Source organism: Neophocaena asiaeorientalis, unplaced genomic scaffold (genome assembly GCF_003031525.2).
Source record: "Neophocaena asiaeorientalis asiaeorientalis breed wild unplaced genomic scaffold, Neophocaena_asiaeorientalis_V1.1 scaffold134, whole genome shotgun sequence".
Lineage (NCBI taxonomy): Eukaryota > Metazoa > Chordata > Mammalia > Artiodactyla > Phocoenidae > Neophocaena > Neophocaena asiaeorientalis.
In genome coordinates, this window is record NW_020185339.1 from 19142397 (window position 1) to 19430754 (window position 288358).

General features: G+C 36.0%; 1 protein-coding gene and 1 pseudogene across 6 annotated transcripts; both read right to left on the reverse strand.

Moving 5' to 3' along the window:
* Positions 1 to 11321: 11321 nt before the first annotated feature.
* Positions 11322 to 135280, reverse strand: USP15 (ubiquitin specific peptidase 15). 6 transcript variants are annotated; one of them, XM_024736465.1, is made up of 22 exons: positions 134869 to 135280; positions 114958 to 115085; positions 105377 to 105507; positions 91927 to 92053; positions 85567 to 85712; positions 80480 to 80541; positions 65353 to 65439; positions 56620 to 56764; positions 34432 to 34605; positions 32740 to 32898; positions 32436 to 32660; positions 24503 to 24586; positions 24318 to 24412; positions 24029 to 24220; positions 23005 to 23120; positions 22550 to 22822; positions 22101 to 22171; positions 21639 to 21754; positions 20849 to 20998; positions 18735 to 18838; positions 15377 to 15465; positions 11322 to 11767 (listed from the first exon to the last, which is right to left on the reverse strand). In XM_024736465.1, the coding sequence occupies exons 1-22, from the start codon at positions 134955 to 134957 to the stop codon at positions 11585 to 11587; spliced, it is 2946 nt and encodes a 981-aa protein (XP_024592233.1). In that variant the 5' UTR covers positions 134958 to 135280; the 3' UTR covers positions 11322 to 11584. The 6 variants fall into 6 exon arrangements, with proteins under 6 accessions (XP_024592233.1, XP_024592234.1, XP_024592235.1 ...); XM_024736466.1 differs by lacking the exon at positions 65353 to 65439; XM_024736467.1 differs by lacking the exons at positions 105377 to 105507; positions 114958 to 115085; positions 134869 to 135280 and adding an exon at positions 92744 to 93114.
* Positions 135281 to 158218: 22938 nt separating this feature from the next.
* LOC112394443 (uncharacterized) lies at positions 158219 to 158314 on the reverse strand (annotated as a pseudogene).
* Positions 158315 to 288358: the final 130044 nt, after the last annotated feature.

The following is a 288358-nucleotide window of genomic DNA, read 5'->3' on the forward strand; positions in this document are numbered from 1 at the left end:
TTTTATCTGTTTTACTGGCTTTTAGTTATGCCTCTTGTTCTTTTTCTTTTTTTTTGTGTGGTTGCTCTAGGGTTTATAGTATACTTTTTTTTTTTTAAGATTTTTTTGATGTGGACCATTTTTATAGTCTTTTTTGAATTTTTTACAATATTGCTTGTTTTATGTTTTGGTTTTTTGGCCACAAGGCATGTGGGATCTTAGCTCCCTGACCAGAGATTGAACCCACACCCCCTGCATTGGAAGGCGAAGCCTTAACCACTGGACCACCAGGGAAGTCCCTATAGTACACATTCTTAATATATCATGATCTTTTGCAATCATATTATATGAATTCACATATAAAAACTTGATAACAGTATAATTTCACATAAACCATTCTCCTTTGTCTGATGTCATATATTTTATTCACACGTTACAAATCCCACAGTACATTTTCATTCATTTTGTTTTGAACAACCATTTGATTTTTATCTAAGAAAGAAAAAATTTTCTATTTATCTACATACTCTACGCACCATTTCCATAGGTTTTATTCCTTCCTGTAGATCTGAAATTTCCATCTGGAAATTCTTTGAGCATTTCCATAAACACTTCTGTATTATGGGTTACTGACGGACAAATTATTTTTAATCTGAAAATGTTTAATTTGCCTTCATTTTAGAAGGATATTTTCTTGTGTATTAATTCTAAGTCTGACAGGTTTCCCTCCTCCTTCCCCCACCTTAGCACCTCAGAGACGCCATTCCATTTTCTCCTGGCCTTTGTTGTTTCTAATGAAATGTCAGCTGTCACATTATTTGCTAGTAATGTGACTTTTTCCCCCCATGGCTGCTTTTGAGAATTAATTTTTATCTTGGATTTTTATTAATTTGACTATTTAAGGGTATGGATGTGGTCTTCTTTTCTTCTTATCCTGCTTGGGGTATGCTGGCTTAAGTTGATATTTTCAGTCAAATTTGGGAAAACTTCAGCCATCTGTTTTCAATTATTTTTTTCTACTTCATTCTTCTCCTGTTTGGTTCTCTCTCACAAGTCTTTGTGTCTCTGTTAATTTAGGGGAAAAAAAATCTCTATGCCTTATTTTGGATAATTTCTAGACTTATTTTTAAGTTGTGTTCTGCATTAATCCCATCCAATTAATAGATTTTTGATTTCAGTTATTATATTTAGTTTTAATATTAACATTTGGTTATTTCTTATAGTTTTCATATGTATTTCCTGAAATTCCCTATTTCTTACTCATTCCATCTTTTCCTGTGGATTCTTTAATGTATTTATTATAGTCATTTTAAAGTCTTTGTTTACCAATTCTAACATCTGGGTTATCTTTGGATCTGTTTCCCTTTACTGTGGGTTTACACTTCCTGTTTCTTTATATTTCTAGGAATTGTGAATGATACATGTTATTTTCTATTTTACGACATATGGAGGCAATGTACGATATCAATGCCTCATCAAGGCAACTGAAATGAACATTTTAATGAATATCCTTGGAATGTATTTCTCATTTTTTTAATGATATACTAATTTTCATTGAATTATTTGGATCCTGACCTTTTTTCTCCAAGAACTTGGTTTTACTATATTTGAAATTACATGAAGAAAACAACAACAACGTGACAGTTGTGGAAATACATCCACAAAATATTTACTATAGAATAACATCCCTGATCCTTGAAGTTAACAGTCTAGTTACAGGGAGTGTAGTCTATTACAGTTTTCCTATGGGTTTCCTATGGGCAGATTTACAGAGTCCAAGAAAATATACCTTAGGCAAAGACAGAGAAGACAAAACAGTAACCTTGATTTTAGGGGTGAATCCCAACATTACATTTTGAAAAACCAAACCAAAACTGCAGAATACGTGCAAACATCAGAGTCTGAACAGATAAGCCATGCCCTTGGAAATCCAATGTAGCTGTGGAAACAGACAACAGTAACAGAAGGATGACTAGGTAAAAATTCAAGTTTACCAGCTAAATACCAGCTAAATGTAAGGGTAGAAACAAATAGGCCTTAAAAACTTGAAGTAAATAGAAGTGTCCCAGAATCTGGAAAGAGTATGTGTGGGTCCAGTGACAGGAGAGGGAGATATAGCTAGCATCTAAGACAAGGAGCTGTCTTCTCTCTGCCCTGGTTTTAGGTTGTCTCACATTTTGAGGGCAGGCTGTTAGGATTCACTGAACTCTGAAGCTAAATTCTGTATTTGCTAATAACTGTAGTATGAAAGTTGTTTCCAGAGTTACACCAATTTCGCTAGCACCAAAGAAAACACCTGGTCTTAACACCACTCATTGTGAGCCTCACACATATTAAAATTACACAAACAGGGCTTCCCTGGTGGCGCAGTTGTTGAGAGTCCGCCTGCCAATGCAGGGGACACAGGTTCGTGCCCCGGTTCTGGGAAGATCCCACATGCCACGGAGCAGCTGGGCCCGTGAGCCATAGCCGCTGAGCCTGCGTGTCCAGAGCCTGTGCTCCGCAACGGGAGAGGCCACAGCAGTGAGAGGCCCGCAGATAGAAAAATAAAAATAAAAATAAAATTACACAAATACTTCTGTACTATACTACTTATTTCTAGAGTATGTATCAATTAGATGGTTTGCCATGTGTTTCAAAAAGCAGATTTTGAACAAGCTAAGTAATTTAATTTTCCTTCTGGGTCTATCATTGGGGGTTTAAAAATCTTGTTAATGGATTGTGTACAAGTAATTCCGGTTGGGCTATTTTATTTTTACACAATCACAATTGGTGTCATTATATAGTTCATCTTTTGTGTGCCGTTTTTAAGAAAAGTGGGAAGATCCAGGATGTTCCCAGTCTACCTAGTTGTTTAAAGGGAATTTTGAGGGATCTGTCCAAGAAAATATTTTCTTTAGAGCTTAAACCACCCACGAAAGGAAAAAAAACACAGAAAATCTCTCCTTCCCAATCAAACTTGACTATCTTCTCTTTCCTTAACATTTGGCTCCTTTTGTTTTCAAAATTAATTTACCCTGTTGGGAAACTGAGTCTTACCCTTGGCCATCAACAAGACTCTTTTTTTGCCTCAAAAGTGAGGTTTTTTTTTTTCCCCCCACATTACTTCTTGTTTAATTTAATTTTTATTTCTTATCGGAGTAAAATTGAAAAATGATGTCTTTTTAAAATGGGAATTCAAGTCTGAAAACTATGGACTGTTTCACTTCCCAAATTAGTAATCTGTACACCTATCTTTGTATATTCCAACCAAATATTATATAGTATTTTTACTATTTCAATGTGCTTGAGGGTGATTTAGGGACTTCTATTTTGGGACAGCAGTAACAACTCATCCAGGCTTATTAATACTATACAAATTGTGGGCTCTCATGGGGATGGGGTCTCAAGGCAGTATTTGTTTAAAAATAGTATCACTATACAGGTTGCTTGCAAGCAATCAGTAGGTAAACTCTCATTAGTATTTAATAACTCTGAGACCCTTCTCAGAAGATGCATGAAGACAAACTTGGTAACTACATTGTTGGTCAATGCAGAGGCATAAAGGATCTAGAGCTAACTTTTTTTTTTTTTTTGCGGTACGTGGGCCTCTCACTGTTGTGGCCTCTCCCATTGCGGAGCACAGGCTCTGGATGCGCAGGCTCAGCGGCCATGGCTCACGGGCCCAGCCGCTCCGCGGCATGTGGGATCTTCCCGGACCGGGGCACGAACCCGTGTCCCCTGCATCGGCAGGCGGACTCTCAACCACTGCGCCACCAGGGAAGCCCTAGATCTAACTTTTGATAGTTGTTAATTCTCCTGGAAAACCTTGGACTCAAGAAAAATGGACAATATTAAGGGAAAGTAGACTTCAGGATGTTGTATATGTGATACTAGATAAGGAGGCTATGAGCCTAGTCACAGAATGGTTACTTTGCCATGGAAACCAGACAAAAACTGGGTTGGAAGACAGATTTCTTTGCAATAAAAATGTCTTTAGAAAATATAAATGAAATGTTGCTATTCTTTACAGTTAATCTTGAATATTCTAAGTTCCATAAATAATACTGAATTTATTATTCTTAATAATGCTGAATTTAGAATGTTACTGTATTTTAAACATATCTATTTTTAATGCACATTCATAAGGTAAATTTACTTTGAAAGCCTTAAAAATACTTACTCAGTAATACATCAAGGATAAAACAAAGTCGCAGTAATACAGTGATGCTTCAGATATTGAGGCAAATCCTTCATTTAATAATTATCACATTAGGAACCCATACTATACCCAACACCATCTTAGCCTCTATGAACAAGACTCTTCCAACAGATTAATTCAGTCTATTGGGGGATGAGAGATACGCATAGCCCAAGGTGACAACTGATGTGTCAGGAAGAGCAAGTCATTGTATGTTGGGATCGGTCCTGAAGAAAGTGTGTAGGAGTTTGCCTGGTAGGAGATAAGGCAGACCATTAAACAGAATAGTATGTGGGAAAGCCCAGAGTTGTCAAATTGTATATGTTTGAGGGAAGGTGAGGAGTTGGATAAGGGCTAACTCTCAATCTTTTCCCTCAAGGTGGTGCTTGAACAGGCAATCTGGATGGAATAATCGTTACCCTATTCTTTGTTCTCTTGCTGAAGAAAGCTTATTGGAACTTGAGTGTGAATGATATTGAATAATGATAATTAGTCTCATTTGTAAAGAGAGAACAATCATTCCCACACTTGGATGTACCTGTTAGTAATAATACCTGCTGCGTTCTTCATAATGATCAGGACACAATTTATACCTCACAATTATTCTAAAAGGTAGGGTAATACTCAGTGCCAGGAGTGGATGGCTTAGGTAGATGGGGAGTTTGGTTTCCTCACAAATATCTATTAATAGCCCTCCACAACAAATAAACTGTACATTCCAAGAAAAACCATGTGCTTGCTGAGCAAACATGCAGTTTTAAGAGTCTCACACTTCTTTCTACTCGGACTGTTCACCCCAAGCCCTCCTAGATGGAAATTCTGGAGCTGCTCTAGTTTGCAAATTGGGAGTCAGAGAGGTAACAAGACTTACAGAAAAGTGGTAGGCCCAGAACTCAGGTGGTTAAAGTTCTAAGCCTATGTTCTGAACCACTCTTTTATTCATGGAGGGTTTGGAGGAGGACTTTAAGCTAAAGAGAGGAATAGAATCTGACTTTTACTAATTATATCCCAACAATAAAAGTCGTAACCTCTGAAGTTTGGATTTTACTTTACTCAAATGATTTTAGATACTGATAAATAAAATTGGGGGAAAAAGACAACATAATCCATGATTGCTGAAGGCAGAGAAAAGGGTTTTAAGTGTAAAATGTTTAGTTATGCTCATAAATAGCTTTAAAAAACCAAATCTGTTAGTATGTAACTGGATTCTAGTATCCGTGATGAAATTTTAATTTTCAAGCTTACCATCACATTAAGACTTCTGCTCCAAGTCTTTTAGAGGAGCTAGGAGAACATCTTAAAAAAAAAAATGAAAAAACAAATATTAATTTGATCCATCCTACTGGTTATTCTTCTGCTAAAAATATATTCTTAACAATAACTTTAAAAGCTGAATTTGAGGCTTCAATTGAAGAAGTCTTTCATCAGCAATGATAGAGCACTCTAGTTGTCCATAATAGGAAATATGCGTTATTTTGCAAAACCTCAAAGTTTATACCTCTATATCCATTAACTCTTAATCCTCACAAGAAACTGGTATTTTATGGTTGAGAAAACTAAAATTCAGAAGCCAGTGACTTAAGAGCTAGCTGTGGTAAAATGGTTTTAAATACAGAATGTTTCCTACCCTATCTCACTGTCTCCCAACAAACATCTTACCCAAGTATTTGTGATTACTTATGTTTACTGTTTGAATTTGCAATATTACAACTCACACAACAGATACATGGCACAAAATTGAAATTGTTTTATAAATCGAGTTTTATCTTACTAAAGTCACTCAATATGAGTCCTACAGGAATAAAAAAATGTACTATCAATAATTTCTCCATATTTAGTTTATTTTTTGGTTTCCTTAAGTAAGGGCAATTCTAAAATAATTCATATATGCTTGGAGGTTGCTCTGTCTTAAGTAGTTTTCAGGACACTGATAATTCACTACAGGAGTTAGGGAGCTCAGGGGATGAACAATGATCTGGACGTCTGGAACTTCTTTGGGAAATGACTTAAAATGTCATGATGTGATTAATTCTGACGAACTCAAGAGAATTTTAAAATTGCCCACTTCATATAATCAAAAGATTGTTTTCAGTATAGAGAAAATGAAATACTTTCACTACTTATAGGGAGAACTCAAGGTCAGAAGAAAAGCAGGCCAGATGAAAGAGTGAAGGCACACATGTTAAGGCCAGACTAAGAAGAACACTTTAATACGTGAGTCTAAACTATTCAAAACCTAGCATACCTAAGAATCAATGAATAGAGGAGGAATAAGGAGTTACAATGCCTGTTAACCTACAATATTCTTTCATAAAGTTTAAAAGAAAAACAAAATAAGTGTTAATGAGAAACCTTGGTTTGAGATATTACAAAGTTTAAGAATCCTGAAAGATTTTAACTAAGAATTAAAAAGCAAGGCAATACTTAAGGTTTAAAACAGTTTGGGAAATGTAAAGAATTTGTCATTACTGAGAAAAATGTAAGAATACACATTATGGGAAAAGACTGTTGGGATGTTTCCGTATTTATTGTTTTACTTGTATGTATGTAGATTTAACTCCTAGCAACGGATTTGAAGGTCACAGCAAATAAAACTATTTTTTTTGTTTCATCAAACTATATAGAACAAACTACAAGTTCCTGATAGGAGGGAAAACTCTGAGCAAAATGAGCACCAACTTCAACCATGATTTTCTACAGTAGAACATAGTTAATTACCAAAACAATTTAAACATTTAAAATATTTGATTTTGTGCATACTGAAAATGTGCAGTCTTATTTTTACAGCATTTCCATTTAAAAGAACAATTTCCAAAGAGATAGCTGTATTTTTAGCTGCTTTGTATAAGATTTAATAGGCATTTCTAGAAAAAAAATGACATCAAAACCCATTTGACTGATTTTTCTCTCTGTCCTTTGAGACTCTAGTCCACAATATTATGTCAACTCTTGATTTTCTCTGAATGGTTTTCCACTTTCTGGATTCTCTTAATAACCCAGAGTCTCTTCCCTTTCACTATCCTGGCAATTTCCAGGCTTCCAAAGATAGAGCTGATTATAATTAGACCATGGTATGATGTAGTGTATGTTTCCCAATGCATATATTTGCCAAAAATAATTTTTGTACTGTCTGTTTTATATTATCCATTTAAAAATTCTTTACCCCATCATTAGTGCAAATAAGGCTTGATCAATATTTGAATTTTTACTATGTACGTTTTACATGTATATTTTATCTTCCTGATTCTGATATTTAAAAACCTATTCTATGCTGATTAAAAATTTGAATATACCTAATCCAGTTTTAAATGAAAGTGTTATCTGAGCTATTTTGAAATTCTTTTGCTTTAATATATGGTAAATATGAATTAAACACATGAAAAATTATATAGAATTGAAATGCCCAACCTAGAATAATGCTTCTAAGAAAAATTATACATGTTTCTCATGAAAAAACTCTGATAATGAAACAATAGACTATATAGTTCTACAACTTAATATATGTCCGCAAGAATATAAATACACTCTCCTTCCCCCTTTTTCTAACCTCTGGCACTTAAAAAAAAGTATTTGTGAGTTATCAACATAGTTACCTTTTCAAGAGAAGCTGTTTCAAATAAAAATTTAAAAAATTACTTTATTGTAGAGCAAAGAATATGACCAAAGATTTCCACTATTCTTCTTTGGCTTCAGAAATAAAATTTATTTTCCTTTCCTTCTCACTCCTCTGAGATTTTAAAGACTTTTGGTTCCTTCCTCTTGTATACAAGAATTCTCCACATTTCTACCTTACAAACTAAACTGGATAGAATGTGCTCATCTATACTGCACAAGCAAAGATCAGAAGCATAGCTACAAGTAGGGAGGATGGGAAGCAGGCAGTAAAGAAATGTATTGTCTGTAAAGTACTTAAAGATAATAAAACAGACTAAAAGTTGGCTTACTTTTTGTTATCACCATGTACCAGTGATAGTGTCAGAGACAGTACATTCTTCTCTGGGGTGAAAGGTTCCTACTGGCATGCTCCCCACCCCCGCATCCCCCCACCTCCATTTCATAAGCCACTGAAGGAGACTCTACTCATTTGATCTCATAGTCTCCTGGCTTATTTCTCATAAGATGTCCTCACCTCAATGAAGTTAGTTGATGAACAAGCACTGTCTTTATACTGTAGCAATGGCTTTGACACTTACCTAATTTTCTTCATACCCAAACCACTGTTTTGTGTGGCTTTATATCTAGCTGCCAGAAAAGCAAGGACAAATATAGGACTAAAAGAACACAGATTATAAGAGAAAGCAGGATATTTAAATAAAACATTAGGCTGCAGCTTTTTCATATAGATTAATTAAAACTAAATCATAGGTGAAGAAAATGAAGTCCTGAAAATCAGGGTTGCATTTGGGGAAATGTAAAGAAGGGCACAGTTGAGTTAGATGAACAAGGAAAAAAATGCCACATTTAAAATTTAATTAAAATTGTAATAAATGTATGTAAGTTGAATGAAGTTAGTTTTAAAAGGGAATGGTTAGTCAGTGTTCCAGCTGGTATTTTTCTTATTCAGTACTCAGATATTCACCTGAAGTTACTTTTGGGAGCAAAGTTATTAGACTTCAAGATGACTTTGTATTCAGACTGAAAAAGTCAGTAATGAGTATACCACATAGCTTACAAAGCACCTTCCCATAAAATGCATTATCTTGTTTGAGCTCCAAACAATCCTGTGAGTAAGACATTATAACTAGTGGGAAGTAGCACGTGTACCTGAGGATAGAATATTGGCCACCACATAGCAATTGTGTGAACTTGGGAATATTGGTTGCTTTGTACCTTGGTTTCTCCGTATGAGAAATGGGGATGATGAATGTTCCTACCTCGTAGCTACTGTGGAATTATATGAGGTAATATATGTAACACTTTAATATAGTACCTGGTCCATGAAAATGCTCAATAAATGCTCCTATTATTATTATTATTTTACTGGTGAAGAAACAGACCAGGAGAGATTAAATTCAAAGTCATGTGATTACTGAGTAGCAAAGCTAGAAGCAGAATTCTAGACTGGATATATTCCTACTACCCTGTACTATCTATGAATATCTACTTTTAATTAGAGTATGGATTAGCCTTTGCACTATTTTTACAGTTTTCTTTTTTGCAGATGAAGATGCCATTTGAGTTTGACAAATTCAATGGTATTATTAACATCATTTTCTTTTCTTTCAGTGGGAATATAAGTTAATCACAGGAAAAAGGAATGGTCTCTATGGACAACTAGGATAGAGAGTACAATCTAGAGCTAGAAAAAATTTTGTCTTTTCTTTAAACCTCAGAAAAACAGAAATAAAGTTTGCTAGTTGGTAGGTAGCAGAAAGACTGCAAACTCTGTGAGCACAGGGATATTTGTTTACTGCTAAATCTCAAGACTCTAGATTAGTAGGTATACAAACACACATTTGCTCAATGACTAAATATTTAAACTGAAAACGTCAACTTTAAAACATGTCCTTAACAGTAGGATTTACTTAGCTATGACATGCTTTCCTTTCTATTTTTAACTGTATAACTAAAAAGTCTATGGTCACCTACCATAAAATAGAGGATTTTTATTAAAAGATTCAGAGTAAGAAATAAAACACTAAATAAGGCCTTGAATAGCTTTATTGAAATCTGTATAAATAAACATGCACATTTCAAATGTAAACGCAAGTGAACTCAAGTGCAGACAAAATTTTAACCTCTGTCATGCAGGAGGTTAGTTTACATTAAAAAAAAAAAAAAAAAAGAAAGAAAAAAAGAAAAGAAAAGAAAAGAAGAGAAAAAAGGAAAAACCCAAAGCAGCTTTAAAAATACCAGGATGAAAAACCAGCTTTAATATCACGGTATAAAGCAAAGCCATGATCAACATACCTCATTTATCCTGGTCAAATGCATTTCTCTTTCACTTTTAAATGCTAACATAAATAAATAATTTACCAAAATGTGCACTCACAGAGTGAACTTTTATTTACAATACACAATTTATAATCTATTGTATTTGATTAGTTCAAGTGAAGAACATTATACTTTTTGCTTTAATAACAGTGGGACACAAAGCAATTTCTCAGGTAGTCGATATGTGAAATGTGCCCCAGCATTTATTTTCTATTAAAGGCAGTATTGTATGCCAACTGACAATACATTCTTTCAACTAGATCAAAGGGAAAAAGCAGCAAATGAAAAATGTTTCAAATGTTCACACATATTTTTGGCATCCTGGATCCTTGAATGTGGTGAACTAAAATAAAATTCAAGGTTTGTATACTTTATATACTGTACAGGTTCTGACTCTGGAACATGCAAATGCCAATTCTCTTGTAACAAGTTACCTTCTGAGAAAAGCTGTAAGGCTATGGTGAATTCCATCAGGAACACACAAAGAAAGTTAACAGACCTACCTGTAAAGCCAATTGTCCATTAGTGATTTAAAGGCCAGTATATGAAAAAAAAATTCTCATCTAAGCTTGATGTAATTATTACTATGGATACAGAATACTATTAAGTTTATCCTTATATTACAATACTTGGGAGAGCTGAAAGTTGCCAAATTACCAAAAAATGGGGTAGAGAAAAACAGACAGCCAAAATTTTAATTTTGGACCAACACCAGATTAAAGATGATCATTTTAAAGCAAGTCAAAAAGAATTTGAATATCTAGGGATAGATCCCAATAGCAGTAAAAAATACTTACATTTAACTGAAAAGTGACTTTCGATGAAGTGTGAAATCTAGAACCTGTTTCCACAGTAGTAATAAGATGAACATAACATTCCGGATTTTTTATGATACTACAAAAGGAAATAACTTTTTCAAGATTATTTCTTGTATCATGATTTGGTTTTATAACAGGCCCACATTGACTACCAGGTAAAGATTTGAAAATTTGGTTTTCCAAGAATACTACTGCAGTATTTATGCCACATGGATACCGCAGCTAAATATCATAGTAGTATATGTGGCAGCTTAATGCACATGAATTAATTATCCAAAAACTAAGTTCAGCCAGTTTTCTTGCAGTATTATTTGAGCAAAATAAATGACCAACATCCACAAATTTAACGTTTGTCATCAATTAACTCACATCCAAAAAATTAAAGAAAACATAATTCATCAAAACAGCAGCAAACTTAAAAGGGATTTATTTGTGATTTCCTATATATATTTAGCTTGTAAATACAAGACTGTAAATGTATTAAGAGACAATTTCTGTTAAAGTTTTCATTGTGTTTCACTTCAAGTACTGCACAAGTTAAAATCTGATAAAGGATTTACATTCAGTTATCTGAAACTCCCCATCTCAGACTTTTGTTTAATGTGGTGGGTAAATTCATCATTTTGATACCACCAGCAGGAAAGTCTCTCTTTTATGGCTTCTAGGACTTTCATTAGTTAGTGTGCATACAGTTTTCATTTTCTATATCATTGTCATTATCATTGCTATCTTCATCACTTTCTAATGGGATGCCTGTGGCAGCTGAAGCACCTTTAGTTTCTCGGTCAAGAGGAAAAAAGCCAGTTCCACTGAAAGTGTCTTGCCTCTGGTAGAAGAGTACATATGCTGCTTTGGACTGTTAAAACAAACAAAAAAAAGAATGTTAAAATGGTTGTGATTCTTAAAGGTAACATTAAATACAGCATGAATTTTTAGCTGGTAACCAATTTTGGTGACAGGACATAAATCAAGAAAACCACACATGGTCAAATGGGGGTTACTAAAACTGAGTAAATATAAGATGACTTCTATATATAAAGGAAAAATGGTCACTGGATTTAACATTTTTTATTCTCTTCTAAGTTAGCTGGATAGATAAATAAATCCAACCGTATCACAGATTAACCTAGTTACTCTAAAATGAAATAGAATTCTATGCTTTCTTCCCTCCTGTCTCTAAGAAAAAGGTAAGCTTCTTTCTAATAGTAATAACTTCATTCTGTATTTGCTCTAGATTCTAACTTTTCTTACCATCTTATGAATATTGCTCCATCAATCATCACTGTGTATCTTTAATGAGTCCTTATCTACTGGACTTTTGGGCATAAAAAATACTTAAGTCTTTTCCCATCATAAATCCCTCTCCATTCTACCTCTTCTTCTAGCTGCCATATACCTCTTCCTCTTCCTCACAGCCAGGCTGGAGACAGAAAATCTAATATTCATCATTCACTCTCACGTACACTCCTCAATTCAATGTGACTGCCACAACCATTCTAATGAAATGGCTTTCACTAGGCTCAAAAACCTCCTATTAACAAATTAAATGGATGCCTTTTTTAGCTAATCTTTCTGTAGCATTTAATGCTTTATTACTCCTCTTTCCTGCATTAAAGCATTTTTGGCTTCTGTTACACCACTTTTCCTTAGATCTTCCATCTCTACAGTTTCTTCTACTTTTCTGTGGGCTCTTTAAATGCTGACCTTCAAAAAAAATCATGTTCTGTCCTCAGCCTACTGCTCTTTCTCAATCTGTATCTTCCCATAGGTGACTCATTCGAAACTATGGTTTTAACTGCTACCTAAGACAGACAATTCAGATTTATAACTGAAGCCAGTTCTCACCCCTGAGTTAACTCACCCTAGTTCTATTAGTCCCATTTCCTAATGGAAATTTCCACATAGCTATTATACATGTATCTCAAACTTCACAGCAAATTTTCTTCCTACGTTTACTACCTTAGTGAATGTTGAAGAGTCATCTTCATCTTCTCCCTCTCTACATCTTTATATCTAATCTTAATCAAGTTCTATTATTTCTATCCATTAAGTAGCTCACAAATCCATTCTCCCTTTGTCTATATACTTACTACCACTACTTTAAATTTAGAAGCTCTTGTTGCTTAACTTACATGACAGCCTCCTTTCCTCTGGAGACAATAATGAACTTTCTGCTTCTTTACTCAGTGCCCTCCAACCTGTCTTCTAAAATGTTTGTAAGACATGTTAAGATGCAAATTTAATAATGTTCTTCTATTACTTAACAACCATCCAATACTTCTTACAAACTTTAAGAAAAGGTCTAGGGTTTCCCCGGTGGCGCAGTGGTTGAGAGTCCGCCTGCCGCTGCAGGGGACACGGGTTCGTGCCCCGGTCCGGGAAGATCCCACATGCCGCGGAGCGGCTGGGCCCGTGAGCCATGGCCGCTGAGCCTGTGCGTCCGGAGCCTGTGCTCCGCAATGGGAGAGGCCACAACAGTGAGAGGCCCGCGTACCGCAAAAAAAAAAAAAAAGTCTAAACAACGAAAAATGTCATCTTTCTTGATCTGAGTGCTAGGTTTAGCCCCAGTCTAATTTCTGCTCCATATCCCCAACAAGAGTCTTTCCTTTCGGTAACACCAAATTATTTGCTGTTCCCCTAAATGCTATATTCTGTCATGCCTCCTTGCTTTTGTAGGTACTGTTCTTTCTGCCTAGAATACCTTTGCATCAAACACCACTTTCTCTATGCAAACTTCCTGCACTGGCCCTGTCTCCTTAAACCCCAAATCAGTTGAGACAGATGCCTCCAACCTATACAGCCAAGATACTTAATAGTAATTATCATATACAATTGTCAATTCATTTCTCATCACCTTTAGATTGTAAGCCTCTTGAAATCACAGATAGCTGTCTTTTAACCTTGTTTAGAATAGAGCGCTATATATAGAAGGTACTCAAGTACCTGTTGACTAAATGAAGAATTGTCATTGTTAAAATGTAAGGTAACATCAAATTCACTTACTGTATATAAACAAGATATATTATTTATTTGAAAGCAAGATTAGGGCAGTGTTGTCAAATAGACTTTGAAGGACAATGTTGGCAACTTCAGGATGTTTTGGTTGGTAGATTAAAAAGGAGAACAGAATTGAAAAGTGAGGGATATGATATGAGATTAGAAGTCTAAATATAAACTGAAAATGTAGTTAACTTAGGCATATACACATTTTAAAAAATATTAAAATATTAAGAGTTCAAAAGTCTTTTTGTTCTTTGTTACAGCTGTAGGGAGATAAGCAACGGTACATAATTTAATATATAAATATATATAAATTATATACACATATATAGATAAAAATATGAAACATCTACAGAGAAACAATTCAAAATAATTTCATATCTGTTCATCCAATGACCAATTAAAACTATGCCAGTAATTGGGCTCAGAAGTTTATTAATTTATTAAATTGAACAATTTTAGTTGAAGACCTTTAAAGCATTATAAACTAAAAAAGTAAAAAACTAGTCTCTGCCCTCAGGGAATATATAATTTGAATCATGAAATAAAGTAAAGCAGTCAGTGCTCCCCCAACATCACCAGAAAACCTCTGTATAGGAAATATCATCACATAAGCAAATATCTTAATTCTCATACTTTGTAATACTGTCATCAATAAGTAAAATATACAGAAAGGCAAAATTTATAGAATAATAAATTCCTATCAAGCAATTCTTAGTTTTCTTCTTAGAACATACCAGTCGTCTGTTCATCAATCCATATCTGACAATAAAAATGTGCTCTGATGGGAAACAAAACAAATGCCAATATTTTGGCTCCAGCTGTGGCTGATAAACTGATGCACGTGTGACTAGATGTTAACTTCCTAATTTTTCTACTATTCAGAAAACATCAAAGTAACAAATACACAGCATTAATTTTTTAAAAATCTGTAATTTGTTTTATATAACTATATCATTTAGAGTTTGAATATGTAATTGTCAGAAAGGATAAGACTTTAAAAATCTGAGGTATGGTAAGGCCCTTAAAGATTTGGTTTTTTTTCTACTTTAGCATTCTGACTTTAAGCAGTCAATGTCTAGAATGTCTGAGCCTATTATTCAGGGGAAAATGTAATATTTTCATTAGAACTCTCCAGTTTTCATGTTGAAAACCAGAAAAATTTTCATGTTTCAACTTATGCTTCTGTTAGTGGGCAAATTTAGTAGACAGATTTCCACTTAGAGGACAATTTTACGTCTCTCACCTATTAGAATTGCTAGAATACAGACTATAGTGTTTCATGGGCCCCTTTTAAAACAGTACCTGCGCCACCAGGGAAGCCCTTAGAGGACAATTTTACGTTTCTTTAAAGCAGAGCAAGTCTCTCACCTATTAGAATTGCTAGAATACAGACTATAGTGTTTCATGGGCCCCTTTTAAAACAGTAGATTCCTTGATTTTCAGGAATAAAAGACACACTTACCACAATCTGGTCTTCAGATGCAGTTGAGACACTACTGTCATCAAAGTAGTACCATTTTCCATCATCTTTATTTTTTGCGAAAGCAGTATCTAATGAAAAAATATAATCACTTCTGTGACTTAAATGAGCTGTGGGTTTCCTGGGGGGGAACCCTCAAAACTTTAAAACCATCTAATATAGGGAATACCTATTAAAATTACATGATAATCATCTATATAAGGCCTGTCTATCATGTATTTAACTGATTCCAATGATTAAAGGTTTTTAGAATAATTTCCTACAAACTAGAAACCTACGATACTTTCATATAAGTTGAAATATGTGACTTTTTTCATCCCAGGGACAAACAGGACAGATTTATTATTTTTTAATTCACAGAATAACAATACTAATGACAATAACTTGTGATTAACATTTATGTAGTGCTTCTGGTGTATCAGGCACAGTGCTATGCACTTTACATGTATTATCTCAAAATAAGGTACTATCATTACTATTCTTCTGATTTTAGAGATGGGGAAAGGGAGGCATCAAGAGAAGTTTAATTTGTCCAACAGTATAGCGGTTAGGTAGCAGAGTCAGGATTTAAACTCAGGCCTGTTTCTGATTCCAAAGTTTGAATTTTCAACCAAAATTTAAATTTTCTATGACTAATATTTTTCCAACAATATTATCTCATTGATTTGTAGAGGTTTTTACACCAGAATCTTTTCCAGTCTTTAACAAAAGTACAGAGCAAAGGAAAGGTAAAAAACGATCAATTGATTTGCACAAATTTTTAAAGATCTACTTTATCTTTAAGTTAAAAAAAAATGCCCACTGCTCCCATCCATACTTTGTATAAACTATACAGTAACTGAGGAAACAAAGTTGCAAAATGTACTCAAAACAATTATTTGCTGTCATAGTTTCTAAAAAGTGACTCTATAAGCTTTGTCTTCTAAATAGTTCTACCCCTCTTAAACAAAATTATTGTTCTTTTGGGTGGAGCCCAATATGGGTTATAAATTTGTCAATCTGAAATCAAGACCACCACACTTCCAAATTTAAAGAAACATATTTTCAGACCAATAAGTCTGAAAATAAAAAGATAAGATTTAACAATAATATAGATTTATAAGAGACAAATCTAACAAAAAGGCACACAGAGTTTGCAAACGAAATCATGGTATCAAAAGAAAGCTAAATTAATATTTGTAATTCTGAGAAAAAGACAAAACGAAAAATGAATATCAAATTCTGGTAAAAGGAACAATAGAGAAAGAAGAGCTACCCATTTTAAACATAAATGCAAAAGAATTAATAAAACTGTTAGAAGAAACAGATAAATCAACACTTCAGTAGGAGTCCTGACAAATTCCTCTCAGAAAAAGAATGAACATCAAAAATAACCAGAGATAGTAATGATTTGAATATAACTGATCAGATTAACTGCAACGGAAATATAGAACTCTATGTTTAAATGGGGAATACGTATGCTTTTCAAGTACACAAACATTTAAGGAACAGACCATATATTAAGCCCCATGGAAGCCTTAATAAACTCCTAGGATTAATATAATATAGATAATGTCCCTAAATGCTATGAAATAAAATTAAAATTAAGAAACAAAGGAGAGCTTTATAAAACCATATATTTGAAAAAGCATATGATGAGATAATCTTGGGATAATCAGAAAATTATAAAGGAAACTAAAGACATATATAGAATTGAAAGACAATGAATACTACATTTCAATATTTATGGAATAGTGATAAAGGAATATTTAAAGGGAAATCTACAGCTTTAATTATAGCCTTCAATAGAGGGGAACAAAAGGAAAACAAAAAGTTAATAAGCATTCAACACAAGAAGCTGGAAAAAGAGAAACAGAGCAAACCCAAATTAACAAGAAGAAAAATATACCAAAGGGAAGAGAAGAAATCAATGATAGAATACATACATGTATAACAATAAGAAAAATGTAATAAAATAGAAAGCTAATTCTTTGACAAGACAGAAAAGAACAAAAAAGGGACAAAAATACAGCACAAGGGCTTCCCTGGTGGCACAGTGGTTGAGAGTCCGCCTGCCGATGCAGGGGACACGGGTTCGTGCACCGGTCCGGGAAGATCCCACATGCCGCGGAGCGGCAGGGCCCATGACTCATGGCCGCTGAGCCTGTGCATCCGGAGCCTGTGCTCCGCAATGGGAGAGGCCACAACAGTGAGAGGCCCGCGTAACGCAAAAAAAAAAAAAAATACAGCACAAGAGTATTACAAACAGCTTCTCTCAAATATACTGGAAAACATACATTTTTAGAAAAATGGAGAATGCCAAAATGTACACATTTTAGAAAAAGAAAACTGAATATACTTCAGTAAGCATGACATAAATAGAAAAATTTATGACTGTAAAGCCCAGATAGTTTTACAGGTGAATTCTACTAGACTTCCATGAATAGTTAATTCCTATATAATACTAGCTGCCCCAGGAAATAGAAAAAGAGTAAAGTATCCCAGCCTGTTTCATTAGGCTAGACTGTAATCTTGATTCCAAAGTAAGAACAATATAAAAAAATTGCAGTATCATTTCATTTATGAATTAAATTTTAACAATCCTAAATAAAATCAGCTAACCAAATCCAACTGGGTATACTAAAAAATACTTCAAGACTAGAATTTATCCCAGAATGCAATGCTGGTTCAACAGAAAAACCTATCAATTGGAGAGCACGGACTGGTATAACCGTCCTGGAGAGCCATCTCACAGTACTTTACTCTATAACCCAGCAATCTGACATCTGGGTATGTAGCTCAATGAAATTCTCATGTAGCAGATCATAATGATGTTTATTGCTCTTGTGGTGGTAGAAAGTTAAAGATAATCTGGATGTCCACTATGAAGCGAATAGAGAAATAAAATATGGTAGATATATAAATCATGAGTGGTTAGAAGCAATGAATTAAATTGACACAAAGTAATATGGAGAAGTCTTAAGTGTCAAGAGAGAAAAGTAAGATCCACAGCAGAGTAACAATCATGTAAATTAACAATGATGCACAATTCAGGAGAGCTCATACATCAAACAAGTTAGAAACGGGAGGGGAAGGAGAATGGGGAAGGACAGGAGCTCTGAATGACCAGTGATTTCCTGTGCTTTGAACTATGGAGCATGATTTACTCAATCCTCTACTCTTGATGTTAAAAAAAAAGGTTCAAAAGCTGATTCATTCATTAATCAATATCTATTGAATGACTACTATATGTAAGACACATCTCACATTTTCCCTTTAAGAAGTAATAAATACCTTAAGGAAAAAAGTCTGGAGTTATCAAACACCACGATTTTAGTGAAAAGGTAAACTATCAACTTACAGTGTCCTCCTCCCATCCCTCCATAGTGGTTGGAAACAGCAATCAAATTATAGCGGCAAGGACCTGCATTTGGATTAATTAGGAATTCCGACATATCCAAATCACTGTTTAAAAAAGAGATCAAGTTAGTTTTACGTTTTTCCCTAAATGTAATGAATTCTACTCTCCTTTGTCAGTGTTGTTTGACTCTCATTTAAGTGTATTCCCATCTATCTATCTATCTATCTCACTAAAGAAATTACTAAGAGCCAAATAACTTTATAAAACAAATTATATACATACCCTTGAGATTTGAATGTTTTGGCAAAAATTTTCTTAGGGATTGAGAATTTAAAAATTCTCCAAAGACTGTTGTTATTCAGATTAATGTTTTCATGCTAATACATTTCTCTCTTAGTATATGAGGAAATACAGACATCACCATTTACCATTTGGGTTCTTTTATTTTTTAAAGTTGTTTTCAGAAATGATTTATTTAAGGAAGAATAAAGGGACAGTGAAAAACAACTTTTTAAGAAATTTTATCATAATTTAAATATAAGTATATATTTAAATATTACCCCAATATCTATTCTATATTTTTCAGGTTTTGATGACCTCTGTAACCTAAATGGGTAACATTCTCTGCAATACAACGAACTGTTTATATAATCTAGCATGCATGAAACTGGAATATGACCATTTTATAGCTTATCATTATTTCTGGTTATTCTTCTTGTATTTACATAATTAAAAAGCAATTATGATTCTAAATTTCAAATACAGCTCTAAAAGGTCCTAGCTTATCATTACTTTTGTTTCATCTTGTACTCACATTTTCAAAATGCTGTATTCTTGAAAACTTTGATGGCTCATAATTTTGTTTTGTTAAAGAGAAAATTAGCATTTTTTTTCTATAATTGCAAAACGTTTTCAATTTTAAATTTATGAACACCAATTAGAATAAGCAATCCAAAGAATGTTTTCAATATTACATCGCCTATTTCCTTCTAATCACCTCTGCATGCACACACACCTGCCTTCAGTATTTGTTTACTTACTAACTGTGTTAAGTAAATTTGGTGCACAAATATCATGAAATATGAAAGAATACTACCAATTTTTTTTAGCGAAATGGGAGAGTAGCATGTTCTTGTCACAAGATAGCATGTGATAAAGTCCTGGACTCCATGAATGAAGATACACTATTCCCTTTTTGTCCTTCTGAATTCTCAATTATGTTTAGTGAAGGCTTAAAAGAAAAACAAAAAAGGCTACCAAGATGCTGTCTCCAGACTTCTTTACACATTTTTACAAATAGGATGTCATACTCTGGACGCTGCAATAAGAATACTGAAGGATGACAATAGGGATGACTTACTACACTACTGCATCATCCTCCTTCTAAGCAATTCCGTTATTCTGTTTTCACATTAGTCTTTTTAAAAAAGCATTTAGAAATAATTGAGGATTAATGATGAAATAAGTCCTGGGAAAAAGAAAATCACTAAGATCCCATGAAGTATCTTAGATTTATAAACAGGGCCAGTGAACTCATAAGATAATGTAACATAGAAAGAGTCTTACTCTGTTTTTTTAAAAAATATATTTTCTCTTTGATCTTTGAAAGACCTCTTAAGAAGGAATAAAAATTGTTACCGATCCACACAAATTGTCAGAAGTACCCCAAAATACACTCAAAAACTGAGATTGGATGCTAAAAAAACAAATGAGCAAATAAAACAGAAACAGACTCACAGATACAGAGAACAAACTGGTGGTTGCCAGAGGGAAGAAGGTGGGGGGATGGGTGAAAAAGGTGAAGGGGATGGGTGAAAAAGGTGAAGGGGATTAAGAGGTACAAACTACCAGTTATAAAATAAGTCAAAGAGACTTAGTATATAGCACAGAAAATATAGTCAGTAGTATTATAATAATTTTGTATGCTGTGTAAGGTATAAAAACATCAAATCACTATGCTGTACACATGAAACCAATATAATATTTAAAGTCAACTATATGTAAAAGTAAATAGACAAAAAAAACCAAACACCTAAAATTTGTGTGCAAAGTTACCTAATGTCTAAAAAAAAGCTAGAGGTGCCCAATGTTTATGAAGCACAATCAGAACTTACTTGATAGGAAAATCAACTAAGGTATCCAACTTGTCTCTCATGTATCGACTGTAAGAAAATCGCTTGAGATGTACCACAAGTACTGGAGGCAGGGACCATAAATCTAATTTCTTTGTGGCTTGCTGATGTTCTTTACAATTTGGACAATACCTAAAAATAAAGAGAAATATTTAAAGCTTGTTAGAGCTAATGTTAGAGGTAATATTAGGTAATGCCTAATATATAACAGATAGGAACTTCTATTATTATTTTTATCATCAATACATTTTCCAAATAGATTTAACTATTAAAAATGAATTGTAAATAAGTATTCAAAGAAATAATGAGGGCTAGATTATTTACATTAGAGTATGCTAAAAAGACATGGATGTATTATAAAACTGTGCTGAGATACAGGCATTAGAAACATCTCAAAACTTCTGGACTCTAATGGAATTAGTAATACCACAAAACATATTGTGATTTTCCTAAAAAAGCTTCTCTTGAAATAGCTGCACAGCTAAAAGTTCTTGGGAAAATGTAACTAAAATTACTTATTCACAGTAAAATGGCTATTATGGAAAATATAGTAACAAAATTAAAGCTTAACATTACAATAATATTTTTAAAGGCATTTTCATCCCTCTTAATACATTATTAGCAGATAAAGAAATGCTTACTGTTAAAAAATCAAAGGGAATTTAAATATCACTTTTTCAGTTTGATGTACCACATACCTCAGTATAAATCCTTAAAAAATAATTAGACTGACAAAGGATTAATCTCCAAAATTTACAAGCAGCTCATATACCAGGGATCTTCAGCACCCAGCTTTTCTTTTGTTGTAAAAAGCTCAATGCAATCTTTTAATTTCACAAAGGGTTTTTTAGGAGGTTTGTATTCCACACTTTCATGTTTTTCAAAATCCTAAAGAGAAGTATTTCTTGAGTTAAGAAAACAAATGAAACAAAACTCATTTTAGTGATACCATATTACTATGAATAGTAATGAAAAACTCCTAAATGTTCTCAAAAAAATCAAAGCATATTTCAGCTGAGATTTACACTACACTTCTAATAATTCCTGTGTACACACCTATATGGACAACCAGGAAGTTTAAACAGAAAGCAGTTTCAAAACCAACAAGCCTTTTCTCTTTTAGCACATAACCAATGTTTTACTGCAAAATAAACATAGTTGGTAGAAGCAAAAGAGTGTAACAAAACAGTGTGATCAACAGGGAAAGATAAAGAAGGAATGATTGATGACTTACCTCAGCAGCATTTTCATCAAAATATCTTTTTTTCAAATCAGGATCCCAATCCAAAGCAAGAAAAGATCTTTCTAAGGTGGAAAACATATTTTTTCTTTAAGATTTAATATGCCTTAATGTTAAAAACTAATATATTTTAATGTTAAGATATATACCAGAATAAACAAATAGCCGTCTCTTCTACTTGCACTAGGTGATCAGGGTAAATAGCCGTTTCCAAGCCATTAAGATACTTTAGAGCTAAAAAAAACTTAAGCATAAGTCCAACCTTCATTTAATAAACACCGACATGTGTTTTAGTATACTTCGAAATGAAGGCTTTTCATTTTAAAATGTAGATAGATACATAAATGTTATTTTTCATGATAGTGTTGAATTTCATGGTTTCACCTAAAAAAAGTAACATGTGCTCAAGTTTAGTGTTTAAGCCATTTTCCACAAATACTTACCATCTAGCCTAAGCTGCCTATCATCAAATCTTATATGCCTGGTATCATCTTTGATGTAGTTGATATCAGTATTGCCTAAGTTGTTGAACTGGAATGTAAACAATCGTTTTTTGTGTCCCATGAGTTGACCTTTGCAAGTTTCCTCAGTACATAATCCATTTTCAGAATCATTATCTCCTCCAACTGAATCTTCAGACTGACTGTTTTCATTCTCAGAGGGAAGTTCCTGATCCTGGCTGGATTCATCATCTGGCTCATCTGTTTCCATTTCACCTAAAATTAGATATTAGAAATCTTTAAATAAACCCAATGTTACATTTAAAACTTATTAATACTAACACTATTTTTCCCAGGCTTGCAAATATTGTTTAGTTCCTTAATCCCCATCCTCTTAATTTTTCTCTGCAGCAATAACCCAAGTGAAAAGTTTTTACAATTTAATAGGGAAGTCTTACTTGGTGAGCCTTCTTCATGTATGCCATTTGGGCCATTCCCATTAATATTTTGGTCCTTACAGCAGTGTAGGGATCCTTCGGTTTCTTCAGAGTCAGTAGATATTTTGACATATCGGCTTAAATAAAATCAGAAATCAAACAAGTTCAGTTCTATAAAGGCAAAAACTTAAAAAAAAGTTTTTCATTCTTTCAATAAAACAAAACCTCTAAATACAATTAACAGTGGTCATTAGTGGATTCAATGATAAATTCAAACTCAAGATATGATACTGTAATCATTTGTGTTTGGCTGTCTTTATAAAAATAAGTTAATTTGTTACTTCTAGGGTTTTAACATCTTTTTTTATATGTTAAAAGTTTGTGGCAAATAATTTCTTGACATAAAATTATTTTATAAAGATCCTCATTTAGATGATATATATATATTATTGCTAAGACCACTTATAGTTTATAATGTCATCTTTATGTATGGTTTATGGGACTACAATATTAAAATAGGTATGCAAGAAAGAAAACTAAATATGTTAGCTATAAAGGATAAAAGAAAGGGAGCAAATGGCATTCTTGATTACGTTATAATTCAAATCAAGGTTTTAGGAAAACAAAAAGGTGTTGCCTTGCAAAAGGATCAACCATGAAAGTTTATCCTTTTAAATAAAAATATTTATTAGTATGAGTTCTTGTTATCAGTACGAGCACGGTGTATAAAGAAATGAAGCACATGACATTTGTTATGATTTCAGAGTGCAAACATGATAAATTCCTATTTTCTTCCAACTGTAAACTTTTGGTGTAAAACAACTAAAAGAATTTATGCTTCCTGGGTTTAAAATTACCTCAGTAATGTGGTTTACATGATCAAGAAACTGGATTAGACTATAATGTGATTTCTTACATTGCTACCCATCTAAACAAAGCTGAAATAATACAGACAACTAATTATATTCTGATAGTACCTTGCATGTTTACTTTTATTAGCTATTTAGTATTTTTTTTTGTTAATGTAGACCTGTTTGGCACTTACCACATTCTCACAAGCAGAAGATTATAGAGTTTATCTTCAGTGTTGTTTCGTGGTACAGCCATAAGAAAAGGCTGACCAAAAAGTGAAGAACCAGTATGGTGGGTGTAACTTGAGTGTCTAAATTTTTCTCTCAGGCAAACAGGAATAATCACATGCTCTGTATCTTCTGTTCTATTGATGTTAATCTCAAACCTACAAGGATAAAATTGACTATAAACTCTGAAAATTTTATGATATTTCTTTTCAATTTTTTCTCAAGTAATATTTGCAAAATAGATTTCATACTTACACATAAATATCATCCCGTTCCATGATACTACTAAGGTTTTCATCCATTGCAAATATTCTGTGAAATCTATGATTGTATATATCAGTAACTATCATCTAAAAGGAAATAAATTTCTATTAAGCTGGTTTTACAACAGTGAAAAACTAAACTCCAACTTACATACTTTAAACCCAGAAACATCCTACCTTATCTGCAGGTACTCCTGACAAAGCAGACAACGCTGTACAAAGATCAAGTATGTTTCCAATTTTGGGGACAACCACTTTGTACTAAAAAACAAAAAGAAAATAATACATTTATTACTTTGGAAAATATTCACTAGGTGAGATGGACCTTTTGGTTGCTTCCTCACATTCACGGTGGCATCTGGCTCACCGTGTCTTGTCTCCAAACTTGGCATCATCCCGGGTGACAAAGTCCACATGGATGGTTTATCTTATTGTTCCCTGACTCCTCAATTCAAAGACCTACACTTGCTTCAACTGTAGTTCACTTCTTGGACCTTGCCATCTCCTGCACCACTTCTGACATCTTAATTTATTTATTTATTTATTTATTTATTTATTTATTTATTTATTTATTTTTTTAAACATCTTTATTGGGGTATAATTGCTTTACAATGGTGTGTTAGTTTCTGCTTTATAACAAAGTGAATCAGCTATACATATACATATGATCCCATATGTCTTCCCTCTTGCGTCTCCCTCCCTCCCACTCTCCCCATCCCACCCCTCCAGGCTGTCACAAAGCACCGAGCTAATATCCCTGTGCCTTGCGGCTGCTTCCCCCCAGCTATCTACCTTACTACGTTTGTTAGTGTGTATATGTCCATGACTCTCTCTCGCCCTGTCAAAACTCACCCTTCCCCCTCCCCATATCCTCAAGTCCATTCTCCAGTAGGTCTGCGTCTTTATTCCTATCTTACCCCTAGGTTCTTCATGACATTTTTTTCCCTTAAATTCCATATATATGTGTTAGCATACGGTATTTGTCTTTTTCTTTCTGACTTCTTCTGACATCTTAGACTCTTAACTGTTTAATCACTATTTACTTTTCCTGGAAACTCATTCTTTCCTATTCTTGGCTTGCACTGAGATATCTAGTCCTCCTAATTCTCAATTTTCTCCTAGTTCATCCGTTCCCTACTATGTCCATGCCCTTCCACCCCCATGATTCATCCCTTCAACCACTCATTGCAAAAACTTTAATTACTTTGTTATTCAGTTTTATTCTTGCTGTACTTTCTCAGAGTTGTTTAGAATGCTGGAGTAAACTGCTCAGCTTCAGAGACTGGTGTACTACAGACTCACAGTGCTCAATCTCAGCTGATCCTTCAACATCAGCCAGAAATTCTTCTGTGTAGCCTTTATTCGCTTATTCTCTTATTTTTCTCAATAACTATTTAAAATCTTCACCATTTCTTAGGCTTTTAATTTTACCACTTCTCCCCTCACTATCAGCAGAATACCTATTTCACTGAGCAAAATATAGGCTACTGGATAGGAAAATCTCCAACTTACTGTTCCCCTTACAAACTTGAGTCTAAAAGGTCCTTTTCTCTGTCTCTTTTGACACAAGGAAAGAGAATCAGGTGTTACTCTTCCCCATTCAAGGCTAACACTGGCATCTATCCTTTTCTGCCTCCTCTAGAACAGGGGTCCCCAACCCCCAGGCCGCAGAGCAGTACTGTTCCTCAGCCTGTTAGGAACCGGGCTGCACAGCAGGAGGTGAGCGAGCGAAGCTTCTTCTGCCGCTCCCCATCGCTCCCCATCACTCCCCATCACTCACATTACTGCCTGAGCCATCCCCCACCCCATCCCACCCTTGCCTCTGTTCCGTGGAAAACCTGTCTTCCATGAAACCGGTCCCTGGTGCTAAAAAGGCTGGGGACCGCTGCTCTAGAACATAAACCCAGCAATTATCCTTTATTTCATTTTATCTTGACTTATAAAAGCACTGAACTGTATACAAGTCTCAAAAAACAAAACAGTCTCTCACTGTTTTCTAATAATTTTCCACTAATTATCTCCCTTTCTCCTCTGCTTTATAAGTAACCTTGTAAAGTAATGTCTACACTGACTATCGTAACTTCTTTATCTCTCATTCACTTATTTATCCACTCCTGGCTTTTGCCTTCACCTCTTTATTTAACCTGTTACCAAGGCTGTCAATACTATCATTTAACTAAATCTTTACCAGTCCTTACTTTATTGAACTCTCTGCAGCATTACTGCTGACCACTGCCTCCTTCAAAATTTTCCTCTCCCTATGACACTACACTTCTTATTCTTTAATGTCCTGGTCACACCTTCTTTTGAGTAAAGAACTATCCTCTAGCATTAGCCTTCAGAGTTTTATCCTCAGCCTTCTTGATTCTATACGCTTTCCTTAGACTAGGTGACAATGTATCCCAGTTTGCTTTGGCGAGTCCTAGGTTAGCCTGATGTCCTGGTATAATTATTAATATGGCCCTTTTTTTTAAAAAAACAGTTCTGATTTAGATGATCATTTGGGTGATCTCATCCTTCTAAGACATTCACTACCATCTTCATAGAGCTCACCACCCAATTTATATCTCAAGCACAGACCTCTCTCCTCTAGTCTACATACATAAAGTCAAGGCTTATTGATATCTCTCCTAAATTTTCCTCATGAATCTCAACTTGTCCAATACTAAACACAGATTTAGGTCATGTTAGGCCAACATATCCAATACTAAAATAGGTTTCTTCTTAAACCTTTCTTCCTATATCTCCCATTAAAACAAATAGTACCATTCTCTCTCAGTTTTCCAATTCAATAAACTTGAATACTCTTAATACATTTTCAACTCCTATATTCAACTGGTTCTTCTATCTGACTGCCATCCTGACACTTAGCTTAAGAGTTCAAGCCCTTGTCCTCTGTCATCTCCTCACTGCAAAAACCTCCTACCTGGTCTTAGTACATCTGATCTAAGCCCGTCCAATCCAATCTCTGCACTAGCCAGAATGTTCTTTCTGAAATACAAATCTGACCACACAATCTCTTTATACTTAATACACTTTAATGGCTCCTTTAGTCTTTTAGGATGAAGTCCAAACTTGCTCTGAAAGCATCAAGGTTCTTTGTGACCTAGCTTCTGCTTACCATATTATCTACTTGTAGTTTCCAGAAGTGGGCCACATTCTCTTTTGCCTTCAGCCCTTTGTACGTGTCACTCTCTTGTTCTATATAATACTTTATTCCCAACTTTCATGTGATTAATTTTAAAACCTAATCACCCTTCAGGATTCAGCAAAGGCATCATCACCACTTTGGGTAGGTTATTCCTTCTGTATATCCCTACAGCACCCTGTCAGAGCACTTTTCACACTGTATGAAAAGCTTCTTGAGAACAATGACTAGGAACACCCTTGTACTTCCAGCATCTTGCACAGTATGTGAGTCCAATACATAACACATGTTCAACACAATTACAAATAAACGTCCATGACTCAAATCACCTTCAGTGATGGGAAAACTCATCAAGTGGGCCAACCTAGCTAATTCCCTTTTCCTCTAGAGCTGGTTAAAGCACAGTGTTAATGAGGTGATCGTTTTGTATTTGAGTTGTTACTGTCTCCAAGAGGAAAAAAAAATCACAATTCCTCTGTGCTGATCACGGCTCTAACCTCCACAAATTTACGTTTCTGGTCACCAAGTGAGAAAAGAGGTAAATTAGTGAAATTCACATTGCTGGAAAAATAATTTAAAACCCAAATTACAGAAGACCATTCAACACATACTTTCCAGGTTAATGTGTAATTTGATTTCAATTTGCTTCTACATAATAGATGTTATATTATTGGCATGGGAAAGTACTATCTTTAACAAATGAGTATAGAGAAATAGAGTACATTTATTTTATGTTGCAATAAATTTTTACTCATTTTTTTATACTCCTCTCTTATTCCATTATACTCACTGGCATATATTTGTAAAGTTACAAACTAGAGAGGTTAAGGATATAGTTTAGTATTGCTATACCTTCTCTCCATTCAAAAGAATGTTAAAAATCCTATACTTCTAAACAAGTGAATAGGTGAGTATCTAAAGGATGTGATTTTAGACATGTGAACATATATGCCCCTGGCCAAAAATAAAAGCAGGTATTTATTAACCTTGCTCATGGATAAGGGCAAGTGCCATGTCTCTCTTGTTATCTAAAATATTCTCAGCACTGCTGGATGAAATACTGACATGAAGATACCAGGTTCAATCAGTTCATGAAGCAAATGGATAAATAGCAAAAGAAATGGGTGAAATTTGCATAACTGAGTACATGACTAGTCTCTACCAACTTTAATTATTTTGGATGAAAGTACTATATTTTTATGAATACTTCATATTCTGTGCCCTGTTGACAGTAAACCCAAACACTTCCACTAAATGAATGGTACGATGACAATTTTGTTCAAAGCATACCTTTCATAAAGATTTCATGAACACTGCTCTGGACTGAATTCTGTCATCTCAAAATTCCTATGTGAAGCCCTGACAACCAATGTGATGGTATTTGGAGATGGAACCTTTGAGAGACTTAGATAAGATCATGAAGGTGGGGGCCTCATGATGTGATTAGCATCCTTGTAAGAAGAGACACCAGAAAGCTTGTGCTCCCAGTCTCTCTCCCTGCACTGTGAGGACACAGCAGAGGAGGCGGCCATCTGTAAGTGAGGAAGAGTCTGCACTAGAAACCACCAGGCTGGCTCTCTTGTCTTAGACTTCTAGCCTCCAGAACTGTGGGGAGATAAATTTCTGTTGCTTAAGTCCTTCAGTCTATGGTATTTTGTTATGACAGCCCGAGCAGACTAATACGACTAACAGGCTCTAACAAACTGCACTTCTGGCTGGAACCCTAAACTAAGATCTTTAGTAAAGAATCTTCTAAAGTTGGAACTATGTCTGTTTTGTTTACCAGAGCTTTACAGTCAGTAGGTGCCCATTTGAATGAATAAAATTTTTGAACACTTCTAAGTCATGAGGGTTGGGAATACAAAGATATACGAAGTCCTTTTCTTCAAAGAATTCATGGTCTGGGGACAAAAGTTAAAGTAAACCAAAGGTCATAATAAAATTTGGTAAGTGCTATAATAGAAATTAGGGTAACAGAAGGAAGAAAAGGAACGAAATATTTTATTAGGGTGGGTCAAGCATCAGAAAACGATTAACTGATTAATAAAAGGAGAAAATATAGTGTTTTGCTCCATAAAATATAAAATAATCCAATTATAACACTAGGCAATGGAATCAGGCAGACAACTGATATTAAGGTCTAGCACAGGGCTCTTGCATAGACTAAGTGTTATTTGATAACCCAAACTGTTAAAAGATTAGAACATTATTGAAACAAGTATTTTTAGCCTAACTAAATTTCCACTTCTTTTCCAGGTTCTTAAGATGCCTAAAAATTACAGGTATTTGAATATACCATTATCGAAACCATTTCCTCTAAGATCAGGAATAAGGCAAGGTTGCCCACTCTGGCCACTATTATTCAACATAGTTTTGGAAGTTTTAGCCAGAGCAAACAAACAAAGACAAAGAAATAAAAGGAATCCAAATTGGAAAAGAAGAAGTAAAACTGTCACTATTTGAAGATGACATGAGACTATACATAGAGTCCTAAAGATGCTCCCAGAAAACTCCTAGCGCTAATCAGTGAATTTGGTAAAGTAGCAGGATACAAAATTAATGCACAGAAATCTCTTGCATTCCTATACACTAATAATGAAAAATCTGAAAGAGAAATTAAGGAAACACTCCCATTTATCACTGCAACAAAAAGAATAAAATACCTAGGAATAAACCTGTCTAAGGAGGCAAAAGACCTATATGCAGAAGACTATACGACACTGATGAAAGAAATTAAAGATGATACAAACAGATGGAGAGATATACCATGTTCTTGGATGGGAAGAATCAACATGGTGAAAATGACTCTACTATCTAAAGCAATCTAAAGATTCAATGCAATCCCTAACAAACTACCAAGGGCATTTTTCACAGAACTAGAACAAAAAATTTCACAATTTGTATGGAAACACAAAAGACCCTGAATAGCCAAAAGCAATCTTGAGAAAGAAAAACGGAGCTGGAGGAATCAGGCTCCCTGACTTCAGACTATTTTACAAAGCTACAGTAATCAAGACAGTATGGTTCTGGCACAAAAACAGCAATACAGATCAATGGAACAGGATAGAAAGCCCAGAGATAAACCCCCACCCACATATGGTCACCTCATCTTTGATAAAGGAGGCAAGAGTATACAATGGAGAAAAGACAGCCTCTTCAATAAGTGGTGCTGGGAAAACTGGACAGCTACATGTAAAAGAATGAAATTAGAACACTCCCTACTACCATACCCAAAAATAAACTCAAAATGGATTAAAGACCTAAATATAAGCTCAGACACTATAAAACTCTTGGAGGAAAACACAGGCAGAACACTCTATGACATAAATCACAGCAAGATCCTTTTGACCCTCCTCCTAGAGAAATGGAAATAAAAACAAAAATAAACAAATGGGACCTAATGAAACTTTAAAGCTTTTGCATAGCAAAGGAAATCATAAACAAGACGAAAAGACAATCCTCAGAATGGGAGAAAATATTTGCAAATGAAGCAACTGACAAAGGATTAATCTCCAAAATATACAAGCAGCTCAGGCAGCTCAATACCAAAAAACCAAACAACCCAATCCAAAAATGGACAGAAGATCTAAATAGACATTTCTCCAAAGAAGATATACAGATTGCCAACAAACACATGAAAGGATGCTCAACATCACTAATCATTAGAGAAATGCAAATCAAAACTACAGTGAGGTATCACCTCACACCAGTCAGAATGGCCATCATCAAAAAATCTACAAACAATAAATGCCTCACAGGGTGTGGAGAAAAGGGAACTCTCTCGCACTCTTGGTGGGAATGTAAATTGATACAGCCACTATGGAGAACAGTATGGAGGTTCCTTAAAAAACTAAAAATAGAACTACAGTACAACCCAGCAATCCCACTACTGGGCATATACCCTGAGAAAACCAAAATTCAAAAAGAGTCATGTACCACAACATTCACTGCAGCACTATTTACAATAGCCAGGACATGGAAGCAACTGATGGAAGTGTCCATCGACAGGTGAATGGATAAAGAAGATGTGGTGCATATATACAATGGAATATTACTCAGCCATAAAAAGAGACGAAATTGGGTTATTTGTAGGGAGGTGGATGGTCCTAGAGTCTGTCATACAGAGCGAAGTAAGTCAGAAAGTCAGAAAGAGAAAAACAAATTCGGTATGCTAACACATATATATGGAATCAAAAAAAAAAAAAAAGGCAGGGGCAGGACAGGAATAAAGATGCAGATGTACAGAATGGACTTGAGGACACAGGGAGGGCAAAGGGTAAGCTGGGATGAAGTGAGTAGCACTGACATATATACACTACCAAATTTAAAATAGATAGCTAGTGGGAAGCAGCTGCATCGCACAGGGAGATCAGCTTGGTGCTTTGTGACCACCTAGAGGGGTGGGATAGGCAGGGTGGGAATGAGACGCAAGACGGAGGGGATATGGGGATATATGTATACATATAACTGATTCACTTTGTTATACAGCAGAAACTAACACAACATTGTGAAGCAATTATACTCCAATAAAGATGTTAAAAAAATAAATATACCATTATCTTATCATTATATGAATCAAAATGTATAGCAAGTATTAGTTTCTCTTCCAACAGCCAGTAGGAAAAATATTACAATGAACATTAAAGAAAGTTCAAGTTGGAAAACTGGGAAATTACTATGTTATTAATCTTTGTAAGCTAATATTCATACCAATATTGTAAAATCAAACCACCTCTCATTTTTCTTTGATAAGAAAAAGTCTTTGAGAATTTTGTTTTCACATGACAAATAATGGTACTTTACACATCCCTCACCCTTTCAAGATTCTGAAAAGTTGTACTAATTAGTGTATAAAAATCTCTTATGCAAAACAGCTTATTATCGAATTGTACTTGAGGCATAAGGACTCAACATTAATCTTTTATAAAAATAACAAATGCAAAGAAATTAATCACTTCCTACCTGCATAGGTTTCGTAAGTGGATCCATTCTAACTAAATAAACTTCCAAGGTACGTTCCTTTTTCATGGGCAATGGAAGTGTCAAGTAACAAAAAGGATCAAATGTTACTGAAATCTTAGCACATTCAGGACAAACTAAAGTTGATTTAAAAAGGCCATGAAATATATCTACTATGATAGAATCATTTCTTTTTAAATGGTTTTCCCAGGCTTCTTCAGCAACTACCTGTAAGGAAAACAGACACATATTACAAAGAGATACCACATTATTATAACAATGGTGACAATAATATGGTTAAATTTACCTTATCTGGTCTTCCATCAGCATCTTTTAACTGTATATATGGTTTTTTCCTAATTCTATTCAAATCCTCATGTAGTCCATCTAATAGGAAAGCTAATAGTTCTTGACAGTCTTGTTGCTGGTATCCAGAGAACTGAGGTGCAAAACGTCCTACCTGTGTCTGTAAGAGAAGCAAAACTATAAAATCAGTTCTAGGGACAAGATTGATTTAAAAAATATATAGTCAATTTTCATTATTCACAGATTCCATATTTGTGAATTCACCTACTTCCTAAAATTTATGTGTAACACTCAAATCAACTTGTGGCACTTTTGCAGTCATATGCAGATATGATAATTACATATGGATAAATACACGTAAAGAATTACATATCTAAAAATATTTTAATAATGATAACTAATCTGTAAAATAGAAAAGAAATAGGAGAGAACATTGAGAAAATATGGTATAGTTTTGTACGAAGGATTGGGAAACACTAAAGACTTAAAATTCAGTAACATTTCTGGGTCACTTGAAAAAAGTACAATGCAAAAAAAAAAAAAGTACAATGCTCTCATTTAATTTCTGTGTGTAAAGAGAGGATAAATCTCATAGAGATAAAAAGAATATTCATGTTCATATATAATTTTCCTAGTCTTTGCAGTGCTAAGTATTTTTTTGATGAAACTGAAAAGAAATGCAAAAGAAAAAAGTCAGATATCAAGGACCTATTTACACATAATTGCGAACATCTTGTAAAATGAAACTAATTGGAATCATGGATAAGGGTTGAGAAATGACTTGTCTGAACTAGGTTGTCCTAAGTTTGGAAAGTTAAGGAAGATAAATGCAGGACTTCTTTTGATTTGTCTTTTATCTTTTAAGAACTAGTACATAGTTAATAAAATGTGGCCCAGTCCATGTTCTATATGAACATCATTTAAGTTGTATAAAAAACGGTTGAGGGCTTCCCTGATGGCGCAGTGGTTGAGAGTCCGCCTGCCGATGCAGAAAAAAAAAAACGGTTGAAAACTGCTTATTTTCTTCAAACGTTTAAAATTTCTCATAAATCTCACCCATATAATTAACTAGGAAAACTTCAACAATATAAAGCTAAATTTCAGTTCAATTCTTATTTGAATGACAAACTAAATTACTTGAGATTTTGATTCTAAGAATTAACTACTTCACAAATAAGAAAAAACATAGAAGTTTAAGAATTATATTGAAAATATATTTAATTAATATTTAGTGCTCACTTTGCAGACCAGTTTCATTTCAATAATTTTTCAAACCAATAATGACTCGCAAAATAGAGTTCTTAGAGTTTAATGACATGCCCAAATTTAGTCTTTACATTTGTATAAAATATTTATGTAGGTTTCTTAGAGATGTGCTGTATTCTAAAACAATCTGCAAATGCTCACTGCTGTCTGTAGTCATTTTGAACCATACCAGTGTTTCTCAAACTTTATTTCATTATTTCCTTTACCAACCTCCAGAACTCTTTTTGGACAGTTTAAATTAATCATCTATTATGTGCCCCACCCTGAAAATTTAATACCATATATGCCGTGTATGTATTTATGTACTGAGTCCCTTTGGAGGGCCACAAACCATTGTAATAGCTATGATTTTTTACCCCTTTCCCAAAGATTTTTGTCCTCTTGGGTGTGATATAGGCCTTGTTGAAAATGTATTTACCATACTAACCTTAAAGGCTCTTGGTGTGACGTAGCTAAATTTTCCAGACCACATTTGCTTGATCAATTCAGCGTAAGATTTAGCTATTTCACCTCTCATTCCTAAGGGATTGTCAAAATTCAGTTCTTCTTGATACTTATCATTCAGGAAATATTCAGTAAGTGGAGGTGTATTGCTCAAACACTGCAAAGAATAAAACATATTTTCAAGTAAAAGAAACCACACGTTAAACATGTTAAAATGTAGAGAGAAACAAAGTGATAATATACAGCAAAAACTTTACATGATGGCCTCTTGCACTAATAAGTAACTGATCAAATAAGCACTCAAATGATGTACTCAACTATTCATTTCCCAAATTTCAAGTCAATTACTTATAGTAAATGAAAATGCTAATATTTGTTGCTGTAAAATCTGCATTAATTTTAACCACAGCAAACTACTGGTTAACTGGGAGAGAAGCTCAGAATTTTCTTTCCTTCATTTACTTGACTGGTAGAAATTATGGATTGTCTAATCGTCCCAGGCATCTGCAAATTAGCCTGAGTAGGTAAAAACTGAGAAAGAGGGCAAGCAAGAAATGAACTTTAAAGAGGTATTTACTGCTTCCATTGTCAGTTCCTTATCATGAAAGTGCAGCCTTCTAAACTTTCCTTTTGGATCAACCATTTTTAGAAGGGAGAGTACAGATCAGCTGAACCTCAGAAAACAAACTTTTATGTGAACTCTGGCTGTGTTCTTACTTCTTCTAACTCTTCTTTAATAACAAAACAATCCAACTTTCCTTTACGGCAAGATTAAAATTATGAATAAATTAATTCTCCAGCTCTGTTCCATTTTGAATTAAATAATTTAGGATTTAAAATAAAATAGACGGCGGAGGTAGTTTTTCCACAATATTTTATCTCAAGATGAAATAATTTTTTAAGTTGATAATACCATAAAATGTGACTTCATTTTGAACCGAATATTACTTTATCAAGTAGATGTCTAGAGCCATTAATTAGAACATGTAATGACTGACACAGACATACGGTCATATAGGTTAACTTTTTTTTGGCTGCAGGAAGGTATTTGTCTTGGAGTAAAGTGACAAAGTGCCTTAAGTGAAGCTAGTTGCTTGCACATAGAGTAGTAGAAACCTGTTCTTATAACAGTTCAGACTTATATTAATGGAAATAAAAGTTTTTCAAAGCTTGCTTACCACTCATATGGAATAAGTTAAATAGTTTTGGTAACTATGAAAGGTTCAGCCTGCTGAGTTCATGCTGATAACTTGGATGCTATAAACTATGACTATATGTCATATACTGTTTGGCTAAAACTCCAGAATGAAGCATATTCAATTCTTAAAAATAGATTACGGCGTTATATTTTGTGGTTTCAATTATAAATCAATTTATGTGTACTCATGTAACTATGATATCTATTTTGGAATTTTCTAATAAAAATAATACTGTCCAAACTGGTAGTCTGGCCCCTACCTCAAGGTAAAAGGGAGAACCCTTTATAATATCATGGAACTTGTTATTGTATTATTCTTAGGCAATGAAAATAATATCAACAGTTAAAAAATGTTTGAGGTGGGCTATACAGCCTGTAAAGTTATTTACATGTCTTTTTCAACAGTAAAATATTTTATGTGAACAAGAGGTAAGCTACAGTGTAGGAAGTAATTAGGGAAGGGACTTTTTTTCTACCTTTCCTCTTAATTCCTTTTATATCTCAAACTTTCATAATCTTACAGGTCTTCTGAGTTTCATTTTCTCTTTTCTTTTTGTAATATATGTCATTTAAATTATAAACCCAGCACTGGAGGTAGGGCCAGGCAACCTAGAATACACCATGACTACATAGGGCATAAATGCCATCACTTAGCAGTATCATCTCATTTAGTACAAAAAGGACCAACACTAAATAGTCGCTGAGGCAAACTGGAGGTCAGACAGCATTTACAACAATTATTAATTAGTTTTCAAATCCTTATATTTGATCAGCTCAGGGTTATACTAAGAATATAATATTCTACTACTGCGTGTGACAATTATATAAAGAACCTAATGCTTTACCGTTTAAACACTTCAAAAAATCAAGTTGTGCAAACATGAATAATTCTTGAGCTTTGTTTTTACCTAATTATTCATGTTTATCCTTATCTTGTAAAGAGCTTCCAACTATAATTGAAAATCTTTTTAGCTTTCCATAGCATCCAGAGTGATCTTTCTAAAATTTGTCACTAAAATTTATGACTTAATTATGTCACTTCCTTGCTACAAATCCTTTAATAGCAATTTCAGATTAAAATTTCAAATCTTTAGAAGGGTCTGTCTTTTGCCCATCTATTTAGCCTCATCCCTTGTCAATAAAATACCTTTAAAAAAACAAAAAACAAAAAAACTTCCATCCCAGCCTTATTTGATTACTTGTGGTTCTTTGACCTCCATGCATTCTCTCACTTTTTAAGTTCTCATTACTCTACCTATATGAAATATACCTTCTTTGCCTTACTAACTTCTACTAAACCATTCAGGTACCCTGTCTGGGAAGGATTCCCAGGTTCCCTTATAGCGTTTCCTCCTGTATGTTTCCTTATTGCTTAGTGCTTACTTTTATTACAGCATTTATTTTATAATATAGTGTAACTTTAATTTTTAGGTTGTCTGTCTTGCCAAATAGACTGAGACTTCCACGAGAGCAGGAATCATGATATCCTTTAAATTCATGTCTCTAGCACTGAGCACAATGTCCCTTGGCATTTAGCATGTATACAATAAATGCATGCTTAGTTAAAATGTTTTTTGCCTATATTTACTAATGTGTTTATCCTCCATCTCTTCTTCTTCTTTTGTTTTAACTCTTTTCTTTCAATGTTTGGCACAGAGTATTCAAATTTTGTTGAATGAAATATCACAAAGTAAGGCAAAAATATTTTTGCTTGTAATGAATAATTTCAAAAGTTTCTTCAAGCACTTCTACCTGAATACTAAATCCAAAAAAGACAGCACCTATTAAAAACTCCCTGGTCCCCTTTTGTTTGACTTTCATTTAACCTACCATCTGCTTTGTAGTGGGCCTCTACTTGGATTTTTAAAAAGTCAATGACACAGAGACCAGTGCTTATTTTCATAGTGACTCATGCCAGTTTGAAGCTGATTATAATTCACTGATAACAAACTAAACAACAAAGCACAAATAGCCTTAGTAAGTAACTGCCTGTATTTCCTGTCAAGATATCATAACCAATATATTTTGAGACAAACTTTATATTTAAATGTAAACTATTAAATCCTAAATGGTCCCCCAAAGCATCTTATTTGCTGAACATAATGTTTTAAGGAACTCACAACCTTAATTTTTATAAAAATTTTCTGAAACACAAATACAGAAATTCAATAGCCAGTTTAACTGTTCTACTACATAGATCATAATAGTTTAAAAACTAAACTGATGTTAGACTTTTTTTCCTCATCTTGAAAATACCATAATTTTCTCCTTCACCTTGAATGTAATGTTATTATAGGAGTCACTATATTCTTGAAATAATATGAAAACCAGTTAAACATTAAAAGTTCTCTTTTGGTATAAATTTCAAGGAACTATTGTAATAGAGCTCAAACAACTAAAATATTTCCTCCAGGTGACATCAGTATTCAATGCCATCATTCTGGGAGAAGAAAGAAGCCCATTTCTTAAATTTGGTCATAATACAGCTTGATTTTTAATTTATGCAACTCATTATTCAGTCTTTTAACATGAGGCTATCTTAGAAACATGAACATCTTCGACAATTACAAGAAAATTGGATACCTGGACTGGCTGCCATTAAATACAATGTTTTAAAGAATAAAGATAACTTTCATTAGTTCAATAATAAAAACTATAACCAGAGTTCTGAAGCATTTCTCTCAAAGATTCTTCTATTATAAAAACATCACTTTCCTATCTGATTGGGACTGTTCCAGAACAATTCCTTTCTTAAGGCATATATATATATTAGAAGTCCTACATATGTAGACATAGGAAATGTCCTTTTTAACTCATGATACTTTACTCCAGTAATGTAATATGGACTAGAAATCATACAACATATGTTGTGCCTATGTGGATATATCTCTTATTCTCAATGTTTCCTGAACTGCAAAAAAAAAAAAAAAAAAAAAACCCTCATCCTTAACATACATGGTTATTCTTAGCAAAAACTGAGAATAAACCCCCCCCCCACAAAACCTGAGAATATATATGAATGTATGATAAAAACAAAAAGGATTATATAAACAATATTAGTATGTCATTTTTACAGCTACTTATGAGTTTTGTGACATTCTAATAGTCACAGGCCATTTTGAGCTTCACCTGTTAATTCATTTGATTTCAACTGCCTGACACTAACAAATGCCAACACTTTCATAGTTTAAGAACTACCTCTTACAAGTCATCACCAAAAAAATGAGGTCCATATATGAAGTAATGTGACTGATCATAAAACACGTATCTCAAGCCACATTTTGTTTGTATTATAATTGTGTCTAGAGTTGGTCCCAATATTGGGTAGAATTCTATCAAATACCATGTTAAAAATAAAGCAATAATCAGACTGAAGAAAAAGATTCTGTACTAGTAGTTTCAATTCTTGATGCAAGAGAGAAAAAGTAAAAAAGCTACATTAATCAACAGGCAAATGCACTCGTTAACTAGGCAAATTATTTATTTAAATGTTTTTTATGATCCCTAGGCAAGTTAATAGTGTGCAAAACTGACAAGAGCATTTGAAGGTCTAAGGATTAAAAAACTAAATTTCACATTTAGTATATGGTAATATGAAATACTAAAATTTCATATTTAGTGTATGGTAGACTTTTGGCATTCATTAATTTAGCCTTTGTGATACAGCATCTTCACAGCTGGCTAACTGGAAGGTTGAGGATATAAGCTAGCATGAAAAGATATTGATCCATGAGGAATGATGAGAATGGCGTATTATGTGCAAGCCAATTGTTTTGTGAGCAAATGTATCTGTTCCTCAAAATGGCTTTGTAGTTCTCTACTTGTGCTCACATATGCATTTAAAATGGAAACTGCAAGTAAGAGTATTCTTGAATGTGAATTTGAATAAGGGGTCTTAAGAGATATTCCTTAGTTTAACCTATTAAGACTGAGCCTTAGCATGTACTCCTCCCCTTCTTAGAACATTCTTCCCCTGTAAGAAATTCCTATTTATTCTTTAAAACTCATCTCAACATCTCAGCACCTCAAGGAAGAACTAACATTCCTTCTTCTGGACTAATGCTGTACCTTGAACTCACTTAGACTGTCCTTATCTTGAGAGCAGAGTCCATGTCTTATTCACCTTTGTAACTTAGCATCTAGCACAATGCCTGGCACATACCGTAATAAAGGTGTGATAAATGAATAAAAACTTATACAGTAAATCAGTCCTTAGAGACTGAGAACAGTGGGAAAACACTTGACTAAGATCTGAATTTGCACCCTGTTATATAACTATAACCTATTTAAAGTTCTACAAATTCAAAAATAAAGTCCAAATAATGCCTAAAGAGGCTTTCTTAATGAAGGAAAAATAACTATTGTGAATACTCCAAAAAATAACTGTCAAGATAAATCCATATAAGTAAAAGATATGTGAAAGAAAAATATTTGGTAATATATTTTCATGAAGACTCTTTTTCCCAAATCAACCTGGAACTAGACACCACAATTCTTAAAAAAATTCTAAATAATCAAGTATCTCATCCAGTGGACATTCTACATGGCTCAATGTATACAGACCTTTAATCACTGTCACCATGAAGAACTTTTTTAAAAAGAATGCATATACCATTGGACTATTTTATAAAGTATTAATTATCTATGAAAAACTCTCTGGTTATAAATTTCTGCCCTTAACCCAACATCTTAAAATTGGAGTATTATGTGAAGTATGATTCTCTCTCATTTCAGGAAAGACTACAATGTTTTGTACATAACTTTTCCTTACATACACATGCAAAAATCCTATTCCTCTTACATTACTTTCAAAAAGTTCTTCCATTAAATATGTTCTGATCAGTAAGACTGATGTTTCTCGAGTTCTTTGAAAGAGTGACTCATGTAAGAGTCTCAATTTTGTATTTCACTATAAACTTCTATATATTTTTTAAAAATTGATGAATTGAAATAAAGTTCTATATAACCAAATCTCAAGTCTATAATCAACATATTTTAGGAAATGAATAATTAATAGCCATCCCAATAACTTGTAATGAATCTGGAATTTCCCCAGTACCTGGAAAATAGTCAAAGTAATCCCCTTCAAAAAGAGAAAGTTGTCTTTTGTAATGCTGAATATGAACCACTCCCTTTCTGTTCAGGTGCTCCAGAAGCCCAATTTTCAAGTGATCATGTATGCTCACTATTTTAGTAAACCGGTAACTAGAACAGGAAAGAAAACAAACTTAATTTTTGATTACCTAAAGCCTTTGAGTTGTGTAACTCATTCTGTAACTGATCAAAATGTAACGCCACTCACAACTCTTAAAGTAGCTACACTTTCAAACTGACCAATACTAAAAACCCAATCTAAAATGAGGAAACCATTTTATTTTCTTATGATTTAAAAAATAAAACCTAAAGTAATCCATGGTTAAAGTAATCTTAGAATTCCCCCAAATATCTTATTTTGGATTTTAAGATTAGATGGATAAAGAATTTTCGAATTTGTCATGTTATTTTTCAATTCGTCATGACAAGAGTATAAACGTTCTAAAAAGGTACTGTATAACTCCAAAGCATTTTATTAAAACTGGGATACTGGCTCAAGTTCTGTAAAAAAGTAGTGGATAAGACAGAAAACTATGACGTAGACTTTTACAATGAAGAACTACAAATATAAGCCTGGCCCCTCACCACGGAGGTTTGGAAAATGAGATATTTTTAAGACACTTCATGTTTTATTTTTTTTTTCCTAGGAAAGGCAAATCTCATTATATTTGAGATCAATTCTGAAGTTTCTCCATATATTTTAGGAAAACAAATACAACTATAGCTCTATTTTGCTTTACATTTCCATTCTCTCTTCAAGTTTTCTTTAAAGGACAAATTTGTGTAAGTAAAATATAAGTGGATATAACTTTCTTTTTATTTATTTAGTTTTAAAAACTTTAAGTATGTTTTCTTCCCTCTCCCACCTAGTTAGTGAAGAGAGAACTGCCATACACTTGACTTAAAATATTGAAATTTTACATAAAGTAGTTCTAAAGGCAGTATTTTTGAATTGGACAAAGATGTTCTAACATTTTCATGTTTATCATTAATCTGGTCACTATGCTTTGCACATGAATAAAATTAAACTTCATTTAAAGTCCCTGCTGTCACCCTTTCTTCAAATTCTATCTAATCTCTCTTCACACGCTACTTGAATTTAATTAAGAATTATTATGAAAGCTTGGGAAGTATGAGAACTAATGGGAAACCTTTTGGCTAGCAAAGAAATGTCAATGCCTATCCCCTCCTCATCTACGGGATTGAGGAAGGAAAATTTTGTCAAAAGGACTACCCTGTTACTTGCAGTAAGTCCTATAACTAGAGGTGTCACGCTTAAGAAAACATGATTATATAAAGACCAGTGATTTTTTCATATTAAAAGCTAAAAGTAGAAACTGGATAGAAGATCCACTTGCAATAGAGAGAAACTTGAAAGTTTCTGGGATAATGATTAGATCAACAATTGATGCTAAGGTAAGCTTAGGTAGTTGTATGATGCTTTAAAACTACTAGATTGTAATAGCAATTGTTTAATTTTTTTTTTTAAGTAACAGGCTATTTATTGAATGATTTTTATGTTTAGATATTCAGTTTATGGGAAGCATGCTTAAGCTAAATGGTTCTAATAACATTAATAAATATTAGCATAAGTTATATTTATTTTAAAGAACTAAAGCTTATTAGTTCAATTTTAATGTTTAGTAGCTTATTACCTATTAATTACCCTATTAATAATTTAAAACTGGCTCACAATGAAATGAATGCCAATACTTTAAGCAAGCAAGATAGTGAAAGGTTTTAAGAAAAAACAAGTGTTTTAAAGTTTTGTTCAGTCCCCTGAACATAATACTCAGTAAAGAAACATTTTTGAATAAATTAGTATTAAGAATTATGTGATTTGTTCATCTTTTAGTTATCCTGCTAAGGCATAAAGAAAGGGACAGCAGAATTTTTTTAGAAAGTTTAACTGACTTACTACATTCTTTGAAAGAACTACCAAGTCATATACTTCTCTGCATCATTTCATTACACTAGGCCCATAACTGACAATATTAATACTTAAGCTGAGTTGAAACAGAAATTTAAGGACTATGTGATAACATAACTATGAAGGTTTCTAATTATTTTCATAATAAAAGAGAACTTTAAATTTATTTGATTAATCACTCAACAAATATTAAGAACAGAAGACCATTATGTTAAGAGACTAGAAATACAGAAATACTGTTCTAAAATGTTTTCATGATGTGCACTGTGAAATCGTTCAAGAAACAATTTGCAGAGTAGTAGGGTATGTTCTGCCAAGCTGTGATTAACATGGCAGCCCAATTCAAGTACTATCAGACTGGCTACATCGGCAGAACATAAGCTGTAGTGTTTATTAGACTTTATATAAATTGGTAGGTCTTTGCAAGAAGTAAATATATATATTAAAAGCTACAATTCTTTTAAAAATTATTGTGCTCTTTGACATTTAGACAGCTCCAGAAATATCATTAATCTGGTACAGGTCAAGTATTAAATATTTCAGGTAAATTTTCCTAATGCAGTGCTTCTCAAATCATCTATGTGGAAGGACTAGTATCTTTTTAAATTTTCAAACTGTCACAGACTGATACTTCTATAAAGTTTTTTAGAAAATAAAAATGAACCACTAGAAAAATGAAGTAAGAAATAACATACAGAAAAGAAAGACCCATTTTAAAATTATTAGATTTAATAGATATGAAACTAACCTAACTGCTATAAAAGTTCTGGATCACTCACTTATGCTTAAGTTCTATAGTTATTTTATTGTTGACCAGCACTGTCTCATCCAAACACTGTGAGAAACACTGTTCTAATGTAGTTACTATTATGTGGCATTATACCAAACATTGGGGATATAAAAGAAAACCAAAGATAGCCTCTAATTTCATGATTCTTACTGTGTAGTAGGTATTTGTCCAGAAGAGATAGAGGAAAAGGGGTGTGTGTGTGTTTGTATGTGTGTGTGCATGCATGCATGTGTGTGTGTGCAAGGCAACTAGGGAAGAGGTAACATTATATATAAAGAGACTTGAAACTTAATGAATTCCAAGAACTTTTAGTTTTGGTTAAAGAGCTAGGTAGGGTCTGGTTTGGATTTTATCCTTTAGGTGATAGGAAATGAGGTTTTTTTAAAAATAATTAATTAATTAATTTTTGTCTGTGTTGGGTCTTCGTTGCTGTGTGGGCTTTCCCCAGTGGGGGTGAGGGGGCTCCAGGCGAGCAGGCTTCAGTAGTTGTGGCACGCAGGCTCTAGAGTGCAGGCTCAGTAGTTGTGGTGCATGGGCTTAGCTGCTCTGCGGCATGTGGGATCTTTCTGGACCAGGGCTCGAACCCGTGTCCCCTGTATTGGCAGGCGGATTCTTAACCACTGTACCACCAGGGAAGTCCTGGAAATGAGTTTTAAGCAAGGAGGTATTTGCTTTTAAAAACTGACTCTGGGAGGAGTGTACTAAATGGATGAGAAGAGGATAAATGATGGAACAAAGAGATGAGTTAGATGAATTTTTCAAAAGTTCACTTAAAAGATGCTCAAGTGTTAAAATACTGTACTGACAGGAAAGGAAAAGATAGATACAAGTGACACTTAAGAGGTAGTAGAATGAATAGAACTTGTGGTAAGTCTCAGGTTTTGACTTGGGTTAATTAATGGTTGCACCTATAAGGGAGTGTAATAAATAAAAGCATCGGGTTTCTAGGAAATATGTTTAGTCATACACATGCTGAGTTTGAGTTATCTTTAATATTGTTTAGGCAGAAATGTCCATCTAATAGTTATATTTTGGAGGAAAACTCAGGAGGGAGAAGTATGGTGGAGACAGATCTGGGATTTGTCACTTTTAAGCAGATGTCAACTTCTCAAAGGTAAAGGGGCTACAAAGAGCCTAGGAAACGGAGTCAAGAATGACCTTACCAAAACCAATTTCTGTGGGGTGGTATGATGGTCACAGTGATGATATAACAGCAGTTGATACTTGCACGTTGTTTGTTATGTGCCAAGCACTTAAGCATGTTATCTCCATTTAACAGATAAACTAAAAAGTTTCTTATCCAAGGTCACACAACTTACAAGTAACAGAACTAGGATTTGAATCCAAGCAGTCAAGTTGCAAAATCTAAGCTTTAACTACTGTGCTAAGCTGCAGACATGAGGGCTATTGAATGGGACATGAGAAAGTAGGGAAGACAGACCACGCTTTTCAAGGTCAAGGGTACTACTCCTCACTCCATCTCCCTCCCACCCCATTAAAAAAAAGAGTTGACCATGCATATACGAGGAAAGGAAGACAGTGAAGAGGTGAGGTTAAAGATATAGAACAAAGAAGAGACAATTAATGGAACAAGTCTCAGGGAAGGTAAGAGAGGTCTCAGGAAGATGGTGGCATAATTATGATGATATAGATACTTTTGGTATGGTATTCAATAAATGTAAGAGGAATCATAAAGTATATTATACCTTGCTATTAAGAATTTCCTTATGAACAGTTAGTAATATTTTGGTCAAGAACTTGTTTTTAATTTCTTTTAAAAACAGTTACTGAAAGCTTTCTCTTGGGCAAGGTACATAATGCTTAGAAAAGCCGTGGGCAATTACTGAAGAATTACACAAAATACCTTAATGATATACCAAAACTATTTAAAAATATATGTATTCATTCATATATGCATAATAAATATGTACGTGTGTATGTATATTGGCGTGTGTGTGTCAGTCAATGATTGAGTTTATATTCAAAACAAAACCTCTCTAAATAGGACTTCCCTGGTGGCACAGTGGTTAAGAATCTGCCTGCCAATGCAGGGGACATGGGTTCGAGCCCTAATCTGGGGAGATCCCACATGCTGTGGAGCAACTAAGCCTGTGCGCCACAAGTACTGAGTCCCTGTGCTGCAACTACAGAAGCCTAAGCACCTACAGACCACGCTCCGCAACAACAGAAGCCATGGCAATGAGAAGCCTGCACATCTCAACGAAGAGTAGCCCCCACCTCGCCACAACTAGAGAAGGCCTGCACACAGCAATGAAGACCTAAAGCAGCCAAAAATAAATAAATTTATATATTAAAAAATCTACATGAAGACATATTTTTAATTATACATGGGACTTGATTATAAAGCAAAGAGTGATTTTTCCAGCAAACACTTCAAATTCATATGAACATCATTTTTGACTTAATTACTTTAGGAGACTATATGTTTGTTTCATTGATATTGTCACTGCTCAAAATATTTAGGTACTTCTCTTTTTAGAGTTGGCAGACGTATGAAAAAGCATTGCTGTCTAGCACCCAGGAGGTGTCAGTATGTGTTTATTGAGTGTATGAACAATGTGGTTTTTACTGTGGTAAAATATGATTTTTTAAAAATATTTTTATTGGAATATAATTGCTTTACAATGGTGTGTTGGTTTTTGCTTTATAACAAAGTGAATCAGCAACACACATATACATATCTCCACATCTCTTCCCTCTTGTCTCCCTCCCTCCCACCCTCCCAATCCCACCCATGTACGTGAGCACTAAGCTGATCTCCCTGTGCTGTGCAGCTGCTTCCCACTAGCTATCGGTTTTACATTTGGTAGCGTATATAGGACCAACCACCTCACTACAAACAACTCAATTTCGTTTCTTTTTATGGCTGCGAAATATTCCATTGTATACATGTGCCACATCTTCTTTATCCATTCATCTGTTGATGGACACTTAGGTTGCTTCCATGTCCTGGTTATTGTAAATAGAGCTGCAATGAACACTGTGGTACATGACTCTTTTTGAATTATGGTTTTCTCAGGGTATATGCCATACTTCTTTTCCGATTTGGATTCCTTTTCTTTCTTTTTCTTCTCTGATGGCTGTGGTTAAAACTTCCAAAACAATGTTGAATCATAGTGGTGAGAGTGGGCAACCTTGTCTTGTTCCTGATCTTAGTGGAAATGGTTTCAGTTTTTCACCATTGAGGGCAATGTTGGCTGTGGGTTTGTCATATATGGCCTTTATTATGTTGAGGTAAGTTCCCTCCATGCCTATTTTCTGGAGGGTTTTTATCATAAATGGGTGTTTAATTTTGTTGAAAGCTTTCTGTGCATCTATTGAGATGGTCATATGGTTTTTCTCCTTCAATTTGTTAATATGGTGTATCACATTGATTGATTTGCGTATACTGAAGAATCCTTGCATTCCTGGGATAAACCCCACTTGATCAAGGTGTATGATCGTTTTAATGTGCTGTTGGATTCTGCTTGCTAGTATTTTGTTGAGGATTTTTGCATCTATGTTCATAGTGATATTAGCCTGTAGTTTTCTTTCTTTGTGACATCTTTGTCTGGTTTTGGTATCAGGTGATGGTGGCTTCGTAGAATGAGTTTGGGAGTGTTTCTCCCTCTGATGTAGGGATTTTTTTGGTGGAAAAATGTGGTAACAAGCATGAGCTATAATGTTATAGTTGTACCTCTGGTAAGTCACTGCTATTTTTATGACCAGATGAACCAAACATAATTCATAATGAATAATATAGTCAATCAAATGAAATCAAGACCCAACTCAAATGTCACCTCCTTGGTGAAGCCTCACTTATTTCCCAATGGCTCTCTTTTCTTTGCTTTCAAAACATTTGGCTGATCATGCTTTCTATCATGTCACATATTACATCTTATTTATTTATATGGCTATCTCATTCACCACAGCATGACATTCAAGAGGATAGGCACAGTCTTGTTCAACTCTGTACCACCAGTGTCTAGAACAACACTTGGCACGGAGTAGGTCTCAGTGGATGTTTACTGGATTAGCTAAATAAGAAAATTAGTCTAGTTGCTCTTAATTCCTTTGACCTTTTCTCTCTACAGCCCTAGATGAACCCAATCATTTTACTGTATGAACCCATCTATTTTATGCACCATGTAGCTAAACATTAAGGTCTCAAACAATGAGATCTCAACATTGCTGAGCAATCTTATTCTTTCTTTCTTAGCTTATGATCTGGTCTCGTACTTTTAGGATAATGGAAGTCATTACAAAATCTAGAAACTACTTGCGTCCATAATCCATTTCTTTTTTTCCTGTTGCAACAGTAGTGTCTTTCCGCCTTTCAAATGTTAGATTCAAATGTTATATTCAAATGTTATATTGTAAGGCTTAGTCCTGGGATCTCTTTTTCACAGATGGCCTCACTTCACAGATGCAATCATTTCCCTTATTTTAAATACCATCTACAGTCATATTTTTATTTCTAACCTAGGCCTCTGGTCTATATTCCATACTAGAATATCCAACTGCCTATGATATATCCACTTGGATGTTTCATTGGTATGACAAACTGAACATGACTAAAATTAACTCATAATCTTCTCCTTACCCCAAACCTACTTCTCCTGTGTCTCTCCTCCCACTGTTACCATTATGTTCTCATTATGATGTACAAGCCAAAAACCAGACACACACTTGTGATTTCCTTCACTTTTCATTAATTTGAATGCCTTCTACAATACATGCCAGACACTCTTTGAGGTAATGGGGCTATAGCAGTGACTAAAACAAAACTCCTGTGCTCATGGAGCATGAGTTGGGAGTAGAGGGAGGCAAACAGATAAACAAAAAAACTCAAATATATATATACAGCATATATCAGGTGGTCATGGAATGGGAGAGGGCAGTTACCATCGTATACAGTGAGTGGGGAAGGATCTGACTGATTAATAGAGACCTAAAGGAAGTGAGAAAGAAAGGATATAAACATTTGGAGAAAGAACATTCCAAGTATAGGAGATTATAAGTTCAGAGACCCCAAGGCAGGAACATTCGTGCAATATGTGAGGGGGGCTACTGAGGATGGAGCAGAGTGAGCATGGAGGAAAGTGGTAGAAAATAAGACAGAAGCCAGATCATACACAGCCTTATATGCCTTATATCCTCTTTTAAGAACTCTAGCTTCTGTTGAGTGAAATAAGAAGGCATTTAGTGATATGGACAAAGGGTGACAGGTGCCTTAAGTTTAAAAACATCGCTCTGGCTGTTCTTGTGAGGACAGACCATAGGAGTTAAGGGTATAAGCAGAGAAATCAACTAGAAGATAAATGCAATAAACCAGATGAGATGATAGCAGCCTGGAACCTTCAATGCCTTTTCATACATTACAATCCATATTCCCCCTACATGATCTGGCTTTTGCCTATTTCTCTGAACTCATTTTATCCCACCTCCATTTAAATATTATCTCACAGGTTACTCATCTTTGGTTCCTCAAACTTGCCCACCTTAGGGGCTCTGCACATGCTGTTGCTCCATCTGACTTCAACTCTCACCTGCCCAACTAACACCTATTCTTTGGTCATAGCTAAAAGGTTACTTCTGGGGAACATGGTATCCAATATAAATTAGGTGCTCTCCCAGCTCTTGTTATACTCAGAGCACTCTCCATGATTTTTTCTTTTCATGATGCTTAAAATATTCACAATTTATTTAACGTTTATCTCCCCTACTAGACTACGATCCATGGAAATAGTACTGGTTTTGTTCACCATGGTATAGTTATTGCCTATCAGAGTGAAAGGCACTTAGTGGGCCCTTGATGAATATTTGCTGAGTAAATGAATGGATGACTGCACAAGTATATTTTTGGAAAAAAAATATCTAGTTTGATCACCTATAATATTCTGCAGATAATGCTCTGAATAACATCAGGTTTTTGAAAAATCAACTTTGTCATCAAAGGAAGAGAAATATCCATCAGTGAAATTCAGAAGAATGAAAGCAATTCCAAAAGGAGTTCTTAAACTATTTCGAACACACCATCAAATGAGTAATTGTGTAAATAACCTCCCAGGGAAACTGTTTGAATCGTGCAAACAGTTATGGGAACACCTTATGGGAACATCTTGTATTATGGGGGCCATATATTTGGCATAAACATAAAAACATTTTTAATGGTTGCACAACAATGTGAATGTACTTAATACCACTGAAGTTAAAAATAGTTAAAATGGTAAATGTTATGTTATGTATATGTGACAATAAAATGAAACATTTTAAAAGCATTTCTTACAAGCTGACTAGTATAATAATGAAAGATACATTATCTCAGGATATCTGAATAACAGCCCAGTTCTAACTCATTTATTAACTTGTCTTAGTGAATGACAAGTCACTTAAACTTTCCTTGCCTCAATTTCCTCATCAGTGAAATAAGGATAACAGATGCCCTAACCCAGGGGTCTCTGTGAAGAGGAAATTAAGAAAGTGACAATGCTAGGAAAAACAACCTTTACTATGCAAAGAAGGATACTGTTACTATCAGATACTGCAAGTTCATTACTGGGCTATTAATATTTTAACATGAATTTATGAGAATTAGTAATTTATTTTAAATATTATTATTAATTAAGCAATGGTTTTCAGTAACCAACTCACTGACACTCTCGCAGTATAGTATAGTATAGCTTACAAATTACTGTAAAGAGGTGATTGGTAACACTTAGCAATTGGTTTCCATATATACACTACTAAAAAAAAACTACTGAACTAAGCATCCGTTATTGGCAAAGTGAAAACACTAATGAAGTTGATCATTGGTAACATGCATCACCACAAACTATTTTTACTCACAAACTAATATAGAAAGACGATCTTAAGTGTGATATTAGAAGCAAAACATCTAACAGACGAGGGTCTTTCAGTAATTAAAACAGCATAGCCGCAATTGACCAGAATTTAAATGTATACGTTAGAACAGGCAAAAGACAACAAACAAGGCTTTAAGAGAAATTTAGCATGTCTTTCTCCTTTGAAAGGCTCTATCAGTCCAATATCTTATATTTTCTAGTGACACTATTCAATAATACCAATTTATAAGATTTAGAACATAACCCTGATATACTTAAGAATATTCCAATCATAATGTGTTGAATGATATGCATACCTTTATTAAAGGAAGAAAATGTATTTTAGGAAAGATTTTGACATCAAGAAAATGAACTGTTTTTGATTTTTAGGTAACAGAAGTAAATCTGGAACCGCTTTTTCTTTTGTTTTGTTTTGTTAGAGGGGGCAAATTTGTAGTTACCATTATATATTAAAGATTAACATTTCTTATGTTTTCAATTACAGATACTTTGAGTAGTTATTCAAATCAATACAAGATACTTCAGTGTGATTATATTAAAAACTGCTGCCATAAATGTTAGCACTGTAAGTAATTCTACCTAGTGAATATAATGTAAAACAATTCTGTATTAAAATCAGATGTAATTATTTACAACTCCTTGAAATAAGCCTTTCCCCTGTAACCTGTACTCCTGTCATTTCCTATTATAGAATTAGGGACTGACAAAACATTAGAAAGTTTTTATTAACAGAAATAGAAGCATTAATCCTAGAGAAATTTGTATATTAATTTGGAAGAATGTGAAGAACAGACAAGTAAGACTGTTGGTTAAGAAAGGCATATATTTTCATGACTAGAAATCATTTTAGCCAAGTTACACAGGTACAAGGCATTCTTTCAGAGATACCGTTTCTGCTCCAGTTATGAAAACTAAATACTTACAGAACTTTGCTATATATACTCTTTCCACAAATAAGCTGCCTGAGAATTCAGGTTCTCTTTTCCCAGCCCCTTTTCTTTTTCTAAAGGGAAGGGATACTTCTCCCTTTCCCTGCAAACAAGGGAGAAGTAGAAACATTGGTATCTGTGATGGGAAAGTGAATGGTTCTAATACAAGTAAGGCTGTTTCCATTTCTTTACCTTTATCAAATTGGAAAGATCTGACTGAGTTGTCATTTGATAATTAAACATATTCTTGGTGCTAGTTTGCCATGTAATTTTTGGCACAGGGTATGGAAGAAACTCAAATAATGGAGTTTAATTGCTTGGATAGATAAAAGTCTGCCCTAGGAATATTATTTGAACTTTTAATCAGCCACATTCTCAGTTTATCGGAAGTCATTTTCTTTAAAATCCTAAACTGTTTTTTAAAATCCTTATGTCTCAGGGGTTAGGTGTTTCTTTTTGTGATTGAAACTATGTTCATTTATTCAGCTGTAAGTTTGGTTAATTTGAATAAAATTACAAAGCTTCATGTTAAAGTGTGTTTCCAAGAATTTGTTCCAATAAATGCAAAATAAGAGTCTCAGGTAAGTGTAGAAAAGCATTACACTTAGTCACATTCAAAGCTATGAAGTACTAGAACACAGAAATAATAGCTTTAGTAATGACTTTTTTACTGTTTTACATTATAATGAGAATCTAGTTTCCTAAAAGAATATTATTTCTGTGTAGTATCACTCATTCTCTTTAATTAAGTCTTATAAAAAAAAACTTTCTATATTCTTCTGAATTTACAGAAAGATTTTTTTCCCTAACCCAACAGATCACAGGAAGAAGCTGACCTTAAAAATGCCTGGAATTTCAACTGACTTTGCATTGTGTGACAGGGATAATGAACAGGTTCTTGATTACTATCAGTTTTTTCAGTGAATTCCTAGAGTCTATTTAAGGAGACCTATTACTTCCAAGTAAAGAGTTTGAAAACAACTATCTCATGCCATGCAGCTTTCCAGTGAAAAAGACCATATATCACTCCCCTGCTTCAAATCCATCTGAAGAGTTGCCAGTCATGAGCCTCCTAGGCCTTGACAATGAAAAAGACAAGGGTTGGAGTGCTCCTGAAATCTACTCAACTAATGCTAATTAAAATTACCTCCAATAATGCAAATTTCAAAAACTAGACATTCTCTCAATGGAGTAATATATTTAGGGCCCTAGAAAACTACTTTGTTAACTTATTTGTACCACTGGGACACGGTGGTATATGCCTGTAATCATAACTGCTCAGAAGGCTGAGGCCAGAGATAACCTGAACTCAAGAATTTTAAATTTCCTGCAGATTGCTTATTCATCAACAGTTCTATGTTGTTATATCCCTTGCCTATCAGTATGCCTAGGAGAGCTAAATTAACACAGCTCAGAAATGGATAATACTGATTTATAATGATAAATACCACTATTGTAATACTACTAAGCAAAAAAAAATTTAAAGTACATTCAAGTCTTTCTTCATTCACTAGGTCCCGACAAAGTGGAATAAGACTTGTAGGAAAGGAGAACAAATAAATACAGGGACTATGGATGGTAGAATTTTCCCAAAGTCATTCTGCTTGACTCCTTCAATTTAAAAAGATAAAATAATATCACAATCTAATACCTATTCGTTTACAATATGCCAGTCACTATCCTAAGAGCTTTATATTCATCAACTCACTTAATCCCCACAAAACTCCTAAGATATGGGTACTATTATTTTCCTCACCTGAGGAGAAAAATGAGTTATAGAAACAACTTATACAGGGCAGCACAGGTGATCAGTAGTAGAGACGTTTTCAATCCAGATAGTGTAACTCCATAGTCTGTGCTTCTAACTTTTATTGCTAATTTCTAATGTGTTGTTTTCTTTTCTCTAGCCAGAATATGGTTTTTAAACTGTTCCTCAGAGTCCTGGGATCCCATGAGAATGCTTCTGGGGCCACTAAACAGAAGAAAGCAGATGGGACTCCGGGCACTTCACCCAACCAAAGCAACTTCACTACATCTGTTTAAATATTGAGGATACAATTAAACTTTTCAAAGTAATAATTAAAAAAAAATTTTCATGCTAAAAGTAAAACATGTGAAAAATCACAATATCAAGACTATACTCTTCATAAGTCAGGATCTATGTCTAAAAGTATCTCACATGTTTGCCATTCAGTAAATATTAACTTGATAAATTGAAACTGTATGGCAGTACTGTGCTCATTAGAAAAATTTAATACTCAGTTGTACCATTAAATCAGAGAAAATCTTGAATATCAATATAATTAAATTGAATAATAACAATAATGATATTAAATTACACTCAGATTGGTGCTTCTTAAGTTTTTAATCACAAGCTATCAAACAATTTCATCATCTTAAGGCTACTGATGGGTTAAGCATAACCCATTCTCACAAAGAAAAAATAGGTATGTTTTCACATCCATATTGTTAACAATATATCAATAATTACACTGCCTGATGTACTAAAGACCACTCATATTTTTAGAATTATTGAATTAATAAAAGGAATTATAGTAAAATACAAATTATCAGATTTTTAAAAATAATATTTTCTGAAGTTGATGAATTATCTTCAGTTTACAGAAGTCACAGAAGTCACTTGAAAAAAAAGCATAACTGAGGAAACAGTATCTAAAAACATTATTTTAAAAAATCTACTCTATTAACTATCTTTTACCCTTTTCATCTGTGGACGTAAGAACTTACATGGTGTTCATGAAAAAGAATAACATAGGCTACTGCCACCATTTTATAGTCCCTCCTATGGTGAATTTTCAACTTGAGAGCTGACATCTAAAGCAATTAAAAATCACAGATGCTTTCAGAAAATAAAACTGAAGTACTAGCTTTTCTAATTCTGGATTTGGATTAAAAGTCAAAAGCAGCAAAAATTAAAACTAATTTTTTCTCTTCTCCAACTTGATTGGAGAGTTTTATTTTAGAAAAAGTACAGTTTCCAACAAGATACAGACATAAAATAATATCCACTGCTTAAAATACTTTGCTAAAATTTTCATGAAAATTTTTTCTTACTTTATGATATTATCAGAAAATTACAAACTATCACCCTAACAAGCCTCACCCTCATGGCTATATCTCAGTTGAAATGAAACATGTAAAGGTGAAATATATTAAGAGAGACGGTCAGCATTAGACATACCTATTGTAATAAAATTGCTTTGAACAGAAGCAAAAACTAATAAATGAAGTTTTTTATACCTTAAACATACACAAAAAAGTTCAACAAATGCCAAATCTAGCTCAACATAGCTGATTAGAAGATTTCATTTTAATACTTGTTTTTGAGAAATTGAGTTAATCATAAGGAGACAACACTAAATAGACTATAACAAAGGCACAGGAAACTAGAATGTAATATTGCCCTAGAAGGAATTTAGTTTGAATGTAAGCTAGAGACTACCATGAATGATTAGCAAGAACACTAACTCTTGTTCTAATAGACTCAAATTTTTTATGCTTATGCTATTAAAACTTTTTGAAAATCCTAGTCTTAATCCTTATGAAAAAGCACCAAGACTGGTTTTCCATACTACAATGTTAAAAAACAAAACAAAACCCAAAAGACCTCAAGAATATCAAGCCTCCAGAACCAAAGTAATTTTGGTAGTGCAAGGATAAGCAGTTGTATAACAATTAATATGATTGGTGATATGAGAAAGGGTTTTCTGATACTGATGTAACCACCGATTATATAAAACATTTTTCAGAGGTGGTGCTGAAGATGATTTTTCAATGATTAGGCAGGGTAGTCCAACAGATATACAAACAAAATTACAATATGTCTGCCCTGTTCCTACTCTGAAAGCTCAGCACCCATGCACTTTACTTTGTTATCTAAATAACTGCCAGGATATCAGTATGTTTTGGCTTGCTCTTCTCAGATGAGTTCCCTTTCTCCTCTTCCGGAAAATAAAATATTTCAAAATTTAATTGTCTAACTAGTGCTAGGATCCTAGAAAAAATTTTTGGATAAAGTAATTCACATTAAAGTATAAGCAATATTACTCATCAAAGAAAGTTTATAAAGGAATAGTTTATTAACCTACACAGTATCTGCTTCAGCAGATAGGCTATTTCCTGAGTGGCTCAACTCTAAACCAAGATATCAGGAATTAATCAATTATACATCCCAGTGCATGTCTAAGAAAAGTTGCCAACTCCTGGTCAAGAGTTATGACAGTTAAATTTCTAGTTTTTCAAGAATGCTATAAAGACAATGGTTCATTTAGGAAACAACTGGATTAATGACTATGTACAAAGGACTTATTTTGAATTTTGGATGATAAAGAGTCCTATACTTTTCTCAGATAGTCAAGATTTGCAATAATGTCCTTATCAATCCATATCTGTATTTAATTTATATCTTTGGAGGGTACCTCCTGGGCACAGGAGATTCAGTATTAAAATATAGAGAACAGAATACTGCAGATTTAAAAATAGAAATTCAGAATTGCACACACACAAAAAAAAAGGAAAGAAAGAAAAAAAAAGACTTCCAAAAGAAGGTTAAAATTCAAATATCAAAATAGTATACCATTATTTTGGGCTTTTTGAAATACAGAATTTTATTTGTAAAAGGGGAATAAAATAACCAGCTCTAATTTTATGCACAGTAACAGTGATATTAAAGTATACATGGATCTTGTTACTTCACAATCAATCAAAGACATAAATATTTCACAAGTAAAACTGGAAGAAGGTACAGACAGAGCAGGAAGAAAAGGGAAGCTCTATGGAGAGACAAAGGGAAAAAAAGGGCAGTGATCTGTTATATCCCCAAATTGAAAGAGTATTAAGGGAAAGTGATTTGTTAAAAATATGTATACAAAAGGTTCATAAAAATTTCTGATTTTTACAAATCTTAATTTCACATTAAGGTAAAAAAAGATTTAAAATTAATTTTATTTAGAGTTAGAACACTGGTGACCATAAAATAATTATTCTCTGAAATTCCCACCGATGTCTAAAGAAAGCAAGAGACTTCATATAAAGGAGAGATCTCACTAGCTTTATTTTCTTCTCAGAGAGCCTAGGTTTTCTGTTTGGAATTATATTTTTTGTATGAACTTATATTTAATCTTCTACTATATGATAATCAATCACATGCCACCTAACCGAGAATCATGATAAGATATTCTTAGAATGAATGATTCAAATGTGTATGCTTAAATCTTCCATGAAAACACAAACTCTCCAAACACATATAATACTCTATTCTGACAAGTAAAACCCAACTCTATTCCTCTTATATTATTGATTACCATAAAACATATGAGTTTCACTTTGTTTGGAAAGACCTACCTGAATAGCTGAGTTCATGAAACACGTATTTCCCAAGTTACTTAGGCCACAGAGGCCGGGCTGTTCATTGTTTCTTCCAGGTTCTGAATAATCATAGTTCTTATAAGCAGTATATGATGGGAGACAATAATTTGAGTTTTTCACACTGGAAGAAAACAAAAAATCTTTTTCATAATGCAGCCAGTTATCATCATATAGTTATAATGAACAGAGTACTTTAAACCTATTTGAGATACGTGGTCAGTCATTAATTTTTTTATAAAGCACTTAACTCAGGTACTTTTAACACGGACCTAAATCAAAATAACCCCCTTAATTAATATACTCCTCATTCAATCAAGAAAATCACGGCATCATATACCACACCAACCAATACAAACCACATTATGTCTTTCTACCCTTGATTAACTGGAGCAGCTTCACAGCTTGCTCCATTCTTCATTGCTCCATCAAATGTAAAACATTCAGATTTTAAACACCACCCGCAGCAATAAATCATCTCACTGATGTCCCTTTTACATTCTGCTACTGTAATAGAGTGAGAACAGTAGAAGCAGGAAGAGTTGTGCTTTAGTTACAGGTGAGAGCAGAGATTTCCAGGGCCTTTGTGACATCACTGTTCTGATGCATTGAAGATTCTATTTATAGTATTCTACGCTAGACCAGCAAAATCTGGTATTCAAATGCAGAAAACAGCCTGGGGTGATCAGCAATGCAAAAATGAAATGATTCGAAGCGAGTACACACTTCAGTATTATTATTATTATGGAAAGAATCTTCTAGTTTGTCAGATTAATGCAGTTTATTTAACTAGGTAAATACAACCTCAGGATAATTTGTACTATGAGTATAATAAATATTAATCTTAAAAAAAACCCTACATAATATTCAACCTTAGAGAATCAGGGTAATTTTACAAAGAACTAAGAGAAGTCAATAAGTTAGATCCCTCTTTCTTTTTACATGTAATTTGTTTGTGGAAAAGGATAGATTCTTCCTTAATTTTTAATAGGTTATCTTGTAAGATATTTATGATGGATGCTTTGGATATAATTCAAAAGCATACTTTCAATCATTATTTTTTTATTCACTAGAACAAACCTGAACAAGAATCAAGGTTATTTGCTAAAAGCAAATAATGATGTAAATAAATGAATACACTGTTACAAATAAACATGGTAAATCAGTAACTCTGACAATCTCAATTGGCTATAATTTATCCCTGGTATTATTTTTTTTTAAGTTTTTACTTATAATTTCAAATACTTCCTACTGTAGCTTCTATACTCTCACTTTATAACAGTTAAAATGAACTGTACTACTGCTTGTTCTAACAAAGCCTTTAGTAAACATACACACCCTAACAAACCAACAGGTAAAACACACAAAACCATATCAACCAAAATTTACACACACAATGCTATCCCACTAATATTTTTGTATTTTTAAGAAAACATCCCCCTTCATCACAAATAAAAGATCAACTCTCAGACTGAAAAACCAAGCTATCCCAAAGTTAAACAAAAAGAGCAGGCTCCAAAGAAGTGCAACCTTGAGCAATTCATAGACTTGTAGCTATTTACTTGTTTTAAACTTAAAGAAAAAAAAAAAAAAAAGGGTTCAAGCATCTTTTGGATTTTGCAGATCACTAGCCTTATAACTCATATTTTATTTTATATTACCAGTAACAAAGTTCAAGGCACCTATCAACAATTCCATATATAGTCACTCAGTGACTGGATTCTTGAATCTAACTTTGAGGACATGTAACAAGAAACTGAATCCTGGTTTTCCTTTTACCCCTTTAAGAAGTGCTTAGGAGGCTTCCCTGGTGGCGCAGTGGTTGAGAGTCTGCCTGCCAATGCAAGGACACGGGTTAGAGCCCTGGTCTGGGAGGATCCCACATGCCACGGAGCAACTGGGCCCGTGAGCCACAACTACTGAGCCTGCGCGTCTGGAGCCTGTGTTCTGCAACAAGAGAGGCCGCGATAGAGAGAGGCCCGCGCATCGTGATGAAGAGTGGCCCCCGCTTACCGCAACTAGAGAAAGCCCTCGCACAGAAACGAAGACCCAACACAGCCAAAAATAAATAATAATTAAAAAAAAAAAGTTAAAAAAAAAGAAGTGCTTAAAATCAAGGTCTCCTATATATTACAAAAATGCAAGGCCTACACATTTTCAACATGTTAAAAAAACCCCATATATATCAGCTGTAAAATTATAATAAAACTTAAGTCAGAGTACAGAGGGAAAGTATGCCCAAATATATGCTCATGCATACACCCACACCCACACCAACACCCATGCAAGTGATCCAAATCCTTAAAGGGTATCTACATTTTAGTTTAAGTGACAGGGTAAGTATAAACCTTGGCCAAAGAGTAAGATGGCAGTCTACATGCTCAATGATAATAAAGAAAACTAACAAATTAAAATATTTTAATACTATCTTCATTGGTCACTTATAATCCACATCTTATGTGTTCTTTAAATCAAATAAAGTCTGTCGTGGAAAATATCAAAACCAACGGCTCTTTAAACACTTCGACAAAGTACATGTAAACATAAACCCGAAAGACAGCCTCTGTATCTTTCATGACTACTGCTGCTATTTTTTTTTCTAAAGGTTGTAAGCTAGTCCTTATCCCATAAGGTTATGTTACTTTGCAAAAACAAATAAATTTGCCAGTAATCTTAATGGGAATTTTAATGCTATGCTAGATTAATTCATTTTAAATGAATATACATTTTAAAATATAACATTTTTTAGTAAAATCGAGCCCTTATCTTTCTATAAATATTTGAAACTGACTTTTTAAAATTTAATTTTATGTATTTTTATACAGCACGTTATTAGTTATCTATTTTATACATATTACTGTATATATGTCAATCCCAATCTCCCAATTCATCCCACCCTCCTCTCCACTTTCCCCACTTGTTGTCCATACATTTGTTCTCTACTTCTGTGTCTCTATTTCTGCCTTGCAAACTGGTTCACCTGTACCCTTTTTTTGATTCCACACATATGCGTTAATATACGATACTTGCTTTTTTCTTTCTGACTTACTTCGCTCTGTATGACAGTCTCTAGGTCCATCCACATCCCTACAAATGACCCAATTTCGTTCCTTTTTATGGCTGAGTAATACTCCATTGTATAGAGGTACCACATCTTCTTTATCCACTCATCGGTCGATGGGCATTTAGGTTGCTTTCATGACCTGGCTATTGTAAATAGTGCTGCAGTGAACACTGGGGTGCACGTGTCTTTTTGAATTATGGTTTTCTCTGGGTACATGGCCAGTAGTGGGATTGCTGGGTCATATGGTAATTCTATTTTTAGTTTTTTAAAGAACCTCCACACTGTTCTCCATAGTGGCTGGATCAATTTACATTCCCAACAGTGCAAGAGGGTTCCCTTTTCTCCACACCTTCTCCAGCACTTATTGTTTGTAGATTTTCTGATGATGCCCATTCTAACTGGTGTGAGGTGATACCTCATTGTAGTTTTGATTTGCATTTCTCTAATAATTAGTGATGTTGAGCAGCTTTTCATGTGCCTCTTGGCCATGTGAATGCCTTCTTTGGAGAGATGTCTATTTAGGTCTTCTGCCCATTTTTTTGATTGGATTGTTTGTTTTTTGATATTGAGCTGCATGAACTGTTGTATATTTTGGAGCTTAATCCTTTGTTCTTTGATTTGCTTGCAAATATTTTCTCCCATCCTGAGGGTTGTCTTTTCATCTTGCTTATAGTTCCCTTTGCTGTGCAAAAAGCTTTTAAGTTTCATTAGATCCCATTTGTTTATTTTTGTTTTTATTTCCATTACTCTAGGAGGTGGGTCAAAAAAGATCTTGCTGTGATTTATGTCAAAGAGTGTTCCTCTTATGTTTTTCTCTAAGAGTTTTATAGTGTCTGAGCTTACATTTAGGTCTTTAATCCATTTTGAGTTTATTTTTGTGTATGGTATTAGGGAGGTTCTAATTTCATTCTTTTACATGTAGCTGTCCAGTTTTCCCAGCACCACTTATTGAAGAGGTTGTCTTTTCTCCATTGTATATTCTTGCCTCCTTTATCAAAGATAAGGTGACCATATGTGCATGGGTTTATCTCTGGGCTTTCTATCCTGTTCCACTGATCAATATTTCTGTTTCTGTGCCAGTACCATATTGTCTTGATTACTGTAGCTTTGTAGTATAGTCTGAAGTCAGGGAGTCTGATTCCTCCAGCTCTGTTTTTTTTCCCTCAGGATTGCTTTGGCTATTCGAGGTCTTTTGTGTCTCCATACAAATTTTAAGATATTTTGTTCTAGTTCTGTAAAAAATGCCATTGGTAGTTTGATAGGGATTGCAATGAATCTGTAGATTGCTGTGGGTAGTATAGTGATTTTCACAACATTGACTCTTCTAAGCCAAGAACATGGTATATCTCTCCATATGTTTGTGTCATCTTTGATTTCTTTCAGCAGTGTCTTATAGCTTTCTGAGTACAGGTCTTTTACCTCCATAGGTAGGTTTATTCCTAGGTATTTTATTCTTTTTGTTGCAGTCGTGAATGGGAGTGTTTCCTTAATTTTTCTTTCTGATCTTTCGTTGTTAGCGTATAGGAATGCAAGATTTCTGTGCATTAATTCTGTATCCTGCAACTTTACCAAATTCACTGATTAACTCTAGTAGTTTTCTACAGTAGTTTTCTAGTTTTCTGGTGGCATCTTTAGGATTCTCTATGTATAGTATCATGTCATCTGCAAACAGTGACAGTTTTACCTCTTCTTTTCCAATATGGATTCCTTTTATTTCTTTTTCTTCTCTGATTGCCATGGCTAGGACTTTCAAAACTATGTTGAATAACAGTGGCGAGAGTGGACATCCTTGTCTTCTTCCTGACCTTAGAGGAAATGCTTTTAGTTTTTCACCATTGAGAATGATGTTGGCTGTGGGTTTGTCATATATAGCCTTTATTTTGTTGAGGCAGGTTCCCTCTATGCCCACTTTCTGGAGAGTTTTTATCATAAATGGGTGTTGAATTTTGTCAAAAGCTTTTTCTGCATCTATTGACATGAACATATGGTTTTTATTCTTCAATTTGTTAATATGGTGTATCACATTGATTGATTTGTGTATATTGAAGAATCCTTGCATCCCTGGGATAAATCCCACTTGATCTTGGTGTATACTTTTAATGTGTTTTTGGATTCTGTTTGCTAGTATTTTATTGAGGATTTTTGCATCTATATTCATCAGTAATATTGGTCTGTAATTTTCTTTTTTTGTAGCATCTCTGTCTGGTTTTAGTATCAGGGTGATGGTGGCTGAAACTGACTTTTCAATTAGCATTTACATTTAACATTATAAACACTATAAATTTATAATTTAATCCTCATAACTGTAATTATGCTCACTTTGCAGTTAATGAAATGATACTTTCAGCAACTAACTTGTCAAAAGCCAGATGGCTAGTCTCTGGCAGTCTCCAAAATCCAGTTCCTTTTCATCGCTTAATCTCTTACAGGGAGTCATTTCCATTTCAAATAAAAGAGCTTTAAATGAATTAACAGAAAAATAGAATGTGCCCCGATGTGGAATGCCAAGAGTTGAGACAATAAATACATTAAAGAGGTTTTTTCAGAGGAAGTATTATAGTAAAGCCAATGCAGCAAGACAGAAGAAAAATGCGGGGAGTGAAAAGATTTTGGTACATATTAAAAATGTACTTAAATTATAATTGAGGCAAGAATTAATATTGTACGGATTAACAAGTAAAACTACTACACAGGGTGAATGAACAATATTCTGGCATCTGATTCTTCATAATATTAGTCTTTAATAAAAACTTAAACTTTATTAAACTTCAGTGAAATAATTCCAAGTACACTTTGTTATTACTTTTATAACAAATATTCTTATTTCTGGAAATGAAAACTTTATATCTTAATAACGTATCAGTTTAAGTCTTGAATTTGTAAATAAATGCCATATAAACGTTGTGTCACAACTACTGATTTTAATATGCAGTTTACACTTGGAGTATTATCTCCACATATATGAAGTTTCATAAACGTATTTAATCTTAAAAGGTCATTACCCATTTTACATACTTTTAAAGAAACTATGCTATTTCCATCTGAAGTCTTAAGCAGCTACTTATTTCCAGAAGTCGAAAAGAAAGTCAAGAAATAAATTTTATGTGAAATAATTGTTATGATAACATTAATTCAAGTTTTTTAAAGTAAAAAAGAACTCTTCATTTTGTAAATGTTTAAATTTTGTTCCTTACTAAGAAAGGTTAAGTTTTACTTTTAAGTAAGGTGGTACCAGTAGCTGTTTGCTATTAAAATTTCCTAATATGAAAGGACTATTTTAGTGTCTAAAATAGACAAATATAAATAGCTAACAATATAACCTAGTCATAGGAGTAGAATCATTAATTAATCATGTTCTAAACTTTTAAGACAACACTCCAATTCCTCTCTTAATATTTTCTGCAGTCAGAGGTTTTGAGATCAGATTGTACTGTCATATTTTTACTGTGAGAGGGAAATAAGACAAAAACAGAAGCACCAGATCACATATACTAATATGGCAACTCTGGTCAAAATACAGCCTATGGTCAATACAGTCTATATACAATGCTAAAAAATCTCTCCAAAGAATAACTAACTATAAATACATGTTATACCTGGAACCAAATTCTTTTATAGTAAATGTGGGAGCCATCTGCAATTAGTAGAAACACAGATAATATTTTATCTCATATGAGAAAATGACTTTTAATGAATTACATTAAAAGATACCATGTAAAATACAAACCAGATTATAGGAGGATATTTCCCTTTACTCTTTTGCCTGTGGATATACGTTTTTAAATAGAAGAGAACACACTACACTGCAATTTTGGATATCCAGTGTCTTCAATATTTCACCATTATACTACAGTGCATGTATCTTGTTACTACTGAAGTAAGAAATTAGTGTTTTAAATCTTCTTGATATATATAGCAAACTCTTTTCTACGTAAGTTGGACTAATACTCCAACCACTCAAACAGAATCCTTACAATAACAGATACCATCACTTAACTTTTCCCAATGAGACTGAGGTGGGGGAAAGTGGATGGAGTTGCTTATGTTTTTAATTTACATATCTCTAGTTAGTAGTGAACTTGAACATTTAAAATGTTTGTTTTAATTCTCTTATTTTCATTGCCCAGCTGCATCATTTACCTACTTTTCAAGTTGTCTTAAAAAATTTCTCACTGATTTTTATGAGCTTGATATACTAAGAATATCTGCCCTTCCTTTGTCATTTGTAGCAAGAATATTTTCCATTTATTTGCTGTTTAATATGCCTGACAATTAAAATTTTAATTTAATTTAAAGTTTTAAAGAGAAATAGCAATCCAATTTTTCCAATAGCATTTACTGGATAATCTGCCCATTCTCCATTAGTCTAGGATACTTTCTGATCACATTACATTCTTTTATATATAAAGGTCTGTTTCTGGGCTCTCTTTTCTATTCCACTGATCTGGAGGTATATTCTTGGGTCAGTACTATGCTGTTTGAATTATTGTATCTTTATAACAGGTTGTGATATTTAGTAGGATTAATCCTTTCTCATTGTTTTTCCTTTCCAAAGTTATTTTGGCTATTATATATTTATAATCCAAATGTATGTTAAAATTAGAATCATTTTGTCAAGCCCCACCTCTCCATATGAATTTTAAGGGAACATTAATTAAACCTATAAATTCAATTAATGGTGCTTTTTAAAAGATTATTTCACGAATAGCTTCAGTCCTTTTGAATTTACCCTTTGGAATAATCAGATGCCATTTATGAACTGGACAAGTAGTGTAAATATTTAACTACATAAATCCTGTAAACCTAATACATAAACTACAATGTATATCTCCAAGAAGTAAAAGGAAAATAATCATCTCTGGATTAAAATTCTTGAATGGACTAATAATAAATAATTATTATTTATTTAATTTAATTAAATAAATTTATTTATTTAATTTAAATATTTAAAAATAAATAAATGAAAAATAATTGAATGGACTAATTATAAATAGAGTTTTCTTTTTATCCTTTTATATAAAAAAACCATGCCAATTTTCAAGGTAATACATCCATGTCAGACGTTATAGTGAATCCCAAGTGACTTTGAATCCTTTTTCTTATAGCAATATGGCACACATTTTCATGTAATTTTTGTAAATCTTAAGATTCTGAATACTATTCCTGATGGAGTAAGGGAATTGTTTCTCCAAATTTTTTCAGAAAAAGTAATTGCCTTTTTGATAAACATAAAAATTTGTATGTTTTCCAGTTGAGAATCACTGATAAACACTTTTAAAAAACACTATGTGTTGTCTGTGATTACATGTCTAGTTCTAAAATGACATCTGAAATTTATACTGTTCCTAAAAATTTGAATTCTAACAGACTTGTATATATATTTCAATAATTAGTATTTAGAATATGAAATTCTGAAAGTGCTTTATTTCTCTTTTAGTAAATTATTGTAGTATATATATTAAATCAAGAAGTTTATACCTCTGCTTGCTTTCTTGTGAAGTTACTCCTTGAAGAACTGACCAGTGATTTAAAAGAAAATCAATTTTAATGCATTAAGACTTTTATCCTAAATTTTAGATACAAGAGATTTTTTGCAACCACAATAGGGCGATCAATTAAACAAAGAGTTTTTAAGATTCAGTGCTTACTTTCTGTTGTTGATGTTGTTATAATTATTTGATAGAGATGAAGGAGAGATCTTTGGTAAAGTTGAAAAATTGGATGCACCTGGGGACCTTTAAAAATATGAAAATGTTAAATTAGATAAAAAATGCTGAATTTTGAAATTAATTATGAAATAAAGAAAAGAACTACAGATGACAATGTATGTAGTAAATGAATGCTGGAAAACAGATTTATGAGCAAAATCACCATATACCCTTTGGTTTTTAATTTCCAATGTATTTGTTCATATAAAAAGTAATAGTATATAAGGGAACTATTTTCAAAGGAAATTTATCAAATTAAATATAAAACTTGATATTATTCTGATAAATCTACTAATGCAATACACCCAGTTCTGAGTTCAGGTAACCATTATTAATATTTTACAATCAATAATTTCCTTAAATCAATGGAATTAAAATATTAATTTTTAAAGGAAGCATGTAAAAGAAATCCACTCTGTGTCTCAGTAGGTACTATGGCATTCCAATTATATACAACACAGACACAGATATCATAGATTTTACCAATTTTTAAAACTGTAAGGCAAGAGGGATGAAATAGCAAAGAGAATTCCAAACATAATCCTGAGAAGTAATTTTTGGCCAAGGTTATCCCTGCAAAAACTGAACAGATATAAATCTCACTATCTATTACACACCTCACTAATTCAGAATGTTTTTGGAGAAATCTAAATTACTAATGGCTTTTAATCAACAAATATGCTTTATAGGCATGATTTATAGTAAACAAATCCATTATATAGGAATGATTATTTTAAAGTAGTACTTAAAAGTCTCTAAAAGATTTAATTTCCCTTGTAATTTTGTATACAATTTTAATTTACTAGGCAACATCTAGGCCACGGGCTGTAAGAGGCTAATACTTTCAGTCCAGTATCTCAGTCATCATAAATTCTAAATTAGTGAGGCCCAAAGTGATTACTGTTTAAAAATTATTTTATTTCGTCTACTCAGGTGCTAATGAACAGCAAAATGGTCATTGGGCAGGAAAGTGTAACCTACAAAATTTGCTTTTAGGTAATTTGGATTTTGCTAAATTAAGTGGTGGGTAATAAAATTTCTTACATATAAAATTTTATTTAACTTTTGAAGTTTTATATATTATGAAATATTGGTAAAATTTTTTTCTTCATTTTAAAGGAGAGTTTTTTTGTTATTGTTGATGCAAGTTATATACAAGTAGATTACATTAAGTGGGACTTCTATTTAGCTGCCTTTCTGACAGAAGACCCTTACAAGATTTTATTTAACTGTACTACCCTCAAATCCAAAAATACAAGCAACCAAGTTTTAATATAAAACAATGTCAAAAACAAATTTAAAAGGTAATTTTAATATACTAATATTTTAAGGTACTAATTTTAAGATATTAATAGAATTAATATTAATATAGAAGTATTCTGGCATTTTCTGCCTTCACATTAAGAATGCTAACTTAGGAAAACAATCTAAAAACACCAAGACTGACTTATAATCAATGAAGGAGGTTAATTTTTCAAAATGTATCCATCTGACTACTATTTAATTCAATTCACTACAACTTTTCAGGTATACAGATAGAAACTGAAACATTCCCTTGAATTTTACTTATAGTAAAAATTATGAAAATAAAGATTATTTTATTTATAATATGTATTATATTTATTACATATTATATACGGCTGAGGCATATATATATATTTTTTCCCTTTTTCTGCCCATCTGTGGCCTTTTTACTATTCATTAGCAACTCTATCCCAGAACAATATTAGAATTTTCTATGAAATTCATTAAAAACACTCAAACATTTATTAAATGATTACATTATGCCTTGCCCTTGTTAAGTACTAGGAGTACAAAGAGAGAGAGAGTTCCTGATCTAAAATAGCTCATACTCTAATAGGGGAAAATGATACAAGCAAAATAACTATAAAACAGTATAAGTCCTAAAACAAATTTTAAAATTATAACAAAAAGGGCTTCCCTGGTGGCGCAGTGGTTGAGAGTCCACCTGCCTAATGCAGGGGCCACGGGTTCGTGCCCCGGTCTGGGAAGATCCCACATGCCGTGGAGCGGCTAGGCCCATGAGCCATGGCCGCTGAGCCTGCGCGTCCGGAGCCTGTGCTCCGCAACGGGAGAGGCCACAACAGTGAGAGGCCTGCGTACCGCACAAAAAAAAAAAAAAAAAAAAAATCAAATTTTGGGGAAAATAACATGAAGTGATTTTAAAACGATGTGCACAGTTGGAGGGGTAGTTGGAAACTGGAAAGTGAGAGTACTCCAGGTGGAAAGAATAGCATGTGAAAATGTGTGGGACTACAGAAAGCATGATGTGTTTAGGGAATTACCAATGAATTGGCTGAAAGAGTAGGGTGTAGTGATAGGCAGAGGTTATTAAGGTAAGTATCATAATGAAGAACCTTTTTATGTTCTCTGAAGGAATGTGGATTTTATCCAATTGTGCTGTGGCATGTTGAAAGATTTTAAGAGTATCAACATAATCAGATTTGTATTCTAAAAAGGTAACTCTTGAGGAAGAGAAAGAGACTGAAGATTGGAAGAGCATTTAGGAGACTATAAAAACAACAAAGGTGAGAAGTAATAAAGGCTGGGACTAGGACAGTGGAGTGGGCAAGGGCAACATGTCTTGGAGGCTTAGGAAGCAGTTCTCAAAGTACAGTCCATGGACACTGAGGGGGAAACAAGATCCTTTCAGGGTAGCTGTCCATGATCAAAACTATTTTCATAAAAACACAGACGTGTTATTTATTATCTGACCTCCTTCACTATAAAAAAACAATGGCAGGTAAAACTGCATAGTGCCGAGGAGGTAGCCGTGAAAAACTGTGGTATCATAGATTCAAAATAAGAGAATTTCTTTAGGAGATAGTTATCAAAAAGAAGTATTAAAGAGAGGTCAAATAAACTAGGTTTAAAAAAAGTTAAATAAGGACTTCGTTAAATTCTGAATATTTGGTAAGGAATGGTAAGCACTGCCTTTTTAAAGAAGTTGGCTATTAGAAGAAAAACTAAGTGGTATTCAGAGGAAGCTGATGGTCTTGTTTTAAAAGATGGGAGAGATCTGTTTATATCTATAGGTTAGCAAGGAAGATGATACTGGAAAAGAAACAAAAGCACGAACTAATGTTAACTGAGTGTCTACTATACATGTGGCAGTATGCTAGGCATTTATATGTATAGGAGAGAGGAGATAACGAAGGAAAAACGAGGTCTAGGAAACATTGAGATAAATACTATTGGTAGAGAGATTGTTCTTAAAGAGCATGGAGATCAGAGAGAGCAGGATGGATGTGGTGATCCACAGCTAAATAAAAGTATGATAACACTTTTTACCTCCTGTTACAGACATTATGGTTAATAGTTAGATCACTTATCTATTGTGATTCCAACTTCTGACCGAGATTACACATAGCCCAACCTAGCTAACATTTGTGGAGTTAGTGCAGGGGTTGACTAGTCAATCTGTGGATTATAACCTGAGTTCTTTAACTCTCTTTCTTTGATATAACTTGGAAATTACACTGTTTATTAGCAACTTCGCACTAGTAGCTTTCTGAAGAGACGAGTGAAGAAAATGCTTAGAATATTATACATAAACTAGATATTAAGCCATTTATCTAGTGTTAAATTAATTTTGGCTAGTTTGGGCTAAGTGTAACATAAGGCAGTGAATCGTCTCTTAACAAGACAGAAGGTAAAACGTGAGTTTAGCTGAAATGATTTCATGAAGAGAGAAAATTAAACTTCATCCCTGACAACTGAATGCAGTATTTTAATTTCCCTATTCCCAACGTTTCAACTAAAAGCCTGCAATTCAAGGCTAAGCTGAACTTCTTACTTGAACAGGAAAATACAGCTTATTCTTTGTAAGTTACCTACATAGTCAACATACATGGAAATCTAATACCATACTGAGCAATCAAAATATAGAGAAATTAAGTCTGAAGGCTGACATAGCAAAAATAGTTATTTAAAACTTTTTATAGTTATTTTCAAACCTGATATAAAACAACCCGAATTTGTAAATTTTGACATTATAAAACAAAAACTATCTTATTAAGAAAAACAAGACCAACCTTAAACTTTCCCCATTTCTAACAATCATCCTAGGGTAAGTTCTTAGAGAAAAAGAGAAATTTAAATCTCTTGAAAAATTAAGCACTTTTACTCTTGTGAGATACAGATTAGTTCAGTTCAACAAGCATTTGCTACATGTCTCCTCTGTGTCAGGCAGGGTGTTAAATACTTAAACAAAAGACAATTTAAGGAAATTTATATATAAAGTGTTTCTCATAACCTGATTTTTGTTCCTCGTTTTGACTGCTCTATATGGTATTTGACAAAACATTCCACTTAAAAAAAATAAAATTACAGTTACTCTTCTTTAGCCATTATCAATCTCAACACCAAAACTGCAACCCATTTTTATTTTTGCTGTTATTACAGATATCTCCAAACATACACAAGTCCTCATGTACCCAATATCAGTCATTCAGCTTCAAAAATTATTAACATTCTACCACTCTTGGTTTATTTATAATCTCCTTGGCCTCCACATTCCTTCATGTTTTTGCTGGACAATTTTAAAGCAAATCCCAGACATTTATAATTTCACCTGTAAACACTACAGTATGCATCCCCAGCAGGTAAGAAATCTTTTTTGATACTACTGTCCGTCCCAATCTAATAGTCAGTTCATGTTCACATTTTTTCCCCAGTTGTCTCAAAAACTGGGTAGTTTGAATCAGGATCCAAAATAAGTTCATACATATGCAAATTAATTTTAGTAACTTCAAAAGCCCTTACTGCTCCCTACCAGCTAAGTTCTCCGGTTTCATCTTACTATGACAATTGTTTATTTTCCATTTGTCCTGACTTTTGTATCTATTCATATAGTTAACTTTGACTTACATGTGTTACTGTAAATTGCCCAAATCTTTTTTAGAACCAGGGGAGAAAGGAAGAAATAAAATAACCAATAATTATTTGTGAGTACCTCTGAATCAAGCATCTATATGAGAACTGAATACTTAAGTTACATTCATTTATGCATGAAATATACTATGTAAATGTCTTAATTTCAATTAAATTTGGATATGGCTTTTAAATATTGAAGCTAACACTAACTAAGAAGCTTGACTGTGACCATGCTATCTTTGGTAAAACTTGGAGACACAGTACTAGGTTATACATTATCTTACCACAACAGAGAGTAGGTAACAGTGTTTACATGAAGGAAAGATTTATTTAATCAATGTGCATTTTCAGCATTTCAAAGGAAAATCTGCATACACACTCAAGATCTTAATGAATATTAAATTGAGGAACCTCAAAGTACAGAGTTATGTGAAGTGTGTGTTTATGTACAAGCACAAGCTTTTCCAAAAAAGATTTGGAGTTTGGACCACCAAAATAAAATAACCAGAAAAAACCAGTTTATCGGTAAATAACAGTACACAAGAACTTTATTCTACCATTATGCTGCCTTCATCGTTAGGTGACAAACACCCAGGAAAGGAGGTGTATATTTAAATAACAAACAGATCTACATACAGTTTCCTTTTCTCTCCAGGAATCCTGCCTTTCGAACCAACTACACCTTAGTTATCTTTCTTCTTTCAGTACATTACATGATGAATGATCTATACCAGGTGTTCCACTTTCTGACTAGGTATTCATCCCCTCTTTTCCTACTATTTGTCATTCTCATCGTGCTGACATCATTTGTCAAATACACCGAATCTCTTCTGTCTCCCCCCAATTTCTGCATCGTTTACCACTGCTTACCATTCCCTTTCTTCTAGAAGCTCTTTTTTCCTTTGGCCTCTATGACAAAACAGAATCCAAGTTTTCCTTAATCTACACGATTACCTATTTGATCTTTGTTTTATATCATTACTTAGGGATACCCTTTAAGGTTTAGTGTACAGTTCTTTACATTTTTAATTAGATAATTCACATATGCCTAATATTTCTCACTTCTAGGAATATAACTCCATACCTGCAGTTCTCATTACTCTCCAAGCTTTGGCTCCCTATATTTAACTTCATCCTAGGCAGTTCTGTTTTGGCTGTTCCATTACCTCAAACTTTATAGAGTCTTAGAAAAAAGTCATTCTATGTCTTTTTCTTTAAAAAAAAATTTTTTTTTGGAGTATAGTTGATTTACAATGTCGTGTTCTATGTCTTTTTCTTAATGAGACCAATAATAATAAGATAAAATGAGATGAAGCATGAAAGAAAATTTATAGACTCAAAATGTCTTTAAAAATGACAAGAAATTGCAGGTTTTAGAATGTTACCCTAGATTTATGGCTCACAGGTTGCATTTCAAATTGAAGACATGTTATTAACTTAAAATATATGAATATGCATGAAGGACAAGAAATGAAAAACTGGCTCTTGAGCCATCCTCTCGACCGCTACATCCAAAATCACTCAATCCCCCATTTCCAGTATTTGAACAAGGTGAAAATTGGTAACAAATTTGTATACTTTCATAGAAACTTTAAGAATGCACTTTCTGTGAACTATAATAACCTCTGTTCTTTTAGTACCAAAATAAAACTGTCATAACCAAATCTAATCTTTTAAATAAGCAGAGACTATCATGCTTATAAATACTTAAAAAGTCTCTGTACAGTTTATTGTTAAAATGAAAACACTTTACCTGACAAGAGCTTCCTAATATGAATTTTCAATCTAATAGGTCTATCCACCATTTCTGAATCCATTTATACAGTTAACTGTGCAATTACTATATATGCAAATTGGGCTTAATAACTCTTTAAAAAATTCTAAAGTATATGCTAAGTTTTTCTACCTGTATTTAAACAGGTACAATAGCAAAACAGCTGGTGTAAAAAAAACAAAAACAATACTGCAGAGTCACCTAGATGTTTATTATTTATCCTAACTGAAAAATAGTATGCAATGGTTTTATTTATAAAGTGCTTCCTCTCTCCAAGAAGAGCACTCAGGGACAGAGTGCTGTAAAAATACTAATATGCCACTAGATTAAGTTTACACTTAGTGCTTCAATCACTAATTTGGAATTCTGTTAATCAGAACACCACAGACGGCAGGGGGACAACATATGAGTTAAGAACTGACTTAGTTTTCTATTTGATTTTTTTTTAGCCTCTCATGCCTTACCTTGTTGATTTTGGATTCTTCTCTGAATATTTTCTAGCCCATAAAAACTGCCTCTTCAGTTATCAATGACGCTTATCTTCCTCCACCAGATTTTTACTCACATGTCTTGTCAATATTTTTGAGCAATTAATGAAAACGTCTGAATTAAAACAACTTCTCATGTTACCCTCACAAGAATTTTTACTTATTTCAGGAAAAGAGCAAAATTTGGACCTTTTTATTTCCATAATGTTAGTAATCTCAAAGTCATTCTTTGAGATAGTTATACCTAAATGAAACCATACAGAAAAAAATTAATAGTACAATTTAGTCAATTAATGAAGTTGTACTGCTTCTAACTGAGGAATAAGGTGTTAACATTAAAAAATTTTTCTGGAAAGTAAGGGATAATCTATTGATTAGGTTTCTCCTCTCTTCAGGAACACCCAGGATTCTACAATTATTCTACTTTAAAATAATTTAAAAAAACAATACAGGATGTGGGCTTCCCTGGTGGCACAGTGGTTAAGAGTCCTCCTGTCGATGCAGGGGACACGGGTTCGTGCCCCGGTCCGGGAAGATCCCATATGCCGCGGAGCGGCTGGGCCCGTGTGCCACGGCCGCTGAGCCTGTGCGTCCGGAGCCTATGCTCCGCAACAGGAGAGGCCACAACACTGAGAGGTCCGCGTAACGCAAAAAAAACCAAACACACACAAAAAAACAAGACATAACTAGCCACACATCTCCAACTGAATAATCAGACTATCCACCCAATGCCAACATCTTTGGAAAATAGTCAAATTTAACAGAATAGAAAAAAAGTTAGAGTGGTTTAAGCTTTTCTAAGGTATCATTAGAAAATATCACGTTTTTGAGAGGCTTTAAGAAATGAGATGCTTAAGAACTAGATTAGAAATGCACGTTCTTGGGCTTCCCTGGTGGCGCAGTGGTTAAGAGTCCACCAGCCGATGCAGAGGACACGGGTTCGTGCCCCGGTCCGGGAAGATCCCACATGCCGTGGAGCGGCTGGGCCCGTGAGCCATGGCCGCTGAGCCTGCGCGTCCGGAGCCTGTGCTCCGCAACGGGAGAGGCCACAACAGTGAGAGGCCCACGTACCGCAAAAAAAAAAAAAAAAAGAAATGCACGTTCTGATTAACAGAATAGAAAAATAGAGTGGTTTAAGCTTTTCTAAGGTATCACTAGAAAATATCACGTTTTTGAGAGGTTTTAAGAAATCAGATGCTTAAGAACTAGATTAGAAATGCACGTTCTGAAAAAAACTAAGCATTTTAATATTTTTAAAATACAGCATGAATATAAAGATGAAAAATTCAAGTTATAAATTGATAACTAGCAGAAAAATCCAGATGGAAAACTTTTGAAAATTTTTTAGGTAGGTTCTTAGGTTTCTAATATAGATTTTGGGTTGTCTTAGGGTATATACATTTTTATAAATAGGACTACATGTTTTGTTTTGTTTTTGCGGTGTTGTGGAGCACAGGCTCCGGACGCGCAAGCTCAGCGGCCACGGCTCACGGGCCCAGCTGCTCCACGGCATGTGGGATCTTCCCAGACCGGGGCACGAACCCGTGTCCCCTGCATCGGCAGGCGGTCTCTCAACCACTGTGCCACCAGGGAAGCCGAATAGGACTACATGTTTTAAACAAAATTATATTTTACGCCTGACATTTTTTTAATATTTAGTATTTCTTCAGATGAGGCTATATGGTCTCCGTTCTGATAAAAATGGGCCTAGGGACTTCCCTGGTGGCACAGTGGTTAAAAAATCCTCCTGCCGGGCTTCCCTGGTGGCGCAGTGGTTAAAAAATCCTCCTGCCGGGCTTCCCTGGTGGCGCAGTGGTTGAGAGTCCGCCTGCCGATGCAGGGGACATGGGTTAGTGCCCTGGTCCGGGAAGATCCCACATGCCGCGGAGCAACTAAGCCCGTGCACCACAGCTACTGAGCCTGAGCTCTAGAGCCTGCCAGGCACAGCTACTGAGCCCGTGTGCTGCAACTACTGAAGCCCGCATGCCTAGAGCCCATGCTCTGCAACAAGAAGCCTGCGCATTGCAGGGAAGACCCAACGCAGCCAAAAAAAAAAATAAAACAACAACAAAAAAACGGGCCTAGTATGATTTTAGGGCCTTCAGAACAATTAATTTCTTTGTTTTCAGTGGTACAGAAAAGTCAGACACTTAGATACTAACATGCTTTCTCTTAGTGAACATATGCCTACTGTAGTGGTGTTTTTTTTTGTTTTTTTTTAACTGGTATTATTGTTTTTATTTATAAAGAATTATTTTTATTTGGCTGTTTGGAAAACCACTAACATTTTTCACTTTAGAAAACATTAAATAATAAACAAGATGTTATACAGTACTTTGGATAACTTCTTCCATCAGTGTAGTGCAATGCATTATTGGCACCTAAAAGTGAAACTTTCTATTATTTTCCCCTTTCATCTCCAGTTGTGCAGTTATATGACCAAAAAGAAAATGAATCATAAAATTCAGATTCCTGAGTCCCCTCATAAAGATTTATATTCTGCTGGTCTGGGGGAGGACTCTGGAAGCTGCTGCCTATGGGGGTTCACATAATACATATTAAGAAACGTTACCTACAGAATTTCTCAAAGTGTGATACTTAGACCAACAGTATTAGAATCACCTGTGAGCTTAGTAGCAATGCAAATTCATGAGCCCTACCCAGATCTACCGAAACAGAAATTCAGGGGATGGGGCTGAGGAAACAGTGTTTTAACAAACTGAACAGGTGATTCTTCCTTCTATCACCATATTATAGCTTTTAATGATTTTTCCTTGGCTTTTGACACTCTAGGTAGGAAACGGTTATGTGCTAAGCAGTATGAGCACTGGACATACCCCAGGTTAGTGATGTTTATTAGAACTAGCATCTTCATACCATGTTGAGGACGAGGGGTTGTCTCCTCAGATATGATGACAATTATAAGCATATAAAACAGGCTGTTCTGTATCTTAATAACTTGAAGTTTCTTTCTTAAGGAACTTAAAATTACATGCCTTCTGCTGGAGTTGAATTTGTCTAAGTTACATCTGCTTGTAATGTAACTTCAATGAACACACACAGAATTCTTTTCTTTTAAAGTTGCCATTTACCCCAAAAAAAGAATCTGCATCCTTACTTCAATTATATACATATAAATAAATGTTAATTCCTCACTTTATCTATAATATTTTCCTCCACTACAGGTGTTTTCTCAATGTTCTTGAATATTATAATTTTACACAGTATGTTCTAAGTTTACCTAAATGGTACTGAGTGAAATCTCATTTCGTTTTTATTTTTTCTCTCAACTCTATGTTTTAAAGTTTATCCAGTTTCAAAGATCTTACCACTGTTACTACTATCTGCTGCACTGGCATTCCACAGTATATCACCATCATTTTTCTTATTCACTCTACCAGAGATAAATACTTAGCTAGGCTGTCTTCAAATCCCCACTACCACAAACAACGCAGCTACAAAGATTGTGTATTCAGGGACCTGTGTGAAAAATTCCACTGAGTGATGGGTCAGAGGGATTAAGCATTCCTGATTTAATTAAACACTGATATATAGCAGGGTAGTAGTTTGTACTCCCACCATCAGTACATAAGACCTCTCCTACAACCCTCCAAACACTTATTAGCATCCTTTTAAGTTTTTGTCATTCTGATGGCTATTAGATTGTATCTCATGCTTTAATTTTTCTGATTACTAGTGAGTTTGTGTATCTCCTCAGCTACCTGTCAGCACTTGGGCTTCCCCTTCTTTAAACTACTTATATCTTTTATTTTTTAAAAGCTTGTTTGCTTTGTTTCTGTTAATTCACAGCAGTTCTTTGTACACTGTGGGTATTCTCTTGTAGGTTTTAGATTTTCTAAAACCGACATTTGACTTTTAACTTTGTATATGGTTCCTTTAACAGAAATACTTAATTTAATGCAGTCAAACATTAATTTTCGCAGTATGTTCTGTGATTCCCTAAGTCACAGATATTTTCCAAAATATCTTATTAGCTTTAAAGCTTTACATTTCTTATTTGAGTCTTTAGTCCTTCTGGAGTCTTTGTATGTAATGTGTAAGGCAGTGATTCTGCTTTCTTTTCTCCAAATAGTACTCCTAATAAAATCTAAGCACCTATCTGCTTTAAGCAACCTGTTTTTCACTGCTGAGCAGTGCCACTTACCATACATACAGAAGTTTTTCTTAGCTCACTAGTTTATTCCAGTCTATTTGCCTTTCTTTTGCTAGTGTCATAGTGTTTTTATTACCATAGCTTTGCAGTAATCCTTACTATCTAGTAGGTAAACACTTCCCTTCCTCCTCTTTGTCAAAATTGACTTAGCTAATCCTGGATCTTTATTGGAATATGTTAATTTTAGAATGAGTTTCTGAAGTTTCTCACACACACAAACAGAGGGGAAAAAAAGGTCAGGATAGAATTTTCTTTCTGTGTTTTAAAATTTATTTTATTTATTTCTTTTTGGCTGCTATGGGTCTTCGTTGCTGCATGCACGCTTTCTGTAGTTGTGGCGAGCGAGGGCTACTCTTCGTTGCGGTGCGCAAGCTTCTCACTGCAGTGGCTTCTCTTGTTGCGGAGCACAGGCTCTAGGCGTGAGGGCTTCAGTAGTTGTGGCACATGGGCTCAGTAGCTGTGGCTCACAGGCTCTAGAGCGCAGATTCAGTAGTTGTGGTGCACAGGCTTAGCTGCTCCGCGGCATGTGGAATCTTCCTGGATGAGGGCTCGAACCTGTCCTCTGCCTTGGCAGGCAGATTCTTAACCACTCCACCACTAGGGAAGCCCCAGTATAGAATTCTGAATAGGAGGCACTGACATGATAAATTTAGAGAAACAGGCTAGGTTAAGCCATATAGTACACAATAATCTTTTGTCTTTAATTAAGTTAGAATTTTTTTCCATGAAGGTTTTATGCATTCTTAATTAAGTTATTTTTTGTTATGCTATTTTCTAAGTGGGTTACTAATGTTATATAGCAGGGTCAGGAATCTATGGCTCACAAGACAAATCCATATTTTTTTAAATAAAGTTTTACTGGAACGCAGCCACACGCATTTGTTTACACAATGCCTACTGCTATATCAGTAGTTATAGGTGAGTCAGAGACCCTATGGCCCATAAAGCTAAAAATACTTATCTGGTTCTTCATAAAAAAGAATGCTGACCTATGGGTATGGAAAACACCTATTAATTTTTACAAATTAATCTTGTATTAGATAATGTTGCTGAATTCTCTTAGTACTAGTAGTCTGCTGATTGTTTTTGGATTTTATGTAGATTGCATCATATGTAAATAGTGAATTTTATTTCTTTGTAAAATTCTAATCTTATTTGGTTTGTGTTCAAAATTTCTCAATTAAATGTTTGCTACAGATTTTGGGTTTATAGGCTTTAACAAGTTAGGAGAATTCCCTTTTATTCTTAGTTTTTTGAGAGTCTTTTCATACTGATTAAATACTGATTAGATACTGATTAAAATTTTTTTTTGTATTCTAATGAACTATCACTTGGCAATTTAGTTTATTAGCTAGGTCAGCAATTACTAAATTATTTATTTATTTATTTAAGAATCATTATTTTAAGGTTTCAAAACACAAATTCACAACCTCTTATCAGAAAATCTGAAATTCCAAAGTTTCTGAAAACTTAAAAAATTTTTCATAATTCACTTCAGGGCAATCTAACCTGAACTGAAATGATGCTATTTACACTCCTTCTTTATCTTACTTAGTGTGGATACTTACTGAATATTAATGTGCTTAACTATAAGAGTCCCCCTGGACTCTACAAAAATAGTAAAATAATAGGTGGCACACATACCATATTACTTCTCAGAGGTTTAGAAAGTTCAAATATTGAAATACAACTAGCCCTAAGTGTTTCTGATAATCCTAATACCCTTAAAAATATTTCCTCCCATTCGGCATGTTGCCTTTTCACTCTGTTGATTGCTTCCTTTACTGTGCGGAAACTTTTTAGTCTGATGTAGTCCCTTTTGTCTATAATTGCTTTTGTTGCTTGTGCTTTTGGTGTCATATTCATGAAATCACTGCCTAGACCAATGTCATGAAGCTTTTCCCCTAAGATTTCTTCTAGATGTACAGATTCAGGTTTTTCTTTTTCTTTATTGGAGTATAATTGCTTTACAGTGGTGTGTTAGTTTCTGCTTAATAACAGGGTGAATCAGTTATACGTATACATATGTCCACATTATTTCTTCCCTCTTGCATCTCCCTCGCTCCCACCCTCCCTATCCCACCCCCCCCATCCCACCCCTCTAGGTGGTCACAAAGCACCGAGTTGATCTCCCTGTGCTATGCGGCTGCTTCCCACTAGCTATCTGTTTTACATTTGGTAGTGTATATATGTCCATGCTACTCTCTCACTTCATCCCAGCTTACCCTTCCCCCTCCCCGTATCAGGTCTTATTTTTAAATCTTTAAACCACATATCTGGTAAGGGGTTAATATCCAAATATATAAGAAACTCATTACAATTCAACAGCAAAACCCCCAAATAACCAGATTAAAAAATGGGCCTGAGACTTCTTTGAATAGACACTTCTCTAAAGAAGGCATACAGACAGGTAATAGGTATATTAAAAAGATGTTCAACATCAGAAATCACTGGGGAAATGCAAATCAAACCACAATGAGATACCACCTCACACCTGTTAGGATGTCTATCATCAAAAGAACAAAAGATAATAAGTACTGGCAAGAATGTGGGGAAATTGGAACCCTTGCATACTGTCAGTGGAAATGTAAGATGGTGCAGCTGCTATGAAAAACAGTATGGAAATTCCTCAAAAAATTAGAAATAGAACTAGCCTATGATTCAGAAATCTCATTTTTGGGTATATATCCCAAAGGAAATGAAATCAGTATCTTGAAGAGATATCTGCACTCTCAAGTTCACTGCAGTATAATTTACAATAGCCCAGATAATGAAAACAACCTAAATGTCTATTGACAGATAAATGGATAAAGAAAATATGGTATATACATACAATGGAATTTTATTCAGCCTTAAAAAAGCATGGAAATCATGCCACATGTGATAACACTGATGAACCTAAGGGACAGTATGCTTGGTAAAGTAAGCCAATCACAGACAAATACTGTATGATTCCACTTATATGAGGCTATGTAAACTAGTCAAACTCATAGAAACAGAGAGTAGAATGGTGGTTCCCAGTGGCTGGGGGAAGGGAGAAGTGAGGAATTACTCTTCAACAGGAATAAAGTTTGTTATACAAGATGAATAAATTCTAGAGATTTGCTGTAAAACAATGTGCCTACAGTTAACAATACTGTAAGTGCACACACTTAAAACTTTGTTAACAGGGCAGATATCAAGTTATGTTTTCTTACCACAATTAAAAAAAAGTTAAAAAGGTTTCTAATCACTCATTTACCATCAAAAGCAATTCTTATACTCCTTTATCTCTACTTGTGCTGTTATATTCTAAAACACGTATCTAAATAAATAAAATATTGCTTTCACGATTAGATTTAAAATATGTTGCTTTCACATCAGATTCATTTTCATAAAGAGCATTCTTTTAACAGACACTTTTAAAAATACCACAAAATGCTTGAAAAATATTAAATAAAATGTTTAATAGTGATTTGATTGTATTAAGACAATGCACCATTACATTTATAACGTATTTATACTGTACCTTATTCTAAAAGAGATTAGAATTGGAAGGCTTTTTAAATTACAGCATATTCATTTAAGTGCAAACTTAGATAACTTCTATACGAGAATAAAATATTAAAATATAAAGAAGTTATATATATTTACAATTGCAATATACTATTAGGTTCTTCTATCATTCTGGATTTTATTATCTGAAATCAAAGCTTCAACATCATGCACTGAGCCATAAAAACTGGGAGCACTTACTTAGGAGTAGAAGGACCCCTTGGCCATGTTCCGTCTTCATTCTTCTGTTCTATCACTAACACCTGCAAATAAGACACAATAAAAGAGTGTTTTTCCTTAACCCTGAAGTTAAAATAGTTTTAGAAGATTAGCTGTATATGCTAAGAAACTAAAGTAACTCTGCGATGACTTAAAGGACACAGTAGACAAGGTGAAGAGGTATTTGCATTTTGATTCCAAAGCTGGCCAAGGGAGATAAAGAGACCTTAAATATAAGAAGTCAGCAATGACGGTCAGAAAGAAAGAAGGTAAAACACTACAAGGAAAATCATTGGTTCTATGACTTTAAGTATAAAAAACTAGATGCAATATAAGTTTCTTGAGTTTAGGGCACACTTTCTTTTTCTTTTCTTTTTGTAGCTTGTAAAAGTACTGTGCAAAAAACAGATGCTGAATAAATGGTTATAGTTGTTGTTAAACATACTGATGTATGATCTCAGTCAGCTATTATTATGCAAATACTGAGGAACAGTGGCAAAGATAATCCCAAATTACAGAGTATACATAATTACACATAATTTGTTTGGGGCTTTGAAATTTGTCTTTATTTACATTATAAAATTATAAAATCTTTTAATATAGAAACAATAGAGCCATGTGTGTGAGAATCAGACTAAGTTCCCTACCGCAGCATGGTCAGGGTAGACAAAAAACACCTCTAATAAATGAAAAGTACAGGCTAAGGTGAGCTATACTTTATTTTAAAACATCCCAGAATCTTTTTTCATATGTTTCAGTCTAAAAAAGAAGGCTTTCTTCTAGTTTTTACTAGGGGCAAATCTGTGCAAAGAAGAAAAGCTAACCAAAATAATTAAGTTAACAAAAGAAATATGTGATCATCTCAACAAGTTAATATCTAAATTTCCATAGGAAAACTATAATATAGAAAACATGCCTTGAAGTAAATTCAAGGCATTAAAATTTTGCATATATTCTACATATTGTTTCATTAACTCTTGTTTCTTAAAATTGCAATTTTGTAACCTGTTCTGTATACTCTTAGTAATATACTTTTGAGTATATGTTTCAGGCAATTTATAAGCTGGCATTTGGATCATAACCATGTAAAATGTAAGCCTGATTAAGAACACATATAACAATGAAATAGCGATTTAAAAAATTCATGGAATCTTGCTGTTGAAAGAGTATGCTAATTAAAATACTAAAGTTGTCTTTTAGAAGAAAAAGTTATTTCCTACATTCAAAAAACACACATGAGGGACGTCCCTGGTGGTCCAGTGGTTAAGACTCTGCACCCCCAGTGCAGGGGGGCATGGGTTCAATCCCTGCTCAGGGAACTAAGATTCCTGCATGCCACATGGTGTGGCCAAAAAAACAAAACAAAAAAACACACACACATGAAGTATATGTAACATATAATGAATAAGTGCACTGTATACCTGCCATCCTGATCCCTCCCTGATCATATTTCTCTCCTTACCTACCACAGACAATTAACCATTATGCTCAACTGGCATCATTCTGATATATATTTACATATTTATAAAATTAAATTTAGTGAGTAGTCTTTAACTTCTGAAGAAAGGTTTTCCTTTGCTACAACTTATAACTCTATAGACATCTACATAGAAATTATATAAAAAAAGATATATACATACATACAAACTTTGTCTCTAGGAGGACTTAAACCAGTTATAAAACAAAAGATTTTACCTACAGAAAATTTCAAAGTTATGCATTTAATATCATTATTTATGGCTTGTTTTTTAAAGGAAGGTCTTAAAGCTGAAGAATCAAGTAAATATTTAAAGTTCAACTGTAACCTTTAATTCCTAGCAGTGTTTGTACTTTAAATTCTTTTTGTCTTTTTTATCTTCCCAGACCGGGGCACGAACCCATGTCCCCTGCATCGGCAGGCGGACTCTCAACCACTGTGCCACCAGGGAAGCCCCAAATTCTTTTTGTCTTTACAGTCACAGATATTGATGTTGAATGCCACCAGAAATGTTAAAACTCACTTGTTTATTCAAATGTATCATTTTCTGAATAAAATTTTGCTCATGGTTAAAACTTTAACTCAAAATGAAATTATTTTTTAAAAGATTTTAAGATTTAATTAAATTGAACACACACATACAAGGGAGAGAGATAAAGACCACCCATTTTGGGAGATAAACTCTTCAATAATGTATCTTCGAAGACCACCCATTTTGGGAGATAAACTCTTCAATAATGTATCTTCGAAGACCACCCATTTTGGGAGATAAACTCTTCAATAATGTATCTTCGAAGACCACCCATTTTGGGAGATAAACTCTTCAATAATGTATCTTTGTTTCACTTTCTAATGAGGATACTTTTGATTTCAGTAAAAAAACAAAACAAAAAAAACCAAACTTCTTTTAAGTCTAAGATAGTGTTTAGTTCATTTATCATCAGTCAGAAAATAACTGGTACAAAACCTAGAAAATTTAATCCATGTTCTTTGAACCATTCCTATTTCAAAAGATCAAATGTCCCTAAAGGTATTTTATAAGAATAATATATTTAATAAGATAATCTTATTAAAATAATTTATTCTGTCATCTTCATTCTGATAAATGCACTCCTATCAAGAATAACAAATTAAATTCTCTAAGCCTTGGTTTTCTAATGCACATGATGAGTAGAATAATTGCCATTACTCAGAATCAATTACTGAAAAGATTTAAAGAAATAATCCTATATATTTTAAATTGTACTCCTGGAGCTACCTCAAGGCCTGATGGATGGTAACCAAGGAGAGAAGTGTATGTCTATTTGGAAGACAGAAAGAGGAAGTTGGCTGGCTAAGGAGGGGAGTGTTGACTAACCAGTAGAGTTCCAAATGTCTCACACACTCAGCTTCAACTGGGTAACTTTTTTTTTTTGGCGGTACGCAGGCCTCTCACTGTTGTGGCCTCTCCCGTTGCGGAGCACGGGCTCCGGACGCACAGGCTCAGTGGCCCCGGCTCACCGGCCTAGCCGCTCCGCGGCATGTGGGATCTTCCCGGACTGGGGCACGAACCCCAGGCGGCAGGCGGACTCTCAACCACTGCGCCACCAGGAAAGCCCTGGGTAACTCCTTTTAATTGTAATACATATTATTAGATTTCATAAGATTTCACGTAAGAATATAATGGCTAAAATAAGTCTGAAAATCACTGTTTTATAGCCGAGTACAATACTTGATATATAGTAGGCATTTGCTAAAAAATTAATTTCCTTCTGTTCCTCTGAGTTTTTTTTAATAACTTACATCATGTATCAGTATCAATTTTAAATAAAACAGAACAAAACAAAACAAAAAACTTCCATATACTAGAGTGGCAGGCTCTGGGTTAGGTACTAAAATAAAAATAAATAGGACACAAAGTCCAACTAAAAACAGGACCTCACAGTCTAGCTGGGGAGCTTAATATATAAATAACTTAATGAATGATACAAGACACATATGTAAATCACTACGGAAGTTAAGGGAGAAATTTCTTCTCCAAAGTAAAACAAATCCTATACCTCAACTAGATACTGAGATAAATAGATCAGGAAAGGCTCAAGAAATGATGTGACAAATTTTGAATTGGAATTTGAAGGATGAATAATCTGATCTGGTTAGATTACATGAAAGGATGGGATGCTTAATTTCAATATTTGGATGTTTAAAAGGACTTTTTCTGGATGAATGCAGGGACTGGGGAGAATGGTACAACAGGCAGATGGAACAACATATATGAAAGCACAGGAGTATGGAAAAGCATAGCAGGCTTAGGGAACTATAAGTAGTTCAGTTTGGTATTATTAGAGTGTAAATCCAAAGGCAAGGATAATCGAAAGATGCTGGAAGACTAGGCAAAAGGATAAACCATGACTATGGAAGTTAAGGGAGAAATTTCTTCTCCAAAGTAAAACAAAGTAAAACAAATCCTATACCTCAACTAGATACTGAGATAAATAGATCAGGAAAGGCTCAAGAAATGATGTGACAAATTTTGAATTGGAATTTGAAGGATGAATAATCTGATCTGGTTAGATTACATGAAAGGATGGGATGCTTAATTTCAATATTTGGATGTTTAAAAGGACTTTTTCTGGATGAATGCAGGGACTGGGGAGAATGGTACAACAGGCAGATGGAACAACATATATGAAAGCACAGGAGTATGGAAAAGCATAGCAGGCTTAGGGAACTATAAGTAGTTCAGTTTGGTATTATTAGAGTGTAAATCCAAAGGCAAGGATAATCGAAAGATGCTGGAAGACTAGGCAAAAGGATAAACCATGACTTGCATGCTGCGTTAAGGTGCCTGGACTTTATTCTACAATTGTTAAGGAGCCAGGAAAGGTTTATGAAAAGGAAATAATAAGGTTTACATTTTAGAAAGAGTATTCTGACAGAAATACGGAAGACTGAGAACGAACATGCAAAAGACTGGAAACAGAGGGATTTGTTAAGAGATTATGGAAAGATAAGGGGTGAGAATGGGATACAAAGATTAATTAAAGAGATATTTAGAAGGTGGAATCAGTAGAACTTGCTGATTGTGTCTAAAAGTCTTCATTTCTCAACACATTCATTTCTTTAGATTCTGTCATAAAGAAAGACCAAATTGGGCGTTGATACCTTCTAGCGGGGGTTGGCAAACTAAGTTCACTTAGCTCACTGACTGCTTTTGTAAATAAAGTTTGTTGGAACATAGCCATATCCATTGTTTACATATTGTTTACGGCTACTTTCTTGCTACTACAATGGCAAAGTTGTAGTCGTGACAGAGACCTTACAGACCACTGAGCCAAAAATATTTATTTGATCCTTTACAAAAAAGTTTGCTGACCCCTTATTAGCTATTTTTCAATGGAAAATAATTTCTTTTTAAAAAGTAGGTTATTCTCAAGTTCAAGGAGAGAAGCAAAAGTTATAATTAGTGACCAGCAGGGACAGAGAAGAGTTAGAAAGAGGAAACCAGAAACAGTAGAATTCATTATAGATTGTCAGGATAGCCATAAAGTTTGTGACTCCCAGAAACGTCATGTATAATATGCTTAAAATAAACAGTATTGCTAAAAAATACCTGTCCTTGGTATAAACCAGCATCCTGAATGGTGCTGTCTGGTTTATTCAGTGGTTCAAATGTATTACTCATGTATTTGTTCCACAATCTGGTCTCCTTTTCATCTGGAATATTGAAGATTTTTCTTATTTCCTTTTCAATTGTATCTAGATTTAAGGAGGAAAGATACGTAAATATAATATTTAAAAATATACCACAGAGAGTTAAGTGCTCACTAACATAAAAATCCTAAATTTAAATTACTGATATAACAGCAAGAATAGATGAACAAATATGTAGGAAATACATAAAAACAATAAAGAAAAATTTTAAGACCAGGTATACTTTTTAGGAACAAAATGGTAATTATAACTCAGATGATTACTTTGGGAAATTAAGACCTCAAAAGGTAAGAGTTCAATAATATAACACTAAAATATAATTTATGTTATACAGGATGAACTTTAACTTTTTACACATTATAAAATCAATATATTTTCTAATGATATGTTGGAGTTAGAAATTAAAGTATGACTCAGAGATACCACAGATAAAAAATATTTTAAGTTATAACCAATTTAAGAATAATTTATATTAAGTTGAATACAATTTACAGTTTAAATAGCTAACTAAAATTAAACAGAATATAGGGACACAAAGAAAAGTGCCTTCTTTGAAGAGAGGTCTGAATTGGTCAAAATTTCTTGTTTCCAAGGTAAAGCCATATATTTTCTTTATTTCTAAGCCAATTATCTGAACGGAAGAAGTCTTTCTTTTAAAAAACTGGAGCAGCTTAATCTGCTGTAAAATAAGATATAGGAGTGTCTACATGTTTGAGAATAATTAAGTTTCAGTACCATATTTAGATGAATCTTTTAAAGCACATAAACATTAGAAAGAGATATTAGAAAATATTACTATATCTATCAAATTCTGGTCAATAACTTACCTAACTTAGACTCAAGAAAATTACACTTAATATATTTTATGACATATAAAGAAATATGAAATACTTCTAAATTTTAGAATACTTGATTAATTTTGGAAAAACCATTATTTGTAAAATACTAAACCTAAAAATACATGTTCTCTTAAAAAATATAAAAACCCACATCTATCCTACATAATTAAACTTAGTCCAATAACACTGTTTATGTTCTACTTAGCAGCTAATGTTCTTTAATAGTCTTTTAGTCAATGACAGTTTGATTAAGGCATTAAATAAGTAGTAAATACTATAGTGTATTTCAAAACTTAATGCAAACTAGCCAGAACATTTAAAAAATTACATTAAAGAAATATAAATATACTGTAAGTACTGCTTTCTATTTTGGCGGCATTAATTTTTTTTTATTGAACTGTAAATGTATATGGAAAAATGCACAAATTGTCAGTATATAATGATAAATTTCCATAGTGGATACACCTGTGTAAGCAGTACCCAGATCAAGAAACAGAAAATAACATAGGAAGGACGACAGAGGAAGAAGCCAAGGAAGGGAGGTCATTTTAGTCTTTCTATAAAAATGAATACTTCTTTCCTGATTGAAGAAATAAATCTTGCTCATTGCAAAAATTCAGAAAATACAAGTACAAATAAAATGTCCATCTAGAAATAACCACTGTTAACATTTTGATACTTCTTCCAGGCATTTTTTTCTATTAATACATACATATTTATATACATAATATAATATATACCAACACATATGGAAATGCCCCCTTTATTGAGTTTTGAAAAGGGTAATGCAAAGACCCTGAGATGGGAATGTATTTGGCATGTTTTAGAAGAGAACGGTGCACCAATGTGGCTAAAGTGGAATGAGCAAGGTGGAAATAAGACCATAAAGGTACACATGTAGGATCATACAGAATTGAGGCAGTTATGAAAGTATTCTATTTTATCTGATTAAGAAGAGAAGTCATTTAGGAGTTTTGAGCAGAGAAGTGGTATGATCCAATTGACACTTCAAATGTTCACTTTTGCTGCTAGTGAAAACAAACTGCAGGATGTCAAGGGTGAGAGACTAGGCTACTACAGAAATCCAAACCAAGGTGGTAACAGTGGAAGCAATGTTAAGTGGTCAGACTGGGAATAGATTCTGAAGGCACTGCTTAGAAGATACATTGCTAAATTATATGCAGGGTGAGAAATACAAGAGAATCAGAATGATACCAAGGGTTTTGGCCTAAGCAATGAGAAGAGTGCAAGTGACGATTACTCAGATGAGGAAAAATGACAGAGTAGTAGCTTTTAGGGGGAAGGGAGAGAGTTTAGTTTCATATATGTTATCTTTAGATTCTCATCAGACACATGTGAAGATATGGAATGGTTGAAACTGGAATTAAGGGAGAGTCTGGGTAGGAGATATAAGACATCAATATACAGAAAAGTATTTAAAGCCAGGGGACTAAAGGAAGTCATCAAGGAAAAGAAAGAAGATCCAAGGACTGAGCATATCACACTGATGTTCTGAGGTCAGAAATATGAAGAGGATCTTACAAAGGACTCTGAGAAGATGCACCCAGTGAGAACTTGTGCCCTGGCAGCCATGTGAAGAGAAAATATTTCTAGATGGAAAAGTCAGTAAGTATGTTAATTTTTGCTGGCACATTAAGAAATGGAAGACTTCGACCACTGGATGTATCAAGGTAGAATTAGAGACCATCACAGAAGCAGAACCAAGGAAATGGTTGGTCTGATTTAGTGGGTTCAAGAGAGAACGGGAGCAGAGGAAGTGGTAGCCAGAAAGCAGTTTGCTTAAACTGAAATTTGTCAAGTGCATTTGTAGATAATGACAGCCTAGGGTATATCTATGGGAACTGGTGGTTGAGGCTGGATGCAGATCAAGATCACTGGAGTTGAGAATGTCAAGGTATTGAGAACATGTGCATATTTTTCTGTATATTAATCCGACTCTATTAGGCAGTTAATGAAAAGCATAAAGAGATAAAAAAATATTAACACAGATAACAGAAATAAAATTATTGTGACAAACATTTCTAGTAGGAATATTTAATAAGAAAGTTAAGCAGTTCTATTAATAAATTTTATAAACATAAAGCATTTTTCAAATTTTATAATAAAATTATTTTTCAGTGGTATCTTTAAAGAAAAAATAAAAAGTTTTATCTTTCTTATTGACACATGTTCAATACCCAAATATATCAATTTAGAGAGAAAAATATTAAAAAGGCAAAGTATTTAGGCTCTGAACATGGTAAATTATTTAGATCCTACCTATGGCTACTATCATTTTTATTATAAATCAATGTAGGCATTACTAGCTGAGAATGGAACATTTTATTATTTGGTAAAAACAGAAAACAGGTGCTTATATTTCTTAATTCCATTTACAGAATTTGTATACTGTATTTCATGTACATATTTTGATCCTTTTTAATCAAGATTGAAAAAACACACAGGGAAAAATATACATCTCGTATTTCCTTTCTTATCAAATTCTTTGTTTCAAAACTCACTTCCTAAAGAAACACAAAATCAATCCAATTAACATTTGCACAGATTGTATAAGGCAGCAAATTAAGAAGTGAGACTCTGGTATAAGAGGCTGGGTTAAGGAGTTAAAATACTGGCTCTATCACTTGGTACCAGGGTGAACCTATGTAGGTTACTTAACCCTTCTTAGCCTAGGCTTTATCACCTTTAAGATGAGGGTACAGTAATGTTGAGGTTTAAATAAGAAATTTCCTGTAAAGTGCCTAAAGCATAGTAAGTATTCAATAACTGCTAACCATTATAACCATAACAATGAAGTTTCTAAAATTCCTGACTTGATTAATTTTTGCAAAAATTTTTGCTTAGAAAGCAAACTTGCTCTAATATAGATTTTCAAACTTTTAAAACTACAGTAAGGAATTGTGACCCACTATACACATACATGTTGATATTTTCTATTCTGATATTTTCCATTCCATTCTCTTTACTCCACAAACTGCTTAATGACCACGAAAATATAGACAACACAGTTTGAAAAAACTGTTCTAATAAGAAATGTTAGCTATATGAAAAAATTTATTCATATACAATTTTAAGGCATATAGCCAATGTATGTATTTAAGCTATGCTAATTAACATCTATGTAAATCATAAACTTTTTGAAGCAGAGATTCTTTACAAATCATCTTGATAATTCTTACCTAGTACTTAATGTAAAAACTCCAAAATGCTTGTTTTGAGTTCAGAAATTAAACCTTAGATCTTCATATAATGAGTTTAAAAATATTTTTCAGTGAACTAATGTTCTAAAATAAGTTTTTTATTGTCTCATATAACTTATATATATATATATATATATATATATATATATAATTTTCCTATAGAAATGAGGTAAGAAACAAAGAAACTTTAATACCAAAAGTTTAATACCAAACTTTAACTAGAAAATACCAAACTTAAAAATAACTAGAAAACATTATCTACATCAAGCATTTAAGAGGTAGCTTATTTATATTCCAATTGGCTGAACATTTCAGAAGTTAGTCTCTGAATTAATTTTAATAGGTTATCTTTGTTGGACAGACTTACAGATTCTTAAAGATTCTTATTGTGTACATTTTAACATCATGATTAATGTAATTTTATACATTTAAAACTTTCAGTTCTTAGGATATAGAAATGTTTTACTTTCCTGAATATGTTCCAAAAATCTAGAACTGAAAAAGTACTTTATCCATAATAATACTTTATACATAATAATGTAATAAAATGACATTTATATGGAGTTCCTAACATTTTAAGCATTCATTTTAGAAAGATGACTGTGTGAGTTTATTGAAATTGCATCTCAACTTACAAATGCTCTAGGTAAATAAAGAGAGGGAAAATAAAAAATCCATACATAATGTCTGGCAAAAACATTAGGATTAACCAAGCATTAGAAATTGAAGAATGGTACTATTTCATGAAAATTATGAGTTAAAAGCATTTTCCTGCAGTGAAATGGCTATGTGGTGAAAGTCAAATGTACTTAAGAAATTCAGAAATATTTTTATTTACTTTTAATAAAGTGTACTTAATGACTGGTTCCAACAAGAAAAGCTATATGGTGCTATAATTCATAAATTTTCTAATCTTTCTTTCTAAGTTCTACATTAAGTGTTAGGTCCTTCTCCAGTGTCCATTTGCACTTTCCAACAAGATCAATGTTATTGCCATTAATCTTTTGTTCCAAAAACTTTATTTGAAAATAATAACCTTTTATAATTTTTATTTTGAGTTGTGTCTTATCAAAAAGTACTGCAATTCTGTTAGTAAATGCATAATCATTTATTTAAAAAACATTTTATTCAATATATTCTTTTTTTAAATTGAAGTATAATTGACATACAACATTATATTAGTTTTAGGTGTATGACAGAATGGTTCAACATTTGTATACATCACTAAGTGATCACCACAATAAGTGACCATCTGTCGCCATACAAAGTTAGAAAAACTTTTTCCTTGTGATGAGAACTTTTAAGATTTACTTTCTTAGCAACTTTCAAATTTGCAATTCAATATTATTGACCATAGTCACCATGCTGTACATTATATCCTCATGACTTACTGGAAGTTTATACCTCTTAATCCCCTTCACCCTATTTCACCCAACCTCCAAGCCCCTCCCATCTGGCAGCCACCAATCTGTTCTCTGAATCTATGAGTTTTATTTTGTTATTCAATACATTCTTGATCTTAAATTAACATGTGGCTTTTAAACAGAATTATAAATTTACATGTATTTAAATATACATTTATATGTGTAGATAGGTAAATATATAAAGATATATAAATACATAGAAGGAGTTAGGCACACTTATATTTGATATATAATTCTGTAACCTACTCATTATTAAAAAAAAAATCAATGAGTCATATTAATGCTAAGCCCGCTGCTGTAAGTAGCTACTTAATTTTGTATTTATAGAGTCCAAAGAATAAACTGTGAGAAAAAGAAAATAAATGGTCATTTTTCATGCTAAGTATGGTAAATTATCATTATTATTATTGATATATATATTACATTACCTGACAAAGTTTTACCTAAGCAAGTTTTTATTTAAAGTTCTACTTCAATTTACAGTCATGTTACAAACATGATATGTATTTTCAAATGCTAAATTAAAACAATTATTTGATTTTTTTAAAAAAAGTAAAATGGCAGAAATATTAAACTCATTTAATAATGTAAAGTAGACCTAGAAATAATAAATAATTCAACTCTAAGCTAAGACATATTGAATGATGCTTGGAAACCTGTAATGTCTAAGGATAAACCCTTAAAATGGTTATCATCTTCGTAGCATATAACAAATAGAATTTTAAATAAATTTCTAATAGCAATGGTTTAACAAAGAAACAGGATCTTGCATTACCTATTGTGTCAGCTTTGCTAAATCTTCGAGTTACAACATTGTTCATGTTTCCATTTTCACAGAGCTTCAATTCTGTGAGATATACTTCTACTTTGCAGTGCTTTACGAACATACCCTGTTCAACCACCTAAAAAAACAAAACAAATTGGTATCAGCTATAGCTTGATATATTTCACTGTTTTGAATAACAATACATTTCTCTAAAGAGGCTTTAGAAAAAAACTACAGATCTCCAGTGAGAAACTAGTAACTATTAAAACCCATCAGTAAAAAATAATAGATATTGGATAGCTGAAAAAGAAAGGAACATTTTTGGAAATTTTAATATTTAACAGAATATGAATAATCATGACACAAACATTAACAGACAGTTTAGAAAGGCATTCTACTACTCTATGAAGATACTTTGGTATACTATAAATAATGAATACATTTAGTATTTATGATGAGAAAGTGAATGCAAAGTGTAAATACAGCTCTGATTAAAGATACAGACATACTTTCAGCTTTTAGTACTTGATCTCAAGCAGAAAACCTTTAAAAATTTTAAGTTTTATACAATTTCAGTTAGCAACAGCTATAATATCATTCTATACGTTAAAATAAATCTTTTAAAACAATAACTACAAATTACTGTTGCCAAAATATCCAGCTATGCCCTGTAACTGATACGTTAGTTTTCCATCCTAAGATGACTTTGTTTGACCTTTAAATACATACTCAGTAATTCTATGCAACAAATGAAAAAAAAAAAAAAGCTGCTAAACATGCAAGCAATAAGGCAGAAAAAGAGAAAATATGTATATATTAGGTTCACCTTATTAATAAGTATATTTCCTTTTGATCTTCTAAAGGTTAACTGTAGGATTTCAGCCATGAACACTGTTTCTGAAAATAGTAATCGGCCTGATATGTGATACATTAGACAAATATGGCAAAAGGGAGGCTCCAAATGACTGTTGTACTCACACACTTTGCATCAATTCAATAAGGGACTCATAAATTTGTCTTTCACTTGCAGGGAATTGTTTTAGCTCAAAAAGGTCAAATGTAGTTTGTCTAGTATCTAAAATATCCAATCCAACGCTAATTTTTATGATACTTTGTCACATATATTCTCCTAATTATACTTGTTACATTCACATTTCTAAAACAACCAACAGCATGCACTTCCCGTGTTAACTTAACCCATTTTACAAACTAATATACAATTGTTTAATTAAATTTGTTTTATACTTTATTTGAAGGATTTTGCTTTATGCTTATTTGAAGTTACAAAGGAAGCAAAGGATATTACATCATTTCTAAGATTACTTGAAGCTGTAAAGCTAGGAGTCAAATATTCTTATTAATCAGAAATTTCTGCTCTGGGAGTCAATATGTGAGTAAGAATCCTAAAATAATATATCAAGTTAGTTACTAATCATCGGTAGGTTGCCAAAACTGAGGTACCTACAGGTCTCATTTTATTGGCTGGGGGGCGGGGGGGGGGGGGAATGACTAACAATACAGCAGGTAATGGGATAAAGAAACAGGATAAAATAACAAAAAATAATAAAATCCCTCATTATGATTTATATTGAGGTATATATTTTCTAAGTAAGCATAGTTTTTTAAAAAATGAGAATCTTCATAAAACTAATAGATATTTTCCTGGAAAGAATCTGGTGATTTAACTGTCAGAAACTCACTGTCAACAATGAAAACAAAACATCAGTTCACTATTTCACTATTGTATGTAAGACAGATAACCAACAAGGACCTAAAACAAGGGCACTCTACTCAATATTCTGTGATAACCTATACGATAAAAGAATCTAAAAAAGAATGGATACATATATATAGGTATAACTGAATCACTTTAATGTACACCCGAAACTAACACAACACTGTAAATCAACTATACTCCAATAAAATTCTAAAAAAATCAATATTTCAAAACCCATTCTTTATTGGGATTCAGAATATTTCTCATTTTTCTTCTTTTCTCCAACAGTATCTTACATTGCTAAAACCCTCATTAACATTACTCAGAATACTACTACTGTATTTATAAGATATTTTACTGTTTCCAAAAGTAATGTATTAAAAAGCAGTTCTTTTAAGGAAGATACGAGTTTGTTCTCAAACAATTTTTACTTGAAAGAACCAGACTGTATGAATGATTAAAGCTTGAATACAACAGCATCACAGCAGAGAAAAATAATTAGCATATTTATGTATGTGTCATAATCATATGTATATTACTTGTTCATATATAGCAACTCCTTTATATTTGTTTATATAAAGTATCCTACCTTCATTAAAAATGTTTGCGTTGAAAATAATCATTTAAAATGATGGCTATTAAGACTGTAACAGGAAGAAACAGGCTTAGATAAAACAGGATACAAAGTTTTACCTAGTTATAACCATTAAGATATACATTTGAAATAAGACAGGAAGGTGAATATTCAGAAATAACAGTTATGTTTCAGAATTAGAGGTGACAGCTAAAGTGTTTTTTTCCTAAGTGAATTATAATGTTGTTGAAATCTGTGCTTGGATTCTATTAATTCATGGCCACAATGAAGGTCAAGTTTTTTTTACTAAGTTAGTTAGGGAAATATGTTTATGCTAAATTAAAATAAATATAATTTCCATTTGTTCATTTTGCTGTGAATATTAGAGAGCATTTTGACTAAAGCTATGAAATATACCTGATAAAGCTAACGTAGTCTACTCTTTATATTGGCATATGACTGCTCCCCCCTTGGAAACAGAAAGTAATTTCTAAAGAAATCTAGTACTTTAAAACGATTTGATAACACTGGGCCTAAAAGACACATTTACTATTTTTGAGGAGTTAGCTACATTCACTTTGGCAGCACTTACTGAGCATCTATGCTTAGCGCTAGAAATACACAGGTGAATTAGACCCAGTCCCTGGAATCAGGGTGAGAACACCCAGTGGTAAAGACAGAGAGACTAGTAGAGAAAATATAACACAACTATGAAATCACAGGTGTTAACGTACAACAAACATATCCTACTTGTGATATTTTATACAAATATTTCAAGATATATTTCTTCAGAAACAAGGACTCAAACATAACCATAAAAACATTATCACACCTAAAATATTAAAACTAATCCCTTAATATCGAATATTCATTACATTAAAATTAATTAAAATCATTTTTAATATAGATCCAAATAAAACCCATACACTTGCAAATGAATGGTAAGTCTCAAGTGTCTTTTTTTTCAAGTGTCTTTTAACTGAAAAGTTCACCATCAATCTTTTTATTCTTGCAATTTTTAGTAAGACTACTTCATAGGGATTGTGAGATATATTCTAAACAAGATGCAAATAATATCTAGTCGCCCCTCTTTTTATGTTGGTAGACATTAATTAACCAGCACCTAGATCAGGAGTGGGCTAACTATGATCCATAGGCTAAATCTCGCTCATCATCTATTTTTGTAAATAACATTTTACTGGAACACAGTTATTCCCAATCATTTACGTGTCATCTATGGCTGTTTTTGCACCCAAAACAGCAGAGGTGAGTAGTTCCACAGTGACCATTCTGGCCCACAAAGCTGAAAATATTTGCTATCTGGCTTTTTACAGAAAAAGTTTGGTGACCCCCTAACCATTAACTCATTAGGTCTTCTTTAATTTTGCTCAGTAATGTTTCATAATTTTCATTGTAGAGAAGTAATTTTGTAAGATTTCTATGTACTTTGATCTGTTGTAAACATTATTTTAAAATTCAACTTTATTTGTTGCTGATAAATAACTGGTTTTTCTATATTTACCTTATATCCAACCACCTTGTGAAACTTAATTATTGATTTTAATGGTTTGTTAGTACAACTTTTGGAATTTTCAACATATAAAATCATGTCTTCTAGAACATTACAGTTTTATTTCTTTATTTTCAATCCTTATTCTTTGAGTTATTTTGCCTGCATTACCACACTGGCTAAGACCTCTAATATAGTTATCCTTGTCTTGTCCCTGATCGGAGAGGAAGAGCTTTGAATATTTTACCAATAAGTATGTCTGAAATAGGTTTCTATTTCTAGCTTTTCTTAAAAAAATCATACATAGATATTGAGTTTTATCAAATGCTTTTTATGCATCTACTGAGATGGTTTTTCTACTTTACTCAGATAATACAAAAATTATAATAAGTGATTTTCAAAGTAAAACTAAAATTGCATTTGAAAAAATCCAGCCTGGCCATTTTTAAACTCCTTTTTTGTATACTGCTGGGTTTGGCTTGCTAATATTGCATAAATTATTTGGTATTGTGTTACTAAATATTTGGTTGAATATTTACTGGTGATGCCTTCTGGAGCTACAGTTTTCTTTGTGAAAAGATTTTTATTTAATGATTTAATTTCTTTATTCAGACAGGGCAATTGAGATTTTCTATTTATTTCAACACTGTTGTATTTTTCTAGAAATCTGTCCACTTCACCTAAATTTTTAAATTACATAAAATTATTCAAAATTAATCTTTTAAAAAAGTCTTTAGACTCTGCTTATGATGTCCCCTTTTTCATTCCTAATATAGGTGATTTGGGCCTACTTTCCTTTTATTCTTGATCAGTCTTGCCAGGACTCATCTTTATTTTACTGATCTAATTCGAATGTTCTTTATGATGAGCCAACTTTGTTCATTTAATGTAAAAATTTTTTTTCTATTTTATTAATGTCTACTTCATATTATTCTTTCTTTTTGTGTGTGTGTGTGGTATGCAGGCCTCTCACTGTTGTGGCCTCTCCCGTTGTAGAGCACAGGCTTCGGACGTGCAGGCTCAGTGGCCATGGCTCACGGGCCCAGCCGCTCCACGGCATGCGGGATCCTCCCGGACCAGGGCATGAACCCGTGTCCCCTGCATCGGCAGGCCGACTCTCAACCACTGTGCCACCAGGGAAACCCTATTATTTCTTGATTAGGCTTAATTTCCTTTTCTTCTCTTCTTGAGAACAGTCTTTCTTCTTTTTCCAGTATTTACATTTAAGCTATAAAGTTCCTTCTAAGAATGACTTTAGTCATTCTTTTATGATGCATCATTATTATTCAGTTCAAAATATGTCTAATTTTACTTTTTATATCTTCTTTGACCTAAGGATTACTTAGAAGTATATTGTTCCATTTCTAGGTAGCTGAGAGATCATCTAGTTGTCTTTCTGTTACAGACTTCTAAATTCCCCTGAGGACAGAGATTAGGCTTAATTTCCTTTTCTTCTGTTCTTGAGAACAGTCTTTCTTCTTTTTCCAGTATTTACATTTAAGCTATAAAGTTCCTTCTAAGAATGACTTTAGTCATTCTTTTATGATGCATCATTATTATTCAGTTCAAAATATGTCTAATTTTACTTTTTATATCTTCTTTGACCTAAGGATTACTTAGAAGTATATTGTTCCATTTCTAGGTAGCTGAGAGATCATCTAGTTGTCTTTCTGTTACAGACTTCTAAATTCCCCTGAGGACAGAAAATACACTGAATAATTTCTATCATTAGAAATATATTGGAATTTGCTTGATGGCCTAGCATGTGGTTAATTTTAGTAAAACTTCCACTTAAAAATTTTTTGTATTCTGCATTGACTAAGTGCAACGCATGTCAATTAGGTCATGGTGGTTAATCATGTTGTTCAAATCTGCTTCCAAGTTCATTCGTGTGTTGTTGGCAGGCCTCCGTTCCTCTCCAGCTGTTGGCAGAGACTTTTAGTTCCTCATCATGTGAGTCTTTCCATAGGCTGCCTGCATGGCATATGGCTTCACTCAGAGTGACTGATCCAAGAGAGAGCCAGAGAGCACTCCAGTATCTTTTACAAACTCAGAAACAACATACTATCACTTCTGCCATATTTTACTGGTCACACAGACCGACTCTGGTATGATGTAGATTACATAAGAGTGTGAATAACAGGAGGTGGCGATAACTTGGGAGCATCTGTGAGGTTGTCTACCACAGTAAAACCTCTGGTACCCAAAAAGTCACAGACCCTCCCACCAACATGCAAAATACACTCCACCCCCCGCAAAGGCCCCCACTAGTCTCATCCTATTACAGCATCAACTCAAAGTTCAGAAACTTGTCATCTATATCTGACTAAGGTACAGATGAGGATCCTTGGGCATAGTTCCTTAAGCATCTCGGGTATAGTTCCTCTTGATCTACAGGCCTGTGAAATAAAAGATAAATACTGAAAGTTCCTTGGTTAGGGCTCACTTTTGCCTTGACATGAAAATGACTCTTCATAACATTTGCTTCTGTTTTCTGAGTCATCCTTTTTTTCATGTAAGTTAGCACATGTTTGCAGTTGAGTAAATTCTCAGTCTGATTCCTGCTTGTAGCAGTCTGCAAGGGCAAAGGCCTCTTTAATTTTATACTGTCTCTGCAGTCCAAGATGGCAGTGGGTCTTGAAAACACTGTGCGTCTCCAGTGGATCTCACTGGAGTTCAACCTAGTAGGCAAAAGTCACAACCACAAATGTCCTCTAGCTAAGTCCTTTCTACCTTGGGTTTATACTGAGAAGGCTCAGGGACACTGCCCTAAAGCTTCTTAGAAGCCCTACTGTTCCTAGAAGCCACATATTGAAAGACGGTATAAAGTACACCCTGAAATCCTTTAAAGGGACCTTTTTTCTGAAGAGTATTGTGAGGCACCCCCTTCAACTTTTCTGAGGTCTTAACAAAGAAATTTTACAGTCACAACCTTGGCTTCAACTTTAGAACTGCTTTCTTGAGAGTGCCTTGAGTTTGTAGTTTTAGTGTTGTTTGTCATCTGGAGAGGCTAATTTTCAAAACTAGCAAGTCTTGGCTCTTTTTTATTTAACAGTCCTTTCTTTAGCTTCTCTTTTCTCGTATCTAACTAAAGGCAGCACAAGAAGAAAGCCAGCAGTACTTTCAACATTTTGGCAGATCGTTTAGTTCATAAATATATTTTTTATCTTTCAGTTTACTGCAGATTGACACATTGTTAAACTTTCTGCCACCTTATAACAAAAATCACTGGGTTCCAATAAGATTTTCCTCACTTTCCTTTAAGATCTCACTGGCAGCCTCCTCAAAGTCTAAAATTCTACTACCAATTTATTCAAGGCATGTTAGGCTTTCATTAATACTCTTAAAATTCTTACAGCTTCTATCCACTGCCCAGCTCCCAAGCCACCACCACATCTCAAGTTTTTGTTACAGTTGCATGCAACTTCCAGGAACCAAAATCAGTATTAGCTACCTACTACTGCATAATAAATTACCCCAAGTTGATCAGCTTAACAAAGCAAACATTATCTCACATAGTTTCTGAGGGTCAAGAATCTGGAGCAGCTTAGCTGGACTGTTTGGGCGTGGGGTCTCTCATGAGGTTGTTGTCAAGCTGTGGACTGGGACTTCAATTATCTGGAAGCTCAAGTGAGACTGTAGGATTCACTTCCAAGCTCACTCACATCGTTAGCAGGCCTCCATTCCTCTCTATTGGCCAGAGATCTCAATTCCTTAACATGTGAGCCCCTCCATAGGCTGCCTGAATGTGCAGCTGAATTTCCCAGACTGAGAAATGAGAAAGAGCCAGAGGGCGTGTGCACCCAAGATGTAAGCCAAGGTGTCTTTTATAATCTATTCTTTTTTAATAAGATACAACTGACATATAACATTACATTAGTTTCAGGTGTATAACACAACTATTCAATATTTGTATATATGGTGAAATGATCACCAAAGTCTAGTTAACATTCATCACTACATAGTTACACTTTTTTTTCCTGTGACGAGAACTTTTAAGATCTTCCAGAACTCATAGCAATTTTCAAATATACAATATAATATTTTTAACTATAGTCACCATGCTGCACAAATACATCCCCATAACTTATTTACTTTATAACTGTAAGTTTATCCTTTTGACCTAAAACGTCATCTTGAAAGTGATATACTTTACCATTACTTCTGCTATATGTCACTGGGCACAAAGACCAGTACAATATCAAGATGCTGGTACAAAGTGGATGGGGACTATCCAAGGCTGTGGACATGAGGAGGTGGAGATAATGGGGGTTGTCTTGGGGGCAACTATCTTAACGTATATTCTAATATTGTTATACACTTTAATTTTATACATATTTTCACCCTCATAAGGAATTATTACTATTTTAAACAGCCTGCCTTAACATCTATTCACAGTATGTGCTTTTGTCAGTCAACATTTTTTCCTGTGTCTCCAAGATTCCATATGGAGTAATTTTTCATTCTGAAGACTGTTTCGTATTTCCTTTAGTGCAAGTCTGCTGGTAACAAATCCTATCAATTTGTTTATCTGAAAACAGCTTTTGTCACCATTATTCTGAAGGATCTTTTCCTTGGTCATAGAATTCAAGGTTAGCAGTTATTTTCTTTCAGCATGTTGAAGATACACTATTATTTTCTTGGCATTCATTTCTCTTGAGAAATCACTTCTTTGTCTTACCCTTACTTTGAAGGTAATTTATCGTTTCTTCTGGCTACTATCAGGAATATCTTTGTTTCTCAACAGTTTTACTGTGTATAGTTTTGTTTGCATTTTTTTCAGCTTGGGATTCACAGCATTTCTTTAATGTGTAGCATGATACCTTTCACCATTTTTGGAAAATTCTCAGCTATTACTTCCAGTATTATTTCTACCCCATTTTGTCTTTCCTTTTCTTTGAGGAGTCCACTTGTATGCTAATCTTATTCACTGTATTCCATGTGCCCGTCTGCTTTTTGCTTTATTTTCCATTCTTCAGTGTCTTTAAGCTTTGGTCAATATATTTTCTATTGATGTTATCATTTAGTTTACACATTCTCTCCTTATTTTTAGCCTAGTATTTCACTCAAATAATATGTCCTTAATACTTAATATTTTCATATTATTGTTCAGTTTTAGAATTATATTTGATTCTTCTTTTCAACTATCTTTTATTTTTTTGAATATAACAAGCACAGGGTTTTAAGGTTTCTGTCTGATAATTCCATTATCTGGATTCCTCACGTGTCTGTTTCTATTACCTATAGTTTCTCTTGGATTTTGGTCCCATTGTACTTCCTCCTCATTTACCTGTTTTGTTTCTGTTTTAAATTGAACGCCTGACATTTTAGGTGAGACAGTTTAGTGATGATTTTAGGTCCAGGAAGATGGTTAACTTTGTTTCTACATGACAGTAGGAGCACTAACAATTCCAGATTCCTCAATGCAATCAGAGATTAGTAAAATTCAAAGCTGGGGCTTCCCTGGTGGCGCAGTGGTTGACAGTCCGCCTGCCGATGCAGGGGACACGGGTTTGTTCCCCAGTCCAGGGAGATCCCACATGCCGAGGAGCGGCTGCGCCCGTGAGCCATGGCCGCTGAGCCTGCACGTCTGGAGCCTGTGCTCCGCAACGGGTGAGACTGCAACAGAGGAAAGCCCGTGTACTGCAAAAAAACAAAAAAAACAAAGCTGGGCTTCAGACTCTAAAAACCAGTCTATTCTTTTAAGTAAGTTCCACTGGCATAAGAGTCTGTTCTTTGAGTTCACTGGCATCAGAAATATATCAAACATGGAAATTCCCAGACTTACTGATTTAATTTTGGAGGAAGACACTTTTTAATAAGTACTCTAGGTAATTTTATACACACTAAAGTTTTTTTTTTTTTACATCTTTATTGGCGTATAATTGCTTTACAATGGTGTGTTAGTTTCTGCTTTATAACAAAGTGAATCAGTTATACATATACATATGTTACTATATCTCTTACCTCTTGCGTCTCTCGTTCCCACCCTCCCAATCCCACCCCTCCAGGTGGTCACGAACCACCAAGCTGATCTCCCTGTGCTATGCGCCTGCTTCCCACTAGCTATCTATTTTATGTTTGGTAGTGTATATATGTCCATGCCACTCTCTCACTTTGTCACAGCTTACCCTTCCCCCTCCCCATATCCTCAAGTCCATTCTCTAGTAGGTCTGTGTCTTTATTCCTGTCTCGCCCCTAGGTTCTTCATGACATTTTTTTCTTTTTTAGATTCCATATATATGTGTTAGCACATGGTATTTATCTTTCTCTTTCTGACTTACTTCTCTCTGTATGACAGACTCTAGGTCCATCCACCTCATTACAAATAGCTCAATTTCGTTTCTTTTTATGGCTGAGTAATATTCCATTGTATATATGTGCCACATCTTCTTTATCCATTCATCCAATGATGGACACTTAGGTGGCTTCCATCTCCTGGCTATTGTAAATAGAGCTGCAATGAACATTGTGGTAAAAGGATAGGTGTTAGCTCTTCTGTGAATGTTTGATAGATTTCTCCTGTGAAGCCATCTGGTCCTGGGCTTTTGTTTGTTGGAAGATTTTTAATCACAGTTTCAATTTCAGTGTTTGTGATTGGTCTTTTCATATTATCTATTTCTTCGTGATTTAGTCTTGGCAGGTTGTACATTTCTAAGAATTTGTCCATTTCTTCCAGGTTGCCCATTTTATTGGCATAGAGTTGCTTGTAGTAATCTCTCAGGGTCTTTCGTATTTCTGCAGTGTCAGTTGTTACTTCTTTTGTACTTCTTATTCTATTGATCTGAGTCTTCTCCCTTTTTTTCTTGATGAGTCTGGCTAATGGTTTATCAATTTTGTTTATCTTCTCATAAGAACCAGCTTTTAGTTTTATTGATCTTTGCTATCATTTCTTTCATTTCTTTTTCTTTTATTTCTGATCTGATCTTTATCATTTCTTTCCTTCTGCTAACTTTGGGGTTTTTTTGTTCTTCTTTCTCTAATTGGTTTAGGTGCAGGATTAGGTTATTTGAGATGTTTCCTGTTTATTAAGGTAGGATTGTATTGCTATAAACTTCCCTCTTAGAACTGCTTTTGCTGCATCCCATAGGTTTTGGGTTGTCATGTCTCCATTGTCATTTGTTTCTAGGTATGTTTTTATTTCCTCTTTGATTTCTTCAGTGATTACTTCGTTATTAAGTGGTGTATTGTTAACCTTCCATGTGTTGTATTTTTTACAAATCTTTTCCTGTAACTGATACCTAGTCTCATAGCGTTGTGGTCAGAAAAGATACTTGATACAATTTCAATTTTCTTAAATTTACCAAGGCTTTATTTGTGACCCAGGATATGATCTATCCTGGAGAATGTTCCATGAGCACTTAAAAGTAGAAAGTAAGAAAGAAAGAAAGAGGATAAAAGAAAATAAAGTAAAGGTAAAATAATATAAAGTTATTAAAATAAAAAGTAATTATTAAGAAAAAATGTTTTTTAAAAAGTAAAGAAAAACAAAAAACAGATGGATAGAACCCTAGGACAAATGGTGAAAGCAAAGCTATACAGACAAAATCTCACACAGAAGCATACACATACGCACTCACAAAAAGAGGAAAAGGGGAAAAAAATCATAAATCTTGCTCTCAACGTCCACCTCCTCAATTTGGGATGATTCGTTGTCTATTCATGTATTCCACAGATGCAGGGTACATCAAGTTGATTGTGGATGTTTAATCCTCTGCTCCTGAGGCTGCTGGGAGAGATTTCCCTTTCTCTTCGTTTGCACAGCTCCCGGGGTTCAGCTTTGGATTTGGCCCTGCCTGTGCGTGTAAGGTGGCCAGAGGGCGTCTGTTCTTCGCTCAGACAGGACAGGGTTAAAGGAGCCGCTGATTCGGGGGCTCCGGCTCACTCAGGCTGGGGGGAGGGAGGGGTACGGAGTGCGGGGCGAGCCTGCGGTGGCAGAGGACAGTGTGACGTTGCACCAGCCTGAGGCGTGCCGTGCGTTCTCACGGGGAAGTTGTCCCTGGATCCCAGGACCCTGGCAGTGGTGGGCTGCACACGCTCCCCGGAAGGGAGGTATGGAGAGTGACCTGTGCTCGCACATAGGCTTCTTGGTGGCGGCAGCAGCAGCCTTAGCGTCTCATGCCCGTCTCTGGGGTTCGCGCTGTTAGCCGCGGCTCGCGCCCATCTCTGGAGCTCCTTTAAGCAGCGCTCTTAATCCCCTCTCCTCGCGCACCAGGAAACAAAGAGGGAAGAAACCACACTAAAGTTTGCAAATTATTTTACAAGTTGAGTCAATTCTAACTACCTTATTAAAAATAAATATATAGCCTCCTAACAGACTTCTTAAAGTTTTCTTTCTCCCTGTATGAATTCTTCATGTTTATCTTCTTTAACTTGCTTATCAGACACAGATTTCAAGAAATGCCAGTAAGCCCTCTTTCAAGAAGAAATGCAAATGGAGTCCACAGTTGACCTGTTTACTGTACTATATGATATGCTACATTTATTAAGAAAAAAAAAGTATGTCATTCAGGTTGAATTAATACAGTTTAACACATTTGAAGATACTCCAGACATATTACAGATTTTCCTTTATCCCAGGAATGAAGGTCTTCTTCTACATAGTTTTACAGCTGAGTAGTTTATCCTTCAAATACTCAAAACACTCAATTCTCCAGCAATTATAGGTAGAAATGATAGGTCATTACATATATACATAAATATATAAAATTTATGGCTAGCATTCTTAGAAGATATGAATCTTAACTTTGAAATGGCTATAAGGAAAGACTGAGTGAAGTTAAGGAACAGAATTAAACTACACTAAACTAAATCAAAGGCACATTCACATTCTATTTAGAAAACGAAATTCAATTCTATACCTAAACCATAGATACACAAATACAAACTGTTAATATATTAACTTTGTAGGATCAGTTGCAAATAAATCCAAATATGGTTTGGACTATCAGAGGTTTATACCCTTGTGTTACATAATTCGGCTTTTTAATCATTTTTATGTAGAAATAAAAAATCAGATAAATAATTCTGCTCCACCCAAATACACTATCAAATACTTGTGTAAGGCTGACAGATCTACTTTAAGCAGTTGGTATTATTCTACTATGGTGATACTGATACTTTCATAAATGAATTTTTAGTTAATCAAAAAATTTTAAAAGTGGGTCATCTTTAATTTTTCTAGACTGTAAGTGTAAAACTTAAAATAGGGGTAAGAAAAATATCTGCATTTTCAAGTTTTAAGAAAATTGTATGCTGTAAAATATTTCTTCTACTTTTAGTTTCTTCATTATTTAAAAAAATTTTTTCTTTTTAATCAGAAAAAAAAGTCAGAGTCAGGCTACTTAAGTACGTAAACTCATGTGGCTTTCTGAAAGACCCTGCACCTCTCTACCTCTGTCCTCATTTCCTCATCTATAAAATGGGGATAATACTTACCTCAGAGAATTTTTTATGAGGATTAAACTAGTTAATAATGTATATGATATGCTTATAACAGTGGCTAGCATATAGTAAACCCTCTATGTGTGTTAGTGTACAGTAACATTCTGATGGTCTTTTTCTCCAAGATAAATGAGGAGGCTTCATTAGTCATTGAAATTAACAAGAAAATGTGAACTAAGAAAAATATTTCTATTCAGTTATTCTTAATATGTACCTTCCGTGCTATTGGTTCCTGACCTTCCATCAATGTGTACCAGCTGACAAGTTTATTCCAGCCCTCAGTTGGCAACAGTATGTAATCCAATTCATCAATAAGATGCTCCTTAAGTGACTGGGCATCACCATCTACAAAAGGAAAAATAAACTCAATACATAAAAAGAAACAATACTACATATCTCTAAATACTTTGGTTGTACACATTAAAAATTACTTAAACTCATGGAGACTAACTCAGGTATTTAAATAATGAGTTTTGAAGAAAGCTCTGAAGAGGTTCACATCTAAGTCTACACATTCCAAAATAAACTGTTGCTTTACAAAGTTTCAATGTGTACCAGGCAACCAACAGTGTTAAAAAAAATAATTTTTCTTTTATTGGGCTCTTAAAAAAAATACTAAAGTGTAACTGTTAGCCAAAGGATCTGAATGAAGACTGTTTCCCAAATATTTTAAGTATCAGAGATTCCTCACATGGTAATAGTGATCATTCTAGCATTAGCTGATGAAGAAAATTCAGAAGCAAATCAATAACATTTAACAATGATGCCAAAGCACATGGGCTGGGAACCATGACGGAAATTACAAAAGGGCATCTCATTACTCCAGAGGGCCCATGATCTAGATTCCTCCACAGATCTGAAGTAGAGGTAGTTGTTCAGATATGGTTCTAATTCTATGATCCATTTTCAAAATTCCAGTTCAACTAGAAATGTAGTATAGGACAGGCCAGAGATAGATATCTATTTTAGATCAAAAAACATATTCAAGGAAATTGAGTAACTTGCCCCAAATCATTCAGAAAATTGCAGGTACTATGAAGGGTATTATTATGGAAAACCCTTTTATCTCAGTTGATTTTCAGAACAATATTATGAAGTAGATAGCTACATTTTACTTAGTAAATAGATTCAGATATTGATTAACTTGCCCAAGTTCACATATAGAAAACTGTAGAGACTGGACTCAAACATGTATCTGTTTATGCTAATATCCATTTTCTTTCCACTATAACAGACTACTTTGAAGTAAATTTAGGAAAAGAGAAAAAGTTTAAAAATTAAGACTTCTATGCTATTCTCCACAATAATTCAAGATTTTGAGTAAATGATTTTATTATGTAACAGGATCCAAATAGTAATTTATATCTAGTGGATAAAATAAAATGATCAATTTTTGGATCATTTTTTTAGGAGGAGAACACCCCTTAACACAGAACCCCTAATTTCTGTTACTTCTGTGCTTATTGATATAAAATTGATATACAACAAACTGTTGCAGATTTAAGGTGTAAAATTTGATAAGTTCTGACATATCACTACAAGTGTGAAACCATCATCACCAAAACGATGAAGAGATCTATCAGTATCCCACCCCCCCACCAAAGGTTTCCCTGTAGCGCTTTTTTGTAATCTCTTCTTGTCCGTCCAGGTCTACTGTCCTGTCCCCTGAAAACCATTTATCTGTATTTTGCAAGTGTAGACTAATTTGCATTTTCTACAATACTATATAAAAAATAGTATGTACTGCTTTGTTTGGCTTCATTTATGCTGCATCATTATCTTGAAATCCATCCATGTTTTTATGTATCAATAGTTCATTCCTTTTAATTGCTGTGTAGGATTTCATTATATGGGTATTCTATAATTTGTTTATCCATTCAGCTGTTGATGGGCATTTTGGATTGTTTCTAATTTTCTCTACTACAAATAACAGTGATGTGATCACTCATGTACACGTTTTCATATGTAGAATGGTTGGTTCCTATGGTAAACGTATGTTTAGCTTTTTAAGAAATTACAAGACTACTTCATTCCCAAAAACAGTGTATGAAAGTTCTACTTGCTCCACATCCTTGTCAATACTTGGTATGGGCTCATCTTTTAAATTTTAATCATTTTAACACATGTATAGTAGGACCTCATTGTGGTTTTAATCTTCATTTTTCTAATGACAATTGATGTTGAGTATATTTACACGTGCTTTTTTTTCTTTAAATTTTAATTTATTTTTGGCTGTGCGTGGGCTTTCTCTAGTTGTGGCGAGCCGGGGCTACTCTTCATTGTGGTGTGTGGGCTTCTCACTGCGGTGGCTTCTCTTGTTGTGGAGCACGGGCTCTAGTTGTGCAGGCTTCAGTAGTTGTGGCACACAGGCTCAGGAGTTGCAGCTTGCGGGCTCTAGAGTGCAAGCTCAGTAGTTGTGGCACACGGGTTTAGTTGCTCCATGGCATGTGGGATCTTCCCGGACCAGGAATCGAACCTGTGTCACCTGCATTGGCAGGCAGATTCTTATCCACTGCACCACCAGGGAAGTCCCACATGTGCTTTTTGAAAACACTATCTTCTTTGGTGAGGCATCTGTTCAAACCTTTTGTCTACTTTTTCCACTGTGCTTTATGGAATTGCTTATTCTGCATATAAATATTTTATCAGCTAGGTGATTTGCAAATATTTTCTCCCACATTGTGCTTTATTGTTTCATTCTCTGAACAGTGTCATTTGAACCATTTGTTAATGATGAAATACAAGCCAATAATTTTTTTCTTTTATCAACTGTGCTTTTTAAATTCATATTTAAGAAAACTTTGCCTAACACAATGTCACAAAATTTTTCTCCTATTTTTTTTATAGTTTTGGTTTTTACATATAGGTCTACGGTCTGCTTTGAGTTAATTTTGCATATGGTGCCAGGTATAGATCAAAGTTCACCTGTTTCTGGCAAACAGATACTTAATGCTCAAGCAACATTTGTTTAAAAGACTATCTTCTCTCCACTGAATTCCCCTTACAATTTTCTGTAAAATCAACTGGCCATATATATGTGTGGATCTACTTCTGGATTCTCTAATCTGTTCAACTGATTCTTACCTCACACCATATATAAATACTAACTTAAAATTGATCAAAGACATAAATATAATAGCCAAAACTATAAAACTCTTAGAAAAAAACATAAGTTTTTTCTGATCTTGGATTAGGTGATGCTTTCGGACACCCAAATCACAAGCAACCAAATGAAAAAAACAGATAAATTGGACTTCATCAAAATTAATTTGCGCTTTAGAGGCACCATCAAGAAAGTAAAAGACAATCCACAGGTTAGGAGACAATTTTTGGAAATCATATGTCTGATAAGGGACTAGTATTCAGAACACATAAACAACTCTTAAAACATAATAAGTAGACAAATAACCCAATTAAAAAATGGGCACAGGATCTGAATAGACATTTCTCCAAAAAAGATATAAGCAGCACAGACAAGATACTTAACATCATTAATCACTAGGGAAATACAAATCAAAATAACAACAGATACCACTTCATACGCATTAGGATGGCTACAATAAACGAACAATGACAAGCGTTGGCATGATGTGGAGAAATTGGTACCCTACTTCTTGCTGGTGGGAATGTAAAATGGTGCAACTATTTTGGAAAAGTCTAGCAATTCTTCAAATAGTTAAACACAGAGTTACTATATGACCTAGTAATCCCATGCTTAGGTATAGATCCATGAGAAATTAAAATATAAATCTACACAAATATTTGTATGTGAATGCTCAGAGCAACATAATTCATAATAGCCAGAAAGGGAAAACCCAAATGTCCATCAATTGATGAATGGATAAATTAAATGTGGCATATCTCCATACAATGGAAAATTACTCATCCATAAAAAGAAATGAAGTACTGATTCATGCTACATGAAGACACTTTAAAACTTTGTGCTAAGGGAAAGAGGTCAAACGGTAAAGCCACATATTGTATGATTCCATTTAGATGAAATGTCCCTAAAAGGCGAATCCATAGAGACAGAAGTATACCAGTGATTGCCTATGGCTGGGTCTTGAGTGGGGATGGAGAGTGACTGCTCATGGATACGAAGTTTCTTTCTGGGGTTATGAAAATTTTGTGGAATTAGACAGTGGTGATGGTTGTAAAACTTTGTGAATATACTAAAAAACAGTGAATCACAGAATTTAAAAGGATGAATTCTATGGTATGTAAATTCTGTCTCATTTTTAAATGAGAGAAAAAAACTTACTAGGAATGTGATTTGGAATTGTGCTGAATCTGTAGATTGAGTGGGGGAATTTAACAATATTGAGCTTTCTGATCCACTAACATAATTTCTGTCTTTATTTAGGTTTTATTTATCTCAGCAATGTCTTATAGTGTTTAGTTTACATGTCTTGCACATGTTATCAGATTTATCTGTATTTTATATTTTTGGTGCCACTATAAAATGTACTTTTAAAATTTCAATTCATGTTAGTTCATTTTTAGTGTACAAAAATACAATTGGTTTTTGAATAATGATCTTGTAATCTCATTTATTAGTTCTAGAAGTTTTCTTTTTATAGATTCCATTAAATTTTCTACATAGACATAGGTGTATGTGAATAAAGGAAGATTTATTACTTCTTCCAATACACGCTGTATGCCTTTTAACTCTTCTTCTTGCCTTATTACACTGCCTAGGCCCTCCAGTACAATCTTGGCTTGAAGAGCTGAGAGTAGACATCCTTGCTTTTTTCTGATTGTAGAGGGAGAGGACTCAGTCTTTCACGGTTGAGTATGTCTTCTGTAGGTTTTCCACAGATGTCCATTATGAGGTTGAGGAAGTTTCCTTGTATTTTACTCTTTTGTTTTATATGATATGTTATCTTTGTAATATTTATTTCTCTATTTATACTTAATGTTTATTTCTGTATATATCCTCTTTATTGTTGGACTTGATTTACTAAAATTTTGTTAATAACTGATGCATCTATGTTCATGAGGGATAATGGTCTAGAATTTTTTCTCTTGAAATGTTTCTGCCAGATTTTGGTATCAAGGTAATGACGGTTTCATAGCATGTACTGGGATGTATTCTCTCCCAATTTTCTAAAAGAGCTTTTGTTATTCAGGGCTATTCAGAGAATCCATTCTTTTGGAGTGAGCTTTGGTAGTTTTCATCTTTCAAGAAATTTGTCTTTTTCATCTCATTTGTTGAATTTAATGGCATAAAGTTCATAATATTCTTTTATTCTCCTTTTGCTGTTTGTAGATTTCTGTATGGATGTTACCTCTCTTGTTCCTGATATTGGTAGTTGTGTCTTTTCCCTTTTTCTGGTATTTATAAATTTTATTATCTTCACAAAGAACCAGCTTTTGGTTTCATTGATTTTCTCTATTTTCTCTTTAATTTCTGTTCTGAACTTATTAGTAGTTCCTTTCTTCTGCTTGATTTAGGTTTAATTTATTCTTACTTTTAGTTTGAGTCAGAAACCAAGGTCAAAGATTTCAGACCTTTCTTTTCTTTATAGATGTTAAGGGCTATAAATTACCCCCCCCCCACATACTATTTAGCTACCTTCCACAAGTTTTGATATGTTTTGTTTTCACTTTCATTTAGGTAAAAATACTTGCTAATTTCCCCTTTGAGTTCTTTTTGACCCATGGCTTATGCAGAAGTATGTTAGTCTCCAAACATCTGAAGATGTTCCAACTGTCTGTTATTAACTTCTTATTTATTCCACTGTAGTAAGAAAACATATTTCATGTGATTTAAATCCTTGTAACTTTATTTATTTATTTTAAATTTATTTATTTATTTTTGGCTGCGTTGGGTCTTCGTTGCTGCACCCGGGCTTTCTCTAGCTGCGGTGAGCGGGGGCTACTCTTCATTGCAGTGCACGGGCTTCTCATTGCGGTGGCTTCTCCTGTTGTGGAGCATGGGCTCTAGGCGCGTGGGCTTCAGTAGTTGTGGCACACAGGCTTCAATAGTTGTGGCTCACAGGCTCTAGACCACAGGCTCAGTAGCTGTGGTGCATGGGCTTAGTTGCTCCGTGGCATGTGGGATCTTCCTGGACCAGGGCTCAAACCCGTGTCCCCTGCATTGGCAGCAGATTCCTAACCACTGCAGCACCAGGGAAGCTCCCTTCTAACTTTATTGAGACAGGTTTTATGGCCCAGAATATAGTCTATCTAAATGCTTCACGTGTACACCTAAAAAGGAATTTCATTCTTCTGTTGTTCAGTGGAATATTCTATAAATGTCAATTAGGACAGGTAGGTTGATTTATTTCATTACTACTTTTCTGTCTACATATTTTCTATCATTTATGGAGAGAAGAATACTGAAACATCCATTATATAATTGTGGATATTTTTCTATTTCTCCTTGCAGTTCTATCAGTTTTTGCTTCATATATTCTCAAGTTATGCCATTAGCTGGGTATATATTTAGGATTATTATGTTTTCTTAACAAATTGTCCTGGCCCATTTTGATCATGAAATGAACTTTTATCCCTAGTAATGTTCTCCATTCTAAAACTTAACGTCTGATATTAATATGGCCATTCCAGCTTTCTTTTGATTAGTGTTAGTATGTGTATTAGTTTTCTATTGCTACATAACAAATAACCATAGTAGTTTAAAACAACACCCATTTATTATCTCACAGTTTTGTGGGTCAGAAGTTCAGATGGGCTCAACTGGGTTTTCTACTTAGGGTCTTACAAGGAAGAAATCAAGATGTCACCAGGCTGGTCTCCTATCTGAAGGCTCTGGGGAAGAATCTACTTCCAAGTCCATTCAGACTGTTGGCAGAATTCAGTTCCTCATGGCTACAGGTATGAGGTCCCTGTTTCCTTGCTAGCTGTGGGCCCAATGACTCTCTTTGTTCCTAGAGGATGCCTGTCTTCCTTCTCACGTAGTCCCCTCCATTTTCAAACCAGCAATGAGTCCTTCTCATGCTTTGAATCCTCACTTCTACAGCTACCAGCCAGAGAAAACTCTGCTTTTAAAGGGCATGCACGATTAGATAAAGCTCACTGGGATAATCTCCCTTTTGTCATATAATATAAATAATCACAGGAATGATATCCTATTCTCAGGTTCCACTCACACTCAAAAAGGAGATGATTATGTAAGAGGAGGGTCACTGGAGGTCAGTCTTACAATTTTTCAATCTCTTAATCTATTGGTATCTTTATATTTAAGGTGGGTTTCTAGTAGACAGTATACAGTTGGGTCTTTTTTTTTTAATGCAATCTTACAGTCTCTACTTCAAATTGGGATATTTACATTAAATACGACTGTTCATAGAGCTAGGTTTAGATCTACCATCTTACTATTCGTTTTGTATGTTTCATTTGTTCTTCGTTCTTTTCCGCTTAAAAAATATATTTTTTAAACATTGCTATTTCTCCTTAGTATGCATTGTATTTTTCTGTTTCTTTGCATTCCAGGTAATATTTGGTTGTATCCAAGAAATTACAAATTTTATCTTGTTGGATGCTGGATATTTTTTGTATTCCTACAAATACTCTTGTGTTCTGTTCTGACATGCAGTTAAGTTACTTGGAAATAGTTTGATACTTTCAATTTAGAAGGATAAATTTTGCCCTTCCAGAGAGGCAAACCCATTCTCTGCAGTCTACCCCGTGATTTATAAGGTTCTCCACTCTGGCTACCGTGAACACATTATTCCTGGACCTTTATGAGTGAAACGGAGGATACTCATCAGTTAGATCCATTAAACTATAACTGCAACCTGCCTTTACTGATCAAGCACACTTCAATTGTTTTTATAAAAACCTGCATGTCCTCCAAGCTTCGCATAACCTAAACGATAAGATAGTTGCCTGAGTTGTTTTTCAGGAACTTGAAATCAGCTGTGTACAGTTCTAGGTGGAGCTAAGACTGTTTAAGACCACCGACCGTCCAACTGGGCTTGTGTGAGTGTCCGCTTGGTGACCTTTTGACATGAAAGGGCCAAAAACTCCACCCTCAGCACCCGCTAATGCCTCCATTTTCTGAACATGCATCCCACAGAGAAGCAAGTAGCTTAGTTGTACCTGCACAGAACGACTATTACCTCACTCTTTCCTTATCACCAATTACCTTTTCCCACGCTCCCCACACCTCAGACCACCCTGCTTCTTTGTTCCCATAAATACACTGAGCCTCTTGCCATCAGGGAGGCAGATTTGAGATTTGTTCTCCCGACTCCTCACTTGGTTGCCTTATGAATAAACCCTTTCTCTGCTGCAAACCTTGGTATCTCAGAATTTGGCTTGCTGTGCATCTGGCAAATGAACCTGATTTGGTAACATGAACCTAAACGATTGTTCCTTCTAATTCTTTTGTGTGTGTGTGTGTGTGTGTGTGTGTGTTATGTGGGCCTCTCATTGTTGTGGCCTCTCCCGATGCGGAGCACAGGCTCTGGACGAGCAGGCTCAACGGCCGTGGCTCATGGGCCTAGCCGCTCCGCGGCATGTGGGATCTTCCCGGACCGGGGCACGAACCCGTGTCCCCTGCATCAGCAGGCGGACTCTCAACCACTGCGCCACCAGGGAAGCCCCCTTCTAATTCTTTTGGATGGTTCTTTCCTTGGCCTTGGGTAGCTTCCTCACATACATGCACTGGTCAACAGTCACCTCTAGACTTACAAGAGAGCTTCTATAGATCTCTAGGTCTCTCTCTCTCCTTGTGTGCTGCTCATTCCTCTCTGGTACTCTGCCCTGAGAACTCTGGCTGCCTTGGTCTCCGTGGACTCCAAACTCTCTCCTCAACTAAGGGAGGTTGCCAGGCTTTGCGTGAGTTTCTCCTTCTGTGCCGTGTCTTGGAAACTCAGTGCAGTAAGCTGAGGAAATCATAGGGTTCACTTCATTTGTTTCATACCTCTCAGGGATCACTGTTCTTTGTTGCCTGATGTCCAATGTTTTGAGAACCACTGTTTCATGTTTTTTGTCAGCGTTTTAGTTCATTCAAGTGGAAGGATAAGTCTAGTCCCTGTTATTCCATCCTGGCCAGAAATGGAAGTTCTGGTACTTATGTTTTATTCTCTTTAAATGTTATGCGAGTTTTAGAAGAGCTGGCAAGTAGTAAAGGTTGTAGAAGATTAATGCAAAAATCCAAGAATGTAACCATATACCACTGATCCCCAACTTAAAGAGAAAAGTCATGTGCCCATTAGCAAAATAATACACAATACAGCATTTCCCTCAAACAATAAGATAGTGCTTTCTAATTTACATTCTAGGTTTAAACGATAATAAACCCTTACTAATCAGAAATGACAAACAGGATTTGTCATGATACAGAATATAACTAATTATAACAAAATAATCTGAATTCATTAGGTCAAATCTATAATACAGTCGGCCCTCTGTATCCATGGGTCCTGTATCTGCAGATTCAACCAACCCTGGACAGAAAATATTTGAGGGAAAAAAAAATTTCAGAAAGTTCCAAAACGAAAAACTTGAATTTTCTGTGTACCAGCAACTATTTGCATAGCATTTATATTTTATTAGGTATTATAGATAACCTACAAATAATTTAAAGTATATGGGAGGATACACAGATCACATGCAAATATTATGCCATTTTATATAAGGGGCTTGACTATCCATAGATTTTGGTATCTGAAAGGGGTCTTGGAACCAATCCGCGCATGGACACTGGGGGATGACTACACAAAGAAATTTCTAATTTACCAATTTATTTACATTAACATTTTCCATATTACTATAACATACTGAAACGAACACATTTACAACCTGACTGAAAGAAGGAAATAATACCTTTAAGAAGCCCAGAGTTATCAATGGGTCCAGGATATACATTTTGATCTCCCATCTGGTATTTGTCCCAACTGTCAAAGCCAACATATTTTTTCCACTGTTTGAACCAGCGACTATCGACTAGGTACCTAAAAAAGAAGAGAAATCGGTAAAGGAAAATACCAGGAACTATAGGAATAGCAGAAAATCTGCCTATTTTTTATATTTTATTTTATATCAAAGTACATGTCTACTTCCAAGGATTACTGAGAATAACTATAATGTCACAGTAGAAGAAAAATATTTCACTTGTGTAAAGTATTATTTCTATTGTTCTGTAAAGTATCTACTAAAGACAAATATTAACATATACAGGGCTTCCCTGGTGGCGCAGTGGTTGGGGGTCCGCCTGCTGATGCAGGGGGCGCGGGTTCGTGCCCTGGTCCGGGAGGATCCCACGTGCCGCGGAGCAGTTGGGACCGTGGGCCATGGCTACTGGGCCTGCGTGTCCAGAGCCTGTGCTCCGCGGTGGGAGAGTCCGCGGCAGTTAGAGGCCCACGTACCGCAAAAAATCCCAAAAAACATATACATTAAAAAAAATCCTTAACAGCATTTTAAAAAAATGAAATAGCTATTCAACAGAATATTTACCAACTGAACAAAAATTCGAATGGTAATTATAAGAATCAGTCAAAATAAAATTTTAAATGCAACATGGTAAAATATAAATATGGAAAATGGTTCTTTTGTAAAAAACTTACAGTATGTTAATTTTATATATTTAACTGTATCTTTTATGGGGTAAGGAAAGCAATTATTAAAGGTTTGCAAGATTGATTTTAGTAATTATAATCAAAGCTTAAAAGAAACTTTAAAAATAATTAGCTTCTTTACCAACAAAAGTTAGTAACAACAATACTGTCTCCAATTGTTTCTCATACATTAGTAAAATCTGCTGGGGCAAGCAGGACTGGTTTTTAATTGATTTCAAAAGTGTGATACCAAGCACTATAATAAGCATTACTGAAACTATATTCATCTTACTTTCAAATACCTAAATTAGTTTCTCATCAGATGACCAGTGACAGAAAAAATAAAATAATGGTTCTCTAGCAAAGAAAGCATAAAAAATTATAAATCTAAAAAACTTTACGAATTGATTTGTATTATACCTACTATGCTTTGCCACTGGTTCATAATTATTTTAAATTCTTTTCCAGAAATACCTTCCCCACACTTAACCAGGTTCAATCACAAACAAAAGCAAAAGTAAAGATTAACAAGATGTTTAAAGCCCACATGTATAACCAAGTTTTTTAGAAGAACATCATTCTAATATTTCTGTGCTTATAGCACTATACATATAGCACTATAGGAATGAAACACTATAGTTATGTTTGAAGCAAAGGCACCAACATAGCAAAACCCCACAATTCTTAAATAATATTCATCAGCAGTTTAATTCCCTAAAAGTGGGTAAGGCAGAATTATCTATACATGAGTATTCCAAACCCACTATCAGGGTTACACAATGGAAAGCTCCCAAATTGTAGATTTTGATATTTATGAGAAAATAAGAGTTGAAAAACTAAGTTTTAAGAAAACGCTGTTTCTAAGATAAATAAAATAGATTAGACTAGCAATGAATTTATATGTTAAATTGATAATAAAGAAAATTATACTTAACTGTATATCACCCTCTAAAATTTTTTAGAGTCTTTCTCCCTTGCAATTTAAACAAGATATTCAGACATTTCATTTGCTTTCTTTGCAAATAAATGTCATACTAAGCGATCTTTTCCTTACTCCATTCATCTATTTTTCTATCATTGTGCCAATTTAATTGTCTTAATTACTTTTATATTGATATTATTTAGGGCACGTTCCCCCAGCTTCTTCTTGTTGCAAACTGTCTTAACTATCTTTGGCCATCTGATATTCCCTATGAGTTTTAGAATCAGTTAATCAAGTTCCACAAAAATCCCTATTAAGATTTTGATTAGAATTGTGCTGAACTTATAGATTAACAATAATACTATAATTCAAAATGTCATTTATAAAACTTACATTAAAAACTATTTGTGGAATACTGTCAAAGTTCTATTTATATTTACTTAAAAGATATTTCTAAAAGATGACGTTTTACCTCCCCAAGTATTTAATAAATCCTTTAGTTTTAGTGCAGGGTTGCATTGGGCAGAATTCATCTGCTGCCATAACATTTCTAGTTCAACTTTCTTTTTTAGATCTTGAACTGAGTGCTTTCTGTATAATGAAACCATTATGAGAGGAAACTCTCCCAATTGATGAAAATTCAGCTGTTTTTAACACTACCTTCAATTGAAAATGGTCACCATATTTCTATTACAGGCACCTATAACTTACTTGTAGAATGTTGTGGTCATGAAACATGAGGGAAGTAGAAAAAACAGGAGCGTCTATTACTGAAATAATGTGTAGTTATAGATGCATCCTTGAAATTAGATGAACTGGACAAATAAATGAAAAAAATTATTTCAAGACATTTACACGGATTTGTTGTACTGTAAAAACTCTAATCGTAATCTATTAAGAATCTGCCCAAAACACAAGATTCCTTAATTTTAACTCATAAAAGACTCGAACAAAATCAATAGTAGCTCACTAAGTGACTAACAGCTCACTAAGTGAACAAGGACTTGAATTTATTTTACATTCTCAACAGCACTCTTAATCCTTGATATGCTATTAGGGTCCAGATGCACCCAACTTTAGCTTCTGGGTTTCTCTTTTGAATAGTTATAACCATTTGTAAAGATTAATACTTCGTGGCTTTTATTCTTGAAATATCAATCTTTACAAATAGTTATAAACTGATTTTAACATGAAGTCTAAAATGCTTAACATTGCCTAATAGGTCTTGCATGATCTGATCTGCTCCTACTTACCTCTCCAGTCTTAACTGGTACCATTTTTCTTTGTGCTGAGATCTAGTTCCTGGACACACTTTTTTCTGCCTCATGGCTCCTTCTGCCTCAAATATTCTCCTACTGCTCTCAACACCTAGTTAACTCTTAATCATCTTTCAGATAGTTTAACCATCACTTTCTCAGGGAATCCTTCCAAAAGCTTCTCCCCATTTCCTTAGTTTGGAAAAGGAAAAACAAGATGGCAATCTCAGTCTACTAGATCTCAAGACTCTCTATTAACTAACAGGGATTACTTTTAATAATAACAAAATAACTAACATTTGAGCTTTACTCTTGGGCCAGGCACATACTTCTAAGCACTTTAATATACTGCTCATTTACTCCTTTAACTACCCAATGAGGTAGGCACTATTATAATTTCATAGGCACACAGAAATTAACTTGCCCAAGGTTACAAAGTTAGTGCCAGACCTGTGATTAAGCAAATGTGTTATTAGCATAGGGAGAAGTGGAAAGACCAATGAAAATAGCACAAAGAAACAAGAACCAGGCTCAAATATATGTGGAACTATGCTGCATGCTAAAATCATTACAAACCAGTGTAGAAAGATCTGGCTATATATACGGGAAAAATTAATTAAGAGCTCTATACCTCACATATGTAGTCAGTTCTATTCGAAAAAGCTTCTTACGAAAGCCTGAATGTGTTCAACATGATTGACATACAAGGGAACAGTAACACAAATTCAGTGCATGCTTAAGCACTACTTCACCCATAAGCAGTGCGAGGACTAGGGTGAGGCAAGTGAGATGCCTAGGGACCCTAACAGGGAGTGCTTCCTTAAATTTTACACCCTAGGTGCCTTGCTTGTCTCACCCTCGTCCTAACTGAAACAAACACTAGATATATGTGGAAAATTTCCCAGCTACACTGAGCAGCACAGGTATGCACAAAACATACATTTTAAACACCTACCTACATTCACCATGTGTGTTATGAACCACACTCTCCACATCTGGTGTTACAACTCCTTGGCAGATTTCGGATAACCCTCCTTCTACCATTTCACAATCCCTCTTCAAGCAAGTCTCATCTTTTTCAAAATAAAAATACCATATTTACTGCAGTATTAATGTATTTATTAACCATTTAAAATGTGTAAAACCATGCTACCATTTTATTATCTTTTTTTTAAAAAAAAATGGGTCCCTGAAAAATTTTTTAAAGCTCTGTGCCCCAACCCTATTTTTCCTGTATGCCCTGTGGTTTTTATTGCATAATTTTGCATATAGCACAGTGATTCTTAGGTACACATGCTGCATTACAGCAGAAACTTACAAAAATACATTGTAGTTGGATTAAAAACATAAATGTGAAAGCAAAATTATAATTTTTTAAAAGATACAGAAGAAAATCCTTATTACTTCAGAATATAGGAAGAGTTAAGACAAAAAACAAAAAATCTTAAAAGTAAAAGCTGATAAAATTGCGAGGTTAAAATGAAAAGTTTCTGTTCAACAAAGGCACCAAGTAAAGAGAGATACAGATTGGGAGAGATACTTATACTGCCTATAACCAACAAAGGATTAGAGCATGAAAAACTCCTTTAAATTAATTTTTTAAAAAGAGAATGCAAAAAAAGGGCAATTCACAGAACATCAGAATGGCCTCTACACATGAGATGTTCAATCTCATAAGCAGTATGAAAAATACAAATTAATACCATACCACATCATTCTCATGAAATTGGTGAAAACACAAGCACATGCACATGTGTCAATAATATTAAGTGTGGAGAAGATGTGTAGTAACTGCAACTCATAAACTACCAACTCGGGTATAAACTAGTATCCTCATTTTGGAGAATTTGGCAATATTTATTAAAGATGAAGATGTGCATACCATAGAATCATGTATTGCCATTGCTAAGTTTTACCCTACAGAAACTCTTGCACATATTTACAAGAATACAACTGAAGAATACATAACGCAGCATAATTTGCAAATGGAAAATTGGAAAAAAAACCCAAAACCAATATTCATCATTCCTACCAAGAAATACTGCCCAAAAACTAAAATGAAAAATACTACATGTACTAACATGGATAAATCTCAAAACTGCAATGCTGAATTAAAAAATACAAGCTGCAAAAGGCTACATGTAATATAACACAAACATATTAAGATAACATAGATATGCACACACAGTACAACTATATAAAATTTTAAACATGCCACAAATAATATTATTCATAAATCCATGCATATATTAAAAATATAAGCAAAGAATAATAAAAATCAATTTCTGGATGGTGGCTCCCTCTGGCAAGGGAGGGAACGGGTTAGGATTAGGGAGATTCAACTGTATCTGTAATGTTTTATTTTTTTTAACTAAGAAAGGTGTACACAGGTGTTTTGTTATAATTTTCTTTGTATTCTGAAATATTTACTATGACTAATATGTTTTCTATTTAATATAGATTAATAGTTTATATATATCTTCATATATATACACAAAATGAAATGGAGTCAAATGTACAGACTATGAATAATGCTGCAGTCAACAAAGCTGATAGATTCAGCAAATGAAAATTTCAAGCATAAAAATAGGATAAAAAATATGTACAGCAAAATGTATAAAATGCATAGCTTTAGTTTTATTTTTTAAAGAAATTTATAATTTTCTATTACCTCATATTTATCTTTTACATTTTATATTACCTCTTCCAAATCCAACAGATGAATTTGCATTAGATTTGAACAAAAAGCTTACATAAGCTTTGAAGAATTTTCTTTAGAAAAACATGATTTATTTGATTATTTCCAAATTGATCAAATTATGATTCTGATATATAGTAATGTATTCATTTTCAAGAAATATTTCCTTTAGGTAACTAACGCCTAGTAAGTAAGCCAGAAAAGTAAAAAATGACTGGCTGACATCTCATAAGAAAAGAAAAGCACAAAGTACAGAAAGTAGAGATTATTACCCTTGATATCTGGGAAGATAATATAAGCAAATCAATAAAAAAAATCCTAAAACTGACAGAAATACTGATTTTGAGCTGATCAAGCTTTAGTATCAAATATTACATTAAACTATAGACTTGCAACCATCTAAAATTCAAGTAAATGCTAATGTGCAAACATCTTGATAGCCCAAAGTACAGAGTAGTTATTAATCGCTTTACGATAAACAGACTAAGTTTCTTACACAAAGGAGTCTATACCTTATAGATGAAACTAAAGGTGAAATATTTCTGAATAATATTGAGCCACCTGACTGTTCCCATATAAAAAGCTATGAAGCAAATGTACCAAAATATGCTCAAGATCATTTTACTTTTGACTAAGGCCTCTGGCTGTGGCTTAATCACTGTCATTCCCCTCTGTTTCAGTGGATTACAAGGGATTTTATGATGATGCCTCACACTAGGTCACAACTGATGATTCTCAAACACTAGTACATCAATATGAAAATATTTTGATGTTATTATCTGAGTTCAAAAATTACTAAAGAAAATTTCATGGAGATTAAAGATCTATGGTCTTCAATCAATATCTCAAGTCCTTTAAAGATGACCCACAATCCTCCAGCATGTCTCCATTTAGCCTTCTCTATTTCCAATAATTTGCCAGTTTCATTAAGTCTCTAGCCCATTAGGCTGAATAGGCAGCCTTGCTGCTTACTTTTCAAGGAAGTAAAAGCCCCAACTTTCTTACTCTTTTGTTCCACACCTTTATCATACCTGATTCCCTTATATATCGTGGAGGATATAACCCTCCTTAAATCCAAGGCTAATAATTTTTGTTCCTAGTCTTTGGATCTAATTTCCTTCTGCCTCCTTGGAGACTTATGTCATTAACAGCCCCTATTCCCCTTGTTTCTCCCTGTATCTTTTCTCTCTTTTTTTAACTTAGCATATAAGAGGGGCCAACTCTTTTCCCCATTCCCCCTACATAACCTCCCAACTCACATATTCATTTCCTCTTCTATCTACCCCCATTTTTCTGACTTGTCCCCGCAGCCAAGCTTTCCTCAACCCTCACCTGCTCTTCAACCTAGCACAACAGATCTTCCTACCTCAATGGGCTCTCAAAAAGGTTCTCACTAAGTTACCAACGGCCATTCTAACAAATCCAAAGGATCCATAATTTTATTACCATATCAATGCTTTTAAAAATAATCTGTGATTCTACCTTTCTGGGTGGGAGGAATATATATATATTATATTATATATTATATCTAATAATAGTATGATAATATAATATTGTATTAATATAACAGTAAATATATATTACATATAATTATATACATGTAATTTAACAGCATTCTCTTCCTCTCCTTAAATGTTAGTATTCCACAGAGCTGCTCTCAAATTTCTTCTTCTCTCACTGTTAATACTCTCAGTGATATTGTAACTCATACCAATGATTCCAAAATTTGCATCCCGAGGCCAGTCCTCAAGTTCTTTTTCACTCATGAACAAAATAAGTATTTTCAAAGTGGGGGCACCTTTTGGTAAATGTTAGATCTTTGCCTATCAGGAACTTAGCAGAAAAGCACTCCCAATAGCAATTTGTTTTCATGATTATTTTTGCTTATAAATTTTCTTACCTCCTGAAATGAGACTTAAGTAGATGTGAATTCTAAATTTACTGTAGAAAAAGTACTAGACCAAAGTTCTCTTTCTGACATTACTTGCTGTGAGGTCTTAAAGAAGTTACTCAATGCTAAACCTTTAGATTGTTCATCTTAGAAACTGAAATACATTCATTCAAAAAATATTTATTGGAGGTCTACTACATATATGCTATTCCGTATGCATTAGTTGTTAGCAAAATAGCCAAGAGCCCTATGTTCATGGAATTCAGAGTCTAGTGGAGGAAAGTGACAGTAAATAATTAAGAGGTAGTAAAATACTGTAGTAAGTGATGTGACGCATAGGGAGCTATAAAAGCATAATAAAGGGGTCCCTATTTAGAATAAAGGAAAGGCTTTTTGAAAAAATAATATTTTAGCATATGGACAGGAGTTATTTCACGAAGAATAAGATAAAAAGCTAGCTAGACTGAAGGAAAAGCACGTGCTAGGGCCAGAACAACTTTGGGAGTTAGGTATGCTGGAGGAACTGACTAAATGCAGTTGGAGTTTATGACAAAGGGAGAAGAGATGCTAGATAAGGTAGGCTGGGGCCAGACTACATAGAGCCTTTAAGGTAATTAAAGATTTTATCCTAAATGCAATGAAAGCCAATGAAAAATATTTAGAAGAGATATGATCTGATTTACATTTCATGATGACCACTGGCAGTATCTCACAGGATTGGTGGGAGGTTCAAATACCCATGAAATGTTTAATAAATCAAAAACTTACATAAAGTTATGGGTATTTCAATTGTATGGTGCTAAATATTCTAATGGCATCAAGAAAGACAATTTGTACTGTGGTCTGGAGAGAATAATCTTCAATGGCTCCAGAGAAGCAGGGTCAATTTTAGGACCCAAAATAAATCTGAGTCAATTTTAAGACAGTCCTCAAATGCAGAAAAGCTACTGTAAGAACTAAAAAAGCCAGGTTGTAGGTTTTTTGTTGTTGTTGGGTTGTTTTGGGGGGGATGATAGTGAGGAAAGATAGGAGAGTCTCAAAAGTTGTTTAGTGTTTTTATACACACTAGAAGCAAATTTAAGAAAGATATAAAGGGACCAATAAATGACTTAGAAATAGTCCTAAATACAAAGACATTTAAAAGCAGTACAGGGAAATGGTGAAATCCCAAAAGCTGGATTTAGAAAACCACAGAGCTAGTGAATGTATAGTTGTGTGTTGTTTTTTTTTTTTTTGATTAGTACATGTTTATGCTGACAACTTTCAGATAAGCAGTTCCTTCTTAATTGCCTAATACTGACATAAATATGACGTTTATTTTTTCAAAAAAATCCTACCTTTTTCTCCTCAAAGTAGACATAATACTGTCACTCTTTTACAACTAAGAAGATACATAAAAATTTCAGCCTAATCCAATGTAGCACACTTAATCTGAAAACAACATGCGTAACTATTGTGCGTAGAATTAACAGCATAAACAATTTTGGATATTCACTCTATGACTAATCCTCTCATTTAATAAAATACTGTTTAAATTACATGAGTTGCAATAGCATAGACCATTTTTAATACTAAAAGAGATATTAATAGTATCTAGTATTTTATTTATTTGTTTTTTGATGTGGACCTTTTTTTTTTTTTTTTTTTTTTTTTAAATGTATTGTCTATCAAAACATCAAGTTGTATATTTTTTGTTTTTTTTTTTTTTTTTTTTTTTGTTGGGGCCTTTTTTTTTTTTTTTTTTTTTTTTGGTACACGGGCCTCGCACTGTTGTGGCCTCTCCCGTTGAGGAGCACAGGCTCCGGACGCACAGGCTCAGCGGCCATGGCTCACGGGCCCAGCCGCTCCGCGGCATGTGGGATCTTCCCAGACCGGGGCACAAACCCGTGTCCCCTGCATCAGCAGGCGGACTCTCAACCACTGCGCCACCAGGGAAGCCCAGATGTGGACCATTTTTAAAGGTGCTATTGAATTTGTTACAATATTGCTTCTGTTTTATGTTTTGGTTTTTTGGCCACAAGGTATGTGGAATCTTAGCTCCCTGACCAGGGAATGAACCCACATCCCCTGCATTGGAAGGCAAAGTCTTAACCACTGGACCGGCAGGGAAGTCCCGTATGTAATATTTTAAATCGTTATAAACTAGATATTTCACTGAATTTTTTTTAAGTACCACAAACTAAAACTCATCAGTAAAACATAACCAAAGAAAGCTGTGAAGTTCTTTCAAATAAACCATCAAATAAACCAAATAATCATCCCTTTATATTTTAATTTTTAGATCTGAAGCGTTTCCAACCTATTTTCTGCTCTGCACATTAAATTCATCAGTTGGCAAGAACTAATTTTTATGACCTCTTTTTACATCTAAACTAAGAGACAAATAAAGAACTCAGGAAGGAGGCCAAGTAAGATTGTGAAAGTGAAAAGAAAACCCACAGAATCAGAGAAAATTCTGCAAATCATCTATCTGATAAGGAATTTGTATCCAGAATAAAGAACTCTTAAAATTCAATAATAAAGAACCAAATAACCAAATTGGAAAATAGGCAAAGGATCCAGACAGACATTTTCCCAAAGATATACAAAGGGTCAATAAGCATATATGAAAAGATGTGCAACATCATTAGCCACTATGAAAACTGAAATCAAAACCCCAATGAGGTACCACTTCACATCCACCAAGATGGCTATTAATCAAAAAGACAGGGAACAACAAGCACTTCAAGGATGTGGAGAAACTGGAGCCCTCATACACTGCTGGTGGAAATGGAAAATGGTGCAACTGGTTTGGAAAAGAGTCTATCAGTTCTTAAAAAGCAAACATAGAGACTCGGCAATTCCATTCCTAGGTATACACCCAAGAGAAATGGAAACTTGTGTCTAGACAAAAACTTGCACACAAATGTGCATAGCAGGATTATTTGTAACAGTCAAAAATTGTGAACAACCCAAATGTCCATCAACCGATGAAGGAATAATTCAATATGGTATATCTATACAATGGAACATTTTTTGGAAATAAAAAGAAATGAAGTACTGATACACAAAACAAAACGGATGAACCTAAAAAACATGTTAAGTGAATGAAGCCAGGCACAAAATTCACACATATTATATGGTTCTATTTACATGAAATATCCAGAAGGCAAAATTATAGAACAAGAAAGATTAGTAGCTGCCAAAAACAGGGAGATTTGGGTAGAAAAGCGGACAGGGGAGACTGCTAATAGGTATGAGGTTTCTTTTAGGGATGATAAAAATATTCCAAAATTGATTGTGATGATGGTTGCACAACTTTGTGGACATACCCAAATCCAGTGAATTGTACACATCAAGTGGGCAAATTGTATGATATGTGAATTATATCACTATAAAGCTCTTGTATTTTTTTTAAAAAAAAAAAAGCAGAGAGTGAAAGGGCCATAGATCCGGATGGAATTATTACGGATGATTTTACAGAGATTGGTTTTGAAGAAAGGGAAAGTCAGGGCTTAGTAAAATGTACTGGAAATAATATGAATGATGTGTAAAGTCCTATAAGGTAGGAGCATGTAAAGACTTTGCAGGAGGGCTTCCCTGGTGGTGCAGTGGTTGGGAGTCTGCCTGCCAATGCAGGGGACACGGGTTCATGCCCTGGTCTGGGAAGATCCCACATGCCGCGGAGCGGCTGGGCCCGTGAGCCATGGCCACTGAGCCTGCGCATCCGGAGCCTGTGCTCTGCACGGGAGAGGCCACAATAGTGAGAGGCCCGTGTACTGCAAAAAAAAAAAAAGACTTTGCAGGAAACGGGAACCACCATCTGTATCAAAGAGCTATATTAGTTAGAAATGAGACTGCTACGACTAGAAGGCTAAACCAGAAAGACCTAGAAAATTCTAGAGGTTCCTCACATGGATAACTAGATGAATATGGTGTTTTACTAATATGACAAAGCTGTCACTTCTTGATTCTAATACTTTCAAGTATTCATCCCTCAAAAAAATGCTTCCATAAATGGCTATGACTTATCACTCATAGGCAGGCAGTACAGTTTAAAATGCAGGCATTAGAGTTGACTGCCTAAGTCAGAATCTCTGCTCTACCACTGACTGAGTATATTATCACGTGCACTTAACTCTGTACCTCAGTTTCTGAATCTGTAAAATGAGAACACTATCACTTACTTCATACATGCAAAAAGCTCTTAACCTTATAAAAGAGTGGTAATATTTGTAATCATAGCCACAACTACACAGTACATATACTTAGCTACATCTCTCCTGAGGATCAAAAGTTTCTTCTGCTTGATATCCAAAGTTATGAAAATACATTTTCCATCTATATCAAAGAAAAATTTCTTGATTAAACTGTTAAAATTTGTCAAGCTGTTATATTGCTAAAAAATATAAAGCAACCCAAATTATCAAGTCTCTTTAACCATGATCATTTAACCCTTATCATTCTTTTTTTCTTTCCTCCAGTTTTATTGAGATATAATTGACATACAGCACTATATGAGTTTAAGGTGTACAGCATAATGATTTCACTTATATGCACTATGAAATGATTACCACAATAAGTTTAGTGAACATCCATTATCTCATATAATACAAAATTAAATAGAAAAGAACTTTTTTCCTTATGATGAGAACTCTAAGGATTTACTCTAACAACTTTCATATATAACATACAGCACTGTTAATTATATTACAATGGAATACTACTCAGCCTTAAAGAATGAAATTTTGCCATTTGCAACAACATGAATGGATGTAGAGAGTACTATGCTAAATGAAATAACTCAGACAGGACAAATACGTATGATTTCACATATATGTGGAATCTAAAAAATGGACAAACATAACAAAACAGAAGAGATACAGAGAACAAACAGGTGGTTGCTAGAGGAAAGGAAGGTGGGAGGAGGAGAGAAATAGGTGAATGAGATTAAGAGGTACAACCTTCAAGATGCAAAATAAATGAGTCACCGGTATGAAATGTACAGTGCCGGAAATACAGTCAATAATTATGTAATATCTTTGCATGGTGATAGATCATAACTAGACTTATTTTGGTGATCATTTTGAAATGTACAGAAATATCGAATCGCTATGTTCTGCAACAGGAAGTAACATAGTGATACAGGACAATTATGCTACAAAAACAACCAACCAAACAAACTCATATAAAAAGAGTATGGTTACCAGAGGCAGGAGTGGAGGGAAGAGGAATTGGATGAAGGCAGTCAAAAGGTACAAACTTAACAGTTAGAAAATACATACATACTAGAGATGTAATGTACAACATGATAAATATAATTATCACCCTATCATTCTTAATCTTTTTTTTTTTACTACAGGAACTTGATGCTCTTTTTAATTTTGTCTCTAATGCTCCCAGGTTTCAACTGGCTCTCTATACTAAGTGAAGTCAGTAAGACAAAGAAAGACAAATATCAGATGATATCACTTACATGTGGAATCTAAAAACACGGATACAAATGAACCTATTTACAAAACAGAAACAGACTCACAGACATAGAAAACAAACTTATGGTTACCAAAGGGGAAAGTGTGTGAGTGTGTATGTGTGTTTTTGGGGGTGGGGTGGGGGGGTAAATTAGGAGAGTTTGTGATTAAAATATACAAAACACTATATATAAAACAGATAACCAACAAGGACCTACTGTATAGCACAGGGAACCATATTCAATATCTTGTAATATCTATAATGGAAAAGAATCTAAAAAAGAATGGATATATGTATAGGTATAACTGAATCACTTTGCTGTACACCTGAAACTAACACAACATTGTAAATCAACTATATTTCAATTAAAAAAAATAACAAAAATTGCCTCTCTGAAACTCAGAATAGCCTGGTCTCAGAGCCACATTGGACTTAACTTGTGAGAGCCTTTTTTTTTTTTTGCGGTATGCGGGCCTCTCGCTGTTGTGGCCTCTCCCGTTGTGGAGCACAGGCTCTGGACATGCAGGCTCAGCGGCCATGGCTCACGGGTCCAGCCGCTCCGCGGCATGTGGGATCTTCCCGGGCCGGGGCACGAACCCTTGTCCCCTGCATCGGCAGGCAGACTCTCAACCACTGCGCCACCAAGGAAGCCCTTGTGAGAGCCTTTAACTTCTTTCACAGAGGAAGTCTTTTCTATGGCTACTTCTGCTAAACCATTTTCTTGAACCACAAGGAATTATCACACTAATATGTGGGTCTTCTCAAAACTAAAAGGAGAGTGGAAGGGACCGTATTCTTAATTCTCCTCCTCATGAAGAGGAAAAAGTAGTCACTACCCTCCTTTTCTTTTTGGAGAGCTATAAAGAAGCCATGCAGAATCTTACCGACAGAAGCAGTATTCTAGGCATAACCAAATATAGGTTAATCCTACAGAGGTTTTCTGCCTTATATTAGAATCTGAGCTGCTTCTTTTTGAGGAGCTATTCTTGATTGTTCCCTCAGATACATCATTTCAATCTGTATCCAAAACTGAGGTCACTTACTACCAATCAGTCTTATTCTAGGTTTCTTTAGTAGTGGCTTCTGTGTAAACTGGATAATAAAGTTGAAAGGAACTACATTCCCTTTGTTTTAAAGAATAGATGGTGAAAGAATCTGGAAAAACGACTTCAAAGGAATAAATATAAGATACAGAGTGTGAATTACAGTAGGAACTAAGGAAATGAAAATAAGAGGCACAAACCAGGCTGACATTACGCAGGGAAGGAAAAACTAGTAATCGCTGAAAAATTCTATATGGAGACTAAGAAGAAATAGTTTACTGCCTTATGAAATACTGTTTGAATTACATGTAAGTAGTGACAGCACAAAACATTTTTAATACTAAGGAGATACTGGTAGGATTTAGTATTCTAAATCATTATAAGCCAGGTATTTAAAAAACCAGCTCTGAAATCATCACACACCCGTAAAATGAGGTAAATAAGAATACTTGCTCTTATTATATGCTGCACATGTATAAAGCATTTAGAATAGTGGCTGGAACAGAGTAAGCATTCAATAAAGGTTCACTAGTGGTGGTATTATCACCTGTGAACCACATGCAAACCAAATGATTCCTCTGAGTTCAGACTTCTCATCTACAAGAAAGGAATATAAATACATACTTTGATCCTTATTTTGAGAATCCAACCAGATAATGCATGCAAACACCTCCACCAGTAGTTCTCAACCTTCCCTTTATCTCCCTGCCAATATATCTGATGGTGTTTCAATTCACTTTTATAATAATTATGCTTTTTTTGTAAAGTGATTCTCAAAGTGAGGAAAAGAAAAATCACTCTAAACTCATGTAAAAAAACAAATATATCTAATGACTAACATGGCAAAATTGATTTTATTAGCAATGATGTTACATGGACTGTCAGTTTTCAGGAAGATGTTAAAGAGGTATCAATATGGTTATGTACCTTCCACTGTCTTAATTCAAATGTGCTTTGACTTTGAAAATTCACAAAAAGTTGGTAAACATAAAATACCGAACTTTCACATTTGCATTTTCTGTGTTGGGCTGTTCCTATAGATTCTTAGTTGAAAAAAAAGTCATATTTGTGGTTTATTGTAAACCAAACACTTTTTAAAATATGGGCAAAGTACTAAAACAAAATATCCTACAAGTTCTTCCTATCTGCTTGATATGCTGTTTCTGTAAAACTATATGAAAAGGGGCCATATGGCCTCTAACAAATCACTTATGATTACTGATAAACAATTAAAACCCCAAATCTAAATAATACACGATCCCAGTTTCTTTTGTTTTAATGTACTTTTGCATCAAAATATTTACTCTACATATTCAGTAAATAACCTATTAATCTTTAAACATATTTTAATTTTCAAAAGCAAGATGTTAAGATTTTCTACCATATCTAAACTGAACAGTCACAAGAAACAAGTGTGGGATAAAATGGAAGAATTCTGCTGCTAAATATAAATAGACTCCATTTAAAGAGAAAAGAATGTCCATTTTTTAAAAAAGTGGAACACTTTAAAATGCATCTTTAAAATAAAAGGCAGCGTAGAACAGTAATTTTAAAGCCTGAATTAAAGCCCCAGACTGCTTGGGTTCGAATCTCAGATATATGAATGTGTGAACACCTCTTTGAGTCTATCCGGGTGAATTCCTATTCTGGCAAATGTGAATTAGAGCATATTCACATTCTAGTACCCTAGAATTGTGGTGATGAGTAAATAAGTTAACATATGTGAGTACTTCAACAATACCTAGCACAGTGTTTTTAAATGTAATATGATCGGTCATAGCCTGACAATTTTTTTCTTATTATACTTTCATGCAAGCAAGATTAATAACTGTCACAAAACTATTTTCTAAAAAGAACATCTAGTTAATACCTTGTATGTGCTAATAAAAAAAATGGTATGATTTAGGAAAAAATAAAGCCTGAATGTCACTAAGTAGATAAATGAAATCACTGACTAAAGCTCTGGATCTTCTTGGCCAAATAGGGTACATTAATCTTGGCTTCACTAACCACTTACAAGTGATTTTAAAACTTATGAAAACAATTAAATTAGGAAAAATTGCTTTTCTCGATTTTAAGCAACTAAAATGTGAAAAATACACTTTAATGTCCCTATTTCTGTCCTTATTTTCATCAATTTACCAACACTAAAAAACAGTTTTGCTTTCTGGTTTCATTTCCTGCAAATGATGTAATATATACCCTGTTTCAGTGGTAAACACTTTGGTACAACTAAAGTTAACAGTAACAGTAATGTAAAAACTTCTCAACAAGTACACACTAAACAATTTGGAGTTCATATTGATTAATAGTGTCCATTTACATTATTAACTGATTTTCTGACTTAAGATTATTTTCTGTTAGTGTAAATCTAAGTCGCAAAAACATAAGGGACCATATAAAATAAAGCCTCAAAGACTTCTAGGTAAAAGAGTAGGAATGGAAGGAAAGCTCTGAAATTGAAATTAGTGTCTCTCCTATCTAAAAACCTGACTGATGTGATTCCTTGGCAGTTTATTGAGACAAAAACATCATACATATTTTAAATGACTCTAAATGCAAATTAAAGCTACTCTCCAAAGTTACCTTAAACCTACTAGAGTTATTTTATTAGGGTTTATATAAAAATGACATGCAAAATTTAATTTATAAAGTTAGCTTTGAACATTCTTGAACATAAAAATTAGTGAAAATGATTGGTAGATGAATAACATTTAATAAAATGGGGAAATAAAGCAGTGATTTGTAGTCATCTGTTTATTTACTCATAATAAATCTATTTTAAAAGAAATCTCCAAAGAGAGTATTCCATAACCCACAACATGCCTTTGTACATTTATTCATTTAACTATTATCCCCTTCAATAGGTTCCTCCATCCCTAATATACTTACATGCAATGAACTTTAAACAAATTTTCCTTTTATCTTATCAGGAGAAACTACCATGTATCTGAAAATTAAGTTATCTTTCATTCATCCTAAGCTAAACAGTTCTAGTTCCTTTATTCTTCCTCTATAGTTTCTAAATTCTAACAGTCTTGTTCCTGGTTTTCTGAATCTCTCCTTGGAGCTAAACACAGATCAAGAAACAGCATACAAGACCACTGCTTTACTCCATCTAATGCAGACCTGTGTTACTTTCATACCCAACCTTTTTAAGAGGTACAACTCTCTTGCATCAATTTTGACATTACTGTCACTATGAAGTCTAATACCAAACATATCATAAGGTTTGTTTCTCCTCATCTCAGACATGTGTAACTTATTTTCATTTCTAGAAGGTTAGCTTCCAGATAAAAATCATTCACCATTTACAAATAAACAGAAATTCATGTAGAAGCAAATTTTTATCCTTGCCCAGGTGTTAGCATTAATTACCAGAGTACTAAGAGGCAGTCCTTATCTGCAAAGTGCTCACAACCTAAATAATGAACTTTATTCATCTGCACACATTTCATTATAACATCAAACATTAGTATTAAAATTTCAAGAATAAACTCATGGTAAACCTATCATTTTTTCTCAATAGTCCTATCAGTCTTTCCAAGATAGTTATATACATATACCAAGACAATGTTCCATTTGCATATGGCCCATTTCAGCTATAAAATAACAAACAGGATTTGCCCAAATACCCATAAATGACTAATCCAACGATTTTTTAAGACCTTAAAAAGAGAAATAACTTTTTAACAAGTTTTAATGAGTTCCAAAAACATGAGCCCAAGTTACAACTAAATTATTAAATATATTTACTAATGCTGTACTCATGAATACATTATCAAATTTGTACTTAAGAAATTATTCTCCTTAAAACTCTGAATCAAACTTTTGTTAATTCCTTTTTTGACAGGTTTCACCTGCTAATTCCAAGAAAACTGGCTCGCATATAAACCAAACTATATAGTTTCTGCAGTATCCCAGTACCATCTTTTTCCTGCATTTTTTTCTTTAAATAAGAGGGGAAATCAATTGTGAGGATAAAAATTTGCACATTCTGCTGTTACCTAAATATTTGGGCCTCAGTTTCCTTTTCTTTAAAATGGAAGCACTGAAATGACTCATTTATAGACTTCCTATATTTACTCTTTTAAATAGATCTTTTAAAATGATTTACAGTAACTCTGTCAAAAAATAAAAATGCTAAACTTTTAGTGCTCACAATACTCATATTGCTCCCATCATCCTGTAGTATCAACACCACCAATTATTACTCAGTATATCAAAACCACAACAAAATTAAAGGGAATACCCATATAAATAATATCTATATATTAAATTATAGATTTCTATTTTGTGGAAATCCATTTATCTTTTTATGAGGTGGTAATAGGCAAGGTAAATTAAGAATTTTAAAGTGTTCTTTAACAAACAATAAGAATCAAGGATTCATTTCATCTTTAACAATCCACAGGCCAAGGTAAACATAAATGTCCTAGGAAATGTCTAATTTCCCCACAGTAATAAACATCTTAGGAACACTGCCATATGAACAATAATTATTAAATATTTTTTGCTGTAATGCAACAAGTATATGTTTACATCCTCAGGGATTTTTATCACATAAACATAGTATGCAGCCTAACAAAATAGGAAAAAAGTACCAAGACTTAGATCAAAGTACTTAAATTCAAGTCCCAAGTCTGCCATCTACTAGCTTACTTGAAAATGATTCTAATACCACAGCATTTTATCAGAAATGGCGGTGATAAGAAGGTAACTAAAATTTAATGTTATCTCATAAATAATCTTTTAGAATATTTCATTGACTCAGGATAAACCCCTATAATGAAATTATTCTGTCCATTTCATAGATGAAGGTACTGAGGTGCAATGATTTAAAGTAACTTTTCTCAAAGTCATACTGCAAACTAAGTGGTGAAAAGGTAACCTAATTTGGGGCTAAATCTTATGTTCCTTCCACTAAGCCATATCGAGTTAATGAAAAAACACTGTAAATTATATACCACTGTTATGGTGACGATAAGAAATGAAAATAACTTTTATTATAATGAAGAAGCGCATTATACTTCCTAATAAAACAGAGCACTTTATGTTATATATTCACATACTGAAGTTATTCTGAATACCACTTGATATGGCCCACAAATACTAAAATCTCCAAATACTTCCTTCAGTATTTTAAGTATATCCTTTCGTATTTTATAAGTTTGAACTTTTACAAGTGACTTAAGCCTCAAATGGACTTATCTACTTTTTGCAGGCCTGCGTTATCCTTCAAACAGGAGGGAAGAGCTGCACTTCTAAGAGAAACGCTACCGGCGTCTATCAAGCCTCCAAGGCACAAGACCACGTGGTACCACTCAGAAGCCTAAGGTTCCGTACTCCCCTACCTCCTTTTGACAAGGAACTAGGAACTAAGGTTCCTTTCTCTTAAGTGGCGCCCTGACACATGCCACCTGTGTAGTACGAACCGCAAACATCCTGCAGCCGGCCTCCCGGAAGAATATGAGAATCAGAATAGGGAACTTGGAGGCCGACAATGCCGCGAAAAGAAATGACTAAAGAAGTAGAGGGTGAGATCCTGATCAGCTGCGGGACCAGGAACTGTCAAACATTAAAAGACTCACACCAACGAGTGTAACCTATCGTTCGGGAAGGCCTGGGGTGGGAGCGGCACTACCAGAGGAAGAAGGACGAAGAGAACTGCACGAGCCGCCGGCGCCGCCGCCGCTCCCCGCAAGCCTCTTAGCATGCCCCGACGAGCCACGAACCCTGGCCCTCATTTCGGGTCCAATCTTTGCTCCAACCTTTCGGGAGCGGCCAAAATCCTGCTGCCCGAGGCGGCCGCCGCCGGACCTCCCCGCACCTGTCACCACCGAGACACCAGACCGCAGTTCCCGCCCAGTTCTCCACCACCCTCGGGCAACCACAGCCACCTCAACCCCTTTCCCTCACCAGGTGTCCCCTTTCCGGAGCGGGGTTTTGAGCAGCGTCGCGATGTCAGACCGCTGGACGTCCAAATCCGCCGCTCCGCCTTCCGCCATCTTCTTCCACTAGCGGTAGCGGAGGCGGCAGCGACGGCGGCGGCACGCCCCAGAGCATTGTGGGAATGGCGTCCCGCGGCCCCTCCCAGTCGGCAGGTCGAAACCAAAAGAGACGTAAGGTTGGGGGGGTGCGCCTCCGGAGAAGCGTTGGGCCCGGGCGGAGTGAGTACGCCGCGGTGGTCTGCTGCCCCCCATCGGCTCCCGCCCGTCGAGCAGCTCGCCTCGGCCTCCTCCGGCCCGCGACCGCCTGGTTTTAACTCTCGTCTGTGGGGCCTCGGTCTTCTCGCGCTTCAGTGGTGCCACCACCCCGTCCGGCCTTGACATCTGCCTTCCCCTCCCTCTTTCCCACAGACGCCTGAAAATCCTTATTTGCGCATTCACTCACGCTTGAGGGTGGGGCGGGGGGCGTGGGGACGGCTAAAATATGGCAGAAAATTTTTAACAGGTCCGTGACTCGAGTCTTTTCGTTGCGAGTCGCGGAACCTAAACTCGGTGAATATTGGGCCAAACAGAGAACAATACGAAACCGAAAGCTTAGCCGCAGTGATCTGCCTGCTCTTTCTTGCGCTTCTACTCCTGCTGTAGGTGGAGACCTTTTACAGGTTCTTTGTGACGCCTCCCCAGGCACACCCAGATAGCTAAGCTGCAGTGAAAAACATGTTCCAGTTCCTCGGTGAACAGAGTGTAAATAAAATATGTATCGAATAATGCCAGGTACTAAAGGGGAAGAAACGGGCGAGAAACCCATTCTCCTAGATGTTAGGAAGTAACATTTTCTTAGGCGCACCTTCGCATGGTGTGTGCACCTGAAAGTAGATAGTACCAGCTATTATTTGAAGCCAGTTGTGTTATAAATGGGAAAATCGAGTTTCTCAAAAGTCAAATGCCAACGTCACACAGTAAGTGGAGAGGCAATCCAGCTTCCAAAGCCCACTGGCTATCTATACACTATAGGACACTAATTACCACTCCGTATGAAAGCCTAAATTAAAATGTAAACTGAGCTGCACTAGAGTCATAAAACAACCCCCCCAAAACCTTTGTACAACTAGCGGCTAGCACAATGCTGCCTAACATATAAGAACCACCCAAATATGTGTTTCATAAATGAATTGTGGCAAAACTGCTTAAGTAATTCCAAGCATGAAGATGTCCGGAGATTTGACTTTAAGATAACACGTGATGTGAAAAGACTAAACGATGGATAAGAATTCCTGCAAGATCTCTCTTGTTTACTCATTTTCAACCTCTACCCTAACTCATTTGGTAAGAATGCAGTAACTGGGTGTAATATGCTACTAAGAAGTGCTAAATCCTTCCAAGGGTAGTGTATATTGGCATTGTAATTTGTGTGTATCAGCATTATTACTGCTTGTTTTCTTTGAAATAATACTATTTTGTATTATCGTATCATCCTTGATTTGAAATTCTGGAAACAGCTTCCAATTACTGCTATTTCTTATACATTTGACTCTTGACAAGTTAAAAATTAGAGTTTGTTTAACTATGAATACCATCAAAGGGTTACGTTTCCCTCCTTTCCCACCCAACCTCTGAAAGAGAACTAAGTAGTTTTCCAGAGAAAGGCAGCATGATATGGGAAAAATAGTGGAGTCATGAACATGAGTTCAAACCTCATCTCAACCTCTAGCTGCAAAGTGTTTAACTTATAGTTTAGTCATTAAATTGGGAATAACAGGACCTATGTTAAAGAATTTTTATAAAGATTAAATGAAACAATGTGTTTATTACTTGGGACATAGTAGCCAATCAATAAACACTAATGTTGTTCACTATTGACAGGATGAATTGTAATAATGTGTAAATTATATCTCAATAAAGCTGTTGGAAAAAAGTTACGGACTTTGAAGGCAAACATACTCTCCATCATTTTATAAACATAACATAATTGAGAAGTGATGCCTCATGCACACTCTGCTGTCCAATTTCCTTTCAAAGAAAGTGCGTTTTTGATATGTTGAAGTCTGTAGCTATGCAAAAAATGAAATAACCTTTTCTTCATTTGCACCATGTTCAAGGCAATGAGTTAATTGGATATAGATGTGTAAGTTCAATGTCAATTTGAATTATATGTCAGATTTATGAGGTCATTTTGTAGACCTAACTAGTTGCCTTCAGAGTCAAGAAAGAAATAATAGTCATAGTATTTTATTTAACAAGCACTTATAAAGCGCCAAACCAGGTTCTAAACACTTTGATGGAAGTATTATCTTGATCCTCATAACAACTGCATGAGGCAGGTATTATTATTATTACCATTCTGTAGATGAGGTATTGAGGCAAGTGGCAGAACCCAAATTTGAAACCAGTCTAGCTCCAGAATCTAGAAGTTTTGAGTAAGCTTTTATTTTTCTACTGACCTTCATGATCTTGATTATAGCAATCAACTTTCTAGTGACTTCAGTTTACCAATTTATGGAAATTCTGCTTATTTTACTTATGCTTATTCTACTCTCAATTATGAAGAGAAATAAGATATTGTTTATAAATACTAAATTGGTTAAGGTCCACTACTGAGTATTTTCTCTACTGAATAACTAAGTAGATAATTGATGAGAAATGTTACTTTCCCATGAATCACACAGATAATTGAATATAAGCCAGGGGTTACATCAGCTTGTTTGGAATAAGTATCTTCATTGATGCTTCCCTTAGTTAATTTTATAAAAATGTAGTATTTACTTGGTGATTGCCATTGCCTTCTCAGACTCTGCACCTTTCTTGTCCATTAAAAATTTAACCTAGGGCTTTGAATAGGGAAAGGGGGTATGCTGGGTACTTTAGAAATTAGGCTTGATATGAATAAAGTGCACCTTACATAAAGGCAGGATTCCTTCATCTTCAAATAATTTCCTCTCTGCTCACCGATGTTTAAATGATCCCTTTCAGAAAGGTTCTTGTATCCTATTATTTTCTCTACTGAATAACTAAGTAGATATAATTGATGAGAAATGTTACTTTCCCATGAATCACACAGATAATTGAATATAAGCCAGGGGTTACATCAGCTTGTTTGGAATAAGTATCTTCATTGATGCTTCCCTTAGTTAATTTTATAAAAATGTAGTATTTACTTGGTGATTGCCATTGCCTTCTCAGACTCTGCACCTTTCTTGTCCATTAAAAATTTAACCTAGGGCTTTGAATAGGGAAAGGGGGTATGCTGGGTACTTTAGAAATTAGGCTTGATATGAATAAAGTGCACCTTACATAAAGGCAGGATTCCTTCATCTTCAAATAATTTCCTCTCTGCTCACCGATGTTTAAATGATCCCTTTCAGAAAGGTTCTTGTATCCTGCAATTAAAAGATAGGACTTCAAATGTCAACAGTCCAGGAGAGAGTAAGTCTTAAAACTAAGGTGTTAAATGAGAGCTGGTTTTCAGCCTGAAATGGTTCAGAGAAAGAAGAAAAAGCACTGCATTTTTTAAAAAAATAGAGCCGAATGCAAGAAAGTACAAAGAATTCCAAGAGGAGCTTTGCATACTTCACAATTTTGTTTGGTGCTGGCTACATGAGCCTAAGGAAAAATCTGCTAGAATCAGCACATCCCCTAAAGGAACAATGATTGATGACCTAGCTGTCTTTATTTCTCAACACTTCCTATCTCAGGTCTTCAGGAACCACTGTTTCATTTTTTCCTTCTTCCTTGTCCTTCCTCTACAGTTATTCCCTCCGATAACGCCCCACTCCCCCCATGCCTGTTCAACTATCTAAACACTTCATTCTTTTCTCTTTTGTAATTTTATAACTCTCTTTTCGCTTTACTAGCTCTCTGGACAGCTAAAAGGCAGTGGAAAGGCGGGGGAGTAGTGCAAACACCAAAACAGCATGTAGTAATGTGCTTAATCTGTTAATGATATTTTTAAACTTGAGATATGAATAAAAATTGTAAGTGCCACGATGCAGTTTTTAAAACTTAAAAAAAAAAACCCACAGAGGCTTCTTATTTCAGATAAGTGTTAGGTGCTGATAAAGAGAAAGAAAAAGTAGTGAAATTAATACAATGCCTTAGTAAAAGGGCCAGTATACTTGGATTTTGACTCTGGCTCAGTGCCACTAACTAGCTGGGTCACCTTGGCCAAGTTATTTAATCTCTGTGAACATTTGTTTTCTAATTAAAAATAAGGCGATTAGACTCTTCTGGGGCTGAAACTCAAATGCTTGCAAGGGTTCAATATAGCTAATGTAAATGGGTGAAGAAAAACTGTTAAGACAGTAAGGAGTTGCGGGAACTCTAATGAATGATCTGCCCTAACTAAAGTTACTTAAATAAAAAAAATTAGAACAAACAAAATTACACCTTCTACCCTAAAGGATCTAGAAAGTTTAATTTTAACATGGGCATGAAGTCTGCTAATGAATTAATCTGAGCTGCTACTTTTTATTCTCTATTTTGGAAGATACACAAAATGCTGTGAAAGCTGACACTACTCTGAAGGCTGATGTCAATCTATAGTAGATACTAAATGATCAGAGAACTAAATTGAATTGAATCAATAAACAAGTCAAATAGTCTTATACGTCTAGAATTATAGCAAAAAAATTCTTAAGACATAGTATAGTCTGTGGGTCCTAGATATTTCAAAATGAAATGTACCTGTATGGTGGGAAACTTTTCCAAGAAAAGACTCTGGTTATCCTATCCAATCAAGAGTAATATAGATTAAATCAAGGTTGATAGGGAAATCTGCCTGTTTTATTTTTTCTTTATTTGTTGCTTATATGTATTGACAGATTAAAGGTTGAATATGTTATTATATTTATATATAGACTTCAAGGTTGCTAAAGAACCACTTCATGAAAAAATAGAAATGCTAAGCAGCTTCTGGGTCCTTTTCCCAAGCTTCATAATAATAGATGGACTTTAAAAATCTAAATCGTTTCAAACATGCTGATCTTTTGTTTTAAAGGACAGGTTAAATTAAACAAAATATTGATCTTAACATTATATACTTGATCATACTTACATAAGTTTTGTGCACGAGTTTAAAAATGTTTTCTTTTATGCCCATTGGTCTTCAAAATCTACACATCCAAAGTGAGGTAGAGACTTGTGTAATGATCCAGTGATTCTTCAACTATATAGAGTCCAGAGAGATTAACGTTGTTTCCTTCCAAGAGAGGACTGAATTATTCAGATTTTCTGTTTGAACAATCCTTCTCTTCATTTTGGCTTAGGTAGTGAAAGGATTTTAACTGCTTACACAGAGTTTTAGAACAATATAATAGCAGTTCTTAAAGAATACATCTATGTTCTGGGAGTGATATAAACATTGTATGAGGAATTTTTTATGATGTTGTCTTCCAGGTATCTCTAAGCAATAGGGGCACTACAGACCACATGGACGGTTTAGTCAAGTTAGAAGACATCAACAATGAAGGTAAAACAAGTCTAGTGATTTTATAAAAATATTTACTATCACTTTTTGTTGCTAGCCAGTATGCTTCTGTCTAGGCCCTTTGAACTATGTCAGTTGTGCATTTCTAAAATTATTTGTGGCCCAAGACCACTATGTAATACATTGGATGTGATTTGTTTAGCATGAGGAATTCATGATATGTGCAGGAAATAACAATATACCTCCACACATAACTTGATTTACTTAATGTTTATGGAAATTTAACACAATATAGTGGAAAAATTATATATCTTAGAAAGACCTATATTTGAATGCCCCACTCTGCTACTTACTAGTTCTGTGATACTAGAAACTTTAGTTTCCTCATCTGTGAAATGGGAATAATAGACTTCTTTTATAGCATTCAGTCAAAAAGAGAATGAAGTAATGAATGTGAAACTCATAATAGAGCTCAATATATAGTAGCAATTATTACTTATGAAATATCTGTCCCTCTTAGACTGGGGCAGATACTAAATTTGAATGTTTAAACAAATTCATTAAGATCACAAAGCTGTATGCAGTAATATAAACAATTCTGTTAAAATTAGTAGTATCCTATGTCAAAGACACCCAATCATTAAAGTGGCCGAGAAGGATAATATTAAAAGTCCAGCTTTACTCATAGTCTTTTCTGTGAAGGTGTTCTTAAGGGTAAAACAATGTACTTGGAAGCCAATAGTGGAATACGATACAAAAATATTTTCATATGATTATGAATGTCCTCTAATTATAAATATAGATACATAATAGATCAAATACATGTGTTATAGTCATCTTACCTGTGGACTGAGACTGACAGCACAGAAGGCAGAGTAGTGGCTCCCCAAAGATGTCCAAGTCCTAATCCTGGAACCTGTGAATATGTTACCTTATGTGGCAACATGACAAAAGGGACTTTGTTGATTTGATTAAGGTTGAGGACCCTGAGATGGGGAGATTATCTTGCATTATCCAGTTGGGTCCAATCTAGTCACATGAATCTACCTCTGACCACAGCCAGAAACTTTCCTGGCTGTGGTCAGATGTAGATATGACAACAGAGGAGCAGCTTTGAAGATGGAATAAAGGGGCCATGAGCCAAGGAATGTAGATGGCTTCTAGAAGCTGGAAAAGGCAAGGAAATGAAATCTCCAGAAAGGAAGACTGCCTTGATTTTAGCTCAGTGAAATCTGTATTCCACTTCTAACCGATAGAAATGTAAGATAAAACATGTGTGTTGTTTCAAGCCACTAAGTTTGTGGTTACTTGTTACAATAGCAATAGAAAGCTAATGCAGATAGGTAGTAGAACAGCCTATCTTGAGGAAATTAAGACAAGGCAAAATATTTTCAGACCTAAAACTGACCACTGTATCCACCTACTGTAGCACTACACAGATATGTTATGTCGTGGATAACAAGAAATTGGGCTCAATAAGATATATTCTCTGGACTGCTGGTTCACAAAAGTATGGAAGATATTTTTAGCAATGAACTGTAAAACTGACACAATATAGAAGGTAATAGCTATACTAAAGTCTTCAGTGATTATGAGATACTTTTGAACTTTTTAGGCAATGTTGCCTAATTCTTAACATCAAGTTTTAATAAATATTCATCAAGAATGATGACCTGGAGTTTGTAAATTATGCTGATTACATTTCCACTGGGTCAGGTATAAGCCATGGATAGATGACAGTAGATACAAACAGCTTCTGGACCAGTTGTAGTAGAATAATTATTGGCATACTATGCAGAGAAACGCTATAAAGACTCACTAATAGAGACTGAAACAGTTCAGGGAAGCAAGAGCAGCAGTTAAGCCAACCTCATGTACTACGATCAGATGAAACTGAGTCAAGATGACTTATGAGGAGTAGAGCTATAAACACATACGAGCTGGATAATACATATAACTGCTAGCCAAAATAGATTACAAATCCATACACGTGGTCAAAACTTTGTTTCCTTCCTTCCTTCTGCCCTCCTTCTCGCCCTTCTTCCCTTCTTCCCTGTCTTCCTTCTGATCTCCCAAGGTATTTGACACAGGTCTATGTGGACAATGGTTCCTTGATAAGTATATACTTACTGAATGAAATGGCTTTGCAGGCAAGTTAAAACTAAGGATAAAACCCATGTCTACTGACTACTTAAAGTGGTTAATGGAAAACAGAAGTAGATCAAGGTAAGGAGGAAAGTACCCTGTATTTAATAGAGCAAGAGCTGAGTGGTTTTAAGTAATGCCCTTTAGACTCCATAATGCTCTAACCGCTTTTGAATAGTTCGTGTAAATGGTGCTATACAGCAAGTTTCTTTTAGCCCTTTCAGAGAAAAATGAATTTCAATTTTGTTTCTCTTGAAGTGGAAGTAAAAGAAACTAGGAAATTAAAAGACAGTTCAGAACTGTCAGACTTCCAAAATAGAGGAATTTTTCTCCAAATTCTTCTACTGTTAACACGGTGTGCATTTGTAAGCTTTCTATTTTCATATTGCATAAATTAATTCAGAAAACAAATAATAACAATTTATAAAGATGTGAATACTTTTTTGTCTGAAAGAACTTTAAAACTATGCTAAAGAGAGTAAATACGTTTTTAAAATATAGAAAGACTCATCTAAGGGAAATGGTAATTCGCTGGGAAGGAAATTTTTACTGACAATGATTTTTTTTAAATTTAAGTAATTAATTAATTTTTGCCTGCATTGGATCTTTGTTGCTGCGCGCGGACTTTCCCTAGTTGCAGTGAGCGGGGGCTACTCTTCGTTGTCGTGTGCAGGCTTCTCACTGTGGTGGCTTCTCTTGTTTTGGAGCACGGGCTCTAGGTGTGCAGGATTCAGTAGTTGTGGTTCGCGGACTCCAGAGTGCAGGCTCAGTAGTTGTGGCGCATGGGCTTAGTTGCTCCGCGGCATGTGGGATCTTCCCAGACCAGGGCTCGAACCCGTGTCCCCTGAATTTTCAGGCAGATTCTTAACCACTGCGCTACCAGGGAAGTCCCTACTGACAATGATTCTATTACATGTTTGCTATCATGATATGGAAGAACATTTGTGATGAAATCAACTCAGGAATTAGGTGTTTCTTTAAAAGCTATAGAAATAGTATTTGCTGATTAAGAATAGACTTGGGTACCTCAAATTAAATTCTAGGGCTTCCCCCTCTAAAAAGGAACTCTTAAATTAGGTAACAAGGAATCTAAGAAGAGAATGCAGTCCTTCATATGAACTTCAGAAAGGGATGATAGAACTCATTTGGAATTTGTTCTTCCTTTTCACCACTGAAGTTATATTACTTATCCAATGGACTGTTAATGGCTGGAGGGTTAGAAAGGAAAATGAGTGTTTCTAAACTAACTCAGGCAGTGTTTCTAAAAGTCTGGTCTGTAAATTAGCTGTATCACAAACACTTAAGGTACATTTTAAAATGTGGATTATTAGGCCCAACTCCAGACACAGTGAATCAGAATCTATAGGGGATAAGATTTAGAATGCTGCATATTAACAATCTCACAGGTGGTTGTTATGCTCTCCAAAGTTTGGGAAGCATTAGTGTAAAGAGATAGGTTAGCTTCTTGAATTAATTTTGCTGAAATTCAGGCAATGACCTTGTGATAAGAGTGCAAATATATTGTAGCTGTAAGGCTGGATTGTCAGTTCTTGACAGAAAAATTTCTATCCCCAGCCCTCTAGGAATATTTAGTTTCAGTAAATTAAATGAACAAACTCTAGTATAACTCTCATATACTGTAACTGGCATCACTTCATCTAAGATTCTTTTCCTTCTTAAAAATTATGGCAATTTCCTTAATAAAAATGCTGGGTTGTATCAGTGGATTGATTTTCTATTCAATAATTTCTTCTTTTTGATATCTCTATATTAACCATTTGTAGTCCATTTGGCTTCATTTTTTAGTAGATAAATCATATTTTAGTTAAAGCACAATAAACTAAGAATTGTGTATCTAATTGATGATAACTATCTTTAGTAAGCAATGTAAAAGTAATTTATTTTTATGTTAAAAAAGTTGTACTGGGCTTCCCTGGTGGCGCAGTGGTTGAGAGTGCTCCTGCCGATGCAGGGGACACGGGTTCGTGCCCCGGTCCGGGAGGATCCCACATGCCGCGGAGTGGCTGGGCCCGTGAGCCATGGCCGCTGAGCCTGCGCGTCCGGAGCCTGTGCTCCGCAACGGGAGAGGCCACAACAGTGAGAGGCCCGCGTACCACAAAAATAAAATTAAAAAAAAGAAAAAAAAATTAAAAAATAAAGTCAGGGTTTTAGATTTGTTACCCTGATCTAATTTAGCCCTAAGTCTATAATAAATATTAGGGAGAAAAGCTCTCATTCACTTTAGTGCCTCAAATAGTAAAATACAAACTCTTGAATGGAGAATTAAAGATGAACTATTTGAGAATGAGAAGTAAATATTATTTGAACAATATTCACAGTAGTCGTTATACATGAGGGGGGCTCCTGGGAACACTGTAAGCAAGTGCTTGACTCTTGAAATGACAAATAGGGAGGAAACAGTCTGTGAAAATATCCATTTGTAGAGTTGAAATCAAATGTCCTTAGAACTCAATGGACGTAGCAATCATCTCATTTAATCCTTACCTTTTGGATGAGCAGTTTAATACTTAGAAACATTGCAACTTACCATGGTCATAAAGCTAGTAAAAGGGTAGGGTCAGGACTAGCATCCAAATAACCTTACTCTTACTTCGTTGCTCTTGCTATAATGTCACATTAATTCAGTAAGTCACTATATTAATGATATTGGGCATTCTTAATGTAACATGATTTGCTACTAAATTGGAAACTGTACTAATAGTGCCACAAGTCAGAATACTCCCTATGGCAGAGACTGCTTACTGTCTCTAAATGTATACTCTCCTTTTCTTCCATAGCAATAGAAGTTTCAGCTGAGCACGTGGCTACACAACCAAACACTCTGGATTTTTTTTCTTTTTTAAAACCACTTTGAGATATAATTCACATACCGTACATTTGACTCCTTTAAAGCGTGCAATCTAATGTCTTTTAGTACATTCACAGAATTGTGCATCCATCGCCCCAATATTAGAATATCGTCATTACCTTCCCCAAACCCCACATCCCGTAGCTGTCACCCCAATCCCTTCAGCCCTTCAGCCCCAAGCAACCATGAATCTATTTTCTGTCTCTATAGATTTGCCTATTTTGACATTTCATTTAAGTAGAATCATACAATATATGCTCCCTTGTGACTGGCCTCTTTGATTTTGCATAATGTTTTCAAGGTTCATCTATGTAGCACGTATCAGTATGTCATTTCTTTTTATTGAATAATAATAATTCCATTGTATGGATATACCACACTTAATTTAATCCACTCATAGTTGATGGACATTTGAAAGGTTTCCATTTTTGGACTACTATGAATAATGTTGCTGTGAACATCACATGCAATTGTTTGTGTGCATATTTCCACTTCTCTTGGGTATGTACCTAGGAGTGGGATTGCTGGGTCAAATGGTCACTCTATGTCTAATCATTTGAAGAACTATCAGACTGTTTTCCAAAGTGGCTGCAGCATTTTACATTGCCACCAGCAGTCTATGAGGGTCCCAATTTCTGCACATCCTCAGCAGTCCTTGTTATTATCTGTCTTTTTGACTATAGGCATCCTAGTGTGTGTAAAGTGATATCTCATTGTGGTTTTGATTTGCATTTTCCTGATGGCTAATGATATTGAGCATCTTTTCATTTGCTTATTGGCCCTTTGTATATCTTCTTTGGATAAATGTCTATCCACATTCTTTGCCCATTTTATAATTGGATTTTTAAATTACTGAGTTATGTGTTCTGTAAATATTTTAGATCCTAGACCTTTATCAGATAGATGATGTCCAAAAATTTTCTCCCATTGTGTGGGTTATCTTTTCACTTTTTTGTTGGTGTCCTTTGAAGCAAAAGGTTTTAAATTTCATGTCCAATTTTATCTGTTTATTCTTTTTTTGCTTGTTCTTTTGGTGTTCTAAGACATTGCTTAATCTGAGGTCCTAAAGATTTATACCTATATTTTCTTCTCAGAGTCTTATAGCTTTGGATCTTACATTTAGTCTTTGATCCATTGTGAGTTAATTTTTGTATGTGGTGTGAGGTAAGGGTCCAATTTATTTCTTTTGTATGTGGAAATTCCAGCACTACTAGTTAAAAATACTATTCCTTCCCCCATTTAATTGTCTTGGCACCCTCTTTGAAAATTAACTAATGACAACTAGGGAGACTCTCCATTTTATTCATCTCTGTATTTATCCTTATGGCAGTATCACAATGCATTGATTAATCTAGCTTTGCAATATGATGTGAAATCGAGAAGTGTGAGTTCACCAACCTTGTTCTTCTCTCTCAGGATTGTTTTGGCTATTCTGAGATTCTTGAAATGCCTTAATAATACTAGAATTAGCTTCTCAATTTTTGTAAAGAAGTCAGCTGGGATTTTGATAAAGATTGCTTGGGATCTGTAGATCAGTTTGGGAAGTAATGTCATCTTAGCAATATTGTCTCTCAATTTATGAACATGGTGTCACACCATGGTCTATTAATCTCCCTTGCTAATACATGTGGTCATGTTCTAGGTTGTGGTCAATAGAATGTGAGCAGAAGTGATATGTGAAACTTCTTATTCATGCTCTTAAAAGGAAGGATCATGTTTATCACTCCTCCGTTTGTGTTCTTCCTTTCTGGTGGCTGAAAATTGGAGATGTTAGTGGGAGTTAGAGTTACCACCTTTTCCATAAATTGGAGTAGATGTCCTGTCTCCTCTTTTTATAAGGGCTTTAATCCCTACATGAGGCCCCACCTTTATGACCTAATCTAACTATAATCACTTCCTAAAGGTCCTACTTTCAAATACCATCACACTGGGGATTGGAGCTTCAATATGTGAATTTGGGAGCCAGTGGTACACAAAAACATTTCAGTCCATAGTATTCTGCCACTGGCTTTCCCAAATTTATATCCTTCTCACAGGCAAAATACATTCAGTCTACCTGAATAACGCCAAAACTCTTGACTCTTTCCAGCATCAATTCTAAAGTCCATCTAAATTACATATGGGTGAGACTCGAGCTATGATTCATCTTGAGGCAAAAATTCCTCTCCAGCTGTGAGTGAACATGTGAAACCAAGCAGTTCTGCACTTCTGAAATTCAATGTGAAACAGGCATAGGATAGACATTTCCATTCTAAATGGGAGAAATGGGAGAGAAGGAATGGATGCTGGGCCCCAAGCAAGTTAAACTCTAGCAAGGCAAATCCCATTGGATTTTTTTTTTTAGTGTAAAAATTAATTAAGCGTTTATTTAAGTTTTAGTTTAATTAAGTTTTTTTAAAATTAATTTTTATTGGAGTTCATTGGATCTTAAGGTGAGAGAATAGTCCTGGTTGGATGCTCTGCCCTCCAAATCTCCTGGAGTGGCCAATACCATCCCCATGGCTCAGTGGGAACACGCAGTCTACACCACAGTTCTTCCAGTGGGCATCATGCCCCCACAGCTCCAGGCAGTCCCACCCCATAGCTTCCCTCCGTGGCTGTCTGGCCTGTTGAAAGTGAGGTGGTGGCCCTGAAGATCTCTGAATCACCCTTAGGGCCATTCTTATTTTTTTTTTTTTACATCTTTATTGGAGTATAATTGCTTTACAATGGTGTGTTAGTTTCTGCTTTATAACAAAGTGAGTCAGTTATACATATACATATGTCCCCATATCTCTTCCCTCTTGCATCTCCCTCCTGCCCTCCCTCCCTATCCCACCCCTCTAGGTGGTCACAAAGCACTGAGCTGATCTCCCCCTCAGGGCCATTCTTCCCTTATCATGAAGAATAACACGTGTTCACAGCCTAATAGCACTATGGTTGAGGTCCTGTAGGGTCTAAGAAGTCTGACAGCCTTCCTTCATTTTGTCCCCTCTCCATTACTTTCAGTTCAACTCAGCAGTGCTGCTGCTGGGATGGTTGATTAGATCTGTGATTCACACCCATGTTAAACTCCTAATTGAATGGTCAGTCAGCCATACCCTTAGCATTCTCTTCTGAACACACTTTCTCATTTTTTTTATGGACAGGCTGAGAAGTTTCCAAATATTTAAGTTCTAGTTCCTTTTTGCTCAGTAATTCTGTATTCAATTCAAATCTCTTTTCTTATATTTCACTATATGCAGTCAGAAGGAACCAAGCTACTCCTTCACATTTTTTTGGGAAATCTCCTCAGCTGAATACCCAGTTTTATCATTTGCAAGTTCTACCTTCTACAACACACTAGAATGCAAACACAAGTTAGCCAAATTCTCTGCCACTGTATAATGAGGATAGCCTTTCCTCCAGTTTCCAATGATCTGTTCCTCATTTCCATCTGAAACCTCATCAGAATGGCCTTTTACCATCCACATTTCTACCAGCATTTTATTCATGATTTATTTATGTATTCTCTAAGAAGATGGAGGCTTTCTCTCTAGTTTTCCTCTTTTCTTTCTGAGCTCTCACCAGCATCACCTTTAGCAGTCTCTTCATGACAGTATGAGATTTTTCTACCATGCATTTCAAAATTCTTCCATCCTCTACCCATTACCCAATTCCAAAGGTACTTCCACATTTTTAGATATTTGTTACAGCAGCATCCTACTTCTTTTTTTTTTTTTTTTTTTGCAGTAACATGGCCCCCCCCCTTTTGGGCCCCCATTGCGAAGCACAGGCTCCGGACGCACAGGTTCAGCGGCCATGTCTCACGGGCCCAGCCGCCCTGCAGCATGTGTGATCTTCCCAGACCGGGGCACAAACCCGTGTCCCCTGCATCGGCAGGCGGACTCTCAACCACTGCGCCACCAGGGAAGCCCCTCATCCTACGTCTTAATACCAATTTCTTTATTAGTTAGGATTCTTCAGAGAAACAGAACCAATAGGATACACACACATATATAAGATATACATATACATATATATAGGATATACGTATACATAAATTCATTTATTTCTTTATTGGCTTATGCAGTTATAGAAGTTGAGAAGTCCTATGATCTGTCATCTGGAAGCTGGAGGGCTAAGAATGCCAGTGATATAAATTCCAGTCTGAGTCTGAAGACCCAAGAACCTGCAGAAGGTGCAGATGGTGCAAGTCCCAGTCCAAAGACAGGTGAAGACTGATGATTCAATTCAAGCAGTTAATCAGGGAGAGAGAGCCATCTCATGTTTCCTCCTCTTTTTATAAGGGCACCAATCCAATCATGAGGACCCCACCCTCATAACCTAATGTAATCCTAATTGCCCTCCAAAGGACCTACCTCCAAATTCCATGGTGCTGGGGGTTAGGGCTTCAAAATATGACTTTGGCTTGGGCACCACATTCTGGTCATAGCAAAAGGTTAAATTACAACTAAGATGCAAATGAAGAAACAATTCATAAATTGAATCCTTTTAAAATTTATTTTATTTTTTATTGAAGTATGGTTGATTTATGATATTATATTAGTTTCAGGTGTACAACATATTGATTCACTATTTTTATAGGTTATGCTCCATTTAAAGTTATTATAAAATAATGGCTATATGTCCCTGTGCTGTACAATATATCCTTATTGCTTATTTATTTTATACATAGTAGTTTGTATCTCTTAATCCCCTACCCCTACGTAATTTTTTTTCCCCTACATAAATTAAATTCTTGATCTGAGAAAATTTCCCTGTACTACTTGGCTTTTGCTGTGCAACCACCCACCTATATACTTGGTAGCATGCAGGGAATATAAGCTTTCATTTATTTCTTACACCTATTGTTACTAAGGCTTGACAAATCTAGTTTAGACTCAGCTGACCTTGGCTGTAAGCTGCAAGTTGGGTCCAAGTATGCCCTACATTTCTGTTATCATAAAGATCAGTGTACCTGAGGCATATCCTTCTGATGTGAAAAGCTGGAATGCAAGAGAGAAAGCTCAGTCATATAAGCACATTGCAAGCCTCTGGTCCTGTCAGGTCCATTAACATTCAATTGGCCAAAGGACATTAAATGGCCAAGCCCAAAATTAAATAGGGGCAAAATATACTCCTCTCCAGAGGAGGAAGGAAAAGAATGACTATTTGTTGAACAATGTTTTAAATCTAATCTACTACAGCCTACTTTTTCAGTCACAAATTTTTATTCACCAACTATATGTAAAATACACTCACTTCCATTTCAAGACACCCCAAAAGTCTCATTCAGTCATGACATCAGATTTAAAGTTTAGGATCACATGATTTATAGAAGTTTTAGAGTATCTCTTTGTGATTCAAAGACCTAGAAACTTAAAGGATAAGGTATCTGCTCTCATACATTCAACATATGATGGTGGAACAAGGACAGGATAACTATAATAGACACTTACATTTGAAAAGGAGAAGAATGAGATACAGATAGGAGTCACTGGCTCATACCAATTTTGAAATCTTGCTAGACAAGTATTTCCAAGTACCTCCACCTTGGGGGTCTGGGATGTTCCTTGATGAAGTCCTAGTTCCGTCTCTTGGAACTAGAGTTCCGTCTCTAGTCCTAGTCCCATCTGTGCTTCTTCATGGCTCTTTGCTGTGTCCTCTTGTGGCAAGGAAGGATCTTTATTTTTTTAAATCATCCTCCTTAGCCTCTTCTGAAGAGGGCTTTTCTTTGTAGCTAAGAAGATGTCATGGTCTGGTCCCTGCCTATAGAAAGTTGGGGCCCAAAGTTCTTTTTACATTTGAAAAGTCTCAGTTTCTTTTAGCTCAGGCCTGTGGTGCTTTGGCTAGACTAGCTTTCAAAAACAGTCATGGATTTTCTATGTATTGATTCCACTCAATGCTACATACCAAAATGCTCCACAATTCTCTTTGAGATATGGTCATCCTACTTTATAGACTTAATTACAGATATTTTGGGTACCGTCAAGGTTTTCTGGGACCATATCCTTTATTTCTTTAGATCCCTTTTATCCAGGTGAAAAGATTTAGTAGATAACATCTGTAGTAGACACTGTCTACTTAAGTTCATCTCTGTGGCTGCATGATTGATACCTAATGATTAGTTGATGATAAAAGGAAGAAGTTGAGGTTTATTTATGAATGACTTAGCTCAGTATGTGGGTCAAAGCCAAGAAAAGGATCATGTCTGCACTACAGATCCTTTCTTGGGTGGGCTTAAAAGAAAGCAGAGAAATTCTCCCAATGATCAGAACTTTGGGTGGTATACCTGGTCATCGACTTTGCATGGAAAGACAAGTTTGTTCAGGGGCCTGCAAAGAGAACTATTGTTAGACTGAGGGCCAGGAAGCCTGAGGAAAAGTTATATGGATGGACCTAAGGAGATGGGCAAAAGTGTCAAGAGTTTTGTATTACATGTGAGCACCAACCATAAAGCATACACCACAGAGGAAGTATTGAACAAATTGACTGAATGACTACAACTGTTGGCATCAAATAGCCTCTATCCCCAGAGGTGGAACAATGAGCACATGAATGTCATAAGCACAGGGGCAGGGATGGTGGCTATACAAGGGGCCCACAGCACAGTTCCTATTTATCAAGACTGAGCTAGCTGTTACTGCTGCCAAATGTCCAACTTGCTGGGAACAGAGACCAATGCTGAGCCTGTAATATGGAATCATCCCTAGAGGAGAAACAAATGGTGGCAAGTTAAGTACCTTGGACCCTGATTCTGGAAAAGGCAATGACTCATCTTGATTACAACTGATATTACATGCATGAATTTTCCTTTCCTGCCAGCAATATCTCCACCATCTCTACCATCAAAGGGCTTACAGAGGGTTTGATCTCATGGCATAGGATCTTTTATAATATATCAAACAACAGGCCACCATTCCTAGGAGATGCTCCATTCCAGGGGGCATCTAGTGTGTAATGACTAGTTGATATGCGGTTATAAAGGTGTGGCCTCAATGCCTCAGTTTGGAACAACTCAGAGGAGCCATTTACTTTCAGTGGATTGAAGTCTTTTTGTAAATGCATTATAGCCCAATTTCTTTCTCTGCTCAATCTTGCTTGCTTCCTTTCTTCCACAGGTTTTGACCCTGAGAACACTTCTTTGCAGGCTAATCTCCATGTCAGAGCTGACTTTCATGGCAGTTTGACCTGCAATACCACCTTTATCTTTTCTGAGGTTTTAACAAAGTATGTTGCAGTTACACCCTTGATTTTGTCTTTACCCTGAGGTCAAGTATTACTGGTAGTAGCCTAGACTTGCTTTTTCTCTGAAGTTGGAATTTGGTGATAAACAGTTTCATTTCTAACCCTGCAAGTTTCAGAATTTCTGGACTGTGTATTTTTTCTCAACTATAATTCAGGCAGGTCTTTTTGAGTTCATCTCTTTATTATGCCTTTTTAAGTACAGCTAGCAGCAGCCCACTTTTTAACATTCTGCTTTGAAATCATCTCACCTAATTTCACAAGTTTATTAAGTACATGTTCTGCCTTCCATGTTATTGCAGGTGACAATTTTCCCAAACGTTTTTCCACTACATAACACTGCTGTCATTTTTCCACTCTCCTTTGACAAGTACATCATTGCCTGCTGCCCATTCCCAAGGCCAGTGCTGCACAACTTAGGTTTTTGTTACAGCAGCACTTTAAATACCAAATTCTGTATCAGTCAAATTTTTCTGCCTTTCAAAACACTCCAAATCCTAGTATCACACAATAATCTACATATATTTTTTATACATTTGTGGGTTGGATGGAGTTTGGCTGATCTTGGCAGGACTCAACTGGTCTCTAAGCTGCAAGTTGGGTCTAAGTCTGCTTCACACATATCTCATCTTTCTCAAGCCAGAAACTAGCCCTGTTCTCATGCAAAAAGCAAGGGACCAAGAAACAAGCCCAACTACGCAACCCCACATCAGTAGTAGAGAAGTGTATTCCTCCTGTGGGGCAAGGGAAAGGGAGTGACCATTTGCTGAAAAATCTTCTATCTACTGTATTACCAGAATGCAGAATAGAGAGATAAAGTATGGAAAACATGAAAGAACAATAATTTAATGGAGAATGGATAAAACCTGACATATGTCTAATAGGAGTTCCAGAATGAAAAATAAGCAATATTCAAACAGAAAATGCCTATGATTTTTTTCCAGAATAAAAAATAAAGTCTTCAGATTCAAAAATTAAAATGAACTTGATGCAAGTAAAACTAAACAAAAACAACTCTCTCTTTCTCTACACACACACACACATACACACACACACACACACACACACTCTTTCTCTCTCTAAAGATACACAAACACATACCTATATGTACAGAAATTAAAATGAGTTTGATAAGAAAAATAAAAATAAATCCATACATATATATTCATACCTATAAATACCTAGACCCATTTTCATGAGCATAAAAATATGAATCTCAGAGAAAATCTTAAATACTAAGAGAAAAGACAGTTCCCTATTAAAGAAATGCCATTTAGGTAGAAAACTTCTCATCAGCTACAGTGTATGCAAGACATTGGGAAAATATCTTCAAAGAGCTGAGGGGAAAATTACTATCAGCTTAAAATTCTGTATGCAGTTAAATTATTCAAGATGAAGGGAAAGAGATTTTTAGGAAAAGATTGAGTTTACAGCATACTGACCTTCTCACAGCTTCTCACACAATGTACTTCAGGAAGATGAAAATTGAATTTAGAAATGAATGTAAGAAGCCATTATGAATGAGAAAATAAATACACATAACCATTGATTAGACTGATTTTGAAGGAGGGGTGTTTTAAAAAGTAGTCGTGTGGACTTCCCTGGTGGTACAGTGGATAAGAATCCTCCTGCCAATCCAGGGGACACAGGTTTGATCTCTGGTCCGGGAAGATCCCACATGCCGCGGAACAACTAAGCCCATGCACCACAACTACTGAGCCTGTGCTCTAGAGCCTATGAGTCACAACTACTGAGCCCACATGCCACAACTACTGAAGCCAGTGCCCCTAGAGCCTGTGATCTGCAACAAGAGAAGCCACCACAAGGAGAAGCTTGTGCACCGCAACGAAGAGTAGCCCCTGCTCGCCGCAACTAGAGAAAGCCCGCGCACCTCAACGAAGACCCAATGCAGCCAAAAGTAAAATTAAATTAAATATTAAAAAAAAAGTTGTTGTATGAATGACTTTGTGTGTGTGTGTGTGGTACGTGGGCCTCTCACTGTTGTGGCCTCTCCCGTTGTGGAGCACAGGCTCCAGACGCGCAGGCTCAGCGGCCATGGCTCACAGGCCCAGCCACTCCGCGGCATGTGGGATCATCCCAGACTGGGGCACGAACCCGTGTCCCCTGCATTAGGCAGGTGGACTCTCAACCACTGCGCCACCAGGGGATCCCTGTATGAATGACTTTTGAGGACATGCTGAGTGAAATAAGCCAGTCACAGAAAATAAATACTATAGGATTCCATTTACACAAGGTCCCTGGAGTAGTCAAATTCATAGAGACAGAAAATGTAATGGTGGTTATAAAGGGCTGGGGAAAGAGAGGAATGGGGGGGGCTGTTGTTTAATGGGTATAAAATTTCAGTTTTGCAAGGTGAAAAGAGTTCTGGAGATTGGGTGCATAACAATGTGAATATAATTAACACTACTGAATTGTACACTTAAAAATGGTTGTGACAGTAATTTTGTTTTGCATATTTTACAATTAAAAATTAAAACAAAGTTTAAAGGAAATAATTTTAACAAATACAATAAATGGTCTAAGTGTAGCAGTATCAATGAACTTTAGACCGTTTTAAGAAAGTATGTTAAAAATTTAAGGGTAACTGTTACAAAAAGGAAAAAAAAAAGAAGACAGTAAATTAAGCCAATCCACTAGAAGGGAAACAGCAATGACAGCAGAAACAATAGCAAATAGGAAAAAACTAAAAGAAGCAGCAATTGAAGGCATAGCATATAGAAAGCATAACATATTTATGATAGTAGAAATAAGGCCAAATATAATCACAGTAAATATGAGTGATTGGATTTGTTAAAAACCAGAGGTTTTATACCTATTTAAAAAATAAAACAGCCTTAAGCAATTTATGAGGTACCAAAAACATGAAGACATACAGAAATGGTGAACATGAAATGATCGAAAATAATATGCCAGGAGAATACCAAAGAAAGTTGGTTTTGCTGGTAGATCAAAACCTATTTTTAGTTGACTTACCATCTATTATCAATCAAATTTCTATCAATATAGACTATGAGGCAAAAAAGAAAATAACTTATTAGAAAAAAGTCACTATTTAATGATAAAAATAACAGTTTATAAGGAAAATGTAGCATCTTTAATCTTTTCGTACCTAGAGGCATGACCTCAAAACATATAAAGCAGAAAGTCTAAAGAATTGTAAGTAGAAAAAAAAAAAAGAATTGTAAGTAGAAATTGAGAAACTCTTTTAAAAGATCCCAAATGCCGCAACTAAGACCCAGCACAGTCAAAATAAATATTTTTTAAAAAGCTGATGGATCAAGCAAAAATCAGTAAAGATAGAGAATATTAGGACAACATAAGCAATACGCTTGATCTAATAATCATATATAGACCCTTCTGGCCAACATTTAGAGAATAAAGATTATTTCAAACATGGGTAAAACGTTTACAAAAATCAAGCAGTACAAAGCCATAAAGAAGATTTCAAAAAATATCAAACAATCCATGTCATAAAGAGCTCCTTTTCTGAACAAAATCAGAAATCTAAAGAAAAAGATGGCCCCAAATACTATGTGTTTGAAAACTAAATTGTTCATGGCTAAAATAAATCAAATTGGAAATTATATAACATTTATAGAGGAATAACAGTGAGAATAGTCTGGTGGTAAAACAGAACCAAGAGTGACATGTAAGGTCTAAATGCATAAATAAGAAAAAAATGAAAACTAGTGAGCTAAAATTTCATTTTAAAATATTGAAAAAGTACAACAGAATAAGTCACAGAAATTAACAAAATAGAAAATAGAAACAAAAAGAAGGATCAAAAAAAGCCAAAATCTGGTCCTTTGAAAAGACAGGGATATTTTATAAAATGAGAAGAATGATGCCAGTGTGCAATGAATGTTAACTAATAGCTGTAATCATTAAGAGAAGATTGCTACTGAGCCATCATCTTAGTTTTCTGGGTTTATACCATGTAGTTAGTTTTTGCTGGTTCTAGTCCCTGGCATTTAACCACACAATAAAACAAAAAATCAGTCCATAAGTGATAACCTTTACAAATAATCATGAGTATATATTGTTGCTTGGTTTAATCGACTGCATAATGTTTTATAAAAATTACCTCATTTACTTGATAAACTGAAACGGCTATGGGGCTCGATTACAGCCTAAAGGTACATGATATGCATCTATAAATATATAATTAGGCAGTTGTTAAAGCCAAATTTGCTAGTGCTACATTGCAGGTCCAGTATCATAAGTACTAAAGCATTTTCCTGCCAGGCTTCCTTTATCAGCGTTATTACTAAGTGGAGAAGCTTGGCATTCAAATGTAGTCTCTATATGAGAATACGTAATGGAAAATTGATATCCTGGATATGTCCTATATAATATCCTCTTACTATGTAAATCTTTCATAACTAAGGGTGTTTTCATTTTCTTAATATCTTGAGTATCTTAATATTTAAAAATCTTAATAACAGCTTAAAATCAATAATTTTGCCTGTAGTTTTCAACACAATTTTATGTAAAACATATTTATTATCTACTTTTCAGGTCAGTGACTCATTTAAAAAGACTTTTAAGTGAATCTAGCTTTGGGGAAGAAATGTGCTTATTTTTAAATAATAGGTTTTTGATTAGAGTTTTACAAGGTGGTTGGTTATTACAGATTACGTTCACATAAGGTATGTGAATTTCAATCTATGTGAACTTTACTCCGATCAAAGTACTGTGTTTCCTTGGACTAAGAAGACTTTGCTTTTTAATCTTATACATGTATTAGGCTAGGTGTGTGTGCTGTTAAATTTTAAAATTTGTGCAATTAAATTTTAAAATTTGAAATATTTTAAAAATATAGGAAATTACACAAAGTAATAAAACATACAGTAGAAAATGACCATAAAGAATCCTCAATAGTTAACATTTTGTCATAATTGCTTTATCTTTTTATAATATAGTGACTAAAACATTAAAGATAAGTTGGAGTCTTTGTCCCCCCAATCTAGTCCCATTTCCTTCCCCTTTCCCTATAAATTCAACGTGTCTTTTCTTTCTTTCTTGTTTTAAATGTCTCTCTATATTTATTTCTCTGTATCTTAGACTGGAACACAAAGCTTTAATTTTAGTTTGAAGATAGGTGAAAATCACAACTTGGACTTGGTTCAAAGCTTTTATGTTGGTGTACCACAAAAGCAGTTAATAAGCAGTGCTAAGGATATAAATGAGGTAAGGATGCAGGTAGGTGAATTCAGATGCCCACTTCTGCTTGTTTGTGTATCACAAAAATTTTGGTGGCCTCAATACCTCTAGCAACTGAAATGCCAGAAAAGCATAGTATTGTGGGCTTAAAAAACAACAACAAATAAAAAATCCCCACATATGTCAGTATCTAGAAGTAACTTACTCAAGGTGAAAATTCTGTTTTTAAGGAAGCCACATCATCTAAGCCTAATGTCTAGGTCCTGGGTCTTGAAACTCTGCTGTGTCTGCTCCGGGGCAGTCTTGCTTTACATTTATCTTCATCTAGGGTCTTTTCATGGCAACACTTAGCAGGTCTAGAACACACAAGGCAAGGTAAAAGACACAAGGCAAGGTTTCTTTCCTTCACTCTTGTGGTTCTAATAGAGGTTAAAATGAGGTAAGGATGCAGGTAGGTGAATTCATCTGCCCACTTCCTGCTTGTTTGTATATCACAAAAAATTTGGTGGCTTCAACATCTCTAGCAACTTAGCCAGGCTAATCTTCTCTGTATTGTTCCAATTTTAATATATGTGCTGCTGAAGCAAGCGCTCGATGTGTCTTTTCATTCAAATTTTATGCCTTTACACACGTAAAAATATATTCAGATAAAATTTAGAGTATTGTTTTATGTTTTAGACTTCACTTAAATGAATTCATCCTGTATAAATTATACTGCAACTGCTTTTTTTTCTGACAGTATTGTTTTTTATAATCTACTAATTATGTAAATATGTGTATATATATATATATATATATATATATATAATTAGTGGGTTGCTTTTACTTGCTGTATGATATTCTATCATTTAAACATACCATATTTTAGTTATTTTCCTTCCGATAGACATTTCAGTTTTGGTCAATATTTTGCATACGTACCCTCTTATAAATGTGTGAGAGTTTCTCTAGAGTATGTACCTAGAAGTAGGAATGTTGAGTTTTACAGTATGTTCATGTTAACCTCCATGTCCTTTATTTACTTTTTGCCAAAGTATTATACCTAAATAGTTAAAAATTCAGAGTACAGCATAAAAATTGTAGAGTATAGCATAAAAGTATAGCATAAAAAATTGTTGTCCCCCTTTCTACCTTCTCTCATTCTTCTCCCTGGAAGCCACCACTTCCAACTGTTTTAAAAGTTTATTCTGATATTTACCTCCATTTATATACAATACACACATACTGCCATCGCTTGATTATTAATCGTAAACATCTGTTGTCTTCTTGCTTTGGAACATAAAGACTTTAGCTCATTCATAGCTTCTTATTCCTTCCTTCTATTTTTCTATATAATTTTGTATCTCAGTTTTTGCTTATTAAATCTCTAATTGTGTCAGCATCTTTTGACTACCTAAATATTGATCACTGTTGAGCCAAGCATTAGACTATACTTTTATTTCCCATCTTTTTTTCTGAAGTTGATAATTGCTTGATTTTTTATCTTCATTCATTATTTTTCTTTGAATAAAGTTTTCCCATAGTTCCAAAACTGCCATAAAATATATCTCAATATAATTTTCATCAGGCCTAAACTTCAGGACAACTTATTTGTTCTATTTCCCCCCGGAAACATCAACATTGGACATATCTGATGTCCTGACAATCTGAATTGGTTGCATTCTCAGCTTTGATGTTCATTGTTATCTTGGAACTTTCTTTCGTCACCATTTTTGGAATTTTGTTTGCTTTCCTTCTATCTTCTTTCTGGAGCCAAAAGGAGGAAAGAGGAGAAGGGTCCTACTGCTCAATATGAACTCTTTTCACCATCTTTTCATCTATGCCTGGTCATCTTCCAACTGGGACCTCTCTGTATTTCCAGAGAACAAATACTTGTTTCCCTGCAGGGATTGGGGAAGTTGCCTGGCTTCTTTGAGGATGAGAACTTGGGAGTTTCATTACAAGCTGTACAGTCTTACAAGCAATCTCTGTGTTTTCAGCCCCTTCTCTGCATCACTGCCTCCAACTCTTGAGCCATTCTAGGGTTCTGAGGGCTAAGGCAGCTTGCTTATCTTTGCTTCTCCCAGTATAGGCAAAAATGTTGTATTTCTGTTTCTTTTTCTTGTTGTTTGAGATAATTTCCAAATGGGGAAGCAGTCAGAAACGTCTTCTGTTCCTCCTACTATGATATACTGCTTCCTCCGAGGATACAGAAGTTAGACTTCCACATTCTCAATAACTATTGTGGCAGCAGTTGTGGAACTAAGTTAGGAACTCCACTGAGAGATCGGTAAATTAGACTGGAATTAACTGAAAGAGCTAGATAAAGCTTATCTATCAGCCAGGATAAGGACTTAATGTTAGAGAATTAAATTGAGTGTAAAAAAAGAAAGGAAAGGGTAGCCCCTCTTCAAGGTGGCAAAGATATTTCTGAGTCCGCCTTTGGAAAATTCCTTCAAAACAAAGAGAAGAGAAAAATGAAACTCTGACTTCATCTCTGATGAAAATAGGAGACATTTGTATCTCTGAACCGTCTTAAGTGCTTACAGGAGAAGTACCGATGTGAGGCAGGTTTGCTGCATGATCTGACCCCAATCTAACTTTACAAGATTATTTTTTATCACTTTCTTACATGTACCTCATGTTTAAACAAAAATGGGTCCTTCAGTTTCCCAGAATATATCTACCTTTCATATCTTCTTGTTATGCAGGACACATGCTATTCTCTCCTCATAAAATAATGGTGCTTAACGTTGGCTTGTGTGTGTGTCAGGAGAGGTGTTGAGAATTAAATATCCTCCTAGTGAGCTAGTATGCAGTTAAGATTAAAAACCACTGGTCTGGAATGTCCTCACCACCCCTTTTCTCTTCTGCCCTCAGGCTTTTCTGTAGCCAAACTCTACTCATTGTTTCTGGTCATCTCAAGGTCCACCTCAAACTCTTCCTGACCCTCCTCACCCTCCATTCCCCTATCCAGATATTAGTTCTTCCTCCAGTGATCCTCTGTAGCTCTTTATTTGTACACTTCTTCTGGCACATATTATATTCTTGAACATGGAGGAATGACACTTGTTATTTGTTTTTGTCATCTCTAGACTGTAAATCTCTGGAACGATTGAGCCTCTTCATTTTTACATCTTTCAAAGCATCTAGCACAGGGGCTTTCATATAAGTGGGTACTCAATAAACATTTGTAACATTGAATAATTCACCTTTGATGAGGTGCATTTTTTTTAACTGAGAAAACTGAGACTAGAAGTCTGTGGGATGTGAAAATAAGGGCATATTCAGTGACAGGTAAGGATTAATGACTATTTCTTCCATGTTTGAGTGTATGGTTTAAAGGACTAAAAGTCTGGCTAGCTATAATGTTTCTAACACAGAGATAAGTAATATACACATCTTCAAAGTTTTACCTAAGTTTACAATTTCTAATTTTCTATCAGAAAACAACTCTGAAAAGAGAGCCACTTTAATTATTGTATATTTCTAGACCCAATAATTAGAGAGCAAATTAGGTAGTATTTGCTGACTAAAAAATTACACAACATAGGAAACAGGAAATTATAGTACAATATATCAAAGCAACAGTACTTATAAATTCAAATTGCTTGAGTCTGTCAGCCTTTACCTGGTGCGTTTTAGATATTCATTGTTTGAAGGACTTAAATAATACAAGGTGAATTGATGTAAAAGTCTGAAGATGGGGGTCAATGCTAAAGATTTGGGGGAGGGGGCAGTAATATACTGATGGTAGCTAAGGTCCAGAGAATAGATGGGATTGCTTCAGAAGAGTATGTCAAGAGAAAGATGTGGACCAAGAATGGCATTCTAAAACTCAATAACATTTAAGGGATGTCATAGGAAGAAGAATTTATGAAGGTGAATGAGGAGGATAGGTCAGACAGGAAAAGGAAAAGCAGAAGGGAGTCAAATTTCAGAAGCCAAGGGATTAGAGAATTCAAGGACCCAGGAGGACTTCTGGTTTGAAGATGGTGTCATATGTAGTTGGCATTTTCCTTTTCTCTTACTAAAATTCATCTGAAAGCAGCAAGGAGAATGAGAAAATAAAAGAACACAAACCAGGAGACAGCTAAAACCCCAATCCACCAGATAAGTGGAAATGATGATGAAAGCTTTAAAAATTAAGCAAAAGTAGTTGTAGGGGGAAGCAGAGAGAACACACCATTATCTTAGAATATCTTAGAGCCAGCAAAGTAAACTTCTCAAAGGCAATAAGCATAGCCTAGGGAACAAAATCTAAATATGTTGTTTGGGAATAGGGTGTATGTTGGTTGGATGCGACTACCTGTAGGATCAGTTGTTAGAAGTGGGATTGCTGGGTCAAAATGCAGGAACCTTGGAATTTTTGTTAAATATTGCCAACTTGTCTCCTACAGATTTTAAACTCATTTACACACCAACCAGTAATGTATAAAAATGCCCGCTTCTCTATGCTGTTGTCAAGAGTGTGATATTAAACTTTTGAATCTTTGCCAAAGTTATAGGGGAAAATTGATATTTCAGTGTATCTTTATATATGTTTCTCTTCGTGTGAGAAAGTTGGAACATCTTTTCATATGACCAAGAACCCATGAAGTGTCTCTAGATTTTTCCACAATTTCCATATTTTTCTCTATAATGCTGATTTGGAGACACTCTTACTATATAAGGGAAATTAATCATTTGTCAATGAATAAATTGCAGGTTATTTCCAGCTTTGCTCTTTTTAAAAAAGCTTTAGTGGGTTTTCCATGTAATTTTTTTTTTTTTTTTTCGGTACGTGGGCCTCTCACTGTTGCGGCCTCTCCCGTTGCAGAGCACAGGCTCCGGACGCGCAGGCCCAGTGGCCATGGCTCACGGGCCATGTGGGATCTTCCCGGACCGGGGCACGAACCCGTGTCCCCTGCATCGGCAGGCAGACTCTCAACCACAGCGCCACCAGGGAAGCCCCATGTAATTTTTATAAAAATTAATTGTAGTCAAATTAGTTTTTTCTTTTATGGCTTTTCATTTGGAAGCATACTTAGAAAGAATTTCCTTATTTCAAGATCGTAAATTTTTTTTCACATGGTTTCTTCTAGCTCTTTTATAATCTATTACTATTTGAGTCTTTGATCAATCTGGAATTTTTCTTATTTTAAAATGGGAAATATGAATCAAATTTTGTTATTTTCCATAAGGCTACTCCAATATTATTTACTAAGTAATCATCTTTCTCTTAATGACTCAAAACATTTACCTTTTTTTTCTTTGTCCACTCTGTGTGGCTTGTGGGGATCTCAGTTCCCTGACCAGGGACTGAACGTGGGCCACGGCAGTGAAAGAGCCGAATCCTAACCACTGGACCACCAGGGAACTCCCCTTCATGACTCAAAACATTTAAATTCTCATTTTATTTTATCTGTTTCTGGACACTCTAGTCTATTTCTTCTATCTGTTGGTTTATTATTATGCTATACCACACTGTTTTAATTAACTAGTTGGTTACTTTTTTAAATACTCTTTTTCAGAAATGTATTGGCTATTATTTTTTAAACTTAAATTTTTGTTTAAAAATTGTGGTAAAATGTACATAACATAAAAATCACTATTCTGACCATTTTTAAGTGTATAATATAGTGAAGCTAAGCACATTTCCATTGTTGTGCAAACATCAACACCATCCACCTCCAGGAATCTTCCCAAACTGAAACTTTGTACTCATTAAACAATAACTCTCCATTCCTCCCTTCTCTCAGTTGCTGGCAACCATGATTCTACTTTCTGTCTCTATAATTTGACTACTCTAATTATCACATGTAGGTGGAATCATATAATATTTGACTTTTTGTTTCTGGCTTATTTCACTTAGCATAATGTCCTTAAGATTCAAACATTTTGTAGCATGTGTCAGAATTTCTTTCCTTTTTAAAGGCTGAGTAATATATAATGATACATTATTATTGTCATATATTATCCTTCTGTTCCATTCATCTGTTGATGGACACTTGGGTTGCTTTTACCTTTTGGCTATTGTGAATAATGCTGCATGAACATGGGTGTACAAATACCTGTCTGAGTCCCCGCTTTCATCTCTGTTGGGTATATACCCAGTAGTGAAATTACTAAATTGTATGGTAACTCTATTTCATCTTTTCGAGGAACAACTATACTGTTTTTCGATGAAAAACTATACTGTTTCTGACAGTGGCTGCATCATTTTACATTCCCTTTTCACTCTGTTGATAGTGTCCTTTGCTCCACAAATTTTACAGTTTTGATGAAGTCCACTTTATCTTTTTTTTTTTCTTTTGTTACCTGTGTTTTTGGTGTCATATCCAAGAAATCATTGTCAAATTGAACGTCATGAAGGTTTCCCCCTATGTTTTCTTCTAAAGATTCTATAGTTTTAGCTCTTTTGCTTGGGTCTTAATCCATTTTGAGTTAGCTTTTGTATGTGGTGTAAGGTGAGAGTCCAACTTTTTGTGTGTGGATATCCAGTTCTTCCAATACCACTTGTTGAAAAGATTGTCTTTTCCTGATTATGGTCTTGGTACCCTTGTCAAAAAGCATTTGATCACATATTATTTGTTTATGTTTTATATATAAAATTTAGAATCAGCTTGCTAATGGAAGAATCCTGTTAGTATTTTTTTAAATTGAGGTATAATTGACATACAACATTATTTTAGTTTCAGATGTACAACATAATTGTTTGATATTTGTATATATTACAAAATGATCAGCACAATAATTCTAGTCAACAGTTGTCAACCATACATAGTTACAGAATTTTTTTTCTTGTAGTGAGAACTTTTAAGATTAACTCTCTTAGCAACTTTCAAATTGCAATGCAATATTATTAACTATAGTCACCATGTTGTACAGTACATCCCGTGACTTAATTGATTTTATAATTGAAAGTTTGTATCTTTGACTCCCTTCACTCATTTTGCCCACTCCCCATCCCCCACCTCTGTCAAACGTCTTTTCTGTGTAGCTGTCCTGTTAATATTCTTATTGGGATTGCACTGAATTTATATATTAATTTAAGGAGAATTTATATCTTAATGATGTTGAGTCTTTCTAACGAAGAATATGGTATGCTTCTTTATTTGTTTAAGTCTTCTTTTGTGTCCTTTAATATTATTTTAAAAGTCTTTATATAAATGTCACATACTTTTTACTTAATAAAATCTTAGCTGTTTTATCCTTTTTTTATTGTTATTATAAGTGAGATTCTTTCTTAATATTTTTAAACCAATCACAGTATGTATATATGAATTCTTCTGTTTTCAGTTCATGGAGAAAATATGAATATATATATTAATTTCATGGTGAAATGCGTGGGTCACAATTTTTACTTCTCCTTCAGCAATATTTTCTGGAGAATGTTCTTCATAAGCTTTCCGTATTTATTTACTCTGGTAGAATCTTTGTACAGATCTTGTGCTGGTTCTTTATTGATTACTCATTTTGAAGGAGGTAAGTTTTTGCTGGATGAGGTATGTGTGGGTGGCTCATGTTGGGAAGGAGCCAGAGCCATGTTGAGGCTAGCTGGAATTTCCTTATGATCTAGAATTTGTGTGTGTGTGTGTGTGTGTGTGTGCGCGTACGCGCGCGCGCGTGTGTGTGTTTTAAAGCCTTTACTTCTCCCCAGTCAATGGAGATAGACATGTATATCCAATGGAATAGAGGTTTTCACAAAGCAATATCTCTCTTCACCCTTCTGTCACAGACACAGACCACTTCCTAATATGTCTTGCTTGTTTTAACCCTTATTTAGCCCCACTGTATCTTTTTATTGGACTTAAACTCTTTGTTTAACATGGTTTAGGAATCTTTACTCTGGAAGTCTCCAACTTTGGAATTTGTAAGAGATTTTATATATTTTGGATAATAGCTCTTTGTTGCTTATATGTGTTGAAAATATATTCTCTCCTCTTGCTATACTATTAAAAATATTTTCAGTAATTTCCAAATCTTTTTAAAGATAGCATAGGTAACTTCTGGTTATAATATATAATAGCAATGCATGTATATCATAGAAAATTGGAAAATACAGAGAAGTATAATAAAGAAAATAAAAATGACCTATATTTTAACTACTCAGAGATGATTACTTTTTAAAAATATTTTGTTTCATTTCTTCCAGGCATCTCTCTTTCTCTTTCTTTTTAAAAAATAGACTAGTTTTTAGAGTAGTGTTAGGTTTACAGCAAGATTGAATGGAAGGTACAGAGATTTCCCATGTACTCCCTACCCCTACACATACATAGCTTCCCCCACTATCAACATTCCTTACCAGAGTGGTACATTTGTTACAACCTTCATTGACACATCATTATCATCCAAAGTTCATAGTTCAAATTAGGATCCACTCTTGGTTTTGCATATTCTATGGGTTTTGACAAATGTATAATGACATGTATTCACCTTTATAGTATCATACAGACTAGTAGCACTGGCCTAAAAATCCTTTGTGCTGGGGCTTCCCTGGTGGCGCAGTGGTTGAGAGTCCGCCTGCTGATGCAGGGGACATGGGTTCGTGCCCCGGTCCGGGAGGATCCCGCGTGCCGTGGAGCGCCTGGGCCCGTAAGCCATGGCCGCTGAGCCCGCATGCATGAAGCCTGTGCTCCACAGTAGGAGAGGCCACAAAAGTGAAAGGACCGCATAACACAAAAAAAAAAAAAAAAAAAAAAAAAAAATCCTTTGTGATTTGTCTATTCATCCCTCCCCCCAAGAATCCTTGGCAACCATGGATCTTTGTACAGTCTATATAGTTTTACCTTTTCCAGAATATCATATAGTTGGAATCGTATAGTATTTGGCCTTTTCAGATTGGCGTCTTTCACTTAATAATATGCATTTAAGCATTTAATATGCTTCTTCCATGCATTTTCACAGCTTGGTAACTCATTTCCTTTTAGCACTGAATAATATTCCATTATCTGGATGGACAACAGTTTATCCTTTCACCTACAGAAGAATATCTTCATTTCTCCCAAATTTTGGCAGTTATGAATAAAGCTACTATAAACATCTGCAGGTGTTTGTGTGGACATAGGTTTTCAACTCGTTTGAGTAAATATCAAGGAGCATGATTGCTGGATCACATGTTAAGAGAATATTTAGTTTTATGAGAAATGGCCAGACTGTCTTCCAAAGTGGTTGTACCATTTCGTATTCCCACCAGCAATGAATGAGAGTTCCTGTTGCTTCACATCCTCATTAACATTTGGTGGTGTCAGTGTTTTGGACCTGTCATTCTATTAAGTGTGTAGCAGTATCTCATTGCTGTTTTAATCAGATATTTTTCAAAATATTTTGGTTCTTACGTTTAGTTTCTCAATTTGTTAAATTGTATTTTCTTCCTTTTCACTAATTGGCTTAATTTTGTAATTTCTTTTCGAAATAATTATTAGTGTTTTTCTTTATTGTATTTATTTTTCCTTGTAGTTTATTTGCACTGCTTACTTTCACGACTTATACTTTGTTTTTTTTTTTGTTTGTTTGTTTGTTTTGTTTTTGTTTTTGTTTCTTGCAGTACGTGGGCCTCTCACTGTTGTGGCCTCTCCCGTTGCGGAGCACAGGCTCCGGACGCGCAGGCTCAGCGGCCATGGCTCACGGGCCCAGCTGCTCCGCGGCATGTGGGATCTTCCCGGACCGGGGCACGAACCCATGTCCCCTGCATCGGCAGGTGGACTCTCAACCACTGAGCCACCAGGGAAGCCCATGACTTATACTTTGTCCTAGTACTTTTTTTTCGTTCCGGTAGTTTGTTTCTGCCTCTCATTAGGTTCTGCTTTTAGTAAAGGCATTCTCAACAGTTTTTTAAAATGACACTTCAGTAATTTAGCTGTTTAATAATACTCCATAATTTTGTTTTAGATTTTTTTCACTTTCTGAAACTTAACAAGTATTTTCTGTTTCCATCTCACATTCTCTTTGATCACTATGTTAAAAAAAAAATTCCCAAACCCGTAGGTTAGCTTGTAGAGTAAACCCTGTGACAGAATGAGATTTTGTGTTGTGTTTTAAAGTTAATACGTTAGAATAATTTAATTTAGCAAGTTATTCAAGGAGGAAGACTCGCTGATACAATTCTAATTTAATAGAAGAAGGCACAGTTTTATGTACAGGGTAGGTGGGTCATTTATAATAAGAGCAGTAAGGTTATATTTAGTGATTTAATTGTCATAAGTTTAGTGAAAAAATTCAACCCCTTATGACAAATACTGCTTACAACTTTAAGTGAAAAAAATTTTTCTTAGCAAATAAATTTCTTATAAAAAATATATGCCTTTTCAAAGTTTCAAGTCAACAGTCCTAAAAATTTTAGAACTAACTTCTGAATATTTTAGAACAACTCTGTCCTTGGTATACAGAAATTCAGGTTTATATTGGTTTAGACTAAGTGTAGATTTAGTTTATTTTGTGGTTACTCTTTGTAGATATTCTCTAGTCCTCTCTTGTATCTGCCAATGCTTTGAATTCACCAAAGCACTTGTGTTAGCAACGTCTTCAAGTTTTCTATTAAATACAAGTGAAATTGTGACCTGAGGTTTCACTTAAATTTTAACTAAACCTAATTCTTCATTTCACACTTCAAATAACCAAATTAATTTCTTTGAGGTCTATATTTGAACTCCTATAAATCAACCAAGTTTTTGTTTTTAGAGCTGGAGCGTATTTTTATTCATCGATTTACAGAGGTATAATATTAATAAGAGGGACTTTTAAATTGGGTCTTTTCAAAAATATTTTTCCATAAAAATGTTTTCTTTTGCTATACTCACCTTGACATATTCATTAATAAAATATTATTTTGTCCTCATCTTTTCTCATGTAGTCCAAATCACAGTTTTCATATACTGACATTTTAATCTCATCATTTCAAAACCAAAATGCCAAAATGTCTAGCTACTTTGCAAGTATGATATTATTGAATGTCCTATGTAAATGTGTAACTGCTTGAAAAAAAATGTCCTTCAGGATACCTTTGGTAAATAGATGTTATCTACTCTGATTATTATTGCTTTATTGACTTTGTGACTTACAATGAGGTATCAACAAAATGTAAAAGAGAAGGAAAATAAGTGGCTAGAAATAACATTATATCTAATAATACTTGAAATATCTATTTGGCTTATAGATTTAAGAGTGTACATAAAGATAATACTACTATATTATAGAAATAGATCAGTGCTTGACATATTATAGGTGCTAAATAAATATTTATTAAGTGAATGAGTAAAATTCAGAATTTTCACAGGAGGTAAAAACAAGTACAGTTTGGGTTAAAATGTTTGGTTTCTTTGCTGAATAGCAAATGGTAGTGTTTTTCTGGGATAATATCCTCCACTTTAGTAACTGGGAAGTGAAAGGCTACACAACTGACTACGTAGCTTTTCAAGGAATGGGGAAGATGTGTTTATCAAACATGAGGAGGGGAGTCTCTTTTATCTTTCCTTTACCTCCCTCTCTTCCTTTCTCCCACTCTTTTTCTTTATAAATTAGAAATCAATTCAATTCAGATTTATTTAGAAAAATCCAGAAGTAAAGCTTCTTTATTCCCCTTCCCCACTTTCACCTAACTGAGTAGAATTTTGGTATGTATATCTTAGGTAAGTTTTCCTGGGGAAAAAGATTCTTAGATGCACATTTGTTTGCCAGAAATTTATTGAAGAATGTCCTTGGGATTGATATCCATGGGAGATCAAAGGAAATAAGAATGGCAAGAGGGAGGAGTTGAGCTGTGATTCAGTTGTGACAATGGCCTCAGCCATCTCAAGGGGAACTCTGGAACTAGTATGGCCTTTCAGAGGTGTTCTACTTTGAAGGAAGTGCTGAGTTTTTACACCCTTGTATCTGGATTAGACATTGGAGGTAGGTGGAACCCAGAAAAGAGGTTTGATCTTGGCCAGATGGCTCTCTTGAACTGACTTTGGAGAGGTCTGGCAGAACCCACCTATAATAAGCAGCTCTGGCCCACTGGTCACTTGATCTCCCATGGTCAGGCCTCTGTCTCTACCAAGGTCCAGTAGCATTCCAGAGACCTTTTATAATTTTTTAAAATGCTGTATAACTCACTACTACAGATGGCATAGTTTGATCAGAACCCTAAGGATGTACATTGTGATTTCACTTTGGGAGCTTGTCATAAACTCCACATGATATCTTTTCCCATCCCTGATACCTTGAATACTGAAGGATCTGCCAAATCATATGGTCCAGGCACTCAACCTGGACCTGCTGCAAGTCTCTTTCCCGCTTTGAGTCTCACTCATACTTTCATGGCACCTGTTAAGTGCATCAGAGCAGTATTTACTAGTGTGTAATATGTTACTTCCAGAACCAAAAGACAAATACAGGCATTATGCTTCCTTCTTTGTGCAGGGAGAGACAAGATGCAATAATTTGTCCCTTAGTTTAGAAAGAATGTCATGACTTGTCCCAGAGCACTGGACTCCTACATATTACTTATATGAAATTTTCCTGAATTTTCATATAGTTTAACTCCCACTTTTTAAAAAAAATTATTTTTTTAACATCTTTATTGGAGTATAATAACTCCCACTTTTTGGAGCACATATGTTATACCAAGGCCTATTATATGTGTGCAACATTTTTTTTTTGTATGCAACTTCTTGCTCATCCGGTCTGATTAGCAAGGTATCATCAATAAAGTGAACCAGTGCCATGTCTTGCCAAATGACCATTTCAGATCTTTATGACTATATTATGTCAGAGGGCAAAAGAATTAATCTAGTTCTGGTTAAGATTGTAAATAAATACACATATTTGCTTCAAGTGAATTCAAACGATTTCTCATCTTTCCAGTAGGGATGGGAAATGACATGTTCATCAGATCAATGATAGTATACCATGCACCCAAGGCCATGGTAATCTGTTCTAGCAAAGAGGTCACATCTGGCATAGCAACTGCAATTGGGGTTGCTTTCTAATTGAGATTGCCTTACTTTCCTTATTGGAGGTTCTACTAATTACCAAATATGTTCATAATAATTATGCCCTTAGGAACAGGAGAGGGGACAAATAGGTACTGGAGCGCTCTGTGGACCCACTGTTAGCAGAGGAATTTGACAAGACCGGATTTTTTATTTCACCCCCATATTCTGGTACTCTAACAGGGGGAACGTGATGATGTTTCAGTGTCAACTCAAACCCTGTGTCCAAAAGCCCTTGAAACGTTTGGGTATTTTCTTTGTTGACTAAATGGTCTTAGGTCAGGTCCCTTTGGGGAAGAATGGTTAAGAAAATTGTTAGCCTATTCACTTGCCATGGTGATACAGGTCCTTGGAACTCGCTCTTTCAGTGGGTGAAACTTGCCAGTCTTCATAATTATATAAGTTTATTTAAGGCTTACCACAATCCCTGTAATTAAAATAGCTGATATTATATAGGTGCCCTGTCTCAACAGATAAGTTTCAGGGAATTTAGATCACACAAACAGTAAGTTGCAAAACCTATGTTTGTACCAATATCTTTTTTGTTTGTGAAAGCGTCCTTTTTCTTAAGCCAAATACCATCCTGGAGAGGCTGTGGCTACAATAAATTTACCCAGAGCAAGATTATATTCAGATAATTCTTTGTATCTGAAAAGCAAAGCTGAAAGGCAGAAGAATAGGTGAAAATGTCAGTACTTCCCTAGGCTGTGGTATGTGCTGGTAAATCTGTCATTCTTGTATCCTATGAAATGAAATGAAAAAATCCTAACCTTTTTCCACTTCAGGATATCCCCACTATCAGGGCAACTACTGAGAAGCAAAAACTTGAATGACCTAGGTATGGTATAACAGTGATTGTTTTGGTGACTGAATATCAGCATGCTATTAATAAATACTTTATGAAAAAATGACTTATCAATACTTAGAAAGTTTTAGTGTCCTATGTGAATATACAAAGGTATCTTATGCAGAAATGATTTAGCCTTTTAGTAATCTCTCTTAGATGTGTTCCACAACTTCCTTCCTTTTCTAGACATGCCCCCTTTTTGCCTTGAATCAGGAGAGTGAGTCTCAGCATTGCTGAAGGGGTATGAGTGAACATTCTTGTCTTATTCCTGATCTTAAAGGCTTTCAACTTTTCACCATTGAGTATGATGTTGTCTGTGGGCTTGTCACATATGGTCTTTATTATGTTGAGGTACATTCCATTTATACCTAATTTTTTGAGAGGTTTTATTATGAAAGAATGCTGACTTTTGTCAAATGCTTTTTCTGCTTCTATTGAGATGATCGTATAATTTTTGTCCTGTATTCTGTTAATGCGATGCATCATATTCATTGATATGCTTATGTTGTGCCATCCTGGCATCTCAGGGATAAATCCACCTTGATTATGGTCTATGATCCTTTTAATATGCTGTTGAATTTGGTTTGCTTGTTTTTGTTTTGTTGTTGGGGACTTTTGCATCTATATTTATCAGGGATATTGACCTGTAGTTTCTTTTCTTGTAGTGTCTTTGTCTGGCTTTGGTATCAGGGTAATACTGGCCTCTTACGAATTTAAAGTGTTCCCTCCTCTTCAATTTTTTGGGAAGATTTTGAGAAGAATTGGTATTAATTCTTCTTTAGTGTTTGGTAGAATTCACTAGAGAAGCCATCTTTTCTTTGTTCTTAGCTGCCCCCAGGTGTTCTAACTATGGTAGTTGCTTCAGCACACTGAATGAATGAAGTGAGACAGAAGTAACTCTCTTGGCAGTTCCCTGGAAGGCTGCAGATGCTGGATGGGCATGTCACTCATTCTTTCCCCTGAGGAAGAAATTGCAGTTTGAGTGATCTCAGCCCTGAACTGGGTGGCTTAAGGGAGGGGCTGACATGAATAAAGTGAAACCACTTTATTTTCTTGATTTTGTGCTCTTTTGGGGTGTTGCAAATTCTTAATTGGATTCTGAAAGCCTTATGAAGGTATTTTGGCCCAAGTATTGTTTTATCGATGTCTCTGTCAGGGGGACAAGAGGTGAGACTTTCTTTCCACCACCTTGTTGATGTCACTCATATGTCTAAGTCAGCCCTTCTTAACCGGGGGTTCCTGGGTGGTTCAGGGGATCACCAGACTCCTTGAAACAGTTCATTAAATTTTAGAAGTATGTTCTTTCATCAGGTTCTTATTTCATTCCCCTAAGTGTTAAGAGTCCAAAGGGTGTTTATATTCTGGTAGTGGTATCAACTGGGAACTTGATTCAGCATCTCTTTGTTTAATGTTTTTATTTTCTGAACTTTTTATTTTGGTACACAGGTCTGGGAACCTAATTTCCATTTTAATCGTTGTTTCCATGGGATGGGGACATTCTGAATTTCAAATAACATATAAAGTCTTGAAAGACATCCCATTGTAAGTTGAAGCTACCTAGAGTTGAGATAAAGAATAACTGATTTTAAAGGATTTCAGAGACTGATAGCATATTTATTCTCTGGCTTGGATTATAAATTCTAAAAGATCAGACGAGGTATATTTAAAAAGCCCCATACTACACAAAGGAGTACCTAATAGCAACTTGTACTTTTAATAATTATTAAACAAATTGAACTTACATTGTTCAAGTATTCATACTGAAAACCATGCAGATTGTTTATGAACAGATTACAACCAGGGATTTCTCCTCTGAATTCTAAGTATGACTTAGAACTCTTTTATTCTTTCTCTTGTTGGGAAGGGGGAAATATCGCCCTCTACCTCTCTTGAGTTCTTGTGGCTGGACTAATAATAAAATGAACACAAGACAGATTAACAGGAGAAAAAGAAACACATTTTAATTCGTGTGTATGGAGGTCTCATAAAAATGGGACCTAAGAAGTGGACAAAGCAGGAAGCTTTTATACTTTTTAGACAAAGAAACAATACATTTGTAAAGAACAGGACAGGACAAAGAAATGTAGCCTTTGGGTACTTAATTAGTGAAGATTCTAAAGGGAGTTTGGGCTTGGGGTAGTAAGTTAAAGAAGTAACAAGGTTTGTTTACACAGACTTCTTGGTCCTGAATTCCCTTCTCTGGTGATAAGAGTGTCCTTCTACTTCCAGATGCAGGGAGTGCACTTTTCACATGAGAGATTTATTTTCTGCTTGGGGAGACAGAGAGGAGGGTTAAATCGTCCCTCTTGTATCGGCTCTTTCTTAAGTAACTTTAATTCAAAATAATTAATATGCCATTGAGGCACATTTTGGGGCAGTCTTCTCTGGGATCCAAGAGTTCCCTGCTCTGAAACTTCGCTGGAAGTTTCACATATTAAAAGTTGAGCTGGTATATTTTTCCATCTCATTGAACCAGTCTCTTAGTCTTGACAATAGGTCAGTTCACTTAGAATCATTTGAGTAGGTGGGTTCCAAAAGTTAAACCTATGGTTCAAGCAATCGTGTATTTAACAAGTGTGTCAATGGAAACAAAAGAAAAACAGAGGTTAATGATTGGAGCAGATTATAAACCAGTTTCTGAGCCCAGAGTCCAGTCAGTCAAAAAGATTTCTAGATAGTAGGGTTGAAGCCTCTTTTACAGTTTGAAATGTCTCTAATGATGTCATCAATAAACTTTCTGAATGGCTCCTGCAGCAATAGGCATGAAGATTGTGACAATTTCTCTGAAGTTTATATTAAGTCACCTAGCTTCGGTTTGCAGGCCTTCAGGGAAAAGGGCAGTTTTAATTCTCAATGATTTCAAATGAAAAGGTTAGGAGAAATTTGGAAATGTTCGTTTGGAGAGTCATAGTCAGATGTTAGAGGAAACTAGAATAATTCAGGATCCAGTTCAGTTTACAGGTAAATAACAAAAACCTCAAAGACAGTAGTTAACAGAACTAGAATCTGGTATCTATAGTATATATTACAATTTCTGCTGAAACATATTTTTTTCTCTCTACAATTACCCCCATTTTTACCAAAGGTAGCCAAATTAAGATTAATTTATTTGCAAAATAACTCGTTTCAATAAACTTGGCCTAGTTGTTCATATAATTACAGCAAGAATAGTGATTGGACCATATAGGCTTTTTTTTTTTTTTTTTTGCGGTACGCGGGCCTCTCACCGCTGTGGCCTCTCCCGTCGCGGAGCACAGGCTCCGGACGCGCAGGCTCAGCGGCTATGGCTCACGCGCCCAGCCACTGCCGCGTCACATGGGATTCTCCCGGAGCGGGGCACGACCCCGCGTCCCCTGCATCGGCAGGCGGATTCCCAACCACTACGCCACCAGGGAAGCCCCACATAGGCTTTTAAAAATCTGCTTTGTCAGAACTTTAGAAGGAATCTCAGATTGAACTTTTAATAGCCTCTCAAAACTAAGAAGCCAAGCCAAATATCAATATTTGCCATCAGACGTTGTTTGCAACATGTATAGATTTGGGTTAATTCCTCTCTTCTCAAGGTCCCCCAAATGTTTTGAGGATTCTGTACCTATCAGGAAGTGAAATTTCTTACTCACCTGGAAAGACTGCTGGGAATCCTGTAAACAAAGCACCAGGCTGTTTTTCCAAGGGGCTTTATTGGCTCCTTAAAGTCAACCTTAGTTCCTTAAAGCTGTCTGGTCATATCTGAGTCTAGGCATGTATCTCTCAAATATGACATTCCAGTCAAAGCTTTGGTAATATAATCAATGGTTCCAGTTGTGTCCTGTTATAAGGACAACAGATTCTTATTGAACATATGCAAATAACTATATTGTCAAGAAAATAAGAATACTCACTGAGAGTTTCTGAATTCTGGAGAAATAAAATAGAGAAAAACAGATAAATGTTTTGATTTTGCTTACAAAGGTATAATTTACAAAATTGCTCCTCAAATCTGGAGAAGTAAAACATTTAAAAAATCAGTGATGTCGCAAAAAAATCACAAAAAATTATAATCATCTTCCTCAGTCCATTTAGTCCCATGTAATTAATTCTTGTTCTCCTTAATCTTTTGTTAGAAATTTTATGAAGGCATCAGTTTCTCCATTAGGGCTCTGTAAATTCTTACCCAGTTCAGTGGTTTCATTTGAAAGACATCAGAAACTTGTATTCTAGAGTACTTGTTAGATTCCTTTCCATGCAGTTCTTTGAAGATAAAACACGTTTGCAGGAAACTTTTGTAAAAACATATGAGTAAGACAATAACTGTCTGTAAACGATAAAAAAGCTTAAAAATAGCTATTATTAAAGATCTGATTCATTATAATGGAATTGAGAGGAAATTTATTTATCTCTGTGACACACATTTTAAGATAATAACTAGAATTATGACTGGTAACATTATACTAGGGCATATCCAAGTTTTAGAGATTTCATATATTTTCTAGAACATTTATATTAATAACATTTATTCATACAATATAACCTGAGAAGGCTTATCATCATCTATTTGACAATGCTTCCTATGTAATTTAATAAATATGAAATTTTACAAATAAGCCTAATTAATTTAATATCTCCCTTTTATAAGAAAAGAAAAGAAATCTTTTGAGACATTCTAGGGACCTTTAGAAAACCCCAAAGTTACTTCCAGGTCATTTAAGTCTTTATTTAGAAATTTATTTTTGGAAAATTTATTTTTGGGAAATTTGTCAAAAATATCAAAAGTTTTAAAAAACACTTGGTTAAGTAGGATCAGAGGTCACTATGAAACAATACTTAGTTATGCTTTTAATCAAAGTGACAAAGACTTCACAGGCAAATAGAGAAGTTAAATAGCTATAAAAAGCCCTAGCTCCTTTTTTTTTTTTTTTTTTCCCGTACGCGGGCCTCTCACTGTTGTGGCCTCTGTCGTTGCGGAGCACAGGCTCCGGACGTGCAGGCTCAGCGGCCATGGCTCACGGGCCCAGCCGCTCTGTGGCATGTGGGATCTTCCCGGACTGGGGCACGAACCTGTGTTCCCTGCATCGGCAGGCGGACTCTCAACCACTGCGCCACCAGGGAAGCCCCCTAGCTCTTTTAATATTGAAAAAGTTTAGTTTCTTTCCTTTTCTTCTAAGTAATCAAAGACCTGTTAAAGACAAAATATAGAATCTTTGTTTTTCTAGACAGATTATATTAAAGGTAAAGAAAACCTTTGTCTACAATTTTTTATTAAAACCAGACCAATAATCTAAGAAAACTTTGTCCTTTTCACAGACAGAAAAATCAAATTTTAATTTTGTGCCAGCTTACTTTCGATATTAAGATTTATTTACTTAAATTCATTGCAGTCTTAGCCAGTCCTTACCACTGATAAATTTCCTTTAGAAAGATTCCTTTTTCCCACAAACCTTTTACAATTTTCCATGTCCATTTTATTTATCACTTGTTTTCTTTCCCATTTAGAAATAAGCAGCTTTAGGGCAAAATCACTTTCTTTTTCCTTAACAAAAACATCTCCATACCTTATAGCTTTGCTTACCCCAAAACACATCTTACCTCACTTATTGTTTCTGGTAGCTTTAGCCACATGTGTTAATTAGAATTCTTAATCCTTTGAAATCTTAAGTTTTTTAGTGAAAATAAAGAAGTAAACAATTGTGAACTGTATTAACACTTTGTGGCTTGGCAAACTTATAAATATATTTTATAATTTATAGAAACATATGCTATTTCATAGTACAGTCTTTCAATAAAGCGTAAGGTATATTTACTAATAACCCCAAACTTATTTAGTCTCTGTAATAGAGGTCAAAAGTAGGTAAACTTAGACTTCTTTAGCAATAAATGTTTCAGTATTTTATCTTATTTGGAAATGATCTAGACATTCAGTGAGTCCCCATCATTTAATTTAACTTTGCAAAACTCTAAGGGTATAAATTACCAAAGAGATTTAGAAAACAATTTAAATAGACATATCATAAAATAATTATTGTTAAAAATTTTATCTAAAAACTCTTATCTCATTTACGTCTATTTAAGTCATTTGTTTTTAATGGTCATACTTAGATTACTCATGACAATGTCATGAGACACTGAAGCAATTAGTCATTACCTTAAGTTTTTTTGTTGTTGTTGACAAACTGCAACAGAGACTACATGACCCCATTTGACTAGTATACCCAGGTAGAACAAAAGTTGTTTATCTGCATTGTATTTAATGCTGATAACTCTGAAGACATACCTGTATTAATTAAGCCAACAAGCTTAAAGTTAGCTTTTATTCGTCAAAGATTATTCTAGATCATGTGAACTCGAAAAATATTTGTGTTAGTCTTTATTATACTTTTGAGAATTTTAATAAAAGCACTTGTTTGTTTAGGTCAAAGAAATAGAGCTCTTTTACAAATTAATTTTGTCAAATCAGCTGATGGTAGAAAAATACCATATCTACAATGTACACATATAGACATGTAGACAGGCACAACCAGAGATCTCATAGTTTTCATTTTAAAACTTTAGCCATGAATCAGGTACAATACAAAACTCACTGTTTTATAAATAACAGTTGGAATAAATGAAGTTCACTTACTCAGATGGCTTAAGACTTTTATTATTTGTGGAGAATACTTTTTTAAATTTATTTTTTATTGAAGTATAGTTGAATTACAATGTGTTAATTACTGTTATACAGCAAAGTGACTCAGCTATGCATATATATACATTCTTTTTCATATTTGTTTCCATTATGGTTTATCACAGAGTGTTGAATATAGTTCCCTGTGCTATACAGTAGAGCCTTGTTGTTTATCCATTCTATATATATACCAGTTTGCATCTGCTAATCCCAAACTCCCACTCCTAGCCTCTTCCACCTCCCACCCCCTTGGCAACCATCAGTCTATTCTCTATGTCCCTGATTTTGTTTCTGTTTCATACATAGGTTCATTTGTGTCATATTTTAGATGTGTCATATTTTAGTGATATTATATGGTATTTGTCTTTCTCTTTCTGACTTACTTCCCTTAAGATGATAATCTCTAGTTGTATCCATGTTGCTGCAAATGGCATTATTTCATTCTTTTTTATGGCTGAGTAGTATTCCATTGGATATATGTACCACATCTTCTTTATCCATTCATCTGTCAATGATAGGTTGTTTCCATGTCTTGGCTATTGTGAATAGTGCTGCTATGAAGATAGGGGTGCATGTATCTTTTTGAATTATAGTTTTATCTGGATATATGTCCGGGAGTGGGATTGCTGGATCATATGGTAATTCTCTTTTTAGTTTTTCTGAGGAACCTCCATACTGTTTTCCACAGTGGCTGCACCAACTTACATTCCCACCAACAGGGTAGGAGGGTTCCCTTTGTGGAGAATACTTTTAAGATATGTATTTGCCCTTGACAAGCAATTATAAGGAGGTTGTGATTTATTAGAGTTTGAGCAAGAGAATCCTTTTAACAGTTTGTATTTAAAAAGGCCTCTTTTGTTTTGTTTTGTTTTGTTTGTTTCAGGTTCTACCAATTGAGCTAATCTGGCTCAGTCTCAGGCAATGTGGACTGTGTTTACATTTCGAAGATGTGATAAGATTTATGATTTTAAGGGACAGAGAAAGAAAATACAAGCTTTCTCCTAGGAGTTTTGGAATATATTTGTCTATTACAAGCTTAGGGTAGTTATTATTATAAAATTTTTTTAAAGTATGGGACAATTTTGCTCCAATATCCTGATCTTTTATAATATCAACAAGCATTTTGAGAGGACTAGGTGAAGTTTTGGGATTGGTAAAGATAAGTGGACCTTGACTTGTTTCTAGAGTTGCATTTCTGATTTTGTAGAGATTTGTAAGACAAAGACAGTTGTTTCTAATAGCCCTTGAATATTGGCTTCCAGATGATCTATTTCTTTTCTTTTCTTTTCTTTTTTAAGAAGAGGAATTTATGTTGGATCTTTAAATCTAATTTTTGTTTTTTTTCGGAATAAGGGATTCCCGAAGGCTAGCCATTATACTTTTTTTCCCTTTCAATTTGATCCTCCTGAAAGTACTAATATGACAGCTGTTTATAATATGCAGCTCAATATCAAAAAAAAAACAAACCCCAACCCAACCAAAAAATGGGCAGAAGATCGAAATAGACATTTCTCCAAAGAAGACATACAGATGGCCAAAAAGCACATGAGAAGATGCTCAACATCACTAATTATTAGAGAAATGCTAATCAAAACTACAATGAGATATCACCTCACACTGGTCAGAATGGCCATCATCAAAAAAATCTCCAAAAATAAATGCTGTAGAGGGTGTGGAGAAAAGGCAACCCTCCTACACTGTTGGTGGGAATGTAAACTGGTATAGCTACTATGGAGAACAGTATGGAAGTTCCTTAAAAAACTAAAATGGAGCTACCATATGACCCAGCAATCCCACTCCTGGGCATATATCCGGAGAAAACCATAATTCAAAAAAATACATGCATCCCAGTGTTCATTGCAACACTGTTTACAATACCCAGGACATTGAAGCAATGTAAATGTCCATCAACAGAGGAATAGATAAAAAAGATGTGGTGCATATATACAATGGTATATTACTCAGCCATAAAAAAGAATGAAATAATTCCATTTGTAGCAACATGGATGAACCTAGAGGTTATCATACTGAGTGAAGTCAGACAGAGAAAGACAAATATCATATGCTTTCACTTATATGTAGTACCTAAACAAAGATGCAGATGAACTTATTTACAAAACAGAAACAGATTTACAGACTTAGAAAACAAGTTTATGGTTACCAAAGGGGAAAGGGCTGGGGAAGAGGGATAAATTAGGAGCTTGGGATTAACAGGTACACACTACTATATATGAAATAGATAAAAAATAAGGTCCTACTGTATAGCATAGGGAACTATATTCAGTATCTTATAATAAACTATAATAGAAAAGAATCTGAATAAAATATATATAACAATCACTTTGCTGTACACCTGAAACTAACATGACATTGTAAATAAACTATACTTCAATTAAAGAAAAAGAAAATCTGAGACCGCATCTGGGAGGAAAAGGATCCCCAGGAGTCACTAAGTCCAACCAACTAGCTCTACAAATATTTTCTTCTGCTCATCTAAAATTAGAGAGAGAGAGACAAGGGACTCTCACCACTTTGCTTCCACCAGACCTTGCAGGCATTTGGTAAGAAATCCTAACCTTTTACCGCTTTTGTCAGACGTCTCCTGTTCTCTCAGCTGCAGAAGTCTCAGGGTGGGAAGTGGGGGGTCCACCTAGCCTCCTGATGGCTTACTGACTGTCCAGGAGGGAAAAATTTGCCCCTCTACCACTCATGAGTTCTTGCGGTAGGACTAATAATAAAATGGACACAAGACAGGTTAACAGGAGAAAAAGAAACATTTTAATTTGTGTGTATGGAGGTCTCATAGATATAGGACCTAAGAAGTGGCCAAAGCAGGAAGCTTTTATACTTTTTAGACAAAGAAACAATACATTTGTGAAGAGTGGAGAGGACAAAGAAATGTAGCCTTTGGGTGCTTAATCAGTGAAGAATCTAAACAGAGTTTGGGCTTAGGGTAGTAAATTAAAGAAGTAACAAGGTTTGTTTACGTAGAACAGGAGAACAGAGAACAGGAGACGTCTGACAAAAGCGGTAAAAGGTTAGGATTTCTTACCAAATGCCTGTTTACGTAGGCTTCTTGGCCCCAAATTCCCTCTCTCTGGTGATAAGAGTGTCCTACTTCCAGTTGCAGGGAGTGCACCTGTCACATGAGAGGTTTATTTCCTGCTTTAGGGAGACAGAAAGGAGAGTCAAACTGTCCCTCTTGCATCGGCTCTTAAGTAACTTTAATTCAGTATAATCAATATGCCATTGAGGCACATTTGAGGGTAGCCTATCCTGGGCTCTAACACACTCCACTACTGTGCTCCTTATCCTAGTGGGGAGGGATTGAGGGATGTGTTGTATACTAGCAGTTGCCTGGTGTAAATCTAGAAGAGAAGACAGACATTTATAGTGGCTTCTGGATATAAATTGATTCAGAGACAGGGGCTAAAATAAAATTTGTGGCCTCAAAACTTCCTAGGTTGCCAGTATAAATTATACCTATACAGTTATTTCACAGCCTTTAATATAATTATTTCCACCACAGAGAACAAAATATGTTACTTGAGGCTTCCATTTTATATAATTTCATAGTTGCGTTTTTTTTTTTAGAACTAGAATATAAGGCAAAAACTTCACGTTTCAATCATTTGTTTGGGCTTATTTTCAGGCATCTTCAGGAGCTCTGATATTAAAAGTTTTAATCATTTGTACATAATTTTTTTTTACCTTGGAATTTACATCTCTCGGACTCAGCTGGTTAAGTGTGTTTTTTATTCTCCTTAAAGTAACACAATTGTTGAGAAACCTATTGCATTAGCACAGGTGCAATTTATTTTCTTCTCTTGAGCATTGGATTACAACTTTGATCATTTAGAAGGCCAAATGAATAAGGAAGAAAGAGTTTTCAAATATTTCATTTTTATTAGAAATTTTTTTGGTGGTAGAGCATATTACAATCTCAATTATTCTAACAGGTTTTTAAAGGAAAGCAGTTCTATCTGCCAAGGAGAGAAGAATCAACGTTTAGAGAATGGTTATTAAGCAGAGAGGAGTAGAGTGACTTTTCCTCCATGTATGTCAGCAAACTTGGATAGGCTCAGCTTTGACACCTTGTCAACTTGCAAAACATCTAATGGTGGCTTGAGCCACAGGGGTTAATTGAATTATGGTTGTTAACAGTATTTATTGCTTGACTACTGGCCTCATAAAATTTGGTGATTTTTTGCGAAGTTAGTCATTAATAATAAAGTGACTTGATAAAGCACAAAGCTTTGGGAAGTATTTACTTTGCAGTGTAAACTGGAAAAGTAATCCCTATGATTGTCCTTTATAATTGCCCTGTTTACTCACTTGTATTAGCTAACCTTTGTCAGTGGGAGAGAAAGGACTTACAGTAAAGAAGCCAAGAATTTTGAATAGCCCTGGTACATTTATAAGAATGCTTTCTATCCCACACATGGAAACTAATTAAAATGTTGAGAGCTATTGGTCCAATCTACAACATTGTATACTTGCACCGTGTTGGGGCCAACACCCTAGTAGAGCTAGGATTTCACAGCCGAGGTTGACCCAGAGAGCCCAAGCAGAAAACCTGAATAATTATGAAATAAGACATATTACCATTAAAAATCCTTTCTTTTTCTTACTCAGAGTTCTATGGCTATATTTCTACTTTTAAAACTTAAACTATACACCATCTCTAAAATTCACTCCTCTTTGCCATTCATGTAATTGGGTTAATGAGCTACTAGCTTCATTTGTAGTGATGTTATCATTTTGCTCTTTTAGACTTTCTTGAAAGGGCAGGTGCTATCTACGTACAATTAAGTGTGTAGTAAAGCCACTTAGATGATGATGATGTTCTAACATTAGTCTTCATAGACCTCTTGCTGCATGTTGTTTCCTTGTGTTTGTCATTAAGACTCAAGGGAACTTGATTTCTGTTTCCCGTCGGTTGTCAGGCTAGAGATTTCGTTGAATACCTCCAATATTGGCAAGTCCACTAATTCTTTTTGTAGCTCATTACACTGTCTAATTAACCTGTACATTAAAGTATGTTAAAAATGTGTTAAAAACAATTTCCCTCCTCTTATTTTTGACTGCTTCTTTACATACGATTAAACTTTATTATCTCATTTCCTTTTATTCCATTTTTTCTAGGATTTTGGAACAGGCATATCTTCACTTACACTATTTAAATTCTTCATTTAAAAAATATTGGCTTCTCATTTTCATGTGCTTCTTTCTGTTGTGGGAGTATCTTCTAAATGTACAATCTTTACCATTGAAAGACTTCAGAACCTCTGTCGTGGTTTATTTTTGCTGCGGTAAAGCAGACAGTATGTACTATCATGCCTGTCTGTAGAAACATCAGCACCTGCCTGCAGTTGCTCTGTTTTGACACTGGATGGCTGAAATACATAGTGAAGTTTCTTGAAACACTTAAACCTTTGCAGGCAATATTTTGATCATGTTGGGTGACAGAAGTCATTTTATATTATACTAAAAATAGGAGAAAATTTTGTACAGAAATCCAAAGAGAGTTTGAATGGAGGAATTTCAGGGTTTGCACTTGAGCTTTGTGGAAATAATTGAATCAGAACAATATGTAAAGTGAAAAGAACAATGGACTAATAACTAGGAGACGAGTTCTTATTAATGCTCTTGGGTCAGATCTAATTGTAATTCTGGCTGCTCTCACTTTTTAACTGAATTTTTGGGCAATTTACTTAATCTCTGAGCCTTAGTGTATAAGTCATAAAATGAGATAATATCTGTTTTATAGAACTATTATGAGAAGAAAGAAATGTGTTAGTTTTCTTTCTTTTCTTTCCTGTTTCTGAGTATAAACTTGTAAACCTTATCCTCTACTTAGCTTCAGTGAAAAATAACCTTTGATGCATGGTCAATTTGTTCAGTGGATTTTGCTCTCCTTCCCCCTATTCTTAGCTACATTCTGTGGATGAAAACTATGGATTATTAATATCTAGTTGGCAAGTAATACAGGGAAATGGGACTTTGAGCTAAAGACTAGGAAGACCAGGCTTTTAAGCATGGTACTAAAACTGACTTTCATCTTGGTTTGTACCTTCAGAATGTGCCTTGTTGTGTGGAATCTTTGGTTCCCTGATAAAGTAAGAGTCTGTCTGCTTCCACAACCTTGCAATAGGGAAGTGGGGGAGGAAAGAGGGCAAAAAGGGAATGAGAGGCCAAAAGCAATCTCGTTAATCCAATAAACCAGGCAGGAAGAATGAGGATTAGAAGAAACATTGATTACCCATGATTACTACAAGCATGATAAAATCAAGAGAGAGAATCTGGAGCCGGTAGTATTGTCATAAGGCTGTGTATCACACCTCAGGTAGAGACTGAAATACAACTAAGTCTTGGTAACTTATGAAAATCTTATGAATGAAGACAGCCAATGACTTAAATGAGGTAAAGTTGTTAAAGACCCTGGACTTCCTACCCCAAACCAATGGAAATTTTAATTTCTGATGGAGGAAGGGAGCAGTTTAGTAAGACCACATTCTTTTTTCTTTCTTTTTTTTTTTTTTTTTGCGGTACGTAGACCTCTCACTGCTGTGGCCTCTCCCGTTGCGGAGCACAGGCTCTGGACGCGCAGGCTCAGCGGCCATGGCTCACGGGCCCAGCCGCTCCGTGGCATGTGGGATCTTCCCGGACCGGGGCACGAACCTGCGTCCCCTGCATTGGCAGGCGGACTCTCAACCACTGCATCACCAGGGAAGCCCAAGACCACATTCTTAATCCTGATGATCCTGCCCTCTAACCTATACTGCTGAGACTGGTATATTCATTACATGGATCATTAATTTCTCAGAGATCTGGAGTGTGTCAGTCTCTGCCTAACCCTAACCCCATGCTAGCTGTTCATAATGATTTTATAGCTACTTACTTGCTTCCTATTTAGTTCTAGAAATCATTAGGTCTCAGCCTACCACGATATTAATAGCTTCTTTCTACTAACAGGTAGTATCTGTAAATAGTTTCTTACTACCTTATGCTACAGAACTAACATGCCCCGAAAGCCAATATTCATAGAACCCGTGTTAGCCCATAAATAAACAGAATGGGTACAAATTAAGTGCAATCAATAAATAGTTTTATTTTTCTTCCATTGCTTTGATGACTCAGGCCACTACCTTGTGTGACACCCACTTAGTCCATGGAACTAGTATGTCTTTGGCCCATGAAATGGTAGATTTGCCTCTTCACTATCAGATGACCCTCTTTTTTGGACTGCTGTCCTTGGTCACTTCAGCTAGCCTCCTACCTTTAGATTTTTCACACAAGGAACAGGCACTTTTCTCTAATTTCACATTTTCCCCCAAACTATTGGGAAAAAAATGTTAGATTCTCCTAAGGGCTCTTTTTCACCCTGGTCTCTGCAACTCAGCAAGCATCTGGCCAAGGAGTGAGACCAAGATTACCCAACTCACCTCATCCCTCCCTATGGTCGATCTCAGGTTCACAAGGAATGAGGATGTCTAGACACTAGAGACCTGGGCTCAACACCAGTATCTAAGTTGTCACAGGGAAGGGCTTATACTGGATGCAGCATGAAGCTGATACCAGCTCTCTTTCTTACCTAGCTACTCTGGCAGTGCGGGCACACCTTGGGGAAAATGTCTATGTGCTTGTAACCTAAGTTGCTCACCAAGAGATGGGTCTTCTACAGTCTAGGGCTATTTTTCTTTGGTCTTGGACTGAGTATAACATTGTGGAGAAGTGAAACTTTCCCTGTACTCGAGGAATCACTGCAGTTCAGCTGTTGGAGCAAATTGAACTTCAGTTACTATTCTGAAGGGGGGCTTAGTGCGAAAATGTGCATAGAGGCAGCTGAATGTAAGAAATAGAAACAGGCAGGTGGAGCTCTGGAGGTCAGCAGGACAAGATAGACCTTAAGGAGTGCATCTGAGCTCCTGTCTCTGGTGTGTGTGCAGGTGCAGTAATGAAGAAGGCTAATTTTATAAACCATGTCAGCATTCTTCAAGAGTGCCCGTAGCCACTTGGGACTCTAGTGTCTAGATGCATGTAATGCTTGTGATCAGCAAGATGGAGGCCTAAAGTCATTATTATTGGATAATAAAATAAATGTGACCATACATTGCTCCACAGTCTTGTGAATCAAGATATATTAATTGCTCATCCATTCATGTCTGTAGCTTTCGTAGATGAAACAAGGATGAACATGACGGTGTACCTTCAAGAGGGATATAGTCTAATGTAGGATAATCTATTAAAAATGACTCAATTACAACACAATGTGGTAAGTGTTAAGATAGAGGGAACTCTCAGGTGTTTGGGAGCATAGAGGAGAAACGGTTAATATAGTGGATTAAGGGAATTATGGATGATTTTTTTGAGAAGATGACCCTTGTCCTGAGCCTTAATGAATGAGTTTGAGTTAACCAGGTAGAGATTGTTTGCAGATGTGGTGAGGTGGTACCAAGGGTTTCAGTCAAGTCCATTTGGGAAGCCATTATAGTAGGTTTTACTCATCTCAATTCTTTGGAGTATGATAAAAAAATCAGGAAGTAAACAAAGTCTCTAAATAACCGAAATAGATGCTATCAGGTCTGTGTACGAAAGATGACATAATCACTGTCATGTAAAAGTGGCTAGTGATTTCTAGCTTAACAAGTCGAACTTTCATAATACTGTTGATAAAGCTGAATTGTAAATTAAAGCCCTGAGATTAACGCAATGGCTAATGTGGAAAGTATGTTAAATGTTGGAACATTTGTGCTTTCTAGTGAAACAGAGAATTACAGAAACATGTTGCATTGTATTGGTGAAAGGTTGGATGGACTATTTCTTTTAAATTGATAATGGGAACAGTCCAGGGACTCAATAATCTGAACAAACATCTTGTTCTTACCCAAGATAGGTGTCCTTTAACCTATAATGGGAATACTCTGCTGTGCAAAGGTCAGTCCATAAAACGCTTGGTGGGTTAAGATACTGTGCAAGATGCTAGCTTTCTGGGATAGCTATCATGCTAGATTGCAAAAATGAAAGCAAATACTTTTTCCCCCATACCAGGTTCTTTAATGTACCAGGTTTTTGTAGCTCTACTGATTAAGAGATGGAGTCTTTCTTCACCCCTTGAATCTAGGCTGGTCTGATGAACTGCTTAGCCAAGGAGACTGTAGCAAACATGATGTGAGCAGAGACTTGGAAAGTGCTTGGGTATTGAGGCTTCCCCTATTGCTACTCTTGGAAGCCTGTGATTGCCACCATGTAAACAGCTAGTGTACCCTGTTAGATGATAAGGGACTAGCAGCTTAGTTACTCTCAAATACTCCAGCTTACAGTCAGCTTCTAGTGAGGCACTATAGTGCCAGTTGATCACAGGTACACAAGTAAGCTCAGCTGAGTTCAGAGGAACTGCCCAGCTGACTAGCTGAGCTCAACTCATAATTGCCAATCCCACAGAAATGTGAACTAAATCAATGCTTGTTCTTTAAACCACGAAGTTTTGGAGTGGTTTGTTCCATTTGCCTCACTACTCCATATAGGGCAGTTTTCCTACCTCAGTTACTTTCTCATATGGGTCTGTGGAGTAATTCTCTTGGTTTATCATCATGGTTTCAGTCTGCTCACTTGACCAATTTGGTTTCCTGATTACTGACCATAATGTATTTATAGAGTATTTATTGTGTATTAGGTACTATGCTAGGTGATGGGGATTCTAAAAATTAATAACGTACACATGCCACCTTAGGTTATGTGAAATGGATTCTGTGCTTCCTTCTGTTTACCTAATTGCATGAAAACAAAAGTGAGTGAGGGAGACATTACTGAAAAAGATATCAGTAGAATGAGGTGGTTAGGAACAAATAAACAAAACAAGAGGAGACAAGGAAGAATGAACGGCACTCCTCTTCACCTACACACTAGGAATCAGAATTTTTTTGTTCATTTGTTTTAATATCCTAGACCCTGGCTGAGTGCTGAGGGGAGCTGGTGCTAATTTTTCTTCTCTCTTTCCCATGAATAACTTCTTTCTATTCTTATTAATGGACCCACATTCTTTAGCTAAGTTTTTTCTATATCCAGGTCCAAATGATTTTTATTTCCCTGTAATATAGAAGATAGCCTATTTTAGTGGTGGTTCTGGGGAGGGTAGAAAAAACATATCAAAGCCAAAACCAAACCAAAAACTGGTTTTGGATTCAGGTAGAGCCATCTAGTTTGATTCTCAGCTCTGCCACTTAATCACGGTGAAATTGTCTCAATGTTTTTCACGTGTAAAATTTTTTTCATGTGTAAAATGGGGTTATATCAGGTATTTTATGGCATGTTGTAAGGACTTGAGATAAGAATTTGAGATAATACAGAAAGCCTCCAGCAAGCTTATAGTGCCCCAAAGTGATGTTTCAGTGAGCTCTCAGAACATGAAGAGCTATGCTCCGGGTTACTGTCAGTGAAGTTCTGCATTCCAAGTAATTATTTTTTACTGTTTATATGGGAGGAGGCAGGCAGTTTAAATAAACAGAAGATAAGAAGTATCATCTCAAGATTTCTATTAAACTAGGGAGGTATTTGCCATTTTGTTTTGGAAGGAAAACAAAATATTTGATTTAAAATATTTAGGTTATGTGAAATGGATTCTGTGCTTCCTTCTGTTTACCTAATTGCATGAAAACAAAAGTGAGTGAGGGAGACATTACTGTCTCCCTTACCAGGAGGTGCTGGAAATAGGAATACCTTGATCTAAAAATCATTAGAAATTATCTGGATCTGTACAAAAAGTACAAAGGTTATTACAGAATTTAAGTATCATATTACTTTGGATAAGAAATTCTATATTTTGTAATTAATTTACACATTTATTCTCTTTACGAACTTTTTTCTTTACATTTTTGTAAAAACACGATGGGTTTAATTAGGAAAATAAGGATGAAATGTCATATATTTTAACAATAAAAATTTAACAATATGATAAAATGATAGATTTTCCTATAGTCACAGAGAGTTACTTGAATTAGAAGCTAGAAGGATTATAAAGTATACTTTATATTTCTTATAAGAAAGGAAGGCCAATATTCTAAAGTAATTTTGTAAATGGCTATTCCTCCCAGCACAGAGCCCAGATTTCCAGTCATTCCTGCTTGGATTCCATCCTACTACTTAACATAGCAGACTGAGAATTACTGTAAGATTGGCAATGAAAGAGCGCCAGGTGTTTTAAAACGTAAACTTTGCTCCCTGGGGAAATAAGTTGCTAGGTAATGAAACAGAGCAGGACCCCATGGTCCTTCGCACCCCCCACCATATCCTCTGCCTGCCTTTTGCCTGTGCAAAAACTTTAGCCAAAGAATAAGTTTAATCAGAGAAGTGAGAAAATGCAGAAACAAAGGAAAACAGTAAAAGGAGTCCAAATAATAATAATTTTGTTATTAAGTATAGTCAAGGACCTTTGGTTCCTCCCCAAGGGCTATAGATAATATTCTGAGCCACATCCTGTGAGCTGCCTTGTAGATACTGAAACCGCCACCAGGTGGAAGAAGTTAACCACATGATGACCAGACTGTAGCCATGACATAAGCCGCCACAATTCCAAGAACTGGCCTCAAGAAAATGGGAACAAATTGACCCTGGAACTGAAGATTAATTGTACTTAAAACAATCAAGATAACTTTGGTCAGACCACCACATGACCGATTTCAAGATGACTGTCAGAGCTGACTGTGCTGTTTCTACACGTAGCCCCCTCCCTCTGTCCATAAGAGCTCTTGCCCACTGATTGTCAGTGGTTGGGTCAAGTTGGCCTTTAGACAGGAGTCCACTCTCCCTCCCTTGTTGCTGGCATCTGAAATAAAGCAAACTTTCCTTTCCACCAACGTTGCCTCTTTTTTGGCTTTTGAGTGGTGAGCAGCCAGACCCCACTTTCATTAACAGTAAGAGGAATGAAATAAAAATCTTTGACCATATGACATGAATCTTTTGAAAGAGACCAAGTGAGGGTACCTCACTGCCATGTGCTCGACTGATTCAAATCTACTACAGTACAATTAGCCAAATAATAAAACTACATGACTTAGTTTTGGCTCCTTGTTTTAAATGACTTCAATCAGTCTAAGCTATTTCTTATAAATTCTTTTCTTTCTTTAAGCCTGTACTAAATTAGATTATCGAGTTAAAATATGACTACTTCAAAAATTCAGAGTGAATGGGAATGGGAAGGAGTTTAATAAAAACTTGAATACACTTTTATAATTTTTAAACATACAGAATTTTTTGTTTTATTATTTTTATTATTTATTTTTAAGTTTAGTTTTTAAATTTTTGTACAATTTTTAAAGGTTACTCTTCATTTACAGTTATTACAAAATATTGGCTATATTCCCAGTGTTATACAATACATCCTTGAGCCTATCTTATACCTGGTAGTTTGTACCTCTCTTTCCCCCAGCCCTGTATTGCTCCTCCACTGCCACTGATAACCATTAGTTTGTCCTCTATATCTGTGAGTCTGCTTCTTTTATTGTTATATTCATTAGTTTGTTGTATCATATAGAAATATTTTGAATGAAAACTTTCAAATAATTAGTTCACAAAATCTAAATATTAAAGTTACAGATGGAACCTAGCTCGGACTTGACTGAAGTAACAAAACATTATAACATCTGTGACACTATTGTTACCGAACGAAACTTGGGTCCACTTGCCCTGGTGCAGTAAAGCCAATCCACTGACACCAGGTTTTGGTGAAAGAAAGTGCAATGTTTATTGTAGGCACCAGACAAGGAATGCCAGCAGCTGATGCTCAAAAAACCCGAACTCCTTGTCTGGTTAGTTTAGTTGACAATGATTAGTTTAGTTAGATAAGAGGTATGAATATTGGCTCCAAAGCAAGATCTTTGAGATCTCTCTAGATGTAAGGGGCTTGTAAGACTTCCTGGATCAGCATGCTATTTCTTTGCTTTAGATTTTCTTTTCTTTTTCTAAATTCATTATTACTACTTATTCATTTTTGCATAATCCTCTAATCACTAGATTAAGGTATTGTTCATCGCCAAACTTGATCAAAGTGAGTCTAAGAAGATTCTTCACTTGAGTTCGTATGCATACTGCTTAAACCAACACCCAAATTGACCAAACCTGTAAGGACATGACCTTCCAGCGTCTTGCTATTAAATTTCTGTAAATATTGAGAGGTTCCTTTAGCAAGGACTCTGCTTACATAAGCCTGCAGTGCAAATCCTCTCTCTAAATCCGTTAGAGGTTGGAATTTGTAAAACTACAAAATTCCCTGGAACCGATATTGTTTTCTTTTTCTTTGTGGAGAAATGGGAGTCGTAGTTAGTCAGTAAAGCTTTCTAACCCGGGCCTCCCTCTAGAGGGAGACATAGTCCAGCTTTTATACCAATCGCCGCCCTCTCATCTTTTACTGCCTCTTTTTCTGCGAGACCGCAGTTTCCTCTCAGAAGCAGCTGCGGCAGCTAACAGAGGTGGCTGTTGGGAGAGAGACAGAGGGAGGCAACGCCGCCTGGTCCCGCCCTCGCATTTTCCTGCTTAACTCAACCTGGAGTGTTGGCACCTATTTCCTCCCTGCGTTCTCCCTGTACTATACAGGGAAGTCAGTCACTGCGGACTCTCTGGACGTCCAGGCTGGGTGGAATAAGGGGTCTGGGTAGAACAGGGGGCTCTGCCCTCTACGGTGACTTTCTAAAAGGTACCACTAGTGTTTTTTGACAGTGCAGCGCCCTAGGGTGGGCGGCGGAGAGGAGGCTTCGGTTACTAAACCGCTTAATTCTTTTTATTCTGGTGATCGGAATTGTTTCCCCGGCCTCCTCCCGTGCCCCATCTCCCTCCCCTCCTTTAGCGAACTGACACAGGCAGCCCCTGCTCGCTTGTGTTCGATGTTGGAACACGCACCTTCTCGGCGGTGACTGTGCCCAGCGTACTGGGGACAGGGGGACAGCGGCGGTTTCCCTTCCTCCCAGCCGACGATGCCCAGAGGGGCAGCGGTTGGGCTGCGTGGGGCTCGGCCCTCAGCACTTCGAGGCGGGATTGAGGGTCTGCAGCTGGCTAGGAGTTGCTGTTAATTGGACTTGGCGCCAAGTCTCCGAGAGGGCATCAGCTGGGACCTATCTGCTAAAAGCGGGAACAGGGGCGCCTGACGGAGGAACTCCAGCGTCTCGCGGGCGGAAGACTGCCGAGCTCAGAGCCTCTCCTCCTTCCTGCCCCGAACCTCCCCAGCAACTCTCGCACAACGGAGACCCGGGACCTACGAGAGCCAGGAAACTGGAGAAGTACGTGGCGGAGGCTGCTTTTCTGAAGGTGAACTGTTCCGTCCAATTGCCTTTCCCCAGAGAGCAAAAAGGGAGGGCGGGGGAAAAGGAACCGAGTATGCGTGAGTGTGTGTATGTGTGAGAGGCAGAGACGACGTGTGGCAGGAGGAAAAGTCTTTACTCGGCGTTCAAAGCAAACAAATCAGAGATGGAGTAAGAGCGGTAACTGCTGCAAGACCGCCTTGACTCTCGCATTGTGAGGAGCTGAGCGCACCGCGCGCATCCGGCGAGGACCGCTGGCGACCGTGGGCGCTGGCGAGGGCTGCGGGACTTCGGCGTTTCCCCTGTAAACAAATCTTTTGATTACTTTGACTTGTGAAAAACGAGAGGTGGAAAGAAACGAGGCTCCCGCACGCCACCTTCCACCCACTTTAAGGGGATTCCAGTTTGGATGTCTAGAGATTCCTGAACCCTCTTTGCTCTCGGAGGAGGAAACACACGCGCGCGCGCGCACACAAGCACGCTCGGGGCCACACTCACACGCCCTCCACGAGCACACACCACCAGACTTCGGTTCTCTATGCCCCAGAACGGTGACGGCGGATTGGCATCTTGGAAGCGATGCAAGAGCGATAAGGCTGGCGCGGGCCCGCGGAAGCTGCAGGAGCATCGCTAGGTGTTGCCGCCACCAGGAAGCCGGGCTGCAGGTAGGTGCCAGCCGCGCCTCCCGCTGGCGCTGGGGACTCGGGCGGCAGCTGGAGGACCCGGGGCCCGGAAGCCCTCCCTTCTCCGGGGGTCGGGGGCTGTAGGGAGCTCGCCCGGGGAAGGCGAGAGGTGATAGCAGATGCTGGTTGGGCGTCCAGGGTATGGGCGGGGGTAGAGGAACGCCGAGAGGGGATCTGAGCAAGTGAAAGGCGGTTCCGAGAGCCTTGCCCTCCCTCTCTTCTGTGCCCCATTTCTCTTAACACAACGAGCGACCCGGCCGAGGTTGAAGTGGGTTTTAATTCGATCCCTCAACCAAACCAATCTCGGTTCGTAACCATTTTGGACTCCTAAAAAGAAGTTGGGGGTCGCGTTCAAGGGAGGATCAATGGGATGTCAGGTCGCTTTTCTGAAATCTCCACTTTCTGTTCACTTCTGATTAGTTAATTCTCGGGCCTGTCTGTAGAGGGTGGCTATTGATTTCTCCACCTCTAACCATTTTCATAAAGAATCTTCTTGATAAGTTCTGGAGCCTCATCTGTGTAAAGGTTTATTTAGATTTGGTACCGGACGCTTTACTACTGAGTGAGATAAAGCTTCAGTAAAGGATACTACAGGAGAGCTTTAGGACAAGGATCATTTAGGAACAGCGTTCAGAAAAAGAACAGCTTCGAGAAACTAACGGTTTTTCATTTATTTCCGCATAGATGGCTCTAGAATCTTGCTAATAGTACACGGTTTTTCTGCTCCACTGCTTTCCTGTCCCTTCCCCCTTCTATTCCAAAAGGCCAGGTTCCACCAAGAGGTGTTTTCTTTAAGCCACTGATCTTCACTTGTCAGTGGGGAACGTGTTATTTCCAGAAACTGCCTTTGTAAAGGAAAGTTTGAGATCCATTGCCCTATTTCTCCTAGAACTGCAGGCTGAGCTATCTAGTCCCCACTTGAAAAGGAGGAACTGTAGGTGGCTTGCAGAGCCCCGTGGTAGACGTGATGCTTTCTAGTCAGTCTTCCACCTCCTGAGCAAGTGTTAAACGATTGCCTGAAGTGTGTGGAATCACAGGTGTAGTCACTACAGTGGATAGCTAGCCTGTTTTCACCTGGTGCTGGGTGAGTTTGGCTTGTGGCAATAAGACAGAAAAGAAAATATCTTCTTTTTGTGAGTGTTAAATACCCTCTTGAATTTTGCAAGCATCATTCTTGAAAAAACCAAAACCAAACAAACCTGTGTGCAACCTTTGCTCTGAAAAGTACCTGCAAAGCAGTCAGTGTATAAGGGTCTTTTACTCATGACAGGATGAATTTTAATGACCATTGACTGCATGATAATTATCTGGTTCCTGTCTTCCCCAGCTAGATTGTTTGAGACATCAACATTCAGACTATTATCAATTAACACTTTAAAACTGCTCTGTTAGGCAATGTAAGTTAAGACAAATGAGTAATTAATTTAAGATTTCTGGGTAAAGTCCTAAATGGCAATAACTAGCAAAGGATTCTGAAGACACTTCTAAAGCCCTTAAAAACCAGGGCATTAAGATTATTTGTATTTATTCCAGCCTTCCCATGTTTGCACATGTACTCTCAGACTGGTGAATCTTTTACAGTTTCAAATTTGGCACCTGAGATCCTTAAAAATGACCAGTCACATTTAATCTTCTCTTTTCCTACTTTGTTCTGGATCTCTTCCCCGGGTCAGTTAGTTGTTTGCATACTGACCTTTTTAGAGTCCTAATTTTTAAAACCATCTGTAACCATTGAAAGGCCATTACGAACCACACTGGAGCTTATTTTATTTTCATTTTCTTAATTTTCAATGAAAATAATTAGATTGCATTATTTATAGACATAATACTATGAAAGCAGTGTCACACTGCCAACTGCTTAGACACAGTACTTTTAAGAGGCAGAACACAGTTTTAGTGTGTTGCTTTATTCAAATCAGGCATTTTTTGAGACTGAAATCTTGATTCTTGCCTTTAATACAAGTTTTGTAATTTAGGATGCTTGAATTTACATATTTATACATAGTGCTATGATATATGTCTCTTACGGAAGAACCAAAAAACCTCAACGTGAAAGCAAACACCTGTAATGCTACAAGTTGTGCTAAAAAGGAACCTAAGCTTTCTGTGTACGTGTGATTTTGAATCTGAAAAGTATTAGCTATTTTAAGTGACAAACTGGAGAGTGAAGATTCACTGAGATCCCATGGATCTATGTCAAAAAAGGTACATATTGCTTGGAGACTGCATTACAGTATTTACTAACCACCGAGTTATAAAAATGTGATGACAACAGCTGTAAAAAGATCTATTTTTAGACATGGCCACTTTTCCTTTTTAAAAATTTATGAAGTGATGAAATTCAGGGGGTGATAGAAGATTTTATGGAAGTTTTTTTTTATAATATCAGAAAGGTTTAGTCATCCTGGATTCTGTATCTTTAGTATTTTAATGATGATCCTTTACAATGTGTTTTGGAATATGTAAATGTTGAAAGTGCATTTTAAGTTTGATTTATCACTAATTGCAGGTTATGGATTATCCTATACAGGTAGGGTAAGATGTACCTCCAGCATTTTCCAGACTTTTTTTTTTTTTTTTTTAATCATGGGCCCTAATCAAAGTTACTGTCAGATTCTGCCTAAGTTCAGCTGTGGCAGCAAACTAATGGGCATTTGCCTCTTTAATGCGTGTCCCAAACTAGGAATGTTCCAAAGTGTCATCAGTTATTTCTAATATATTTGAGAAGATGAAACAACCAGAAACAATTCAGTGCCCCTGCTTTTACTTCCCCAGTATTTTATTAGGTATTTATTAGGAATGCCTCATTAAATCACATTATTCTGCAGCTGTTTTGTTCATTGAAGAGTCAAGTAAAAATAAGGAACTTTACGGTGCAATGCAGTTTTGTTTTCTAGGTGAAAAACCATAAGTTGAAGTAAAATAAGCATCTAACATAGCCCCCTTTGATCTATAACTGACATTTACAAATGCAGTTCATCAGCTTGTTATTAGTAGGGCTCCACCAAGACAAAGAGAAGAAACGCATTAACACAGATTGCTGCTAGATATGAAGGCCAAGCCAGCCGAATCAACCTCATGTCTGGTCCACATATCTGCACAGCATTTCACATCCTATATCTTGCTTATGAACCATTGAATTTAATGCCATGTAATATGGTGACTTTGCTATTTTGTTGGAAAATTCTTTGGTTTAGTTTGAATTACTTAGAGCACATGGAACTGTATCACTGGAAGAGGAGGAATAGTCTCACAAAGAGTTACTATAAGTCTTTTTAGAGAACAGTTTTACTTTGGGTTTGGAGTGCAGTCTGAAACAGGGGAGGTGGAAAGGTGGGCCTAGCAAACAGAGACCTAGAAATTAGTTTTGGTTTTTAGTTGTCATTGACCACTGATTTACTGGGTATTTTTAGAAAATCTGATTCTATGCATTTGGCACAGTGATTCAGTGCCCTGTCAGTGAAATATAGCTAACAATTCTTATCTTCTGCTTATTCTTAACAGAAATTTTAAGAGGAATGGTTAGACTTCATTGGAATGGGAAGAAAAGTGGTATTTAAATACTTTTCTCTGCAATATGAATCTAATCTCTACTTCTATACATATATATGCACATGCATACATACATATGCTTTTAATGGGCTCCATGTAAAATACTGGTTTAGTATTGAAGGGGGAGGGAATGACTTTTTAAAAAATGTCTACATTTTTAAGGTACCTAGTTTTTCACTATTTTACATGATCTGACCTACAGTGCAACTGGGTAACTGTGGTTTAACAAAGTCATTTATAATTGAGTTTTACTCTTTGAGCCACTGTTGCAGGCAGTATTTTTTCTCTTCAGTTTTTCGGAGATATTTTATTCATTAGGCTACAAATGCAAAAAAAAAAATCAATTTTGTCCTCTGTGTAGGGGTGCTTTGGGATGTGTTTATTGACACTATGACTAGAAATCTCAACACATTTTAAACAGTGAATATATCTGTATTCTGTCTTTGTTAAATATGTGCCTCCACAGTCAAAACAGAAACTGTGTGTTACATTAGAGCATACTATTCTGGTTTCAAATGGTATCTACAAAATTTCCAGAAACATATTGATAGTACACTCCAAATTTGTTAAATTTCCTAAATGCACCCACTTCCAATGTGTATACCACGTCTTTGTTGGATTTCATCCTGTGCTGTAACTAGGCCACCTAGTCACTGGAATCAGTGAAAATCTAGCATTTTTAGGCAATTGATTATTATTACCATTGAAAAATAAAAGACTTTCAGGTAACTTGGGATTCAGATGAGACATGACTCTATAAACTATAAGGAGAGTACTCCATTTTATTCACGATTATCCCTATAGGGTATGAAATATAGCTAGGGAATCATAGTTTATATTAGATAAAATCCTTTTAATCACTTCCTTCAGTCTCCTAAATTACTCCATAGTACCTGTAATTATTTTATGATTTCTCCTGAATGGCCAGTTAGCAAAAGTACATCTCCCTTTCCCCTAGCAATAGCACAAACATACTTATCAATTAAATTTATATTTCTAATGCTCCTTCTACACAGTAGATTTTGGAAACTCTTTACAGAGAGATTGGATAATGTGATAATGTTGCCTTCTTAGCAATTCTGGTGGTAGGCTAAATTTAGTACTTTGACAAAATGGGGACAATCTGCCAAACAGGTCTTCTTGGCTCTTTTATCTTTGTGCTACGTAAAGCTAACTCTTCACCTAAAGCCCGGGGAGGGCAAAGGTTTGTTTTACTAAATATTTTTATGAGTTGTTTTTTTTAGTCACTGTATAATTGCATGCATGTGCATGCAAAGATTCTAAACCTTACAGTTTGCAGTGTTAATTGCCTGTGGCCTCCTGTCGCTGCATATGGAGCTTTCTGTTGAGTTTAATAATACAGAAAAGATCATGGAGCTGGTAGATTATGCCCCTCTTTATAAGTGAATTCATGAAGGTATCCACAGCAGGCACTATGACAGAAGATTTTTGGAAAAGTGTATATGTGCTTTGGAATGAAAGTTTTCAAGCAGAATGGCTTGGGCTATGAAGATACAAATGGATTATTTCTGGTGCAAAAAAACTGACCACTGAAAATTATTATTTATATGTAAAAACTGTGCCATGGTTTTATTTGGTTCTGGCTGAGTTTTTCTCCCTTTTTTCTTTTTTTAACATCCTTCTTGGAGATTCCAGTGAGAATTGTACTTAAATATTGGAGGAAGTAAATATGCTTTCTCTCTCCTGCTCTATTATGAAAAAGACCACCTATATAAGAAACGCAAGGTGTGTTATTTGTCCTAGTCTGCATTTTTCTGGCTTCACATTTTTTGTCTTGATGGATTGGAGTAGGCAAAGGCAGGCAACTAAAAATGGGTTATGTGGTCATAGGAATCTTAATAACAAAACCTCAACCTATTAATAGAGCACTGAGACTGTTAGAATGGGTTCTTCAAGAGAGCAGGCCTTTGACAGCCCTAAAACTTGGGTCTACTCAAATAATAGAGCTTTATGGACCGATGTAGCGAATTTGTGATTGTTCAGATCAGAAGAATTCAGAAGTGGTCAATTCAGATCATTTGAGGCAAACAACATATGTACTTATATTTTTAATTTATGTTAGTTTATGACAGTTCCAAATTCATTTAAGGTGGAAAAACCTAGTTATTGTTACCATTTCTTTTTCAGTTTAGTTTTCCTTGTTGTAGGTGTATGATGGATGGCATACTCAAATTTGTTGGTGCTGAAGAGTTCAGGAAATTCCTTCTTAGAATGGCCATCAGACATATCAGTAGCAGTGACATGGTCCTGCTTTTGTTTGTATTTTCTTCAGAAAGTTGAGTTGAATTGAGCGAAACAGCTCTAACTTTACCTCTCTTTTATGGTATAAAAGGAGAAAGGAGATAGATGATCCACCTTTAAGTCAGGCAATCCAAAGCCCAAGGGGAGAGTGAAAGGGCATTGAAATCTCATACTCCAGAAACCAGAGGCCCCATTTGGGGCAGCTTTAAGTTCGAGGAAAACTCTAACCTAATTTTTTTTTTTCAGGCTTAGTTCTTGAAATGTTGTATCATAGTAGTTTCCTGCTAAGATACATATTTAGCATTATTGCAAACTCCTTTTAGATTGATTGTTGTGTGTTTATAAATACACCAGAACTGGGTCAAAATTTAGACTTTGCTGTTTGAAGTTATATTTGCTCATCACATCATTTGTTGAGTGGTTAAAATTCATTGGCTTGCATTTTGGTTAGCAGATAAATTTTGAAAATGACTCTTATAAAACCAGTGTGGTGCAGTGGTGAGAGCTCTGTAGGTGCTTTTCTAACTCTACCAATAAATAACCATGTAACCACAAGAAAATCAATTTATTTCTCTGTGCCTCAGTTTCTCAGCAATATATTTTCTTCAGTCAAATTTTCAAGATAATTAAAAATGTAATTTTTTCCTGTATTCTGACCTACTAAACATCGTGGTATGGGAAGTATAACAGTATTCCAGGACATACCTTTATTCAGAAAGTCAAGGGACATCTAGCAGAAAAAGTTCCTGGAGCACCAGTAAAAGTTCCATAAATGCTTTTCAGTAAGCAATTTGTAAAAGTTAAGCTTTATTTGATCGGGATGATGATGTTAATGATGATTATGGTGATGACTAAAGACTATAGATGTAGGGATATAAAATTGAATCAGACTATTATTCTGTTTATCCATTTTGCCTAGTTTGCATGATGCTGTTTTGTTGCAAAACAAGTTGCGATAGGCCATGAGTCTTAGGCTTGTTGAGGTTACATGTCTCTTCTCTACTGCTGGTTTTCATAGTCACTGAGATAAAATGGTTTGGTTGATTATTCATTTGCTAACCAGTTCTGTTTGGGTTAATCTTCATATACCTGTTGATAATTAAACACATTCATTCAAAATCTGCATATGAACTTTAGAGAATTTATAATCCTTGGGAAAGTTCATTCATTTATTCAATAAATATTTATTGAACACTCTCTAGGTGCTTGGAGTATTTCAGTAAACAAAAAAGACAAAGATACAGAATTCACTGTTTTGGTATAATACTTGAGGTTTTGAAATGAATCTGGAGGAATGGTTCAACAGTGTATTTGTGTTATATCTGCTCTTACTATTAATTCTTATTTATAACTGTGAAGTACAGTTCTGAAAAGAGTTAAAATAGTTAAAATGTCTGAGTCGGAATGAGTTGTGAAGAAAAATATCACAGTGTGTATTTAAGGTGAGGTAATAATGTAGTTCAGTGGATTGATTCCAGCTCACAAGATCGATGATCAAACTAAGGGTGACACAAACAATAGCTCCTTTTCCTGAGTTACGCACCTGAAAGAAAGAAATTCAGATAGGCTGAATGACTTGAGATCAGTGACATGATGCTTCCTAGAGCCTCTTAAAGGGGTTGCAAATTCAAATGCCTATAGGAGTCAGGCTGGGAATATGAATAAATGAAGCAGACCAAATGGAAGATGACAAATGGCCACTGACACATAGCCTCACCTACAGTGTTGGGGAGACTGTAGGGAATAGTGGAGAGTCTGGTATTCTGAGTGGGATAGCCGAACCTTGGCTCCACTTGTTGCCATGCCGGAATGTGGGTCTGGTGTTGCCATGATTTGTAGAAGAGAACTTAGACGTGCAGATTTTTTAATGTGAAAGTTTCAGATTTATAAATGATGGTATTAAATTCAAAATTGAAATACTGTGTGGGCCAACAGACATATCTGTGGGCCATATGCAGGCTAAGGGCCTGCAACATGACTGTGTCACTGTTGACAGAGGGATGTGTGAAGACAGCTAGCTAGGGAGATATGTGTACGCCTGCCCTTCTGTCCTCTGTAGGCACAATCCTCCAACCCCAGTTGCATCTGGAGCCGGGGTGGTTGACAGTAAAAGGCTCAGCTGGAGATGCTGAATGATAATAATGAGTGGTTCAATCTCACCGCTGTTTTCATTTTTCTTCTGATTGACTCATTGTTGCTGAACTCACCTTGAAGCTGGTGGTACCTTGGAGGGTTTAGGAGATGTGCTGGGAATACAGAAGTTTAAGTTTATGCCAGATAGTTGGAAAGGCTCTATAGTTCAGTAAAACCTATCCCTTTAGATCGGTGCTTCTTAAACTTTGACGCGCACACTGATCATCTGGGGGAATTTTGCTAAAATGCAGGTTCTGCAGTGGGGCCTGGAGATTCTGCATGTCTAACAAGCTCCTGGGTGAAGCTAATGCGGCTGGTACTTGAGTCGCAAGGCTTTAGAGAGCTTCTTTACCACTGAGTTTCATTTCATGCACACAGAAAGGTTGGAAGCCTCCAATTCTTACTTCTCAGACATAGACATGTTCCTCCTTGTAGTAAGCAGCATAAACCTGGCCACTGACTCTAAACACTTTTCTCAGAGGCTCTTTAATCTGAGCACAGAATTCATAAGTGTTCAATTTAGTATTGAAAACATAATAGCTTATCACTTAGGGAGTTTAACTTCTTCATATTTTATTAATAGTATTTTCACTAAACCAGTTTTACTAATGCCAGAAGTGTCGTAGCTCAGATGTGTGACTCTAATCTATTAAGAAAAGACCTGGGTCTCATGTCACGAGCTCAGTTCAAAAAATTTTGTTGCCAGTTTTATCAATGCCCTGGAAATTCTTACATGTTTTCTTATTCTGGTGTATTAATTATAAACTGAGATTAGATTTAGACATGTCAGTCTGAGAGAGTGAAGCAATTTGTTTTCTTGCAAGTTGTATGATTAATATAGTTTGTAATAGTAATGCTATTAAATCTTACTCAGGTTCTTTTAAGTGCTTTTAATAAACATTTCTGTTATATTGAATAGCTTTGCTTATAGCTGAGTAATGATATGAATTGATTTTACTGAGTCCATTAGACTGTAAGCTCTGTGAGGCAGAACCGTGTTTAACACGTTTCTATTGATCCCTGGTGCTTCGCACAGTGTCTGGCACATAACAGTACCTAATAAATTTAATGGGAAAATGATCAATAGTTCATATTGATAGAATGTCTTTTTGTTTGTTTCTTCAATGTGTCAGGAAGTATTCTATGAAGAACTGTCATTTATTCTAATTGTGTGTTTGTTGTGCGTGTGTGTTTGAGAGAGAGAGCATTTATTTTGACCCGCACTTTCCATCTCTAACCTGAAAGGTATATTAGCATTAAAAAATAAATACATTCTAGGCAAAACAGCAAGGACAGAAACAAAATGAGCATGCTGACCGATATTCCCATTCTTTCTACAATTTATTGTAACCTGGAGGTTTAGAGACTACGTATGCTTGTGATTCTACTGTTGTTTGAATTAAATAATATTTGTCAATGTCAGATTTAAGTGTTGTTAATCACATATGGAATATATTTTGATTACTCTTGTCAGTGACTTGACATCATTCATTAGGGAATTTAAAGCCATTTATTCTTATCTACATAATTACCATTTTCATAATTTATCATGAACCAGATTTACTTATTTCACCTTCAGGAACACTATTGACTGTGATATCATTGTTCTTGGCTTCAATGATGTTGAAAATTACTGGTGTTCTAATTTTAAATGCTATTTAGTAAAGATAGTACGTATTCAAGTATTGATTTTATTTTAGTCCTTCAGGGTTAAGCAAAGCTTTTAAATGCTTGCACCATAGATAATTTCACAAAATTAAAATTCTTTGACTGTATTTGAATATGAAGCAAACTCATGTATTATAAAACCAAAAAAAGTCAACTCATTGTATCATTAAAAACTTAAGGTTGAATTATTGCATTGTCTTTATTTTAAAAGATTGCATTAAACTGGTTATATTAGCATTCTTATATACTTAAAAAGCTGCTCAAAACCCTTAAATATAATGTCTTCACTCTTTAAAATATAAAGTATATTTTTGGAACTTTTTAATGAGTCAAAGGACAGAGTTTAAATTGAAGGGATATGATTTTTCTCTGTATTGTCCAAAAACACTCATACTTTTATAATTAAGATCTAAGGCTGTTGAGCTACGGACACTGTGGAACTTATTGAAAAAGACAGATCTATACTTCTTTCCCAACCCAATCTCAAATATGAGATTAATGAAAAATTTAGGTACTGTATAGTACTGAAAGATTTTCAAAATCCATAAGTAGAATTAAAATCAAGCTTATTGTATATTGGTGAAACTTTACCTTGGAGCAAAGTTTCTGTTATATTTCTGGGAAGACTGTGTGAGCTATGGGCTTCCTTGACTAGAATCTTTTCCTAGCCGCTGATTACCTCTAGTCTTTAAAATGGGCCTCAGGGTTTGTGGCGAATATTTCATTTTGTATTTTGTGAAATCTGCTTCAAGTTCACTGGGTAGATGGTATGGCAGACCGGAGTGAAAGGAAAGCAAAAAGCAGACTGAATAACTGACAATAAGGGATTATAAAGGTGGCAGGGTTAGCATTTTGTAGGATATGATGGGGAAAAGGTATTAGATAGGAGGTCAGATGGAGTGAAAGGGAAGAAAAAGGGTCAGAAGGGAGGTTCGTTCTAGCTAGAATTTTTATACAACAAAAAGAGGAAATAATTGACCTTTGAGAGAAGGAAAAAGACAAAGAGTACATCCATTGTCATCCTTGGGGAACAAAGAGGTAAAGTGGCAACAAGCTAAAGTAAAGTTACAGAGGAGGGAAAGATGTATGGTGCCAAATCAGTTTTTCCCTCTTGATCTTGTCAAAACTCTGTCCAGGAATAAGAACTTTCTGTCAGGTTTTATTGTTTTTTGTGTTTTTCGTTTTTTTAAACCAAACTAAAAGAAAGAATGGATCCTAGTTCTGACCTCACCTACATGTAGTCAACCCTGAAAAAAGTTACTGAACATTTTTGTCATCAGTTTTTCTCAGTGGTAAATAAGATGATTGGATTTCATGATTACTTAGATCTCTCTAAGCTCTATAAGTCAGTGATGACCATAGGTCATCCTTCTGTGTTTCTATTCTGTCCCCTGAACATATCTTAGGCACTGCCCTGTCTGCTTCCTTCCTAGACTGAAATTTTTGATCTAGAAATGTGTTTTATTCTTCAACTTGTACTACCTAAGCCTACTCTAGAATATTCAGGCAGTTACTAAGTGTGTTATTAATTGATCTTTAATTTTGTTATACTATATTTTTTATCTTCATAATAAACAGTGGTGTGTTCTAGAGGCATAAATAATAACATTTGTATGCTGCTGTATTGTTTATAAAACAGTTTAATGCATGTGATTTCATTTGATGTTTAAAATGGCTGTGAGTTAGGGATAAGTGCTATCCTCAATTTCAGGTGAGGAAACTGATAGAGACTGGTAAAAATCATACAACTAGTGAGTGCCAAGAGGTTGGCTTGAATTCAAAGCCTATCTGTTGGGAGAAAATTCTCCCTGGGTCTCTCAAGACACTAAGTACCCTTTTGTTCCATAATATCTTTTTAAGGATGTTTAGAAAGTGATCAGTCTTGGATGATAATGTCTTCCTCTGAATCACAGGGCAGATTTGCTTGCTGTCCAGCATAATAAAGTAATGTCTCCCTCCAAGGCAAAGGGCATGTCTGCTTGTAGCCCATCATAAAAGATTTCCTAATCTCAAGGCTCCACAAACCAAGGCATGTGCAACATACATATGGGCTGCTTTGTATCACACCTGTGGGACTTGCGGACAAAGGGAACTGACTCGAAAGTGATGTTCATGCTTCTTGCTATGTAACAAGTCCTCTGACGCAGGAGTCTTGTGTCTTTTGCCAGCATCCATAAAATATGGCAGGCTTCCAAGTAGCATAAAAAATCTCAGACGCTTTGTAGTTCTTAACAGTACATCTTTATGTTACATTAAAGAAAGTCTCTTTTTCTTTATGTAGTTTATGTCCACTTTCATAGCCACTCTAAGAAGAATTGTAACAAAATTAATGACCTATTATACACACTGCCAGGCTTTTAGTTCTGAGGACCCTCTTCAGACCCATCCTCCTCTGCTATTTAGAAAGATCCTTTGGTGGCACTATAGAGGGGAGGTTCCATGGCATCCAGAATAGGAAGCCAGGGAGACCAGCTAGAGAGCTAGTGAGAATTGGCAAGAGTTTGACAAAAAATGTTGGAAGAAGGGAGGAAGAAAAGGCACAATTTAGAGGTAGGAGATGGAACCAATTGGTCCTGGAGACGGAATGTGCCGAAGAGGGAAAGGGTCAAGAATAGGTCCTGGCTTGGGCGACTGGTGCTGTTTATACAGTGAGATCCCCAAAGCTACTCTAGTCTGTTTAGATGAAGATAGTTGGTTTAATTTTAAGTATTCTGAGTTTGAGGTACCCTTGGGATACTCAAGAGGAAATCTAAATAAGTAGTGGTAAATTTGGGTTGGGTGTTCAGGACAGAATTATGGTTTAGACGTAGAGATTTGGGAGTCATCAGTGTACATGTTGCTGTTAAAACCTAACTAGATGAGATCTCCAGGAAGAGTGTTGTATAAACACCGAGGAGAGAGCCCTGGGGAACAATAACATATATAAAAGAATCTCAGCTCTTTCTAATATCAGAAAGAAGACTCACCTTTCTCTCTGTTGTTCTCTCTTTGGGCTTTTGTTCAGCTTGCTGCAACTTGGCCTCATAAACCATGAGGTCCACCTTTCCTGTAATGATCTGCTGTGTAGAGAAGCTGATGATAGCAGGAAGAGAGAGCAATGGAGGAAAGTGGGGAGGATGCCTGGCGTTTCTTATTTGTATTTTCCCCTCTGCTAACCCTGGAGATCATTGTATTAAGGCTGTGCCCCTGCAGAGCTGTCATGGACAAGCACACTGTGAGGGGATAGAGACTTTCCCCTGTGGTCTTTACTCTTTGTGGAGATCTGTAGACATTTGAAAAATTAAAACGTTGAGCATTCACGATGTTCCAGGCACTGTGCCAAACACTTTACATGAATTCTCTCATCTACTATACACAGTAATTCCAGAAGAAGGTGCTACTGTTATCCCTATTTTATAAATAAGTGACTTGACCAAGGCTGTGTAGCTTTTAAGAATCAGACAAGTCTTGAGTCATACACCCTAGCTTCAGAGCTGAGTTTTTAACCATACAGTCCTGCATCTCAGTCATACTTGTTAGAACAGTAGACTCATCCTGCTTAACAGACTGCTGGTTAAAGAATTGTCTTGTTTCAAATTATTTCTATCTAGACGACCTAAGTAGGTCCTGCCTCTCTAAGTTTAGAATAGTATCATTAAAATTACACTGTAACGTCCATAGCATTCTTTGAATATCTCTCAGATTTCCCATATGTAGCCTTCTATGATTCTCTAATTCCATTTGATAAGAAATTTTATTAAGTAATGAGATAAAGATCTAGCATTCAAGAAAATTTGAAAAATTCATTCACATACTCCTATATTTGTACCTTTGAATTGACAAAAACTCTAACTTCTAAACAAATGTGAGCTAAAGTGTGTCTTTTTCTGGAATTTAAATTCAGGCTGGAACATTCTATTATATTTATCTTAGAAAAATCTCTCTTCGCTCTTTGCTATGTAAGAAAATGTGTTTCTTAAGGGTAGGGTGGGAATAGCGTATGCAGCAGTCCCGGATGTAGAGCTCAGTTGCCTCTGTAGAACATCAGTATGAGACTAATTAGATGTTAAATGCTTGGTGAGTATTGAACAATGCATTCTTCTAAATTTCTGATTAATGACAAAGCTTCATGAAAACATTAATTGTATTGGAAGAATTCAGATAATCCCTTTTTGAGTAAAACAGAAAATATATCTGTAAATGGACTTTTTTCCTAATAATACGATAATACAGGCGGCAGACATTCTATGGTCATATGAATAGTAGGTTCCTATCCTTGAAGGTTACGGATGTGTTTAATATGATGACCAAATCAAAGGAGGAGTACTGTATTATGCAATAGCTACATTATATTTTCTTTTGAATCTGTCTTTAAAACTCAGTGTTGGAAAGGGATGGGAACATATTGAATCTTTTTTATTTTTTAAATGAGAGGTATCATGCAAAGGAAGCATATATATGTATATTATATATTCAGAATATATATAATGTTTTATATGCTCTTTGTTTACTTCAGTTTCTTAGTCTGAACTATTGATCTAATTATTGCTTCTAGAATGGATTAGTAGTTGGTGATAATTTATCTTAATTATCAATAATTTAAGTATCATTATAGATTACACTCTAAAACTATAAAAAGCCCCAGCTAGAAAGTTTTGTTATACTAAGAGAAAGGCCTCTTGTGAAAGATAAGATTTAAAATTATAACAAACAACAACGTACTTTCATTTGAAGAGCTGCTTTGTTGAAGATGACAGGGCAGTTTTATTTCAAACGACTGGGGATATGGCAAAGTGAAAATGTGGTATAAAAGGAGTTTATTGTAGATACACAATAACTTTAGAAAGGAAGAAAAATGTGAAGTTTAAAGAAATGATATAATCAGAGCAATGAGTAGGCATTTCAAGTATTTTTCTATTTTTATATATTTTCTCATTTTATTATAACATTTATACCTGATTCAACCTCTCCCCCTGCCATAATCTTATAGTTTTAAATCAGGAAAAAACCTTGGAGTATATATAGTAGAATCCAAAAGCCTCACTTTATATAAATGAGTTCTCAAGGACCAGAGAAGCAGCTAGAGTTGCTGAAGAGCACAGAAATAGTGGCAGACCCAGGTCTGGAACCTCTTTTTTCTGATTTCCCAATGCTATGTTTCCACTACAGATAATCTTTGTCAGCTTTTATAGAATCAAAGTTCTGAAAGGGCATTTCAGAGGGCACCTAATCTGTCTCACTTACACTGATTTAGAAAGTTATGTGAATATTGATTACATAACCTTGATCCAATTAAGGAAAAAAAATCTACAGAGAAAAGAATGCTAAAATTTCATTCAGTAATTTATTCTAGAGTTTAATACACTATTTGTCAATATATGTATTCATTTAATCATTGTTTATGTGATTAAACTGCTATGTGTCAGGCACTATGCTATGTGCTGCAGACACTTAGTAAAGCAGAGTTTCCTTACTTCTTGGAGTTTATAATCTAGTAGGAGAGATACACAATACACAAACATGTTATGTATATATATACATAAACACACAAATATATTTGCCATTCAGGGTAAGGCTGTATCTTCAAATATTTAAAAAATAGTGTTGTATCAGTGGAAAGACATATAAGGAGGAAGATTTTGATTCAAAAGGAGGAAAAATTTGTAATATTTAGAGCTGTCTAAAAATTAAGAGATTTAGAAAGTGGTAAATTTCTAACATTGGGGTGTTCATGAAAGTGCAACTGGACAGATTCCAGGAGAGCATTATTTTGGAGGCATTCAAATGGTAGATGGACCTTTTATTAAGTTAGTTTTCTTTGAACTTCTTTATGGGAAAATTAAATTTTTGACCCAGTGGATTTTATTTAGGTTTCATTTTATTTGATTTCTCTGACATTTGATTTAGATGACCATTACCTTCTTTTCCAACTCAACTTCCCACCCACCACAGGCTGATTGAACAATATTTGTGGCTCTCTTCCTACTTCTATGATCATTCTTTTTTTTTTTTAACATCTTTATTGGAGTATAATTGCTTTACAATGGTGTGTTATTTTCTGCTGTATAACGAACTGAATCAGCTATACATATACATATATCCCCATATCTCCTCCCTCTTGTGTCTCCCTCCCACCCTCCCTATCCCACCCCTCTAGGTGATCACAAAGCACCGAGCCGATCTCCCTGTGCTATGCGGCTGCTTCCCACTAGCTAGCTATTTTACATTTGGTGGTATATATAAGGTCATTGCAACTCTCTCACTTCGTCCCGGCTTACCCTTCCCCCTCCCTGTGTCCTCAAGTCCATTCTCTACTTTTGCGTTTTTATTCCTGTCCTGCACCTAGGTTCTTCAGAACCATTTTTTTGTTTTCTTTTTTAGATTCCATATATATGTGTTAGCATATGGTATTTGTTTTTATCTGACTTACCTCACTCTGTATGACAGACCCTAGGTCCATCCACCTCACTACAGATAGCTCAATTTTGTTTCTTTTTATGGCTGAGTAATATTCCATTGTATATATGTGTCACATCTTCTTTATTCACTCATCTGTTGATGGATACTTAGGTTGGTTCCATATCCTGGCTATTGTAAATAGAGCTGCAGTGAACATTGTGGTACATGACACTTTTTGAATTATGGTTTTCTCAGGGTATTTGCCCAGTAGTGGGATTGCTGGGTCGTATGGTAGTTCCATTTTTAATTTTTTAAGGAACCCTCATACTGTTCTCCATAGTGGCTGTATCAATTGACATTCCCACCAACAGTGCAAGAGGGTTCCCTTTTCTCCACACCCTCTCCAGCGTTTATTGTTTGTGGATTTTTTGATGATGGCCATTCTGAGTGGTGTGAGGTGATACCTCATTGTAGTTTTGATTTGCATTTCTCTAATGATTAGTGATGTTGAGCATCCTTTCATGTGTTTATTGGCAATCTGTATATCTTCTTTGGAGGAATGTCTATTTAGGTCTTCTGCCCATTTTTGGATTGGGTTGTTTGTTTTTTTGATATTGAGCTGCATGAGCTGCTTGTAAATTTTGGAGATTTCTCCTTTGTCAGTTGCTTCATTTGCAAATATTTTCTCCCATTCTGAGGGTTGTCTTTTCATCTTGTTTATGTTTTCTTTTGATATGCAAAAGCTTTTAAGTTTCATTAGGTCCCGTTTGTTTATTTTTGTTTTTATTTCCATTTCTCTAGTAGGTGGTCAAAAAGGATCTTGCTGTGATTTATGTCATAGAGTGTTCTACCTATGTTTTCCTCTAAGAGTTTTATACTGTCTGGACTTACATTTAGGTCTGTAATCCATTTTGAGTTTATTTTTGTGTATAGTTTTAGGGAGTGTTCTAATTTCATTCTTTTACATGTAGCTGTCCAGTTTTCCCAGCACCACTTACTGAAGAGGCTATCTTTTCTCCATTGTATATTCTTGCGTCCTTTATCAAAAGTAAGGTGACCATATGTGCGTGGGTTTATCTCTTGACTTTCTATCCTGTTGCATTGACCTATACTTCTGTTTTTGTGCTGGTACCGTACTGTCTTGATGACTGTAGCTTTGTAGTACAGTAGGAAGTCTGGGGGCCTGATTCCTCCAGCTCTGGTTTTTTCCCTCAAGACTGCTTTGACTGTTTGGGGTCTTTTGTGTCTCCATACAAATTTTAAGATTTTTTGTTCTAGTTCTATGAAACATGCCATTGGTAAGTTGATAGGGATTGCAGTGAATCTGTAGTCTGCCTTGGGTAGTATAGCCATTTTCACAATGTTGATTCTTCCAATCCAAGAACATGGTATATCTCTCCATCTGTTTGTATCATCTCTAATTTCTTTCATCAGTGTCTTATCGTTTTCTGCATACAGGTCTTTTGTTGCCTTAGGTAGGTTTATTCCTACATATTTTATTCTTTTTATTGCAGTGGTAAATGGGAATATTTCCTTAATTTCTCTTTCAGATTTTTCATCATTAGTGTATAGGAATGCAAGAGATTTCTGTGTGTTAATTTTGTATCCTGCTACTTTACCAAATTCATTGATTAGCTCTAGTAGTTTTCTGGTAGCATCTTTAGGATTCTCTATGTATAGTATCATGTCATCTGCAAACAGTGACGGCTCTACTTCTTTTCTGATTTGGATTCGTTTTATTTCTTTTTCTTCTCTGATTGCTGTAACTAAAAATTCCAAAACTATGTTGAATAATAGTGGTGAGAGTGGAAATCCTTGTCTTGTTCCTGATCTTAGATGAAATGCTTTCAGTTTTTCACCATTGAGAATGATGTTTGCTCTGGGTTTGTCGTATATGGCCTTTATTATGTTGACGCAAGTTCCGTCTATGCCTACTTTCTGGAGGGTTTTTATCATAACTGGGTGTTGAATTTTGTCAAAAGCTTTCTCTGCATCTATTAAGATGATCATATGGTTTTTCTCCTTCAATTTGTTAATATGGTGTGTCACATTGATCAGTTGGCATATATTGAAGAATCCTTGCATTCCTGGAATAAACTCCACTTGATCAAGGTGTATGATCCTTTTAACGTGCTGTTGGATTCTGTTTGCTAGTATTTTGCTGAGTATTTTTGCATCTATGTTCGTCAGTGATATTGGCCTGTTGTTTTCTTTCTTTGTGACATCTTTGTCTGGTTTTGGTATCAGGGTGATGGTGGCCTCGTAGAATGAGTCTGGGAGTGTTCCTCTCTTCTGGCTTACAGAGTTTCTGCTGAAAGATCAGCTGTTAACCTTATGGGGATTTTCTTATATGTTATTTGTTGTTTTTCCCTTGCTGCTTTTAATAATTTTTTTTGTACTTAATTTTTGATAGTTTGATTATTATGTATCTTGGTGTGTTTCTCCTTAGATTTATCCTGTATGGGACTCTCTGTGCTTCCTGCACTTGATTAACTATTTCCTTTCCCATATTAGGGAAGTTTTCAACTATAATCTCTTCAAATATTTTCTCAGTCCTTTTTCTCTTCTTCTGGGACCCCCTATAATTCAAATATTGGTGCATTTAATGTTGTCCCAGAGGTCTCTGAGACTGTCCTCAATTCTTTTCATTCTTTTTTCTTTATTCTGGTCTGTGGTAGTTATTTCCACTATTTTATCTTCCAGGTCACTTATCCGTTGTTCTGCCTCAGTTATTCTGCTATTGATTCCTTCTAGAGAAGTTTTAATTTCATTTATTGTGTTGTTCATCATTGTTTGTTTGCTCTTTAGTTCTTCTATATCCTTGTTAAACGTTTCTTGTATTTTCTCCATTCTGTTTACAAGATTTTGGATCATCTTTACTATCATTACTCTGAATTCTTTTTCAGGTAGACTGCCTATTTCCTCTTCATTTGTTTGGTCTGGTGGGTTTTTTCCCTTGCTCCTTCATCTGCTGTGTGTTTCTCTGTCTTCTCATTTTGCTTAACTTACTGTATTTGGGGTCTCATTTTTGTAGGCTGCAGGTTCATAGTTCCCATTTTTTTTGGTGTTTGCCCCTGGTGGGTAAGGTTGGTTCAGTGGGTTGTGTAGGCTTCCTGGTGGAGGGGACTGGTAGCTGTGTTCTGGTGGATGAGGCTGGATCTTGTCTTTCTGGTGGGCAGAACTGTGTCTGGTGGTGTGTTTTGAGGTGTCTGTGACCTTATTATGATTTTAGGCAACGTCTCTGCTAATAGGTGGTGTTGTGTTCCTGTCTTGCTAGTTGTTTGGCTTAGGGTGTCCAGCACTGTAGCTTGCCGGTTGTTGAGTGGAGCTGGGTCTTAGCGCTGAGGTGGAGATCTATGGGAGAGCTTTCCCTGTTTGCTATTTCATGGAGCTGGGAGGTCTCTAATGGACCAATGTCCTGAACTTGGCTCTCCCACCTCAGAGGCACAGGTCCGACACCCAGCCGGAGCACCAAGACCCTGTCAGCCACACGGCTCAGAAGGAAAGGGAGAAAAAAAGGAAGAAAGGAGAAAGAAAGAAAGAAAGAAAGATAAAATAAAATATACTAATATAAAGTTATTAAAATAAAAGGTAATTATTAAAGGTAAAAAAATAAAAAGCAATCAAAAAAGAAAAAAAAAGTTAGAAAGAAGAGAGCAACCAAACTAAAAAACATCCACCAATGATAAGAAGTGCTAAAAACTACACTAAAAAGAAACACAAAAAATGGACAGACAGAACCCTGTCTGTCCCTAGGACAAATGGTAAAAACAAAGCTATACAGACAAATCACACCAAGAAGCATACACATACACACTCACCAAAAGAGAAAAAGGAAAAAAAAAAAAAACATCTTTGCTCCCAGTGTCCATGGCCTCAATTTGGAATGGTTCATTGTCTTTTCAGGTATTCTGCAGATGCAGGGTTCATCAAGTTGATTGTGGAGATTTAATCTGCTGCTCCTGAGGCTGCTAGGAGGAATTTCCCTGTCTCTTTGTTCGCACAGCTCCTGGGGTTCAGCTTTGGATTTGGCCCCGCCTCTGCATGTAGGTCGCCTTAGGGTGTCTGTTCTTACCTCAGACGGGACGGGGTTAAAGGAGTCGCTGATTCGGGGGCTCTGGCTCACTCAGGCCAGGGGAGGGAGGGGTACAGAGTGCGGGGCGAGCCTGCGGTGGCAGAGGCCGGCGTGACGTTGCACCAGCCTGAGGCGCGCCGTGCGTTCTCCCGGGGAGGTTGTCCCTGGATCATGGGACCCTGGCAGTGGTGGGCTGCACAGGCTCCCGGGAGGGGAGGTGGGGATAGTGACCTGTGCTCGCACACAGGGTTCTTGGTAGCGGCAGCAGCAGCCTTAGCATCTCATGCCCATCTCTGGAGTCTGCGCTGATAGCCGTGGGTCGCGCCCATCTCTGGAGCTCGTTTAGGCGGTGCCCTGAATCCTCTCTCCTCGCACACCCCAAAACAATGCTCTCTCGCCTCTTTGGCAGCTCCAGACCTTTTCCCGGACTCCCTCCTGGCTAGCTGTGGCGCACTAGCCCCCTTCAGGCTGTGTTCACACCGCCAGCCCTCTCCCTGGGATCCGACCCCGAGCCTCAGCTCCCAGCCCTGCCCGCCCCAGCGGGTGAGCAGACAAGCCTCTCGGGCTGGTGAGTGCTGGTCGGCACCGATCCTCTGTGCAGGAATCTCTCCACTTTGCCTTCTGCACCCCTGTGGCTGCGCTCTCCTCCGTGGCTCCAAAGCTTCCCCCTGTTACCCCCACCCCCGTCTCCACCCGTGAAGGGGCTTCCTAGTGTGTGGAAACCTTTCCTCCTTCACAGCTCCCTCCCACTGGTGCAGGTCCCATCCCTATCCTTTTGTCTCTGTTTTTCCTTTTTTCTTTTGCCCCACCCAGGTACGTGGGGGGTTTCTTGCCTTTTGGGAAGTCTGAGGTCTTCTGCCAGCATTCAGTGGATATTATGTAGGAGTTGTTCCACATGTAGATGTATTTCTGATGTGTTTGTGGGAAGGAAGGTGATCTTCACGTCTTACTCTTCCGCCATCCTGAAGGTCGTAGTCCCATGATCATTCTTTAGAACCTCTTTTGCTGGCTCCTCTTCCTCAGTATTTCCTTGAAATATGATGTTCCCTAGTATTCTGTCCTTGGCACATCTATGTATTTACATTTCCGTGTTGATCTTATTTACTCTGATCACTTAACTAGTGCCAATGTGTTCATGATTTCCAAATCTGAGGTTCATAGCAAGAATTTTTCAGTCTGAAAATCCAACGTATACTAGGCCTCTCCATCTGGATGTCTCCGATTGAACTCATTCTATACTCTCTCAAAACTCTTCTATGTTTTCCTTTGTCACCAAATATTTAAATCTGAGTAAAGACTTAAAAGTTGTCTCAGAAAGTGGTGAATTTCCAATAGTGGAGGTTATGGATACTTATCATTCACCAGGTTATCTAGATCAGAAACTCAGACACAGGTTTAGAAAATACTGGTCTGGAACGAAGTGCATTGCATGTGGTAGGTACTTAATAATAGTCAAATAAATGAATGGATGAAGTTTATGCTTGATACTGAGACCAGTTTCTTCTGCTCCTAAAGGAGATTAAACCATTTGATAAGGACGGTGTGGAATCACCTTTTTCACTAAGTTCAGAATGTCTTAAAGGGAAATTGAAGAAACCCTTCAAGGTCTTTTCTAGTTAGGAAACCTCACTTTTTCCATGTATGTAGCAAAGACATGAGACTAACATTTATTGAGTACTTTACATTGGGCGATGCCCTGAGTTAGGGACCTTTGTATATGTTAGTTTATTTATTCCTCAGAATGACCTAAGGGCCCCAGGGATTAGTATTGATATCCTCATCCTCATTTTATGGCTAAATAGTTGATTGTCAAAGAGATTAAAGGGTAGCCCTGCTGAAGGCCACTAAGCTTATTAGGTGACTGAACTCAAATTTGGACCCAGATTATTTGAATTCAAAGGCAAAGGCTTGCTCTAGCCTTTATTTGTTTTCTGTTGATTATTTTCAATTAACCAAGGTCACTGACATTTTAATTTCATCTTTATATATGAAAACACTGTGCATGTTCATCTAGCTTTGAGTGTGAAATTAATATGTATTAAGCACCTACTCTGTGTTTTTTCTGAGTATTATATGCAGTAAAAGAGGGAGAAGTCAGCCCTTGCCCTGAAAGAGCTTTTGACATAGCTGCCCACAGTGTTATGAAGCATGCTGTCTGGGCCATTATGGAGGCTGTGGAAAACCATTTAAACCACTCTGGATCCAAGATTAATTCCTGTAATGCTTCATTTTTCTTGCTGAATTCTTGTAGTTACATGATCTTGGAAATACTTTTTGATATACTGATGAATATATCACTGAAGTCATGTCAAAAGAGTCTTCTATTTAGATGGAACTATTGGGGCCCTCTTTTAAGCACTCACAACTTTGATTTCCATCCCTTAATGCCTCCACCTTATTTTGATGAAATTATTTGTTTGCCTTAAACACTAGATTATGTGATTCTTGAAGGCAGGGGCTGTCCTTTGCCTATTTCCTGGCATGTTGTTGTCCCTTAATAAATGTTTGCTGGAGAAGGAAGGGAGAGAGGGAGGAAGGAAGGAAGGAAAGCATCCTTGTTTTTTATCTCCTAAACTTATAATTTTGTTAAATAAAAATGTTAAATTTGTCTGAAATGTTTTCTTTCTTTTCTTTTTTTTTTGGTCATACCATGTGGCATGCAGGATCCTAGTTCCCTAACAAGGGATTGAACCCATGCCCCTGCAGTGGAAGCACGGAGTCTTAACCATTGGACAGACAGGGAAAACCCTGAAATGTTTTCTTTTTTAAAGAATGGCCTTACTACATGATCTATGCTGTTTTTCTTTTTGATAAAGATTTTATGATGATTTGCTCTGATAGGTTTCCAGTAACGTTTAAAATATATATATATATATGAGAGACAGTATAGTTATACTCTATCTTCCTAATCCTCCATGAATTTTTAAAAATAATAGGTGTGGATCTGTAGCCAGTTTCTTAATATAATAATAGATTAAATATATTCTTAAAAATAAATTTTATTTATTTTTGGCTGCATTGGGTCTTGGTTGCTGTGCGCGGGCTTTCTCTAGTTGGGGCGAGCAGGGGCTACTCTTCATTGTGGTTTGCAGGCTTCTCATTGCGGAGGCTTCTCTTCTTGCAGAGCATGGGCTTTAGTAGTTGTGGCACATGGGCTCAGCAGTTGTGGTTCACGGACTCTAGAGTGCAGGCGCAGTAGTTGTGGCGCACGGGCTTAGTTGCTCCGTGGCATGTGGGATTTTCCTGGATCAGGGCTTGAACCCATGACCCCTGCATTGGCAGGCGGATTCTTAACCACTGCACCACCAGGGAAGCCCCGAAATGTATTTATTCTTACTTTCTCAGTATTATCAGTATGCAGCACATCAAAAGGGAATAAAAGAGGTCCTTTGAAGTCTCTGGTGAAATTCTTGTTTTGGGGAGTGTCTGTTCCCAATGATTTATTATACACGGAATGTCATGCAGCAGAAGTTTCTTCTTATCGTTCAAACTTTGTTCTAGTCACAGCTGTAGTTTTCTTTCAATAACATCAAAGTTCAGGGACTGTATTTCAGAATCTGGAATTGTTCTGTAATGTAAAATTTTAGCAAAGCAGAGCTGAAGAATTGTGTATTAAGGATTTGCTTACTTATGTTCTCTTTTCAAATACTATAGCTCATGTGCACAAATCAGTTATCAGTAACAAGGTGATGGTTAATAATAAAGCAATAATAACAGTAATTAATACTAAAATAATCATAACAGCAATAATAAAGTGTATAATCAGAGAGATCATGTGATACCTTAAGTGTGATGGGTCATAGCAAAGTGAATAATATAATGTTGCTAGGATGCAAACTACTTATTGTTTTCAAAATAGAGGTCAATCAAGAATCAATCTATAGCAGCCTGAATATAAAAGTAAGAATAAACATACTTTTAAAAATTGTGGATACAAAATGTTGATGGGTAGGGCTATAACAATAGGCCAATAGCCAAACTAGTCTGCTATCTGATAAAGCCCATATTGCAGTTGGGGTTTATAGCTCTCGGTGGTCCCTATTGAGTAAATACTACAGAAGTAATAAACAAGTACATTATTCTGGTAGAGCAAATGTGGAAATTGAAGAACATAAAAGCAGAGTTATCTATCTCAGGAACCTGGCTGACTTGATGTACAAGTTGGACAAATTTCAAAACTAGTATTTCTTTCATGTTTTGGCAACATTTCAAGAGAAGGTGCATCTTTGTACTCGCTATATCACTAGGAGATTTCTTTCCTCAAAGAGATTTGTCTAAAGTACTCACCCAGTGTGATGCTGTGACCTATTATCTGATTTACTTGGCTTTAAAAGTACCTTTACTTACTATTATGATGATGATGACACTGTTCTTTGACATATAGTTTCTTTTGTTTGGCATTTAAAAAAAGGATATCAATTATTTTAGGCTCAAGGGTGCTATTAAGTCTTGCCTTAGGGTCCTTGGGACTGCAATATTCTCTTCTACCTTTCATAAATCACTGGCACAACAAGACAAACAAGACAGTTATGCTGCTTGTAAAGAACTTGGAAGCTATACAATAAGGGAATTCTCTTAGAATCTTAATTGAATTTTTAGATTTGTGCTTATACTGTAAACTCATTTCTGTTATGCATCTCAGACTCATTTCTATTATTTAGGTGCTATCAGTTATGAATAGACTATATTAACAAAAACACTAATTAAAAAGACCTGTTACTTAGTTTAAAACATCTATTGTGCTTTTTTGCTAAGTCTAATTTACCACTCTTCTAGTTGGCCTCACTTTTTGTTATAATAGGTACCCACTTATAAAACTCTCACTAAATGCATAATTAAGTCATGGAGAACCCTGAAAAGCTAGGTAACGTAGGCAGTCATCAATTTACAAATGGTCATGTGCAGGCATCTGTGTGGTGCATTTGAGAGAATCTCAGTGACCAGATAGATCGCAGACTTTGGCATCATACAACAAAGATAAGAGTTATGTTGCTTACTAGGTGTATGATATTGGCCAAATCACCCGGCTTCCACAAAAACCAATTTATGGCTGTTTTTGTTCATCTATACCTCCATCCATTCCTCTACCCTGGATTAGAATGTCCAAGATAGCTATCATTTCTTCTGAAAATATTTCAGTATTTCTCTAAAAGATAATGAATTTAAAAATTTTTTATATATTTTGAATATTAACACTTTATCAGATATATGATTTGCAAATATTTTCTCCTGTTCCATGGGTTGCCTTTTTATTTTTTCAAAGAACTAAACAAGCTTTTTAATTTGATGTAGTGCCACTAGTTTATTTTTGCTTTAATTGTCAAACCCAAAAATTCATTGTCGAGACTGAAGTCAGTAAGCTCACCCACTGTGTTTTCTTCTAGAAGTTTTATGGCTTCAGGTCTTATGTTCAGGTCTTTAATTCATTTTGAGTTGATTTTGTGTCTGGTGTAAGATAGTGGTCCAGTTTCATTCTTTTGTATATGGCTGTCCAGTTTTCCCAACACCATTTATTTCCTCATTGCATATTCTTGGCTCTTTTGTCATAAATTAATTGACTGTATATGTATGGATATATTTCTGGGCTTTCTATTCTATTCTATTGATCTATGTGTCTGTTTTTATGCCAATACAAAACTGTTTTGATTACTGTAGCTTTGTAATATAGTTTGAAATCAAGACACATGATGACTCCACCTTTGTTCTTCTTTCTCCAGGTTGCTTTGGTTCTTTGGGTCTTTTGTGGTTCCGTACAAATTTTAGCATTGTGTGTTCTATTTCTGTGAAAAACGCCATTGGAATTTTGATAGGGATTGCATTAAATCTGTAGACTTCTTTGGGTAGTATGGACATTTAAACAATATTAATTCTTCCGATCCATGAGCATAGAGTGTCTTTCCATTTATTTGTGTCTTCCTTAATGTTTCATCATTGTATTATAGTATGCAAGACGTTCAATACTGTATATAAGACATTATATGCTGTATATAAATGTATATGTGTAATATGTGTATATACACATAAATGTATATATTTAAATATATAAATATGTATGCATACATATACATATATGTGTATGTGTATAAATAACTCCTACAATTCAATAGTAAAAAACCAAACAATCCAATTAAATAATGGGTGAAGAACTGGATAGACATTTTTCCAAAGAAGACGTACAAGTGGTCAACAGGTACAGGCAAAGGTCCTCAACATCACTAATTATTAGAGAAATGCAGTCAAAATCTCAATGAGATACTACCTCATATTGTCAGATTGGGTATCACTAAAAAGAGAAGAAATAAGTGTTGGTAAGGATGTGGAGAAAAGGGAAGCTTTGTACACCATTGGTGGGAATGTAAATTGGTACAGCCATATGAAAACCATATGGAGGTTTCTCAAAAAAATCAGAATAGAGCTACCATATGATCCAGCAATTCCATTTTGGATATATATCCAAAGAAACTGAAATCACTATCTCAAAGAGATATCTGCACCCCATGCTCATTGCATCATTATTTGTAATAGCCATGGCAACAACCTAAGGGTCTATTGATGGATAAATGGATAAAGAAAATGTGGTATATTTATACAATGGAATATTCTTTAGCCATAAAAAAAGAATGAAATTTTGCCATTGGTGACAACATGGATGGACCTCAAGGGCATTATGCTAAATGAAATAAGTCAGACAGAGAAAGACAGACGCAGTATGATTTCACTTGTATTTGAAAAAAAACAAAAACAAAAACAAATGTATAGAAACAGAGAACAGATTGGTGGTTGCCAGAGGGAGGGAGTGGGGGAAATGGGTGAAGGGAGTCAAAAAGTATAAACTTCTAGTTATAAGGTAAGTAAGTTCTGGGGATGTAATGTATAGCATGCTGACTGCATTGTATATTGAAAGCTGCTAAGAGAGTAAATCTTAAGTGCTCTCATCACAAGAAAAAAGAATATGTAACTACGTGAGATGATGGATATTATCTTATTGTGGTGATCATTTCACAATATATACATATATCAAATCACTGTGATATACACATTAACTAATAGTGTTATATGTCCAAAAATTAATCACAATGATATCATCACACCTAAAAATTTAACATTAATTCCTAAATATTACCAAATATCCAGCAGTCAGTGTTGGAATTTCTTGCGATGGGAACTTCTAAGATCAGGATCTTAAAAGAATATAAACAGATATCTTGGATTAGGATATACATAGAGTTTGTTTGAATTGGGATCCAAAGCAATCCATCCATTCATGATTGATGCCTCTCAAATATTTTTAAACCTGCATTCCCTCTCCATCTCTTTTATTCTTCTTCCTTGTAATTTATCAGTGGAAGAAATCAGGTCATTTGTCCAGTATATTTCCTATAGTCTGGATTTGCCAGTTGAATCCTTGCTATGTTTTTAACCCATTTATTTGTCCCCTATATTTTTGGTAAGTTGGTAATTCAAACTAGAAGCATGGTCATATTCAATTTATATTTTTTGGGCAAGAATACTTCACACATGGTGTTGTACACCTACATAATATCTGGTTGTCGCTCTTTCTTGATGTTAATATCACTGATGCTCAGTGCCTAGATCTATTAATTTATGAAGGGTTACAAAGTAGTGATTTACTAATTTAATTATTCCTTTTAAATTTATTGGCTATACTACTTCTATAAAGAGAAATTTCTCCTCAACTATTTGCTCACACAGAGATATAGGTAGAAAAGGCAGGATAAAAGTGTGATTTTTTTTTAATTTACAAATTTTCAAATAATTGTTATATTTTTAGCATCTTTCAAAGGTGACTATTGAGCTTTTTAAAAATTATAATTATGAACTTATATTTAATATGTTTCATTCTATTGCAGATATTATACTTATTAATGCTCAAATTGCCCTATCTTTGGTCAGTAAGAACCTTTTCAAGTTTTCTCATGAGGTTTTTGAACAACCCTACTTTTAGTGTGACAAGCTGTCTCAACCTTATCTTATACTTTTCCTTCTCCAAACCTGGAATAAACTATTTTCTCAAGAAGCCCTGCTTCTTTTTGTTAGGAAATGGCACTTAGAACTGCAATCTGGGAACTAGGCTTGCCCATTGCTATTGGGTTGAATGTTGTTTCAAAGCCTTTCTGGTGTACAGAACTAGGAAATATTAACTTTTATGATGTTTTATTATAAATTCATAATACCTCCAATTAAAGTTTAGGACTGTAGAGTTTTCACTTAATTTCTTTGATTTTATGTCTTATCGCATGGTGGAAAGCCTTTTTACCGATGACAACAATATCATTGTTCGTTTGTTTCATCAGACAGCATACACACAGCAGTCTCAGGAGGACAATACCAACTCTGTCACCAATGAATGAGTACTGAAAACATCTAATGTTAGTTAATAGTTTCTCTCTGTGCTTATGCTACATAGATTCACTGGTTTCATATTGCTTTTGGCTTTCAGAGCTTGCTTTTTAAAATTTAAAAGTAAAATATTTGTATCTAACACACAAGGCATATTCAGAGAAGTCTAGTTTCTATCCCTGTCCCCTTCAACCACTTTCCTCCCTCCCTCTATATAAGTAACTGTTAAAAAATGTTTGGTTCTTATGTATTTTTAAAAATAATTAAATGCATGTATATATTTATATACTAAACCCTTAGGTAAATGGCAGCATATTTGTACTCCACTGATTTTTTTTTCACTTAGTATTTCTGGAAATCATTCCATTGTAGTATATAAAGATTCCTAAGCCCTTTTTACACTTGCATAGTGTTCATTTGGTGGATGTAATATAGTTTATTTGGTCAGTTCCTAAAGATGGACATTGGGGTTTGTCAAAGAAAATAATAGCTAAAATGATTCAGGTAGAGATTATGAGCTTTAGTTAGCTGATGTTCACTGGGAAGTACCTGAAACCCAAATAATTCCTGGAATTTCACAGTGTGAGAAGTGAGGAGTACATGTCTTGGTGGTTTGGCCATTTTGCTTCTTCACCTTAACTGTTGGGGAACTTGTGGTTGGGACAGTTGGAGGTTGTTCTGGTTCTTCATGCCTCATGTTTGGGATCACGGGTGTAAATCTCCTCCTGGCAATTGTCAGAGCAGTTCTTAAGGAGGTATTTTGGAATCCTTGTAGTTTGTTAAGGTCCAGGGGTGGAGGTGAAGGGGAGGTAGCAAACAAAGGGGAAAGGGAAGAAGAGAAGAGGAAAAAAAGAAAAGGAAGCAAAGGTTGAAAAAGAGAAAATAGAGTCTGTTTAATTCATTTATAAGTTATTTCCATTCCTTTGCTATTATTAATTAAATAGTGCTACAAAAATGGGCTTTTGTGTGTTGCCAGTATTACTTTGGGATAGATTCTTAGAAGTGAAATTGATGGCTTATAGGCTAAAATCGCATGTAATTTTGCCAAATTTCCCTCCTTAGGGTTTTACCATTTTCCGTTAACACAGCATTGAATAAAGTGCACATTGTTCTACCAAATTGCCAAAAGAACATGTTGTCAAATTTTTTGATTTGTGTCAATTTGATAGTTAAGAAGTGGTGTTTCAGTGTAGCTTCAGTTTGCCTTAGATAATTTTTTTTTTTAAGAACGAGGGATACATAAAAGAAAAAGAAACAAAATATGAGAAAAATCAAAGAATTGTTATTGTAGGTGTATTTCTTTGCAGAGGGATTTAGCTAATAGCCTTCCCCAAAGAGCATTCATGATACTAGTCCCTGAACATCCTGAGAAGTCAGAATGCAGATAATGTTTGTTAATAATATGGAAGAAAGAGAGAGACTGACTGTAGTAAGCTTAAGTAACCACCAATTTAAAAAAAAACAGCCCAGCTGGCAAAATGTTAAATTCTGGGTTCCCTAAGCAGTAAGTTTTGGACAGACTTCCTTAAAATTTTGTTGGAGAAAAATGAAACGGACTTCCTGCTTTTGTTTAGTACTATTATTGAGACTGTATTTTAGCCTGAATTGCCTGTGGAAGACAATGAAAATAAAACCTTTCTAGAAGGTAAACTTCTTCATTTGGAAAATGTTAATAGTGAGTGACGTCAATTCTAAAAAAGTTTTAGGTTGTTTAAATTTAATTTTTGTTCATAAGAAAGAAAAACCATCACATTAATTCTGAGCACTGTACACCTTTTCTCATTGCCTGAATAATGTCAAAGAGAAACATTAAACGTACAAACTTGGTATGTAACTTTGTATTTTGCTGAGAAATTGAATGAACATAGTGGATAACAGGGAAAGATGGTAGAGAGTTCTGATTGCAAAGCCAAAGCATTTAGATCCTATCTTGTAGGTGCAGCGAAGTGGTTGGACAGGTTTGATCTGAGGAATAATATGATAGAATGTGACTCAGGAAGATAAATTACCCTCAGGGAGTTTGTAAGATGGTGAGGAGTAAAGGCAAAGCCATCAGTTAATAGGCTCTCAGAGTAGTTCTGGCCTTGCTGGTGAGGAACTAAACTAATGTGATATTAGTGGGAAAGGAAAGGAAGGAAAAAAGAAAAGATATAATAGAATTTGTGATCGATCATGTCCGAAGGGTGAGGAGACTCAACGATGTCTTCATGATTTCAAGACTGGAAGAATTATGGAACTGTTAACAAACTTTTAAAATGGAGATTTTGAGCTTCTTTAAGGGGGAAGATGATAATTTTGATTCCACACATAGTAATTTTGAGATAATATTGGAACATTTAGGTAGTAACATCCAGTAGGAAACTGGAAATTTGCTGCTAGATTTCAAGAAAGACATGAGGGCTGAAGACGTTTTAGAGTTAGCTGCATAGAGAGAGTCCTTGGGAATACATGTGATCTCTGAAGGAGAAAGAACAGATTCAAGGGTTCAGCTCTAGAGATTCCCATGCTTTGGGTACATGAGGAAGGAGGGAGAAAGTAAACCCTGAAGGAGTAAATAGAGAGATAGGAGTTGGTTTAATGTGGTGCCGGCTCAGGCTAAAGGACAGTGTAGTGATGGTGTGAAAAATAGCAGAGGTTAAAAGAAGGTGAGGACTGAGAAAAATCCCATCACATTCTGAAATTACAAGTTAATCAGGATAGAAACTGAGAAGGCTTGCCACCGGAAGATAGAAATGAAGTTTAGCCTTTCTCTCTAAGGATCTTTTATATGACAAAAGAGCTCATTATAATTGAAAAAATTATTCCCCTCAAGGTATTGGGGAAACAATATTAGACTTGTAAAGGGGCCTGCATTCCAATTTCAGCTCTGCCACTAGCCAGCTTTGTAACCTTGGGCAAATGATTTAATTTTTCTGGGCCTCATCTGTAAAATGAACTGCTCGGTGAGGAGAGGGTAGATGACTACTGCTATTGCTACCACTACTGCCCTACTGAATTGCTAGCTGTTGTTTATTGAGCCCTTTGTGCCAGGCTTTGTACTAATTACTTTATCCCTATTCTTTCATTTATGTGATATTTAATGTACCTTTTATGAAAAATATCATGATTTAATCTGAAATGTATGAGAAGCTCTAACATTTGGAAACTACTCTGCAATAACCAAGATTATGTCTGAATTTTTCCAGTTGATTAATTTTTCCAGTTGATTAATTGCTAGGTGGATTTGTAAAAACTATTTTTTTAAATCTTGAGTGAATCTTTTATGAATGAATGTCTAAGACCTGAACCTTAGCTAGATTTAAAACTTAGACATTCCCATGGGAAGTAACACTTGTATTTTTAGGCCTATTTCTTTCACTAAAGACAGACATGCTCATTAAGAAACTAAATGAAATGTTTCTTTAAAAAGAACTCCGTGTCTCAATAAGGCTGCCTGGCTTTTGTCTGCAAGTCACAATGATGTCCGGAGTATAAAAATGTATCTTAAGTTCTCCAGGAACAAGATAGATGTTCTTAGTTTCTCAACAACTCTCTCTCTCAAGCCTAAGTGAAACTTTGGCTGCCCTTCAAAAACCTCAAGTTTACCAAATTGCAGATCAATGAACTCAGCTCTTACTAAAACTTCTAAGGGAGAGACCTATGCAGAAAGATTTGAGGCATAAGCACAGATGTTCTTTGAGCCATGCTTGTGAAAAACAAATCAAATACTAGATTTCTTGTTCCACTCTCTTTGATTGCCTGAAATAAGACTATTCATAACAGTTTCATTTTCTCTGTTTTCCAAAAATAAATTAGATCTCAGCTCTGATTATAGAAACATCTGTTGAAGTGAAAATTCTTTTTCTGAAGCCACAGGAAAGAGTTAACATGAAGCTTTCCCCCACTTCTCCATACCCTTTATCTTTGTGTTTTTAATATACTTATCAAAAGAAATATGACATGTTAACACAAATGGTTATTGCTGACATCCATTTCTTCCTTTGCCTAGCATTTTGAAGATCCATTGCAATTACGATAGGCCAGTGAGAGATTTATAATACTTGGAAAACAAACAGATGTATTTGCTTTACTTAAATAACAGCCTCTCTTTAAAAGCCTCTATCTTTGAATGCAGATTTTACAAATGAAAGAGGACGTTCTGTGGGTTCTTACATTTCCATGACTGCTCATTTGGTTTCAGCAAATCATCTTTAAATAGGTAAGACACTTCCCTGAAAATGAGAAGAAAGGTCAAATAAAAACTGGAACCACTGGCCTTAGCCACTGTGAGTGACAGCATAAGGAAAGTAAGAGCAATGGTTGCTCTGGCCCAGAAGATAAGGAGTTGAAAACAAAGAAATAGTTCTTCTAAACAGCCATGCCATCTTAATAACAACACCCCAAAACTGCTGTTAGCTGTTATGGAGATAAAGCTGATAACTGTGGTCAGATAAGAGACCAGCTCCTAAGAGCAATGAAAAGTTGAGATTTATCTTTTCTTCTAGTGTTTGAAGATTTAGTCTGGAATTAAGGATAATTTTTATAGAATTGTAAAGAGAGTGTAGCATTACCCCAATGTTCACAGCAGCACTATTTACAGTAGCCAAGACACAGAAGCAACCTAAATGTCTGTTGATCTACGAGTGGATAAAGAATATGTGATATATATATATATATATATATATATATATATATACAATGGAATATTACTCAGCCATAAAAAAGAATGAACTATTGCCATTTGTAGCTACATGGATGGATCTAGAGATTATCATACTAAGTGAAGTAAGTCAGAGAAAGATAAATATCATATGGTACCACTTATATGTAGAATCTAAAAAAATGATACAAATGAACTTATTTACAAAACAGAAATAGACTCACAGACACAGAAAACAAATTTATGGTTACCAAAGAGGAAAGGTGGGGAATGATAATTTGGGAATTTAGGATTAACAGATACACACTACTACGTATGAAATAGATAAACAATAAGGACATACACCTAGTGTATACCACAGGGAACTACATTCAATATCTTGTAATAACCTATAATGGAAAATAATCTGGAAAAGAATATATATAAATGTATATATGTGTATATATATATGTGTGTGTATATATATGTGTGTGTGTATATATATATCTGATTCACTTTTCTGTATGTGTGAAACATTGTTAATCAACTATACTTCAATAACAAAATAAAAACATTAAAAAAATAAAAAGGGAGTGTAGCACTGAACATACATTTTTGTATTTATCATGGAAGATCCTTGCTAAATCATATGTTGCTCCCTTCAGAGACAACCTGGGTTACTTTTTAAAATTTAATTTAATTTTTACTTTATTTTATTTTATTTTTAACATCTTTATTGGGGTATAATTGCTTTATAGTGGTGTGTTAGTTTCTGTTGTATAACAAAGTGACTCAGCTATACATATACATATATCATGATATCTCCTCCCTCTTGTGTCTCCGTCCCATCCTCCTTATCCCACCCCTCTAGGTGGTCACAAAGCACCGAGCTGATCTCCCTGTGCTATGTGGCTGCTTCCCACTAGCTATCTATTTTACATTTGGTAATGTATATGTGTCCATCCCACTCTCTCACTTCGTCCCAGCTTACACTTCCCCCTCCCCGTGTCCTCAAGTCCATTCTCTATGTCTGAATCTTTATTCCTGTCCTGCCCCTAGGTTCTTCAGAACCATTTTCTTTTCTTTTTTTTTTAGATTCCATATATATGTGTTAGCATACGGTATTTGTTTTTCTCATTCTGACTTACTTCACTCTGTATGACAGACTCTAGGTCCATCCACCTCACTACAAATAACTCAATTTCGTTTCTTTTTATGGCTTAATAATATTCCATTGTATATATGTGCCACATCTTATATATGTGCCACATCTTCTTTATACATTCATCTGTCGATGGACACTTAGGTTGCATCCATGTCCTGGCTTTTGTAAATAGAGCTGCGATGAACATTGTGGTACACGATTCTTTTTCAATCATGGTTATCTCAAGGTATATGCCGAGTAGTGGGATTGCTGGGTCGTATAGTAGTTCTATTTTTAGTTTTTAAAGGAACCTCCATACTGTTCTCCATAGTGGCTGTATCAATTGGCATTCCCACCAACAGTGCAAAGGGTTCCCTTTCCTCCACACCCTCTCCAGCATTTATTGTTTGTAGATTTTTTGATGATGGGCATTCTGACTGGTGTGAGGTGCTACCTCATTGTGGTTTTGATTTGCATTTCTCTAATGATTAGTGATGCTGAGCATACTCTGATGTGTTTGTTGGCAATCTGTATATCTTCTTTGGAGAAATGTCTGTTTAGGTCTTCTGCCCATTTTTTGGATTGGGTTGTCTGGTTTTTTTTGATATTGAGCTGCATGAGCTGCTTGAAAATTTTATCGTTTTATTTCTTTTTCTTCTCTGATTGCCGTTGTAAAACTTCCAAAACTATGTTGAATAATAGTGGTGAGAGTGGGCAACCTTGTCTTTTTCCTGGTCTTAGTGCTAATGGTTTCAGTTTTTCACCATTGAGAATGATGTTTGATGTGGGTTTGTCATATATAGCCTTTATTATGTTGAGGTAAGTTCCCTCTATACCTACTTTCTGGAGGGTTTTTATTATAACTGGGTGTTGAATTTTGTCGAATGTTTTTTATGCATCTATTGAGATGATCATATGGATTTTCTCCTTCACTTTGTTAATATGATTTATCACATTGATTGATTTGTGTATTTGAAGAATCTTTGTATTTGTGGGATAAACCCCACTTGATCTTGGTGGATGATCCTTTTAATGTTCTGTTAGATTCTGTTTGCTAGTATTTTTTGGAGGATTTTTGCACCTGTGTTCATCAGTGATATTGGCCTGTGGTTTTTTTTCTTTGTGACATCTTTGTCTGTTTTTGGTATCAGGGTGATGGTGGGCTCGTAGAATGAGTTTTGGAGTGTTCCTACCTCTGCTGTATTTTGGAAGAGGTTGAGTAGGATAGGTGTTAGCTCTTCTCTAAATGTGTGATGGAATTCGCCTGTGAAGCCATCTATCTGGTCCTGGGCTTTTGTTTGTTGGAAGATTTTTAATCACAGTCTCAATTTCACTGCTTGTGATTGGTCTGTTTGTATTTTCTATTCTTGTTCATTCTCTGAAGGTTTTCAAAGAATTTGTCCATTTCTTCCAGGCTGTCCATTTTATTGGCATAGATTTGCTTGTAGTAATCTCTGATGATCCTTTGTATTTCTGCAGTGCCAGTTGTTAGTTCTCCATTTTCATTTCTGATTTTATTGATTTGAGTATTCTCCCTTTTTTTCTTGATGAGTCTGGCTAATGGTTTATCAATTTTGTTTATCCTCTCAAAGAACCAGCTTTTAGTTTTATTGATCTTTGCTATTGTTTTCTTCATTTCTTTTTCATTTATTTCTGCTCTTATCTATGATTTCTTTCCTTCTGCTAACTTTGCGGGTTTTTTGTTCTTCTTTCTCTAATTGCTTTAGGTGTAAGTTTAGGTTGTTTATTTAAGATGTTTCTTGTTTCTTGAGGTAGGATTGTATTGCTATACACTTCCTTCTTAGAACTGCTTTTACTGCATCCTATAGGTTTTGGGTTGTCGTGTTTTCATTGTCATTTGTTTCTAGGTATTTTTTGATTTCCTCTTTGATTTCTTCAGTGATCTCTTGGTTATTTAGTAGTATATAGTTTAGCCTCCTTGTGTTTGTATTTTTTACAGATTTTTTCCTGTAATTTATATCTAGTCTCATAGCATTGTGGTCGGAAAAGTTACTTGGTACTTTGGGTTTGTTTTTGTACGTCTTTTCCTTCTCTTGTGTTTCCTGCCTAGAGAAGTTCCTTTAGCATTTTTTGTAAAGCTGGTTTGGTAGTGCTGAAGTCTCTTAGCTTTTGCTTGTCCATAAATGTTTTAATTTCTCTGTCGAATCTGAATGAGATCCTTGCTGGGTAGAGTAATCTTGGTTGTAGGTTTTTCCCTTTCATCACTTTAAATATGTCCTGCCACTCCCTTCTGCCTTGCAGAGTTTCTACTGAAAGATCAACTGTTAACCTTTTGAGGATGTCCTTGTATATTATTTGTTGCTTTTCCCTTGATGCTTTTAATATTTTTTCTTTGTGTTTAATTTTTGATAATTTTATTAATGTGTGTCTTGGTGTGTTTCTCCTTGGATTTATCCTGTATGGGACTCTCTGTGCTTCCTGCACTTGATTGACTATTCGCTTTCCAATATTAGGGAAGTTTTCAACTATAATCCTTTTAAATATTTTCTCAGTCCCTTTCTTTTTCTCTTCTTCTTCTGGGACCCCTATTACTAGGATGTTGGTCCATTTAATGTTGTCCCAGAGGTCTCTGAGACTGTCCTCAATTCTTTTCATTCTTTTTTCTGCTCTGTGGTTTTTAGTTCCACTATTTTATCTTCCAGGTCACTTTTCCGTTCTTCTGCCTCAGTTATTCTGCTATTGATGCCTTCTAGGGAATTTTTAATTTCATTTATTGTGTTGTTCATCATTGTTCGTATGCTCTTTAGTTCTAGATGCTCGTTAAACGTTTCTTGTATTTTCTCCATTCTATTTCCAAGATTTTGGATCATCTTTACTATCACTACTCTCAATTCTTTTCCAGGCAGACTGCCTATTTCCTCTTCATTTGTTTGGTCTGGTGGGTTTTTCCCTTGCTCCTTCATCTGCTGTGTGTTTCTCTGTCTTCTCATTTTGCTTAACTTACTGTGTTTGGGGTCTCCTCTTCTCAGGCTGCAGGTTTGTAGTTCCCGTTGTTTTTGGTGTCTGCCTCCCATGGCTAAGGTTAGTTCAATGGGTTGTGTAGGCTTTCTGGTGGAGGGGACTGGTGCCTGTGTTCTGGTGGATGAGACTGGATCTTGTCTTTCTGGTGGGCAGGACTGTGTCTGGAGGTGTGTTTTGGGGTGTCTGTGACCTCATTAGGATTTTAGGCAGCATCTCTGCTAATGGTTGGGGTTGTGTTCCTGTCTGCTAGTTGTTTGGCATAGGGTGTCCAGCACTGTAGCTTGCTGGTTGTTGAGTGGAGCTGAGTCTTAGCGTTGAGATGGAGATCTCTGGGAGAGCTTTTGCCATTTGCTGTTACATGGAGCTGGGAGGTCTCTGGTGGACCAGTGTCTTGAACTCAGCTTTCCCACCTTAGATGCGCAGCCCTGACACCTGGCTGGCGCACCAAGACCCTGTCAGCCACATGGCTCAGAAGAAAAGGGAGAAGAAAAAGAAAGAAAGAAAAAATAAAATAAAGTTATTAAAATAAAAAAAATTTTTTAATTTAAAAATTAAAAAAAAGGACAGACAGAACCCTAGGACAAATTGTAAAAGCAAAGCTATGCAGACAAAATCACACAAAGAAGCATACACATATACACACACAAAAAGAGAAAAAGGAAAATAAATATTTTTTATATATATAAAAAAGGGAGAGAGCAACCAGATTAATAAAGAAATCTACCAATGATAATAAACTCTAAATATTAAACTAAGATACCAGAAACAAATTTGATGCATAAAGCAAACCCCAAATCTACAATTGCTCCCAAAGTCCGCCTCCTCAATTTGGGATGATTCATTGTCTATTCAGGAAGGGGCCTCTGGCTCACTCATGCCGCGGGGAGGGAGGGGTACGGATGCGGGGCGAGCCTGCGGCTGCAGAGGCCGGCGTGACGTTGCACCAAGCTGAGGCACTCCGTGTGTTCTCCAGGGGAAGTTGTCCGTGGATCACGGGACCCTGGCTGTGGGGGGCTGCCCAAGCTCCCGGGTGGGGAGGTATGGGTAGTGACCTGTGCTTGCACACAGGCTTCTTGGTGGCGGCAGCAGCAGCCATGGCATCTCATGCCCGTCTCTGGGGTCCACGCTGATAGCCGCGGCTCGCGCCCGTCTCTGGAGCTCGTTTAGGCAGTGCTCCTAATCCCCTCTCCTGGTGCACCCCCAAACAATGGTCTCTTGCCTCCTAGGCAGCTCCAGAGTTTTTCCCGGACTCCCTTCCAGCTAGCTATGGCACTAGCCCCTTCAGGCTGTCTTCATGCCGCCAGTCCTTTCCCTGGGATCTGACCTCCGAAGCCTGAGCCTCAGCCCGCAGCCCCGCCCGCCCCAGAGGGTGAGCAGACAAGCCTCTCGGGCTGGTGAGTGCTGGTCGGCACCGATCCTCTGTGCGGGAATCTCTCCGCTTTGCCCTCTGCACCCCTGTTGCTGGGCTGTCTTCCGCGGCTCTGAAGCTTTCCCCTCTCTGCCACCCGCAGTCTCTGCCCGCGAAGGGGCTTCCTAGTGTGTGGAAACGTTTTCTCTCTCACAGCTGCCTCCCAGAGGTGCAGGTTCCGTCCCTATTCTTTTGTCTCTGCTTTTTCTTTTGCCCTACCCAGGTACATGTGAGAGTTTCTTGCCTTTTGGGAAGTCTGAGGTCTTCTGCCAGCATTCAGTAGGTGTTCTGCAGGAGCTGTTCCACATGTAGATGTATTTCTGATGTGTCTGTCGGGAGGAAGGTGATCTGCACGTCTTACTCCTCCTCCATCTTGAAGGTCTCCGCCTGGGTTACATTTTGATCATCAAGTGGAAACTCTTCCTCCTGGCATGTAGATCTCTGCACTATCGTCCTAACTTACATTACTGGTTCTGTCTTCCAAGGTCCTACATGCATTCAACTTTTCAATGTGATCAAGCTTCTTAGTGTTCTCCATTTTCCTCCTTTGTACTTTGTTCACGCTGCATCTTCTACTTGCAGTGCCATCTTCCTTCATTTCTGTCTTTGAATAAGTCTTCCCTTTCCTTAGATCTTAAAAGACCTAAAACCTTAAAAAAAAAAAAAGCTGGACTTCTTTGTTTTTTGTAGAATGCCACATAGGGACATTCACATAATAGATACCAAATTCTTAGTTGACATCGAAATTCCTTCTAAATGATAAGATTTTATTACTTTATGACTTCAGAATCCAAAGAGGAACCCCAATCAAATAAACAAGGCAGATTTGCTGGTGACTAGAGAAAGGCTGCAGTGCACTGGGCATTTCAGTGTTCATGCTGGATGCTTTTGGGGAAATAAAATTAAAAACAGCATATCCTTCCAACTTAGGAAACCTCTCTACAAAGGTAGAGAGAATGACAACACTCTTATTACTGAGTAAGTATTAAACCAGAATGTCATCTGTATCACAGGTGATCTGTTAAGAGATTATAAAGATGGAAACAGGGCTTCCCTGGTGGCGCAGTGGTTGAGAGTCTGCCTGCCAATGCAGGGGACACGTTACTCTCTGTCATATATCAGAGTTATCGATATGCGTGCCTCATCTCCTTTGCATGACTTGGAGCCCCTGGATGGCAGTGAAAAACAATTTCTTATTGTTTTCTAACCCATTCATATTTAGCAACATTTATTCAGTATTTTCTGTGACAGGTACTCTGCTATCTGCTAAGGTAAGGGCACAGAGATGAATATGAAGAGATGACACTTTATTAGGAGACACCAAATAATTGCAACTGGCCAAGGCCTTTAAGAGAAGTGTGAACAGAATGTAAGAGTGAGAAACTACCTGAAGGATTTTGGGAAGATTTTCTTAGGAGGTGTGATGGTTAATTAATTATATATGTCAATTTGAGTGGGCAGTGGGATGCCCAGATTAAGCATTGTTTCTGGGCGTGTCTGTGAGGGTGTTTCTGGGTGACATTAACATTTGAATCGATGGATTCAGACAAATAGATTGCCCTCCCCAATGTGAGTGGGCATCATCCAGTCTTTGGGAGCTTGACCAGAACAAAAGTGAGAGGAAGGAGGAATTTGCCCCTTTTTTCTGCCTCACTGCTTGAGCTGGAACATCTCATTTCATCTTCCTTTGCCCTTGGACTGGGATTTCCCTTATTGGCTCCTCTGGTTCTCAGGCCTTGGGACTTGACCTGAATTATACCACTGGCTTTCCTCAGTCTCCAGCCTGCAGACAGAAGATTGTGGGACTTCTTAGCCTCCATGGTTGCGGGAGCTTCCAGTTCCTCATATTACTATGAGGAACTCTCCTTTTGTAATCCATTGGTTCTGTTTCTCTGGAGAACCCTGACTAATACAGGAAGTGACACTGAACCTTGGTAGAAATCTCTTTTATCAGCTGGCTACATGCCTGCTCATAGACATATTGACTTTTTCTTGTACTTAATTATCATCTGGGATCATAGAGCTGTTAGGGAAAGAAGAAAGGCCAAGAGAGATATTCCTGGTGGGGGGAAAGGGCAGTTGCATGGCCAGGTTCCCAGGAGATTTTCAGAAAGGACTTCAGATATATCCTTAACACCAACCACCTTGCCCTCTTAGCTCTAAAAACATGGGATCTGGTTGGGACCTGGCACACAGAGGATGTCATATTGCTTGAGTTGAATGGGTTGGGTAAAGGTACAGAGGTGAGAGGAGATACTTGAAGATACAGAGTTCCAGGGGCAGTGCATCCAAGAATGTAGGAATAGGAATATCATGGGGCAATCTAAGAGCATCAAACATTGTCTTCCTCTACTACTTTACTTTGTTTGCACTGAGCTTAGTTAGAAAGCTGAGACTTGATAGAGAATTCAAGCCTATTATTCGGATACTGCCATAAAAAATATTTATTGTTGCCTTCTATTAAAACAACCTGGAGTTCTGACACTCAAAGGAACGGGCTGTTCCTTTTAGAATATTTCTTCCTGAGTTGTAATCCCTAAATGGGGAAATGCATCCTACAAGATACTTAAGAATTTTATGATGCTTAGTAATTCACCATAGTCTCCTCAGTTTATGGCGGCAGTTCTGCTGGTAATGATAGCATGACTATTTTTATTAATGGCCATTACATCAAATGTTAGTTTCTTCAGGATTATTAAAATCCATTGTTTAGTTTCTGTTTTATTCTCCCCTGAACCCACCTTTTGGCAAGTGATTGACTACAGCACTGCATAAGCCAATACTTTAAGGAAACAACTTGAGTGCTAAAAAAATGTCTTTTAGCCACATCTGATGCATTTACAGAAACAGAAGAATTCTTCAGTGCTATGTCAACTTATACCATGGGACAGGAAGAAATTATGGTTCTTCTATAATGAGTTTTTGACAACCTGAACTCTAATAATTTCTTTAGAACTCCGTATTAGATTAAGAATTCAGTTGTCATACCTGTATAATATGTGAAATTATTACCTTTTAGTTCTAAACTGGAGTATTTCAGTGAAAGATGAACATTTCCTCTTTCTTGCTTTAACTGAGTTGAGGAAGGAGTCGAATGCTTCCTATCTTCCAGTGCCTTTTCCTTTTCATTTGTACTGGAAGTACATGAACCTTAAGTGTTGGAGATAATTAAGGAGGTTAACATTCTGTTTTGCTTTTAATTACATATCTTACCTTTACCATCCTGTCTTGGAAACTAAAGGTGAGAAAAAAAAGAAACGTCCAAAATGGGACCAGTTATAGTTTCACAACTATGTCTTTATAACTGGGTTGGGTAGGAGAGAAATGAATCTGAAGAACAGAGATCTAGGTCTAAGATACAAGATGCAATTTAAGGGGACATAGCAATTTGAGAGTCCTTCGTCTAAGGAATTTAGCTTATAGATCTGAGAAGGCTTTACTCTGTTCCCATGGAGAGCTGACAGTGCCTGGAAAAATATGTTCTTATATGCTAATAAATTTTGAAGAACTCACCAGGGGAATGTCTGGGTCAGCTCTTCAGTTTTCCTTAGGTACTTAAAATCCTTCCCTCAGTAGAAATATGCCAATAGAATATGTTTTAATGAACTATTATATGAAAATTATGAACTATTATATTATGAACTATTATGAAAATTATGAACTATTATATGAACTATTATATGAAAATTATGATTGGAAATACTGCCTACTATGTACACCTATATGCAGCAAATATCTAAAGTGGTTATGTAGACTTTTGGTTTATAGAATGCACATATATCTTTTTCCCACTCAACAAATATTTATGGAGCACTTACTTTGTGATGAACCCTGTTTTAGGTACTAGAGGTAGAGCTGTAAACAAGACAGTGCCCCTGCTTTTGTGGAGTTTATATTCTAGACTAGTGGGGAGGCATAGGATAAACCAAATAAAATATGTCAAGAATTGTAAATGCAATGAAGAAATAAAAGTGAGATGATGGTGAGTGACTCTTTCGGGGTGGGAAAGGCTGGAGGAGGTCAGCTCTTTAGTCAGGATGTTCCCAGAAGGCATCACTATGGAGGTGACATTTGAATCAGCACTGGGATGATGAGAAGGAAACAGCCATGTGGAAAAATGAGGAGGAGACAGCAAGTGGAAAAACTCCGAGGTAATAAGTGAACTGATGAGACTCGGGGAGGCAGACTTGACTGCAGAGGTATTGCTGCCATGGTTAGGTGTAGGTGTGGGCAAGGTGATTTCTGAGGCCTTCTAAATGTCTACTCCTTAATATCACTTGCCACTTTAACATCATGCACATTCAAACTGCATTTTAATATCTATCTATGCTCTGATAGTCAATAAAAATCAAGTAACTGTGCCAACTGCTTCTTCACAAGGCACTATAATTTGTTGTCACCGAGACAGAATATTTTCCTAATTTCTTCTTTCCTGCATTGATTTTTTTATTTTAAAAAATCATCTTTTTCCCAAACCATTTTCTAGGATATGAAAAAATTGACTTCTTGAAAGAAAAAAATACATTGTCTATTATATAGTTTTGGATACTGAAGATAAATTATTTAAAATTTTGAGCTTAAAATTTTTTATAGTTGTATTTTTATTTATTTTTTGAGGGGGAGGATAGTGTTTCAAGGCATTTTAATTTACAAACTGCATAATTACTATTTAATTTTATAACATGTAAATGGAGTAAAGGCATATATACTCCATTTTTAGGCAAAAACCTGAGTCATCAAGGATAAATAATGTGTTTACATAAAAAATTAAGCAAAACTTTAAAAACTCCTATACTTTGCATTAATGTTATAGACCATAACTGAATCACATATGGTTTTAATTTACATTATCTCAGTACATAAAGAAAAGAAATTAATTCCTCCCATTTGCTTCAGGTGTGTGTGTGTGACCTAATATACTATATATTAGTTAATATGCTTATATGTTAGTTAAAATATAGTATATATTTTATCTTAAGGTCATTTTCCAAAATACTGTATGTACATGAAAATAGTATAATATTTATTGCACTTAAAAAGAGTTCAACTTTTGGAATACTGCTCAGCCATAAAAAAGAATGAAATTCTGCCATTTGCAACAACATTGATGGACTTGGAAGGTATTATCCTAATTGAAATAAGTCAGACAGAGGAAGACAAATACTGTGTGATATCACTTAGATGTGGAATCAAAAAAGTAAACTAGTGAATATAACAAGAAAGAAACAGACTCACAGATATAGAAAACAAACTTGTGGTTACCAGTGTGGAGAGGGAAGAGACAAGGGGCAAGATAGTGGTAGCGGATTAGGAGACACAAACAACTATGTGTAAAATAAATAGGCCGCAAGGGTATATTGTACAACACAGGGAATATAGCTAATATTTTATAACTATAGATGGAATATAACCTTTAAAAATTGTGAATCACTATGTTGTACACCTGAAACTTAAATAATATTGTACATGAACTACACCTCGATTAAAAACCAATTTTGTTTAACTTTATGGTTAACAGAACGTTTTCAAATATGTTATCTCATATAATCCTTAACACCAAGTCTCTAAAGAATATTGAGGCAGACACTGCTAGTTACCTATTCATTCCAATCTCCCTTCTTTATTAACATAACCCCAATTGTGACTGGACTGGAAATGTGTCCAGCTTAAACCCTACATTTCCTAACCTCCTTCACTACCGGTGGTACGTGACACAGTTGTAGCCAATGAACTATAAACGGAAGTCTTACTTGGATCTCAAGAGCTTTTTCTCTTCCAGTCAAGCTTCTGTCCCCTTCTGTCCCCGTTCCTCCTCTCATAACAGACATAACTGTTAGAGCTAGAGCTATCACAGATTTCTTAGGACCAGAGGGAAAGGCCAAGAGAACTCCAGTAACCATGACCCTGGCATCCTTAAATCACCAAACCAACTCCCACAACTCCATACTCCTGGACTTCCTATGTGAAAACAGCACTCACAGTTGTTCACCTGCAGGCAATCCATTACTAATAAAAATATATTACTAGTTAGAGTTCCAGTGATTTGACTAAGAGCACATAGCACATGAATGGCAGTCCTTGGGACCTGAACATGTCTTTATACTCTGTATCTTACATTCTTTTTCACTATACTACATTGCTTTGTTTGTATCACACAATTGCTTTAGTGTTTTGATTTTATATCCCTGTTATTGTTCTTCTCAGAAATCTTATCTAATTAGGTTGCAGTATTTTCCAGAATAGATACTCATGTTCCTCTTCACCTGATAGAATAACGTAATGTGATAAGTTGGGAGTCAGTGTGCCAAACATATACCAGAGGTAGCAGATAAATCCAGTTTTGTTGTAGTCACCACTCTGCTTTGGACAGCCTTCACCAGCCACCTCTCGGAAGAACCATAGCTGGTCCTTCTACCTTCAGATCCCAAATTTCCAATTTAAATTGTAGAAATTAGAAGTTATATTCATTCATTAAAAACAAAGTTACTGAATGCCAGGCACCAGGCGAGGTGGTGCTACTAGAATTATTAATGTAGTCTTACTATAGGATATGCAGCTAGCGTCCCTCCTCTGTCAGGCTAGACATCAACATATCACAACATTTTGGCATTTTTTTTTTGCCCTAGAGCAAGGGTTCAACACATTTTTGGAGCTTGATTAAAATTAAAACATGAATATTTTCTAGAGAACTGGCTCTATTTTTGTAATATAATTTGACACTTCAGTGGCTTTCAAATCTATGTCTTTAGAGCCACAATTATGCTGGTGATTTGGGCAAAAGCAATTACCCATGCAAGTAGCTGCAGCTGTGTACAAATAGCCTAAAATTATACACTGCCCCCATCACAGCTCTATGCCTCACTTCTATGGGAGAGTGACCCTGAATTTCAGAATAGCATAACACAGATCTTTAAACAGGAGATGAATTACTATGCAGAGGAAGACATTGTCGGAATGTTCATATCTATCCTTCAGATCTGGATTAGACAATTTTGGGTTCCATGTTTACAGAGAACTTGAGACCTCTGTGCTACAGGCAATCAACAAATAAGTAAAATCTCTAAACAGTGAATGTTTTGTCACATTTTAGTGCTATCTTTTGGGTCAAGAGTGAATTCCTGAGTTTAAGGGGCGTCAGGGTGCTTCATCTTCTTGAAGGTCTTCTTCTTCCTCAGCGGCTTTATCCTGTGTAAGGAATTGACATAAGTTCACATTTTTCTCAGTGGTTTGCAGCAAATCATATCCACTTTAAGGTTTTTTTTTCTCTCCGTTGTTCACTGAGTATACAAATAAGTAATCTGAGAATGTGAATGTAATTTAAAAATGCTCTCTAATGAGCATGGCAGGAAAAACCTTCCAGCCATCATCTTTTTTTCCCCTCTAGATATAGTTGACTGCAGTGTAAGGTGTTTGTACATTTTCTAAAGCAACATCACTATGCTGTATATTTTATGGATTGGCTTGCTGTTCCAGAGGAATGTACTCAATCAGAAATGTCTGCTTTATTGAAAATATTTTGCAGTACAGTCTTGCATTGTGTTTCCTATTCGTCCCTAGAACCATAAACATCTAAAGGCTAACATCATTTTTTTTCTGTAGTTCACTGGGTAGCTGTATCTGATAACTAAATTAAATGTAAATGAAGAATTTATTTCTCAAGTCTTGTTAGTATTCCTAACCCCATAAATATACTTTTCTAAATAATAGAGTCTATTCTAATGTATGACATAGAAGTCCTACACACACTTGGGCTCAAGGGTGTGTAGAAATAGAGATTTCTATTCTATGCACTAGATACACAAATCTGGAGGAGAAAGAAATCAGCTTCCTAACACATTTTCTGGCTAGAAAAGTGGAAGAATTACAGTGGAAATCAGAGTAAACTGGCTAAAGGATTTTCTTCTTAATGATAACATATAATTGGGTTATGAAATTGCTACTAAAATCTTATAAGGTATCAGGTCTTTTCTATATGACACTAAATAACTATAGACACATCAGATACTGCAAATGGGCCATATATATTGTCATTCTGGGCAATCTTGTGCATTTAAAATAAAACCTTCCTTTATATAGAGAATACATCTTAGACTTTTCTGAAAATAACAAGATCTAGGAACACCATCTTTCTCTGTGGAAACTTTCAATTCAGGACTATCTGCAAGAGAATTGCACTGATGGGTGGTGGACAGTCACCATGGACTGCTTTCCTGTAGTGGCTCATGGGTTGGCATTCTTCTTCATAGAGGTACCATGGGAGGAAGCTGAAACCAACAATATAGGTGCTGATTGGCTGGGTGACCTTGAACTTTGGTTTGCTAAAGTTGTTGAATTTATAAAGGGTAAAAAGAATACCTTTCCTGACTAAAGGAAAGAAACCAGTCTGCATCTCAAGGGACCTCTTAGAGCCCCTCTGTTTCCAGGAGTCGGATTTTCAGACACGTTTGAAACTAAATTCGAAACTGCAAAATCATTCCTCCCTTCTCCCTTTGGTGGTAGTGGTGATGATATGAATGTGGGCAAAACTGGGAAATAAAGTAAATAAGCTACGTGGTGGTTATAAGATCCCAAATGGATAAAAAGTTGAATTTTAGGCGAAAGTACACATGTATCTATTGTAATCTTTTTTTTTTTTTTTTTTTTAATGACAAGGCCTTAGGCAGTTGAATGTGCCTATTTTAGTCTAGGAATGGGTTACCCATTCCCATCCACTCATAAATACATATGAGGGATGAAACATTTAGGCAGGTTCCATATTCTTAAGACTACCTCTGACTTGCTACTGTTTTGTTGATTTTGAGGACAAGTGTGTGGTATGGCAGTTAATACTTTTGAATAGATGAGTGATGTGATCAGAAAAAGCCTGTTAGGAAAATTAACCTGATTGTAGGATGGATTGGAAGAGAGGTTCAGTCTGTGAGATGATTCAGGAGGCTAAGAGAAAACAGTATAACTTACCTACCCCTGTAGGCAAATTTAAATCAATGCCTTCTCTTACCCGGTCATGCTAATTCATTTTTTGCCTGTGATACCATATCTGTTTTTGAAAACAGATATGAGATAGGTTACAAATTAAGGTAGATGTATACACAAAGATCATGAAGATAGAAGAACCACAGCCATTTAACCAAGATCTCTTTCAGGGAAAGCATCGTGTTAATCTTTGTGCCCTTGGTGCCTACCACAGTACTTGGCACCTAAGTACTAAATTAATGTTGGCTGAATTAATGAAGAGCTGGGTGATAATTGATAATTGGGTCAGAAAACACAGCATCCTGAATATAGGTCCTCCCTTCTGACCCCGTGCCCAGATTTAACTTTCAGTTTTTTGGCAGCTAAAGGCAAATCTAAATGACAAATTCTTTGGTATCTTAAAAAAAGGAATATAGAAGATTTTTCTAGCCCTAACTCTAAGGGGAGTTCATGACATGTATCTTTATGTAAGGGACATGGACAAAGTCTTCAGCAGCACCTTCACAAACAAGGAAGAAATGTTGTCGTATTGAGGTTCCTTATATTGACCCCTGATAAAGGCCAAGGCATAATATTATAGTTCTGTAAAGGCATTTCTGTGGCCCAGTAAGAGCTGAAGGAAGTTATCTGGTACAGCTGAATACTGAAGAGTGAATTGCAAAAATGATGACTGCTTTTGGGCATAGTTAACACTTTTTTATGATAGTTGGTTGGTAAATAAGTTCAGTTGCTCCTTCAGGCAGCTTTTATTCTTATTTGATAAGGCAAGAGAATATTTATTTGGTTCATCTAAAGAAATTCACATAGAAAATGTTTATGCTGGGGTAGCAAAGCCATTTTTCCCCCATACAAAACATTAAGCCTCATATACAAAGCTGATGAAATCTGATTGACAATGTGTAATTGAGAGAGAGAGGGTGGGAAGAGCCACGACCATGAAGGCTCTTGTGATACCTCTGTGAAATGCTAGGGCTTTGTAGAACCCAGTTTTAAAACCTCTTTCTAAAAGCTTTAGAAAGTTGCCTAAAGATCTATGTCTTATCCCTTGTTCTCCATCATTTATAGGATCTGAATTTTAAGTCTCAAGAGCTAATTCCTATCCATGCTGATTCTTAAGAAATTATGGTAAAGAACCTGAGGGAATATTACTGGGATTTGTATCCAGAACACATAGTTGGTTGTGAATGTTTTTGTCTTGGAATCAAAAGCAAATGATACATTAACAACCACTGTAAGTCTGTGCTAAGGCATAGCTCAGGGTCAGGCTGAGGGTGTACCCACTCCAGCTGAAGTGTACCAGTGAGGCACGGTCTAGAAAAGAATTCCAAGTCATCCTAAGATTATAATGTCAGGTAAAGGGATCATAGAAAATAAAAATTTTGCAAGACTGTCAGGTTGGGATGTCTGAAAAATCCTTGAACACCTCAACAAGAAGAGCCCAGCATATACATTAAGACATATTTGCAGAAACTAACACACCACTGTAAAGCAATTATACTCCAATAAAGATGTTAAAAAAAAACAGTTTCATATTAAAAGACATATTTGATCTTCTTTTATTGGGGAGGAGTTCATATTGGCATTAGAAGGAATGACTTCTAATTGGTTATATCAGGTAACTAAGAAAAGTCCTTCTTAATGTTACCAGGATCAGTGACATCAAGCCCCCTTGTCTCTACATTGCCCAGTGATCATATTTTAATAAAGACTCAAACTTTAGCAAGAGGCAGTCACTCTCTAGATCTCTGGCTCTGTATAAACAAGGTTTTAAAACCCCCAAATGAAGATTATCAGGTCAGAGTCTGTATTTGACTTTATCTTGTCACATCCTAGAGATTTTTAGTCCTTACCAGATATATTCCAGAGATCATGGAAAAAGCAGCCCTTTGCCTCCTCAAACCTTGGACCATGTTTGTATATGTAACAGGATGTTCAGTGGCATTTTTTGCCTGGGACATAGAGACTAGATCTCAAAGCTAAGTTAAACCTCTACTCTATATATATATATATTTTTTTTTTTGGTGGGGGGGGCCGTGCTGTTCGGCATGCGGGATCTTAGTTCCCCGACCAGGGATTGAACCTGCGCCCTCAGCAGTGAAAGCGTGGAGTCCTAACCACTGGACCACCAGGGAGTTCCCTAAACCTCTGTTCTTAAGACAGCCATCATAATAGAGAGCCCCCACCTCACTCAGGGCTAAAGAGAAGGCTTGCTACCTCCAGTCATTACCCCAACCTTCTGGTCCCCAATTCCAGTCTATGAGAGATGGGATGAGGGAACGGGGAGCTTTGCAGGCACACACAGCATAGCCCTGAGGAGTGCGGTGCTGTGATAGTTGGAGCAGGGGATGGGAAGAATAACGCTAAGCAGAAGAAAGGTGATGAGGTGCCTGCAAGAAGGGGAAACTGTCGCTCAAGGATAGAAGTTAGATTTGTCAAAGGACTTGGTGTATCCCTGTGCTTATCTCAGCAGGGAAAAGGAGAACTGATGTGAAATAGCAGGGCTGAGAGGAGGCAGGGCGGGGAGGGGGGGAGTAGCCTACCTTCCCAGCATTCCACATGGCAAGGAAGGACGTGTGAATTTCTCACTGGTCACAGAGGTACCAAGGAGTAGCTGGGCTTAAGCTGTCTTCTCTGGACCCCACAGAGTATGAGGGGCAACCCTACAAAAAGGGCTTTAGGGTATACCACTCTGTTGAGAGTGGGCCAGCAAAGGGGTCAGGCTGGAACAAGATTTCCTCAGGTCCAGGGACTACATGGAGGACACCTTGCAGAGTCAGCTGAAAGATTCACACGTGTGTCTCACATGTGAGGGTTTGGACGTTTTCTGCAGATTGCACATCCGTGTAATGGCATTCAAGTAAGAGATGCTTGTCCCTTTCATCTGAAGGGGGAGAGACCCAGTGGAGGAGGGAATGTCCTAGAGGGAGATCGCTGATGTTCACTCTAAGGTAAAGGAGGAAGATAAGTTAAATAATATATTTTCCTCTACTTCCTTCACATCCATCCTACCACAGACTGAGCAATAATGAGTGGGGAGAGCTTTAAATATGATATGAGATTGGAAATCAGATTGAACAAACTATTGAAAACAAAAGGTGATTAAGAAGTTATGGAGCCTTCCCAGGACACTGTTAAATGCTCTGCTACACTGGAGAAGAGGGGAGCCACTTAGGAGGCTTTGGAGAGAAAGAAACTAACTTTTTATGTTTATACCCCACCGAGGAGAGGCTTTTAAATAAACTGGTTCATGTAGGTGATGATTTACTAACACTTCCAGCTTGCACATCAAGGCCAAATCCATCTGGCTGAGTCATAACCACCAGATCAATTTCTTACGAGATGAGAATATAGGCCTCCTTGACCAGTCCATCTTGAGAGGTCAGTGGCTTAATGAAAAAACTGCCGGCCGTGGGGCAATGCAATGACATTCTATGGCCTTGGATGTAGGTGTTCTACTAAAGAGTCTGGTATATTTCTTTAAATGATGCCAAATATTAGGAGTATCTCCATTTGGGTTAATTTTAACATATATTTGAAATTAAGAAAAAGAAGCAAATCTAGTTACCTACAGATGTAAATCAGCAAAAGATTATTCTTCTGATTCTTTGTTCCATATCTAAAAAAGGATAACACAGCATTTATATATTACCACATTGGATCAGCTCTCTTTCTGGGTTCTTTTTCTTAATTTTTTCTACAAATGTCCAACCATATTTGGACCCTTCCTTTTTGTTGATGGAGGTGAGGGATGGGGTCATTCCTTTGTAGGGTTTTGGCAATTTTACTTTTTTGTTGAGCTCTTCTGAACAGAAGTGATTTGCAGGAATGATATCCAATCATAATTGCATGCCTCCATAGAGGTGCTTCCAGAGGCAGGCCACTTTCTGCTTTTTAGTAGCAATATTAAATAGGAAGCTTGTATAATTTTTTTTAATTTTAAGAGTTAATTTTTTTAAAATTAATTTTTATTGTGTTGTGTTTACAATGTTGTGTTAGTTTCTGCTGTACAGTGAAGTAAATCAGCTCTTTGTATACATATATCCCCTCTTTTTTGGATTTCCTTCTCATTTAGGTCACCACAGAGCACTGAGTAGAGTTCCCTATGCTATACAGTTGGTTCTCATTAGTTGTCTATTTTATACATATTATCAATAGTGTATATATGTCAATCCTAGTCTCCCAATTCATCCCGCCCATACATTTGTTCTCTATGTCTGTGTCTCTATTTCTGCTTTGCAAATAAGATCATTTATACCATTTTTCTAGATTCCACATATATGCATTAATATACGACATTTGTTTTTCTCTTTCTGACTTACTTCGCTCTGTATAATGATCTCTAGGTCCATCCACGTCTCTGCAAATGACCCAGTTTCATTCCTTTTTATGGCTGAGTAATATTCCATTGTATATATGTCCCACATCTTCTTTATCCATTCCTCTGTTGATGGACATTTGGGTTGCTTCCATGTCGTGGCTATTGTAAATAGTGCTGCAATGAACATTGGGGTGCATGTGTCTTTTTCAATTATGGTTTTCTCTGGGTATATACCCATAGTATAATTTTGGACAAAGATATTTCTTACAGGAACTTGGCTAACATTTCATTCTTTCTATATTGAACTGTATCTTCTAGAGAAGGACATACACATCTTACTTAAGAACAATAGATAGCAGTCATCATTTGCTAGTTCCATTTGTTTTCCACAGGAAAGAAAAAAAACTATCAATTATATGGTAAACATAAGGGAGCTTTAGAACTTTTTTTTTTTAGCCATGCCACACAGCATGTGGGATCTTAGTTCCCCGACCAGGGATTGAACCCCGTGCCCCCTGCAGTGAAAGTGTGGAGTCCTAACCACTGGACTGCCAGGGAATTCCCAAGAATTTTAAAGGACAATTTGACTAATGGTCTCCAAGAAATGGGTACCATCAAGAGGAGACTAGGTGAGTAAGACTGTGGGGCAGGCAGAGAAAATTGCTATGAGATTGCCATTAGATGAGTTTGGGTTGTTGTTCACAACTGCTCAGGGTGAGTACTGCACCGATCCAGGCAGCTCCCTTCACGTGGATCATGTGAATGACACATGCTGGAGTAGTGCAGTGTGGTGACTCTAGGAGTGTTATCATGGGTAGGTTGTACAGATGGAAGGACAAGTTTCTAGTCAGGTAGTCTTTGGGCTGGTCAGATTCTTTGAGAAGTTCAGCTGGTGAAAACATTCCTGTAGATGATTAGTTCTAAGGTCTAAGCTCTGCACGCTGATCACTTGGCTTTATAGAAAGTCAGGCGTGCCTTAACAGTACCTGTTTCTTTCCTAAGTAAGTCTGCAAATGCAACTAGAGTCTCTCTTCAGATGACAGTCATGTATGGGAGGTTCTTCTGCCAAAGGGGCTTAGTATTTTCAAGGAGGTAAAGAGGGCTGTTAGTCTTGGAAGGCTACGGAGTTATGTCACAGGTGGATGGGAGGTAACCTAGCATGGTGTAGTCATCTCCTTATTGAAAAAAGCTCATTAGGCACAATTTTAAACTTAGCCATTTCTTACGTTTCTTTAAAGCAAAGGAGTCTGGAAAGGCAGATACAGAGGGACTGTATAGCATAGTGGTCTCTGGCACTGGAATGCCTGGGTTTAAATCTCTGCTAAACCCTTATTCACAGTGTAACTTTGAGCATGTTCCTAGACCTCTGTGTGCTTCACTCTTCTGCATTGGAAAATGAGGACACTAGTATTACTTAAATAGTAGAGTTGTCATCAGGATTAAAGATGTTAATCCACATGGAGTGGTTAAAACCTTGCCTTGAAAATAGTACAATTCAATAACTATTAACCATATAAAAAATCATCTCAGATATTCTGCCTTGACAAAAGGTGGATCTATTTAATTTAATTTTTTTTGAGAGTCCACCTCAATTTAAAGGGGATTCTACTAATTACAGACTTAATCCTTCTAGAAGATGTCATAGGGAGCTTTGCTGGAAGCATTGCTGAGAAATTTCATTGAAAGGTCTGACTTGCGTAGAACTTTTCTCCTATTTTCTTCTCACCTTCTCTGATCAATACTGGGTGGTCATGCTTGGGAGACACTATGAATTTTTGCTATTGTATGTCTTTAGTCTCCAAATTATTCTGGAAACATAAGAATGCCATGATCTTAAACATGATACAGGATAGTGAAAAGAATTGAGGTATTTGGAGACTGAGAGACAAAGCTGGAATTCCTGGCCTGCTACTTACCAGTGTGTAACTCCAGATGACAATGATTGATCCACCATTTGCCACAGAATGTTCTAGTCCATTTTCATGCAGTGTTTCTAATTCTCATCACCTTTAGACCTTGTGAATTTCATTTATTCAAGAAATGCTAATTGAGAGCCTAGTGTGAGCCAGGCAGGGGACTAGGGCTGTGGGTACTCTACAGGCTCTAGTAGTTATCATTTTTCCCACTTTATACTTGACAGAACAGGCTTGGATAGGTTAAATAGCTTTGCTAAGGTCACAAGCTCATAAAGTGACAAGTTACTTAACCTTTATGAGCCCCTGTTTCTTTTATAAAAAGGGGAAAATAATACCTACCAGTAGCTAGCACACATAGATGAAAACGCCTCCTTCGCTGAGCGATGAGGATAAAAATGTAAAGTCTGGCATTTGTAGGCAATCAATAAGTGGCTGATAATAACAACAGAAAAGATGATAATTTAGTGTGAAGTCCAGTTTCAATGCACCTCCATAGGAAAATTTAGTTTATTATTCTCCTAAATTACCAGGACCAGTGATGAGTGTGGCTCTGTCAGTATGCCTCCTTTGCTGAGTGATGAGGATAAAATGTAAAGTCTGGCGTTTGTAGGCAATCAATAAGTGGCTGATAATAACAACAGAAAAGATGTTAATTTAGTGTGAAGTCCAGTTTCAATGCACTTCCATAGGAAAATTTAGTTTATTATTCTCCTAAATTACCAGGACCAGTGATGAGTGTGGCTCTGTCAGTCTTAATTGACTGAGTTTAATGTTTATTGAGGCTTGCCTAGGAGTCCCCCTTAGGACTATAGGAAAAGCCTGTGTAGAACTAACTATAGAAAATAAGCACTTGGTTTCCCCTGTTTGGGGTACGGCTCTCCTCTCAATTGCTTTGCTTATATCATCTCGTTATTTACAGTTTAAAAAATTTAAAAAGCAGGTAATATTATAAAACCAAATCAAAAGATTATTCACGAAAAAAGGTAAAACTGTTAAGCTGCAACATACGGCAAAATTTAAGCCTCGAAATAACAAAGGGCCAAGCAGAGTTCTTTGAATGCCGTGAGTACCAGGTCTGAGGTTAATCCTCAAAGCAGGGAGCAGGTGTAGAAGACTTCAGGTAGAGCTTCTGAAGGTTGAGGCTTAGATGAGAGTCCATCCAACAGCAGCAGGAGCTGGAACTTTCCAGGCTGGTGCCAACAACCTTGAACCACTTCAGACAAAAGCATACCCGTTAGCCAAGGTTGAGCCCTCACACCTGTAATGTTCCTGTCAGGCTACAGGGAACACGCAGGCCCCAGAAGCCAGTCATCATTCTGAATTTTCCATCTCCAAAAATGCTTCAGGGCTTTAAACCTACCTTCTGTGTATGGAATGAAGAACTTTGTTTATTGTTAAAGGAATTTCAGGCATCTATGATCATGTTGGTGACCTTGAAGAATTTATGTAGCCTCTCCGTTTCCAAAACTGTAAATCAGGGATGATAAAACCTACCTCAGAGCAGAGGGTGGTCGTGAGGACTTGAAGGGGCAGCATGTGTAAAGCACCCAGCACGGTGTTGGGCCAGGAAAGCTGATCGTGATAAAATGTGAACAGAGGGTCCTTCCCTGGTATCCACTTCACCAGGGACTCATCTGTCCTCTCTGTAGTCTAGGCTGTTTTCACTCAGCTCACGTGCTGACCTTTTGATCTGATGTGAGCAATGCCTATAGTCTTTGATCGTTCTCTCAAATTTCCCTGCTCCTGACAGTACCAGTGCACAGTCAGCCCCTGGGAAGTTGGTGAGAGTATGAACTGGGTACCACTCTGGGCTGGCTGAAACCTTGTGGTTAGGGTGTCTGCCTGAGAAACAAAGTAAACATTTGTGGTAGTTTGGATTGAGTTGAAGCAGATGTTGGGGCAGAGCTTGGGGGTGCAAGATATTTACTGGGCATCAACACCTGTGAAGGTTTCAGAAAGCAGAATTGGGTGGAGGGAGAAGTCGAACTGTGATGTAGGTCCGACAAAGCCTTGCTCCCCCTGGGAGTGAGCTCTGGAGCAAATATCGTGCCTCAGAATTGTCCTGCATTGGCGCAACTGTTCATCCTACCACCTTGCTTGGACACCAGATCTGGGTGGTACCAGAGGGCTCGTGCTCTGGCGAGACAGTTTTCTGCAGCTGATGGGAAGCTGGAGGAGCTGATAGCTGAAGCTGTTCGTTCTTCTTGGGCCTTAGTACTTAAACAGTAGAGCTGTCATCTTGGGCAGGAGGAAGTCCTTCTTTGAATGTCTACCAAAACATTCTTGAATGAAGAATGCTGTCATTCTTGTTGCAGGCACTCCCTCACAAAACTGCTTCTAATCTGCAGACATAGGTTTGGGGAGGCTGGGATAATTTCATCCCACAGCAAATAATGGGAAACTGCTAAAATATTTACAGTAAAATCTGTCGAGTTCCCAGGACAAATCTCTTCATAAAACACACTCACCCAAGAGCCCATATGCTCTGGGGAAATGAAATACACACTGCTACTCTGGTATTGTCTTTTTAAAGACTTTATATTAAAAAATACAAATAAACCATAATAAATGACAGTGTCTTTTCTCTGTCTTTCCTCCTGCTACTTAAAGGGAAACCAGAATGTCTTGAGTACTCACAATATAGTAAAAAGATGATTGACTGGGGGTTAGGAGACTTTATCTTAGTCCTGGCTCAGTCACTGTGTAAACTGCATTAGTCACTTCTCAAATCTAAACCTCAACTATCTTGTCTGTATAATGGGGAAATTGGGCTGGATCCTTTCCAGCTCTGACGTGTCATGACTTTAGAATAACGAGAAAGCTTCTCTCCAAAGTGTTGGCTCCTTAGTCTTTTTATCACATGCTATGGTTTCAAGCAGTGCTTGTTGTTGAGACGTATGTCATTGGTCACACAGCCTGCTCACTGGAGAAAATGTTTCTCTGGTGCAGATTCTGGCTAACATATCCTTCCTCTCCCCAGTTATGAATTCCTTGATTTGCTGTTTAATTTTATATTAAATCAATGAGTAAACTATAAAATAGTAGGTGTAAACTTCATATTCTCTCATAAAATTTTTTATTTTGCTTTTCCAGTAGAAACAACTTGTAGCGCTGATTCTCTGGGGTAGAATGTTTCAGTTTATCCTACTTCTTTGTAAATTACAATCCCTAAATAGGGGAAATGAATCCTACAAAACACTTAAAAATTTTATGGCACTCAGTAATTCATTTTACAGGGCTGGATGCGTTGGTTGTGACAGTACCAAGTAGTTATAATAATGACTATCTTGCTGGCTATTGCTTTCTTCAGGACTGTTAAAACACATTGGCTTACTTATTTGTATTTATTCTATATTTTCCCCAAACTCACCTTTTAACAAGTGATTGACAAGACCTCTGCCTAGGTTGGTGTTAGAGGTATTAAGGCTTTGGAAGAAGTCCCCCCTTCCATGTTCCCACAATTTAAACACATCTAACAATTTCATAAAATCTTAGGGTTTCTTTTATTTGTCTAGTTACTCCATGGGCAAGGACAGAAATTACTTTTTTCACCCTATTGCTGGTCTTTGGGGGGCATGAAATCTATTAAGTCTGTGGTACTCATTACTGAATTAAGGATTCGGTTGGCAAGGCTGTTTAAAATGGAAAGCTCACACCTCTTCTGAAAAAGGTTGTTTTAAATTAAAATGAACGTTTCTATCTCCACTGTTTTAGATGTCTTAAGTGGTGCACTGAACTGAAAAGAGACGTGAAGCAGACATTTGGTTGTACCAGGGGAAGCCAAAGTTTGCTGAGCGCCACGTACACACTCAAAGGCTGCATTTAATTGGTGTGCAGTGGAGTGTAGCAAGGCAACCCTCCCATTACAGCAGCCATCATCCATGTAGGTTCTAGAAGACTGCACAATTCAATGCCTTCTGTTGGTCTGTCAACTGGGACTTGAAGTACCAGTGACCATTTATTTATTCATTCTTTCATCAAATGTTGATTGTGCATCTACTATGTGCCTGGCATTGTTCTGGCAATTGGAGCTATAGCGGTAAACAGGCAAGAATTCCTATGCTTGTGAAACTTACATTCTACAGGGGGCAGAAAACAGAACATAAGCAAACAAGCAATATTAATGGTAAGTCAAATGATAATAAGTGATATAGGGAAAAATAAAGATGGGTAGAGGGATAAGGAATGTTGAGGTAGAAGTTTGTATGCAATTTCAAATAGTGTGGTCAGGAAAGACCTTACAGAGGAGGTGGCCTTTGACACAAGATCTTAAAAGATGTGTGGGAGTTTGTGATAGGGAATCTGGGGGAAGAACATTCCTGGCAGAGAAGATAAGTAGGTACTGAAATCAAGAGGTACATCAAGGAGGCCATTCTACCTAGTTTGGAGTGATCTGTAGGAAGAGATTTCAAAGATCCAAGGTGAGATCAGAGAGGCAAGGGTTGGGCCTGATGGAGTTGGACTTTGTAGGCTTTTGTAAGGCATATGGTTTTTATTCAGAGTATGCTGGGGAGGCACTGCAGGCTTTGAGCAGAGGAGTGATGCTATAATCTAATTTATGCTTTAAAAGGACCACTTTGGCTGCTGTGTTGAAAACAGAATGTATGGGGGCAAGAATAGGAGCTGGGAGACTAGTGACAGGAGGCTATTACAATAACCCAGGACTTTCCTGGTGGCACAGAGGTTAGAAATCTGCCTGCCAATGCAGGGGACATGGGTTTGAGCCCTGGTCCGGGAAGATCCCATATGCCACGGAGCAACTAAGCCCATGCGCCACAACTACTGAGCCTGTGCTCTAGAGCCCACAAGCCACAACTACTGAAGCCCACGTGCTGTAGAGCCCATGCTCCTCAACGAGAGAGGCCACCGCAATGAGAAGCCCACGCACCGCAATGAAGAGTAGCCCGTGCTCGCGGCAACTAGAGAAAAGCCTGCACGCAGCAACCAAGACCCAATGCAGCCAAAAATAACTAAATAAATTTATTTAAAAAAACCCCAAACATACAATAACCCATATGGAGTTGCTGATGGCTTATACCAGGGTGTTTGCAGTAGAGGTGGTGAGAAAGGGTTGGGAGACTTTTGACTAGATTAGGTGTGTGCTCCAAGAAAGAGGCCCTGGACTCTGTATTCCAAGCACTGTGGATGACCATGCCATAAACTTAGCTGTGGGGTAATAGAACATAAGAGAGAGCATGTGGGCTGTGGAATTAGAGAAATCTGAGTCAGAATCCAATTTCCATCACATATCAGGAGTGTGACCTTGGGCAGGTTACTAACCTTATAGGACCACTGTCTTTGAATGGGAATGCTGTGATCTGAATGTTTGTCTTCTCCCCAAATCCATATGTTGAAGTTTAACCTCCAAGATGATGGTGTTAGGAGGTGGAGGTGATTAGGTCATGAGGGTAGAGCCCTCATAGGTGGGATTAGTGCCCTTATAAAAGAGGTTCCAGAAGGATCCCTCACCCCTTCCACCACAAGCAGTAGTGCTGGCTGGGAACCAGGAAGAGAGTCCTCACCAGAACACGTCCACAGTTAATGTCTTGACGTGACATGTGAAAATTTGACATGTCTCCACTTGAGGGTCTTACAGTTCTGGTGCCTTGATCTTGGACTTCCAGCCTCCACAACTGTGAGAAATAAATTTGTTGTGTATAAACTACCCAATCTGTTGTCTATTGTTATAGCAGCTTGAACTGACCAAGATAGGGAATAATAACCAACTCCAGGGTTCTTATGAAGATTTAATATCATGGTAGGGTGACAACAACTTGTAGATGGGTTAGCCTACCAAAGTGCTTCATAAGTATTAGTTTTCTTCCATTCTTCATTAGCTTAGGTATTGTCACTTATAATGTAAACTCAATAGATCATGGTTTATTTGCCCATAAACTATTGATACATTACTTTGACTCTGGGCAGAATCTGTGCAGGGCGTTTCCCAGGACACTTGTCCTTGAGGTGGCAGGGGTGAGAAAAAGAGGTTTTTCTGGCCAAATAGCTGCAACTGTATTGAGGACAAATTCCTAATACAATGCTTTTTTCTTTAAGTTTCAGTCTCATGTTAAAGGTGAGGGTCCTCTCCAAAGCAGAGGCTTCTCTTGGGGAATGGGGAATGGTTTCCAAGGATAGACTTAAGGGGCTCAGGGAATCTCCTCAAATATTATGAAAATTTTGTGCATATGCATATTTTTTTCTGGGAATAAGAAATTGAAGATTATAAGAAAAAGAGGCCCATGAACCCCAAAATGTTACCAACCGCTGTTCTATGAAGTTTTACTTAGCCAATGGCTGTGTTCTAAATACCGCCTCCCCATCCCCCATCCCCCCATGTAAGAGAAATTGTTGCCTACTCTTGCCGATTCTCTTAACAAATATTTCACCACAAAACACTTTGTGGTTAGGAGATGTTATCCTGGCTTCTTACATTTCTCAGTCTGTCAATATCTTGTCTTTGACTCCCTGACCACTGCTAATTATAAACTTCTCTGCATATATACTGTATACGAAAAAAGCTTGGGAGATCTTTATACTTTATACTTACTGTTGTGAATTACAAAGTTAGCTTATTTTTTCTGTGCAGCGTTCTCCCAGAACCTGGGTGGGGGGAATCATATTCTGAAAGGTTTGTCCTTTGCTATTTGTAATTGTTGAATATTGGAATGATACAGTTTCCTAGAAGGGTAAAACAGATATCTTTGAAAATTATCAGAGTTGACAGAAGAATCACAGAAGAGATGAAAACTGCCACATCCTGATTCTGGATTTGTATCTATCTAACCCATCTGTATCCATACTTACATTACATGATTCATAATAATTGTGGATCGCTGTATTAAATAAAATAACTTTTAAGTTTCTTGGGTCTTCTAAATTGATGAAAGGAAATATACTTTTTCTTCTAATAGAAATCGCTATAATTTAAAACCAAAAACCTGTCCACTTGTAAACTAGGACTCATACCCCAGATACTGCTGTGTGTGCAAGCCAGTGAATTTACAAAGTTGAAAAACTTCATGCAAAATAAGTGTCTAGGCAGTGATAAGTCAAATATTGTCTCATCAGCATCCATCATGATGATGCCTCTGGCATGAGAAAGAGCGTTCTCCTGAGACACGGAAAGAACAGAGAAAAGTCAATCAGGGTGAAGGAGCCAGGCATTCCTTCTATACATATATGATTTCTCCTGAGATTTACATTGTTTATCAGGTAGTTCATATCGCAGTAAGTTCTCATTCTTTAGCTACTGACCAGTCAAAAGATATGCTTTTCTAATAGCACTTCATATGATCTTTCACTTGATTGCATAATGCAGGCTTTGTTACTAACTTAATTGAGCTGATGATATCCATAAGTGGTATAATTCAGAGGTGGTAAATCAGCCCCTAAATTTGCTTTCTAAACGGAAAGCTTGTTTTCTTATTTAATTTGGTTGTTTTACCATGATATATAAAATCTATTTTCATTACATGTTTTTTCTTTCTAATGTTTATTTTCATTTTCAAACAACCCTTTGCTTTATATCTATGATGAATTTTCCAAATCTTTCTCACCTTGTAGTAGTAACACCCTGCTGGCTCTGTAACCTTCTGATGAAGAGATTTTTACTTTTGTTGAGTAGCTGAGTTTCCAAACCATAAATCTGATGGCAACCTTGTGATACCTGTCACTGGATTGCTAAGCAATTCATTTAACTCTCCAGTCCTTCCCAACTGGCATTTTGCCTGATACGAAGTTAGAGGAGTCAGATTTTGCTAAGAATGTGGCTTTGCTTGGGTCATTTGGGGAAAACAAACCCCACAACTGGCTCTTTTTTGTAACAGTCTCTTGAGCACAACCTCATATCGAGTACCAGTCTTACTGAGAGAGGGAAGGGAACTGGTTTTGTCAAGCACCTACGATGTGACTGAAGCTGTGGCCGAGATGTAGTCCTTATTTCCATAGGGCTTGCAGGTTACCAGGGAAAAGAGATAATTAAGTAATTGTTATAGTACATGTGATTAGTATTGTGATCTGGCATTACTGCAGTGGGCAGTAGTGGGGGCTTTACTTAGTATTTTGGGCCAGAGAAGGCCTTCTGGAAAAGAATGATGTTAGGATAAGACCCTATAGAGCGGTAGAAATTAGACAAGTGATGGGAGATGGGATCAGGAAGTGAGGTAGTACTGCAACACTGGGTTGGAAGATGACTTTTGGTAGGTGGTGTGACATGTGCAAAAGCTTGTTTGAGGAATTTAAATAAGTCCAGATAGCTACAGAATATAGAGTTTGAGTGGTATGAGGTGGGCTGGAGAATTAAGGACCATTCATTTCGCAGTTACATATTGACAGTTATGTGCTAGGTGCTGGTGATAGATGACCTAGATAGACCTACTTCCTGCCCTCATCAAGTTTACCTTCTAGTGAAAGAGACACTAGATAAATAAGGAAACAAATCAAAACCAAAATTAATGTAGATTGTGATAAGTGCAGTGGAAAAAATTAATGGAATGTGATAGAAATGTGGGCGTGGCTGCAGGGTTGTCAGGATGACTTGGTAGAGGAAGTGACCCTCCATTGAATCATGAAGAAGCAGGAAAAGTCAACCATAAGAAGGGGAAGAGAAAGAGCGTTCTAAGAGGAGACAACCTTTGTAAAGGCCATGACTCAGGAAAGAGAGTAGACTGCTTTGCAAGGAGTTCAATGTGGCTAACCATAATAATCTAGGGGTAAAAGATTATGAGATGAAAATGGAGAGATGAGCAGATAGAACTCTGTTCTCAGTTTTACAGGTAAGGAATCTGAGAGGCTATTTGCCCAGGGTTATCCTAGGTAGTAAATGGCAAAGCTATGAAGATAGTGCAAGCCTTTATACTCCATGTTTGTTTGTCCGAGGCTATGTTTGTTTGTTTATTCATTCAACTAATTAATATTTGTTGGCAGCTGGGCATCATGCTATGCTTCAGGAACACAATATCATATCAGATATTCAAAATCCTTGCCTTCATGATGCTATGTCTTGCTCTTTTCCCTGAGTCATGTTGCATCCTTGGAGGGCAAGGGGAAGACTTCCCTCTGCAGGTAATGGAAAAACAAAGATTAATATGGCTTATGAATTAAAAGGGAATTGTTTGCTTATGTAATTGAAATGAGGCTTCTAGGATGATTGAGTAAATCTCCATCTCTATTTTTTTCCTGTCCTTCTCTTAGTTCTTTTCTCTTCTGTGATTCAGTTTTGCCCAGTTCCAGATTTTGTATCCACATACCACACTGTACAAAAAGAAAAAAGATTCCAGAATTTTCCACCATAAGTCCTGAGCTTTGTTCTAATTGGGTTGACCTTGATAGAACCAGGATAACATTCATGCAGACTGGCTTAGGCCTGGGCTCCATATTTATTCCTGAAATAATAGTTGTAGTGAGACTATTCCCAGAGACTCTTAATGGGGAGTGATACTAACTGTTGCGTGTGTGTGCAAAAAAACTTACAAGGAGTGCTGTGTTGTCACAATGAAGGGAGGGGGTTCAAAACTGACATTTAGTGGATGAAGACCAGGGATGCTAAAGGTCCTTCAGTGCATAGGACAGGCCTGCACCACAAAGAATTGTCCCATATTCTGCATACCTTTTGGATGTGCTTCTGGAAAATATATAGGTGAAAAATTTTATATAATCATCTGAATGTAGAGCTTAGCTGTGCCACATTTAAACACCAAGCGGAGTTTGGGGGGCAATATTTTAATATATACTGAATTTCCCAGAAACATAGCTATTGGGTATGTTGTGAGAATATTGTAGTTTGTTCAGAATTTTTCCAAGATTTGTTCATCCATTTGAAAAAATCACATCATGGTTGTTATGATGCCCTGGTTTTTGAGATGTCTTATCTCAACCCTATACACCTTATCACTTGCGTACGTAGGTGTCTCATTTCATGGTGGCTCCATGTAAAGGTATAGGCATTTAACTACGTTATCATGTCTAAATATTTACATATTGACATATATTTGTTTTATGAATTCCTTTTATTTTGAGCATCATACTAATTTTTGAAATTATATTTATTTATGAATTAAGTTTTTAGTATAGAAAGAGATATTACAAAATTATTATTACATAAAGAGGCCCATGGATATGATAGGGTTGAAGTCACTGGTTTAGACCTATCAGAGCCCACCCTGGAGTTGGGGTTGGGGTGAATACATGCACAACCTGGTTAATATGCACTAGGGAGAAGATGGGATGGATATTGGGGAGATACCCACAATGTCCACTGGATCCTCATTTTATTGTTAAAAATTGGCTTTTCTGAAGACAGAAGTGATTAGAGTTTAGTATTTTTGTGTGTGTGTTTTATTATTTAATCTCATAAGTGACATACCATCGCTTTTGCCATATTCCATTGATTACACAGACCAACCTTGATACAGTGTGGGACTACACAGGGATGTGAGTACCAGGTATGAACACCAAGAAGTGATAGGCTGCAATGCCCTCTGGCACCTGAAGTGCCATTCTAAAGTCTAGTATAAAACTAAGGTTTCTTTTTTTAAATTGAAGTATAGCTGATTTACAATGTTGTGTTAGTTTCAGATGTACAGCAAAATGATTCAGTTATGCGTATGTACATATATATACACACATATATATTCTTTTTCAGATTCTTTTCCATTAGTTTATTATGGTATTAAATATAGTTCCTTGTTCTATACAGTAGGTCCTTGTTGTCTATCTTATATATAGTAGTGTGTATCTATTAATCCCAAACTCCTAGTTTATGCCCCTGCCCCTCCCCACCTTTCCCCTTTGTTAACCATAAGTTTGTTTTCTGTGTCTGTGGTTCTATTTCTGTTTTGTGTATAAGTGCATTTGTGTCTTTTTTTTTTAGATTCCACATGCAAGTGATATCATATGATATTTGTCTTTCTCTGTCTGGCTTACTTCATTTAGTATGATAATCTCTAGGTCCATCCATGTTGCTGCAAATGGCATTATTTAGTTTTAATCTTAAAAGCACACTCAGGGAAAATCCAGATTAAGGTCACTTCTTGTTGTGAATACTATCCCAAAGTGTTTGTTTTAAAAAGCAAGTTCACCTGGGATGAAATGTGACACAAATTTTATTTCATGTTGAAAATTTTGTCAGTGTAGATTTCATTCTTGCTTTTGACAATTCAGTTTTGGTGTAGGCATCTCTCATTTGTTGCTTTAACACACCATTTTCCATTTTAATGTTGTGAACTAAATGCACGCTTCCAGCATCTAGAAGGGTTCTCAAACATTAAACCTGACCTGGCCATGAAGTTGTGAAAGAGGAATGACTGAAATGCTAATTGCTAGTAAAAGAACCATCATAGAAACAATGGAAGGATAGAAATGGAAGGCAGCAAGCACAAAAATGGAGAATAGTGGCTTGATTTGTTTAACAGGCGAAACAGTTGAGATAGTAACTCAGATTAGAATTAAACAAACATATCTGGTTCCCTGAAAGCTGGGTTTAAAAAAGATAGAACATTTGAAAATGGCCACTTTAGATAGTGGGTATAGACTTTTTTCTTCTGCTACAAAATTCACACCTAAGTGAACCTCTCTTATCTGTTCCCTTGAATTAAATGAAAAACCAAAAAGGTGTTTCTATTGCTTTGGTCATAATGTATCTGGTACAGTGCACACACAGCCACTGGGCTGTTCCAGGAGCACAACTGAGAGCCATTTGAACTTTGCAGAGGGATTTGTGGAGAGTTATTAGAGAACATGCCCAAAGCTCTTCACTTCAAGAACTTTCTAAGTCTCTGTAAAATAATTAATTCATATACCAAACTTCCTCTAACTACGTAGGAGTTAACTACTTGCTGTTGGATAAGCTTGAGTGCATAGAGAAAGTGCAGGTGTTACCTCTTTTTTCTTTCTCCCTTGTGGGATGCCAACCAAAGACTCTTTTTACAGTTTCAGGGGTGGTAGGTGACCTCTTAATTATAATTACTTAGCAGGGAACGGGCGCTGCCATTTTGCGTTTGTGCCCTACATTTCTAGCTCATCTAGTGAACTGCCTTACTGTATTGCTTCACATGTGACATTCTTTCCGCAAAAGCCAATGAGCTCTACGGCATTGTCCCTTTTCATTAGTAAGGTTTTTCTGTTTTGACATGTTATTTTATGTCAGCTGGCTTTTTTGATTTTGCATCAACACTGTAACGGTAGCTACCTTTTTGTTAAGCAATTTGCTGATGCTTACCCCTTGTCAGGTTTTCAGTTTGTTAACCACTGACACGATTTTCACTTTCTTGTTCAGAAAAAGATTTTTACAGTTTAATAAAATGTTCCCAAACAGACCATTTTCTCTCCCCTCTCTTTTCCCTTTCTTGACACTTGCTTATAAATAGGTATGTCCCTCTCAAAGAAAACGTACTGCGTTTGGAAAATATGAACAACTAAAACATATCTAATATGAGTCAGTGGATTTCAAGCACCAGCTAGAGAAGACCGCTGTGTGGAGCATGTCATACATCTGTGTGGGGCAGTGCTCTCAACCTCTGTGACCGGCTCTAGCGCAGTGCCTGCCACTTAGTGAGTGCTCAGGAAGCGCCAAATGAAACAAACTGAGGAATACACCAAATATTTTATTTTCTAAGTTTAAATAATAAGGAACTCTCATTTTCATTCATTTTCCTACCACAGTATATCCTGGCGATTGAGTTGGCCAGTAACGATGTCACGAACTGGTCCTTATTTGTAATATTAATTTAATTATTCATTTATTCCTTACCCCTTGAATCGTATATTTTACTTTTGCCACTGTAATTTTGAGCTAAAATGTAATGCTTTTCCTCCTTCATGTGGGTTTCAGCAATAGCAGGAGAAATTTTGTAGGCTTCCTGATAGCAGTTGAAAAGATAATGAGTTACCTTGTTTCCTGAGAGAAAAAGAACAAGCTAAGGGGGACCTTTATGTATGAGGCTACAACTATGGTTGTAAAGTCCCTCAAGCCCCCAGTTACTTGTGACAACGGAGGCAATTTACCCGAAGGACTACCTTGTCTTCTAATTTATTGTTAAAAATAGCTGAATAAACCCTGAAAATTCTTGAGCATACTCAAGGTATTAGAATACCTTGTCTTCTAATTTATTGCTAAAAATAGCTGCTAAAGTGTAAGAAGGTTAAGTTCATGAATAGATACTTTGGATTTATGTTTCTCACCTGTTGTAACAAGGAAATGGGATTTCTGGGTTAGTCTAATATGCTGGTTAATGGAGTGTTACCAAAGCATAACATACAGACTTCTTGTTTATCCAGGATGATTGGGAAATGGAATATCATGGTATTTTTGATCTTCAACAGTTGCCACGCATTATGCCTACTATAACGGTGGCTCTCAACTGAGGGCAATTTTGCCCCCTAGTGGCCATTTGGCAGTGCGTGGAGACGTTTTTGATAGGGTGATGGGAGGAAGAGGTGCTACTACTGTCGAGTGGGTAAAGCCCAGGGATGCTGCTAAGCATCCTACAACGCACTGGACAGTCCCCACAACAAAACATTATCTGGTCCAAAATGTCTATAGAAACTCTGCTGTGCAGGCTAGCACTTCTTATCAAATTATAATTCAGCAATATTCAGTTAAACTACAAGATGACAGCGAATACTTTTGGTGGTTTAGATGATAATTTAGCATCTTGCTTCAGTGTCTTTATCAACATCAATTTCCACTGTATTGGTGAAGTGTAGAAGTGTTGGTCTATGAGGATTCCTGGTTGCTAGATGGATAAAGATGTTATGCTGTGGTACAGTTATCTGAAGAGGCTCAATTAATTCTTGCATCATAACAGTTATTTGAGTTAGAATTGCTGCTTCTTTCTTATAGGGCGGATTATTTACTTTTCACATTACAAGAAAATTGAAATATAACCTGATCTCTGTTAATGTGTTTTAAATACACTTTAAAAATAATAGGTGACATAGTCTTGGAATAATACTTCCGTCAACACAGCTGTTGTTACAATACCCTATGCTTTTATTTCAAGCCTACTAGGGAAACATAAGAAAGAAGGAAATTTTTTCTTCTATCATTTGGATAAGGTTTATTTGTGGGCACAATCCAACAAAATGGGAAAGAAAAATACCCACTTCTGGGTAGGAAAAAGAAAGGAATATATTAGTCAATGAATTAACTATTTATGGAGGTCTGTCTCGTTCACAGTCTGGGGCTAGCACAGCAAATCAGGTAGAACTTTTTATGATGTTGTTTATTGAACTATTTGGAAAATAATAAAAGTTTCAAGCATGAGACTAAAATTAATTTTATGTGTCTATAGTAACTTCTTGTACCCATGGATTCAGATGTGATATGTGGGATTTACAAGTACAGAGACTTAAATAATAGAAAACACCTATTGTGTGACCCTAGTCTTATCCTCTGAACCACTCTTTGAGTTATGAGATGATTAAGTAGCTTATCATTAGTAAGTGGGTTTATGCAATCAATGATTCCTTTTTTACTAACCAACATTAAACACCTAATATGTACTATGCTATTCTGCAAAGAAGAGACTTAAACATAAATCAGCAATAGTCCCTGCCTTTCTGTGCAGTTGCTGGAGGAGGTGCTGGGGCCAAGGAAGAAAGAGTGGGACAGGGGAGTACTGAGATTGTGGGGAGGAGCAGCGGGGAGTTATGTGAATTATGTGTTATAAGTGGTAGGAGGATAAACAAAGCATGAAAGGAACAAAATCTGTCACTTATACCTGTTTTGACCTCTTGTTTTTTGTTTTTAACCTGGATTTGTTTTTTAGCTCTTTCTGTTAGATACATTTTTTTTAAAAGGGAATTTTATTATTATTTTATTTATTTATTTATTTATTTGCGGTACGCGGGCCTCTCACTGTTGTGGCCTCTCCCGTTGCAGAGCATAGGCTCCGGACGCGCAGGCTCAGCAGCCACGGCTCACGGGCCCAGCTGCTCCGCGGCATGTGGGATCTTCCCAGACCGGGGCACGAACCCGTGTCCCCTGCATCGGCAGGCAGACTCTCAACCACTGCGCCACCAGGGAAGCCCTATTATTATTTATTTATTTATTTATTTGGTCGTGTTGGGTCTTCCTTGGTGCGCGGGCTTTCTCTAGTTGCTGCGAGTGGGGGCTACTCTTCATTGCGGTGCGTGGGCTTTTCATTGTGGTGTCTTCTCTTGTTGCAGAGCATGGGCTCTAGGTGCACGGGCTTCAGTAGTTGTGGCACGTGGGCTCAGTAGTTGTGGCTCACGGGCTCTAGAGCACAGGCCCAGTAGCTGTGGCACACGGGCTCTACAGCACAGGCTCAGTAGTTGTGGCATGGGCTTAGTTGCTCTGCACCATGTGGGATCTTCCTGGACCAGGGCTCGAACCCGTGTCCCCTGCATTGGCAGGCAGATTCTTAACCACTGTGCCACCAGGAAGCCCTCTTTCTGTTATAACAAGCCTTGGCAAGGGCGGGGTAAACATAAGCTTAATATATGTTTCACAACCTCTCAGTTTCCTAGGAAATGAATTCTCTGAGTGCAAACTCAGTACATTGATTTTTGTCACGCATAACCATAAGCGCGTGGCTCCCAGGGCCATTCTCTAAATAGGTTAACACTGAATAAACATTGAAAATTCTTGAGCCCATGTATTCTGCAGTTTCTGTTTCAAAGTGTAATCCTAATTCAGCTTTTACATATTTCTGTTTTGTCCTAGAACAGAGTGATAGAATTGACTGGAACAAACTACTGAGATAGAAGGGGAAAAAAAAAATGTAATTCAGGGAACTTAATCTCAACATGTCCAAAATAGAATACATTGTTTTCCAACCTACTCTTGCTTCCTATTCCCTACCCGTTTTTTCTTGCCTTGATTGTGCCTCCGGTGGATTTCTTTCTTTCCAGTCTTGATACCTTCAAATCTGTTCTCCACATTTGATGTCAGAGTGATGTACAGAAGCCACAAATATGAAGGGAATAATATTAGCAGGTAACATTTAACTGAGTACCTACGACGTACTTGGTATTCTTCTAAGTGCTCATCGTACAGTAAATCTCCATTTTCACAATAATATGATATCAGAACTATTATTACCTTTAATGCACAGACAAGGAAACTAATGCACAAGAAGAAACTTGGGCTAGGTGACATATGTAATATGTAGTAGGGCCAGGTTTTAACCCTGTATTAAGACTTGGGAGCACTGGACCCTGACTCCTGTGTTATACTCTTCTGTTTAAGACGTTCATTGTCTCCTCAGAGCCTACCACAATATTCAAAGTTCACTTAACTCTCATTTAATGACTTTAATTCATTTTCAGAAAAACCTATTGCTAACTGAAAAACTCAAAGTAAAAGAAATCCATTAGCTTCTCTTTTTAACATCTTTATTGTAGTATAATTGCTTTATAATGGTGTGTTTAGTTTCTGCTGTATAACAAAGTGAATCAGCTATACATATACATATATCCCCATATCTCCTCCCTCGTGCGTCTCCCTCCCACCCTCCCTATCCCACCCCTCTAGGTGGGCAGAAAGCACCGAGCTGATCTACCTGTGCTATGCGGCTTCTCCCCACTAGCTATCTATTTTATATTTGTTAGTGTATATATGTCCATCCCACTCTCTCACGTCGTCCCAGCTTACCCTTCCCCCTCCTCATGTCCTCAAGTCCATTCTCTGCATCTGCATCTTTATTCCTGTCCTGCCGCTAGGTAGGAACATCCTTTCATGTGTTGGTTGGCAATCTGTATAACTTCTTTGGAGAAATGTGTATTTAGATCTTCTGCCCAATTTTGGATTTGGTTGTTTGTTTTTTTGATATTGAGCTGCATGAGCTGCTTGTATATTTTGGAGATGAATCCTTTGTCAGTTGCTTCATTTGTGAATATTATGTTGAATTTTGTCGAAATTTTTTTCTGCATCTATTGAGGTGATCATATGGTTTTTCTCCTTCAATTTGTTAATATGATTTATTACATTGATTGATTGGTGTATATTGAAGAATCCTTGCATTTCTGGGATAAACCTCATTTGATCATGGTGTATGTTCCTTTTAATGTGCATTGGATTCTGTTTGCTAGTATTTTGTTAAGGATATTTACATCTATTTTCATCAGTGATATTGGCCTGTATTTTTCTTTTTTTGTGACATCTTTGTCCGGTTTTGATATCAGGGTGATGGTGGCCTCCTAGAATAGTTTGGGAGAGTTCCTCCCTCTCCTACATTTTGGAAGAGTTTGAGAAGGATGGGTGTTAGTTCCTTTCTAAATGTTTGATGGAATTCGCCTGTGAAGCCATCTGGTCCTGGGATTTATTTTGTTGGAAGAATTTTAATCACAGTTTCAATTTCAGTGCTTGCAATTGGTCTGTTTATATTTTCTATTTCTTCCTGGTTCTTCTTGGAAGGTAGTGCTTTTCTAAATATTTGTCCATTCCTTCCAGGTTGTCCATTTTGTTGGCATAGATTTGTAGTAATCTCTCATGATCCTTTGTATTTCTGCAGGGTCAGTTGTTACTTCTCCTTTTTCATTTCTAATTCTATTGATTTGAATCTTCTCCCTTTTTTTCTTGATGAGTCTGGCTAGTGGTTTATCAATTTTGATTATCTTCTCAAAGAACCAGCTTTTAGTTTTATTGATCTTAGCTATTGTTTTCTTTGTTTCCATTTCATTTATTTGTGCTCTGATCTTTATGATTTCTTTCCTTCTACTAACTTTGGGTATTGTTTGTTTCTCTAGTTTCTCTAGGTGTAACGTTAGGTTGTTTATTTGAGATTTTTCTTGTTTCTTGAGATAGGATTGTATTGCTCTAAACTTCCCTCTTAAAACTGCTTTTGCTGCATCCCATAGGTTTTGGATCATTGTGTTTTCATTGTCATGTGTTTCTAGGTATTTTTTGATTTCCTCTTTGATTTCTTCAGTGGTCGTCTCTTGGTTATTTAGTAGTGTATTGTTTAGCCTCCATGTGTTTTTATTTTTTACAGATTTTTTTCCTGTAATTGATATCTAGTCTCATAGCACTGTGGTTCAAAAAGATACTTGATATGATTTCAGTTTTCTTAAATCTACCAAGGCTTGATTTGTGACCGAAGATATGATCTATCATGGAGAATACTTCATGACCACTTGAGAAGAAAGTGTATTCTGTTGTTTTTGGATGGAATGTTGTATAAATATCAATTAAGTCCATCTTGTTTAATGTATCATTTAAAGCTTGTGTTTCCTTATCTATTTTCATTTTGGATGATCCATCCATTGGTGAAAGTGGCATGTTAAAATCCCCTACTATCATTGTGTTACTGTCAATTTCTGCTTTTATGGCTGTTAGCATTTGCCTTATGTATTGAGGTGCTCCTATGTTGGGTGCATAAATATTTACAATTGTTATATCTTCTTCTTGGATTGACCCCTTGATCATTATGTAGTGTCCTTCTTTGTCTCTTGTGATAGTCTTTATTTTAAAGTCTACTTTGTCTTGTATGAGAATTGCTACTCCAGCTTTCTTTTGATTTCCATTTGCATGGAATATCTTTTTCTATCCCCTCACTTTCAATCCGTATGTGTCCCTAGGTCTGAAGTAGGTCTCTTGTAGACAGCATAAATATGGGTCTTGTGTTTGTATCCCTTCAGCCAATCTGTGTCTTTTGGTTGGAGCATTTAATCCATTTAAATTTAATGTGGTTATCAATATATATGTTCCTATTACCACTTTCTTAATTGTTTTGGGTTTGTTATTGTAGGTCTTTTCCTTTTCTTGTATTCCCTTCCTAGAGAAGTTCCTTTAGCATTTGTTGTAAAGCTGGTTTGGTGGTGCTGAACTCTCTTAGTTTTTGCTTGTCTGTAAATGTTTTGATTTCTCCATCGAATCTGCATGAGATCCTTGCTGGGTAGAGTAATCTTGGTTGTAGGTTTTTCCCTTTCATCACTTTAAATATGTCCTGCCACTCCCTTCTGGATTGCAGAGTTTCTGCTTAAAGATTAGCTGTTAACCTTATGGGGTTCCCTTGTATGTTATTTGTTGCTTTTCCCTTGATGCTTTTAATATTTTTTCTTTGTATTTAATTTTTGACAGTTTGATTAATATGTGTCTTGGTGTGTTTCTCCTTGGATTTTTCCTGTATGGGACTCTCTGCACTTCCTGGGCTTGATTGACTATTTCCTTTCCCATATTATGGAAGTTTTCAATTATAATCTCTTCAAATATTTCTCAGTCCCTTTCTTTTTCTCTTCTTCTTCCTATAATTTGAATGTTTGTGCATTTAATGTTGTCCCAGAGGTCTCTGAGACTGTCCTCAGTTTTTTCTTTTTTCTTTATTCTGCTCTGTGGTAGTTATTTCCACTATTTTGTCTTCCAGTTTACTTCTCCGTTCTTCTGCCTCAGTTATTCTGCTATTGATTCCTTCTAGAGAATTTTTTATTTCATTTTTTGTATTGTTCATTATTGTTGTTTGCTGTTTAGTTCTTCTAGGACCTTGTTAAACGTTTTTTGTATTTTCTCCATTCTATTCCCAAGATCTTGGATCATCTTTACTATCATTCCTCTGAATTCTTTTTCAGGTAGACTGCCTATTTCCTCTTCATTTGTTTGGTCTGGTGGGTTTTTACCTTGCTCCTTCATCTGCTGTGTGTTTCTCTGTCTTCTCAATTTGCTTAACTTTCTGTGTTTGGGGTCTCCTTTTCACAGGTTGCAGGTTCATAGTTCCCATTGTTTTTGGTGTCTGCCCCCAGTGGGCAAGGTTGGTTCAGTGAGTGTATTCTGGTGGATGAGGCTGGATCTTGTCTTTCTGGGGGGGTAGGACCAGGTCCTGTGGTGTTTTTGAGGTGTCTGTGAACTTATTATGATTTTATGCAGCCTTTCTGCTAATGGTTGGGGTTATGTTCCTGTCTTGCTAGTTGTTTGGCCTAGGGTGTCCAGCACTGTAGCTTGCTTGTCATTGAGTGGAGCTGGGTTTAGTGTTGAGATGGAGATCTTTGGGATAACTTTTGCCATTTGATATTACGTGGGGCCGGGAGGTCTCTGGTGGACCAATGTCCTGAACTTGGCTCTCCCAACCTCAGAGGCTGAGTCCTCACACCCAGCTGGTGCACCAAGACCTTGTCAGCCACACGGCTCAGAAGAAAAGGGTGAAAAAAGAAGAAAGAAAGGAAGAAAAATAAAGTTATTAAAATAAAAAGAAATTATTAAAAATGAAAACGTAATAAAATAGAAAGAAAGAAAAAAAGAAAAGAGCAACCAAACCAAAAAATAAATCCACCAGTGATAAGTGCTAAGCACTGTACCAAAAAAAAAAAGACAGACAGAACCCTAGGAGAAATGGTAAAAGCAAAGCTATACTGACAAGATCACACAAAGCAGCATACACATACACTCACAAAAAGAGAAATAGGAAAAAAATATATATAATATATATAAATATAAAAGAAAAGGAAGAGAGCAACCAAACCAATGAACAAATCTACCAATGATAATAAGCTGTAAATACTAAACTAATAGAAACATAAAATTTGAAAGAAATAGATGCAGAAAGCAAACCCCATGTCTACATTTGCTCCCAAAGTCCACTGCCTCAATTTCGGGATGATTCATTTTCTATTCAGGTATTCCACAGATGCAGGGTACATCAAGTTGATTGTGGAGATTTAATCTGCTGTTCCTGAGGCTTCTGGGAGAAATTTCCCTTTCTCTTCTTTGTTCGCACAGCTCCTGGGGTTCAGCTTTGGGTTTGGCCCTGCCTCCGTGTGCAGGTTGCCTGGGGGTATCTGTTCCTGCCCAGAGAGGATGGGGTTAAAGGAGCAGCAGATTAGGGGGCTTTGGCTCACTCAAGCCAGGGGTACTGAATGCAGGGTGACCTGCTGAGGCAGAGGCCGGCGTGACGTTGCACCAGCCTGAGATGCGCCATGTGTTTTCCCGGGGAAGTTGTTTCTGGATCATGGGACCCTGGCAGTGGCGGGCTGCACAGGCTCCTGGGCGGAGAGGTATGGATAGTGACCTGTGCTTGCACACAGGCTTCTTAGTGGCTGCAGCCGCAGCCTTAGTGTCTCATGACTGTGTCTGGTGTCTGTGCTGATAGCCGCGGCTTGCATCCATCTCTGGAGCTAGTTTAGGCGGTGCTCTGAATCCCCTTTCCTCGTGCACCCCGAAACAATGGTCTCTTGTCTCTTAGGCAGTTCCAGACTTTTTCCCACACTACCTCCTGGCTAGCTGTGTGACACTAGCCCCCTTCAGGCTGTGTTCACGCAGCCAACCCCAGTCCTCTCCCTAGGATCTGACCTCTGAAGCCCGAGCCTCAGCTCCCAGCTCCCACCTGCCCCGGCAGTTGAGCAGACAAGCCTCTCGGGCTGGTGAGTGCCGGTCGGCACCAAGCCGCTGTGCAGGAATCTCTCCACTTTGGCCTCTGCACCCCTGTTGCTGTGCTCTCCTCCGTGGCTCCGAAGCTTCCCCCTCAGCCACCCACAGTCTCTCCCCGCGAAGGGGCTTCCTAGTGTGTGGAAACCTTTCCCCCTTCACAGCTCCCTCCCCGTGATGCAGGTCCTGTCCCTATTCTTTTGTCTCCGTTTTTTCTTTTTTCTTTTTCCCTACCCAGGTATGTGGGGAGTTTCTTTCCTTTGGGGAAGTCTGAGGTCTTCTGCCAGTGTTCAGTAGGTGTTCTGTAGGAGGTGTTCCACGTGTATTTTTAGTGTATTTGTGGGGAGGAAGGTGATCTCCACGTCTTACTACTCCGCCATGTTGAAGTTATCCCCAAATCCATTAGTTTTAATGAGAAAAATTATAGTGAGTTCAATCCCAACTTAAGATACCCAAACAGCTTTCACAGTTAGAAAAAGATAGCAATTCAAACATGAGGACAGTTTTATATACATAATAAACAACAAGTTGAAAATAAATAAATCCAATTTCTACATAAAATGAAGCCTTATTATACTTGCTGAAGGAAGAAGACAAGACTTGGGAGAGTGGGTAGTGAACGATAGAGTTGATCATTCTTTGGAGGGTGCAACCTTCTTTCTGACTCATTTCCTGTACCAGTTCTTCAGTGTTTTTGGATTTATAATTATCTTGTACTCAAGCTTCACTTTCTAAAGAGAACACAGGAAAATATGTTGAGCGCCAGATAAAGGCTAAACCCAGGACTACATCTACTACATGAACCCATGCTGAAACTACAGCATATATGTACCCATACATACGCTCTCAAAATTTTTTTTATTGGTTTATCCAAATGTGTTACTTGATTTAAATGTATTCCATAAGATACTGACTAAAAACTGGTAAGTCAAGTATATTGGTGTCTCCCTAAAACAGTAACATCAGTATATCACATCTTATAGAGTATTTATTTAGTGGATTTGGGGGAAAATGTTGCTCTATAGAAAAAGAAAAGATTTGCTCAAAAAATGGCATGACTTTTCAAGAGCTATAATGCTGAAAATTTTTTAACTAAACAGTTATTATGAAATAGTTTATGCTTGGCACATAAAGCCCCTCAAGGTTCTACCTTTGTGTGGTTCTCTAGACTCATCTTTGCCCACTTCCTATCTCCGACCTTACTTGTTGGCATTATTGCATCCTTTGTACTTAAGCATCTATACAGTGCTGTCTCATACGTGGCTTCCCTCGGAATGGAATATCTATTTTCCCCTTCTATACACACACACAGCAGGTTTGTGGCACAACTGAGAAATTCTGAACTTTGCAAATCTCAGCCTTTTAAAGGGGCTGCTAGCAAACCTGCTCACACTTTGCCCTGGAAGAACACATTATCTTTATTATTCTAGTCAAAACACAAATCTGTCATCTCCCGTGGAGAGAGAGTCACTATATCTTGGAAGGCTATTTGGTATACAAACATTCCTGAACAGCTAGTCTACAATAAAATAGCTTTTAATGCCTTTGCTCAGAAAGTGCCAAAAAAGGAGAGATCCTTGGAGAATTGTCTTCCAATAGTCGTTGCACTTGGCACATTGTATTACAATTGTTCATTTAAGTTTCTGGTTGTTGAGCTCATTTAGAGCAGAAATTTAATCTTGTCAATCTTTCATTCCTCATATCTACCATAGTGCTTATCCCAGAATAGAGAATTAATATATATTTATGAAATAAATGAACAAACAAAGGCATTTAAAAATCTGGAGAACATGGGGGCTACACCAAAAGTTATTTCATATAAGGTAATCCATTAAACCACACCAAACACAACTGTTTTAAATGCCAGGTGGCTCATTGGTAACCAGCTGGTTTTCCATGATCCAGATTGTGAAACATTTGAAAAAATTTCTTATCGTATAATGATAATACCAAATTCATCAATAATTATGGACCCAGAACTTAAACTCTTTGTAGATAATGCCTCAGTATATCTTGGTAAGCAACTCTGTGAAGTGGTACCATTATCATTTGCTGTTCGAAACAGAGAGAGATTCAGAAAGGTTATGTAACCTGTTCATAGTCACACAGGTGGTCAGTGGTGGAGATGAGATTTGAGCACAGGTGATTTGACTTTGGAGATTGTGTTTTTAGCCACTTAAATGGTACAGCCCCTCACAGGAAAGGAAACAAAAAAGTCAGCATGAGTTGTCTTAGGCAGATGTCTCAACAGATGCTCTGTCTCCAAAACCAAACTTGGATAGACAGAACAAAAAACAGATTCTGGTATGCATTTGGTGAACTAAGCAAAACCTTGTTTTAGTAAAGATGTCTTTCTTGCAAAGGAAATTCTTTGAGGATAGTAAGACAAAGGTAGCATCTTTGGGTATTAAGGACCCATGAAGACATTTTTATGGCTAACCTCCTAAGTTAGTTGCTAACTTCCAACTAACTAGGCTAGAGCAGGGCCAGTGTCATGGGCCTGTGACTTATATAGTCACATGGGGCCTTGCACTTAGAAGGGCCGTGCTTTGAAGGGTTTACTTGGTTGGTTTCCTGCTCTGCTATCCCTCTCTTGAAATCCTTAAATCGATACATTTTCCATAAGGGGTCCTGCATTTTCATCTTGTACTGGGCATGTCAAGTTTGTAGCTAGTCATGGGCTGGAGTCTTAACTCTTTATAGCAGCTAATTATTTGACAGTGGGGAAGGCAGGAGGCCTGGCAACACCAGAAGAGCTACCAGTAAAGGCCTCAGGTTCTGCCAGTATTCATACTGGACTCTGGAGAGAAAAGCTTAGGCCTTGAATTTGTAGGCTATGGAATATCCAATTCCCTGAGTATTTGATGATTCTGCAAGATCACCCTGGGATTGATTTAAGATATTTATTGCAGAATACCAGGCTGTCTTAAGGGAAAAAAATATTACAGACAATATTATTCTGGAGTTTTAAGCGTCTTAGGTCTATTTTCATTCTTTTTCCTGGTCTGATGGTTTGTTCAGGTCAATTTAACCATTCTCTTTTATAGTAAGCACCAAATCAATTAAATGAGAAATAATATTTCTTTGTAACAGGAATCAATATGCACCATTTCCATTTTGATATGTAAGTTACATTTCTATTATCTTTAATAAATGTGAATGTACTTTGTGACTTCAGGGTTTTTTGTTTTGTTTTGTTTTTTGGTGTGTGTGTGTGACTGTGCTGGCTCTATATATTTTACACCATCAGGTTTGCTAGTATATTTCAGTGATGTTATCAAAGCTTCTACTTGTGATACCTCAGTAATTCTACCTAGCTGCTGTTGCTTTTTCTTTACTTCCTTAGGAACCTTGTTTAGAGGCTTTATATGACCTTGGATCATATCCATCTGCATTTGCTTCTGACAAACACACATGTAATCTAGATCTTATTTCTTGTGATTATTTTCTTCTGCACAGGTTTACATCATTATCTCTGCCATCTTTGAGATCCCCGGCTGAATTCCACCATTCTATACCTGAAAATAAGCAGGGGCAAAAACACTGATCTGTGTTGCAATTTCTTAAACAACCACTTGTCTTGATTTATTGTTACTAATTTATCCAAGTCCTAAATCTCTTCTGTTTTCAAATGATTATATTCTGTTGGATATTGAGTTTAGTTTTAGTTAAAACAGGAGAAATTCTGTGGGGAATGAGTTCCAAAACCTCCGCTTCTACAGAGCTGTATGTTTTACTGCTGCAGGCCCAGCAGAGGGAGCCCAAGTTAGTGAATGAAATTTTCTCTGGCACTATTTTGATGACTCAAAACTAGTAACTCATGGTCAAAAAGAGATATTTTGAGGGGCAGGGGAAGAAGTCAGGATGTATGGGGTGTATGTGTATGTGTGATTGAAAGAGAGTAGAAGGAAGAAGTAAAACAGAAGGTGCAAGCCATGTGGATTTTAAAATGTACTTGAAACGTGGGAGATATATGACATCTTCTGAAGGAAAGTGACAGAATTGATGGAGAGAAGCTGATTTTCAGATCCTGAGAAGGTAGTTTAATGCTAAAGGTATAATACTACTTTCTTTTTCTTACTTTTCAGGTTAGCCATTTCTCCCTTTAAAACTTTTTAGATTGAATCCTTATACATTTCCATTTCTTGTGATTTTTATATTTAGGGTAATTTCCCAGTGAAAGCTTTTTTAAAAAAAAATCCCTTTCTTAGTCTGTTACCTCACTGGCTCACACATTGCGTGTGCATCTGGGTCTGAGTGTAGAAAATATTGGAGGCTATTTAAGTTTAGGTGAATATTTATTCAATAGATTAATCAGTCAGTCCACCAACTATGCAAACAGTAATTATTGAACTTTTAGTACTATGTGAGGTGCAGAATGTGTGTGTATCTGTGTATATGGGGGAGTGGTGTAGTCAGAAGTGAGAATCAAAACCATTTTCTGTGCTCAGTGAACTCACATGTAGTTGAGTAGATAAGTGTGTTTGGTGAAACACAAAACGTTATGTGTGTAATCAAATGTTAAGCAGTGGTTCCAAGTGCCCGCAAAGTAAACTGAACATAAAGTAGGTGTTCACAAGACAGACCTGCTGATCCTTGAGGTAGCTGGAAAGGCTTCAAGGAGGATTTGAATGGGCCTGAATAATGAGTGGTTTTGTGCATGGTGAGAGCAGAAGAGAGGAGGGGCAGGGCGTCTTTTTGTGGAAAAGCAACATGAGAAACGCTGTGAGATAAAAAGTATGGGTTACGATGGAGATACAGGGCCACTGTGAGTGGTTATGCCGTTTGTGTACTGCATACTCCTAGGGAGTGCCACTCACACCAAGCCCGTGTGATTGGTGCTTCTGGAGGCACCCAGTACCTTAGAATGAGTGCGGAAGTGACTGGTTCTGTTGAACAGTGGTTCCTCATTCTCTGTATATTATATTAATATAGCCATCAGTCACTCTATTGCGAGGAATCTATAAAGAGGCAGTAGAACACAGTAGGTGCAGATGGACTGTAGAGTCAGACAGCCTGGATTTGAATCTTGGGCACATCAAAAAATAGATGTGTGACCTAGGATAAGTTTCTCAACCTCTCTATGCCTTATTTCCCTCCTCCAAAAAATGGCAAGATAATAATGTGTCTATTGCATGTAGTTATAATGGTTAAATGAGACAGAATGTCATCTGCTTAAAACCATGCCTAGAGCCTAGTGAGCCCTCAGCTTTAGCTGTTATTATAAGAGAGCTAACATGTGACTCAAACAGAAAGCAAATATCCTACTTTTTCAGGTATAGAAATGTTCCATTAGGCTTTCTGTTATGAAAATCCATTAGGCTTTCTGTTATGAAAAAACAAAGACTACTTTGTTTTTTGCTGGTTAGGAATGATGAAGCAGATTATATCGTTTAAGATTCTGCTGGTTTCACAGGCTGATTTATGGAAATAAGCATGGCCTCCCTTGTTTCAGTAAGAAAAGAAAGATGCTCATTTCAGTAAGATTGGTGCTCACCTGGGAATTCGGTGGTCCTGTTTGTGTTTGCAGTGTCTCCGTATTTTCCAACTGTTTTTAAACCATGGACGGAATATAAGCTCCATGAGGGCAGGAACCATGTCTACCTTGGTTACTCTTGTATATACTTGTACCTGGCATTCACTTTTTATTTTGGGCCAATGACTGAATGAGGGCATGATTTTGAAAATTATTCTTGTCTCTGACAAATTTGTGGACAGTCCCATTCCTAGCATAGGTGAAGTGGGCATTACTACAGAATGTCTTGAGGGATGTCTAATTAAATACCTTTTCTGGTGGTTTATCATTGCCATAAAATGAAAATCACTTCTATTTTAGATCACTTAATAGTTTACACATACTCATATACTTCCTGTAATTTCCTACAGCACTCATGTGAATTTGCTAATATTCCTTCCATTTAATAGATTGAGTAACTGGGTCTCAGTAGCGTTAAATGGCTCAATCTCACACATTAATTATCGTTGAATTTAGATTTGATCTGAGGTGTTTTGACTGCAAGTGCAAAGAATTTTCTTTGAAAGTCTTGCAGCACCATACTTCTTTTCTACCTGAATTAAAAGCCTCATGATTATATTCACTCTCCTGGGAAGGATGGGGCCTCTCTAAATTTCTCATATTGGTATACATTATTTGTGAGATTAGGTTGGGATTACCTTGGAAGACACCCAAAACTCTTAGGGGTTGTGATACTGGGTAGAGCCTTGAGGTGGGAGGAGTAGTGGACAGAGTTAGAATCTACCTTGGGTAGTTCATAGAAATCATGATGTGTCCTCTGGAACTGGAAGGTCTGGGTGGGATGCTCCGCTAGAGGTTCTGAATAAAGGCAGTAGCGGTGTGGGAAACAGATAAGACAGGGAAGTAGAGGGCCTAGCGCAGGCATTAAAAATCTTCATAATTTTATGTAGAGCTGGTCCTTCTCTTGGGTCAGGTAGAAACCTAAAGCCAAGAAACTGAGTAGGCTGGAACTGTCTGACAATGTGTACTACAGGTCAGGAGAGTTTGGAAAGACCCTGTTCTTCAGTTTGTTTTTGACTTTGGAGAAAAGGCTTCATCAAGTATACTGGCAACCGTCATCATCTGCTATGCTACTGTTTACATTACGCTCTGAGGCATGCCTGGAAATGGATTTTGCCTACTGTTGACTGTTTTTATTCTAAATTCCCAACATCATGAAATTACTAAATGGACTCTGTAAAAAGAGATTAAAAAATGCCTGTTTAGTGAGACCACTGAAAAGTACAATGCTGTATCCTCTTATGTGCTTAGTAATTACAAACATAATTGAACCCAATGAACATTTGTGACTACTTCCATTATATTGGATTGGCCACAAAGTTCCTTCAGTTTTAAAGTAGAAGATACATATTTCATTTTAACTAAGAACTTTTTTCAATTTTATTTATTTTTTATACAGCAGGTTCTTATTAGTTAGCTATTTTATACATATTAGTATATATATGTCAGTCATAATCTCCCTCACCAAGAACTTTATTGAACAAAGTATTCACTGTTTTGTTCCACTACCTTCTGCCATTTTTCAGGCAACTTCATAATTCCATCTTCCCAAAACTTTTTATCTTTCTGAGCAAAGAACTGTTACAGGTGCCTTTTACAGTCTTCCACGGGGAATTGAAATTTTTTCCATTAAGAGCATTTTGTAAAGATCGAAATAAATGGAAATCCGAAGATGCAATGTCTGGTGAATATGGCGGATGAACCAGAACTTCCCAGCCAAGCTGTAATAGTTTTTGCCTGGTCATCAAAGAAACATGCGGTCTTGCATTATCCTGATGGAAGATCATGCGTTTTCTGTTGATTAATTCCAGACGCTTTTCGTCATGTGCTGCCTTCAGTTAGTCTAATTGGGAGCAGTACTCGTTGGAATTAAATGTTTGGTTTTCCGGAAGGAGCTCATAACAGAGGACTCCCTTCCAATCCCAACACATGCACAACATCACCTTCTTTAGATGAAGACCGGCCTTTGGTGTGGTTGGTGGTGGTTCATTTCACTTGCCCCACGATCTCTTCCATTCCACATTATTGTACAGTATCCACTTTTCATTGCCCATCGCAATTTGTTTTAAAAACGGAATGTTTCATTATGTTTAAGTAGAGAATTCATGCGGAAATACGGTCAAGAAGGTTTTTTTCGCTTATGTGGAACCCAAACATCAAAGTGATTAAGATAACCAAGCTGGTGCAAATGATTTTCAACACTTGATTTGGATAATTTGAGTCTGTCGGCTATCTCCCACATGGTATAATGTTGATTGTTGTCAGTTAATGTCTTGATTTGATTGCTGTCAACTTCAACTGGTCTAACTGACCGTGGAGCATGTTCAGGGAGAAATCTCCACGAAACTTCACAAACCGATTTTGGCATGTTCAGTCAGTCACAGCACCTTCTCCATACACTTCACAAATCTTTCTTTTTTTGTGTTTCAGTTTTGTTTTTACCTTTCTTGAAATAATAAAGCATAAAATGCCGAAAATGTTGCTTTTTCCTTCCATCTTCAATATTAAAATGGCTACACAAAAATTCACCAATTTTGATGTTTTCTTTTAAATGCACACTGATATGACAGCTGTCACAATACAGTCTAACAAAATTGTTTCGAATGAAGTTAAAGACAACAAAGTGCTACTAGAACCATCTTATGGAAAAAAATGAACGAATCTTTTGGCCAACCCAATATAACTTATCATAGTTGGTCCCATTTTAAATTTATTTATGTCTCCTTGATTATATTATGGAACAACTTTGTATTCCATACAAAGGACAACAAGTTTGTCCTTTATATTATCTAGTTCAGTGCTTTGCCCATAGTGGATTTTAAAAAAAATTTTATTACATTTTTGGCAGCATTAGGTCTTAGTTGTGGCACGCGGGCTTCTCTCTAGTTGTGGTGTGTGGGTTTTTTTTCTTCTCTAGTTGTGGCACTCAGACTCCAGGGCGCGTGGGCTCTGTTGTTGTGGCGCACAGGTTCCAGAGTGCATGGGCTCTGTAGTTTGCGGCACTCCGGCTCTCTAGTTGAGGCATGCGAGCTCAGTAGTTGTGGTGTGTGGGCTTAGCTGCCCCGTGGCATGTGGGATCTTAGTTCCCTGACCAGAGATGGAACCTGAGTCCTCTGCGTTGGAAGGCAGATTCTTTACCACTGGACCACCAGGGAAGTCCCTAGATGTTTAACAGATGTTTGTTAAATGGATTGGAAGTTAAACCCTTTCACTTTTATAGAGTAAAATGGTGGAGAAACAGAGAAGCCAGAGCTCCTCTGAGACAGTGGATATTTGGCAATTAATTTACTGTTTGGTCTGCCGTTTCTTTGTGAACCAATTTTTTATATAAGGTAGAGGTTAATTTTATTTTAGAGTAGAATACAAAATAACCAATATACAAAATGACTGTAAAACAAATCCTAGTAGGAATGCAAAAATGGGTATGGAAGTTGATATGTGTGTGGAGCAATGATTATGCTTGCCTCTTCCACACTGCTGTTGCTTTCTGTGTATGTTGTGTATATGTGTGAGTTTGTGTGTTCCAATTAGTTAAAATAGATTTTTAAATATGCCTTGATGAAGGGATTGGGCATGCTTAGTTGTCAGGAAAATCACCTTCATGTTTCTCTCCTTTTTATAATCATTCTTTTTGTATATGATGGAATTAGCAACTTCAATTACTACTGTGTAAGATTTTCTTTCATTTAGGAAGGTATTGTATAAGTAAGTAATATCAGAATTTTGGGATAGTTGATTTTAGAATCCTGTAATTGCAATTTCCTATAACTAGAGATCAATGCTTGAAGAATAAATAGTTCATTAAGTATCAAGAAAATTAGGAAATTTGATCCTTACCTTACAGTATATAAAAAAATCAGCTCTAGATGCATTAAGGATTTAAATGTTAAAAGCAAATATTTAAACAGTAGAAAATATAGGTGAATGTATTTTAAACCTAGAAGTAGGAAAATATTCCTTAAAAAAGGCATAAATCATGTTGACTATAAAAGAAAAGACATATTTTACCATATTAAAATAAGAACTTTAGTTCATCAAGAGACCACTTAAAGAAAATGCAAAGTCCTATCACAAACCAGGAGAAGATATTCATGACATACACAGTTGACAAAGGATTGGTGTCAAGAGCACAGAAACATCTACAAATCAGTAAGGAAAATAGGAAAAAATCCTTAATAGATATTTCATAGAAGGGAAACTCATATGATCAGCACACATATGAAGAGATGGTCATTACATCATATCATACCCGTTAGTGATCATGGAAATGCAAATAAAAACAATAGTACAATATCATTTTATGCTCTTCTTTTGGCAAAAAAAATGAAAAGCCTGATAATATCAATTTTTCGAGAGGATAGATCCACTAGATTCACTGCTGGTTAGAGTGTAAATTGGTGCAATCATTCTAGAAAACATTGAACACTTTGGAAGAAATTGCACATTCATATATCCTATGATCCAGAAATTCCACTACTAAATATTCAGTAAACCTCATTTGCATGGGCTATGGAAAAAGTGTACAAGGATGTTCATATCAGTGCTACTTAAAGAATAACCTGGAAACAATCCAAATGCATATCAGTAGGAGCATGGATGAATAAACTGTGATATATTCACAGTAAAATATGACACAGTAGTCAAATAAAGTATAGCATCTACAAATATGAAGGAGTCTTAGCCATGTAATACTAAGTAAAAAAAATCAAATTCTAAAATATATATAATATGCCATTTTTATAAAGTTAAAATAACTAAAATATCTCTTGAAATACAGATAGCTGTAATAAGTATGTTAAACAAGGACATCAAGGGAATGATGAATATGGAAATTAATGTGGTTATTGCCTCAGGTCTTGAAATCGAAATGGTTGTCATGTGAGGTGACCATGTAGCTGAACGTGGGTTCCAATCAAAATCCTCTTACTTCTTATGGGTGGGGAGATTCATAGTTCCTTATTACATTATTAAAAATAGCTAAATAAATGAAAGTGGGTCATACAGTTACCAATGGTGTGAGTATGGTATGAGCCAAGGATTATGATTAATCCAACTTTGTACACCTGTGGTACAAAGAGAAAAAGATGAACTAGTTCCCCAAATATATGACTATTGTGGAAATACAGTATTTAACCATATTTTGAGTTGGCATGGCAGACGATATTGTTACTGTTTTTATAGTATTTATCTATGCATTTTTAGATTATATGTTATATGAAAAACACTTTTTGTGCTTATTCCCAGATTATGAGTCTATCACATAAAAAAGCATAAAAGTCATTCTCCATTTCTTGGTGCACATTTTAATTATATTTCATCTGTTTTTTAAAGAAAAAAATTAAGGCGGTATCTGAAACCAATTTTTGCTGCAGATGTTATTTAAACCTCATAAAGATTAGATAACTGAAACATTTGAAGTGCTAAGCATTTAAATAATCAGCCTAAACATACCTGTTTAAAAGATGTGGGGTCTTGGGCTGAATACCCTCGGTCAGTGTGTGGAATTTCAGGTCTAAAACATCTTATTTCCTAAAACACATTTCCTAAAATACAGTTTGTTATATTTAGAAAACAAAATTGGAAGCATGTTAGAATAGCAAAATTAAATCTGTTGTGAATTACTGGTAACTATAATATAATACAAATATAAAGTGGAATATACATGATCCAAAAATGAGAGAACTAATCAATAAAAGGGATAGGAATTTCAGCTGACAAAAACAAATGGCAGTTTTAAAAATTTGGAAATACTATTTTGTAATGAATCCTAGATATTTATTCACATCTGCATTAGTTTGCTAGGGCTACCATAACAAAATCACAGACAGAGTGGCTTAAACAACAGAAATTCATTTTTTCACCCTTCTGGAGGCTAGAAGTCCAAGATCATAGCGTTGACAGGTTTGGTTTCTTTTGAGGCCTCTCTCCTTGGCTTGCAGATGGCTACCTTCTCGCTGTGTCCTCTCAAGGTCTTTCTTCTGTGCCTACACATCCCTGTTGACTCTTCCTCTTCTTATAAGGACACTAGTCAAATTGGATTAACTCCTCCTCACCTCCCTACCCAGCACTGGCCACATTTTAACTTAATCACCACTTCAAAGAATTTATCTCCAAATATGGTTACTTTCTGAGGTACTAGAGCTTGGAATTTCAACATATGAATTTTGGGGGAACACAACTCAGCCCATAACAAGATCCTGTTCTGTGACTGTGATTCTTGCTGTGAGTGCCTGCTGTTTCCCAGGCCCCCTTCTAGGTGTTGGGGCACAACAGTAAAGCTTATTATCTGGGTCTCACAATGGATGTAAGAAAGCAGCATGGCCCCCAAATTAGAGGAAAACTCTGACAGTGTTAAATTTGCAAATGCCGTTATTCCCAAATCCCTGTCATTTTTACTAAGGACTAGAGGCTCCCTCCCCACTTAATTGTTTGGAAGAATTAACTACTGGCAAATAAAGAAATCCCGGTTGCTACTCACTGCAGAGTCTAGAGCATGTTGTATGGAGTTGAGCACATGAGAGCAGCTTAATTGCAAAAGAACACCCATACTTAGCATCTTTCACATTGTGACAGTTGGTTGTGGGCTCGTATTTGGAACCACTGTGTTTTCTCTGCTGACAAGGTCTTGCTTCATGCGTGAGGTGTGTCTCCTCTAAATGTGGTCATGTGGGCCTCTTGCCATTTGGAGTTAGCTGCTGTAGAAGATGGCTACCTCTCTCTCTTGAAGTACGTCGCAGTCCTTCAGAGGGAAACTTGTGTAAGCCTCACAGCACACATTTGAAGTCAAGGACCCAAGCATACCCTCCACATTTTTCTTCTCTTTTAAAGACTAATTTTGTAATACTGTGTCACATTCCTAAAACTAATACCTTACTGTGCTTGTTAGACAACACAGGGCATTTTTTTTTAACATCTTTATTGGAGTATAATTGCTTTACAAAGGTGTGTTAGCTTCTGCTTTATAACAAAGTGAATCAGTTATATATATACATATGTTCCCATATCTCTTCCCTCTTGCGTCTCCCTCCCACCCTCCCTATCCCACCCCTCTAGGTGGTCACAAAGCACCGAGCTGATCTCCCTGTGCTATGTGGCTTCTTCCCACTAGCTATCTATTTTACATTTGGTAGTGTATATATGTCCATCTCACTCTCTCACTTTGTCCCAGCTCACCCTTCCCCCTACCTGTGTCCTCAGGTCCATTCTCTAATGTCTTTATTCCTGTCCTGCCCCTAGGTTCTTCAGAACCTTTTTTTTTTTTTTTTGCTTTGCTTTTTAGATTCCATATATATGTGTTAGCATACGGTATTTGTTTTTTTCTTTCTGACTTACTTCACTCTGTATGATAGACTCTAGGTCCATCCACCTCACTACAAATAACTTAATTTCGTTTCTTTTTATGGCTTAATAATATTCCATTGTATATATGTGCCACATCTTCTTTATCCATTCATCTGTTGATGGACATTTAGGTTGCTTCCATGTCCTGGCTTTTGTAAATAGAGCTGCAATGATCATTGTGGTACCTGACTCTTTTAAAATTATGGTTTTCTCAGGGTATATGCCCAGTATTGGGACTACTGGGTCGTATGGTAGTTCTATTTTAAGTTTTTTAAGAAACCTCCATACTGTTCTCCATAGTGGCTGTATCAATTGACATTTCCACCAACAGTGCAAGAGGGTGCCTTTTTCTCCACACCCCCTCCAGCATTTATTGTTCATAGATATTTTGATGATGGCCATTCTGACTGGTGTGCGGTGCTACCTCATGGTAGTTTTGATTTGCATTTCTCTAATGATTAGTGATGTTGAGCATCCTTTCATATGTTTGTTGGTAATCTGTATATCTTCTTTGGAGAAATGTTTATTTAGGTCTTCTGACCATTTTTGGATTGGGTTGTTTGTTTTTTTGTTATTGAGCTGCTTTTAAATTTTGGAAATGAATCCTTTGTTAGTTGCTTCATTTGCAAATATTTTCTCCCATTCTTAGGGTTGTCTTTCTTCTTGTTTATGGTTATGATTTCCTTTGCTGAGCAAAAGCTTTTAAGTCTCATTAGAACCTATTTGTGTTTTTTTTGTTTTTATTTCCATTTCTCTAGGAGGTGCGTCAAAAAGGATCTTGCTGTGATTTATGTTATTGAGTGTTCTGCCTATGTTTTCCTTTAAGAGTTTTATAGTGTCTGGCCTTACATTTAGGTCTTCAATCCATTTTGAGTTTATTTTTGTGTATGGTGTTAAGGAGTGTTCTAATTTCATTCTTTTGCATGTAGCTGTCCCATTTTCCCAGCACCACTTATTGAAGAGGCTGTCTTTTCTCCACTGTATATTCTTGCATCCTTTATCAAAGATAAGGTGACCATATGTGCGTGGGTTTAATCTCTGGGCTTTCTATCCTGTTCCATTGATCTATATTTCTGTTTTTGTGCCAGTACCATACTGTCTTGAGGACTGTAGCTTTGTAGTAGTATAGTGTGAAGTCTGGGAGCTTGATTCCTCCAGCTCCATTTTTCTTTCTCAAGATTGCTTGGGCTATTTGGGGTCTTTTGTGTTTCCTTACAAATTGTGAACTTTTTTGTTCTAGTTCTGTGAAAAATGCCATTGGTAGTTTGATAGGGATTGCATTGAATCTGTGGATTGCTTTGGGTAGTATAGTCATTTTCACAATGTTGATCTTCCCATCCAAGAACATGGTATATCTCTCCATCTGTTTGTATCATCTTTAATTTCTTTCATCAGCGTCTTATAGTTTTCTGCATACAGGTCTTTTGTCTCCTTAGGTTGGTTTATTCTTAGGTATTTTATTCTTTTTGATGCAGTGGTAAATGGGAGTGTTTCCTTAATTTCTCTTTCAGATTTTTCATCATTAGTGTATAGGAATGCAAGAGATTTCTGTGCATTAATTTTGTATCCTACTACTTCACCAAATTCACTGATTAGCTCTAGTAGTTTTCTGCTGGCATCTTGAGGATTCTCTATGTATAGTCTAATGTCATCTGCAAACAGTGACTACTTTACTTCTTCTTTTATGATTTGGATTCGTTTTATTTCTTTTTCTTTTTAGTTGCTGTGGCTAAAACTTCCAAAACTATGTTGAATAATAATGGTGAGAGTGGACAACCTTCTCTTGTTCCTGATCTTATAGGAATTTTTTTCAGTTTTTTACCATTGAGAACAATGTTGTCTGTGGGTTTGTCGTATATGGCCTTTATTATGTTGAGGTAGGTTCCCTCTATGCCCACTTTCTGGAGATTTTTTTTTTTTTAATCATAACTGGGTGTTGAATTTTGTCAAAAGCTTTTTCTGCATCTATTGAGATGATCATATGGTTTTTCTCCTTCAATTTGTTAATATGGTGTATCACATTGATTGATCTGCGTATATTGAAGAATCTTTGCATTCCTGGGATATACCCCACTTGATCATGGTGAATGATCCTTTTAATGTGCTGTTGGATTCTGTTTGCAAGTATTTTGTTGAGGATTTTTGCATCTATGTTCATCAGGGATATTGGCCTGTGGTTTTCTTTCATTGTGGCATCTTTGTCTGGTTTTGGTATCAGGGTGATGGTGGTCTCATAGAATGAGTTTGGGAGTGTTCCTCCCTTTGCTATATTTCAGAAGAATTTGAGAAGGATAGGTATTGGTGAATTCTATCAGACATTTACAGAAGAGCTAACACAGGACACTTTAAGGCAGGAAATAGATGTTGTCACAGAAATGGAGACAAGTGACTTAGACAAGATACAAGTTTTCCTAACACCTAGTAGTCCAGTACAAGCAGTCTGGGGCTGGCAAGGTGGCTCCTCAGTGGAAGGGCACTGAGGGCTGTCTTCTCTACCCAAACTCCCAAGAGAATAGCTTTTAGCGTCATGGAAACCTGAGTATAAATCCCATCTCTGGTCAATGCAGTCAGTAGGGCTTGCTTTTGGCTATAAGGGCTGTATTAAAAGAGCCCTAGCAGTTCAGCAAAGCATTTAATTGCTTCACTTTGCCAAGAGTAGGCAGAGATGGGGTGGCATCTCTGTGAGTTCATGAAGAATCCAGGCTCTTTCCTCCTGTCTGTTGTGCCTTCTTCATCTTCTCACCTTTTGGTCCTTGAGCTTGTCACTTTGTGTTCAAAAAATGGCCCCAGACATCATAGCTCCACACCAGTGCCCCAGACAGGTAGGGAGGTAAGGGAGTGCCCCTTACCTCCTGCCTCTGGCAACCACCAATCTGTTCTCTGTAGCTGTGAGCTTGGTTTGTTTATTTGTTTGTTTATTAGATTCCACCTGTAAGATAGAGCATTTGGTATGTCTTTTTCTTCCTCTCTCTGACTTATTTCATTTAGCATAAACCCCTTGAGGTCCATGCATGTTGTTACAAATGGCAAGATTTCATACTTTTTATGGCTGAATAATATTCCACAGTGTGTGTGTGTGTATGTATGTGTAAATACATACAGTTTCTTTATCCATTCATCCATTAATGGGCATTTAGGTTGTTTCCATCTCTTGGCAATTGTAAATAATACAGCAGTGAACATGGGAGTACACATATCTTTTCAAATTAGTGTTTTTATTTTCTTTGGATAAACACCTGAAAGTTAAGTTGCTAAATCATATGGTAGTTCTATTTTTAATTTTTTTGAGAAACCTCAATACTCTTTTCCATAGTGGTTGCACAATTTACATTCCCAGCAACAGTGCATGTGGGTTCCATTTTCTCTACATTCTCACCAACACTTGTTATTTGTTGTCTTTTTGATAACAGCCCATCTGACAGGTGTAAGGTGATATCTCACTGAAGTTTTGATTTGCATTTCCTTGGTGATAAATGATATTGAGTATCTCTTCCTGTACCTGTCAGCCATCTATATGTCTTCTTTGGAAAAACATCTATTCAGATCTTCTGCCCAATTTTTAATTGGATTTTTTTGTTGTTGAATTGTGTGAGTTCTTTATACATTTTGGGTATTAGCCCCTTATCAGATACATGATTTCCAAATATTTTTCTCCCATTTACTGGGTTGCCTTTTCATTTTGTTGATGGTTTCCTTTGCTGTGCAGAAGCTTTTTAGTTTTATGTAGTCTCACTTGTTTATTTTTGCTTTTGTTGCTTTTGCTTTTGGTGTCAGATTAAAAAAAATCATTGCTAAGACCTACATCAATGTGCTTACCACTTATGTTTTCTTCTAGAAATTTTATGGTTTCAGGTCTTACATTCAAGTCTTTAATCCACTTTAAGTTAATTTTTGTGAAAGTGTAAGATAATGTTCCAGTTTTGTTCTTTTGCATATGGCTGTCCAGTTTTCTCAAATTGAAGAGACTGTCCTTTCCCTATTATATATTCTTGGCTCCTTTGTCATTTATTAATTGACCATATGAGTGTGGGTTTATTTCTGGGTTCTTTATGCTCTGCTTTTGCGTCAGTACCATACTGTCTAAATTACTGTAGCTTTGTAATATAGTTTGAAATCATGGAGTATGATGGCTCCAGCTTTGTTGTTTTTCTTAAGATTGCTTTGGCTCTTCTGGGTCTTTTATGTTTCCACAAAAATTTTAGGATTGTTTATTTATGTGAAAAATGCCATTGGAATACCCTCTACATATTGAAGGCCAATCAATTATTTTCATGTTTTCAGACACACAGAAGAACTAATATTGTATTTAAAAATGTGGTTAGATTTTTTTTTTAGATTATCTAATGCACCTTTCCTCCCTCCATACTATTTTAAAAATGTATGTATTTCATCTGGATCCTCCTTTTATTTTATTTATTTGTGGCTTCATTGGGTCTTCATTGCTGCGTGTGGGCTTTCTCTAGTTGTGGAGAGCGGGGGCTACCCTTGGTTGCGGTGCGTGGGCTTCTCATTGTGGTGGCTTCTCTTGTTGCAGACCTGCGGGCTCAGTAGTTGTGGTGTATGGGCTTAGTTGCTTCATGGCACATGGGATCTTCCCGGACCAGGGCTCCTACCTGTGTGCCCTGCATTGGCTGGCAGATTCTTAATCCCTGCGCCACCAGGGAAGCCCCCTACATACTATTTTCTGTTATTCCCTTGACTCTTCTTCACTTGGGAGACTAGACCACAGAAGGATGCAGAGAATAACAGAGTCAAATGACTTTACTGAAGTTGAGGCATCTAGACGTGATGGGGCTATTGTTGATGAGTATGAAAGTACACCTGGCAGTAATTTCCTTGGGTCAATGGCCAAGGATAAAAAAAGAAACTGGGGGTCTGAATAGGTACCATTGCATGTAAATGGCATCAGATTCACTCCGAAGTCTCTGGGTTGTGCTCCCTCCACGGGGTAGAAATCAGACCTAACCTTGGGAAACCAGGACTGTGAGGAGGGCAGGTGAGGATAAATGTGAAGATGTATCTTTAAATTTACTGAGATGACATTTCCATTCCTCAGTTATAGAAACTTCAATATAAAAAAAGTGATATTTCTTGCCCACCTGAGTTTATGGTCTGCAATTTGAACCTGGCACTGTACATTCTATATATTTTGGTTTAGTTACAATGGCCTCTGTTAACAAGGACTGAAAAAGATTGAGCAGCAGCATGGCTTGATGCAAGGCTAGAGAATCATGAACTGTGAAAAGCTTACCTTAGCTCTTGTAATATGCTGTCATAAATTGAAAAAAAAAATCAGTACAGTGTGAAACACTGGCCTTCTGCAATAGCATGAAGATGATCTGATACATAAACTTGGAAAATGGGGGCCTAGGGAGGGGGGCATACACAATCTTGGTACAAATGGGGAGGTAACTCTTGTTAGTTTTCAGTTTGTTGCTATTCTGATCAGGACGAATTTATTAGTTTCTCTTCAAGACTTGAGATTAACATAAAAATGGAAAAGAGCCACATTATGGGGGAGGAATTACCCAAAAGAGGTCACTATTTCAAGAAACTGTTTTAAAAAAAAGGTGCTGTGTTAGTTTTAGAAATTAGCCTTGGCTTAAGTGACCAAAATCACACTGCATTTCAAATAATCCATAATTAGGTCAGCCCACGTTCAATTAAATGATACCCTTGAATTAGAAATGTTCCATATAAGAACTCTGACAAAAATTATTAATAAAAATAAAGTCCTTGGAGTAATCTCTGGGGACTCTTAGAGTCATGAATCATACTAAGGAAAGCAATATGTATCATTACAATAGTGTGACAATTGGTAACAAATATGCCTGGTAATATAAGTAGTGGTTAAAATCCTGGGCTTTGGATTCAAGTAGATTCCGATTCAAAGGCTGTCTCTACCATTTAGTATCTGTGTCAGCCTGGGTAATATACTTTGCCTTTCTGTAAAATGGGAATACAAGTACAACTCCATAGTATTGCTGTAGGTATTAAATCTGATCATGTATTTAATGTGCCTAACAATGGTAAGTTTTACTAATTGGAGGCTTTTAGCAACCTGACCCATGATATAAAATGTTCTTTGCTGGTTTTACAAAATAACTTTAATTATTGAGACATTATGATTTCTTGGATTTCCTAAACAATCTAATTTGATTGCATGTTAGAAATCACTGATACACAGGTAAAAGCTTTCATATGGCTTTTCATAAAGTATGGCAAAACAAAGCCATGAAAAGATAAATGAAAGAATAAATTCTTGAGACAATACTGTTTATGGCTTCTCAAGCAAAATAGAGAAAAGAGAAGATAATTTTAATGGCCTCTGGCAGATACTAACAATAATATTAATGTAATAAATACTACGGTAATTGATGTTCTATTCAGTAGTATTCTTATTTCAGTCATCCGGGAGATTTTAACAAAATGAAACAGCTTTTATATGCTATGTGTGGAAAGAAGAGGTTATAGTTATGAACTTGCATTGAAGAAAATAGAAATGCAGAAGAGTTCAGAAGTCCAGTGAATATCCTAATGAAATAACTTTTCTTTCAGGTCTTCTATTTCAGTTTCCTCTCTGAATGCAAGCCCTACTTAAGGAAATAATTTTAGTTCATTAAGTCAGAATCCTGAAAATGTTGACACCCCTAAAATTAAGAAAACATGGCTTTCAAAAATTCCTCAGAATTCACCGCTTTATTTTCATTTTTGAGACAGAATTTTATTTGGAAAAATAAAGTGCGAGTCAAACTTCGGGCTCTGGCTGCTTTTACTTGATGTCGCCTTTGGTAATCTTCATTTTTTTGCCTTTTGCCATTTCAAGAAATGATGTCTGTCTTCTTTCTAGTAGCTTTATTAACTCTGATTGGTCTCCTTTCTCAACTTTTTTTTTTTTTTTTGAAAATACCAGAACTACAGAGTGACCTAAATTTTGTTTTGCTTTTAACTTTTTATTAATTACTTTCATTATATGTAATGGATAGAGGGTGAATCTTAACAGTATAAGTATATGAAAGCAAAAATCTATGCATGAAGAGGATTAAGAAATCTTTCTTGTTAGGGATTTTGTCTTGATCTTTGTCAAGGAGCAGTAGAGAGGCTAGTAGTAAAGGAAGGGTATCCTTTCTTGGGAGGTTCTTTGCTGGAGTCAAAAGGTAACAGTAATCCATTGGAAACAGAACACTCTGTAGCTGTAAAAGGAAGCTCTTTTGCAAGTCTCTCCACTGTGGCTGCTGCTCCTGACAGTGAAGCTATT

What these genes read in the sequence shown, in the direction of transcription:
- USP15 (XM_024736465.1), bottom strand. Translation starts at nt 134,957, where the DNA reads ATGGCGGAAGGCGGAGCGGCGGATTTGGACGTCCAGCGGTCTGACATC. An exon ending in CACTTACGAAACCTATGCAG is followed by an intron (nt 24,587 to 32,435) that starts GTAGGAAGTGAT and finishes TTTGTTTTTTAG; the next exon opens with TACAAAGTGGTTGTCCCCAA. An exon ending in TTGATGAAAATGCTGCTGAG is followed by an intron (nt 21,755 to 22,100) that starts GTAAGTCATCAA and finishes ACTTCTCTTTAG; the next exon opens with GATTTTGAAAAACATGAAAG.